Here is a 229,038-nt window from a genome sequence, read left to right as displayed (position 1 = left end):
CTCTTGTAGGTATTGTTCATATTTATAATCCTAGAACCTAGAAGAATACCTGACACTTATAGGTTAATAATAAAGACTTGATGAATTGAACAGAAAAAAAAAAAATCCCAGACGATGCAAAATAATGTTTGCCGTCTTAAGAACAAGGAGAAACTGAATCGGAAACAGTACAGTCTTCTGTTGTTGCTTCTCTTGGAGGTGACTTAGATACTTTTAAGAAATGAGTAATTCATATTAATATATATCAGATCCTATCTTGTTGTCTCGTTAATACTGAGCAGAATATAGGCTTACGAGGTTTTAGTATTAGGTATATAGTTTTGTTACTTCCAAATATTCAGTTTACACATAGGATAGTAACTTAGTTATTCAAGCAGAAATCTTCAATTCTGCTCTGATATATTTATAACAACCTCCAGGACCACCAAATAAAATAATAAATATTTTCAGATTTAAGCTGAAGAGAGTAACAGACCTGAGTCCATTCCAGATTCCATTCCCCTTAACAATCTTTTTATTAAAACATAAAGAGAGTATTGGAAATTTCAAATAAATTATGTGAGCCTCTGATACAGGATTTAATTTCTTCAGCACTACAGTCATCTTTAGCCATCAGTCTTCACATCTTACTAAAATACTTTGATTCCAAGTAAATAGAACAGCAAGAGCATTAATATAATCTTTTAGTTATAAACATATGAGTTTAATTTTTTTTTCTTTAACCAGATAAAAGATAAAGAAGGACTAAAGCAGCATAATACAGCAGAACAAACCGAACTTGGAGTCAACATACTCAGTAGCTGTGTGACCCATCTATAAAACAAGGGTATAAAACTGATTCCTAAAGTGCCTTTCTACTTTAAAATATGTTGTTTACCAAGCTTTAGCATAAATATTGTTCTATTAGAGAGTCAAATTCTAATCAAAATCACCTTCTATTAATAACATAAAAGCAAGGCTAAAGCAAAATAAATGTGTATAAAAATATTATTTCTAAAATATTTCTAAAACATAAGTTTTTTATTGTATTTTTGATGAGTAATTTCAACTATCCACCTTTTTTATACATATATATATATATATATTAATCTCATACCCTTGTTTCATTGTTGGCTACTCTTTAACCTTTTTATTATTCAGATATAGCAAAGTTTTACCAATTTCTTGTGTAGATTGTTTCATAAGTGGCTTTTAAATATAAAATAAGTCTCTTAACAAATCAGGTTTCTTTAAAGGAGGGAAATCAGATGAGTAAAAATGGAAGATTATAATCCTTTAAAAAAATATTTCTTGATGTCTAAGGAAGTTACAGAGATTTTCATTTTTCTGTCCTATAGCATGTGACTAGTTATGAAGCCAAGTGTCTACTTCACTTTCTTGTTATGGCTCCCTGCATGGGCAGTCATGTGAATAACAAGATTCAAGACTATAGATAGAAGGAGCGAACGTCATCCTATTTTAGAGGAAGGAAGGTCACTGGTAGGAGGGAAGACAACAGCTGTGAAAAGGAAGTGCAGTCACTGACTTGAGATCTTTGGACACATTTCCATATCCACCAGCAGGAAATGTATATGTTACCATATCTGTGATATAATCTGTTTCAAAGTATTGAAAAAAAGAATAAAATCCAGAATCAAACAGGTTTCATTTCTAATCCTCACAGTGAAGGATATGGTTTCAAGTAATAAGATAAACGATTGGCCAGACACAGAAATAGCAAGAAGAGGGAAGAAATTACAACAGGAGTTGCATCAAAATTGTTGATTACTCCACCTTTGTAATCAAGGCCATGAGGAGAGGTCACGGTGATCTGTGGATGAGGTCCTTAGTGTTAACAGACCAGTAGAAATACGATGTGAGCCACATACATAATTTTCAGTTTTCTTTACCCATATTTTAAAGAGTAAATGAAACAGGTAAAGTTAATTTTTAACTGAGTAGCTCTGAAATATTTTAGCATGCAATCCAGTATATTAAAAATTACTGTGATGTTTTACATTCTGTTTTTTGTGCTAAGTGTTCTATATCCCCTGTTTCACACTTTGATTGTATATGCATTCAGACTAGCCACATGTTAAGTGATTGGTTGTCACATGTGGCTAGTGGCTGTGACTCTGGGCAGTTCAGATTTAGATAATTGCATGAAACTGGAAAAGGAGAGTTATGTCCAACAGCGATTTTTTTTTTTTAATACCACTCCAAATCCAGTGAAGTGTTAAAAGCTAAATGAAAGGGACTTGTTGGTGTTGCTCTCAAAAGCAAATACAATTCCGGTATAAGACTTGGTGGCGCAGTGCTTTGCAAGTAGTGAGCACTTGTACCATTCCACAAGTGGAAAGTTAGAGACTCTAGTACAACTTCCTTATTTTACAGATAAGCAAACCCAGAATCTAAATCGTTATCTTGAACTGATTTTTCTTAAATCTGTTGAAGGTAAACATTCTTCCTTGAAACTGTATGGAAAAAGATATATTAGCAATTCTTCTTCTAATCATAAACATTGAATTCTAGATAGTCCTTTGGTATACAGAGAATTTATTTCTTCAAACTGTTACTTCAGAAGTGGCTAAGAATAGAAGATGGTACAAAACAGGAAAATTGTGGCTTGCTATCTGATCTTTTAATGCACATGAAAAAATTAAAAATCTTCATCTTCCTTCCTCTTGTCACATACTTTAATTCTCAAGAAATTGAATAAGTATTTTTCTTAATAAACTGAGTCAAATGGAAACTTTGTAATTAAAGACAATTAAGGTGAAGCTGCCCGCTTGTTAATACACAGAAATTTTTCTTTTTTTATTAACATCAGTTAATGGGATTAAACTGATTTAAGGGACTGCTTTGAGGGAAAGAATTCTATTTTAAATTTATATATGTAACTGTTTAATAAAACTAAAGTCAGACAGAATCTAACAAAACTGAACAATAAATTGCCTTCTTGTTGCTTCCATAATCAAGTCTTGAGTTATCTTGATTTTAACCTATACGTATTTCCTAGATCTTTATTTCAGGTGGTTCTCAGTATATGTGTAAGTGTGTGTGGACTTGTGTGTGTACATGAATGTGCATGTGCATGCATGAGAGGAGGCTTTTTAACCAACACTTGCTGCTAAATTTCAGTTAAAAGTGCTTATCTTCTTGCAACTGAGGCACAAAATGCTTATGTTTTCATTTACATAGCTGAGATTTTTTTTTGCTAAGACCAATTTGAGTTGATTCTAGTTCCAAAGTCTGTTCGCTTCTCATTTCTTCTCTTTCTCCTCACAAGATCTTGTGACCTTGATAAAGTCCAAATTATCCAGAACGTAGTTTCAAACCACTTTTCCTGTCTTGATCTTGCTCCGTGCTTTCGCCCACCTTTTGCTTTAATCAAATGATGATTGTGAGAATCATCGTCTTGTGAGAATGCGCTATCCTTTTATGGGTCAGTGCTGTTGATGTTGCCTTGTCTGAGTTAACTTTTTCCTCTTTACCAGCAACTCATTAAATCCTACTCAGTGTTCTATGAAGTCCACATCCTCCATATATCCTTTTTAGTCTTCTAACTAGAAGGAAGCAGAGAACTTCTGGATCTCTTAGCAGGACTCTGGTAACATTCTGCACCTTTCAGATTGTGTTGACTGATGTTTACCTTGCATTATAGCAGTCTTTCTACTTTGAGTAGTCTGTGCGCTTCTTGAAGAACGACTATGTGCTTGTTGTTTCTTCTAGAACCTAGTATGGTACAATCAAGGGAGGGTAATGGGGTGATGAAAAATACAATTATGCATCCAGTCTGCCTGTTTGAACCCTGGTTCAAGAATCTACATCACTGACTTAGAGAAAGTTATTTTTCTCTAAAACTTAAAGTTTCCTTATTTGTAAAATGGAAAGTAATAATAGTACCTGTTCAGGTGCTCCTTCAGGGGTTTAAGATAATTTGTGTGACTTTCTCAGCAATAGCATGTACTTAATAAATATTAGCTCTTATGCATCCAATAAATGTTTACTGAATATTTAATCTCAAGTCTGAACAAAATGACCTGCATTTTGACTATTTTACCAGTCTTTACTGCTGCTTTAAAACAATGGGTGTACGCTTGACTAGGATCTAAATGGGCTTACCCAACAGGGTCCTTAGGGACAGAATAATCTGTCCCTAAGATCTGCTCTTAGCGCCCTGAGGCTAAGGATCAGGGATGGAGGGGAAGAAGGCTTGCGGACAAAATCCGTTTTTTTTCTTTTTTCAGCCAGCAAAAGCTTAGATCTACCCCCACTACAAAGATGCTGTAGTTAAATGAATCTTGTCAGAAAACTAGAGACTTTTAAAGAAGCCTGGGGACAAATGAAGGGTGAGAGAGAAGTGGGGCAGTTGCTTAGGGAGAGTTTGTTTCCACACAGAAACACATAGAAGAACCTTAAATATGTTGTAGATTAAGGGAAGTAGTAATGGAGAAAAAAGGAGAGAAAAGATCTTGACAGCAATTGTTGGAACAGTAATCATACAGACAACTGGTGAGGTCATGACACTGCAGTGGTAGCCATAAGGGAGATAGGGGGATGGTAAGGGGCCAGCATCACTCATTCACTTATGTAGTATTTGTTCAGTCTCTGCTGTATCAGGCACGGAAGTAATGGATTGATTATCCGGGAAGAACAAGAAGGTTGTCTAGAATGATGCCTTGATTTCTGGCTTTGATGACTTAGGATACTTCTGCTTTGAATAACTGGGATAGTATGGGAGAGTTCTAGGCATGTTATATTGTTTCTACCATAGTTTATCACAGGATAGTGATAGAGTTCCCTGTGCTGTACATGCAGTAGGACTGTGTGTATCCATTCTGCATGTAATAGTTTGCATCTGCTAACCTCAGGCTCCCAATCCATCCCTGTCCCACCCACCATGTTTTTGATGTACCTTGGGGCATCCAAGATGAAAATACATGAAAACATAAGTCAGGACTAGATGTTGTGTCATCAAGTTAGAATGTGAACATGCTCTGTTCCTTAAAACCATGATTATTAATGAATGCCTTTGCTGAGGACAAAATATCACATACAAGTAACATCTAAGGGAAGAATGGAGGTGAGTAAGTCAGGTAAGTGCAAAGAGCCTCAGAAAAAAGGGGGAGTTTCTTCCTCTGAACAAAAAGGAAGGGAAAGAAGGCATTTCCATTATTGGGAAATAATGCCTGAATGCTTTTATTTTCTCAGTGAAATAGAAAATTAAACCATCATTAGGGAATACCAGCAGAAAAGCCAAAGAAAAGGGGGGGGGGGGGCACGGGGCACAGGAAAGTGGTAGGTGGCTAGAAAACAGAAACCGAGAAGAGTCAGAGCTATGGAAGAGTACCCACTTTCAAATAAGTTTGGAAATCATGAATTTAAAATGGAGTCAACCAAAATATCCATTTTTTTAAGCCATGAGAAAGCAAGACAAAGTCTGATTTATTCAAGATTAGGGATTGTTGGTGTATGTAAGAAAGCGAAGGTGGGGAGGATTTTGAATGATTTAAAAGACCAAAAAGATGAAGGTAAGTGAGGTGACAGGCACAGATTGGGGAACGTAGCTATGATGAGGTGAAAGAATAGTTTGGTAAGACGAAACAAGTCAAGAAAGCAGTCAAAGGAAACCTGCGTTTAGGAAACGACATTAATTGGTGTATTGCCACCTTTTTAAAAGAATAACTTCAATATGACAGCTGCATAGAGCTCTTACTGCAAAGCATAGAGCTCATAGTGCGGCAAAGGTTATTTCTGTGGGTTCTTCAAATTTACTTTTTGGTTTGCTAAAATACTGAAAGCTTTTTGCATGTCAGCAGATAAAAATTGACTTTAGTCTTTTGAATTTTAAGTTAATGTCTATCTCATCAAATCACTCCATGTACATAGTCTGAAAACCAAACTAGCATCGGAAACACATAAAACACAGTGGTGCCCTGCCCCACAAACCACGATTTCCCTGGTCCTTTTCCTCAAAGATAACCTCTTTCTACACTGTTTCTTCTGCCATTTAAATACCTTCACATTTCTAAGTAGAATGCATATCCTGCTGTCGTTTGAATCATCACTTTTAGACATCAGCCACATCTTTTTTATGGCAAATGAGAGTTTTTCTTTTATGCTACCATCCGTCTGCTTCATAACACTCGTCTCCCAGTGTAAAGTTTTTGGTTAAATCAGTATTCAGTATTTTCATTTTTAACGCCTTACAAATGTTCACTGCTGAAAGTTTTAGTATATTTAATTGTGATTGTCTTTAAAAAAAAAAACTTTTTAGAACAATACTAGAATTACGTAAAAACTGAGGGTAGTACACTTGGAGTTATATGCTGTATACCTTGCTTCTCTTATTATTAACATGTTAGTGTAGTACATCTGTTACAGTTAATGAATCAGTATAGTTATATTACTATTAACTAGCATGTATGCATGCTGTCATGTCCAACTCTGAGACCCCATGGCCTGTATCCTGCCAGTCTCCTCAGTCCATTTGATTTTCCAGACAAGAATACTGGAGTGGGTTACATTTCCTCCAGGGAATCTTCCCAACCCAGGGATAGAACCCGTCTCCAGCATCTCTTGCATTGGCAGGCAGATTCTTTACCCCTGAGCCACCTGAGAGGCCCATTGTTAATTGGAGACCATAGTTTATTCAGATTGCCATTGTTTTTGTCTAATGTCCTTTTTCTAATATTTCATGGAAGATACCACATTACATTTAGTTGTCATGTCTCCTTCTGTTACTCTTGGTTGTAATGGTTTCTTGGACTTTCCTTCAGTGACTTCACTGGGTTATTTTGTTGTTTTTCTTGAGGTAGAACATACCTTGATTTTTTTTTTCCCCCATTGGGCTGGTGCTTTTTTTTTTTTTTTTTTTAATCTATTGCCAGTTTTTTCCATGTCTTCCTACAGTACATTTCCCACAAGACCATTCGGATCAAGTAATTCAACCATTCCAATTGCTTTCCCTAGGGCTTGCTCTCCTGAGGATTTTGGTTTTCTCTGAACTGATGCTCTCTGAGCATGTTGTATGTCTGGATTTGCCCTGAACTTTGGAATTGCCTGTACCTTTATCTTGGGATCCATTCCCTATATCCTGGGTTTCATGCTTTCTTCCTTCTTGATTTATTCCCTTGTGTTGGAATAGTATGTTCTCCAGTAGTTTCTTTGGTTAAAAAGAAGATACGGCATAAAGTATTATGAAAACAGCTCTCACAATGTCCACCTCTTGAGTCAGACTGCTCTGGTCTGGACTGGTTCTTTCTTTGCCTGTTGTACAGAGGATCCTAAAGATTCCCTTTGCTTCTCCCCCTGGCTTCCTATTCTCTATAGCCCACATTTTCCTCTTTCTTGATTTATTCCTTCATTTGAGTAGATATACAGTTCTTGAAAATGATGCATAGAAACTTACTTTTGAGACTTTATTTTGCCTTCATCCTTGATAATTTAATTGGTCATATGTTGGAAATCATTTTCTCTAGAATTCTGAAGACATTGCTTCCTTGTCTTTAACCTTGCAGTGTTGCTGTTGAGAATTCCAAAGCCATTCTGCTTTCAGATCTTTTGTATATGCATTTTCCCTTCACCCCTACCCCTTTCCAGAATGTAAGATGTCATTTTTTTCCTTCAGTGTTCTAAATCTCATACAGATTTCTTTAGTATGCATCTGTTCTCATCCTGTGTGAGTGCTTTCAATCTGGAAACACAAAATTCAGTTCTGGGCATTTTCTTGAGTTATTTCACTCATGATTTTCTCCCTTCTATATTCTCTCTTCTCTTTCTGGAAGACTCATTATTTGGATATTGGATGTTCTCCACTGATGGTGTTTATTTTCTTATTTTGCATCTGTTATTTTGTTCTACTCTCTGAGTTTACCCCCATTTTCTAATTGGATTTAAGTAGCTGCTGCTTGTTTCACAGATGCAATGCCTTCCTGTATCTCTCTGAGAATATTAGTGATAGTCTTTTAAAGTTTCTTTTTCCCTCCTTGTTTCTGTTTCCTCAAAATTAATTTTCCGTTTTTATCTCTCTTGTGTATCAGCTGCTTTCCTCAGATACTTGTTAATTTTTGGATGTCTTCTCAAGATTAGCAGTGGGAACTGAAGCTGATTGGAAGCTCTGTCAAACTTAAAAATGTTTTTCCAGGTTTCTTCAGGTATAATTGACAAAAACTGTATGTTACACACCCAATCTAGCTGGCTATCAGGTCCTGCCTCATATGAAGGCCGCCAGCAGTTGATGGGTAGGGCTGTGTCCCAGTGGGGCTGACTACTTAGGACTGGTGTTGACCTACTCCTGAGTGTGTTAAGCCCCTGGTGTTGGTAGGCTAGAGGGAGGATTCCAAAATGGTGCTTGCCAGCATCAGTGCCCCTGTGGTAGAAATGAGCTCCCCGGAATGGCTACTGCCAGTATCTGTGTTCTCAGGTGGAGTACCAGTTGGTCCTCCAAGATCAGGAGGAGTGTCTAAGCCTCCTTTCAGATCGTTACCTCTGTGCTGGGACTTGGAGCATGTGAGGACTTGCATGTGCCCTTTAAGGAGGGTCTGTGTTTCCCACAGCCCTATGGCTCCTGTACGCAAGCCCCATTGGCCTTCGTAGCCAGATGTTCTGAGTACCTGTCTTCCCAGTGTAGGACCTCCAGGCTGGGAAGCCTGGCGTGGGGCTTGCACCCCTCACTCCTAGGGGAGAACCTCTCCAGTTGTGATGATCCTTCCATTTGTGTTGTTGCCTACTCCAGGAAGCTGGGTCTTGACTGAAGCAACACTGCCCCCTCTACAAGGTCTCATTGTGGGTCTGTCTTTATACTTTTAGCGGTGGAAGGTCTTTTCCACTAGTCTTCAGATCATTCTCATCAATAGTTGCTTGTAAATAGTCTTAGTTTTTTGTGTGTTTGTGGGAGGAGCTGAGCTCAAGTTCTTCCTACTCTGCCATGTTGGCCACACCTATCAAATCTGAAAATCACTGAAGAGTGACCTCATTGGGCTGTTTGTAGGGAATTTCCAATGTTGGTGTTTCTAGAGTTTCCTTTGCTTGGGCTCATCAGATTTCCCAGAGAATATCTTCCACTTTCTTGCCTGGAAGGTAAAGGCATAGCTGCCAGCCTCTATGAGGTTTTAATACTCATCATTCAACATGTGTATGATCACGTGCCCCCAGGCCTCTATTTTTTGATGAAAGTTCCCATGCCCTCAGGTGGGCAAGTCATTGTCCAATGTAAAGACTCTTTTTTTTCTCTCTCTCCAGGAAATATCCTCTGGAATTATGCCAATCTGGAAGAGGGGATTGAAGGATTTTCCCACTCAAATTTCACTCAGTCTTCCTTCTAGCCAGCCTGTCTCCCGTTCTAGATGAGGTGTATCTTCTCTGTCCCCTCTCACTGAGCCTTTTGGGTATTGTCCTGTGTAAATCAGGTTGATTTTCTGCTATCTCACCGCTGGCTTAAATTTGGCTTTTTCTTGTTTACCAGAATGGTTGCTTCTCATTCATCTGCTTTCTAGTTTATAAAAATCTTTTTGTTGTTCTCTCTTCTGCTTCTATCTTTATGTTTTTTGTTTTGTTTTGTTTTTTAAGGAGAAATTCCTTTTAGTTTTACTGGGTCTAGAAGCAGTGAAGTTAATAATGTATGTTCAATTCGTTATCTTAACCCAGAAATCCTAACAGTTTTGTTTTTTTAAGTGCAACATAATATTCATAGTGTAAGTACACCAAAATATTTTAATCCATAACGTGACAGAATTCTTTTCTCTGCTCATGGTTACGTGGCAGCTAACCTCCATGGGAGCCCCGATTAATTCTTGCCACCTGAGACTCAAGCCATTATATAGTCCCTCCTACACTGAATAGGCTAACCTTTGTAAGCAGCAGGATATTGCAGAAATGATGGAGTGTAAATTCTTAGGGTAGATGTAGTCTTCACCCTGAGCTCTATTTCAGATTTTTTGTTTTGGAGGAAGCCTCTGTCTCTAGGGAGAGGTCTGAGGGCCAGGAGCTGAGGCCTCCTGCCAACAATTAACATTAACTTTCAAAGCATGTGAGTGAACCACTTTGTCAATGGCTCTTGCAGCCTGGTGGACTCTTGAGATGACTGTAGCCTGGGTATATGTCTTGTCTGCATCTTAAACTGCTCCCAGATTTCAGGACCAACAGAAACTGTATAAGTACTTCTTGCTTTAAGAAGCTAAAATTTGGGGATAACTTGTTACTCGATAATAGATAATTTATATAGTGGGTTTTTTTTTTTTGGTCTGCTTGCATTCTTCTGGAAATTCCCTGTTCATACTGTGTCCATTTTTTATAGTGCTATTAAGAAATATTATATATTCTTTACACAAAAATGTACACTAATCCTTTGTTATACATGTTGCAACTATCTTTTCAGTTTATTGAACATTTTTTAACTTAATGGTCTTTGTTTTACATTAATTTAAAATCCTTATTTAGCCTTATATAGTATAATCTTTCCCCCAAAGTCATTGTTTTGGTTTTTGTAATAAGGTTTTGTCTACCTTGAGGTGTTTTACAGTTCTTTTTTTCCACAGAGCTTTTTTACTACACGTGGAATTCATTTTAAAAATAAATTTTACTTTTCTTTCAGGTGGAGAGCCAGTTATTCATAAACTTTCATTACACCATTTATTTATACTATTTTTAACATTTACTAAAACTTTAGTAATTATTTATTAAAACTATATAAGCACTCAGCTATTTATTGAATAGCTTTTTTTTTTTTGTACCCTCATGGCTTTGAAATACCATTGTTGTTTCATATTATGTTCCTATATTTTAAGGAATCTATTTCTGAGCTATTTGGTTCCCTTCGTCATGTGTCTTAATTTTAGCTCCCCTCCGTCATTTGTCTAATTTTGCTCTGGGATCATACGGGTTTAATACCATGACTTTATAGTATGTTTTGATGTCCTACAAATAACTTATCCTCTCATTCTTTCTTTCCTTTTTTTGTTCAAACCTGCCCTGGCTATTCATTTTTCAAACAAGCTTGTCCCTTTTCTTAGCATGTTGGTTATTTGATTGTATTGGCTCTGTAAATTGTTTTGGTGAAAACTTACCCAAATAAAGCAACAAAATATTGATTCTTCTCATTCAGAAATGTGATACAACTATTTTCAAACTTTCTTTTGTGTCCTTGCATAGCTTTTTAGTTTTCTTCATATAAATCTTGCATGTTTCTTAAATTTATCTTTAGAAATTTGTAAGTTTTTAATATTGTTATTCATGAAATTGTTTGGTTTTTCCCTATTAGTTTCGAATTGGTTAATGTTGGTGTGTGTAAGCAAGTTATTGTCTATGAAATCTATTGATTCCTATGTGATGATTTACTCTCTGGCACCTTATGAAACTTTTATTCTAACAAATTTTTAGTTGATTCTGTTTTATGTATGTAGATTGTTTCATCTACAAATAACCTTAGTTTTATATATTCCAATCCAGTGTCTGTACCTGTTTATTTTGCTCTTCTTTTTGTACTGAGTGGGGCCTCCAGCAAAATGTCAAACAATAATCATGAAAGAGTTATTAACACTATTCTTATGCTTCCTCCTGTAATGTTTAATGGGATATTTCCTGTAGGGTTGTGGTACTTCTATCAAATTAAAGCTAGTTTGGGGGTGTTCTTTCTTTTTTTTTTTTTGCTGTTTCAGGTGTACTGATTTATTAATGTTGGTTTAGAATTTACTGGCATACTCATTTATCTTTGTTGTTTTCTAATCTGACAATGTTGAGATATATATCAACAGATTTTCTAATGTTTAACTGTCTTTATATTTCTGGAATCTTGTTTGGTCATGATATGCTAGTCTTAGAATGTTGAATAAATAATATATTTTAGATAGATATTGGTCAGGACTTATAAGTTGGTATTTAAAACAGTTTATCATTAAATATGCTGAAATATTTATCTACCCAATACTAGGTGTTGTATTTTCAGTGCATGGATTTCATACTCTGATTCCAGCAGAATTTTTTTCTCTCTTTCTTCTTTTTCCCCTCTCCTCCCCCACCCTCCCGCCACCCCTGCAGTGGAAGTGCAGAGCCCTAACCACTGGACTACCAGGGAAGTCCATATTCTTATGTAATGTTTTTGCCTTTATTAACAGATATTAAGTGTACAACTTCTTATATAGTATTTGCCATGTATTTTTATTAACGTTGTGAGGAGATACTATTTAGCTGACCTGTCGGAGCGTAGAGAAGATATGTAAGAACATCAGAATAATACATTGCCATGTTCTCTTACTTTAGTGCTATTCTCTTCTTTCCTTTATAGTGGTTAACCCACAGAACTTGATTAGAAATTTAACTCTTCTAATTATTAGCTAGAATAATAATTACCTCAGCTGGTAAAGAATCCGCCTGCAATGCAGGAGACCCCAGTTCAATTCCTGGCTCAGGAAGATCCCCTGGAGAAGGGATAGTCTACCCACTCCAGTATTCTTGGGCTTCCCTGGTGGCTTAGATGGTAAAGAATCCACCCAGGTCAGGAGACCTGGACTCAACCCCTGGGCTGGGAAGATCCCCTGGAGAAAAGAATGACTACCCACTCCAGTATTCTTACCTGGAGAATGCCATGAACAGAGGAGCCTGGAGGGCTACAGTCCATGGGGTCACAGAGTTGGACACAACTGAGCGACTTTCACTTTCAATTTCATAGTTATTTATCTTCTCTGAGCTTTAATTATGCCATCTGAAATAATTGAAATAACAGTTACAGCTGAGCTTTTAGTTCCTCAAGAACACACCTGAGAACCTGTATATATTTTCAGCAAGGCAAAATTAAATTATATACAGCTATTAGTAGAATACAGCAAAAAAGAAAAAGAAAAAAAGATTCATTTGGACCACTGGTCAGATCTTCTTGGACCCATACATTTCTGACTCTTAAATTCAAAGGTAAATAGGTGAGCTATGTCGCCAGACAAAAATACATATGCCAGGCTACTAGCAGGCTGTTGTGAAAGGATCATATAAAAATCATATTAAAAGTTTCATCAGCAATCTATAGTGCAAGGATTTTATGATTACACAATCCTCATTTACATTATACTCTTGAGGATTACACAATCCTCATTTACATTATACTCTTGAGGATTACACAATCCTCATTTACATTATCAGATCAGATCAGATCAGTCGCTCAGTTGTCTCCGACTCTTTGCAACCCCATGAATCGCAGCACGGCAGGCCTCCCTGTCCATCACCAACTCCCGGAGTTCACTCAGACTCACATCCATCGAGTCAGTGATGCCATCCAGCCATCTCATCCTCTGTCGTCCCCTTCTCCTCTTGCCCCCAATCCCTCCCAGCATCAGAGTCTTTTCCAATGAGTCAACTCTTCGCATCAGGTGGCCAAAGTACTGGAGTTTCAGCTTTAGCATCATTACTTCCAAAGAAATCCCAGGGCTGATCTCCTTCAGAATGGACTGCTTGGATCTTCTTGCAGTCCAAGGGACTCTCAAGAGTCTTCTCCAACACCACAGTTCAAAAGCATCAATTCTTCGGCGCTCAGCCTTCTTCACAGTCCAACTCTCACATCCATACATGACCACTGGAAAAACCATAGCCTTGACTAGATGAACCTTTGTTGGCAAAGTAATGTCTCTGCTTTTGAATATGCTATCTAGGTTGGTCATAACTTTCCTTCCAAGGAGTAAGCATCTTTTAATTTCATGGCTGCAGTCACCATCTGCAGTGATTTTGGAGCCCAGAAAAATAAAGTCTGACACTGTTTCCACTGTTTCCCCATCTATTTCCCATGAAGGGATGGGACCAGATGCCATGATCTTCGTTTTCTGAATGTTGAGCTTTAAGCCAACTTTTTCACTCTCCTCTTTCACTTTCATCAAGAGGCTTTTTAGTTCCTCTTCACTTTCTGCCATAAGGGTGGTGTCATCTGCATACCTGAGGTTATTGATATTTCTCCCAGCAATCTTGATTCCAGCTTGTGCTTCTTCCAGTCCAGCGTTTCTCATGATGTACTCTGCATATAAGTTAAATAAACAGGGTGACAATATACAGCCTTGACGTACTCCTTTTCCTATTTGGAACCAGTCTTTACATTATACTCTTCAACCAATCTTGAAATTGTTTCTGGGGGTGGAGTCTGCTGTCATCAGTAGCCATGATTTTAAAATAAAAACAGGAATACTACTTCTTAGTCCTTTAAAGTCCTACTGTACATAACACTTCTTCACACGAAGCTTAAATGAGACATGGGATGTAACAACATCCCACATGTTAACTGCTGTATCCCACTGGTTTTGTACAGAAGAGCATTTAAATGCTTATGTAAAACTTTGAAGAAAAATGTGTCTAGCAATATACCAAGAAGGGGATTTAAAAAAAAAATTTTTTTTTAAAATACTTTCTCTAGAATCTAGGGGGTAAGGCAGGTAAGTACATGGCACAGTGTAATACAGTCACAGAGGCTAAGGGGAACCTACAAGCTGGGCTCTGAACCTGGGCAGCGTGGAGCCCACAGAGCTATTTGTCACATCTAGAGGTGTTGGCCAGTGGAAGAAAAGAGGAGGGCTGGTCTTCACAGGGCCCAGCCTATGGGGTTCTGAGGGGCAGACACAACCTGGAGCTGCCTGAGGTTAAGGTCCACATCAGACAAGTTCTTAAAGCAAAAGGCCTGATTAGTCCTCTTTTCCATGACTAAGGTCTCATCATAAACTTAAGAGGAGTTTCAAGCTGAAAGGCCCCCCTGGCCTCAAGAGCAAACTAGGCGCAGCCATTTACCTGCAGCCCAAGAAGCTCTCTGTGCAACTCACCTTCAAGTTTCTATTCTGCTCCCTGCTATAACCTAAGAAAGAAACTCGTGGTTTGCAAGGGTATCCTGATAACCACATTGCTCAATTGGAGCACTTTTATCTTTCAGGTACTTTCAGGTAATTAGCTTCTGGCCCGAGGGGCACATTCCAGCCCTTGCCTTTCTTTTCTTTTTTTTTTTCTTTTTCTTCTGTTTTCTCTTATAGTTAAGAAAGTCTATACCGACAGCATTTTAGAACTGGAGCAAGAAGTCGGAATGTTTGTCTCCGTGAGCAGCCGATTTTCGGCCTCTGCATTCTGTGGTTCGACGGCTAACTCAGAACTAGACGCTGAATTCTGTGGTTCGACGGCTAACTCAGAACTAGACGCTGACCCTGGCATCGAAGGGGAAGAGTAAAGTCTTGGTAAAAGTAGTGCAGGGTTCGCTGCAGTTCATGCCAACCGAGAGTTAAAGCGAAAACTCAACCAACCAAAACAAAATCCAGAAGCTCCATGCTTTTCTGTTCCTTGTCTTGCGATCTGTTACGGGTGGTGTTTTGCAAACTGCAAATCCAGTGCCTGCTCGAGCCTCCAGGGCAGGGAGCGCCTGGGTGCGGCCCTGTCCCCGGCGCGGTGGCGCGCACACCCCTTTTCTGCAGACTCACAGGTTTCCAGGCCCCGCCTCCTCCGGGCCCAGCTGATCTCCGTCGCCCTTCGGGCCTGGAACCCAGGCGCCCGGAGAGAGCCCCAGGCCGCCCCGGGGGCGGCGGGCGGCGGCGGAGCCGGGACCGAGCCGCGCGGTCTCCTGATCCCGCCGGCTCGGGGAAGGGAGGCGGGGCGGCCGGGCCGGGGGCGGGGCGGTGGCCACGGCCGTGAGCCCGCCCCTCCTCGCCCTCCGCCGGCCGGCCGGCGCGACCATGGAGGTCTACATCCCGTCCTTTCGCTACGAGGAGAGTGACCTGGAGCGGGGGTACACGGTAGGTCCGGACAGGGCCCCGCGAGCCGGACCTGGGGCTGCCGAGCCCGGGAGGTGCCCCCGGCCGCCGCCGCCCCTGCGCGGGGTTGTGTGTGTGTGGTGGTGGGGCGGGGGGGGGATTCCTTCGCTCCCCTCCCTCCTCTCCTCCCCTCCCCCGGCCCATTGGGACGGCTGCGCCCGGGCGCGGTTGTCAAGGAAACGGGCGCCCCCTCCCAGGCGCGGCGGCGGCGGCGGCGGGCTCCCGGGGCGCCCCGGTTTGGTCCCTTCCCCCTCCCAGCCCCGCTCCCGGCCTCCGGGCTGCAGCGCCGGGAGTCGAGTCCTCGGACGCGGCGCTTGCCGTTCTCCCCGCCGCCCGCCCCCTGGAGCCCGGGATGGGCTACACTGGTTCTGGCTCAGCTGCCCGCTCCGTCCAGACAAGTGGCTTTTGCGACGGGCTGATGCTGTTGGTTTCCAAGTTCGGTAGGGATTCATTCAGATGAAAAACATGCTCATTAAGAAAAATAATCATCTGTAGAATTTATTCGCCCAAGTGAACACATGTGTTGCTTTTAGATGAATTCCAAAGTTTTGTTTGTTTGCTGTTTCTAGTTCTGCAGTGCCTTGAAATGGCAAAGTCAGGTATTCACTGAGCACCTGTTCTATACCTAGGGGGACTGCGGTCTCAGGAATGAGAAACAGGGTCCCCGCTTTCACTAGTGGAGGAGTGGCGGGGAGGAGTGGCGGGGAGGGCAGGGACCGTGCCTGGAGCCTCTGGGTGATAAGTTTAGTATGGGGACAGTTGACTTCCCAGTGAACTTAGACATCTTCATCTAGACAGTCATTGCTAGAGGGGGAAATGCCTCATCCTGGAGTTGACCTTGGTAAATTTTATTTCCATTTAGAGAGTTGGTAGGCTTTGGAAGGACTTGCGTAGGGCACTATGAAGGATTTTTATTTTATTCACTTCTAATTCACTCGCTAAACTCCAGTGCATTAATTTGGCAGAGCAGTATTTTAATCTCAGTCTTTAAAGATTGTTGGGTTTTGGTCATAGCTTATTTGGACCCTTGTTTTTTCATAAGGAGGATTAATTCACCTTCTCAAAGGAGTTTTTAGAATTAAGAGTAGTGATTGCAAAAAGAAAATTCAAGAAGTATGTGGGTTTCTAGAATTAGTAGACTGCTGGGTCCATGTACCCCCAAAACAAGTTCTCAAAGTCCCTTCCTCTGGTGTAGGGACGGGGAGACTTCAACCAAGGGAGAGCTGAGCTCCGGGGCCCTTATCTATATAAACGAATTATGAATTTGATTAAAATTATACCATGTCTTATTTTTAAAGGGAGGGGGGATGAATTTGAATGTGAACCTATTTAGGCTTTTTCCTTCCGCCTAAACCCCTGGTCATCTTTCATTCTTTCAGGTGTCTCCCCTGTCCCACCAGCCCCCGTCAGCATCAATAGTCATGGGAGGCCTTCCATCTTTAGGGCGTTCTTTAAGGATTTGGAGATAAAAAGGCTGCTTGTCACAGCCCTTGGTCTCAGTAGTCCAAGCTAAAAGTTAATTACCTTCTCAAATAAGCACTTAAGTGAATCAGAATGATTGATTTTCTTCCATTAGAGGATCTGTGTTTTTTACTGGTGTTATGGCCAGCCATGTGCCAGACTCTAGGTTGTGGATTAAACTGATTTGGAAGGCACCTTTGTCTTGGTAAACTTGGTATTTAGAAGATTACTTCTGCGAGGAGAGCTTGTGTGCTTTTTAAAAGTGTATTTTAAAAAAAAAACAATGACTTCCCTGGTGGCTCAGACGGTAAAGCATCTGCCTGCAATGCTGGAGACCCGGGTTCAGTCCCTGGGTGGAGAAGATCTCCTGGAGAAGGCAATGGCAAACCACTCCAGTATTCTTGCCTGGAAAATCCCACGGATGGAGGAATCTGCTGGCTACAGTCCATGGGGTCGCAAAGAGTCGGATGGGATTGAGCCACTTCACTTTCAAAAAAACAATCCTAATGTATTTAGGTTGGTAGCAGTTTGTTACTTCTGCAAGTGATTTTTTTTCCTTTGTGAGTTTGTGAAGCAGATACTTTGTATCCTTGGCATAATAGTTTTGTAATTGTTTAGCAGTTTATTCATTCAGCAGGTATTAACTGAAGTGCCTGCTGTGCCTCTCTGTTCTGGATGCTAGGAAGTTAGCAGCTTCTTACAAAAACCCAGAATTTAAAAGTTTAATCTCAGTTCTAATCTCAGTTTCCTAGGTAAAGTCATGTATGTGCATGCATGCTAGGTCACTTCAGTTGTGTCCAATTCCTTGGTAAAATCATGTATGTGCATGCCTGTTAGGTCGCTTCAGTCATGTCCAATACAGACCCCATGGACTGTAACCCTCCAGGCTCCTCTTATCCATGGGATTCTCCAGACAAGAATACTGAAGTGGGTTTGCATGTCTTCCCAACCCAGGGATTGAACCAGACTCTCTTAAGTCTCCTACATTGGCAGGCAGGCTCTTTACCACTAGCACCACCTGGGAAGTCTCCAAATAACGTATATTTTACTGTAAAAGGTACATTTTTACTTTAGTGACTGTGCTTTAAACTTAAGAAATATTAATTTGCAATCTAACAAGTTCAGTGATAGGACATTTTAAGTAGAGGATGATTTTCTGTCCTTGCTTCTTGTCCCATGCCCTCAGAGATAAGGCATAGGGATAGTTTCTTAGAGACTTTCCCCCTATGCTATGAAAACATGTTTTTTTCTTTTTTAGAATAAATAGCAAGATTTCATTATAGCTGTCATTGTATAACTTATAGATATCTTTCGGTGCTAATATGGACAGGATTGTATCTTTCTTAGTGATAGCAAAGGGATATTTCACGGAAGGAATGTACCATAATTTGTTTACACAGATCTCTGCTGATGGCCGTTGACATTTGCTTCTAATTTTTTAGCAACTATGTCAAATATGTTGAAATAAGACATCCCCTATACATGCCTTTTTATGCAAACTACTGGGATTTCTGTAGAACCATAAATAGAAGGGGTACCTCTGGCCCTCTAAGTTTTTATCAGTATTGCTCAAGCTCTGTTATTCAAAAAACATATGCAAAGTTATGCTCTGTGTACAAAGTAATTTACCTTTAAAGAGTGAATGTGTGCCTTTTGATTATTTAAATATTTACTGTGGGCCTGCCCTGTGTTCATTAGGTGGGGAACTGAATGGTGGAAGGATCTTGTTCCTTCCTTGGGGACTCTCAGCCCATCCTGCAGGGGCCAGGTGGGGAAGAGTTAGGGTGCTAATGTCAGCTAGAGTCTTGAGGAAGGGAAGGAACTGGGCAGTTCTGCTCTGCCTTAGGGTGGTGTGCTGGGGTGGGGGAAGGGTGCTCAGGAATGCTGACTTTTGAAATCTGATGAGGTTTTTGCTGGGATTGTGAATTCTAAAAAGAGGAAGTACGGGGCAAAATTTCTTCACCCAGTGAGGGGGGAAAAGGCATTTTAAACTCCCAGATTCACCAAAAAAAAATAGACAAAAGCAACAACAAAAAGGACACTTCTACATCATTGTAGTTTACAAAGAAGCAGCAAAGGATATTGTAACAAAGTGCAGGTCAACTCTTCCCATCCCAGGCCCACCCTCCACTGTGTGTTTATTTAATATCTGTTCCCGTTCTAGGCTGTAAGCTTCTTGAGGCTAGGAGAGTGTCAGTCTCCTATGCTTATCCACGTTGTCCCAGGCTCATGCATATTGTCCAGGGTTTATCCATAGTGAAAATTCACTATAAATAGTGAATGATTGAGTCTTCTGATAGAACAAAGTCAGTCACTGGAGAGGAGTCACTGGGCTTCAGTGATCCTGAGGTGTGAAACAGCTTCTCGAGTTGGACCGGGCTGGTGCCGAGTGATTCCTGATGGAGAGAGGTGTGGAGGAGAGACCAGCTCGCTAGCTTTGAGAACCATAAAGGGGTCTGGACTTCAGCGTCAGACCGTGGGATGTCGCTGGAGTTTTAAGGAAGGAAGTAACATGACTAGCTTTGCATTTAGAAGGATGACCCTGGAGCATTAATCATGGAGGAGATGCTTGCAAAATGACCAAAAAGAAGAGGATGAGGGCTGAGCTAAGGCAACTGGGCAGGGAAGGGGGCAGGCCTTACAGGAATCCCCAGGGTCTGGTGACTAGATTTGAGGCAGCAGGGTGACTCCCGTGAACAGGGGTGCCAATGACCAGAAAAGAATGGCACACAGTCAGTTTCATCTGGGGGCCTGTTGGGCCTTTTTGTGGCAGATCAAGCTATTTTGTTCTGGAATTCAGGATACATAGAGAGATCAAGGCTAGAAATATGGCTCCAGGGGGTCTTTTAGCATCAAAGATGGAAAAAACCATATAAGTTGATGCTCTTCCCAGGAAACGCATGTAAAAGTGAGGAAGGAGGCAGGACTGAAGGTAAAGCCCTTCTCAACACAGCAGCCAAAGCAGCAAGGAAACCCAGGGGTGTGAGGGGTGTGAGGTAGGAAGAGAAAGGGGTGTGAGACAGGAAAAGAAAGAAGAGTAGATGCTTTACAAGGAGCACAGTGCTGGATGTGACTCTCTGGCCTTTCCTGGAGAGGATAGAGCACAGTCCACTGGACATGAGAGTAAGCAGGTCCTGGGTGCCCATCCTGTAGGCAAATATTGATATTTTCCATTTTCAGATACATGGTTGGTAAAAACAAAATGGGCTTCCCTCATAGCTCAGTTGGTAAAGAATCTGCCTGCATTGTAGGAGACCTGGGTTCAATTCCTGGGTTGGGAAGATCCCCTAGAGAAGGAAATTGCAACCCACTCCAGTATTCTTGCCTGGAGAATCCCATGGACAGAGGAGCCTGGCGGGCTATAGTTCATGGGGTTGCAAGAGTCGGACACGACTTAGCGACTAAAGAGAGAGACAGAAGAACAAAAGAAAACTAGAAAGACTGTTCAGGGAACAACATAAAAGTCTGAATGTATTAGATTTCATTTTCCATAGCTGTAAAAATCAAGGCATTGAATTAAATAGATTTTCAAGTCCGTTTTAATTATATGTGTGTGATTGAGTGTGTTGTGCTTATACAAATATGTCTTTTTCTTGATATCTCAACTCTTTCACTGCTTTACTTTCTATCATGTTTCTTAGTGCATAAGGCACCTCCATATATACATGGTCATAATATTGAGATCTATGTAGGGATAGTTACTTTAATATTTTCTGGGTTAAAATACACAAATTGAACAATATAATGAACCACCATTTGCTCATTACTCACCTTCAATATTTTACAATACTTATTTCATTCACCACCTTTCATTCTTCCATTTAAAACAATTCTGCAGTATTTTAAAGCAAATCCAAAATAAAATCTCACCTGTAAATATTTTACTGTGAATATCTGTCAGCTAGACTTTAAAGAAACATAACCAAAAGGTAAATGTTACTGCAAGGTTAGCAAAACCTTAATATCATCCCAACTCTTAGTTGTTTTTGTTGTTTTTAATATAACCCCAGTGCAGATATTGCCTGAGAATTTACAGTGATCGTTGGCAAGTATTATTACTGCCATTTTATATTTGTGAGAATGAGATGGAGGGATTGAGTAAGGGGGCCCAGCCACTTCCTTTCTCTGTTTCCCTTCATCCTCAGAGAAGCTTCTACCTAGTGACAAAATGGTAACATGTTTCAGATTGAAAAAAAAAAACAAACACTGTATTCTACAACATCCGGAGGAAGAGAGGATGCTTCTTCAGAGCAAGGGCACTTTTCTTCCTTTGCATCTCATTATCCCTAGTTGGTTCCTCAACCGATGCCGTTGCCAGGGGGATTCTGTGTGCTGATTGGCTGTCTTCACTATGCTTATTACAGTCACCATGGCAAGGATAAGTTAACCAGATGGAGTGAAAATAGTTAGGGGGCATCTCTGGAGCTAGGAATGAGGTCAGTTCATTCCGGCCACCTAACCCTGTAGACACCGCAGTGGGAGAAGCTCAGAAGGATGGTGAAGCCACAGTGCCCACAACAGTATCTTCCAGTCACCCTTTCTTTATAAGCATCTTTGATGCTGAAGGCCTCCATGTAACAAGGGCGTAGCTGGCACAGTGCCTCACACATGGTAAACTCCTAGCATAAGCAAACATTAAACGCGTGTTGAGTGATTAAGTCAACCGTGTGTATGTTCCTTACTCTGAAAGACAAGACATGCAGTTTGAAAATATTCTTGACCATTAACAGAATGCTACATTCGCTTGGAAATTCAAAATTTTACAAGACGATTGAATTTTGCAAGGGATGGTGCTTAGAAATTGATCGATTCTTTTCAAATAAGATTTTGATTTTGAAATAATTTTAGATTTGCAGAAAAGTTGCAAAATTAGTACCAACAGTTCCATATACCGCTCACCTAGCTTCCTTTTTAACATCGTCCATTGCCATGGTAATGTCAAACCGAGCAAACTAGCATCAGTACCTTGCTAGCTAACTAAGCTCCAGACGTTTTTGGATTTCACCAATTTTTCCACTCACGTCCTTTTTCTGTCCCAGGATCTCATCCAGGATACCACAATGCTTTGAAATGATGCTGTGTTTGTAGTCCCAAGTTGTAGCACCCTGTCTCTAAAAATGAGGCAGGCGTGTTATTAGATATGAACCTGTATGGATTAAATCAAATTTTGACTATTCCAGATGCTTCCTTGGAAATTTTTGCCATTTGGCAAAGCCCTGTTGATAATCTTCCACCCGTGTGTGACAGAAGCTGACACAGCATCGCAATGACAAGCACAGGCCATGGAGAGACTCAGGCTTGTGCCTCAAATCTTGCTCTCCCGGCATTTAGCCCAAAGCCAGGCTTTGAGCAGGCTTCTTAATCTCCCTGTGCCTTATTTTCCTCATTTGTAAAAGAAAATACTATGGGTTTCTTTGGTGGGTCAGTGATGAAGAATCCGTCTGCCAAGGCAGGAGCCGTAGGTTCCATCCCTGGGTCGGAAAGATCTCCGGGAGAAGGGAATGGCAACCACTCCAGTTCTCTTGCCTGGAGAATCCCAGGGACAGAGGAGCCTGGTGGGCTGACGTCTGTGGGGTTGCACAGAGTCTGACAAGACTGAAGTGACTTAGCAGCAGTAGCAGCAGCATTATGCCTAAAAAAAACAATTTATACACCTTCACTAAAAAAATACCTTACCGCTAAAAATGCTCACTTTCGTCAGAGCCTTCAGTGAATGATAATCTTTATGCTGGTCGTGGGTCTTGCCTTGATGTTGGTGTCTGCTGACTGATTGGAGTGATGGTTGTTGAAGGTTGGGGTGCTTTGGCTATTTCTTAAAATAAGACAGCAGTGAAGTTTGCTGCATTGATGAACTCTTCCTTTCATGAATGATTTCTCTCCAGCAGGCAATGCTGTTTGATAGCATTTTACCCACAGAACTTATTTCAAAATTGGAGTCAGTCCTCTCTCACCCTATTGCTGCTTTATCAACTCAGTTTATGTCATTTTCAAAATCCGTTGCTATCATTTCAACAATCTTCACAGCATCTTCACTGAGAGTAGATTCCATCTCAAGAAACCACTTCTGTTGCTCATAAGAAGCAACTCCTCATCCCGTTTATATCTTATCATGAGGTTACAGCAGTTCAGTCACTTCTTCAGGCTCCACTTCTCGTTTTCCAGCTGTTTCCAGTACATCCACAGTGACCTCCTCCACTGGAGGCGTGGACATCTCAAAGTCATCCATGAAGGGTTGGAATCGCCTTCTTCCAGACATCTGCTTATGTTGATGTTTTGACTTCTTACCATTAATCATGAATGTCCTTAATGGCATGTAGAATGATGAATCCTTTCCAGAGGTTTTCCGTTTACTTTGCCTAGCCAGATCTATCAGAGGAATCACTGTCTATGGCCGCTATAGTCTTACAAAATATGTTTCTTAAGAAATAAGACTTGAAGGTTGAAACTGCTCCTTAATCCATGGCACAGGCTGTAGATAGATGTTATATTAGCAGGCAGGAAAACAGTATGAATCTCTTTGTCTCCATCAGAGCTTTCGGGTGACCAGGTGCATTGTCAATGAGCAGTCATATTTTGAAAGGAATCTTTTTTTTTCTGGGCAGTAGGCCTCAACAGTGGGCTTAAAATATTTGATAAGCCATGTTGTCAACAGACTGTCACCTCGGCTTTGCTGTTCCATTTAGAGAGCACAGGCAGAGTAGATTAAGCATAAATCTTGAGGACTCTAGGATTTTCATAATAGTGAAGGAGCATTGACTTGTCTTCAATCACCATTTGCATTAGCCCCTAACAAGAGGTTCACCCTCTCCTTTGAGCTTTGCAGCCAGGCCTTGGCTTCTCCTCTCTACCTATGGAAAGCCCTAGATGACATCCTTTTCCAATAAAAGGCTGTTTCACCTGCACTCAAAGTCTGCTGTGTACTGCCAGCACCTTCATTCATTATCTTAACTGGATGTTCTGGATAACTTGCCGCAGGTTCTACATCAGCACTTACTGTTTCACCTTGCACTCTGATGTTATGGAGACAACTTCTTTCCTTCAGCCTCATGAACCAAACGCTGCTAGTTTCAAAATTCTCTTCTGCAACTTCCTCACCTCCCTCTGCCTTCACAGAACTGAAGAGAGTTGGGGCCTTGCTTGAATTAGGCTTTGGCTTAAGAGGATGTTGTGGCTGGTGTGATAGTCTATCCAGACCATTACACCTTTCTCTGTGTCAGCAGTAAAATTGTTTACCGTTTTTAATCATTTGTATGTTCACTGGAGTAGCACTTTTAATCTCCTTCAAGAACTTGTCCTTTGCATTCACAAGTTTGGTTCGCTATTTGATGTAAGAGGTCTAGTTTTTAGCTTATCTTGGCTTTCAGCATACTTTCCTCACAAAGCTTTCATCATTTCTAGCTTTTGGTTTAAAGTGACAGGTGTGTGACTCTTCCTTCCACTTGTTCACTGAGAGGCTATTGTAGGATTTTTAATGAGCCTGATTCCGGGTTATGTCTATTGTGTGTATTGCTGTGTCTCAGGGACTAGGGAGGCCCAAGGCCAGGGAGAGAGATGGTGAATGGTCAGTTTGTGGAGCAGTCAAACTTCACATTTATCCATTAAGTGTGCTGTCTTATCTGGGCACAGTTTGTGGTGCCCCCAAACAATTGCAGGAGTAGCATCAAAGATCAGGGATCACAGATCACTGTAATAAAAATAATAGTAGTGAAAATGTTTGAAATATTGCACAAATTACCAAAATGTGGCACAGACACGAAGTGAACAAATGCTGTTGGAAAAATGATGCTAATAGACCTGTTTCATGTAGGGTTGCCACAAACCTTCAGTTTTTTAAAATGCAATTTATGCAAAGCCCAATAAAGCAAAGTGCAATAAAATGAGGTCTGTCTGTACCTACTTTTTAGGATGGTTTAAGGATGGGGAGAGAATCTTTACAAAGTGCAAGGAATGCTGTCTCTAGCTATGTTCATGATTTATTCATATTATTTCAAGTATGAACTGCCTTGATGTTTACTTTTTTTTTAAGTTTTTTAATGTGAATTAATAATGTAAACCAAAGTCCAGAATAAATATTTGTGCTGTATAAGACAAACTTCTTGTAGATACTTTGAAGTACTACAGAAGGAACAGTTACATTTAACCAATTCATATTCTTATTACAGCTTTTGACTATGTTCAATTCAGATTTAGTTTTCTAGCCTTATTTACTACATTTTTTTTTTTTTTCCGTCAAGATCCTAGCGACTAATATCTTTACATAAATGTTAGAATGTCTTCTGGAGGGCGTGGGGATACACATTTCCCATCTTCTCCATTCTCTTCCATTCCCCACTGCATTTCTCCAAAACAAGTGAGTCATCAGGCACATACCTTGTATTCTTACGATGGTTTTGCAAGTACTCATTCAGATTTTTAATGCGATTTCCTGCTATTTTGTTTCATATGTGTCTGTTCTAATTTTCAATTGTTGTGTGTCTTTGTTAACTTCCTTGCTTTCTAGTATAACAAGATGTTCCCAGTAAATCTTTTACCTTTCCAGACCCAGATTTGTAATTAGCTTTTTCTCTAAAGGTCCCTGGTTCCCTTTAGTGGGAAATGATTCAGGGACCATGATCTGGACACGAGATACATAGAGTCAGCTTTCTGGGTCTCTGTGGGCTTTGCACCCTTTGAATCCGGATGCCAAATGGGCCAATGTGGAGAGCTGATTGTGTTCTCTGTACTGCGCCCTTGTATGTGAAGGACTTGAGCATACACAGAGTGTGAGGTTGGCTGGGGCTCCTGGAACTCATCCCCCAGGGCTTCCAAGGGCTGACTGGGTTTATGGAGATTTCTAGACCTTTTTCTGTGGTCTAGGAAGGAATTTATCTTATTAGTCTCTTGTGTCTTCAACTGTGTCTTCTTTTTCTCACACCAAAAATCTCAGTACAGTTGTCCCTTGTTATCTGTGACCCGTTGGTTCCGGGATCCTGTCTGCATACTCAGATTCGAGGATGTTAAAGCCCTGTGGTCAGCCTCTGATAACACCAACTAGCTACCCATTCTCATTTTATTTTATACTCTTGATAAGTGTTAAAGTGTTAGTCGCTCAGTCATGTCTAACTCTTCGCAACCCAAGAATGTAGCTCACAAGGCTCTTCTGTCTATGGAATTCTCCAGGCAAGAATACAGGAATGGGTAGCCATTCCCTTCTCCAGAGGACCTTCCCCACCCAAGGATCAAACCCAGCTCCCGTGCATTGCAGGCAGATCCTTTACTGTCTGAGCCACCAGGGATGTTTAAAAATTAATTTTGTTTTGAACTTGTGTAAAGTATCTGCTGCATTGGGTGTATCTGCAGAAATCTAACTTCTGTTTGTGTCCTCTTCCCCCTAAGAGGGTGCCATCGATGTCCATTAAGAAAAAAGTTATTGTTTATCCTTATATTTTGAATAAATATGCACAAATACAAATATACTTGTTCCCCTACTCTTTTTCTTAAACAGTAGGACACTAAGACATCGTCTTCCTCCTGCTTTTTTTTTTTTTTAATGTAATAGTATATCCTGGAGATGACCCCGCAGACATATGCAAAGATACTGTGTTCTTTTCTATAGCTCTTTGCTTTCTGTTGTTGGCTGTATCACTACCCTTGTCCATATTCTTTTTGTGTGTTTGTCAGTGTCTGTTTAGATTCCTAGCAGTGGGTTATGAGATCAAAAGGCAAATGGGTATGTAATTTTGCCAGGTATTGTCAAATTCCCTTCCTGGGATTGTGCGACTCTGCACTCCCATAGCAGTTTATGAGAGTGCTGGTTTCCTCACAGGCTTGCCAACTGAGAATGTTGTCAGACTTTGGGATTTTTGCCAATCTGATAGGCGCACAGTATCTCCGTGTAGTTTGCTGGCTGAATTCTGATGACTAGATGGGGCGTATTTGAAACAGTCTTGCGTCCCCTTCTTGTTGCCGCCTCCCCCCACTCCCCCCCCAACCCCTCACTTAAGGGAGTAGTGTGGGTATTTGAAATACACGGTTGTCCTCTTGTTGATTTTTATTTAAAACACAGATTACCCCAGGTTTTCACCTTATAATTTTTATTCTAAGGTAGAACCAATATGTGGGTTGAGTCTCCCCATCTGCTTTTTCTTAGTTCTTCAAATTTAGATAAATTTAGGAATTTAGAAGTTGTTTTAGAAACTGTGAGCTTCTCTTTCTTCTATACCTTTCCTGTTCTCTCTACCTTGCTCCTCCTCCTAAGTCACTTGAGTCGTGTGACCCCATAGACGGCAGCCCACCAGGCTCCCCCGTCCCTGGGATTCTCCAGGCAAGAACACTGGAGTGGGTTGCCATTTCCTTCTCCAATTCAGGAAAGTGAAAAGTGAAAGTGAAGTCGCTCAGTGGTGACTCTTAGTAACCCGCATGGACTGCAGCCCACCAGGCTCCTCCATCCATGGGATTTTCCAGGCAAGAGTACTGGAGTGGGGTGCCATTGCCTTCTCCGCTCTACCTTGCTAGTGGAACTTATTTCAGATTACACAAGCCGACCCCCATACCCCCATGGTGTTACACAAGCCCAGTAGAGCAGACATTCGTTCTTGTGGTTCTTATATGCCTCTCCTGTCTCAGGCAATGCACTAGCATTGGGGGTGCAGGGTAGCTGACTTCAGGCTTGTCCTGGAAGGATGATGGAAGGTTTGCCAGTTTGAGAAGGGGAGGAAGATCATTTCAGGTCCAAGAAAGGGCCTGGGGAAGGATGAAAAGTGTGAGTGGTTGTAAGGAGGGTAGGTGGTGGGGGCGGGACTGGAGTTTGAAGGGTGGGTTGAGTGGTTTAGCGTCACTGTAGATGCCCAGATAAAATGTTGTCCTGGAAGCACTACAAGTAATGAGAGTCTTTGTTTGCTTTTAAGAGGAGAGAAATATCAGAGGCACAAATAACCAAAAACATATGATAAGATAGTCTCACTGGTAATTAAAGAAGGGCAGAGTTGAAAATGAGTTTGTTTTTTTTTTTTTTTTTGTAATTTCAATAGGCAAAGTGAAAAAGGTTGATAAAAACCAGTACTGATGGAAATAGGGGTGAGGGGAGACAGGTTCTTTACTGTCTGTTGGACAGACCTCTCTGAAGGGGCAAAAAAGATGAAGATATTTGTGTCCCATGTAAATGCTCACTGAAGGGCAACCTCAGCAGAGGAGGATTTTAGTAGTCACATGGATAGGAGGACCTGTTCTGTGGGTGCAAGTCAGCTTCTTTCCCCAGCCACCCCTCTCTCTCATCCCTAAGGAGCTTATGAACAAGTAGCCATGGTGGCAGGGATGGAGGTTATGCATCACCTTCCATTCACCAAGGCCAGCCTGGCTACAGCCACTGATAAGTGCTAACCTGTCATTGCTTTGCCCTGTTGGAGAGGTCTGGCCACATGTCCTTCTTCACATGTCCTTGTCATCATTTTCCAGTCGTGTTCTTTCCAGTTCTCTGATCATCCAGCCAGATCATTGCTTACAGCCTATGAATCGGTACATGGTAGCATGGAAGGTAACATCTGGTTATTTCTCCTTCCTAGCTAAGTGAACCACCAAGTACATCGCTCATAGTTCTACTTAATGAATAATTAAAATTATTCTAATTCTTAGGATAGATTTCCCTTCACCGGCGTTGTCCCTGGATGTCCCTGAAAGGGGCTATATTGTTGCAGGTGTCCACTTTCAGGTAATGCCTGCGTTTGGTGCAGGACCATCTGTCATCATCGTCATCCTTTAGTCACTAAGTCGTGTCTGGCTCTTTGCAACCGTATGGGCTGCAGCATGCCAGGCTTCTCTTTCTTTCCCAAAGTTTGCTCAGACTCATGTCCATTGAGTCTGTGATGCCATCCTACCATCTCCTCCTCTGTCACCCCCTTCTCCTCCTGCCTTCAATCTTTTCCCAGCATCAGGGTCTTTTCCAATGAATCACTCTTTGAATCATGGGGCCAATGTATTGGAGCTTCAGCCATCTGTAGACCAGGCTCGAGTCTTATTCTATCACTTGATCATGAGGAATTCCCCCAAAGGCCATAGGTTAGGCTAGGAGACAGAATGTAGTATTGCTGGAGTGGGAACCTTGGGCCATTTGGGCCACTTCTACAAGTAACTTGATTGGACCGTCACAGCCTTCTTGGGCCCCATCACATCTGTACCACTTTCATTTGATGATGGAGAGTTGCTGTGTGTGCCCAGCGTTATAGCCTGGTGAGTCTCAGGTAACACCCAGTTCATGAGGAACAGCTCAGGGTGCTTGGTAACTTAGTCCATGACTAAGTGTGCAAGCTCTGCTCAGGCTCAGTAGCAGGTAAAGAGCTGTTTCCCAAAGGAAGAGTTGGTATCCACAGAGGGTGGCAGGGCTTTGCTCTAGAATCCTACAGGCCTGTGCTGTGATGAGCCTACAGTTCAGTTCAGTTCAGTCGCTCAGTCATGTCCGACTCTTTGCGACCCCATGAATCGCAGCATGCCAGGCCTCCCTTTCCATCACCATCCCCCAGAGTTCACTCAGACTCACATCCTACAAGGTCCTGCCAAAGGCTCCAAACATCGTCCCCATGTGCTCCTGCCCTTCTGGCACCACTGGATATGCTGGATCATCATGGAAGTGGCAAAGCAGGTTGAACAGCAGCAGGACCGATTGCAGAGCCTCCCCTTGTTGTGGCGTCCACTCAAAACTAGCAGCTTTTTAGACCATTGGTAAAGGGACCGGGATATACTGTGTCCAAAATCCAAAGAGGCCCGTCACATTATGGAGGGCAACTTGCTTTATTCAATCTACCAGTTTAAATATTAATCTCATCCCAAAACACTTTCATAGAAACACCTAGAGTAATATTTAACTGAATACCTGGGCACCTCATGCTGAAATTAACCATCACATTTCCTTCTAAAAGTAAAATCAGACACTTTATCTGTATATAAACATGGTGATGTTGTTCTCCCTTTTGTTCTTGTTCAGATGAAAGTAACATGAGAGGATGAGCTCTTATATTTGATTATCTGACATTTATTTTAAACTATGATTTAGTCCTTCCTGCAGTTGGAAAGTTTGCTCTTCAAATACATACTATGGAAAGTTTGTACCTCCATTCTTGAAAAGTGATCATAGTGCAGGGAATAAAAGTTTATAGAGATGGTCTGTTTTCCTTGTTTATTGTTAGTGAACAATTAGATCTCATTGTCAGTAAAAATTGATGGCTGCAGCTTCCAAACTATTGAGCTTGTGCTAATAAATGCAACAGTTGTCCATAATTTGGTGGTAAATGACCTTTAAATGTAGATGTTTACAGAGACTGTCCTTGGGGAACAATTTAACTTCCAAATGACACCCATGAGTACTTGTTATCATTTAAATATGCTTCCTTTTGTCAATAGCAGAATAACAAATACTGGTTAGATTTCTAATGTTGATTCAGATACCAGGAAACCTGCTGAATAAATTAGTGTACATTTGATTTATATTGACCAAAATTTTTTACAGTGCTGTGTTACAGGTCAAGGTGACATGCATTTGAATGCATTTAGAGCAGAGGCCATGCTTGACTGACATGAATGCTTACCCTGTTTTTAATTAACTTTTAAATATTATCCTAAAATTCCTTCTCAACTACCAATTATTAGGTAGAGGATTGAAATTAACTTAGGACTCTGGTGGACACCTTATTTTAAAAATCAATAGTCTTGATCACTCCCATAAAAATTATTGGAGTAAATTATTGCTACATTTTATCTTATAATTTCTAGGGAAGTTAGATCTGTTTTTCTCACCGTAGACTCTGAATTTATTGTCTGCAGGTTTTCTATTGACGGTTTTGCAGAAATAATCTGAGAGCATGGAAAACATTTGGCAAAGTAATGAACGAAGTCTTATGTAGTACAGGAAGTATTTTATCAAGCAAACACATTTTTTTCAGTTCCATGAATTTTTTTTTTTTTTTTACTGATGTTGTATGTGCCTAGAAGGGGGATGGTTTTCACAGTAAAGATGTGGATTAATTTTGTCAGCCATTCATTAGTAGTCCAAAGTAGTATATGTTTTTGGGAAACTTTAATCAACACATGACTTGCTCTTTGAGAGAATATCTTCATAATGAATGCTGCTTCTTTTGCATATAAATATTGCTGGAAAGAAAGCATTTTGTTTTCAGTGTAGTTTTTTTCACTTATGTCCTTTGTAAGAAGGTTTACATAATTCAGAATTTTAGAACTGAAATGTGCAAAGGTTTTTATTCTTCTAAACTGTGAATATTTGTTATCAATCAAAGAGTGTGCTTTGGGAATTTTGGGATAACCTTCTGAGCTTTGCTTCTCAAGGAAAGGGAGCCCAAAGCTCCTCTATTTTAAGACTTTTCATGTGAACATTTACAGCTGTAAGCAGAACTACCCTCTAGAGCAGGGGTCCCCAACCTCCGGGATTTAATGCCTGCTGATCTCACCTTGGAGTTGATGTAATAATAGGTATAAAGTGCACAATAAATGTAATACACTTGAATCATCCTGAAACCGTTCCTCCTGCCCTCACCCACCACCATCCGTAGAAAAATTGGCTTCCAGGAAACTGATCCCTGGTGCCAAAAAGGTTGGGACCACTGGTGTAGAGCAAAGAGGATAACAGCTCTGCCCCCTGCCAGTGAATGGCAGAGTCCTGGGATGTCGGGTTAGTTTCAGCCACACTGTAGCTTTCGGCCCAAGTTTCAGTGCCCAGAACAGCCTCAACCTCATATGGTCAACAAGGTCAGAAGAAGTGACAGTGTTGAAAATGCGAATAAGTGAGAAAAGGAAGTGGAGATAATAAAATTGAAAGTGGTGAGAGAATGACCCGTGTTCCCTGTGTGTATGAGATGAATCATTCAATAGCAGGAATGATTCGGAAGGACCGAGCGGAGAGTCAGGCAGTGTTACTCGTAAGTGGACAGACACTTGTGACTGACAGGTGGGAAGACTGGGGTGTCAGCAACAACCTCGGGACAAGGCAGGGAGTTGGAGAAAAAGGCCAGTGGTTGATGTGACAGTGCTGCTGGTGGATGATTCACTGGGATGCTGTCCAAAGGAGGGACTGAACTTCCAGTGCGAACAATTAGCTGCTAAAGCTGTGGTGCTCAGCTCTTGCTGCACTTTGGAATCACCTGGAGATCTTTATAAGCTAGAGATGCCTGGGTCCCACCCTCAGAGTTAGATGGGTCTGGAGCATGGGTTGAACACTGGACTTTTTTAAAGTCCCCTGGGTGATTCTGAACTGCACTAAAAGTGTCCCCACAATGCTTGTAGAGATTACTAAAGCAGGTCACTTGCCCCAGCACATCTTAATAGCAGAATTGGTTCTTAAGAGAAATTTCAGGCTCCACTCCCAGAGATTCTCAGGTGCAGCTAAGGTCCAGGCTTTGGTTGAGCCTGAAGGTTGAGCCCTTCAGGTGATTTTAATTTGTAGCTAAGCCGGCAAACTACGGAGTAGCTGGTTTTGAAAAAGACGCCCTGTAGAGTGTATATTTAGCATGAAGGAGAAACGTCAGGTTTGTCTTAAAGCTCTAAAGGCTGATTTATATTCCGATTCAGCTGAAGTACACCTATGACTGAGTGCTTAAAACCCTCTTAAGTCTTTGGATCCATGAACAAATGAACTTAAGAAAAGCGTTCATGATGTCAGCAAGTTTGAGGAACTTCTAAGGCAAGTAAGTCGCTAGCAAGCTTTGGAGTGAAATGGATCTGGTTCCACGTTCTGACTTGTAACTTCCCAGCCAGGGAACTCGTCATCACCCTCCCTTGGCTCCCTAAAGCGCTGGCCTCAGTTTCCTCTCAAGGACCCCATGAGACTCGCTGTGTGGGGCAGCTATTGTTATTTCTAATCCTTCTAATTAAATTTTTGCCAGTAGAGTTTACTATGTCATCAAATATTTTACCTTGCTTTCATCTATTAGGAAATTTTTTCACCTTTGAGTAGTTCCATATTTTATTCACTGCTTTAAATGAATGATTGTTTTTTATTTATCTTAGATTTTATTGTATTTATTTATTGAGTGATTTACAATGTTGTGTTAGTATCAGATATACAGCACAATGATTCAGTTTTTTATATATATATATATATATATATATATTCTTTTTCAGATTATTTTCTGAAATAGGTTGTTACAAGATATTGAGTATAGTTCCCTGTGCTATACAGTAGGTCCTTGTTGCTTGTTTATTTTATATATAGTAGTATGTATATTTTAATCCCAAACTCCTCATTATCCTCCCCTTTCCCTCTTGGGAACCATAAGTTTGCTTTCTATGTCTGTGGGTCCATTTCTATCTTGTAAATAAGTTCATTTGTATCTTTTTAAGTGAATTAATTTTCAAAAGCATTATCAATAGACTCTTGCAATGCTTTCAAATTAGAGAATGACATCTGAAGTGTGCTTATCACCCCATATGTAAAAATAAATGAAGAATGTTGATTATGTGGTCAAACAACCAATTTTTACAGCTGCTATCTATTGATTGATCACTGAGTGCCCGATGAAATTCCAGCCCCTCTCCTTCACCGTAGTCTCTTAACAGTGTTTGCAGGTAAAACTGAATTGCTTTCCTTCTTTCTCCTGATATAAAAAGGTCTTTTTGTAAGAAGTCAGACAGCCAAAGCTAAATCTGTGTTTTAGCACATGGCTCTGAGCTGGCAGTGGGGCTGGGCCAGTCCCCACCCAGATCCATTCTTGTACTTTGCTCTGAGCTGAAGTAGAATTTTTGACTTCTGACTCATCAGCTTTAGCCAGGTTCAGATGACACCAGTTTGAGTAAATGTCATTATAACCTGGATTTTGTGTTAGAAGCTGCTTCTTCGGCCAGGGTTTGCTCCTTTAGTTAGTTCTGGGTCTAGAAAAGTTCTGTGGAGTTCATCTTTCTGTGATCTAGAAGATCCATCTGAGTGATCTTTCTGTGATCTGACTGCGGAGGCTGACAGTCTGCTTTATTGGAAGCTTAGGTCAGAGTTCATGTGATTAGGGTGAGCACGTCTGTGCACAGGGTGCTGTGTAGGGCCTCAAGGGGGCTGGCAGGGAGAGCCCAGCATGAGTAGCAGGCACAGGCCAGAGCTGTGAGCGGGGGCGATGGGTGCGGGCTGGGGAAGCAGGCATGGAGATGTGGAGTGTGAGGCTCAATTTCATCAGCCCTAGTATTTAGTTCAGAGAAGGCGATGGCACCCCACTCCAGTACTCTTGCCTGGAAAATCCCATGGACGGAGGAGCCTGGTGGGCTGCAGTCCATGGGATCGCTAAGAGTCAGACACGACTGAGCGACTTCACTTCGACTTTTCACTTTCATGCATTGGAGAAGGAAATGGCAACCCACTCCAGTGTTCTTGCCTGGAGAATCCCAGGGACGGGGGAGCCTGGTGGGCTGCCGTCTCTGGGGTCGACAGAGTTGGACACGACTGAAGTGACTTAGCAGCAGCAGTATTTACTTACACTCATTTATTCAGCCAGTGGCTCTTTTTCCTTTTGGCTGTGAGGCTTGTGGAATCTTAGTTCCCTGACCAGGAATTGAATCCAGGTCCTTGGCAGTAATAGCGTGGACCACCAAGGAACTACCCGACCTGTGGTTCCTGAAGGCCGCAGTACACCCTGTGTTGCACAGGGTACCAGGAATGCCATCACTTTGAGCAGTTTCTTTCCAAAACCGTCAAGAAATTCCAGAACTCTCGTTCAGAAGATTCTTCCTGTTTGTGAACACCATGTAATCAACTAATCTTGTGTCACTTCATGGAGAGCTAAATGTATAACTACATTTATGATAATAAGCTTAAATGTGAGCGAACTGTTAACCTCAATTTTCTCATCTTTAGAACAGGTGAACAGTAATACCTCACCGTAAAGTCATTGCCAGTATTAAATGGCATGAGGCATGTGAACCGTCTGGCAAGATGTCTGCCTCAGATTACATTTAGTGCAAAAAGAACCGCCACTGTAATCAGGCCTCTCTCTGCCTTCACACCTTAGCTCCGTCCTTCTCTGAAAGCCAGGTACTACGCAGTGTAGAAGGCTGTGTGAAAGACAGCCAGGACCAGGACCTTCCAGGTTTCCTTGCTATCTAAGTGCTCCCTGGGGAAACCAGGGAGCATTGAATGGATGCGATTGTCCAAGTAGAAAGGAAAATTGATGTGTGTCCTTGGGTGCTGACCAGTATCAGCGTGTTCTGCTTAATACTGCCCCATACAGCATGGCACATCCCAGATGATGCTAGTGGTAAAAAACCCACCTGTCAGTGCAGGAGACAAGAGAGATGCAGGTTCAATCCATGGGTGGGGAAGATCCCCTGGAGGAGGGCATGGCAACCCGCTCCAGTATTCTTGCCTGGAGAATCCCATGGACAGAGGGGCCTGGTGGGCTACAGTCAGGGTCACAAAGAGTCAGACATGAATGATGTGACTTAGCCCCATGGACCATACAGAATGAGAGCCAGCTTTTGTGAATGAGGCAGATACTTATGTTTATTATGTAACCTTGACCTCCTTGAGAGGACTTTCATGAGAAGGGAAGTAGCAATACCACTGAAGAGTGGACCTTGGATGCCTTCCAGCCACTCTCTAACCATGTGTTTAATGGTCTCCAGTTGTTTAATTCCTCTGAGCTTTGGCTCCCATAAATAGGGATAATAGAAACGGCTTCATATCCATTTGGGATTATTTTAATCAAATGAAATAATAGGTGTAAATCCCTTAACGTGTGATTGGTTCTGTAGTAGTTAGTTTTTGGCATTTTTTTCTGAAAATTTAAATCTACATGTTGGATTTCTATGGCAAGTTCCCTGAGTTAAGCTTTTGTGGGATTTCTGATTTGAATACATTTGATACTGTAACCCCCTCTCCTGATCCTTCTCTTTACCACCAAAGCAAAACAAAAACAACAAAAATAATGCCTTTCAAGTAAATATTTGATAGAAATTCCAGTGTAGCAAAGGGATTTGGGATTCATGAAGTTGAATTCAAGTTTGACCTATATTTGTTTTATTCATGAACTGTTTAGAACTTTCTCATGTCCAGTAGATGCACTCCATCAAAACCAATTAATGATAAAGTTTTACCAAATGCAAAATTTGGTGCCATGAATAAAGTTTGTTTAGAACTTGAGAGCTCAACTGTTATGACTTTGTTTTGATGGGGAAAAAGTAGATGAGTCTTACGGATTGGCCGTGCAGATATGCAGTTCTAAAAAATCTCCTTTTAATATTTTCCCATCATTTGCTTGAGGCCTGTGGAACAATGGACTGGTTCCAAATGGGGAAAGGAGTACATCAAGGCTGTATATTGTCACCTTGCTTATTTAACTTATGTGCTGAGTACATCATGTGAAATTCCAGACTGGATGAAGCACAAGCTGGAATCAAGATTGCAGGGAGAAATATTGATAACCTGAGATATGCAGATCAGTCAGTTCAGTTCAGTCGCTCAGTTGTGTCTGACTCTTTGCAACCGCGTGGACTGCAACATACTAGGCTTCCCTGTCCATCACCAATGCCCAGAGCTTATTCAAACTCATGTCCATCACGTTGGTGATGCCATCCAACCATCTCGTCCTCTGTCATCCCCTTCTCCTCCTACCCTCAATCTTTCCTAGCATCAGAGTCTTTTCCAATGAGTCAGTTCTTCACATCAGGTGGCCAAAGTATTGGAATTTCAGCATCAGCATCAGTCCTTCAAGTGAATATTCAGGACTGATTTCCTTTAGGATGGACTGGTTGGATCTCCTTGCAGTCCAAGGGACTCTCAAGAGTCTTCTCCAACACCAAAGTTCAAAAGCATCAATTCTTCGGTGCTCAGCTTTCTTTATAGTCCAACTCTCACATCCATACATGACCACTGGAAAAACCATAGCTCTATACCAGTGTATGGAGAAGACAGTGGCACCCCACTCCAGTACTCTTGCCTGGAAAATCCCACAGGCGGAGGAGCCTAGTAGGCTGCAGTCCATGGGGTCGCTAAGAGTCGGACACGACTGAGCGACTTTACTTTGACTTTTCACTTTCATGCATTGGAGGAGGAAATGGCAACCCACTCCAGTGTTCTTGCCTGGAGAATCCCAGGGAGGGGGAGCCTGGTGGGCTACCGTCTATGGGGTCGCACAGAGTCGGACACGACTGAAGCGACTTAGCAGCAGTAGCAGCATACCAGTGTATATGATTATACAGTGGAAGTGACAAACAGAGTCAAGGGATTGGATCTGATAGACAGAGTGCCTGAAGAAGTATGGATGGAGGTTCGTGACATTGTACAGGAGGCAGTGATCAAGACCATCCCCAAGAAAAAGAAATGCAAAAAAGCAAAATGGTTGTCTGACAAGGCCTTACAAATAGCTGAGAAAAGAAGAGAAATGAAAGGCAAAGGAGGAAAGGAAAGATATACCCATTTGAATGCAGAGTTCCAAAGAATATCAAGGAGAGATAAGAAAGCCTTCCTCAGTAATCAGTGCAAAGAAATAGAGGAAAACAATAGAATGGGAAAGACTAGAGATCTCTTCAAGAAAATTAGAAATACCAAGGGAACATTTCTTGCAAAAATGAGCACAATAAAGGACAGAAATGGTATGGACCTAACAGAAGCAGAAGATATTAAGAAGAGGTGGCAAGAATACACAGAAGAACTATACAAAAAAGATCTTCACCACCCAGAAAACCACAATGATGTGATCACCCGTCTAGATCCAGACATCCTGGAATACAAAGTCAAGTGGGCCTTAGGAATCATCACTATGAACAAAGCTAGTGGAGGTGATGGAATTCCAGTTGAGCTATTTCAAATCCTAAAAGATGGTGTGAAAATGTTGCACTCAATATACCAGCAAATGTAGAAAACTCAGCAGTGGCCACAGGACTGGAAAAGGTCAGTTTTCATTCCAATCCCAAAGAAAGGCAATGCCAAAGAAGGCTCAAACTACTGCTCTCATCTCACATGCTGGCAAAGTAATGCTCAAAATTCTCCAAGCCAGGCTTCAACAGTATGTGAACTATGAACTTCCAGATGTTCAAGCTGGATTTAGAAAAGTCAGAGGAACCAGAGATCAAATTGCCAACATCCGTTGGATCATCAAAAAAGCAAGAGAGTGCCAGCAAAACATCTCCTTTTGTTTTATTGACTACGCCAAAGCCTTTTACTGTGTGGATCACAACAAACTGTGAAAAATTCTTAAAGAGATGGGAATACCAGACCACCTGACCTGCCTCCTGAGAAATCTATATGCAAGTCAAGAGGCAACAGTTAGAACTGGACATGGAACAACAGACTGGTTCCAAATCAGGAAAGGAGTATGTCAAAGCTGTATATTGTCACCCTGCTTATTTAACTTACATGCAGAGTACATCATGTGAAATGCTGGGCTGCAAGAAGCACAAGCTGGAATCAAGATTGCTGGGAGAAATATCAATAACCTCAGATATGCAGATGACACCACCCTTATAGCAGAAAGCAAAGAAGAACTAAAGAGCCTCTTGATGAAAGTGAAAGAGGAGAGTGAAAAAGTTGGCTTAAAACTCAACATTCAGAAAATTAAGATCATGGCATCCAGTTCCATCACTTCATGGCAAATAGATGGGGAAACAATGGAAACAGTGAGTGACTTTATTTTCTTGGGCTCCAAAATCATTGCAGATGGTAACTGCTTGCTACTTGGAAGAAAAGCTATGACAAACTTAGTATATTAAAAATCAGAGACATTACTTTGCCCACAAAGGTCCGTCTAGTCAAAGCTATGGTTTTTTCAGTAATCATGTATGGATGTGAGAGTTGGACTATAAAGAAAGCTGAGCACTGAAGAATTGATGCTTTTGAACTGTGGTGTTGGAGAAGACTCTTGAGAGTCCCTTGGACAACAAGATCCAACCAGTCCATCCTAAAGGAAATCAGTCCTGAATATTCATTGGAGGGATTGATGCTGAAGTGGAAGCTTCAATACTTTGGCTACTTGATGTGAAGAACTGACTCATTGGAAATGATCCTGATGCTGGGAAAGATTGAAGGCAGGAGGATAAGGGGACAACAGAGGATGAGATTGTTGTATGGTATGACCAACTCAATAAACATGAGCACGCTCTGTGAGTTGGTGATGGACAGGGAAGCCTGGCATGCTGCAGCCCATGCAGTTGCAAAGAGTCAGACATGACTGAGTGACTAAACTGAGCTATGCATTCTAAGGGGAGTACAGTGGGACAGAAAGTGTCTGGTCTTGAAGCTAACCCCGAGCTGGGTGCTCACCTGGATCAGCCTCTTCATGCAGTCTCCTCATTCAGAAGGTTGCAGGAATGCTGGCACCATGAATCTTGAGGATAAATATGTAACTGAAATAATAAATGAAAAGCACATTGTATGGTGCTGGATATATAATAAAAAATAGTCACTGTTACTATCCTGGCTCCGAAAAAAAGGAGAGTGATAGATTTCTTTATTGCAGCAGCTCACAAAAAGCGCGTGTTTCCCCTTTTCACATATCTTCTCTACCTCTGGCTTAGGCATCCCTGCTTTCCTGCTCAGTGCCACCTGCCCAGGGGTTCAAATCCCTTGGAGTTTACAGTGCACAGGAGGAAACTGTTTGGCCTGCCAGGTAGATTGCACATAAGCCTTCTGTCTGGAGCTTATAATGAAGAGTGCTGTGATTCTCACATTGTGAGAGGTGTGTGTAGAGTTATTCTTGTTGGGACCAATGTGCCAGCAGCCCCCGTGAGCAGGGCTCCCCCTGAACCAGCTGGACCCTAAGGGCTCTAGCCTTGTTGCTGCCCAAGTGATGATGGTGGAGGGGTATTGTCTAGTACCATGTGGGAAGTTCCTGGAATTTGGAGTCATATTTGGAAGCTCTGCACCCAGTTCACTGGGAGTCTAATTTAGACAACCAAAGAGTTTTCCGATATTGCTATTAAACACTGGAGAGGAACTTGAGACAGAAACTCGGTACCAGGGATATAGCTCATCAGAGAATGAATTTTGCTCATTGGAGGAAGTGTTTTGTAAGCATTAATGTCTGGTAATGTGCAGAGTTAAAATACAGGAAACATTCTCATATTGAATACGGGTATAGAAAAGGGTAGTGCTAGTGATAAGGACCTGCCTGCCAATGCAGGAGACATAAGATTCACGGGTACAACCCCTGGGTTGGGAAGAGGTCCTGGAGGAGGGCAGCCCACTGCAGTGTTCTTGCCTAGAGAATTCCATGCACAGGGGAGCCCATCGGGCTACAGTCCATGGGGTTGCAGAGAGTTGGACATGACTGAAGTGACTTAGCATCTATGTGTGTGTGGAACCAAAAGTTCCAGGAAAAGTTTTATTAAATAATAATAATGAAAAATGAAAAATGATTTAAAATCTTGTGTGTGTTAATATTATGTGAAAAGTAGACTAAGTGCTTCTTCTGTTTGATTTGTCCAGTGTTTGCTTCCTTTGGCTCCCCTGGCTCTATGCAGGAACACCTCCTGGCCAGACACAGAACTACAGAGCTATGACTTTCTTCCTGGGTTTCCTCGCCCCATTTAGTATTTTTGCCTTCTAAGCAATCCCACTGATGTTCCTCAAGTGATGTATGGGCTGTTCTTAAATGAATGTGGGTAGGCCCTTGATCCTCAATGGCTTCCATATTGTCATTTTGAAAGTATATATTTTCCAGATTTTTAGATTTGGAGAGTTTTAAAAAGCAGCATTTGCTTTATGTTAGAGATATTTTCTAACATTTGTTTAGCTTTTGTTTTAGCATCAGTTTATATAAAAATAAAGAAACATTAGTCTTTGAAAGTCCCTTAACATTATTTGAACTAGTCAGTTGCTTAGTTAACATATTCATAACATTGTAACAGTTCATTTTTAGGGATAGTTCCATGAAAGATAGATGGAGATGGTTAATGGTGACTGCCTTTTAACCTCTTGTGCTCTTAGCCTTAACATATAAAAGAATCAAAGCTTTTACCTCTTATAAAGTAGCATAATTAATCAATATAACTTAGTAAATCAAGTCTTCGAATGCCTGCTTGGTGCCCACTCTGGGCAACTGATAACAATAAGGCATGATTCTAACCCTCAAGGAGTTTGCAGTTTAGTTCCACACATATGACTCAGCATTCATGAAGCTACAGTGAACGCTTTATGATAGTATGTAGGAAAGTGACAAGGTGTATTGAATGGAGGTTTTGAGAATGGCATCAGTGAGGACTGAAGTACTGGGAAGACTTCCTACAAGGAAGTGGGCTTATGCTGCACTCTGAAGTGTAGGTAGGATCTAAATAAGCATATGAAAGGATAAGGCTTTTGTGAAGGACACCCCCCCCAACCCAAGTTAAAAACATGAAAATTAATTTATGTGATGGGAGATGGGAAGAGAGCAATGTCTGGTGTGCAGGAGGTCATGGTGAGTGGAGAGTGAAGGACTCCAGGTGCCTGGGGCTGAGCCTGGCATCAGAGGTCCCTGTGGAGGACTGCCGTTTTCTATTTCTCCTGGAGGGTGACCACCAGCAGTGTTGAGGCGTCAGAGTCCATTCCACTCTCGAAGGGTGGCAGGGAGAGGAGGGCACGTTTCAGTAGGTGGAATGTCTGAATTGCTTGGGGGTGGAGAGGAGAGACCGCCCGTCACCAGTGTCAAGTAAGAATGGGATTGGAAACTGTGAAACTGTGAAATCTGATAACTTTATGCAGAAATAGATATCTCCATATCACCTACCTGGTGCCGGTAAGTAATATCTCCATATCTCGAAGACAGTTTTAGGTTATAACCGTAGAGATTGCCAGGAGAAATACCAATAATCTCAGATATGCAGATGATACCACTCTAATGGCAGAAAGTAAAGAGGAACTAAAGAGCCTCATGATGAAGGTGAAAGAGGAGAGGGAAAAAGCTGGTTTGAAACTCAACATTCAAAAGAAACTAAGATCATGGCATCTGGTCCCATCCCTTCATGGTAAATGGAAGGGGGAAAAGTGGAAACAGTGGCAGATTTTATTTTCTTGGGCTCCAAAATCACTGTGGACAGTGACTGTAGCCATGAAACTAAAAGATATTTGCTCCTTGGAAGAAAAGCTGTGACCACTCTAGACAGCATATTAAAAAGCAGAGACATCACTTTGCCAACAAAGGTTCATCTAGTCAAAGCTACAGTTTTTCCCAGTAGTCAGGTATGGATGTGAGAGGTGGACTATAAAGAACACTGAACACCAAAGAATTGATGCTTTTTAACTGTGGTGTTGGAGAAGACTCTTGAGAGTCTTTGGATTGCAAGGAGATCCAACCAGTCCATCCTAAAAGAAATCAGTCCTGAATATTCATTGGAAGGACTGATGCTGAAGCTGAAGCTCCAAAACATTGGCCACCTGATGCGAAAAACTGACCACTAGAAAAGACCCTGATGCTGGGAAAGATTGAGGTCAGGAGGAGAAGACTGTCACAGAGGATGAGATGGTTGGATGACATCCTCGACTCAATGAACATGAGTTTGAGCAAACTCCAGGAGATAGTTTAGGAGAGGGAAGCCTGACGTGCTGCATTCTGCTGTTGCTGCTGCTGCTGCTAGGTCGCTTCAGTCGTGTCCGACTCTGTGCGACCCCATAGACAGCAGCCCACCAGGCTCCTCCGTCCATGGGATTCTCCAGGCAAGAGTACTGGAGTGGGTTGCCATTGCCTTCTCCATGCTGCAGTCTACGGGGCTGCAAAGAGTCAGATACAAGTTAGTGAGTAAACAACGTAAGTCTGTATGGGCATTTTTGTAAAGTACCTATCTTTGTTGTGGACGAGGTTCATTCTTTATTTTGCAACATCTAGACTTTCTAGATGTCCTGAAGTGACAATGCATGATAAAAAGTAAAGCTAATGAATTCACCCATTTGTAAATATCTTTGTTACAATTAATTTTTTTAAAAAGGCAGCATTTCAGGCATGGACTTGCTAAACCATCAGGACTCGTTCAGTAGGTTGGCAGCAGAGGGGCAGAAGGAAGTATAAAGGGAGGCATGTATGTGGATGTGTTTAATAACAACTGAGTGTCAATGTCTTTTCTGTCCTATACGAATGCATTGTTAAGTAACTCAGTGGGAACATACCTTCTTGCTAATACTTTAATAGTTTAGGTGGACGGTGAATCCTCCTAGAAGCATTGTACTTTGTCTACTCTATTGCTTTATGACTCATTTTTAAATTGAACGTTAAGGGAATGTAGTATTTAAATCATAATTCTGCCATTATCTTTATCTAGAGGCCCTTTGCCATTTTTGTCTTTTCTGAAATTTTTGTCACCAAGCAAGGCAGGGTTACATTTCTTTTTTCCTTCCGGATTGAGTTGGTGTAATGTGTTCTTCGGAGAAGGCAATGGCACCCCATTCCAGTACTCTTGCCTGGAAAATCCATGGACGGAGGAGCCTGGTAGGCTGCAGTCCATGGGGTCGCTAAGAGTCAGACACGACTGAGCAACTTCACTTTCACTTTTCACTTTCATGCATTGGAGAAGGAAATGGCAACCAACTCCAGTGTTCTTGCCTGGAGAATCCAAGGGACGGGGGAGCCTGGTGGGCTGCCATCTATGGGGTCGCACAGAGTCGGACACGACTGAATCGACTTAGCAACAGCAGCAGCAGTGTGTTCTTGGTTATCAAAATACCTGTAGCTTTGGGACCTTGCTTAGCTGGTAAAAAATCTGCAATGCAGGAGACCCTAGTTCAATTCCTGAGTTGGGAAGATCCCCTGGAGAAGAAAACGGCTACCCACTCCAGTATTCTGGCCTGGAGAATTCCATGGACTATGTAGTCCATGGGTTGCCAAGAGTCGGACACAGCTGAGTACCTTTCACACTTTGGAATCTTGAAATGGTAAATATTCATGATGTGTGAAAAAGCAGGATGCATATGAAAGCTGGAAGGACACATCAAATAGTAAACTGCTTGTGCTTATGCATGACTTTTGTTTTTTGCTTCTTGTGTTTTTTGGTTTCCTATTATGTACATATTAACTTTCAAGAAATAAATGATATTTTAAAAACCTTAATAAGAGAGAAACAGGGCGGCAGATCGTATTTCTGCACAGTGTAGTGACATGAAAATGAGGATATCATGTTCATTAAACTTAACCTTGATGTACAGAATGTTTCCAAAAGGGTTGATTTCCTAATGAAGGAAATGTAAGAGATGCAGATTCAATCCCTGGGTTGAGAAGATCCCCTGGAGGAGGTCGTGGCAACCCATTCCAGTACTCTTAACTGGAAAAGTCCATGGACAGAGGAGCCTGAAAGGCTACAGTCCAGAGAGCCACAAAGAGTCAGACATGAGTGAAGTGACTTAGCATGCACAAAAGCCTCATTTCAGTTCAGTTCAGTCACTCAGTCATGTCTGACTCTTTGCGACCCCATGGATTGCAGCACGTCAGGCTTCCCTGTCCATCACCAATTCCTGGAGCTTGCACAGGCTCATGTCCAGCGAATTGGTGATGCCATCCAATCATCTCATCCTCTGTCATCCCCTTCTCTTCCTGCCTTCAATCTTGCCTATCATCATGGTCTTTTCTAATGAGTCAGTTCTTTGCATCAGGTGGCCAAAGTATTGGAGCTTCAATATCAGTCCTTCCAATGAATATTCAGGACTGATTTATTTTAGGATGGACTGGTTGAATCTGCTTGCAGTCCAAGGGACTCTCAAGAGTCTTCTCCAGCACCACAGTTCAAAAGCATCAATTCTTTGGTGCTCAGCTTTCTTTATAGTCCAACTCTGACACCCATACATGACTACTGGAAAAGCCAGAGCTTTGACTAGATGGACCTTTGTTGGCAAATAACTGTCTCAGCTTTTTGGTGTGCCGTCTAGGTTGGTCATAGCTTTTCTTCCAAGGAGCAAGCTCTTTTAATTTCATGGCTGCAGTCACCATCTGCAGTGATTTTGGAGCCCAAGAAAATAAAGTCTGTCACCGTTTTCATTGTTTTCCTATCTGTTTGCCATGAAATGATGGGACCGGATGCCATGATCTTAGTTTTCTGAATGTTTTTTACCCTGTGTCCAAGGGCAAAGCAGAAGCCCCAGCAAGATGGTAGGAGGGGTGAAATTGCATTCAGAATCAAACCCTATACCTGCCAGAAATGCTCAGAGGGCTCAAACAAGACTTTGTGCACACCAGGAGACCCCACAGAGACTGAGCCAGACCTCCCTTTGAGAGTTTGAGTGTCTTCTGTGGAGATACGGGTCAGCAGTGGCCTGCTCCAGGAGCAGGGGCTCTGGGTGCAACAGACCTGGGTGTGGCATAAGCCCTCTTGGAGGAGGTCGCCATTAACCCCACCAAAGAGCTGCTAGAACTTACGCAGGACTGGGGAAACACTTTTGGAGGGCACAAACAAAACCTTGTATGCACCAGGACCCAGGAGAAAGGAGCAGTGACCCCACAAGAGACTGACCCAGACTTGCCTGTGAGTGTCTAGGGGTCTCCAGCGGAGGTGTGGGTTGGCAGTGGCCTGCTGCAGGGTTGGGGGCACTGAGTGCAGCAGTGCATGCATGGGACGTTTTGAAGGAGGTCGTCATTATCTTCACTACCTCCACCATAGTTTGGTCTCTTGTCAGCAACGGGGAGGGAACCCAGCCCCGCCCATCAACAGAAAATTGGATTTAAGATTGACTGAGCATGGCTCTGCCCATCAGAACAAGACCCAGTTTCCCTCTCAGTCAGTCTCTCCCATCAGGAAGCTTCCATAAGCCTCTTATCCATCAGAGTGCAGACAGAATGAAAACCACAATCACAGAAACCTAATCAAACTGATCACAGGGACCTTGTCTAACTCAATGAAACTATAAGCCTCATTTAGTGATTAATTAAGACATGGCTTCCCTTGGTGGCTCAGGGGTAAAAAATTCTCCCTGCAATCCAGGAGCCACAGGAGATGAGGGTTTGATTCCTGGATTGGAAGATCCCCTGGAGAAAGCATGGCACCCCACTATGGTATTCTTGCCTGGAGAATCCCACGGACAGAAGAGCCTGACGGGCTACAGTCCATAGGGTTACAGAGTCAGACACGGCTGAAGCAACGTAGCGTGCACACAGGGGACTATTGTGGTGGGCCAGGCTAGGGTAGGGCGTTGGAGAAATGACTAGATGAAGGTTTGGATTGGGCGGTACTGTGAAGTGGACATGAGAGATTCCAGAACAGTGGTCTTGAGAAACTGTCTGGGATGGGTAACTAAGGGAGAAAGGTAAATACAAGAATAAAATGTAGCGTCCCCCACCTCTGGTCTCTTCACTTGGCACTCTCTGCCCTATATGCCCGAATGTACGCCAAGCCCTCTGTTGCTGGAGGACCTGGGCTTCTCACGCCTCTGAATCTCATGTTCTTCAGTCTGCAAGAAGCCTACCCCACTCTCCCACCTGCAGTTACTTTGCTTGTGTTTTCCCTTTCTGAACCAGTTCCAGTTTCACTTCCTCCTAGGAGCCAGAGATGAGACTTTCACCTTTGCCCCAGAGTTGGCTTCTTATTCCTTCGACTGTGTCTGCAAGTCTGTAGGCCAGGCCCTGAAGGTGGCTTCACACATGTCCACTGCTTGGATGATGCCTGAGGCTCAATGTGGTTCTGGACAGGAAAGGCAAGGGGAGAGGGCTGTTACCTGAAAACTGTGTTTGCGTCTTGGTGGATGTTGAGCCAACAGATACAGCCAAACCACAGATCCGGAGAAGGAAGGATTTATTGGCTCGTAGCAAGTTAGGAGAACACCAGGAATCTTTCCCAAAGCAATGTCTCCCTGGACAGCAAAATTGGGGAAGTTTTCAGCTGAGGATACGTGTGTGTTCATAAAGGAGCTTGAGCAGAGAATTCACATAGAATTGGGGTGAAAGTCCACAGAGTCCAAGCTTTAGTGGATCGAGGTCAGGAGGGTCAACGCCATCATTCCATCCTCCATGTGGTGGGAGTGTTAGTTCCTGCAGAGCTCTAAGACTGTATCAGATTGTGATGTGTATCCCTTAAGGAGGAACTGGGACTCTAATTGCTGAACTATTGTTTCTTGATGGCTTTTCCTTTGTTTCTGCTTTCTCTCACTCCCCTTATGATCATTGATGAACATGTTCAAGGACAAGAATCTTGGCCAGCCTTGGATCACAAAATGGCTGAGGCCAGAATGGTTTCTCTAATGTCAAGAAAGTCATGCCAGGGACTTCCCTGAATGTCCAGTGGTTAAGACTCTACGCTTTCACTGTGGGGTGTGTGTGTTTAATACCTGGTTTGGGAACTAAGATCCTACGTGCTGTGGCCAAAAAAAAAAAAAAAAGCAAGCCATGCCTGGTTCTCCTTCTGCGGGGGGTGGGGGGGGCCTACCCTATCTGCTTACAGCGTCCTATGACAGAATCACGGTCCACCAGGGAGGATCCATGCACAGTACAGCTGCCATGAGCCAAAGAATTCCTGGATAGTGAGAGAGCATCCTCCTTGGGACCAGGGGTGGGAGAATGGTATTTTGAGGGGGAGGTTGGTGCCACGCCCTTTTTTGGTCACAGAGCTTGATACATAGGTTTCCGGCCCTCTCTTCCAAGTTCCTGATTGGTTGTCAGCCCAGTGGCAGCACATGGGTAGGCAAGGCCTGCTATGTGGTTGGGGGCCCGGCGGTTGTTCTAGAGTGAACAGAGAGGTCAGGAGGACAAAGTGAGGATGAGGAACCTTCGAGGAGCCGTTTCAGCGTGGGGGTTGGAAGTCGGGCTGCAATGAATTGGGGAAGTTGGAGACGGTGCGGAAAATGGAGGGTGGGCCCTTCCAGGTGCTCTGACAGTGAAAGGAGGGAGAGAAAGCCCAGCGATAAGAAGGAAAGCAGGGTCAGATCAAGGCCCTTTCTAAATCAGAACTTCAAGGGCGAGGGGTGGGACACTGGAGTGAGAGCCTGAGGATTCTGAAAGTGGGAGAGAGGATGGAAAGGGGGCTTCCTGCCAGGCAGACTGCTGTTCTCGGAGTTGCTTTTCTTTTGACCAACTTGTGCAGATGACTCAGCCGTGCAAAGATCGGCACTGTGAGTAGAGAGCACATCATCTAATAGAAATGTAACGCAAACTACATAGGATTTAAAATTTTCTAGTAGACGTATTTTTAAAAGTGACAAGAAACGGGTGAGATGAATTGTAGTAAATTTTATTTAGCCCAGTAAATCCAAATAGTATTTAACTCATCATCACTATAAAATTATTAATGAGATAGTTTATGTTTTGTAGTAGTTCTCTAAATCAGATGTGTTTTACACTTAGAGGATGCCTCCCTTGGGACAAGTCACGTTTCAGATGTCCAATAGCAATTTGAGTGCTGCCATACTAGACAAGGCAGGTTTGGAGAGTAGAAGTCAAGATATTCATTTCAGCTACTGGTGAGAATTTAATCTCACCATTATGTGTCTATATGGTCAAGCTGAGTGCTTTCCGGGCTCTTAGTTTCTGCTCAGGTAAGGTTATGTCATGCTTGTGGTTGAGCTGGCCTTGGGTAGCTGGAGCTGTGGAACTAGGAAGCTGTATTCAAGGCAGCTCAAGTCACTCTTCAGCTCAGTTCCCAGCTGCAACCACTTACTAGCTGTGACTCACAGAGCAAGTTACTTTACCATTCCATGCCTCCGTTTCCTGGTCTCTAAAATGGGGATAGTAAATGACAGTCTTTATTATATGAAATTCTGTACTCGTGTCATAGTATTGTTGCAAAAGTACGTGTGAAGGGCTGACCTATACTTAAGGCCTAACAAAGTTTAAAAGAGGATGTTCAGATTACTCTGTGTCAGTGTTAGCCATCATTATAGATTTTTTAAAATAAACTTTTCTAGAAATTAGAACTTTATGAAATGTTTCTCGAGGTTGGAGTTTAAACAAAACACCAACTCCTTCAGTCTTGTATTTTCCTTTCGAAAAATATGAAGGCATCCGTTCAGTTTTAGTCGTGTCCGACTCTTTGCGACCCCTTGGACTGCAGCACGTCAGGCCTCCCTGTCCATCACCAACTCCCGGAGTTTACTCAAACTCATGTCCATTGAGTTGGGGATGCCATCTAACCATCTCGTCCTTTGTCGTTCCCTTCTCCTCCTGCCTTCAATCTTGCCCAGCATCAGGGTCTTTTCCAACAAATCAGTTCTTTGCATCAGGTGGCCAAAGTACTAGAGTTTCAGCTTCAGCATCGGTCCTTCCAATTAATGAATATTCAGGACTGATTTCCTTTAGGATTAACTGGTTGGATCTCCTTGTAGTCCAAGGGACTCTCAAGAATCTTCTCCATCACCACAGTTCAAAAGCATCAATTCTTTGGTGCTCAGCCTTCTTTATGGTCCAACTCTCACATCCATACCTGACTACTGGAAAAACTGTAGCTTTGACTAGATGAACCTTTATTGGCAAAGTGATGTCTCTGCTTTTTAATATGCTGTCTAGGTTGATCATCTCACATACTGTCTAGGTTGGTCTCTCACATCCGTACATGACTACTGGAAAAACCATAGCCTTGACTAGACAGACCTTTGTCGGCAAAGTAATGTCTCAGCTTCTTAGTATGCCATCTAGATTGGTCATAGCTTTTCTTCCAAGAAGCAAGTGTCTTTTAATTTCATGGCTGCAGTCACCATCTGCTGTGATTTTGGAGCCCAAGAAAATAAAGTCAATTACTGTTTCCATTGTTTCCCCATCTATTTACCATGAAGTGATGGGACTGGATGCCATGATCTTAGTTTTCTGAATGTTGATTTTTAAGCCAGCTTTTCCACTCTCTTCTTTCACTTTCATCAAGAGGCTCTTTATTTCTTCTTCACTTTCTTCTATAAGGGTGGTGTCATCTGCATATCTGAGGTTATTTATATTTTCCCGGCAATCTTGATTCCAGCTTGTGCTTCTTCCAGCCCAGCATTTCACATGATGTACTCTGCATGTAAGTTAAATAAGCAGGGTGACAATATACAGCCTTGACATACTTCTTTCCCAATTTGGAACCAGTCTGTTGTTCCATGTCCAGTTCTAACTGTTGCTTCTTGCCCTCGTACAGATTTCTCAGGAGGCATAAAGCTTCACATTTACTTAATTAAAATATGTGGAGCAACAATCAGCATATCATCCTTAGGAGCCACCTGAAGGTGGGTGTTATGCTCTGAAATCTTTCACAAGTGAAATAGGCTTGGATGTAGAGTCTCTGGTGTTTCTGAGAAGCATGCCACTGACAGGGCAGCTTGGTTCTAATTGCATCCCAAGTTGGGAAAACTTTTTTATTTTGAATATCTGAGTAAGAGCTGTTAGGATGGAGCTGGTGACAAAGGAGAGGGGAACAGGAAGTAGAAACTTTGTAAAAGCTGCAGCTCATGTGCTCTTCATCTGTCAGTCGCCCATTTTTCATATGAGCTTTTGCAATAACCTGGTCGTGGGAACCCATCCTTAAGTGAGGGTTGCAGAAAGCGGCCTGTCTGCTTTTCCAGCTCACCCTTTCCAACTGAGCCCAAAGTTGAATTTTGCCTCTAAAAGTGGAAAATGGGACTGATAAAAAATGTTTAGTCTGCCAGGCCTTGTTTTATTTATCATATCAGAAAAGAAGAACAATGTTGTGTTGCGCTGTGGTCAGAATAGAAGCCAACCTTGCTTGTTCGCAAAAGCTCAAATCCTGGAGATAAGGGGGCAAAATAATCGAGTACAATGGAAAGAGTAGAGTGTAATTATTTGTAGCTTGTCAAGGGAAGCCCTCTGAAGCCCCAAGCGATTCAAATCTGGGAACTCTGCACAATTCTGTAAACCAACCCCAAGCAGCATCAGAGAAATCTCCCCTGACCCGCAGACAGGGCTGAAATTGCATCCGTTTGTCATGCACTGAGCATGCCAGCCTCGCACAATATCATTTGGTTGCAAATGGGCCTGCCCCCAAAGCCCCGAAATACATTCTGCGGTATCTGACTCTTGGCCTGCGATTTGTCATGTCCCCGCTGCTATCAGCGTACAGTAATTTTAATAGATTCTGATGGCTTCCTGGTAGAAACACAGAATGCATCTGGTTTGGGTGTAGGACCCCAAAGAAACTCTTCTGGCTGAAAACAACAGGAGTGCACACACAAAACATTGGCAGTGCATTTTATTTCATTTAAAATTGGTTTTAGGTTACAAGCTTGTGTTTTCTGAATTATAAAGAAAAAAAAATTCCCTGCACAGTTTCATAGAGGTCAAACATGCTTGTTTTTCTCTTTAAAGCGGTTAACTCTTTAGACATGTATGGCTGGCAGCAGTCTCAGCTTTTAGAAGTCACAGCTGTAAGGATGGAATCAGTCTAGTAAATGTAACTGTTTCTTTAACCCCCTTGCTACTCTGCATATGGCCCATGGAGCAGCAGCAGGCCTGGGAGTTTGTTAGAAATGTACTCTTGGGCCCCACGCCAGACCTAGGGGAGTCACTCTGCATCCTCACAAGATCCCCAGGAGATGCACAGGCACAGGGGAGGGTGAGAAGCTGAGAATCTCAGGCTTAGCGCTTCCAGTCAGAGAGCTGTGTTCAGATTCCATCTTTCTGACTGTGTTTGACTTTGAGCGATTTGTGCTAAAGCTCCAGCTTGCTCATCTACAGAGTGGGTTTTATATAACTACAGCATATGGTTATTTTGAGGATGAAGTTAAGTTATGGTTGTATACAAATATATCTCTACCTATACCTCTATATATGGTGGTGGTTGTTCAGTCTCTCGGTTGTGTCCGACTCTTTGTGACTCTATGGAGTGCATCACGCCAGGCTTCCCTGTCCTTCACTATCTCCTGGAGTTTGCTCAAACTCATGTCCATTGAGTTGGTGATGCCACCCAACCATCTCATCCTCTGTATTTATGTGGTGCCTGTATTTATACGGAAGGCTTGCACACGTGCTACGTCGCTTCAGTCATGTCCAACTCTTTGCAGCCCCATTGACCATAGCTTGCCAGGTTCCTCTGTCCCAGGGATTCTTCAGGCAAGAATACTGGAGTGAGTGGCCATGCCCTCCTCCAGGGGACCTGCCCAACCCAGGGATCAAACCCACGTCTGTATGTCTCCTGCATTGGCAGGCAGGTTCTTTACCACTAGTGCCCCCTGGGAGGCCCCAGAGGGGGCATATGATAAATGAAAGATGGGTAGTGGTACCTCCACGGATTTTGCCTTAAGAATTGTGAAGTAATTTACCTTCAAATACTTCCCACAGTAGAGGGATTATGACTTTGTTGAAGAACTATAGCTGAGTGTGACTAAACTTAGTCTTCCTCCTCACGTAATCCCCTGTCTGCTCACGTTTGTTCCACAGTGCTGTTCTGTCATGACTTAGAGTATATGGCAGAGTGATGGACAGGGCCAGTCCCTGGAGAGGTAGATTAGATGCACCCACCAATTCCTGGAGGCTTGGTGCCACCTCAACTTCTGCCAGGCCCTGGTTGTAGATGATGCCCAGCCCCCTGCTCCAGCATGGAAGAAGCATGCTGTCCTCCATAGGCCCTATGTTCTGGTCCCACTGTGGGTGCTCAGGGCTGTCTGTCTTCCCCAAACCTCTTGATTGTCACAGGCAGTGGGTGCAGGCACTTTCTGCTAGTGTGGGCCTGCTGGGGGAGAGTACAGAGACATAAAGTAACAGGCAGATATAAAACAACTTTTCTTTTTTAAGTTAGAAAACACTAAAAAAAAAAAAAGAAAACACTGATTTTTCCTCCCTTCATCTCTTTCTCCCCCGCCTCCCGCTTCTAATATCTCAGTCTCTGTAAATAAAAAATTTGGGGCTCACTGGCTTTTAAAATATACCCATGGCTGATTCATGTCAATGTATGGCAAAAACCACTACAATATTGTAATTAGTCTCCAATTTAAATAATTAAAAAATTATGAACAATAACATAAAACTTTAGTTAAATTACTCAAAGATAATATTTTATTTCTGTATCTGGACCAGGTAAGGCAGTGGAAGATATAAGGGAGAAATGGGAGGGGGTGAGGAATTGGGGAAGACTGGGGTCAGAGACAGGGGAACATGGTATAGGAGGGGATAGGTGAGCAGAGAGGAAGGGATGGTGTGCAAAGCAGGAAGTATAGAGGCAAGAGGGAGAGTCAGATAGGCTACCAAGGTTTGTGCAGGATCAGTTGTGAAAGTGAAAGCCACTCGGTCGTGGCCAACTCTTTGCGACAATGTAGACTATACAGTCCATGGAATTCTCTGGGCCAGAATACTGGAGTGGTTGCCATTCCCTTCTCCAGGGGATCTTCCCAACCCAGGACTCAAACTCAGTTCTCCCACATTGGAGGCAGATTCTTTACCAGCTGAGCCACCCGGGAAGCCCGAGAATACTGGAGTGGGTAGCCTATCCCTTCTCAAGGGGATCTTCCTGACCCAGGAATCGAACCAGGGTCTCCTGCCTTGCAGACAGATTCTTTACCAGTGGAGCTAAATTAGCTAGCACATCTATGTTTCAAAAGATAGGAGGTAACTGTCCCTCAGTGAGATTTCCTCATCTTGAAACTGCACGTAAAATCTTGCACATTATATGTATGTATGTTTCCATGGAGGTCTACAGATTTTCACATCCGTGACCCCAAGAAAGGCTGAGAGATCATTTACTCTAAATCACAATTCCAGGTGACCTTCCTGTCAGAGATGAATGGCTGTCTAAGTTGTATTTCTGTATATTTGATTTCCTCTTTTATTAAGCAGTCTTGTTCATGTTATAGCATCTTTCTGTATTTGTTCATATATGGTTAGTATCTAGCCCAATTTCTTGATGAGTCTTGAAATGAACAAATGGCATATCTTCCTGAATAGTACATCTTTTTTCTTTAGAGATGGTTCTTTTTGCCATAACTCTCTGAACTTCTGTTAATGTTTGTGCATTACGTTAAGGAGTTAATGCATCCAGTAGGCTTTCAGAACTGTCAGAAATGTATTACCCAAGATTGTCATATCATTGATTCTTACGTTAGAACTTTGCCTGGATAGATTGATAAATATTTTCTGTGGTAATCTCATTGGTTGTGTAGAGGGAGCAGATTTAGTGTCAGAGTATTAATGACATGGTTTGATTTATTCAGTTGAGTATCTGAGTCCATTTTAACTTATGAAATTAGAATTTGGACATCTCAGATGTGAAATACATTTTCGAACTTTTCCTTGGGTTCATGTAGGAGTACATCAGTTGATATGAATTATGAGTCTTCTTTCTACTTATTGTGATGTTGAATTACCCTCCGTTTTTTAAAAACTTTTTATTTTATATTGGGATACAGCTGATTAATAATGTTGTGATGGTTTCAGGTGAACAGTGGAGAGACTCAGCCATACTTATACATGTATCTGTTCTCCCCGAAACTCCTCTCCCATCCAGGCTGGCACACCACGTGTGTATCTCCCCGAAACTCCTCTCCCATCCAGGCTGGCACACCACGTGTGTATCTCCCCGAAAGTCCTCTCCCGTCCAGGCTGGCACACCACGTGCTGTGCGTCAGGTCCTTGTTGGGCCCTCAGCTGACAAAACATTCATCAGACAATCCATTTCTCTCCACAGTAACGTCTGTGCGCAGTACTTGCAGTCCAGCTGCAGCCGACTCATCTTAAACTTTCATAGGGCTTCCCTGGTGACTCAGTGGTAAAAAATCCGCCTGCCAATGCAAGAGATGCAGCTTCGATCCCTGTGTTGGCAAGATCCCCTGGAGAAGGAAATGGAAATCCCATGGACAGAGGAGCCTGGCGGGCTATAGTCCTTGGGGTCGCAAAAGAGTTTGGACACGACTTAGTGACTAAAACAACAACAAACTTTAATAATACAGAGTAAGCAATAGAGACTGTTCGATATGTCAGGTGAGACTAAGAGAAAGGTTCTGACAGATGAGATTGAACACAGACCCCTCACAGAGATGCTCTCCAGTCTTGGCACCCATACAACTCCCCACCCCCCGCAGTTCCTTGACACCTGTTATTCAGTATCAGCATATTAAGCAGAGAAAGGGCAGGTCATAGAGGTAATGGGACCAGAAGAAATGTATTTTAAATTTTATTTTGAAATAGTTTCAAATTACAGAAAGTTGCAAGAATAATACAAATGAAGTCTCATTGCTTTCTAACGAGATTTACCAGTTTTAAACATTTTGCCAGTTTTGCCTGATTTTCTTCCCTGCCTTCCTCTCTTAATATACATAGTTTTTCTTTCTGAACCATTTGCAAGTAGACTGTATACTTTATACCTCTCTTAACTTAACCACAGTGACGCTGTCAAATCAGGAAATGTAACATTGACCCAGGATTATCTGGTAGGCTGTATCACGAGCTTGTCAGTTGTCTGAATGATATCCTTTAGAGTAGAGGGCCCCAGTTTCCAGGACCTAATCCCTGATGATCTGAGGTGGAGCTGATGTAATAATAATAGAAATAAAGTGTGCAATAAATGTAATGTGCAAGAATCATCCTGAAACCACTCCCACCTTGGTCTGTGGAAGAATTGGCTTCCACAAAACCGGTCCCTGGAGCCAAAAAGATTGGGGACCCATGCTTTAGAGCATTTTATTCCTGCTGGTACAGAGTCCAGATAAGCGTTTTATTTAGTTGTCATGTCTTTTCAGTTTCCTTTAACCTGGAATTCTTTCTCAGTCTTTCTTTGTCTTCGATGACACTGTTGCTTTTTATAAAAGACAGTTCAAATAGACGATCCTTAACTTTAGTTTTGTCCACTGGCTCCTACTGGGTAGACTCAGGTCGTGGATTTCAGCCTGGAAATCCGCATTCATGTCACTGTGTCCTTGGTAGGATTTCACATTCACAGGCTCTTGGTATTTTTGCCCCAATTGATGATGATTGTTTCGAGCACTTGGTTAGGTTTTGTTGGGTTTTACTGTTGTAGATTTACTGTTTTTGCTTTTGTAATTAATAAGTAACATTCGAAGAGCCATTTTATGATTACGTAAATGTTCTCTTCCTCTCGAGGGTTCCTCCCTGATTCAGCACCCACGGATGATTCTTGCCTGAGTAACTTTTTCTGTGATGGTGGCAAAATGGAGATTTTCTAACTCCATCATTCTTTCTCGTGTAAAGAAGAGGTTTGCCTGTAGAGGGGCTTTTAACAATTAAGGCCCTGATGTTATCCTCTCTTTGACTAAAATTGATTGTTTTTAAGGAAATGTGCCCTAGATGTGCAGTGAGTATAATCATAATCTTTTTTTAACCTATTCAAAAACATTATTAGTTAAAACTTTTATCCCTTCAATAACTTCCAGTAAGAGTTATAAAACACAGCAGAAGGGTATGAAATAGAAACTAAAAGCCTCTTTTCTTCCCTTTTGCTCATCTCTCAGAGGTAATAGGTATGTATGCCCTTCAGACAAAATATAATTATTATTCACTAAATTGCTTTTTCCCTTTTTAAGGTCATTTGGCTGTGCCGGGTCTTAGTTGCATCCTGTGGCTCTTGCTCCCCGATCAGGGATTGAACCCAGAACCCCTAATTTGGGGGCTCAAAATCTTAACTACTGGACCACCAGAGAAGTCCCAAACTGCTGTTTTTAAATTGCGGATTTATGTATCAAGTCTTTTTGACCTTCTAAAACCTTACCCAGCACTTTTTGCCTGACGATATTTTTTCTTTTTCCTGTTTGGAATTGTTCAGGAGTGTTGACTTTAAAGTGCTTACTTATTTGAACATTAACATAGTCTGTTTTAAAAAATACTGATGGGTAGGTAACTTTAAGAACTCTCTGTAGAATAGTGTTAAATAATAATAATAATAAAAGCAAGTTAAATTTAAAAAAGAAGTTGTCAAAAAGCTATATATAGTATGAAACTGTGGGGGAAAAAAAACAAGTCAGCTTTATTTTTTCAGGTACAAATATACCAACATGATAATCATAGTTACCTCTAGGGAGGATAATGTAGAGAGGGGAAAATGAGGGAATTTTAACTTTGTTTTGCTTGCATTTTTTCAGTGACAATATATCCATATGAAAAAAAATGAAATATAGTCTATTTGCTAAAAGTATAAGTTTTGCAGTTACCTCAAATGTTCATTTGTCTCCTCCAACACTTATTCACTTTCCAGTAATAATGCATCCTCCCAAAAAAGGCCTCTGATTATTCTGGGGAAATATTACCAGATCTTCAAGTTTTATTAAAAATTAAATTGGCTTTGGTCTGAGTTATTTATGAATAAACTGACTGTTTCAAACTCATTATTATGTTCAGCTGTATTATTCTTTGAATAGATTTTTTGAAATAGCCAGGAAAATTAATGTTTCTGTGAAGGAATGTGTGGTGAGTGCTAGATACTGACTTATGGGCAAATGCATAAGAACAAAGAATGTGTGTAAGTTGGAGACAGTCTAGTGACCAACGCTTCTGCCATTGAAATATGACCAGTAAGGGTAAGAATATGAGTGTTGTGAGGTCGGAAGCATATGTCTTTAACATAGCACCAACGAACAATGGAGTAGTCCTTGTAGCAGGTTTATTTCTTTTTATTTTTCTTCCAGTGATTTATTTTGAAGAATATTATTAGCATCATACAAAGAGTACTTACATTCACTCAGACTCACCAGTCGGTTAACATTTTGCCCCTTTCTCTTTGTTCTCTCTCTTTCTCACACACACTGCTGTTTATTTATTTTGGATGAATCCTTTGAAAATAAGTTTCACAGTTACTTTCACCCCTAAATTGCAGCATTTCGTTCCTTTGACCCAGTGGTTAACTACAGTAACGGTCTTTGGCCTGGTTAAGGTATTAAATTGATAGTTGCAAAATGATTTTCTAATTCCATCATTCTTTCCATGTCTGTTAACTGGCATTCTTCCGTGAAGAGGAGCTTCTCCCCTTCCTAGTTCTCCCCTTACATCTCTATAGACTTTTTTAAATTAAAAGTTTTTTTTAATGTGGTCATTACTCTTTTAATGCCCAAATTTGTCCCGTGGGATCTCATTCTAAGTCGACGCTTGTGTCCTTTTGACATGACCCTATTTGTCTCCGGTCACCATTTCTTGCTTTCTGTTCAACAAGATATGAAGGTTCACCGTGGGCTTGCCCAATTCTAGACTCTCCCAAGGACCCTGCTTCCTTTTAGCGGGGAATGACATCTAGAAATGAAGTTATGGATGCTAAGTGTGCTATAGTTTATCATTGCTACCAGACCCTTTCAGTTGCTAGAACAAACAAATATAGTTATATAAAATATATTGTATACTTATTATACATGCATGTGTGTTATATATATGTGAGTATATATTATACATACAATAGTCGTATGAATATATACACTTTTAAAATTTTGACATTTCGTGTATCTCTTTTTTATTCATACATACAATTTCCAGCATTTCAAGCCCCCAAATCATTCTAACAGTAAGCCTACCAAATAAAATTTAAGACCTTTATGAAATCCTCTTTATCCTAGAATATGACCTGTTATGTTTGTGTAGTTAGAGTACTGTGTTCAAAAGTTAACTTGAATTATTTACTCCATATTGTTATGTTAAAAGTTTAATGAACATTTAGGTTCTTTGTTTATGTTCAATTTGTGAGATTTTTTTTTTTTTTTTTAGCTTTTTTGTTTAATTTAAATTTATGAATATATAGGACAATTTATTTGGTTCACAATGATATAAAAACGTACTTTTGGAAAAGTGAGGCTCCCCTTGCATTCTATGCACATATCTATAGGAGTTAGTGTTACTGTTCTGGTTTATACTTCTTGTGTTTCTTTTTTTGTACACACACACACACACACACTTATCCTAATGTATCTCCATTCCTTAGTTTACCATTCATAACAATTAATTAACAATCTTATAAATATATAAGATTAATAATATAATCTTTCTCCTTAATTTTTTTTCAGTCGGTATGTCCTAGAAAATGCTCCATATGAGTTCATAAGAATCCTCTTGATTTGTTATGAGTACATGGTCCTTCATGTGTGGCTACTCTCCTATGGATGGGCATTTGGGTTTTCATTGTTCTGCTCTTACAAATAATACTTTTGCAGCAACTTTTAATGAGCAACTGCTATGGACACAGCATTTTCTCAGTACCGCTTTGTGACATGTGCTGTTCTGTGCTTAGTCGCTTCGGTCACGTCCAACTCTTTGTGACCCCATGGCCTGTAGCCCGTCAGGCTCCTCTGTCCATGGGGATTCTCCAGGCCAGAATACTGGAGTGGGTTGCCATGCCCTCCTCCAAGGGATCTTCCCAACGCAGGGATGGAACCCAGCTCTCCCACTTGGCAGGTGAATTCTTTACCATCTGAGCCACCAAGGAAGCCCCTTTGTGACACAGTGAATAAGGTTTATTTTCTGCCCTTGAAATGCTACAGTCCAGTGGAGGGAGGTTTTTAGAAGTGGAGTAGGAAAAGAAATGGCCCAGTATCTAGTAGTTTAATATAATCTAGATATTCTCAGTAACTTTTAGTTATCTAACTGCACATTCTCATAGAGACAACATGAGGCAAATATATGGGAGCACATATTATGCTGTTGTCGAGCTTCCAAGTAAAAATAAAAGGAAACTTTTTATGGTAAATACTCTTCAGTAAATCAGCACTAAATAATTATATTGAGCTACAAGTGCTAGGTTTTATGAAATTGTCTTAGTTTAGCAGCGCTCTCTAGATGTAAAATATAGTTAGGGAAATTTTTCTCTTATTGGTATTATTCAGCCAAAGTCTGAATAATAAAACAGGGAAGTCTGTCTTATTTATTTTATCTCTTTTTAAAGCTTTTTATCTAACTTGCATTCCTGCACAGTGAAAACAAATACGGTTGCATGACCCATTCATGGTTCTGGAGGACTTGTTGCCTTGGTTTCGGACAATTTGTTTGATTTTTAAATAGTCTTTAGCATCACACTCACATGTTTAATGAATGTGCATGCCCACATGTTCAGTCATGTTTGACTCTTTGCAACCCCATGGACTGTAGCCCGCCAGGCTCCTCTCCATGAGGGGATCTTCCCAACCCAGGATTCTAACCCAAGTCTTCTACATATCTCCTGTATTGCAGGCAGATTCTTTAAAGCCAAATACCTTTTTAGTCTCTTATTACAGATGTAATAATTACTTATTACAAATGTAATAAATTACATTTATTCTGTACTTCTTATTACAGAATATTTAAGTAGATGTAGACACGTACTCTGAATATGTTGGCATTGCTACATTCATTGTAAATCACGTGCAGTGCATTATCCATATGTGATGGCTGCCTTTTTGGGTTTTGGTTTGTGGTTACCCCTGGACTATACCTTTTGGCTCAGGGAACTTAGAGAGTGAACGCATGGACATGGTTACAGTTCTAGCTGACTTGAGCAGTATCTGGCCTCTCTGTTTCTGAGTTCTCCTTCCTCACTGTGTAGATCTGTCCTACCCTTGACCCTGCCTGTTGCCTAATCGCACCCTGGCATTCATTCTGCCATGGTCAACCCCTAAAACCTATGGCTATTAATTTTTAGAGAAAGTTTCAAATAAATACTCCCTATGTTTAAAGGACAGTTTTGTCAATCTTATTAACTTGTTTCAGAGGTAGTTTACTTTTTATTTTAATTGGGCCAACCCCCCTCCCCAACAAAATCTATGAAAAACTTAGAGATTATACAGTTTTTTAAAATATTTTCACTAATTTATTTGTCTGTGTCAGGTCTTAGTTGCAACACGTGAGATCTTCCTCGCAACATGCGAGGTCTTCCTTGCATCACACGAGGTCTTGCATTGCCATGCACAGACCTTCTAGTTGTGGCCTGGAGGCTCAGTGGTTGCAGCACACAGGCTTAGTTGCTCCATGGCATGTTGGATCTTAGTTCCCTGACCAGGGATTGAACCTGTGTCCCTTGCATTACAAGATGGATTCTTAACCACTGGACCACCAGGGAAGTCCCAGAGATTACATAATTTTTAATAGTTGTGGAAGAAATGGTGATCTTTTGTTTTTAAGTTACTTTCAAAGAAAGTAGTATATATCAGTAATAGAAAAGTTATAGAGGAGTAAATAAAAAACCTAAGGGATGGGTTTAACCATTAATTTGTTTATGGCTAACTTAACTCCATTTACATTAGTTATATGTAAAACACGTCTCATTTTACTATGATATCATGTCTAACGAATGTAATACATTATAGGTTGGTTTAAAGTTCCAGTGATTTAGTGGTGGAGAAGCGAGTTCACTGTGTGGATTTACGTATCAGCCCCTCTGAGGTAATTCACACCATCTTGTCTCCTGCATCTTGGGCCAAGGGTGTAGGCGCCCTGGGGTCCTGGTGACTTGACACACAACCTGGGCTGTGTTCTTTGTGTTAAAGACCCTCAGCTGTCACCCCTGAGGGGTGGACCTCTGCATAGTGTGTTCCGTGAGAACCAGTAGTCACATCCATTTCAGGTCAGTGCCCTGCCTGGTTTAGCAGTTGTCTCTGCCACCTTCCCTGTGTCTTTCCAGCCAGCCAAAGAAAATCTCCCCTTCTCCTTATTTGAGCCAAAATGAGGCTGTTTCAAAATAAATTTCACTTGGAAACAAAGGCAAAGACCAAATTGCAAAGACCAAAGACAAGAAAGAAATTGCAGCAGGATAGACATGGGTAAAGTTATGAAGCAGAGTTGTTTTTTTAAATCTTAGGATAATGAGGTTGCAGATCTTTGGCACATGCGTTGGCATTTTCCTTTTCTGTGTCCATGGCAGACATCGCTAATCAATCCCAGCACTCTTTTCTGTTGACTCATCCTTGGGAACCTTAGCAGTGCAGTGCAGCCATCCTTGGCAATCCGACTTGGCAGGTGAGATGCTTATCCTGTTCTTAAGGTAACTGCATTCTGTCAACAAGTTCACTTCACAGTCAGAAATTACCAGGCACATGTTCGTGGCATTCTGTCTAATTCTGCTTGACTGAGGCCGATTTAGCTGCTGCTGGCCAAGGCTTGTCTGCTCTCATACCTTAGTGGCCTCCATGGCAGGCAGCCAGCCGCCATTCCTATTATCTTGGAAACCTCTTGTCCTGTCCCAGCTCTCCTGTTTCTTTCTTTTTTTTTTTTAATTAATTTTTAATTCCATTTCTATTTTAAAGTTAGACCACCTATACTTTACTAAATTTCTGATGGCTCCTCTGTTCACTTGCCCATATTTTCCCCACCAGCTTCATTTAGAGTTTATTTCTCTCCCTGTAGCCAGATTCAACAATAGCACATACATAGTTGGGAAAAAAAGTCTTGTAAGTCTTGCCTTTTTCCTATGCTGCTGCTGCTGCTAAGTCACGTCAATCGTGTCCAACTCTGTGCAACCCCATAGACGGCCTCCCACCAGGCTCCTCTGTCCCTGGGATTCTCCAGGCAAGAACACTGGAGTGGGTTGCCATTTCCTTCTCCAGTGCATGAAAGTGAAAAGTGAAAGTGAAGTCGCTCAGTCGGGTCCGACTCTTCTCGACCCCACGGACTGCACCCCACCAGGCTCCTCCGTCCATGGGATTTCCCAGGCAAGAGTACTGGAGTGGGTTGCCATTGCCTTCTCCATTTTCCTATGATAGACCACAGCTTATTGTAATAGGACCCAGCTTATTTGTAATATCCCACAGCTTGTTTATAAAGCAGGTAGTTCCTCCCAACTACTATTTTCTTGGTTTATACATTTAAAAAAATTTATCACGTAATGCGACTGCCCTCAGCCAAACATACTGACTCAGTGAGGTCTGAGGGTTAACTCCAACCACTGAAAATAAATGCTTATGGCTTTTGGAAAATGTGAACTGAAGGTTTAAATCTCCAAAACCCCATGTGTGTCAGTTTCATAGCACTTCATAACTTAAAGTAGAAAGCCCTAAATGTGGGCTTTCCTCTAGCTTATTTCTGACATTAGATGAGTACCGTGCTTTAGAGTATCCTGCTCACTGAAGTGTCATTTAACATGAGGGGCATGAACATACGTATTTCAGAGAGCTCTGCTTATGCATAAATTTCAGATCTTCCTTGCCTCATAAGTATGCCAGTAGGTGTCACTGTGTACATTAAATGGAGATCAAAAGCTGTCATTAAGCGAATTTCCAAACTTAAGCATCATTATGGTGTTTTTCAGAAAGACAGCTTATGAGAGTAAGCAAGAACATTGTTACCCCTTCCTGTTTTTATTTTTTTTAATTACCTTCTTAAGCTGTTTTAAGAAAATATGGCCCGATTCTTTCTTTCCCCATCATGCTATGTTACTCTTTTCTATGAGCTTTTACATACATGCACAAACATTTGTCTTGGGTACATTCACGAGAAGCAGAGGACAGTATATAACCTACTAAATGGAAAGAGTGGATCATTTTGCACTTGTGTATGTCACTTTGCTGATGTGGAACTTGATCATATCAGCTGTTTGTGGGGAGGGGTATGATTTCTTCATTCCAAATATTTTGTTGTGACAACATAAGAGTATTTTTAAAAATCTCCTAACAAGGTGCAGTGAGTTAATCTGGATAGGCACAAACATACACATGGGCACCTGAAAATTTTTTTTTAATGATTAATTTTGGATATTCTCCATATTTATTAAGCTGCTTTTTAGATTTCTAAAATTTTTTTCTAACTAAAATAACTGTTAATTGATCATATTTCCTATAATATTAGTAGAACTTAATTCTTTAAATATCTGAGACTTTATGGGTTCACTGTTCTCCTGAGCCCTTCAAAAAAAGTGAAAGTAAACTAATACAATTATGTAAAGTTTAAAAATAAAATAAAATTAAAAAAAAAAATCCAAAAAAAAAAAGTGAAAGTGTTTGACTTTTTGTCTTCTGTTGCCTTTGGCAGGGGTCGGGGGCGGGATGGAAACATGCTTGTTTATTCATTTATAAGGCTTTAATGTTAAGATCCGCGGCATTGATTTAGTAGTTACAAATCAAGGTGATACAAATGTTCTTGTGTGTGTGTGTATTGTGATCTGTGTGTGTTGGCTGAAATGTGATTTTCCTGTTCAGAAGGTTGATGTTACTATTACATAGGGACTTAGAGAAGATTCACAGTGAGCATGCCTGTATGAAACTTTAAGGCATAGAAGTGCTCCTATGGAGTCAGTGTTAAATTGCCTTCAACTTTATTTTCCCCTGACATATATTATAAAAATGGAAGTGTATTCTATTGATGGCAAGGGGAAAGTTGGCTGCGATTAAAATGCAGCAGGTCTGACTTAGAATCCCTTTCCATTTTTAAATAATAATCAGAACCCAGGTTCTGTGCAGCTGGCCGTGTGCCTGGGGTCAGAGGCAGGCTCTGGTCAGTCCACCAGCCCTCCCAGTTGTGTATTTATGGCAGAGCGCAGGTCAAGGAAGGAAGGGGGTGGTGGTAATGTGAAGGTTAAATATGGGTTCTGATGAATCAATAGCATTTCATTTCTTAGAGGAAAAAGTGAAATCAAAGTCAGTATGGAAAAATGTAAATATCTGTCAAATCTTAATGACTATGGATGTGTCTGTTTATACTGTTTTCTGCCCAGAAACTCTGGTGCAATTGGTCAGGTTGAAGGCCTGGACATTAATAATTTCAAACACCCTTCAGGTTTATAGACCAGAGCTGTGAATTACCAGGACTTTTCGTTACCAAGCAGGACTTTTATTGTTGCTTAAAGCTCAACATTCAGAAAACGAAGATCATGGCATCTGGTCCCATCACTTCATGGGAAATAGATGGGGAAACAGTGGAAACAGTGTCAGACTTTATTTTGGGGGGCTCTAAAATCACTGATGGTGACTGCAGCCATGAAATTAAAAGATACTTACTCCTTGGAAAAAAAGTTATGACCAACCTAGATAACATATTCAAAAGCAGAGACATTACTTTGCCAACAAAGGTTCGTCTAGTCAAGGCTATGATTTTTCCAGTGGTCATGTACGGATGTGAGAGTTGGACTATGAAGAAAGCTGAGTGCTGAAGAATTGATGCTTTTGAACTGTGGTGTTGGAGAAGACTCTTGAGAGTCCCTTGGACTGCAAGGAGATCCAACCAGTCCATTCTGAAGGAGATCAGCCCTGGGATTTCTTTGGAAGGAATGATGCTGAAGCTGAAACTCCAGTACTTTGGCCACCTCATGCGAAGAGTTGACTCATTGGAAAAGACTCTGATGCTGGGAGGGATTGGGGGCAGGAGGAGAAGGGGACAACAGAGGATGAGATGGCTTGGATGGCATCACTGACTCTATGGACGTGAATCTGAATGAACTCCGGGAGATGGTGACAGACAGGGAGGCCTGGCGTGCTGCGATTCATGGGGTCGCAAAGAGTCAAACACGATTGAGCGACTGAAATGAACTGAAGAGCTTTTTGTTACCAAGCAAGCGGGCCAAATGTGGTGATGGGGCAGTTTCCAAATCGAAGTCTGGGAGTTGGAGTCAAAGAACCTTAAAAGTGGATCCCATCCATTGGTGGATGTGTACATGTTATTTGGTGGCTAGAGGCTTCATGTATAGACATTATTGGTGGTGGGCTATGCTGCCCATTTTCGAGAACTTCTTCTAGGTGTGAGAACTTTTCTCTTTGCCATTCCTGCTGGATTAACTTTCAGCACCTCCTGCCAGCCTCTGCTTTGTCTGAAGTAACCTGGTCTCTGCTCTTGCCCTGCAATGGTCATCAGTGTCCACCTGGGAGCTGTCATGATGACTTTGGAGTTAGCACAGTGCATCCCTTGCTGTTGGTAGATTTCTGGCATCAGATGCTCCATCACTAACTTCTAACTTCAGTGGATTTATTTCTTCAACTATCATGAGGTCAATGGAAATTTTATTGCTGCACCAGGAAAAAAAAAGTCTTCACATATAGTCTATTGATTATGCTTCTGTTGAGTAATATAAAATTTCTTCAGCAGTTACTTGAGCTTCACTTTTTGTTGGGTGCTTCTGACAATGGTGAAGGAATTCAATGAAATCTTGAGGACAGCATATGCTCTTCTAAGGATAATCCTCATAGCAGAGGAAGGGGAAACTTTTTAAAGAATGATTTACTCACAAGTGGAAAAAAAAAAAATAAGGGCCTTAGTAGAAGCAGTTTTTAAAAATGTGAAATACAAAACCTTCTTTAAAAATTAGAAGCAGGGAAAACACAAGTCTTTGCATTGGAAGTACACATGTTCAAATTTCAGTTCTGTAAGGTGCACGTCTCAGTGCTCCTCTCTCAGTTCATCCCACCCTCTTCTTCTCCCACTGTGCCCACAAGTCTGTTCTCTGTGTCTGTGTGTCTGTTGCTGCCCTGCAAATAGGTTCATCAATACCATTTTTCTAGATTCCGTATATATGCGATGATATACAATATTTGTTTTTCTCCTTACTTCACTTTGTATTCAGTTCAGTTGCTGAGTCATGTCCGACTCTTTGTGACTCCATGGACTGCAGCACACCAGGCCTCCCTGTCCATCACCAACTCCTGGAGCTTGCTCTAACTCATGTCCATCGAGTCAGTGATGCCATCCAGCCATCTCATCCTCTGTCGTCTCCTTCTCCTCCTGCCTTCAATCTTTCCCAGCATCAGGGTCTTTTCCAATGAGTCAGTTCTTCACATCAGGTAGCCGAAGTATTGAAGCTTCAGCATCAGTCCTTCCAATGAATATTCAGGACTGAATTCCTTTAGGATGGACTGGTTTAATCTGCTTGCAGTCCAAGGGACTCTCTTTTCCAACCCCATAGTTCAAAAACAGAAATTCTTCAGCACTCAGCTTTCTTTATGGTCCACCTCTCACATTGATATATGACTACCGGAAAAGCCATAGCTTTGACTAGATGGACCTTTGTCAACAAAGTGATGTCTCTGCTTTTTAATGTGCTGTCTAGGTTGGTCATAGCTTTTCTTCCAAGGAGCAAGCATCTTTTAATTTCATGGCTGCAGTCATCATCTGCAGTAGTTTTGGAGCCCAAGAAAATAAAGTCTGTCACTGTTTCCATTGCTTCCCCAACTATCTGCCATCAAGTGATGGGATCAGATGCCATGATCTTAGTTCACTCTGTATACCAGGTGGTAGGTTCATCCACCTCACTAGAACTGACTCAGATTTGTTCTTTTTTATGGCTGAGTAATATTCCATTGCATATATGTAGCACTTCTTTATCCATTCATCTGTTGATGGACATCTAGGTTGCTTCCATGTCCTGGCTATTGTAAATAGTGCTGTAATGAACATTGGGGTGGTGGTGGTGATGTTTAGTTGCTAAATCATGTCTGAGTCTTCCTGATCCAGGGACTGAAGGCATGTCTCCTGCATTGGCAAGCAGGTTCTTTACCACTGAGACATCAGGGAAGCCTGATTGGGGCACATGTGTTTTTTAGAATTGTGATTTTTTGAGGGTATATGTCCAGTAGTGGAATTGCTGGGTCATATGGTAGCTTTTGGAGAAGGCAGTGGCACCCCACTTCAGTACTCTTGCCTGGAAAATCCTATGGACGGAGGAGCCTGGTAGGCTGCAGTCCATGAGGGTCAGACACGACTGAGCGACATCACTTTCACTTTTCACTTTCATGCATTGGAGAAGGAAATGGCAACCCACTCCAGTGTTCTTGCCTGGAGAATCCCAGGGACAGCAGAGCCTGGTGGGCTGCCGTCTATGGGGTCCCACAGAGTCAGACACGACTGAAGCGACTTAGCAGCAGCAGCAGCATGGTAGCTTTATTCCTAGTTTTTTAAGAGAGCTCCATACTGTTCTCCATAGTGGCTTATCAGTTTATATTCCTACTAACAGTGCAAGAGGGTTGCCTTTTCTTCATATCCTCTCCATCATTTATTGTTTGTAGATTTTTAAAAATTAGTTAATTTTAATTGGAGGCTAATTAGTTTACAATATTGTGGGTTTTGCCATACATTGACGTGAATCAGCCATTAGTATACATGTGTCCCCCCGCCCCAGACCCCCCTCCCACCTCCCCCCAATCCCTCCCTCTGGGTTGTCCCAGTGCACTGGCTTTGAGTGCCCTGTTTCATTCATCGAACTTGGACTGGTCATCTATTTCACATATAGTAATGTACATGTTTCAGTGATACTCTCGCAAATCATCCCACTTTCTCCAAGTCCAAAAGTCTGTTCTTTATATCTGTTTCTCTTTTGCTGTCTCACATATAGGGTTGTCGTTAACCATCTTTCTAAATTCCATGTATATGCGTTAATATACCGTACTGGTGTTTTTCTGTCTGACTTACTTCACTCTGTATAATAGGCTCCAGTTTCATCCACCTCATTAGAATGGACTCAAATGTGTTCTTTGTAATAGCTGAGTAATATTCCGTTGTGTGTATGTACCACAACTTTCTTATCCATTCGTCTGTTGATGGACATCTAGGTTGCTTCCATGTCCTAACTATTGTAAACAGTGCTGCAATGAACACTGGGGTACATGTGTCTCAATTCTGGTTTACTCAGTGTATACGCCCAGTAATGGGATTGCCGGGTCGTATGGCAGTTGTATTTCCATTTTTTAAAGAAATCTCCACGCTGTTCTCCATAGTGGCTGTACTAGTTTGCGTTCCCACCAACAGTGTAATTGGGTTCCCTTTTCTCCACACCCTCTCCAGCATTTATTGCTTGTAGACTTTTGGATCGCAGCCATTCTGACTGGCGTGAAATGGTACCTCATATTGGTATTGATTTGCATTTCTCTGATAATGAATGATTTTGAGCATCTTTTCATGTGTTTGTTAGCCATCTGTATGTCTTCTTTGGAGAAATGTCTATTTAGTTCTTTGGCCTGTATTTTGATTGGGTCGTTTATTTTTCTGGAATTGAGCTGCATGAGCTGCTTGTATATTTTTGAGATTAATTCTTTGTCAGTTGCTTTGTTTGCTATTATTTTCTCCCATTCTGAAGGCTGTCTTTTCACCTTGCTTATAGTTTCCTTCGTTGTGCAAAAGCTTTTAAGTTTAATTAGGTCCCATTTGTTTATTTTTGTGTTTATTTCCTTTACTCTGGGAAGTGGGTCAAAGAGGATCTTCTGAGATTTATGTCAAAGAGTGTTCTGCATATATTTTCCTCTAAGAGTTTTATAGTTTCTGGTATTACATTTAGATCTCTAATCCATTTTGGGGTTTTATTGTGCATAGTGTTAAGAAGTGTACTGCTGCTGCTGCTGCTGCTAAGTCGCTTCAGTCATGTCCAACTCTGTGCGACCCCATAGACGGCAGCCCACCAGGCTCCCCCATCCCTGGGATTCTCCAGGCAAGAACACTGGAGTGGGTTGCCATTTCCTTCTCCAATGAATAAAAGTGAAAAGTGAAAGTGAAGTCGCTCAGTCGTGTCTGACTCTTAGCGACCCCATGGACTGCAGCCTACCAGGGTCCTCCATCCGTGGGATTTTCCAGGCAAGAGTACTGGAGTGGGGTGCCATTGCCTTCTCCAAAGAAGTGTACTAATTTCATTATTTTACATATAGCTGTCTAGTTTTCTCAGCACCACTTATTGAAGAGACTCTTTTGTCAATTGGATATTCTTGCCTCCTTTGTCAAAGATAAGGTGCTCCTAGGGTATGGGTGTATCTCTGGGCTTCTGTCTTGCTCCATTGCTCTGTATTTCTGTTTTTGTGCCAGTACCGTACTGTCTCAATGACTGTATTTTTGTAGTATAGCCTGAAGTCAGGAAGGCTGATTCCTCCACCTCCATTTTTCATTTTCAAGAGTGCTTTGGCTATTTGGAGTCTTTTGTGTTTCAATACGAGGTGTGAAATTTTTTGTTATAGTTCTGTGAAAAATGTCATTGGTAATTTGATAGGGATTGCATTGAATCTGTAGATTGCTTTGGGCAGTATAGTTGTTTTCACAATATTGATATTTCCAGTCCAGGAACATGGTGTATCTGTTTATGTCGGCTTTGCTTTCTTTCATCACTATCTTATAGTTTTTTTGTATTCAGGTCTTTTGTCTCTTTAGGTAGGTTTATTCCTGGGTATTTTATTCTTTTTGTTGCAGTAGTGAATGGAATTGATTTCTTAATTTCTCTTTCTGATTTTTCATTGCTAGTGTATGGGAATGCAAAGGATTTCTGTTTATTGCTTTTGTATCGCGCGACTTTACTAAATTCACTGATAAGCTCTAGTAATTCTTTTATAGTATCTTGTTAGTTTGATTAATATGTGTCTCAGTATGTTTTTCCTTGGGTTTATCCTGTATGGGACTCTCTGCTTCTTGGATTTGACTGACTATTTCCTTTCCCACGTTAGGAAAGTTTTTGACTATAATCTCTTGCAAAAAATTTTCATATCCGTTCTTTTTCTCTTCTTCTAGCATTCCTATACTTCTGCCTCAGTTATTGTGTTATTGGTTTTTTTCTAGAAAAAAATTTTAATTTTACTAATTGTGTTATTTATCACTGTTTGCTTTTTCTTTATTTCTTCTAGTTCCTTGTTAAATGTGTTAAATGATTTTCTCCATTCTGTTTTTGAGATTTTGGATCATCTTTATTATCATTACTCTGATTTTTTTTTTCAGGTAGTTTGCCTATTTTGTCTTCATTTATTTGATCTTGTGGGTTTTTACCTTGTTCCTTCATTTGCACAGTATCTCTCTCTATTTTCGTTTGTCTAACTTTTACTGTGCTTGGCGTCTCCTTTCCCCAGGCTATAGGGTCGCAGCTCCTCTTGCTTTTGGTCTCTGCCCTTGGTGGGCGTGGTTAGTTCGGTGGCTTGTGTCGGCTTCTTGTTGGGAGGGACTTGTGCCTGCGTCCTGGTGGGAAGAGGTTGAATTTTTCTTCCCGCTGATGGGCAGGGCTGTGTGAGGTGATTATGTTCTGGGGTGTCTGTGGGAAGCCTGTCTGCTAATGATTGGGTTTGTATTCCTGTCTTGCTTGTGGTTTGGGTGAGGCATCCTGCTCTGGGTGATGCCAGCAGATGGGTGGTGCCAAGTCTTGGATACAGGTGGAGGTCTTTGTGGGAGTTCCCACTGATTAATACTCCCTGGGATCAGGAAGTCTCCAGCAGTCTGGTGTCCTGGACTCAGGACTCCCACCCCAGAGGTTCAGGTTCCACCTGTGATTGAGGAATCAAGATCCCACAAGCCATTTGTTATGGCAGTAAAGGGGATTAAAACAAACAAAAAACAACAAACAAACAAAAAACAGGAAACAAAAATGAACCCCAGACAAATGGTAAAAGTAAAATCAGACAAATAGTAGAAACAAAAGCAAAGGAACATAATACACACAGGAGCATACACACGCATACACACACACCCCCACCTAAAACAGACCAAAGAAAGCAAAGTTCAAGAGAGTGAGTCAGTGAGCAAAGGAAACCAAAAATGATATCAGCCAATTAAAAACAAAACTAATTAAAACACAAAACAGAAAAAAAAAGACAAAGGCAGAGTGCCAAATAAGGAATAAAGCAAGGAAAATAAAACAAACACGAAAAATAGAAGAAAAAAAAAAGAAAAACAAAGTTAAACAGAAGTATATTAAAAAGATCTGTATATATTAAAGAATAACTGCAACAAGAAAAGAACAACAGCAAAAAATAAAGAAAAAAAGAACCACGGAAACACAGAAAGCCAAAGTAGAAGTGGAAATATACAAAGGAAATTAAAAATGTGATTAAAAACAAAACCAAAAAAGTTCTCAAAAGCCTCAATGAGATAACAGGAATGAAACAATAGCCACAGCAACAAGAAAAAAAGAAGAGAGGAAAAAAAAATCCGGAACCAACTACAGAATGAATCAAAATACAAGAAGAATAATAAATGTTTTTCTTGGGCCCCAGCTGTCACTGTCCTTTCCCCCATTGTGAGCCACAGCCCACCTCTGCCTCCCTAGGAGACCCTCCAGTACTGTGGCAGCTGGTCTCTGGACCTGCTGTAAGGACAGCTCAGGCTCTAATCTAGCCCTACTCCTGCATGTTCTTGTGTCCAGTGTTCACAGCTGCGAGAGCTAGGGCTTTTTCTTTTGTGTGAATACTCACTGTCATTTTATGTAGTCCGTAGACATAGAGTCTACCTGCTAGATCCTGTGGATTTAATGTGCAGCTTATACAGCTGGTGAAAAGGTTTTCGATCCTCTTAGTCACTCTTCCTCTGAAGCTCGTTTGTGGTTTTATCCCTACATCTGCATGTGGATCATCCACAGGAGTTTGCTCCTGAGGCAGCCCTGGAGGGCTTGGGTCTGCCCCAGTGAGGACTGAGCATGGAGGTAGTGCAGCTGCTTGGATCACGGGAACCCCAGCAGCACCCGGTGTGCAGGGAAGCCAGCAGCCGCAGGTGCAAGAGATATGGCACTATTAGAATTCTCTTCTAGCTTCTGGCAGCTAGTGCTTATAGGGCCTCCCTGACTAGGCCCTATAGATTGCTCACTGCCTCAGGCACTCAAAGGGCCCCCCTGTCTAGGGATTTTGTCTACTGGTTGGCTGCCAGTGCTGGTATTTGCAGAGAGAGAAGCCACAGTGATGGTTTCACTCCCTGCACAGGACTCAGCAGTGGCGCCCTGCCTCCATGGCTGCCCAGCATTCCTCCAAAAGCACTCCCCACCGTGGACTTTGTCCCCACAGCCAACAGCAGTCCTTGCCCTGGGATTGCTGTCCAATCCCCATGCTCCTCAAGCTCCCAGCCACCGTGCATTCCGGCGGCTTTGTGTCCCTGTCCAGAGTATGTAGGGCTGTGGCACAGATTTTCTGTGTGGTTCTCACTCCATTCAGATGGTCACAAATGAGCTGCTGCAGTCTCCAGCAGTCTCAGATGCTTCCTCTCTGTCCCAACCGATGCCCCCATGTGGGGATCTGACCCCTGCTCCAGTTCCTCACTCCCCAGGTGCAGGTCAAGTCTTGTTCATTCTCCTCCTCCTTTTCCCTTCCTTCCTTCGTCTTACTGAGTTTTGAGTGGAGTTATATCTTCCTTTTTGATGGTCAGAGGCTCCTGACAGTACCCAGCTGGTTCTCTGCGAGATCTTCTGCATCTGAAGATATACCCCTGATGCATCCGTGGAGAGAGACATACTCCATGTCCACCGGCTCCTCCACCATCTTGACTGTTGTTGTTTTTTTTTTTTTTTTTGAGTGAGAAAAAGACCTGGATACTTAAGAAAAAACTATGTATTGGAATATAATTGCTTTACAGTGTTGTTTGTTTTGCTGTATAATGAAGTGAATCAGCTGTATGTACACATATATCCCTCCTTCCCACTCCACCTCCATCCTACCCCTCTGGGTCATCACAGAGTCCTGAGCTGAGCTTCTTTTGGTTTAAAGGAGGTTCCCCCTAGCTGTCTTACATATGCTAGTTTTTATTATGAGGAACTATTCCATACTACTCAGCAGTGGCCACAGGACTGGAAAAGGTCAGTTTTCATTCCAATCCCAAAGAAAGGCAATGCCAAAGAATGCTCAAACCACCACACAATTGCACTCATCTCACACGCTAGTAAAGTAATGCTCAAAATTCTCCAGGCCAGGCTTCAGCAATATGTGAACCGTGAACTTTGAGATGTTCAAGCTGGTTTTAGAAAAGGCAGAGGAACCAGAGATCAAATTGCCAACATCCGCTGGATCATCGAAAAAGCAAGAGGGTTCCAGGAAAATATCTGTTTCTGCTTTATTGACTATGCCAAAGCCTTTGATTGTGTGGATCACAATAAACTGTGGAAAATTCTGAAAGAGATGGGAATACCAGACCAGCTGACCTGCCTCTTGAGAAACCTATATGCAGGTCAGGAAGCAACAGTTAGAACTGGACATGGAACAACAGACTGGTTCCAAATAGGAAAAGGAGTACATCAAGGCTGTATATTGTCACCCTGCTTATTTAACTTCTATGCAGAGTACATCATGAGAAACGCTGGGCTGGAAGAAGCACAAGCTGGAATCAAGATTGCCGGGAGAAATATCAGTAACCTCAGATATGCAGATGACACCACCCTTATGGCAGAAAGTGAAGAAGAACTCAAAAGCCTCTTGATGAAAGTGAAAGTGAAAGTGGAGAGTGAAAAAGTTGGCTTAAAGCTCAACATTCAGAAAACGAAGATCATGGCATCGGGTCCCATCACTTCATGGCAAATAGATGGGGAAACAGTGGAAACAGTGTCAGACTTTATTTTTGGGGGCTCCAAAATGACTGCAGATGGTGATTGCAGCCGTGAAATTAAAAGACGCTTACTCCTTGGAAAGAAAGTTATGACCAACCTAGATAGCATATTGAAAAGCAGAGATAGTACTTTTCCAACAAAGGTCTGTCTAGTCAAGGTTATGGTTTTTCCAGTGGTCATGTATGGATGTGAGAGTTGGACTGTGAAGAAGGCTGAGCGCCGAAGAATTGATGCTTTTGAACTGTGGTGTTGGAGAAGACTCTTGAGAGTCCCTTGGACTGCAAGGAGATCCAACCAGTCCATTCTGAAGGAGATCAGCCCTGGGATTTCTTTGGAAGGAATGATGCTAAAGCTGAAACTCCAGTACTTTGGCCACCTCATGCGAAGAGTTGACTCATTGGAAAAGACTTTGATGCTGGGAGGGATTGGGGACAGGAGGAAAAGGGGACAACAGAGGATGAGATGGCTGGATGGCATCACCGACTCGATGGACGTGAGTTTGAGTGAACTCCGGGAGTTGGTGATGGACAGGGAGGCCTGGCGTGCTGCGATTCATGGGGTTGCAATGAGTCGGACATGACTGAGCAACTGAACTGAACTGAACCGATTCCATACTACTTAAGTTTTGAAATTCTTGAAATATAACTTGTTTTCTTTTCATTTAACTAATACTTGTTGTTTCTCCTTTATGCCTTGTACTGTGGGTGACACTAAGGAGAATGTACAGGATACATCAAAAGTAATTTCTTTCCTTTGGAATATAGGCTATTTGAAGATACTGCAGTTATAACAGCAAAAACCAGTATATGGTTAAGGACAAAATGCAAAGAGATAATAAGTGGTCTTGGAATTCAGGAATGATTGGCCTCGTCCCCTACTGCCCACGTTCTCCTTGTTGCTTTAAAGCACTTATATTCACAGTTACATTAACTCGCTGTAAAGCAATTACATTCCCCGTGTTGCTCCTCTGGTGGCTTTGTTCCGTACTGTTCCGTACTGAGGTTTACCTGGCCTCTGACTCCCCTGACTTTGTCTCCTGTCATTGCCCCTTGGGCTCTACATATTTCTTTCAGGATCTTGACCCTCCGTCTTCTCCCCTAGGGTGTCTTGCGTATCTGTTCCTGTTTTGTCTGACCATGGCCTTGAGGGAAACATGGTGCCCTCCTCCATCGTCATCCATTTGGCGTCACTCTCTGTGTCTTGGTTCTTAATGGTGTCTGTCTTGATACTCTGTAGGTACCTAAATTCAGGGGGCCCCAAACTGATTCCACTGCCTCCTTTCTTTCTCTTTTCCAGAAACAAGCAACATTTTTTTGCCCTCTGTATCTTTGAGTCTGGGTACCACCATCCACCCAAGTTCCTGACATAAATCACAAGATGCTCGTTGTTTCTTCCTCAACTGGGGTGCCACGATTTATGGGAAATGTCTGTGGCCCCAGGTCCCTGTTCCCTGCCTCCTCCATCTCCCCTGTGTTCTCACGTGGCAGTGTCACCTTGGCCCTCTAGAGGAGCCTCTCCCTCATGGTGTCCCTCCACGCCCTCTTCTGAGTTTGCCTTTCTGCTTGCTCTTGGCCTTCTACAGCCCAAAGCTTAGAGTTGTGGGTAAGAAAAGCCCCTTCCTGATCTCATCCCAGTCTGCCTCTTCACCTCCTCTCAACAATGCCCCCACCTTTCTCCCCTCTCCCAAGACTCAGCAAGCCTCACCTCCCGCCAGTTTATGAAGGTCACACAAATGTTTCGTATCAGTTCTGGGCCTCTGTCTTTGTCCCTGTTGTTCTGTAGTCTGGGGCCATGTCTGCCCTGTAGCCAGGGAACCCAGGCAGCACCCAGCTCAGACACTCGGTTCTCTGCAAATCACGGGCTAGCGGCCCCGGGTAGAATTGTTCGTGCTCTCTCCTGTGCCTCTACTCTATCCTGTTTATGTCTCTTTTGTACCGGTTTTTGCATTGTGTTATAATGATCAGTGACTTCCCTGGTGGCTCAGACAGTAAAGCGTCTGCCTCCAATGCAGGAGACCTGGGTTCAGTCCCTGGGTCGGGAAGATCTCCTGGAGAAGGGAATGGCAACCCACTCCAGTATTCTTGCCCAAATGGCAATCCACTCCAGTATTCATGCCTGGAGAATCCCATGGACATAAGAGCCTGATAGGCTACAGTTCATGGGTCACAAGGGTCGGACACGACTTAGCGACTAAACTACTACTACTACTATAATGATCAGTGAGCAGACGGGTCGCCTCTACTGGTCTATGAACTCTGACCTGAAGATTATGCTTTATGCAGCCACTTATACCCTGTGTACTGGGCATCTTCACGGTGTTCAGTTCATCTTTTTTTTTTGGATGAAATAAGAGTCATGTTGAATGGAGTTTAAAAACCTGGGGAGTTTTTGGCCATGTGTTTAATGTTGAGTTTTGTTTCCTAAATATTCTTAATTTTGGTTTACTGTAGTATATCTGCCCCTCGCTCCTATAAAATACAAATACTTTGTGAATCTGTTTGAGAAGGGTATGTTTCTAAATTTCCCTACTTTTGATAACATGCTTTGTTCCACTGATGATGTGGTCCCATCTGGGTGGACTCCTGTTCCTATTGAAATACTCCATTTACTGTACAAATGCGTCTGGTTCTCTTCTTTTCCTAGTTATACAGTATTTTCTAATAACTGCATCAAAAGATGTACAAGTGTAATGCATAATAAAATGAAAAGCAATTTTATGAATATTGTGTCTGGTGGGTCCTAGAGTAAATGACAAGAGACCTTGTCCATACAACAGTATGGACAAGAGACCTTACAACTGTTTTTTGCAGCCTTTGTAAAGTCTTGAATTAGGTGGGTTAAGTTGAACACAGTTTTAAAAACTAGAGCAAGAGAGTGAGTGAGTGACAGTCTCTCAGTCACGTCCAACTCTTTGTGACCCCATGGACTGTAGCCTGCCAGGCTCTTCTGTCCATGGAATTCTCCCGGCAAGAATACTGGAGTGGGTTGCCATTGCTTTAATCACTTGTTGAAGTAAAGCAGTCACTGAGTGGAATGTTTTGTTTTTAAAAAATTATTTGTTTGTTTATTATTTTAAGGTCATTAAATGTCTAAATGCTTTTTTACAAATCCACAATTATATGCTCTTAGGTTTTAAACAAAATGTCTTATAGCTTTTGTGTATACTTTATAGACTCTTAAATTACTAGTAATTTACATAATCATCAGTGATTTGGCTTCATGTGTTTAATCCTGTTCAACATGCTATTTAAAATAAACTCTATGACCAAGGAAACACAGTTACAAATGCAGAATGTTTCTTGATAATAAATCCAAGATTAGTTTTGCTTTTGACTTTGACTTAAGCTCCATGGAGTTTAAGTGAAAAAAAAAAAGAATGCCATTAGGTGGTCATAGGCCATGTGGAAGAAGACAGCCTTGGTCTTCAGGCACCTGCCCACCCCTGAGCTGTCACATTGTCAGCTTCTGGGGGCCTGGTGAGGGTCTTGGCTACAGGAGTCATTTTAGGTGAAAGATATTTCAGTTCAGAAAAGTTCTTCGAAGTCCTTAGTATTCTCAGAGGAAGTATACGTTAGAACGTAGTGTGTATTTATAACCCACATTCCAGCCGTGAAGATGTGAACCAGGACTCCAATAGACATGTTTGATTTTAAGGGTTTTCTGGTAGGTGAGGGTCCTGACTTCACTCTGAGGTTATCAGCAGGAGCAGAGGGTAGAGAAGCGGATGGGACCCTGGGAGGTGGGAGAAGTGTGTGAGAGGGTCCATTCCTGACAGTTGGGTTCATTCTGCCAGTGCACACGAGATGAAGCCTGAGATTCTAGATCTTTACTCTGTTGTTTAGGGGTAGCCTGTCTAAGCCACTCATTCCAGAGGTTCCCTAAATACAGGTAATACTGGCTAACTGCATCCAGAAATCTTTATGGTAAAGTGTTGCAACTTTCTCCTGGGAACACTTACTGATCTGCCCACATTTTCCAAGCCCTAGTCCTTACCTTCCACCTCAAATGTTACTCCTATCTGTAAGATTCATAATTTTGGTTTTCAGATTCACAGAGACTACTTAAGAATTTCAGTTTAAATGAATTTCACTTGGCCATTCACCAGCTTCCTTAGTTAAATTCCATCCCATGTTATATTCTAGTTCATTGAGTTGAGGATGTCTTGGGATGAATCATTCAACCACAGTTAAGTACCTATTATATGGAGAGGTTTCAATTAGGTACTAGAGGCAGAATTAGAATAAGAACTTAGAGTCAAGGGGAAGATATGCATATAAAAGCAAATATGTATAAAACAATGAGCCACAAAGACATCAGTGTGTATATAAAGAGCCTTAAGACCTCAAAAACCTGCATGGGGTGGGATGTTCCTCTGCATTCTTAGGGTGGCCACAAAATTTATCATCCAAACTGACATACTTCGAAAGTGAAAGGGCGGTTTTGATCACTGGGCTGGGATAAGCGCGTTAAACCTGGGCTCTCTGGGGCTGGTGGGGGTGCACGCTTGCTCTCTGCACTTATCACTTGCACCTGACTCGGTCTGGGTTTCACCATGCTGCCATGTCTATTTCCTGTCGTCATCTACCTTGCACAGTTATATATAATGGTCGTCATGTGCCGTATTAAGTGTTAGCACAGCAGGATGGATCTGATTTGAGCCAATTTTTTGCTTTCACGTAGGAAGCATGTTTAGTGCATGAAACAAAAGTATTTGGAAAATAACATGTGGCCTGTGGCAGAACCATTTTATATGGTGTGATTTGTGAAAAGTCAAAAAAGTATTTCTTGAAACACCTGACATGTTTGAAATAAAGATACTAGAGTGATCTGGTGGCATTCAGTTCAACCACTCCACCCCATGCTTGTGGGCAGCCAGGTGCTCAGTTGGATCTTGAGGATCAAGAAGGTGGAGGATGGATGAGAGGGTGTGAGGGGAGATGAGGGCCACTGTCTTCAAGAAGCCTCAGCTCTGAAGGGGCAAGCAGCTGAGTTTGAGCAAAGTGTTACAAGAGCTTTGCCAGAAAGAAGGGATCAGAACCTGGGTGAGGTGGGGAAGGAGAGCTTTGCCAGCAAGGAAACTGCAGAAATGAGTTTGAAAACCCTCTGTATTTTCAACTCCATTTTTTCCCTCTTTAATCTACGTGCTTCTCTTTCTCTTTTTCTCCATTTCTTTTCTTTCTTTCTTTCTTTTTTTTTGTATTTTAGCCTCGCTGCATGGTATGTTTCCCTGACCAGGGATCAAACCTGGACCCTTAGCAGTGTAAGCACCAAGTCCTAGCCACTAGACCACCAAAGAAGTCCTTCCGTTTCTTTCTTTTATTCATGTACCCTCTGCCTTGGGCTTCTTCCATCCTCCGTCCTTTTGTTTTATGGTTTTTAAACTCAAGGTATACACAAGGAGATGGGAAGAAAAGAATAACAACAACAACAATTTTCTTAATGTTGCCTAGTATGCTAAGCAGTGTACATGCATGATCTCTTTGACTCCTCCGAACAATTCTTTAAGGTTTGTATGTGGTCAGAATCTCCTGTTACAGATGAGAGGAAAGTAAGGCTCATAGAGGGTCAGTAATTTGATGGGGGCCACTGTACTGTGCCCATGTTCCCTGGGTTTGAATATGATGCCAAAAATTCAGCTTCTCTGTACGTGCATGCTAAGTCCCTTTGGTCGTGTCTGACTCTTTGTGACCCCAGACCATGGGATTTTCCAGGCAAGAATACTGGAGTGGGTTGCCATGCCCTCCTCCAGGGAATCTTCCCAACCCAGGGATCGAACCCGCATCTCTTATATCTCCTGTGTTGGCAGGTGGGTTCTTTACCACTGGTGCCGCCTGGGAAAGCCTGTCTGTACACTGGTGCCACATCAGTTCTTGGAGACAGAGTTTTGGGTGAAGTAGAGAAGGATCGGTTCATTGCCTTGCCAGGCAAAGGGGAACACAGCTGGCTAATCCCTTCAAAACTGTGTGTGCCAGCTTTGGACAAGTTTTATAGTGATGGTTCAAAACGGGCGTGTCAGCTCATGGACATTCTTCTGATGGGCCAGGGGTGAGGTCAGTAGGCGTCAGCATCGTCAGCTTTCAGCTCCAGCTGTCTGGGGTATACATGCTTGTGGGCAGCATACCATCATTAGTCATTAACTTCTCCCAACCGGAGGGGGTTTCTGTGTCTGTAAAATTGTTGTTTGTTGTTGAGTCACTAAGTCCCATGTCTGACTCTTTGTGACCCCATAGACTGTAGCCTGCCAGGCCCCTCTGTCCATGGGATTTCTTAGGTAAGAATACTAGAGTGGGTTGCCATTGCCTTCTCCAGGGGATCTTCCTGACCCAAGAATCGAACCCAAGTCTCCTGCATTGGCAATTGGATTCTTTATCATTGAGCCTCCTTCGAAGCCCCATCAGCAGAATAGCTCAAAGATACTGTTGTTGTTGTTGTTTTTAATTTAAATTTATTTATTTACAGATACTGTTGTGTGTATCCCTTGGTGGGGGAACAGGACCTTGCCCAAGGCTGCTCTTCCCTGTTTCTCCCTGGTCTCTCATCCCCTCCCTTCTCTAATTAACAACTGCTTGAATCTGCCCATTGGAATTCTGGGAAGGTCGTGGAGACTGATTGAAGGCTGTTGCCTGTAGTCAAAGACATGGGGGACACAGAAAGGCCTTGTGCCCAGGAGCCCCACAGGACCCTGCACTTCAGATACAGGCCCCAGTGCTACAGGGCATGACTTCAGTGGCTGCCCACACTTTGAGTAATGCTAATAGACAGGGGAGAAGGTCCCTCACTTACCTTTTCATCCTATGCCATCTTGCCCACCTCCAAAAATTTTTCCAGAGCATTTAACTTGGCTTTACTTTGCTGATCTCCCTTTCTCAGGACTGGAGCGCAGGCTGCAGGCTTAGAAGCTTCAGCAGGAAACATGATTTTAAAACAAGTGTTTCTTTTCCCATTCACCTTAAAGTTCTCTCTAACTTTTATTGAAGTAAAAAGGCTATTTAAAGAAAAATACTGAGTCCAGATAAGATGCAGATGTGGACAGGTTGTGAAGGTGCTGTGGGAATGCGTAATCTGGGGGAACACGCCTGTCTCAAGGGAGGAATTAAAGACAGAAGATGAAAGCCAGACAACCCTCAGGGTAAAGTTTTAGCATTTTTTCAGCTAGGAGTCAGCGAGGGCTGGTGATTCTGTCCCATTTGCTGCCTTTTCCTTCCTTTCTGCATTTTCTTCTATGTTTGTGGCAAAACGTTTTGAATCTATTTGGCTTAATAATTCTTCTATCAGACATGTACTGATTTATAACTTTATAGTCGACTTTCTGCCTGCATTGGCGGTGGGAATGGGAAATTGTTGAAATGGTTATCTTTAAAACAAAAAAGAACACTTTGTAGGCCAAGGGCCTTAATCTGGTGTTTTTTTAGTCAAGTTACTCGTCGTGTCCAATTCTTTGCAACCCCATGGACTGACTATAGCCCACCAGGCTCCTCTATTCATGGAATTTTCCAGGCAAGAATACTGGAGTGGGTTGCGATTCCTTCTCCATTTTAGTTCTTAGAAATAACTAAATTTTCCCATTTCTTTAAACTACGTAGTTACGGCCCACTAAGTGGTAATTCTCTTTTTCTTTTTTTTAAAGGACAGCGCAATTAGATTTTAGCAAGATTGAGATTTCAGTGTCTTTTGGTCTATTTGTCAGGACAGACCACAAGCAGTTTGCAAGTGTCCATGAACAAATCAGGTTAGCAATACATTGAAACCAGTGCAAATAGATTGTCCTCATCACCACGTAGACAAAACAGGCAGGAGATGGGCTTGGTGCTGTAAGCACAAGTGGCATGATATAATGAAGTTGTATTCCATTAAGCTCTTGTGCACGGGGAGCAAAATGTCATCACCTGAGTGTGGCTGCATTTCTGTGATACAACCTCATCTGTTCCGTCAACTAGTTTTGCTCTGATCAATAAGCAGTTTTCTGTGGCCTTTCACTGCTGTCAGATGTCATTGAGTGATGTAAATGCACGTCAGAAACTAGAAACTTGACAGCTCACCCAGAGTGGGAAGGGAGAGAGGAGCGGGAAATCACAGCAGAAGACATGGTTGACAGCTGACATCTCCTCAGGGTAACTGACTGGATACTGTAGCAGCCAGCGCTTCTCCCCATAGGAACAGGAAGGAAGAGGATCCCGGAACATGTAAAATACAGAACAGATGTCCTGAAATAATTTAAGGGAAAAGTTATTATTGTGAACTGAAGCATAGTGATTGTGTAAATTGTTTAGGTAAAATCCACCAAAAGTAACTAGCTGCTCTTTACTTTTTGACTAAGAATGATCTAGGCAGATGACAATGTATTTCTACCCATTTTCTCCATCACCCACTGCCAAGACTACAATTAGGAAAGTTTGTGTCAATCCAGAAAGAGATGTAGCCAAAGAGACTTTTGTTATAACAGTATCCATGTAAGACAATGTTATGTAGCAGTAAAAGGAGGGAAAGGACCATCTTCATATCCTCCTGTGGGAAAATGCTGGGCTCCATTCTAAGTGAAAAAGCAAGAGGTGGAACGGTGTGTGCTGTGCTGCCTTTGGTGTTAAAGGGAAGAACGTAAGGCTGACTCAGTCAAATGCGCTCATAGCGAGGCTGAAAGGGCCTGTTCTCAGCATCCGAAGCAGGGTGCAGGGTGCAGCCTGGTCACAGTGTTGGGTTCCAGGGGAGGCTTCACTGTGTATGTTTTCATATCTTTTTTTTTAAAAAAGCTTTTAAAACCATAGGAACATATTACCTATTTAAAATATTGAATTATAAAAAACATTTCTTTATTTTGCATATGAAACTGTGTTAAACGCGCAAAAGGAAACACAGTAGTTAATTACCATATTTAACAAAGGACACACATTCCAAGACCAGTCTTTCTAGACTCTTCATTTCCAAAGTGAGTCAAAGACATTAAGCTGTATTCAATGAGGGGTCATTAAATACTAGTTCAAATAATTTTAGTAGCATTGACTAAAATTCAGGGATACTTAGGTCATGAAAATGTTTTTTTAAAACATTTGTTGAGTGCTTACTGTATGCTAGACACCCTACAGTGTACTTATAAGCATTAACTCATTTAATTAACACCTCACAGAGAAGGTGTTATTTCTATTTAACAGGTGAAAATGTTGATGCCCAGTGAGTTTAAGGAACTGTAGGCTAAGAGTCAGACACTACTGAGCAACTAAACTGAACTGAACTGAACTGAGACACCCAGCCAATAATGCTGGAGTATGAACCTGGGTTTTTGGTCTCCAAGGGTAAGTCTAGGGTCTGAGTAGCAGAGTGGAGAGAGCTATATGCAACCCAGGCCTTTGTAAACCCTGAGGACAATGGCCTTAGCCTGTCCATCTCATCAAGGTAGTTGAGTCACTTAGTCATGTCTGACTCTTTGTGGCCCCATGGCCTGTAGCCTGCCAGGCTCCTCTGTCTGTGGCATTTCCCAGGCAAAAATACTGGAGTGGGCAGCCATTCCCTTCTCCAGGAGATCTTCCTGACCCAGGGATTGAACTTGTGTCTCTTGCATTGGCAGGCGAGTTCTTTACCACTGAACCATCTAGGAAGCCCCATCAGGAATAGAGCACGGTGTTAAATCGCAGGGCTGTCCTTACGTTCCTAGGTTTCCCTGTTAGGATGACTTCCTTCCAGCTCCTCTTGCAGTCATAATCATATACTTACAAGTAATTCATCTCTAGCTCTTCTCTGAGTTCCGTCAGGGAGAGACGGTCTCTCTGCCCCATTGAATGCCAGCTCAGAGCCTGATCCACCAGGGTACTTAAAAATTACTCGCCAAGGGCATGACTTATTTTCAGAGGCAGGCCCTGTAGTAATGACTGGATCACATTACATTGGTGTGGTTATCTTTTGCAAACTACCTAATGGAATAATCCTTTCTAGTGCATGCTTTTCACTATTGAGGAATGCAGCTTTGAGGCCAGAGAGGATTGAGGGCTTGTAGGTTCAAGGCAGAAAGGATATCAGTTTATTCTATAAATAGTCAACCATCACTTTACTATTGGGAGTAGCAACTGTAAAGAGAGATGATTAGGAAGTTACAATCATCAGAGATAAAGTTTACTTTGACAGTGGGAAATGTAATTAAAAGAATCCAGTATAACAGAGTTGCATTGGAACTTCCAGGATCTGAGGCACTCTTTGCCTCCTGCCTGGGTGTCTTGAGACCTCCCCTCTCCTGGGCTTATCCCCTGGGCTACAGCCCAGGCTTCTGCTCTTTGCATGGCCATCACGTCGCCACTCATTTTGCTGTCGCTTTTACTTTTGAAGTTCTTTTCCCTTCATTTCAGGACCAAGGTTATAAGAATATGGTGGTGGTGGTGGTGGTGGTTCAGTCGCTGAGTCGTGTCCGACTCCTTGTGATCCCAAGGACTGCAGCGCACCAGGCTTTCCTGTTCATCACCAACTCCCAGAGTTTGTTCAGACTCATGTCCATTGATTTCATGATGCCATCCAACCATCTTATCCTCTGTCACCCCCTTCTCCTCCTTCCCTCAGTCTTCCGCAGGATCAGGGTCTTTTCCAGTGAGTCAGCTCTTCGCATCAAATGGCCAAAGTCTTGGAGCTTCAGCATCAGTCCTTCCAATGAATATGCAGGGTTTCCTTTAGGACTGACTGGTTCAAAATAGGGCCATCCCGACTGGTCTTCCAAGCCCTAGCCTGAGGCAAGACAGGTATTGATGAGTGAGTGGTGGGGGAGGGAAGGATATTAGATGGGGTGACTCTGTTGAGAATGGAGACAGAGTAGGTGGTTCCTGGCCATTTCTCCCTTTAATCAGACTGAGGTGGTGAGCAGGGCAGAGGGATTCTACTAATAGATATGTGAAAAACTCTGCTTTGGTTATTATCAGTCCCTTCCCTATCCATCCCCTTTTGAAGACTGGCTTGCTCTGTCCTCAAGCGCTTTCCACAATGCATGAATAGGCTACCCATACTCCCAGTCATGTGCTGGGTAGGAACCAGGCCCTTGGTTGGTACTTCCTTCCATTACTTCAGAATTATGTCACCAGCCTAATCATTACACAGTTTCGACAGAACCCAGAGTTGATCTTTGTAACATGGAATCCCAGTTGTAAGTGGAATGCATCACTTCATCCTGATGAACACAAACCTAGAGCTTGTAGATTATAACCCATCTTTACCTGGATCCCCATCATCAGATACTTAGCAGGTAGAGTTTATCTGGGGGCCTCAGAGTTCTTCCCCTATGGTATCCTTTATGGGACAAGTGAAATAGTCTGATTCTCTTTCAAAATGCTCTTGTCTCAGTGTCTTACCCCGATGGTGACTTTGGTTTTCGTATATCCATTGATTTTCACTCTTTGCTGTTTCACCTAAGTGGGCAACTGACTTCACCCTTAGTCCGGCACTGAGCGGGCCCTGATAATGCCTTCTGCTTTTGCATTCCCCTTCTGCCAGCCTCTATAGTATTCCTGACTCCCAACACCTCTCCTCTCCCTTCACCCCAGCCCCACCCCTACTTTTTTCTTGATTTGTTTTGTTTCCTGTGGGGACACCTGCAAACTGCCTTCATTGCCTGAGGGGGCCTCCACACATCCCCTGTGAGGTGGAGGACAACCAAGCCCCTCTATTCCTTTTTAGACCAGTGCCTGCAACCTACAGTGGTTTTCTCTGTTGTCTTAACCAGCAGAACAGCCTTCTCTTGGTCTTGTGTGGGTGACGAAGGGAGAATAGCCATTGAAGAGAGGGGTCTTAAAGGGTCCTCATGATTTCCTTTTTAAAAGGCCAACTATTCAACTTTTAAAGGGTGAGTTTCATAATTGTTATATGACTGAGTTCATTTTAAATTCAATATATTGTAATTATAAAATGCTTACATGAAAATGTCCGGAACATAAAATTTTCAGTGTGAAGCAGAACATTGGGCGAAGACTTAATAACTTCCTACTCAGTCCTCCCCCATCCACTCTGAACCCTTTGGAATGCAACATTTTGCAGTCAGCATGATTTTTCTGCACATCTGATCATGTTGGCTCCTACTTACTAGCAATGAGAAGCTCCTCGTTGCTCATTTGGTAAAGGCCAGTCAGTCTTTAGTGTGGCTTAAGGGGCCCAGTGTGGTCTGGCCCCTCCCTTCCTAAGGATCCTTTTTCCTGGCCCTAACTTTTAGTCTCACAGTCCAGCTACTCAAATGAATCTTCCTTAGTTAAAGTAACCTTGTCCCTTGGCCCTGCTCACCTTCCCCTGAGGCTTCAGGTCTCAGTGTCTGCATCACGTTCTCAAGGACTTAGCCCTGACTGGGGTGTCCTATTTCGGTAATTGTCCTTTCTGGCAGAGCATGTGTAAGGCTATTCATTGTGCTGTTAGTTCACTGAACACAACAGCGTCTAGCACATGTTTGCACATAGAAGTGAACTGTACAGTTTCACTAGATGGATAGATGGGTAGATAGGCAGACAGACAGACAGAGTGGGATCAGAAGTGAGAGTAAATGACCCTTCAGGGTAGCATAGCTACCTAATATCAGAATTAACACAAAACCCAGAGGACTTTGCACTGTGTCTGGTTTTTGCTTCTTTGTTCAGAGTCTGTGTCCACACGTGTAGCTTGTTCATTCTGACTGCGTGAGGAAAGTGTGCTCCTGACTCTGTTCCCAGGGTGAGCTGGATCTCTGCTTTCTGTTCCCAGCTCCTCTGTGGATTTGGATCCTTTGGGTGCATTTTATGTGGCCCCTCTTAAGGTTCATCACTGGATTTGTTCTCTTGGTGTTTCAAAGCTGGAGGTCGAATGTTTACCCCCTTGTCTTAATTCTTTCAAGTGACTATTTCAGATTTTGTGTTTATAATTATTTGTGCTTTTGTGTTTTAGAAGCTTTTACTCTGGATCTCGGTCTCAGGGCCTCCTTGTAAAATGCTTTTCTTTGAATAGTTAATCTGAGGTCTTTATCTTTAACATTCTGCATCTCAGATTTTATGTTAGTTATTTCTCTGGCTTAATGACACTCTGGCCCATATTGACTCACTCTAAAGAAAGGGGCTGTTTACTTAACAGTGGCATGCAGTCTGTTCTCCCCAAACACAATCTTTGACCAGAGAATGGGTTGAGTAGTAGTCCTTCTTCACATAAGCTGCCTGGAAGCTGTCCGTTCAGCCTTATCTTGTGGGTGACTTGAAGTGTGGGCTCATTGTGCTTGCATGGCAAATTCTTAAGTCACAGTCCTTTTTCTTAGCTTTAGACTATACGGAAAATTTACTAGCTGGCCTTAATTTTGTTATTGGGGTCGATATAACTTCACCGTGATTCCTGTACTCATTTGCTCGGTAAATATTCAAAGATTGCATTTGTTCCCCCAGGGTAAACATCTTTCCTTGCTCCTCAAATGTCACAGGGAAAGACCTCTGGTCCTGCCATGGCTTCTCCATGGAAAAGACTCTGTCTCCTGTGACAGCGATGTTTTTAAAATGTAGCTTCCACCTTGAAGGGTGATTCAGTATGGACATAGTATACAGGTTTTCAACTTAGAATTAAAGGAAGAACCATGTGGTTTGTTTGCCTGATGGCTTCTGTTTCCCATTTTTTCCCCCTTGACTTCTCCTTCATGAAGGAGGATTTGAAGAAACCACTATAGCGTGGTTTTGAGTTTGCAGTTGTCCCTTCAGATAATGGTAGTAGTGATGATGCTCAAGGCAAACTTCAAAGCTTCGGTGTAAGGGTGAAAAATCATAGGGACGGGGCTTCTGTGGCCTTATTCAGCAATTAATTTTGCAGAAAAGCTACTCATGATTGTATTCCAGAAGACAAACCCCTGATTAGCTATGAGGCTTCTGAAAAGTCATCCACTTTTCTCATTCTCAGTCTTCTTATCTTTAAAATAATGACAGTAACCTGCACCTTCTGCCTCTCATGAGTTAATAAATAATATCATAATACTGAGATAAAGTTGAATGGTCTGAGATAAATGTTGAATGGTCACTACATGCCGACCAAATGTTTCAGAGGCATTTTGGTTTGGGGTCAGTGGCTCCATTCAAGTTTGTTGTTTGTGACTATATAGCAGACGTTCCACTATTTACCTATAGATAGAAAGCCATATTAGGTAGTTTGGATAACTGTCTAAGAAGATGTATCCTCCATTTCATATGCACAGCTATTCCTCAGGACATTTTGGAAAATTAATTTGGTTTATATCACTGGATAGCACTTTTATATATTGCTTTATATTTATATTAATTATATGTTTATTTTTCACTAAAATTTAAGCTTTGGAAACTGTGTGTGTATAATACTGAGCCTACCAGTGATTAAGCATTTAATAAATAGTTCATAGAACTTTAGGCTGAAAGAGTACTTGGTAGCCATCTAGTTTAATATTCTCACATATTAATATTTATAGATGTATGGGAAAAAAGGAGATCAGGGGAGTTAAGTCCTTTACCAAAGTCATAGAGTCCTGGAGAAAGAGCAGAATGTAGCCTTTCTGAAATGTCCTTTCCTGCTCTTTCCAGCACAGAGCACTGCCTTTGTTTTTGTTTGTTTGTTTTTTTAATTTAAATCTGCTTTATTTATCTTACAATGTACTTTTTTTATACAACGAATTTTTATTTTTTTATTATTGTTTTTTAAGTAACTAAAATAAGTAACTGGACTTTTTTTTGTTGTTGTTTCTTATATGATATTATACATGTTTCAATGCCATTCTCCCAGAGCACTGCCTTTGAATAAAGTTTAAATGCAGGTTTGAAGACAGCATGCTCTATATATTGTTTTAAATATGTCTCCCCATATACAGATTCAAGGGTGTATATGTTGAATCCATAGAAAAATTCATTTTATACTCTTAGTGCAATTACAACTTTTTACCACTTATTAAGACTTCAGAGATACAAACCAGTAGATCAGTAATTGCTTTCTTGAATCTGCCTTTAATAATTACATTTAGTAAAGCTGTATCGAAAATTAGAAAGGCAGAGACTAATGGAAAACTAGATTTTTCACTGAATTAGAAAGCAGGACAATCCATATATTGACAACACTTCAAGTTGAAACAGATCAGGAAAACTGTTTTGGACTGTTTGTGCAAAGAAGCAAGCCTGGGTCTTGATGGGCAGTGGCACACGCATCTTATGGAAGCAGAGAAACTCTAAGAGATTTCATGTAAATTGGCATGTTGAGAGGAGAGAGTCCAGGTCTGATTTAGAGACAAGTCATTTGAATCTTTTAAAGCCTGGAATTTCTCCTTCATGCTAACAAAGCAGTAAAAAAAATGAAGAATTGTGTTAATGAAGTAGGAATATCTTTGGATTAAAGAAAGCACAAAACTCAGCGGGAGGCCATATCTTGCAGTCAGAAGCAGACCTGGGCAGGAAAGTGGTGAGGGCTTCTTTTAACTTGCTTCTGGAGGGTTTGGTGCAAAATAAATTTTGTTGCCAGAAAAATTAGTCATTTTAGTTACATTTATTTCAGAAAGCCTATTAAAGAGATCCCAGCAGTAGATTAACTCCAGGTTGTTTACATATTAAGAAAAATAATTTAAATGAGATATAATGATGTTAACTAGAAAAGCAAAAAAAACTGGCACCTCAAGGACCTACTGAATAGCGCATGGAACTCTACTCAATGTTACGTGCCGCCTCGGCGGGAGAGAGGTTTGGGGGAGAATGGATACATGTATATGCCTGGCTGAGTCCCTTCGATGTTCACCTGAAACCATCACAACACTGTTAATTGGCTATACCCCAATACAAAATTTAAAAAAACAAACTTGGCACCTCTTCACCTGTCAGACGGACAGTGTGCTTTGTCACAGTAGCAAGAGAAGGGTCTGCGTAGCCAACTAATGGGTCCGCTCCCCGCTGGCGCCAGACTGGTTGCAGAGTTCACCCACATCAGGACCCAGCACACCCTTTCATACTGTAGAGGCACAAGGTTGTTAACAACTTCAGAAAAATGCCTTTTGAAGGACCTGCTTTTACATGTCCCTTTATCCTAGTTATCCTAGCTGCATCCTTTTAATAGCAGACTGTTGGCCACATCCATCCTTTCCTGTGTAAATCCAAGTATGTGCTCACAACCTCTGACAAAGGGAGGTCGTTCCCCTCCAAGGCAAGAGGAAGTGTCTAGGAACTAGAGAACTCAGGTGAATAGTCACATACAGGGGCTACTGCATTCACTTTCAGACCAAGGAAGAAAGAGGGGTGAGCATTTTGGAAAAGAAGAAGAAACAGTGGGATGAGACATGAGCAGAGAACGTGTGGTCTAGTCTCTCTGAAAGACATTGTCTGGCCCAGATCAATTTAGGGCTTACATTTGAAGAGCACCCTGATTTCACACCAGATGGTGCACATACAGTAGGGAAGAGGGGGCATGCGTGCATGCTCAGTTGTGTCTGACTCTTTGTGACCCCATGGCATATACATGGCCCACCAGACTCCTCTGTCCATGGGATTTCCCAGGCAAGAATACTGGAGTGGTTTGCTGTTTCCTCCTCCAGGGGATCTTCCCAACCCAGGGATTGAACCCTCCTGTCCTGCATCTCCTGCATTGGCAGACGTGTACTTAACCACTGAGCCTCCTGGGAAGCCCTAGGGGAGGATAGCTGCTGCTGCTGCTAAGTCACTTCAGTCGTGTCCGACTCTCTGCGACCCCCATAGACGGCAGCCCACCAGGCTCCACCATCCCTGGGATTCTCCAGGCAAGAACACTGGAGTGAGTTGCCATTTCCTTCTCCAATGCATGAAAGTGAAAAGTGAAAGTGAAGTCGCTCAGTCGTGTCCAACTCTTCGCAACCCCATGGACTGCAGCCTACCAGGCTCCTCTGTCCATGGATTGTCCAGGCAAGGGTACTGGAGTGGGGTGCCATTGCCTTCTCTGCTGAATTTGCTATTTGGTGAGACAGAGAGAGCAAAACAACAAACTGAATAGAATCTGACCCTGAAGACTGATTTTGAACAATAGGGTTCATATGCACAGTTAGTTGTGAATGAGTTAACATTCATTTGCCCTGATCATTGGTTATGTAAAACAGGGCATAGAATACATGCATATGGCACAGTCCCTGCTGTGGAGTGGATGTGGAGAAAAATACATGTGACAAAGCAATATACAGTTGTTATTTTATACGTAAGTAAAATACTAAGACATTAGAAAGCATCTGGTCAACACCCTCATGTTATAGATGATGAAAGGGCATAGTACTCAGAAGTGGTTTTTCTATCTTTATAGCTAATAAAGATCAAAGAGGAACCTGGAATTCAGAATAGCTGATTTACAGCTTATTTCCTCTCACTAGAGAGAATAGATGGGGAAACAGTGGAAACAGTGTCAAACTTTATTTTGGGGCCTCCAAAATCACTGCAGATGGTGATTGCAGCCATGAAATTAAAAGACACTTACTGCTTGGAAGGAAAGTTAAGACCAACCTAGATAACATATTAAAAAGCAGAGACATTACTTTGCCAACAAATGTCCGTCTAGAAAAGGCTATGGTTTTTCCAGTAGTCATGTACGGATGTGAGAGTTGGGCTGTGAAGAAAGCTGAGCACTGAAGAATTGATACTTTTGAACTGTGGTGTTGGAGAAGACTCTTGAGAGTCCCTTGGACTGCAAGGAGATCCAACCAGTCCATCCTAAAGGAGATCAGTCCTGGGTGTTCATTGGAAGGACTGATGCTGAAGCTGAAACTCCAATACTTTGGCCACCTCATGCAAGAATTGACTCATTGGAAAAGACCCTGATGCTGGGAGGGATTGGGGGCAGGAGGAAAAGGGGACGACAGAGGATGAGATGGCTGCATGGTATCACCAACTCGATGGACATGAGTTTGAGTGAACTCCAGGAGTTGGTGATGGACAGGGAGGCCTGGCGTGCTGCGATTCATGGGGTTGCAAAGAGTCGGACACGACTGAACAACTGAACTGAACTGAGAGAGTATTATCACTCAAAACTTGAGAAAACAATATGAGATATATCTTCAATGCAGAAAAATTGGAGGCAAAAACCTTGAAAAGTAAAAAGAAAAAAAAAACATTATTCATTCCTTCAGAACATTTTAGTGGTTTTTTTCTTTTGACTTTTTTAGTACATAATATGTACGTACACTCATGATTATATATTTCGTTAAACACAAAAGTGTACTCTCTCTATAGCTTGCTCTTATCTTTAACAAGATTAAAATCTCATTTCATGTTAATAAATCTTCTATGGCATGTGAATGTGCTATGTCTATTAACTCTTTCTACTAAATATTAGGTTGTTCACATTTTTATAATTATGGATATACTTTTTTGCTTTTGAAAGTCATATTTCAACTTCAGTTTGGTGCCACTGTGTTGAGCAAATAATTCATATCAACTTATATTCACATGTTAATTGAGAAATAATTATCCTTATACATTTTTGTTCTATGTTCTTCATATGTATCTTTGCAGATTGATATACTTTTGTAGTCTGTCTCTGAAAAGTTATATAATAAAATGGATATAGCTCCTCTTTTCTACTCTCAACTATTTAAATTGAATGTACTATTTATCTCTGAGGGCCAAGCAGCTCACCCATCTGGAAATGCTTTCGTGTTTCCATATTACACTGATCTTGTACCTTTCAGTTTGTAAAACTTAGGATCACTTTGGCAAAGCCTTGATGAGGAGTAGAGTGCTCAGACACTCACAGAGCAAACGTTTGGAAAAGGGAATGGACCAATTGTGGCTGCAGGTGTTAATTCCCTAAATGGCGAACCAGTGTCTTTAGTCCAGGAAAGGACTTCATCAAAGAGTTCCCTTCAAATCTGTGTTGTGCTCTGTGGGGGAATGCCTGGCACAGGGTTCACAGTTGCACTGACTCTGCCTGTGCAGAAACACAATGAAGAGAAAGAAAGCAGATGATCACGTCCAGGTGTTGAAGGTGATTTACTTGTGAGTGTCTAGTACATTAAATCTAGAGGTAAGGCTTAGGGAAAGGCTTCATCCTTCCTACCCTCTGGAGCAGTTTTAGACTTTTCAGATGCTGACTGCTTTAGATTTAGCTCAGGCCCTTGGGGATGGGAGAAATTAGAGTTAATGCTTTTTTTTGTTTCTCTATAGAGACCACATATGTCATATTATTAAGGTAAAAGTGACTCATACAAACAACAGAATCTTGCAAAATGATTCTATTTTTGCAAGTCAACCCTTTTTCTTGAATTCATCGTTCTGTATCTTTAAAGGAGTCAGACAAATTAAGTGATTATGATATATCATGTAACTAGGAAAATCTCTTTGTTAAGGGTAAAAGAAATCAATACAAAGAACTCTTGTAATATTTCTTTTTTCTTTCCTCTTTAGCAGCTCCTTCTATGTGGATTTAGAAATGCCGATTCTACATGAAGAATGGCAGTGATACATGTTGAGGCCTGGCCTCGTTAGACTGCAAACTTCTCTCTAAAAGTCTTTGGCAGTGGTGTGTGTTACATGGATTTAGAAAAGGTGATGCTTGTTTAAATACAGACATTTGCTTGTAAGTTTTTTATTAGATAAACTCAGTTTTTAAATAGTCCTGTATCAATAAATTTTTTAAAGTAGGTTAATTTGAATTGTTTTTTTAAATCAAAATATAGTTCATTTGCTTTCCTGCTGACTCAGACGGTAAAGAATCCATCTACACAGTGGGAGACTTGAGTTTGATCCTGGGGTTGGGAAGATCACCTGGAGAAGGGAACAACGACCCACTCCAGTAATCTGGCCCGAAGAATTCCATGGATAGAGGAGCCTGGCAGGCTACAGTCCATGGGGTCTCGAAGAGTCGGACACGACTGAGTGCCTTTCACTTTTCATACATCATTTACAGTGTTTCGCTAGTTTCAGGTGTACAGCACAGTGATTCACTTGTGTGTATATATATATATTCTTTTCCATTATATCCCGTTATTGATGATAGATTATTACAAGACACTGAATTTAGTCCCCTGTGATATTCAGTAGGACCTTATTGTTTATCTATTTTATATATGTGCTAAGTTGCTTCAATCATGTCCGACTCTTTGCGATCCTATAGATTGTAGCCCTCCAGGCTCCTCTGTCTATGGGATTCTCCAGGCAAGAATACTGGGTTGCCATTTCCTTCTCCAGGTATTTTATATATAGTAGTGTGTATGTGTTAATTCCAACCCCCTAATTCATCCCCTCCCCTGCCCTTCTCCTTTTGATAACCATAAGTCTGTGAGTCCTATTTCTGTGTTTTGTAAATAAGTTCGCTTGTATCTTTTTGTTATTCCACGTATAAGCCATATGTATGATATTTGTCTTTGTCTGACTTACTTCACTTAGTATGATAATCTCTAGGTTCATCCATGTTGCTGCAAATGACATTATTTCATTCTCCTTTAAGGGCTTGACTGATAGGTTAACTTAAATTTAAGAGAACAAAACTCTTACTAAGTTCGGTTCTGTGATGCAGCTTCATAACCTGCCCTTGCCATCTCAGTGCTGTCCACCCATTCTGTCTAAACTTCCAACTCCACCCCCTCTTCCTCCTCTCTTCCTGTCCTGCCACAGCACTCCAAGTTCCTTTTACCTGGTTCTGTTTTTTCCTCCCATACCAGATAATCACTTTTTAAAACATACTGTATAATTTACTTATTTTAAAAATATATCTGTTGTTCTCTGTCTTCCCTGCTAGAATGTAAATTTCATGAGGGCAGTTCCCTTTGCCACTTTACTTCACTGATAAATATCAGACACTTTGAATGGGAATTAGCACATAGTAAGTGCTCAATAAATATGTGGATAAATAAATATCATCATCATCTGTTTTTAAACCAAACATATATTGGGGACATAAAATACTTGATATTTTTTCTCATTTGGAATTTTGAAAGAAGGTTGAGAATTCTACAGTCTTTAAGAGCTTCCTTCCTTTGTGTAGGTGGGCATTTTAAAAATGTGGATGCCTGCCTTCTAATACTGTTTATAGAACAAAAAAAGCTTCTTTCCCTTCAGCAGGAATAACAGGGTGTCTCTTCAGCATCCTTGCTTGTAAAGTCTATAAAACAGTCTGTATTTTATTACAGAAACAGAGCTTGACCTCTCCACCTGCTCTCTGCCCATGTTTCAGGCCTGAACAGCAGAGCTTTGAAGCTGGCAGGCATATTGCAGATGGCCTGTGCTCAAGTAAACTTCCTCCATGGGGTCCACTGAGGACTATTTGTTCCGTACTGAGAGAACACAGGAGGGTCTTGGATCTTAAATTCTTGATGCCAATAGAAAGAAAACTCGTCATGAATAAGCAGTAGTTCTTCTCCACCCAAGCTTACCCTTTGCACTTTCTTTGAGTTAAAAAATAATCATCTGTCTATCCCTATTTATCTATCTGCATATATATGCTTGTGTGTATATGTATATTCATATAGTGTGTGTGTGGAGAAGGCAATGGCACCCCACTCCAGTACTCTTGCCTGGAAAATTCCATGGATGGAGGAGCCTGGTGGGCTGTAGTCCATGGGATCGCTAAGAGTCGGACACGACTGAGGGACTTCACTTTCACTTTTCACTTTCCTGCATTGGAGAAGGAAATGGCAACCCACTTCACTATTCTTGCCTGGAGAATCCCAGGGACGGCGGAGCATGGTGGGCTGCCGTCTATGGGGTTGCACAGAGTTGGACACGACTGAAGTGGCTTAGCAGTATAGTGTGTGTGTGTGTGTGTGTGTGTGTGTGTGTGTGTCAGTTGTGTCCAACTCTTTTGCAATCCCATAGACTGTAGCCTGCTAGTCGCCTCTGTCCATGGAATTTTCCAGACAGGAATACTGGGAAGGGCATTGCCATTTTCTTATCCAGGGGATATTCCTGACCCAGGGCTCCAACCCCTGTCTCTTGTGTCTCCTGCATCAGCAGGCAGATATTTTTTTTTTTCCCATTGTACCACCTGGGAAGCTCATTTATATAGAGAGAATACACATTCTAGTCTCTTCCCAAATATCATTGGGAATACTTGAACTTTTGAGTTGCATGATTTTTTGTGAGGATGTTTTTTAAGACAGAAGCATAGTGCATCATAGAGCTTCATGGTGTGTTAGAGAATTGGAAGTTATTAATGGCCTCAGATTCCATTTAGATTTGTGAGAAACCCAATGACATTTGGGAAGAGACTAGGATGTATAGGGCACCAGCCTTGTGTCTGGTGAAGTGCCAAGTGTTTTATATACCATGTCTTACATATTTACTCTGCCACCGGCCTAAAGAAACATATTATCATCCTCATTTTCCATATGAGGAAATTGAAGCTCAAAGTGAATAAGCAATATCTTTAAGGAATCAGAGCTGGCAAGTGACAGATCTGGGTGTCGGGTGTGTCTGACTCTAGATTGGCATTCTTTGTACCATACCATGTAGCTTCTCCACAGTGGTGCTAATTATTAAGACGGGTAGTTTCTTTTTAATAAAAGGGCTATATTTCAAAACTCTTTTCATAGCACACATGCCCTCATGAACAGTATTCTTTAGACCAGCTACCACAAATTTTTCTATAGGAAATGATCTGGTTCTGCACTGTCTGCTCTATCATGTCTAACTTACTGATTTTTCTCTGACAAAAATAATTCATCTTACTTTTTTTTTTTTACTATCAGACTGCTGAACTGGGCTAAGTTGTGGATGTGTTCTTCCCAGTGTGTTGTCTTGCTGTTAATTACTTGTTCACTCTCCTTCCCCTCTTTGCTTCCTCCTTTATTTCCTGTATTCAGCCTACTTTGTTGCCAGATATTTTTAAAGGCTGGAGAAAGAAATGGCAACCCAATCCAGTATTCTTGCCTGGGAAATCCCATGGACAGAGGAGCATGGTGGGCTATAGTCCATGGTTTCACAAAGAGTCAAACACAACTCAGCGACTTAACAACAACAACAAGAAAAACCCTAAAGCTGGGAATGTGCTTGATACATTTGATGGTCAGTAAGCGACTTAGCAGCAGCAGCAGAAGTGGACTGGTGATGGGCAGGGAGGCCTGGCGTGCTGCAGTCCATGGGGTCAGAGTCAGACATGTCTGAGCAACTGAACTGAACTGAACTGAACTGAAGGGGACTGGTGTGCATAGACCAGGATAAGTAAGAGGGGTGTATTAGGAGATGTAGAAGAGAGAGGGGCTCTGAAGCCTGTGGGTGTAGGGCTTTGTAGGCTACAATAGGGACTGGAATTTTACTCCAGAAGTGGTAGAAATCCATGGAATGAGTGCAACAGAGGAGTCATGTGATCTGGTGGAGGCCTGAAAAGGGCTACTGTGAAACAGGTGGTTACAGGGCATGAGTGTGTCAGTGAGACCAGTGGGGAGGTTGTAGAATGAATTTTCGGGCCTGAATGAAGGAAGGCTACTGCAGACTCTCCAATGACACAAGGCTTGGCAGAAATGCTGGCTTATGATTTGGGTGACAGCATAAGTTTTCAGAAAAGTTGCAGCATCCTCATACGATGGGTGGAAATGGACATGGTCCTTTGTAAGCCTGACCTCAAGTTCTCACAATCACCTGTTCCAGAATTCTCGGGGAAGACCTAGTGCTTTTGTTTGACCTCAAGGTTCACCGTGAGCCAACAGTGAACTAGAGCTTCCAAAAAGATTTAGGAGAATACGGGTCAAAGATAAGGAATCTTACACTAAGATCGAGGGAAGTCAGGATTCCACTGGGTCTTAGTGGATGGGTCTTGTCAGCAATACAGGGTTCTGAGTGGGCGCTGATATAGGTGAGTGCAGAAGCCACAGGTTTGCCCTGCAGGCTCAACCACCTCTGCTGATGGGAGAAAAGTCCCTTCTCCCTTGTGGAGATGGATGGATGTGGTCAGTAGCTACACTCCTGTGGGGTCATCTTTTTTTCCCTCTCTGTCCACCAAGTCTCCCTCCCCCGTGCTGATACAGAAACAGCTGTGAAAGTGACTAGATGTTAATAATGATATTAATAGATAACATTCTTGTTTGGGTTCTTGCTAAATGCAAGATAATATGGTAAATTAGTGACATGATAATCACATTTAATCCTGACAACAAACCTATTTGAAAGGTACCATGGTAAGCTTCATGTTATAGATGGGAAAATTGAGGTTTGTAAAGGTTAAATAATCTGCCCCAAATCATGGAGTGCTACCCAAGCCCAGCAGAGAACCATAGAAAACACAGGATTCAAACCCAGGCAGTTTGATTCAAGGATCAGAAGTCTTAACCACTGTGTTATCCTGCAAAGCTGGTGGGTGAAATAAAAATATTATTGTTGCAGAAGGAAATGGCAGCCCACTCCAGTATTCTTGCCTGGAGAATCCCATGAATGGAGGAGCCGGGCGGGCTACAGTCCATGCAGTCACAAAGAGTTGGACATGACTGAGCATGCACGCACTGTTTCATGTAACCATTATATGGGACAGAATCTGTTAGAATGAAGGTGGCTTATGATGTTTAAATGGAAAAAAAAATTACAAAAAGTAGGTATGATGTGATGATTCAGAGTCTTTTCTATCCTCTGTTATTTGCTTGTTTTCTGTAATGAACATGTTTAATTCTTCCAGTTGGAAAAAGGTCTTTATAAAATAATGAGAAATTGTGTTCCTAAGATCTCATAGAAGCACAAAAAGAAATCTACAATAAAAACATGTATATGAATAATTCCTACCAAAATATTATTGTCATTTCTGCATATATGGGCTAAACAGGGTTTTTTTTTATGAGTTGTAGTCTATCTTTTATACTTATGAGAAAATCTGTGTTGAGTTTTAAACTACCTCAATTGTAGATTTTGGAGACATAATCCATTCACTAACTGGGAATGGCCATATTTTCTTAAGTCCTGGATTCTATATTTTAGGTGAACAGTAACAAACTATATTTTAACCAGAAGGTGGGTCTTCTGAAGGACAGCTAAAGGAGCTAGAGAAGTTTCAATCTGGAAGGGGAAGACTTTAAAATGCAGCTAAGTTTTCTCATACTAGAATGGAAAACCATAAGCACTGATATGGCCTCAAGATTGCAGAATAAACTTCTCTTCCTAGATAATCAGATCCTGTCTCCTGACATTAGATCACATTCACAATTAGATGATTCCCAAATGTGTATCTCTGGCCAAGACCTCTCCCTAAGCCCCAAATGTGTAAATTCAGTCCACTGAACATATCCACTTAATGTCTATCTAACATGTGTCTCAAACTTAATGCAACAAGTGCAGAGCTCCTGTTTGCACTCACCCCCCCACCCCCTACCTCTGACAGTCTTCCCAGCTCAGTTACTGGCACCACCATCCTTCAAGTTGCTCAGATTCCCAAACCTCACCGTTATATTTGTTTCCATTTCTTTCTTTCATTCTTTTTTTTTTTTAAGAATCTCCACATTTAATTATGTTAGCCTGTCCTTTGTTTCTACTTCTCCTCACCTCTCTCCACTACTATTCAGACCTTATCTCTGACTCTTCTCCCTCCGCATCACTTTAGGCACATAACTATGTCAAGTATTTAATCTTCCACCTGCTGGGACCATCCTGCCCCCACACCCAGATATTCTCACTTCCTCTAGGTCTGTGATAAAAGAAATAGTGGATCTCCCAAAATGTCTGCGCCCTAATCTCCAGAACCTGTGAATATGTTTCCTGATATACAGAAGAGACTTAATGGAGGTGGTGAATGTTTCGGACCTTGAGATCACAGAGACAATTTAGCTTATCTGGATAGGATTAATATAATCCCATGAGTCTCTCGTTTAAAAAGAAGGGGAAGCAGAAAAGTAGGTCACAGAAACAGGACATGAGAGTCTTGATCTCCTGTTGCTGGCTTTGAAGATTGAGAAAGGAGACCATGAACCAAGGAGTACAGGTGGCTTCTAGAAGCTGCGAACTTTGCCCTTAAATGAGGGTCAGCAAGAAAATGAAGACCAAGTCCTACAACCACAAGGAAACAGAAACGTTTTCTCCCAGTGAACCACCAAAAGGAACCCAGCCCTGCCAATACCATGATTTTAGCCCAGTGAGTTGTTGTTGCTCAGTCGCTAAGTCATGTTCAATTCTTTCTGACCCCATGGATTGTAACCCACCAGGCTCCTCTGTCCTCCAGTGTCTCACAGAGTTTACTCAAATTCATGTCCATCGAGTCAGTGATGCTATCTAACTGCCTCATCCTTGGCCACCCTCTTCTCCTTTTGCCTTTAATCTTTCCCAGCATCAAGTGGCCAAAGTATTGGAGCTTTGCATCAGGTGCCCAAAGTACTGGAGCTTCAGCATCAGCATCAGTCCTTCCAATGAATATTCAGGGTTGATTTCCTTTAGGATTGACTGGTTTGATCTCCTTGCAGTCCAAGGGACTCTCAAGAGTCTTCTCCAGCACCACAATTTGAAAGCATTAGTTCTTCAGTGCTCAGCCTTCTTTATGGTCCAACATCCGTACATGACTACTGGAAAAACCATAGCTTTGATTATATGGACCTTTGTAGGCAAAGTGATGTCTCAGCTTTTTAATATGCTGTCTAGGTTTGTCATAGCTTTCCTTCCAAGGAGCAAGCATCTTTTAGTTTCATGGCTACAGTCACCACCTGCAGCAGTTTTGGAGCTGAAGAGAATAAAACCTCACTGCTTCCATTTTTCCCCTTCTATTTACCACGGAGTAATGGGACCAGATGCCATGATCTTAGTTTTCTTTGAATGTTGAGTTTTAAGCCAACTTTTTTACTCTCCTCTTTCACCTTCATCAAGAGGCTCTTTAGTTCTTCTTCGCTTTCTGCCATTAGAGTGGTATCATCTGCATCAGTTCAGTGCAGTTCAGTTTAGTCGCTCAGTTGTGTCCGACTCTTTGTGACCCCAGTACGTGACTACTGGAAAAACCATAGCTTTGACTAGATGCACCTTTGTCAGCAAAGTGATGTCTTTGCTTCATAGTTAGAAATTTTTTTTAATTTTTAATTGGGGAATAATTGCTTTACAGTGTTCATAGTTAGCAATTTTTCATTCCATTTCAGAGCATCTTACAAAGCACCAAGACATTTATTATTTGACAAACTAATACAGTAGGTATCATTTTGTCTTCCGTATTTATTAATGAAGATACTGTGGCTCAAAGAAACTTAGAGATTTGCCCAAGTTAGGAAGTAGTGCAGATAAAATTCATTTATCTATTTTCCTTCTTTCAAAGCAGGTCATAAAATAAAATAATAAGATTCACGTAGCATCTATCTTTGGAGAAGGCAATGGCACCCCACTCCAGTACTCTTGCCTGGAAAATCCCATGGATGGAGGAGCCTGGTAGGCTGCGGACCATGGGGTCACTGAGAGTCGGACACGACTGAGTGACTTCACTTTCACTTTTCACTTTCATGCACTGGAGAAGGAAATGGCAACCCACTCCAGTGTCCTTGCCTGGAGAATCCCAGGGACGGGGAAGCCTGGTGGGCTGCCATCTATGGGGTTGCACAGAGTCAGACACGACTAAAGCAACTTAGCAGCAGCAGCAGCAACAGCAGCATCTATCTTCCAGAATGCTTAATTGTTTAACCTAATATGCCATATAAAATTTATTGCCAGAACAATTCAGGTAAGCAAAGAACTAGCAGCATTCACATTTTATAGGAAATCTAAGTTAAAGTTATATGATATTGAAACTAATGAAAAACTATGTTAACCAATCAATATGTATGACCTAATGCATTTGAGTGCATTTTTTCCTTCATCCTGAATTGATTGATTGGGTTTGTGTCATAGATGTGGCTGAAGAGGAAAAGAAAAATGAAGACTTTTCATAATCAAGTAATCAGTCAGGGAGCTGCAGCTAAAATCAGTCAGTGGTAGGGTTTACACTGAAAACCTGTAATTCTGTAAATATTAATAAACTCAAGAGAATCTTTCCTTTATAACCAGAGAGATGTAAAACAGAAACATTTAGCAGAGGTTATGTCATTTTTAGGTTATCTGAAAGTACTTCATATAGACAGAAAAAATTTCAATACTTCATAAACATGTAAAAGGAAAAATAAAATGTCTATAAATGTCTATAAATGACCTTCTAGAACCAGAAGTTAGTTGAAAAGTTACTAATTTAAGCAATGTTACTGTAAGTATTAATAATGTATCTGAATCTCCATTTCTTGGTGTCTTGGAAAATCTCTGTGTCCCTGATAATCTCTTAGAAATATGAATTGAGTTGATTCCACTCCTGTATTAAACTCTCCTCTACTCCATTTTCACTATGTATATGATTTTAATTTCATAATTAAAATCAACTTTATGACTTTGTATTTGTTACTGTGTAACTTGAGCAACTTTCATTCACCAGCTTTTAAGCAGCATGCTTTGACTGTCAATTATGTAAGATGGAAAGATGTGGACCCTGTTTACTTGCTTTACATCCCGTTCCTTCCCCATTCATCTCTTGTTTTCTGCTAGTTATGACATTAGTTTTTACACAAAAAATATTTGCAGTCTGTTCTGTAAAAATAATTGTCTTCTCTGTTGTATAGATTGATTACAAAAGCTGAGTACAATAATTAATGTTCCCATATGATAATTATATGTGTGTGTGTACAGATATTTATTTATGTTTTCACCATGTAATCAAGCTTTTGGAATTGTAAAGAAGGAAAGGAAGCCTTATAAATTGTTAACCTGTACTGCTCAGTGGAGAATGTTTCAAGCATTGCTTCAAATGGACAATCTTGTTCAGGTTTTTTGTGGGTTTTTTTTGTGTGTGGACCATTTTTAAAGTCTTTATTGAATTTGTCACAATATTGTTTCTGTCTTATGTTTTGGTTTTTTGCTGTGAGGCATGTAAGATCTTAGCTCCCCAACCAGGGTAACCCTCACCCCCAGCATTGGAAGGTGAAGTCTTAATCTCTGGACCTCCAGGGAAATCCTGACATTCTTAATTCTCTAAACTGTTTCAGATCGTGTTGCATTTATTTTGCTTTATATTTGGAACTGTACATTGTATACAGTTTTGTTTAGTTGGTTTTCTTGAAATTCTTAAGCACTTTTTTTTTCTTAACAGAGAAAGGTGAATGCTTTGATGCTATCACTAAAACCTCATTAATGATAATAGGTATTAATCATACCCATTTTGTTCTTGAAAGCATTCTTCTTGGAACCCTTTGGCTTCTTACTCTAATTTGAATACTTTTTAGGCTGCATAATTGGTATTTTAAGATTCCCCAATATCTGCATATTGTTTCTAGATTTCCACCGTTTCTTGGCTGCTTTTTTGAATTCTTTTTTGAAAAAATCTTCAAAGAGAATTTCATAAACATAAACATAGTACATAAAATATTCTCTCTCCTGCATGTCTGAGACAAGCACCTTCCCATCTTCCTGGTGGAAAATTTGCCTAGTATGTATATATATAAAGAAAAGTCATTTTGAAGCTGATAGTGTATCTTTATGTGTATTCTTAGTATAATGCTTTAATATATCCTTATTATAATGCATTAGTGATCCAAACTACTTGGAAGACTGGACTTAAAACTTTAATTTTATATACAGTTTCCAACTTTATTTGTAAAGCACCTAAAAGTTATTTATTAGACACTTTTAGGTATGAAAACTTTTCTTTTCTTTGGTTGAAAATAAATGACTATGAAAGATACAAGCTTCTGAAGACAGAGATCATTCAACCTAGAATATAAGTTAAGTCCTTCTTTAGCTTAAGTTTATTTTGTTTTTTTAGATACATTTCTGAAAAAACTGGGTGTAAACCAAATTATAAAATATTTTATCATTAATTTACAGTTTAACTTCAGAGATGTTATCGAACTGCGGGGAAAAAAAAAAACTGACTCTAACGTGTAGTCAAAACCGCACTTACAAATTGAAATCTTCTCTTTAAAGTAGTATTTATTTTTCTTTTCAATTGGAAGTCTAAGGACTTAATAATGTTCTTAGGACTGTGGCCAGAATAGTCACATGAACAGTATAGTTTCTGTTTTTTAAACAAACTTAAATGAAAATCTTAATATGTTTATTTAGTTACATGAAGCTTCCCTTGCTTTATACAGGGGAATTTCTAGACATCTCTGAAGGCAAGGATATCTCCAAGAGTAGAGGGCTAGATGGATAGGTCAGGTCTCTATGTGATTTTACGTAAGACAGTTGGAATGGAAACTTATGCTACTATAAACCCTGGGCAAAATATTCCCAATTTGTTCTCATTTCCTCATCATATTGCCAAAGTGACTGGTAGCCAGTGTTGGTCAGAATGAGCCAGGCATTCCATATCCTTTTGGTAACTTAGTAGGGTAACTTAGTACATTTGAGGGGGATGAATTTGGTAACATTTTTGGTAATTTATCTTCTGTATGTATGTGTGTAAGTTCATACACAGGAACAAGAATGAGATGTGTATGTCTATACACATACATTAATCATTAACATATATAAATATATGTAGGTATATGTAGACATAAATAAATATATATGTACATATTTATATAAATGTATATAAATGTATTAAAAATATACAGTGAAAAATACTCCAGTAACTTAATATTCACCTTGATTAGGGTCCTCATTAAATAAACTGTGGTAACAACATACATGGTAGTACTATGTAGCCATTAAAGAATGAAGTATGTCAAAATGTGCTCATTAATGAAGGTGTCTATGTATTAAGTAAATAAAGTAAAGAATAAAAGTAGTAGAAAAAACAAAAGTAGTAGAACTATATGCTCTAGCTACAGTCGTATTAAGAAAATAACATATTTTATATGTACATAAAGAGTTAATATGAGTATAGACAATTTCTGAAAGGCAACAAGTAGCTTAAACAGATCCAAATAAAAAACTTAATATGGTTTTATCCAAGTCTCTTATGTATTAAACATGCTTTTCAGTTTATTTCCTTTGGACTTCTGAAAAGTCTTCCTTGTAAGCATATGTTTTTGTAGCAAAACCATACACACTGAGTTTGGGGGCAGCAATGTAAGGAGATTGACTGAGGAGGCGGTATGGACACAGATCCTGGCAGGAGAAGGATTTTTTTCTACTCTGCAGAATTGTATGCTTTCTACATAGATCAGTGTTTGTTTGAGAGGAGCACAGGCTGTAGTTAGGGGTGAATTCCTCACGCCAGCATCACCACCACCCTCTCTGCCAGGGGCCCTAGGTTCCTGCAGAGCTGCCTTAGAGGAGACTGTATGGAAGGCATTGTTCCCCCTCCAGAGTATCTCCCCCAGTGAACAAGACTATAAGGGAGTCTGTTCATTGGGCATCAGTATTGTGCAGTGGTTAAGAAGGCGGATTCAGGAACCGAATCACTGAGTTCAAAATGTAGCTACCATAGGCAAGGTACTTAACTCATGCCTCAGTTTCCTTGCCAGTAAATGGGGATCATACTACCTATCCCGTGGTGGGTTGTTGTGAAAATTAAATGAGTGATTGTCATGATAAAGGAGCTTGGAGCAGTGCCTGCATATAAGAATTATAAAAGTCTTTGTTATTGTTGTTGTTATTATTGGTCTTACTATTTAGGAAAAATTCCTAAACACTTTAAAAATAATGATTAAATCGTACGTTGATTTTTATATATGCCACTTTACATAGAACATATTTACGTAACCGAAATATATATGCATTGACTCACAGGGTTGGTTATTTATAGAAACATTTGAAAAATTTGCTGTCAAACTTATCTTTCTTTTCTATGTGATGTCTCTGTTTTCTGGCAGCTTTTCAGGTTTTCTTTCTTACTGGTTTTTAACAATTAGATTATGTTTTGCCTTGGGTTTTTTCCCCCTGTTTCTTGTACTTGGGTCCATTGGTCATCTTGGACTTACAAGTTTATAGTTTCTATCAAATTGGGGAAATTCTTGATCAAGATTTCTTCAAACATATTTGTCTTTCTCTCCAACCTCTTTCCCCACATCTCACCTCTGCTATGAGTACTCTGATTATACATGCACTTTGATGTTTAAAGTTGTCCCATGGTTCACGAATGCTTTGTTGATTTAAGTTGCTACTGCTGGATTTTTAACTTTACTTATCTTTTCTTCTCTAGTGTCTTACCTGCTGCTAATCTCCTCCAGTATATGTATATTTTTATTCACAGACATTTTTTACTCTTCAGTAGGACCCACACCTGTTATCTAAGCCTTGTTTATATCTTCCATGCCTCCACTTAACATAGTCAACCTTTCTTCTAGGTTCTTGAACATAAGAAATTTTCTTATAACAAGTTAATGCTTTAATCTACTAATTTTATCATCTGTGTCATTTCTGGACTAGTTTCTATTTACTGTTTTTTCTTTTCATTATGAGTTGAAGTTTCTTGCTTCTTTTCGATTAAATGCCAGGCTTTGTACATTTTGGAGAAGGCAGTGGCACCCCACTCCAGTATTCTTGCCTGGAAAATCCCATGGATGGAGGAGCCTGGTAGGCTGCAGTCCATGGGGTCGCTAAGAGTGACTTCACTTTCACTTTTCACTTCATGCATCGGAGAAGGAAATGGCAGCCCACTCCAGTGTTCTTGCCTGGAGAATCCCAGGGACGGGAGAGCCTGGTGGGCTGTCGTCTCTGGGGTCGCACAGAGTCGGACATGACTGAAGTGACTTAGCAGCAGCAGTTTGTACATTTTGTCTTGTTGGGTACTGAACGTTTTTATGCTCTCAAAAATATTCTTGAACTTTGTTCTGGCAAGTTAAGTTAGTCAGAAACAGTTTATTCTCTTTAGGTCTTGCTTTTAAGGTTTGTTACTTTGGATTAGAAAAGCTTTTAGCTTACAGTTACTTTAGCTCTACTACTGAGACAGGACTCCTCTGAGCTCTCTAACGAGTGCTCCCCGAATTAAGAGGTTTTCACCTTGGCTTTTGGGAGCAAGAACTGTGCCCTGGTGTCTGTGAGCTCTGAGCACCGGGGTCTCTAATCTCTTCCTGTCCTTGGGTAGTCTGCTCAGCCTCACGTGCTGATGAGGATTCAGCTGAATGCTGGAGGGAGACCTCTGGCAAGTCACAGAAATTCCCTTCATCTGTGGCTCACTCCTCTCCAGAACTGTGCCCCGGAAACCGCCATGGCTTCCTGCCACTCTCTCCTCCCTGTCCCTAATTCAGGCCACCTTGTGGTTATCCTAGGGGTAATCTTAGGAATCACTGTTTCCTATCTCTCGGTGTCATTCATTTCCTCATGTCCAGTGTCTTCATTTCCTCATGTCCAATGTCTTAAGAGCCAGTTCTCCCACTTATTTTGTCCAATTGTATAATTGTTTCTCCTTCTCTGGACTCTCCTTCTCTGGACCTTAAATATGGGGTGGAGGGGGGAGGAACACAAACAAACAATCCTCATCCACCCAGTCTGAAATTCCAGAGGCAGCCACATTCAACTCCTGCATACACTTTTTCCTGGTATTTCCTGTCAGATTTTGTACCCCTCACTGCCTCTGTGTTCAGAGAGACCTCTTCTTACCACAGTGTCTAAAACAGCACTCTTGTCCAGCTCTGTGTTATCCTACTCTATTCTTCACTGCACTTTTGTTTCTCGACTTCACCGTGTTTTTTTTATCTGTTTATGATCTGCCTTCCTCACTGGATCCTATAAAGGAGGTGTGCTCCGTGAAGTCTGGGCTCTTGTTTGTCTTGTTCTCTGCTGAATCCGCGGAGCGTCAAGTGACTCCTGGGCACAGGCACATTGTAGTCCTTCAGTAAATATCAGTTAAATAACTGAATGAACAAATGCCAGATACCGTGCATTCATTCCAAACATCATCTGTGCTGCCCCGACCTTAGAGCTAGATAACAGCTACTAGGAGTTTGCCAGGAAAGGCAAGAGGGAAAATGTTTTCCTGGCAGCAGGGACAACATGTGTCAGAAACTATTAAGAAAAAAAAAATAAGTCTGCTGTGGAATTTAGGAACATAAGATTTATTAAATGGACTCCATTTCTTGATTAATATTGTCATGGAAATTCTGATTAAGAAATCTCCTTTCCAAGGTGTTTTCCCATTTAAAAGAAAAACGTCTTAACAGTATTAGGTATATTGTGCATTTAAAAAATAGCAACCTAATAATAATATTAGAATTAAAATTTATCACATACTTTTCTCTGTGGGTCTATGTCTGTTACGTACACCCCAGCCCCTCCCCCGCAAAGTGAAATTTAGTGATTGTGTGAAGTAACTGTGGAACTTGGTAATGAAGCCATCTGGTCGATAGAAGGGGTGACATTCCATGAGGCAGCTGCTGTGTAATGTGTCTTATCTGTGGCCTTCAGGAGGGAGCACCTGAGGGGCAACCTAGTAAGCTGAACCTTTCTGAGTCTTCAGCTTTCTCCTTCTATGGGTTCTTCAGCAAACGTGCCAATTAAAGTGGTGGTTTTTGTGATGAAGCCTCAAGTAACTGAACTCAGAACGTAACTCCGTCTATTTCATACAGCTCTGCAGATGGAAAGTACTTTCATTGCTCCCACATTGTCCTGATTTAAGTCTGAGACCTGACTCTAGAAAGGAGACTCTGATTTCTATTAACCAAGCCCCTGAGTTGAAGCTGTGCTTCTTTTGTTTGCATTTCCCAGGGTGATTTTCTCATTGTATTCCTGGCTTTGAAGGGTCTTTGAAGAAGACAGATTTACTTTAGTGAACTAGTAAACAAATTTTTTTTCTAAAAAATAATGTATATATGTCTTGGAGTCTGAAGCATATGCATATGTTTCTTGAAGAAAATATTTTCACTGACTCACCAAAGAAAAAGTATTTTTTAGAGGGATTTCTTGAGGAAAAAAGAACGGTTGGTTAAACTGATAAAAATTGAACACTTATTTAATAAAAGCAGGTTTCTTAAACCGAGTCATGGAACAGAAGATTTTGTTTCTAATTGGAAGAAGTACAAAAATATGAACACATTTTGTTTGATGATGTAATTTCTGGCTTTCCACAACAGTCATATTTACATGTAAGGCAGAAATTTAGAGCCATAGAGAGGTATTTTCATAATGAAGGAGTGTGATCTTGTATCTCATATGCTTAAATAGTTCTTTTTAGGGTTAGCAGAATGTGTTTAACACTCTTTAGTGTCACATGACCTCAACTTTAGTTTTGTTTCCTTCAGAAGGGCAATTGAAATGGGAAACCAGGCTTACTAGGTCATGGAACAATTCTCCTTCATCTTGGTGATGACAGACTTTCCCTCAGCAAAGCAGACAGAACCAAAGACAAACTCTTGGAAATACAGAGCATCTGCTCTTCAGCTCCTGCCGAGCATCCTTCCCCCGCCTACCTTAGTGTTGTGTTCTCATGAGCATTTCACCATATTCCTCATCCCTTGTCCCCAGTCTTGACCCATGACCTAAGAATCAAGAAAGTGTCATGTTAGTGCTTACTAATTAGTGCACCCAGAGAGCCTTTTCGCTGGCCTTTCAACCTCCTGAAGGTGGGAGCACAAGCTGTCACTCGTATCATGCAGGGAAAACGAACCTTTACTACATTTTCCCCATTTTGCAAACAGCAGAATAAGCCCAGCTGAGACTGGAGATGAATATGCAGGTTAGAAAGAAATTAACCTAAAATGTACTACTGTTTGCTTGGTTGTCTTAAAGATGACACAGCACTGCCGTCATTGAAATACCCATAATGGGCTGTGATTTCTGGCAGACTGTTTCTGTGGCATCACACTTGTATTTTGATGCCATCCTATGCATTTAGTGAAATTTTAGGAGAGGAGTGTTCTCTGGTTAAAAAGTTAAGGAGCATTTGAAGGCATTTAAGTTGCCGCTATTTTTAAACACATTTGCAGGGTTGCTGTCATTTGTTAGTGAGCATTTGGCTCCAGGGCTCATTAATCAGTGCTGTTGGGCCAGGGTCTCCTGAGCCTTCTGGGTTTTGGGGGATCAGCTACTGTAATTAAAGGGATGAAATATATCATGGTCACAAACTTACCACATCAGACAACTGAGGGTTTGGAACTGGTGGAACTAATCTTTTTTTATTTTTTTCCTTTAGGTGTTTAAGATAGAAGTTCTAATGAATGGAAGAAAACATTTTGTTGAAAAAAGGTACAGCGAATTTCATGCCCTGCACAAAAAGGTAACTTCTCCCCCCAGCTCTTCTCTACAGGGCAGATGGTATAACATTAAGACTGCTTTCTGTGGTTCCTTAGAGCTTTAACAGTTCTGAGAACAGTATGATTTCTTTTATCATGAAGTAAATTTCCTTTTAAAATGAATTGTTCAGTCGTTTCAAAGGTCTGCTTTCTGAGTAGGTGGATTTTCCGTTAAGATCTTTTGCATAAATAGATGTGTGATGGCAAACTGGAGTGTACTATGCTGGGTGTTGTAGGTTCAGAAAGAATAAGACCCAGATCCTGTTTTGTCCATAAAATATACTTAAAGCTTTACAAAAATGGAGGGGAGTCAAATGATTATTTTACAGACATAAATTTATCAAAATCAACTTATACTCAAATATATCTGGAAAAGATGACATCTATGTCTCCTGTATTCAAGGACTGTTTGGGGATCATGTAAAGTGGGCTCAAGGCTTTCTTTTGAATTATCAAGGCCATGTTACAAGACTGGTTTTTCAGTTCTCAGAACCATTTTGTTAAAGTCTTTGAGAAAAGAAATAAGAATACAAAAGAAATAGCTGAGGTTTTGGAAAAATGGTCAGTGAAACGTAGAAGAGAGAATACTTCTTTTTTTCTATCAAATTTTAATATTTCACAGGTTATAAATTATTATTAAAGTGTTAAAATACCTTAATAACTAGAAATATCTCATGAAATTCCCCAGAAAATCACCACATATGAGTTAACACAGTTTTAGCATTTTTCTTTCATATATACATATTCATATCTTTGTATATGTATATATGTATGTGTGTATATATACTTCCTGTATATGAATATGTATTATTATATACATACACATATATAAAATGTGTGGCACAGTTCAATTTCTTCAAGGTAAGAACTTAGATGGGGGGAGAAAAGCTGGATGGAAAGATAGTATGTTCAGAAATAATCTATGCTTTTATTTATTTTATTTTATTATGTATTATATATTTTTATTATATATTATATATAATTATATTTTTATATATTATATTTTTATTATATATTTTATTATATTTAATCTATGCTTTTAATTTCATTAAGGACAACTTAAATTTTTCTGGGAACTATCAGTGCGTGAATGATGTGGTAGTGGGCTAACTCTGTATTAAAAGCTGTGTAGCATTTCTTTTGTAGCATTTTTTAAAACTTAAAATTTTTATTTTATAATCAGAGTATTGAGTAAAACTTGAAACAGATGATACTGGGAAGTGAGTAAGCCTCGTTCCCCCCTTGTTTGAGGAGCTATCAGTTATCTGTACACTTTTCCATTAGGATAGCAAGGGATAATTAACACTGAATTTTCTACTTAAAGTTGTGTTACATCCAGGTTTACTTCCGCAAGAAACAGCACAGGCGAAGCACAGACTTAGGCTGGGCATTGCCAGCCGACTTTACAAAAAGCTCCCCCCACCCAAGGGCCTCACAGAGAAACAAACGTGGAGTCTGGGCTTCACTTCCTTCTCAAGGAATTCTGGTTTTGTTCACTTGTTTATTGAGGAAACAGATTCTAGAGAGATTTCTGCTGGGGACCTTATGAAATGTGTCCATACAATGAAATTAAAACCTGAATTCCTCCCCGTCCCCGGCCTCTGATGCAGTAGTCTGGACTCAGCAGCCTGTCACATGCAAGCCTCCTTCCTACCCTGCCAGGTCTCCGTGACCCCAGCACAGCCCAGCTGTCCCCCAAGATACTTGGGGGCCAACTCCACACGAGGCACAGCTGGGTGACTGCCAATTAGGCCCGCCCTGAGCAAGAGGCTGCCCATGCTGCTTATCAGTGGAGAGTCGCTCATGCTCTCTTCTCTATTACGATTTATTTTCTTCTACAGAAGAGGACCCTCTCCCCAGTGATTATAGGCAAGGTCTTAGATTCTCAGAGTCAGAAAAAAATTCCTAGATTTCCTAGGATGCTTCTCTCAACTTCTGTAGTTCTGTTAATAATTTGAGCTATTCTTGAAATTATATCATCAAGACGATTAGAATTAAGAGAAAATAGAAATTCTCAAATCTCTCAATTTTGCATGTTTTTAGCAGCCTCGTTAAAACATGATTACAGGGATTTGGAGAAAAAAATAACATTGTGCAGCAGAGTTTTTTAGTGGGGAGACACTGAATTGTATGTTTTATAGAGCAGAAAGTGGCTGTTAGAAGTCCCCTTTATTTGTCCCATTTTAATTGTATTAGATTTGGCAAAAAAGTAACTAAAAAGCAATGAAGTGCAAATAAAGACAGGGTGTAAAAATAAATATAAATCTGTAATCCTGACTGTAAAGTTGTTTGTTAAGGAGGATTGACATGGGCAAAAATTTAATCAGAATACACAAGCTTTACTGATTATTGCTGCCATGTTGTACAATTTTATCCTTTTATTAGAATTTTGGTACTCCGGTTTCCATGTTTGAATTTTGTTGTGTGCTTTGAATGTTCTGTTTTTACATAAAATACTTTCTCTTTAAATCAATTATTATTTTTTTTTTTTACATTCAATTATTTCTGCAATGGGTGCAGTTTGCTCTGTTGCCAATGTCCTGGTTTCTCTCACACTGTACTTTGTATTTCTCACTTATTAAAAGTTTTTAGCCAATGTTCCCAAATTAATTCTAAAATCATATATGAACTATTAATAAGTGCTTTGTACCTTTAAAATAATAGATGCTTGGTTCATATCCATTTACCACAAACACACAACAATGCCTTCTGGCTTACTGTCAGGCCCACTTAGAGCCAAACTAAAACCGTTACTCATTTGACAGTTTATCTAATTATCTGAAGATGATTATTATACTTCTCTCAAGCTCATAGTTTTCTATAATTATTATTATCCTTCTCTCAAAACATTCTCATCCTCTACATTTTCTTAGGATTTCTTTCTAATTTTTTGAAAAAGTCAGGTTTGTTTTTTTTTTTTTCTTTCCTATGTGCTTTATTTTCCTCCCGCCAAGTAAGCTGAGTTTTTTTAGATAATAAAGCTAAGTCTTGCAGAAAGTTTGGAGGTGGGGGAAATAAACCATTGTTACTCACATATATTTCTACTGTGCTGCTATAATTACTGTTTTCCTTTCTTCCTTGTCTTGCAGTTTTTTTAATTTTATTTTATTTTTATTTGGAGGATAATTATTTACTTTATTGTGTTGGCTTCTGCCATTCATCAGCATGAATCACCCATAGGTATACATATGTCCCCTCCCTCTGGAACCTCCCTCCCACCTCATCCCCCTCCCACCCCTCTAGCTTGTTACAGAGCACCAGCTTTGGGTTCTCTGTGTCACACAGCAAATTCCCACTAGCTATCTACTTTACATACAGCTATGAATGTGTTTAAATGCTATATTCTCGAATTATCTCACCTCTCCCACCCCCACTGTCTCCAAAAGTCTGTTCTGTATGTCTGCATCTCCGTTGCTGCTCTGTAAATAGGGTCATCAGTACCATCTTTGTAGATTCCATATGTATGCATTAATATAGGATATTTGTCTTTCTCTAACTTCACTTTGTGTAATAGGCTCTAGGTTCATCCATCTCATTAGAACCAACTCAAACACATTCCTTTATATAGCTGAGTAATATTCCATTGTGTATACATACCACAACTTCTTTATGCATTCATCTGTCAGTGGACATCTGGGTTGCTTACAAGTCCTAGCTATTGTACATAGTGCTGCAGTGAACTCTGAGGTACACGTGTCTTTTTCAGTTATGGCTTCCTCAGGGTATATGCCTAGTATTGGGATTGCTGGGTCATATTGTAGTTTTATTCCTAGTTTTTTAAGGAATCTCCTTACTGTTCCCAATTTCTTGCATTTTCTAATGGAACAAATGCTACTGTGTTGCAGGATTCCCTCATGGTGATAATATGCTATAAAAACTTAAGTGTAGAATTTCTGGTGGCAGAATGTTTCTGAACCTGCCTTTACCTTGGAGCAAGTTGAGTGCCTCCATTTCCCTAATTTTAATATGGGAACAATGAAAGTGCTAACTGCATAGGATTGTTTTACAGACTAAATGAAATCGTGTGCATCACATGGTCAACTTCTGATGATTGATATTCCTCGTTACATATAGTTTTTTTTTCCTCCCATATCCAAGACGATTTCAAGCTAGAGTACAAAAGGAGCATTCTCTGTCAAAGAGTATGACTATTTTTACAGCTTTGGCTATGTATTGCCAAATTATTTTTTTACAAAATGATTTTAGCTGGTTTATAATGCAACCAGCAAGCATGAACTTACCTCATCAGCTTTGAATATTAGCCCCCCTACCATGGTATTTGTTTACTTAGCAAGCAATATGTGTTGCCTTGTTGCTGTTTTAATTGGTATTTCTTAACGTTTATGATTGTAGTCCCTCTTTTTGGAATTCCGTTTATGTGCTTACCCATTTATCCGCTAGGGCCTCCCTTGTTTTTGCTTGTTACTTTGCATAGCCTATTAATAAAATATTAGTCACTTGATGAAACTACTTTTCACTATGGACTTTTTTATTTTGGCTATAATGTCTTAAATTATAAAAGTTTAACATTTTTATGATCTCAAATATATGTCTATTTTCGCTCTTTCAGATTTTATGTAAGATTGGTTTTTCTTCCAGCACTCTGGAAGAATTCGATTTCACTTTCTTTTAATTTTTCTTGATTGGTTAATTTTTTAAACTATGAATTTTGGATGACTTGAATCCAAACAAATGTTTATTAAATTGCAGATTCCTGGGCACCACCAGGCATGCTGAATTGAATCTCTGTGATGGAGCCCAGAAATCTGCATTAAACCAGCATCCCAGATGACCTTCATGCTCAATGAAGCTTGAGAATTCCTATTGTGTGGTTCCGTTTTTAAAGGCATCTCTTAGACATAACCCTCCCTATATTACCCCCATCACACAGACTGAAGCCACAAGGTTTGAAACCTTGAAAGTCTTTCCTACCTTTCTCTTCTCTTTCATTTCCAGAGTGTCAACAAGCCTATTGATTCATTCTTCCAAACTAATATAATATGTGCCATTTAATTTTTCATTTTCTGCTCTTATCATCTCAATTCAGTGTCTTGTTACTTCATTTCTTTCTTAACTGTTTCAGATCCTTTTCCTTTTATTCATCCTCTGGTACAGATAATCTTCCTAAAGCACTGTTTTCATCTTCATTTTTTAGCTCAAAAACATTGAAATGTGCCTGTATTATCTACCAACTCGATGAAACGCACATTGACTTTCAAAACCAAAAATCTTAAACTCTGCGTTAGTTTTCTGTTACTGTTGTACCAAATCATCACAAACTTAGTGGCTTAAGACATTTGTTATTTCACTTTGAATGTGTCAGTAGGGGTTTGTTTGTTCTGGGGGGCTCTAGAAGAGAATCCGTTTCCTTGCCTTTTCCAGCCTCTAGAGGCTGTCACTTTTCATGGCCTTCTTCTGTCTTCAAAGTCAGAAAGCACATCTTCTGTTTCCATTGTCACATTTCCTGTCATCACATCTCCTCTCTCTGACCTAGACACTTCTGCCTCCCCCTTGAGATTACATCTGGGCTACCTGGATGTGCTTGGTTGCCCAGTTGTGTCTGACTCTTTGCAACCCCGTGGATTGTAGCCCTCCAGGCTCCTCTGTCCATGGGATTGTCCAGGCAAGAATACTGGAGTGGGTAGCCATTCCCTTCTCCAGGGAATCTTCCTGACCCAGGGGTTGAACCTGCATCTCCTGCATTGGCAGGTAGATTCTTTACCTGCTGAGCCATCAGGGAAGCCCAGTCTTCCCATCTGTAAGTACTTGTTTTAATCACACCCGTAAGGTAATATATTTAGAGGTTCTAGGGATTAGGACATGGACATCTTTGGGAAGACCAGGATTCTATCTACCATATACCCCTTTACTGGCCAGCTGTATTGCTCACTGCTTCTCCTAAGAAAATGGTAGTGGCAGCCAAGCCAGTCTTCCCCATCAACGCAGTATATGAAGATCACTGCCTCTCTGACTTTGCCATACTGCTTTCCCTCTGTGTTCTCATCTGTTTAAATAAAACTGAAACATTTCAGGTTCTTCTTCAAGGTGAGTTTCTTTTATTCCTGAATCTCTCTGTCCTTGGAACTCCTTTCCCTTTTAGAATAGAGATTTCTACTTAAATTAAAAATGGCTATGAGATAATTTAAACTTTTTTGTTGTGTTAGTCACTCAGTCATATCTGATTCTTTCTGACCCCATGGACTACAACCTACCAGGATCCTCTGTCCATGGAATTTTCCAGGAAGGAATACTGGAATGAGTAGCCATTCCTTTCTCCAGGAGATCTCTCTGACCCAGAGATTGAACCCAGGTCTCCTGCAGTGCAAACAGATTCTTTACTATCTGAGCCACCAGGGACGTCCCAATTAAAATTTAGTTATCCCTAAGTTTTATCTAACTAAAAGATACATTTTTAAAAACTAAGAACTGTGTCCTTAACTAGACTATCCAGGTGATCATTTTATATTGCATAGAAATATCCAGTCAGTACTAGGAACTAAGATAGTGTTTGTAGCTGAATTATACTTCAAAAACAAACTCATAGAAAAGAAGTCAAATTTGTGGTTACCAGAGGTGGGGGTGGGTGCAAGGTCAGGGAGTGTGTTGGGGGAAATAGAATTGGATTAAGGTAGTCAAAAGAAACAAACTTCCAGTTATAAAATAAATAAGTACTAGGGATATAATGTACATTATGATAAATATAATCAATACTGCTTACATTATATATGAACATTGTTAAGAGATTAAATCCTAAAAGTTCCATCACAAGGAAAAATATTTTTTTATTTCTTTAATTTTATATCTATATTAGATGATAGATAGTCACTGAACTTATTGTGGCAACCATTTCATGATGTAGGTAAGTAAAATCATTGTACTGTACACCCTAAACTTACATAGTGCTATATGTCACTAAAATCTCAAAGAAAACTAGAAGGAACAAAATGAATGAATAAATAAAAATAGGAACCATGTCTTTTATATATTCCTCACTGTTAGTGTTGGGCACATATTAGGCATTAACTAAGTATTTGGCAAATGAGATATTTGGAGAACATTATGCATTTTTATGAATTACTGGAGAAATATTTGGTCAACAAGAACAGTTTTTATTGTGGGAGTTTAGTTTACGGTAAGTCTAACCACTTCCCTGGTGGCTCAGATGGTAAAGCGTCTGCCTACAATGTGAGAGACCCAGGTTCAGTCCCTGGGTCGGGAAGATCTGCTGGAGAAGGCAATGGCAACCCACTCCAGTGCTCTTGCCCAGAAAATCCCATGAACGGGGGAGCCTGGCAGGCTACAGTCCATGGAGTCACGAAGAGTCGGACACGACTGAGCAAGTTCCTTTCACTTTCGCTTAACCCCAAGGTTACACTTGCCTCTGTTCTATAGGTCTGCTAGTCCTGGGTGGGAAAGCACAACCACCACACTGAACCCAAAACAGACCCCCACCCTGTTCTTCTCTGGTCACTCTTAGCATGCATGTGCGTGCTCAGTTGCTCAGTCGTGTCCGACTCTTAGTGACCCCGTGGACTGTAGCTCTCCAGGCTCCTCTGTCCATGGGATTTCCCAGGCAAGAATACTGGAGTGGGTCGCCATGCCCTCCTCCAGGGGATCTTCCTGACCCAGGGATCGAATCCACATCTCCAGCATGGCAGGTGGATTCTTTACCACTGTGCCACCTGGGAAGGTACCCTCTTAGCATAATATCTTAAAACAAAAGTTGTAGGGTTCTCTCCTTACGGCTCAGACCCAGGCTGTGACAGGGTAAGACAAGAGCCTTCTCCACGCTCCCGCTAGCCCAGGCTCTGCCCCTCTGCAGCCAAGGTGTTTGCACTGTCAGTGTTGGGTCCTCGAAAGCAGCTCTGCCTTCCTTGGCCCAAATCCTCGGTGTGGAGAGTAAACATCCCCGCCTGGCAAACTGCTAGACACAGTTCGCGTGGCCTTCCCAGCTGTTTCCTGTCCATTCTCAACCAGCCTTTAATTCACAAATGCATGATACTGGATGCTTGGGGCTGGTGCACTGGGATGACCCGGAGGGATGGTATGGGGAGGGAGGAGGGAGGAGAGTTCAGGATGGGGAACACATGTATACCTGTGGCGGATTCATTTTGATATTTGGCAAAACCAATACAATAGTATAAAGTTTAAAAATAAAATTAAATTAAATTTTAAAAAATAAAAATAAATAAATAAAATAAAAGTGACAAATGACCTCAAGTTCTTTTAGGGGAAAAAAAAAAAAAAAAAGGGTTTCCAGGAAATCTGGTGCTGGTTCCTTCCTAAATGAACAAGTTCTTGTGCCTGCCTACTTTTGGCTTGTGTAGACTATTGCCTTCTCATATTTAATTTAACAAAGTCCATGATTCAGAAGGACCAAAAAAACTGCCATATGGGGTTAAACTGGGGGTGTAGCACCTTGTGAACTGTCCTTCAAGGGAACCCTGAGACGATAGGATGACAACATGGAGTAAAAGACTGAATGCCCACCCCCTACCCACCAAGAAATGTTCCCCACTTCTTTCTCTAACATTTTTTTCCTTTTCATCATTTTATTCCCATGCTTGGGGAAAGTATTTCTGTTCCTTTTGGTGGAAAATGGCTGCTATCACCAGTGTACATATGGCAGGTCTTTGTGGGGTAAGTTCTGTGTAAAGTCCTTTAACAGTATGAAAAGGGAAGGGAGTGGTCTTGCCAGGCAGAGGGGGATTGTGTTTGTGGCATCGTGGAATCTGGTTGCTATCTGTGGGGATCAGAAAGGCGGTTGGTCTGGACATAGCCTGGCCTGGACAGTTAATCATCGGATGGAGCTGCAGAAGAGTGTTTTTCTTGTAAGCAGCTGAGCCCTCCTGGAAACATATTGTCTTGGGTTTGTCTCTCCTCATCTCGAGCCATTCATTACTCACCTACAAATGCTGTCACTGAGCCCAGCAACTACGATGATCGGCTTCCTCAGTACTTCTGACATAAATAAAAAGGGAAAATCTTTTCAGTACTATATCCTCAAGATTTTTTTTTTTAAGAAGGAGAGAGAGAGACAGATAATGGAGTTGATTTTCTATTCTGAAACATAAGAAATGTTGTGGTTCAGTTGTGTTAAAGGAAATTTCTTCATGTTTAAAGTAAAACTTAAGAAGCTTATTACCACAGGATAATTAGCATTTTTTGGCTTTGTTCTTGTTTGAGAAATGCCTCAGATAGTGTAGTGATGAGGTATATGTTTATTCCCTTACAGATATTCATCAGTTATTCCTTTCATCCCACCCAGGACTGAATCAGTCTCATCAATAAATGAATATGTTATAATATTTCCCATTGAACATAATAGAACCCACTTTGACTCCATGCTTCCCTGCTATGTTCACTGCCTTGCTCTCCTCTCTCAGTATGATTCCTGGGAAGAGGAGTCTCTGCCTTCCTGCTTACTGGTGTTTCTGACTTTGTAGTGTCTGCACAGTCTTATCGTGTCTCTTCTAGAAACACTTTCTTAACTCAGCTTACCATTTCACTGCCTCCTCACTGCTTGTCTAGCCTCTTTTCTCTGCCCCTCAGAGTTGGGTGTCTCAGACCAAGGCCTTTGCATTAGTTTTCTACTGCAGCATATAGTGGCCACAAACTTAGCATCTTTAACAGATAATTTGTTACCTCAGAGTTCCCATGGATCAGGAGTCTGGGCACAAGCAGATTCTCTGCTTGTGGTCTCATGGGGCTGAAATCAGAGGCAGCCAAGGCTGTGGTCTCATCTGCAGCTCAGGGTCGTCTTTACTGTCCTATCCTCATATGAGTGGAAGTCAGTTCCTTGTGGTTGTAGGACTGAAGTCCCTTTTCTTGCTGACTGTTAGCCAGGGACTGTTCTCAGCTCCTCGAGGCCATCCTAAAATCCTAGCCATGTGTCCCTGTTATTTCTCACAGCTCACTTCTTCCAATCCAGGCCTCTGCTAGGACTGGGTCTCATGGAGTGGAACCCAGTCAGAGGAGTGACTGTCTTACCTCATTTACTGGTCCTCTCAAGATCCAAGGAAGGAATTTTACAGACATGTAAAAGGAGGCAAGGTCTTGGGAGCTTCTCAGGATTCTGCCCCTCACAGCCCTTTTCTATGTATCTAATTCCCAATGTCATGGCATCTAGCTCTGTACCTCTCAGTTCAGTTCAGTTCAGTCACTCAGTTGTGTCTGACTCTTTGCGACCCATGAACTGCAGCACGCCAGGCCTCCCTGTCTATCACCAACTCCTGGAGTTCACCCAGATTCACGTCCATCAAGAGGCTTTTTAGTTCCTCTTCACTTTCTGCCGTAAGGGTGGTGTCATCTGCATATCTGAGGTTATTGATATTTCTCCTGGCAATCTTGATTCCAGCTTGTGGTTCTTCCAGTCCAGCGTTTCTCATGATGTACTCTGCATATAAGTTAAATAAACAGGGTGACAATATACAGCCTTGACGTACTCCTTTTCCTATTTGGAACCAGTATCACTCAAATATTCTCCCTCACAGTTTACAGACCCATATCCAACTGCCTACGCATTATCTCTGCTTGGATACTGACTTGAAATCACAAAAATGGAACAATTGATTCCTTTGTGTTCAGTTCAGTCGCTCAGTTGTGTCCGACTCTTTGCGACCTCATGAACTGCAGCACGCCAGGCCTCCCTGTCCATCACCAACTCCTGGAGTTCACTGAGACTCACGTCCATTGAGTCAGTGATGCCATCCAGCCATCTCATCCTCTGTCGTCCCCTTCTCCTCCTGCCCCCAATCCCTCCCAGCATCAGAGTCTTTTCCAATGAGTCAACTCTCCGCATCAGGTGGCCAAAGTATTGGAGTTTCAGCTTCAACATCAGTCCTTCCAATGAACACCCAGGACTGATCTCCTTTGGGATGGACTGGTTGGATCTCCTTGCAGTCCAAGGGACTCTCAAGAGTCTTCTCCAACACCACAGTTCAAAAGCATCAATTCTTCGGTGCTCAGCTTTCTTCACAGTCCAACTCTCACATCCATACATGACCACTGGAAAAACCATAGCCTTGACTAGATGGACCTTTGTTGGCAGAGTAATGTCTCTGCTTTTTAATATGCTGTCCTTTGTGTTAGGAATATGTTTTCTTGGATATGATAGAAACTTGACCAAATTTCTTAAACAAGTAAGAGATTAATAATTCTCATATTGCAAGAAAACTAAAGGCAGGTAGTCCAAGTTGATGTAGCAATTCTACCATATCCATGTTTCAAGCTCCTTTTATCTTTCTGCTTTACTGTCTTCACCTTAGCACGTGACTTTCACCCTCTGGTTCCAACATAGCTGCTATCCCTCCAGCATTACTTCCATGTTTCTGGTAGGAAGAAAAGCCTTTTCTCTTTTTTTGAGGAAAAGAGACCTACTCAGTGGACTAACGCTACATTTCTGTTTTTATTTGTTTGTTTTATTGTCTTTTTTAGTTTTGATTATTTATTTTGGCTGTGCTGGGTCTTCACTGCTGTGTGGGCTTTCTGTAGTTGTGGCTCCCAGGCTCTGAGGCACAGGCTCCGTGGTTGTGGCACACAGGCTTAGTTGTCCCTGCAGCACATGGGTCACACCTGTGTCTCCTGTGTTAACACGTGGATTCTTCACCACTGAGCCAGCAGCACACCCCCTACACTACATTTCATTAACAGCTTCATCACATGGCAATCCTAATTACCAAGGAACCGGGAAAATTAGGATTTATAGTCACTAAGCGTTTGTGTTTTGTTTTGTTTTACAAGAAGGAGGAGGAAGTGAATATTGGATAGGCGGCCTACAGTACCAGCCATATCCTTACTCATGTGATGTGTGATTTTGCTGCAAGTGACTCTAGAACCAAAATAATGTTTACCGTAACACATACTCCTTTATTTTTCCCTTATGTAATGACTAGGGCTAATGTAACAGTTACATGAGCCTCAGGGACCCCGGCTTTTATGACTTTCCTCTTCTCAACACATCGCTTCTGTCTCATGGTAGGAGGTGACTGCTCTGGGTCTAGCCCTTACATGGGTGCCAGCAGGAAGAAGGAAAGGAAAGAAGGAATAGTCCTTCCCCGTAAGAACACTTCTTGGGCTTCCCTGGTGGCTCAGTAGTAAAGAATCCACCTGCCAATGCAAGAGACACAAGTTCGATCCCTGATCCAGGAAGATCCCACCTGCCACAGACCACCTAAGCCTGTGTGCCACAACAATTGAGCCTGTGCTCCAGAGCCTGGGAACTGCAACTACCGAAGCCTGTGCAATCTATAGCCTGTGCTCCATACAAGAGAAGCTGCTTCAGTGAGAAACCTGTGCATCACAACTAGAGAGAAGCCCCTGCTCACCGCAATAGAGAAAAGTCCAGGCAGCAGCAAGACCAGCTCAGCCAAAAATACATAAATAAATTCATTTTTAAAAGCTTTTTTCTTTAAAAAAAAAAAAAAAAGAAAGAATACTTCCTGAAAGTTGCACAAACGTTACCTGCCTTTGTCCAGAATTCAGTCATTCAGCTACACGTAGCTTCTAGGGAGATTGGGAGATGTAGTCTTTATTCTGGGCAGTCATGTACTCAGCTGAAAATCAGGAGTTCTGTTCTGTAGAACTTCAGGGTTCTACAGAACAGTCGCTTTGGGGAGGCAAGTAGTGTTCTCTGCCACCTACTCTAAACCTGGCATTCTACCACCTTTTAGTAAACAGGATGCTGCCAGATAAGGTCAGAAACCCAAAAGACTCAGGGTCAGGGAGTCATTCTACCCACCTCCACTTTCCACGTCCTCTCCCAGCCTTCAGCTTCTCCCCACTCCACTGCCAGGACCATCGTCCCCATCACCGTCCTTGCCTGGACTTCCATAGGAACTGCTAACTGATCTGCCTGCTGTGATCCCACCCCCTACAGTCCATCTTGCTCATAGAATCTAGCATAATCTCTTTAAAGTAAAAATCATATCAAGTCATTCCCTTGTTTAAAACAGCGTGTTTCCCACGTGAAATGACAGTCCAGTTCCCACCGTCACCTCCAAGGCCCTACACTGTCTGATTCTGCTGCCTCTCGGCCTCAGCTTTTTGAACAACAGGCTTGGTCCTTGGTCCTCCCTTTCCGTTGCTCTGCTTCTGCTGGAACGTTCCGTCTCCAGTTCCCTTACCTGGTGGCTCCCTCCCAGCATGCTTCAAATGGCTCCTCAGACATTCTCACCTAACACAGGCCCTTCCCCAGTGCACACACCATCTGTTATTGTCTGCCTTCACCCTGCTTTATTAACTCATTTCTTGTTTTTGTCTTTCCGGGAAGCCTCACAAAGGCCAGAGCGTCTCTAACACGGAGGAGGAGCTTGGTGTCTTCTGTTCCATGACCTTCTTCAGGCCTCTTTGTTTTCCCTGGTACTTCCTTTTATTTTTTATTTTTTTCTGATAGACCAAAGAATAATGTACTTTAACAGATCTTGAATTTGTCCGTCTTACCCATGCTGTCTCTTGCATGGAGTCAGCCTTCTTCCGGGCAGTTGCCTTGTCCAAGGGCTCTGACCTTCTGCTCTAACCTAGACAGATAGTTCTCAGGCCTGCTGTGCACAGCTGCCCTTGGACTTCCCCTTGCCATGCTGATGGCACAGAGTTAGGAGTCCTGATACCATTTTTCCTCTTCCTTGATTTAATTTCTCAGTTTTCTGGAATTGCATGTTGACTTCTGTGTAAAGAAGGAAGGGCAGGTAAACCTTCTCTCACACTTTATTGATGATATGCTAGTTATAGAAATCTATATCGAATTAGATCTTTGAAGCATTGTTCTAGCGTTCATTATTGCTGATGACAAGTCGGTTGCCATTGTGGCTCTGCTTCCTTTATTTGCCAACTGATGTTTTTCTCTCTGTCTTCTCTTTTTCCTTGATATTCTTAAATCTCAACAGATGAATGTCAGTAAATGTAGATTCTTTTTATACATTATGCTGGCAGTGGGTTCTTAATCTGGAGACATATATTAGGTCATAGAAAAACTTTTTTCTTTGAAACTGTCTTTTACTCTTCATTACTTTCCTATTAAATCCCCTGGATTAATCCTATATGTGTTTTATCTTTTCACCTACCTTTTCTCTCATTTTGTTTATTCTGCGCTTTGAGAGACTTCCATGATTTTATATTCTGCCTCTTTTAATTTATTAATTTCTGTCATGTTCTTTAAGTTCTGAAATCTTTTTTCTCTGATTATTTCCTTTTCATTGCAACTAACTGTTCGTGTTTAATAGGAGCATTATCTTCTCAAATCTCTCTGCAGATACTAAATAGAATTTTTAAAGATCTCTTCTATTATTTGATTTATGTTCCTTTTGGGATTAGTTGCTCCATTTGTTTTTTCTTATCCTTTCTCCTTTGTAGTGCTTGCTCTCCTATGAAAGCAATCCTTGATTGTCCATCCAGTTAGATGAATTATTCTAGGTATTTGTCACTGCTTCCTCCACTTAGAATGCATAAGTCTGGTCCCTCTGTAGGGTGTTTGTCAACTGAAGGGCTTCATTATAGGGAATGAGGGGAGAGAGGCAGATTCTAGGCTGGGAACTTCATGAAAACCAGAGTGACCAGAATGGCAAACACCCTTCTTCAACCCAAACATTTCATGAAATTTCCTTAGGAATGCTGACCCTCTTTTTTTTTTTTTTTTAATTTATTTCTCATTGGAGGATAATTGCTTTACAATGTTATGTTGGTTTCTGCTGTACAAGAGTGTGAATCAGCCATAAGTATACATATGTTCCCTCCCTCTTGAACCTCCCACCCACCCCCCCCCACCCCACCCCTCTAGGTCATTGCAGAGCACCAGGTTGAGCTCCTTCTGTTATACAGCAAATTCCTACCGGCTATCTATTTTGCTGCTGCTGCTAAGTCGCTTCATCCGTGTCCGACTCTGTGCGACCCCATGGACTGCAGCCTACCAGGCTTCTCTGTCCATGGGATTCTCCAGGCAAGAGCACTGGAGTGGGTCGCCATTTCCTTCTCCAGTACATGAAGGTGGAAAGTCAAAGTGAAGTCGCTCAGTCGTGTCCGATTCTTAGTGACCCTGTGGACTTCAGCCCACCAGGCTCCTCCGTCCATGGGATTTTCCAGGCAACAGTACTGGAGTGGGGTGCCATTGCCTTCTCCCGGCTATTTTACATACATATATATGTTTCAGTGCTACTCTCTCAATTCATCCTACCCTCTCCTTCTCCCACTGTGTCCACAAGTATGTTCTCTATGACACCGTTTTTTATAGAATAGGGGTGTGCATGCTTAGGGATAACACTGGACTGCTATTTATCTCTGTGGTCTTTGGCACAGACTAAAACATAGTCTGTCCCGCTTCTTGTTCCCTCCTCCTCTTAACGCCAGTCCTGAGCACACAGCCTCTCAGGCTTCTGAGAAGACTGACATCCAGACCCTTTGCAGTCTACTTCTTGAGGAGGTCTGGGTTGGGGCTTCCTCTGCTCCAGCCTTTTCTTTAGCATCATGCTCCTGCTTTCTATCTTTTACAAAGCTGTTAATCTCTTGCTTGGTGATTGCTCCTTCCTCCTTGCCCTGTTCTCTGTGTTATTGTGAGTCCTATTTCCATTGGCATTCTTTTTTTAGTGTCTACCAGGATTAAATTCAGGTCTATGAAACAGAAAGTCCACATGCCAGTAACTTTAAAATAGGAGGGTGGGGGGACTTTTTGTTTTTGTCTTAAAAAACAAGTCAGGTTGTTGTGGCAGCTCTAGGAGGTGCTCAGGTACTGACTATTTTTTCTGCTCAGTCATCTGGACACCTGTCTTCCATCTTCAGAACTCTCACTTCATGGTGGCAGATGGTCATGGCAGCTCCAGCCATCACAGTCACCTTCTAGGGAGGAAGAGCTAAAGGGGAAATAAGACAGCTGCTGCAAGTCAGCTGAGTGTGCTGCACTTAGTATTTATGGAAAACTTTTCTTTATGACTTCTGATTACCTTTGGCCCCCACTCTTTGCAGGGGGATGTGGGAAATTAAAGCTGAATTTAGCTGAATACAGTATTATTTCCAATAACTTAGGAGTTTGATGAGCAAGAGAAGAAGGATAGATTTGGGTTTGCAGCTAGCACTTTTACCCTGTTAGCAGCACTTCAGGTGTGAATGAAGGAAGCAAACACAGGCTCAGCCTAACACTTTGAACTAGAAGCACTGATCTTTTAATTGCACAAGATTCCTTCTTTCAGCCTAGACTGGTTAGTGGTGAATATATGCTTATGAACGAGAAAAAATTTTTATTACAGTTTTAGATCCTGGGGTTTAGCTGCTGTATGTATTAATATTTTCTTAGAGGTCATTATGCCATTTCTTCTCATGTAAAGGGGCAGTTTAGTCGGGTTTCCAAGTTTTAAAATTAGAGCATTAAAATATTTCCACTTTAGAGGCAGTGTGTTAGTTTTTTATGCATTGCTGCTGTAAGAAGTTAGCATAAACTTAGTAACTTAAAACAACACAAGTTTATTATCTTATGCCTCTCAAGGTTAGAAATCCAAATTGAGTTTCATTGAGTTAAAATTAAGATATGAATGGATTGTAGGAGGTAATTGATTCCTTTCCCTTTTCAGCTTCCAGAGGTCACCTGGGCTCATGACCTTTACTTTGTCACCTAAACCAGTCATGTATCATCTTCCATTCTCTGATTCTGGTCCTCCTGCTTCCCTCTTATCAGGAGCCTTACGATTACATTGAGCCCACCTGTATAATCTAGGATAATCTCTCCATGGTAATATCACGTAATCAGATATACACAGTAGTAGCTGGCCCTATAAGATAATATTCACAGGTTTAGGATGTGGTGGAGAAGGCAATGGCACCCCACTCCAGCACTCTTGCCTGGAAAATCCCATGGACAGAGGAGCCTGGTGGGCCGCAGTCCATGGAGTCACTAAGAGTCGGAGACGACTGAGCAACTTCACTTTCACTTTTCACTTTCATGCATTGGAGAAGGAAATGGCAACCCACTCCAGTGTTCTTGCCTGGAGAATCCTAGGGACGGGGGAGCCTGGTGGGCTGCTGTCTATGGGCTCGCACAGCGTCAGACACGACTGAAGCGACTTAGCAGCAGTAGCAGCAGCAGCAGGATGTGGTAGTAGGAACCTGCAACAGGCAGCTCTAACTCAACTTCCAAAAGAATTTTCCTTTATTTATATAGTCCCTTAAAACTGCTGCCCAGAAAGGCCAGAGAACCCTTTAGCTGAGAACCATCACTCAGTTTTTGTGAGCAAAATTTAGACCTAATGCTTAGGAATATTGGAAGGATCAGTCTTTTTTTTTTTTTTTTTTTTAAAGTTCTTTTTATTATAGAACTTTAAAGAAACCCTCCATATGATGTGGTCTAGTTCATATGGCATTCCAGGAATGATGATTATCAGCAGTTGCATTTTGTTTTGCCTTTTTCTGTGAAAAATATGTAGAAAGACCTTTCATCAGAAATGTACTTCTTCCAACCATAATGTTATTGTATTCATTGATTTTGGAAACTATAAACTTCTATGCTTTCTTCATAATTCACTTATTGAACTCTTAATTTTTCAGAAAAAAAAAATTCCAATCTCTTATACCAGATGATGTATAACAATAAAAACAACTACTAAAACAGAGAACTCATGTTCTGAAACATGAATATTTAGGACAGCTAAAGAAAGAATTGTCGATGAAATTTCAGTGTATATATATTTTACTCTTTCTTTTTATTGGAGATCACTGTGGTTCACTTTCTTTTATTGGCTTTTCCCGCAAATAATGTCTTTATAATCAAAAGACATTTTCTGTTTTCATTTCTGTCTTTATAGCTTAAGAAATGCATTAAAACTCCAGAAATTCCTTCTAAACATGTTCGGAACTGGGTCCCAAAAGTCTTAGAACAACGACGACAAGGTTTGGAAACATATTTACAGGTAAGATGTGTTTCGAGCCTCAATTAATATAATGTCACTTAAAAGAATCATATATCTCAATGTTTTTTCTCAGAACGTATGGGTAAGATGCAGACCGTATCAAGAAGTAAAACATTCTGAATGAAAGGAAAGTTTAAAATTATAAATATGTTGTTGGTTGGTTCTTTTATCTTTGATTAGGTTCCATTTTAAAATGGTTATGTGAAAGTGAAAATTTAGTATAAAAGTAAAAACCACTTTACAAGATGTCTATTTTTCTGTTCAACCCTACAAATTGCTTTTTTGTTTTTAATTTTCCTCTTCAAGATTTGTCTCTTCCTCATAGCCTAAGATGGTAAAGCATCTGCCTGCAATGCAGGAGAGCCGGGTTCAATCCCTGGGTCAGGAAGATTCCCTGGAGAAGGAAATGGCAACCCACTCCAGTACTCTTGCCTGGGAAATCCCATGGACAGAGGAGCCTGGTAGGCTACAGTCCATGGGGTTGCAAAGAGTCAGACACAACTGAGCGACTTCATTATTAGGGCTTCCCTGGTGGCGTAGTGTCCCTAGCCTTTAGATGTTGAGTGTTCGAGAGAAAATGAGAGAAACTGCATTTTCAGTGGGCCTGGCTGGTACACGTCTGGAATCAAATTGAGAATAAGTATGTAAAAATTGCCTCTGACGAAGTACTAACTTCTTCAAAAAGTAGAATGTGTGTCTTTAAAACAATCCATAGGACTCTCTTTCCTGCAGCTATGAGGAGCAAACAGATCTACCTAAGTCAGATAAGACAAAGCAGTCTCTCTGCCGAGTGACAGAAAAAAACAAAAGGAAAGAGTGAGGCAATGTCAACTTCTCTGAGTTTTAAAAAGTGCTAGTGGCCTCAGGTGAATAGTCAGTGTAGCCATTATTAATCCAAGGAGTGCCATGTGGAGTAGGCGCTGAGAGGAGGGCGGGGGGCTGGGGCGCCTATGTTCATCAGGACGTGAGTCCACTTGAGGGGTTGACGCATGAGGCTGACTGACCAGGAGTGAGGGGTTGGTGTAGGGGAATCTTGGCTCTCAAAAACAAAGAGCTGGGCATCACCTCAGAGTTCTAAATTTACCATGATGATCTAACCAGGACATGTTTCTTCAAAGAAGTTGGTGTTTGTCCACAGCTGTCTTTGTAACCCCCTTCAGCGTTAACCCTCGGTGGATTCTGTTTGGGCAGGCAGCTATGGGCTGCAGGAAGCTTACACCTGGTGTCCTCTACAGAGCTTTTCTGGTTGGTCGTGCTTGAATGACTAGTAGCTAGAAGCTCAAGAGAGGCTGTTGACACGGGCTTGTACTTAGTGATCAGTTCACAGGCCTCTCCCCCAGTAGAAAAATTGTCAAGGAGCCGTCCCTGGCCTCCCACAGTTTGCTTGGTCTTTACAGTGTTCACAGGGGAAAGTTGGTGTGTGGAAACCCCCAGAACCCAGAGGACGGCTGTCTTCACTGCTTTTGTTCTTCTGCTTGGGGATGTGGTAGATGGATCCTTCACTGCCTCTCCCAGCAGTGGGAGATTAAGGGAAGTAGAGACTGCAAATGACAGGGAAGTGTGTGGCATGCGCCCTGAGACTCTGTATATAGAGCCATAAGACTTCCAGAGCCTCGGGCTGCAACTGCAAAACCAAACCCAAAAACCCCAAAACGAGACTTTAGATGTTGTATGCAAAGGTAAAAATGCATGTTCTCTATAATTATATGGGCTTGGTAAACAACACATTTTAATTTGTAAGCCAGATTTTCCACAGATATTGTATATCTTCAAGCTTCAGTTCTGAAGAAAGCTTTGCTCTTTCCTCCCATTGTATTTGACACATGACTCCCATTACTGCTCAGTGTAAACATTTTAAGATGTTTGTACTTTGGATATAAATATGCAGATAAAATCATCTGGCATAGAGAGGAGTTTACAGTGACACTCAAATTGAGCTGAGAATTTTCTATTCTCAGAAACAGAGCTTGAAAGATGTGGTTGAATGACTGAGAGGGCTTGTTTGCTCTTGTGCGTTTAATATTCAGTTTGTTGTCAGTTAAGTCCTGAAGGAGTTCAAGGATGCTTTCTTTTCTCCCCCTTTTCTCTGATTTTATCTGTGTGCTGTGGGAGCCAAATGGAAGTTACAGAGATGAGTGTGGATGAAAGGTGAGTGCAGATGCTTGATCAGTTCCCAGGGAAATGAAAACCCTGGCTTAGGGGTCACTTCTTAATATCTTTTGGTGTTTAAGTCTCTTCAGAAGTAAGACAGTTCCCACTATTCCTTCTACTCACCTGTGTAACTCCAGTTTGAATCCCACTCACCCTCTGTTGGAGAAGGAAATGGCAACCCACTCCAGTACTCTTGCCTGGAAAATCCCATGGACAGAGGAGTGTGGTAGGCTACAGTTCACGGGGTTGCAAAGAGTTGGACACAACTGAGCAACTTCACTTCACCCTCTGTACCAGGCTGAACCCCTGAGTGTAAGTGCCACTAGCACTTCTTGGCAGGCACCACTCTGCAGAGAATCCGTCTCAGCTTGAGGTACATAGGATGGCACTGTTCAGGCCCATACGCTTGAGAAAGTATCAATACCCCAAGCCATAGCATCTTAAGCTCACAGAGATCTTAGATCTCATCCAATCCAGCTTGTCTCCTGCCCTTGAGTTAAGTTCATGAGCATCCCTCTGGTCTCAGTTTACCACCCATAAAACAGACAGATTAACTCTTGGAAGGGCCAGAGAAAACCCTTCCTTTTGTCCCCAAAGCAACTAATATGCTCTAGACCGTGGATGGGTTCAACACTACTACTACTACTAAGTCACTTCAGTCATGTCCGACTCTCTGCGACCCCATAGACGGCAGCCCACCAGGCTCCCCCGTCCCTGGGATTCTCCAGGCAAGAACACTGGAGTGGGCTGCCATTTCCTTCTCCAATGCATGAAAGTGAAAAGTGAAAGTGAAGTCTCTCAGTCATATCCAACTCTTAGCAACCCCATGGACTGCAGCTTACCAGGCTCCTCCTTCCATGGGATTTTCCAGGCAAGAGGACTGGAGTGGGATGCCATTCCACACATTTCCTGAATTGGCCCACACTACTCTTTTATTTTAGAGATGGAGAACCAGAATTCCAGTGGGGTTAAGCAACTTGCTCACTTCCTGGAGTATATTAGTTAAAGAGATAGGATTGGAATTTTAATTTCTTAACTCCCAGGTTAGACTCTTTTTTTTTATGTATTGTAGGTTTTCTAAGTCAGGAGAAATTTTCAACCTTAATGTATAGTTTGTGTTAAGGATATGATAATAAAAGTAAAGGAAAATAGCTTATAAACCATCACAATTTAACTAGCTGTCTGTCCCCATCTTCTTTGATTGATAGATTTTTTTTTATATCTTTGACTTCAATATTTAGAATCCTTTAAAAACTGTGAGCAATGTATCTATTTTCTGTGTCAAGTCATCTGGATAGAAACAGAAATCTTAAGAATAAATTAATTTGGGTTTCCCAAATTTATTTGACCATCAAACATGGTTTATGTAATATTTTATCTCTCAGTTTGAGAGGATTTTCCACCTTTCCTAAGACCCCACTGAAACAAAGGTATAAAAGCTTCAAAAGAAATAAACCACAGCAGTTAGGTGGTAGATGGGCAGGGAAAAGAGGGGATCATCAATGGGAAAAAAAACTACATTTGACAGTTTTCTAGAAGATGGAATGTTCTGGTAGCATGCGATGGGTGCTACAAAGTGAAAAGCAAAGCTCAGCCGTGAGAGCCTGTGTGGATGTGGGAGGCAGCCTACTCACAGCTGTGGTGGAGATAGTCTTCTGGACTTGGAGTTGGCAGGTGAGGCAGAGGCTGAGGTGAGCGGTGAGACTGAACACAGACGGATGCCCAGACTCCTTATTCTGTCCAGAATACATCCTCATATTTATGACCAGGTCCAAAATTTGTAAAGACTATTTTCTTGAAAATAAAACAACGCAACAAAATACTAAACAGAATGTCTGAGGAAAGCTAAAGCTTCTAAGGTGGATATCAGGGCCCCCAAGTTGACAACCCCCTCCCCCTCCTCTTACCTCAAGGAGAAGCCCATCAAACTGCACGCTCCACCCACACGCTCCCCTCAGAAGGAAGCGCTCCTGCTGACTTGAGGAAGTCCCCTCAAGCTGCTTTCTGCAGTGAGGTCTGATCACCAGGGATCTCCAAGCATTGAAGAAAAAGGCCAAGATGAACGAAAGCACTAACTCTTCAGGAAAGAGATAATTCAGAACACAACATATATCATAAATCTCAAGAGCTTCCCAAAGGTATTACACTCAAAAAATGACTTTAGGGTACTGTGTGAAAGGACCAGAGAACACACGAGCGTTTTTAGCATTAGTTGTTTTATCCAGCTGATTAAAACTGTTTTATCCAATTGATGGGGAGCTGCCCTTCCTAGTTGGGAAACCGTTCCACAGAGTACAGCGAGAAAAGCTCCAACAGAGACAAAGAGACACAGTGGTCAGTTCAAGTCTGATGTCCTCTTTCCTTCTGGAGGTCCAGGGAGAAGGAAGAGGAGAAAATACAGAAGTGGGGGAGAAGATAATCAAACGAGAAACACTTAACAATTTCACTTTTACTCAGACAAGGTTCTCCAAGCGCAGAGCACAATGAGTGAAGAAACCCTCTAATGCCTAGACAAAATCTGGCAACATTTCAGTACTTCATCAAAGATGAAGACCCTTGATTTTTCTTCCAGAAAGAGAAAACAGTGGTTAGCAAGGCTGAGGTTTAGTTGTATCTTCACTTATTTATTTAAGGCTGATTTAACGGGCAAGTCTCTTATCATTCTTTATTAGCAACTTTAAATTGGAAGCTCTCATGATTTTCAGACAAGGAATTTCACCAGAACTTTGCATGAACAGCACACTTGTGCTGTTTATTGCAATAATGTGAAATTTATCTTTCTGAGAAAGGGGTCCATGTCTTATGTCACTTATTCAGGAACAGCAGTTGTTTATGTTTTCATCTTTATCACATAGAGTGAAAAGTTATTAAAGTTTTGGGAGCTGACCAGAAATAGCTCATAGCAGCTCATGACAAAGGATAACCGAAGCTAATATTTTAATCTCTTAGAATAAAGTTCATTTGAAGAAAATAGTGCCACAGCTGGGTCAGGCTGGGTAGATGCAGAGTGGTATCATTAGAAGACCCTGTTTAGCTGATGAGGCTGCCCCTCACTCATTCTTTAAATTATACTATGCTGTATAATGTTCAATTTGGTCAGAAGTCTGAATTAAAGAGTACTGTATTTTTTACTTTTCCAGTAGTGCCTGAGGTATCTGTTAAAATTGACCATGTGCACTTGCAAATTTCTAATCCCTTGAGTGCAGTGAACTATGTATAATCAGATGACATTTTTAAAGCGAATCTCCTGTATCTTAACTTGACTGCTTGATCTGTAAGAAAAAAGGTATGTTAAAATTCCCCACCTATGTTTTCATGATTACTGATAATAGTTGGGCTGAGTACAAGCATCCTTTTTTTGTTGTTGTTTGCTTATATTCAAATAGTATATTTAATTTTTATCCATGTTTTTTATTAGTTCCCTTTTTGCTGAATTTTTCTTTCCTTGCTTGCTTTTGGACGGGTGGCAAATTTCTTCCTCCTTTTTCTCTTTCCGTTTTACCCCCTTACTATGTATGTATCCTTTCAGTGATTCCCTATTATCTTTAGCTGCCTCCTGAAATTTACAAAGACCTTATAATGTTTTAAATCTTATCACCGTGAATGTAGGATTCTGGGTTGACAATTCTTGCTTTTTTCAGCACTTGGAAAATATTTCAAAACTTCATTTTGCTCCCGTGGTTTCTGATTTAAATATCCACTGTCATACTAATTGTTTTTCCTGTATATGTAAGATGTTGCTATAAACTGGCTGTTTTCATTGTCTTTGTGCCTACTCTAGCATGGTGAAGGCAAGATGTTTTATTTATTTTGTTTATTGAGACAATTATTGTTCAAATACTGTCTAATCACTTAAACATCTCAGGGCACAGAATGGATACTCTTATGTGCTGTGCTGCGCTTAGTCGCTGAGTTGTGTCTGACTCTTTGTGACCCCAGGGACTGTAGCCCACCAGGCTTCTCTGTCCATGGGGATTCTCCAGGCAGAAATACTGGAGTGGGTTGCCATGCCTTACTCCAGGGGATCTTCCCGACCCAGGAAGCAAACCAAGGTCTCCTGCATGGCAGGTGAATTCTTTACCAGCTGAGCTACCAGGGGAGCCCTGGGTACTCTATATAAATATTAAAGAGAGGAAGAAATATAGAAAACTTTGATGCTTGAAAAATAAAAATCAAATGGCATTTTTTCAAGATTTTTTCTTTGTCTTTGGTTTTCAGAAGCTTAACTATTATGTGTGTTGGTTTGTGTTTAAGTTTTTCCTGTTTGGAATCCTACCAACTTGTTGAATCTATCGGTTTATCTCTTTTGCCACACATGGAAGTTTTTAGCCATTATTTCTTTGGGTACTTTTTCAACCCCTTTCTCTTACTCCTCTCTTTCCAGGACTCCAATAATGGGAATGTTCTATTTTTTATTATAGTTGCACAAGGCCCTAAGACCTTTATTTATTTTTACTGTTTCTTTCCTTTGGTCAGATTAGATACTTTGTTTTGTTTCTATCTTCCCCTTCACTGATTCTTTTCTCTTTTCCTTCCATTGGGCCATTGAACCCTATACTGAGCCCTTTATGTTATTGTATTTTTAGGCTCCAAAATCCCCATTTGCCATTTGATTTTTCTTTGTAGCTTTTACTTTTTGCTGATACTTTATATGTATATGTCTGCGTGTGTATGTATTTCCCCCCCCTTTTTTTAGCCATGTTGCACAGCTTGCAGGATCTCAATTCCCTGACCAGGAATCGAATTGGGGCCACAGCAGTGAAAGCACCAAATCCTAACCATTAGACCACCAGGGAACTGAGACTTTTTATTTCTTTGTTGAATTTTTCTATTTCTTCCTTTTCCTTCAAAGATGTTCATAATTACTCATGGAAACATTTTTATCATGGCTGCCTTAAAAAATCATTGTCAGATAATTTTAACATATCTCTGTTATCTGAGTGTTGGCATGTATTGATTGACTTTTTCATCCTGTTTGAGATCTTCCAGGTTTTTGATATAATGAATGATTCTGGTTGAATTCTAGACATTTTTGTGTGATGGTATGAGACTCTGAACCTTATTTAAATCTTGGTGGTTTTAGCTTGCTTTCTCTGATACTAGTCAGTCAAGGCAGAGGACTCCACCTTCCTTCTACCAAGTGAGGATGAAAGACCAGATTCCTCACCTAGCATCACTGACAACTGGGTTGGCCTGGGTGCTCCTCATCACTACTGAGAGGATGGGAGTTCCAGCTCCCCACATGGTCTCCACAAACCCTGTGGGTGGGGGCACATTTCTGGCTGTGAGCATGAAAGTCCTGGCTGCTTTCTTGGCCTTCTCTGACACCACCCCAGCACGGAGTGCTTCATTATCAGCCTTACGAGGATGGAGGTCTAGGCTTCCCATGAGGACGTGACTGGCATGAGTGGCAGCTGGCCACAGTTTCCTTCTGTGGTGTGTTGGCTACAGTAGAACAATTTAAAGTTGGAGAGGTTTCTGTCTTGCTAGGTTGTCTTTTGTATGGTTTTGCTAGAGGAATCGGGATTTTACTGGGACCTTATTTGTCTGCATATGTTGGTATTTCCTGGTTGCTAGTTTTTTCTTCTCCAAGTCAAGATAGGTGAGGCAAAATGAAAACCCAAGAAAGATAAAGCTCAGCACTGTGTCATTTCTTGGGTCCTAAAAAGTCTCTTTTCTTCTTTCAACCTGTCATAATCTTCTTGTCTGCTCTATGTACAGGGCCCAGTGATTTTACTTGTACTTAGCAGGATCAATGGGAAAAAGTATATCTGCTCCATCTCATTGGAAGTCGAAGCCATACATTGATTTTTGAACTTAATATTATGGGTTTTTTGTTTCCATGAATTCTGTTTTCACTTTTTTCCTAATCTGCCTGGGTTTTACATTTTTTTAATAGTCCTTGTATTTTTGCTTCCATTTTCAAACCTCTTTTATATTTTATCTCTTAGACACATTAACTCATTTCCTCAGGAAAAAATGGTCACCACCACGTATCATCTGAATTCAGTGGACCATGTTTAGTTTTTTTCTAATTATATTTTATAAATAATTTACAGAAATCCATTAGAACTTTTATCAGAATTTCAACATGGCAAATCCAAAGTCAGTCCACATTTCCCTGTTTTTCAAAAGTTCAGCGTCCTTTGAACAGTAAACCTAACTGTTCATCAGCTTCTATGTATGAACATGAAACATAAACCATCTTATAGATACTGACTCCAGATTTTTATATTCATCTCTAATAGGTTCCAGTGTATCATTGTTTCTGATTCTTTTCTTTGGAGATGCATTGTTCAAACCCAAAACCACAATGGTTAGTAGTTTTCTTGAGGAGACAGTGGCTAATACCTTTGCCACATAATTACAAAATATTTTCATATTTAAATTTACAAATACCAACTAGAATGACTGAATCAATGAAATTTTTTTAATGTTTCTGTATTATCTGTTTCCTTTAGTAATCTTTGTATATCCTATAGTATTGTCAACTAAGACTTCATAGTTGAAGTTTTCTGTGGGTCTTTTTTGCCACTAGAAGGCACTAATTTAAGTTACCAACCTATGAAGGGGCCAGTTTGTGGGTTTAAATTCTCAGAGGATGTTTCTTCTCCTCTCCTTTGCTTCCAAGACTACTCTTCACAGTTCTTTATTCTCCCCTCCCCTGGGGAGAAAACAGCTTTACTTGGAGCTCATCTTTTAGATTCCCTACACCCTCTTGCCCTGAGCAAACCTCAGGCTTTATCTTCATTTCCTTTGTCCATACACTCCCCAACCAGATGCTCAAAGTTACAGAGTTCACAGTATGTCCATAGGACAAGGGGTATGTGATTTTAGGATCTTATTGATTCCTTTCCAAGATAATCTGAGCCATAGGAAGTTTTAAATGCCAAATCACTTTTCACAGTTAGCCAGGCTCTATTTTGGAGACTACTTAATTTCCTATAACACATTCTTCAAACATACATGGAGAGGTTTGGGAAACGAGTTTAATTATTTTCCTGGCTATAAGAGTTTATTTGACAGTGTTTGCTTCCCAAATCAAAATGGATTTTATATTTCATTCATTCAGGGGTGAGAATGTGTTTAGGCAGCAACCTCTGGTAGGGTCCATCGTGGTAGAAAGTGAACGGTCATACAGATTTCAACTCAACCTAACTGGAACATACCCTTCTTAAAATTCAGCAGTTATACTTATATACATGTGGTATAGAAGAGACTTTCAACATTCCTACAAGATAATCCCCAGAGAGGTTGCATCATGACCTAATCCTGGTCGGCTACAGTCCATAGGGTCACAAAGAGTTGGACACGACTGAGCGACTTCACTTCTCACTTTCACTTTTTTATACTTATATACATGTGGTGTAGAAGAGACTTTTAACATTCCTACAACATAATCCCCAAAGAGGTTGCATCATGACCTAAACATGTTTTTGTTTTTAATTTTTTATGTAGCCTGTATATAGGCTTAATGTTACAGAGTTCACAGAATAATAGGGTCTCTCAGCATGCCTTTGACCCTTTTTAACCACCAGTGCTTGGACAGTAAAGAATCTGCCTGTAATGCAAGAGACTCAAGTTTGATCCCTGGGTTGGGAAGATTCCCTGGAGAGGGAAATGTCAACCTGCTCCAGTATTCTTGCCTGGAAAATCCCATGGACGGGGAGCCTGGCAAGCTACAGTCCATGGAGTTGCAAAGAGTCGGACATGAATGAGTAACTGACAGTCAGTCTGTCTGTGACCCTTTTTAACCACCCTCAGTGCTTCAGAGGACATTTTCTTATAAATTAGGTTGCCTTCCAATTTCTACTGGGCCTGTATTCCAGCCCTTTATCTTTCTCTTCCATGAGCTTCTTTACTTTTCTCAAGATAGGATTCTCTGGTAACGTGGTCCCCTTCCCTAATGTGCACCAAGAAAGGTATTTTCTTTTGAATAAAGTTCGGTTAACATCTGCTCTGCTGCCTCATCACCTGTTGCTAGGTGCCAGGGCTTGACAAGGTCTTTTACCCCAGAATCAGGTGGTCATAAGGTGACAGGCCAGCATGTCTGGTGTCACCATGGTGTCTTCTCTGAAGTTCTCTCTTTTATTTGATGAGCAGTACTTACTGTACTAGTTGCCCTTAAACATCTTATGAACTACATTTTCTTACTTCCAGACTACAGTGTATTTGTGGACTTAATTTTCACGACTATAGACCACTGACAAATTTGACATTTTACTGTTAAATTACTAAAAATATCTGTTTCATGACCAAGAGCTAGTACTAGCAATTAGTATTCTTTGGTGGGGGGAGCTTTTATCCAAGTCTTGTTTGGACCCCCCTAAAGGTTTTTGGTTTTTGTCAGTCATTCCATGAGACTTGCACAGTAGGCATAACTGAGTGGAGAACAATAGACTAAATGATACTGAACTGAGATTCAGTTTTTAATGTTTTCAGTGTCCACTTACCAGGTCCGCAGCTTTCTCTTGCTTATGTCAGCAAACTTGCAGACCACTACGTATCACACTGCTGGGATTGTGAGCAGTCAGTACTGCAGGCGTTAAGCTTGGAACAAGTTTCTAATTAAGATGTTAGAATTATAGTACTCTCTAAGCTAATTTTATTTTTTAAAGGAGTTTTCTCATTATTATTCATGTAATCATAGATATCTATAAAGTTAAAAACTATCTCTTACACACAATCTAATTTTATTCTTTATTTTCCTCCACCTTTCATTTCTGTGGTTTTTGAGTCATATGTCTGCATATTTGTTCCTAGCCATTCAACTCTGGCTAAGGACTAATTGAAATTTTCTCATTTAATCTGGCCTTGATTCGGTAAAGGCCTTGATGAAGCTGAGTCAACTCAGTTCAGCAGAGAAGTCCTGTGCTACCCCAGTGACCAGCATAGGACCTGATAGCCCAGGTCCTTAGAATTTTGAGTTTAATTCACAGATTAAGAAGTGATACTATAGCAGCTTCGCTTCTTATAAGTGACTTTTTTTAAACTGCAACTGAACTAAAGAAGAAGACGTTACATACATCTTAAAGTAAATAATGAACCTTATTATTCTCAACAATAGACGAAAATCAAGCCTGAAATATACAGGCATTAAGTAGCCCCACCATGGAGGTGGAAGACCTTATGTTTTTTTTTTTTTTGTTTTTTGAGAGATGTACAGCTTGAATTTCATATAATCCCTGTAGAAACCCATAGAAGTAAGAGGATCTGTGGAGATCCCACTTATAACATGAGACAAACTGTTCTTTGTTCTCGTTAAAGATTGTGAACAGTGTGTTAAATAATATTAATGGCCAGGATTGTCAGTACTTAACAGTACTTTCCTTGTACAAGTGATTTTATTGATTGATACAGACTCAGTGTAACAGGAGCAGATTATTTTTACTGATTTTATCGAAATCTTAACCAAGTTTGTTAGTGCACCACGTATCTTTAAATAGATCTAGATGATGACGTAGATTAAGAAAAGCAAACCACCATCCATCTCTTTTTGATCTGTTAATAACTTAAATCCATCATTGCTAGCAAGTGTTTTCAGATCCTGTTGTGCATACATGTTTCTTTTGTCCCTGGTTAGAAATCCTATAACCTTGTTTCAGTGGCTGGCTTTTCGTACAAGAAAACCCTAACCGCTTATCCAGAATCTGGCAGACAAGTTTGTCATCAGAATTGTTGAAGTAATTGATGAAATACAAAGGAAAAAGTAAAACTGTACTAGTCTCTGCTATTAAATTTCATTTTTGTAGGCAGTGAGCTGTGTATTTTTAGGTTTTATAGTAGTTCTGTAAGAGTATTTTTGTGCTAAGTTGAAAGTACTGTATGAAGGCTATAAATAATTACTTAAGACAATGTATGATATTTCTTCTCATTATACTGTATTTTAAAGGTTTTCATTTTAATTACAGAGAATTGTGCTGTTTAAGTTCAAATGTCCTTTTTTCCCTAGTGATTTACCTACTTCCCATTGATCTCAAAATAATACTTTGTTTAAAATAATTTTTAGTGCAGAAAAATTTTTTAATTTTCTAAAGGCAGTCACACATTATTTCTTTAAAGATCACAGTATACTTTTCCTTCAAGGAAATAAACCAGTATTTTAAAGATTCTGATAATGCATTCTTGCTCACCTTGGTGGATAAATCTGGTGGAAGCCTGTCCTACAAAACTATAGATAATGAACTTTCAGAGGTCAGATGGGTCAGTGGAGGTGTGCTTAGTAATGGCTATTTAAGAAGCGTTAGGGCCTTCAAAAATGTTTCTGATTTCATGAAGAAGACCTGTGTAAAAAAAGGAGATAGAATGGAAATATGCACCACAGTGCACTGTGACCTGAAGCTTTGATCAGACTCAGAACTTAAAACTTTGGGAGTTATTTCCCAAACCTGTGAATTATCAAATATTGACCACCCAATTTGGCAGTCGGCACCGATTTAAAAAATTACTCTAAGGGGTCAATAATTAAGGTTCAGTGCTCTGAACAAGAACACTAGGTTAGTAAGATGGATATTTGGGGTTGAGTCTTCCTCTTGAGCTGGCTATGCTTTGCTGCCAGCTCATGGGTGCATGCTTTTTCTAGAAAGAAAATGGGTGAGGTGTGTGTGGTGAGAACACGCAGACCTGCACTCATTTATGCAAAGCCAGCTCAAAGCCCCTCCTAGAAATAGGTTGTCGGTGATGCCGTTCTAGGCTCATGAAGAGAAAGATAGACTGCATATTACTTCTTCACGTCCAAACTTCTCTTCAAAATAGATGGATTTAGATGATAAAAACTTTACACCTTGAGCTAGCATTATATTTCTTTAACTATCGGTTCCTTTAAGGTGGCTATAAGGTGTCTTGAGTCTCTCTTTACTACTACTGCTGTTTTCTATTCAGAGAAGATTTTAGGAAGCCCAGCATTATTCTTGAGATACTTTTGTATTTTATCAGATCCATTGTAATGAATTCATGAATTTTTAAAAACTGGCTTTTATAGTGAGGTTCACTTTTAGTTTGATGACTGTAGTTTAATCAAAGGAAGAATATTGTATATCTTTTCTGTGGTCATTTATTTTCTGATCATTGTTTCTGTACAGGCATCAATCATTCTTTCCTTGCAGGTTAACATATTTTTAGTATTACAGTATTTTTTGTTATTGTTCTGATTTCCACATATGTTCATACTCAACAACATTGAAAAACACAAAAGAATAAAAATAATTGTCTGTGATTCTTCCACTTAGACCACTGGTTCTGGACCGGGACATTTGATGATGCACAGAGATATTTTTAGTTGCTACAGCTGAGGATGGGGCTGCTGCTGGCATGCATCTAGTGGGTACTTCAGGAATGCTAGCCATCCTACTGTGCATGGGACCGCCCCAAACAAACAAGCATTTGACCCCAAATGTTAATATTGACTGGGATAAGAAACCCTGATTTAGACATCTCAAAATTTTAGTGTGCTTCCTTTGTCTTTTTCCTGTGCATATTTTTAATCCTGTGTTTTAAAATGCTTTTACATCATCTATAATGCTTTATAAACTCCTCTTTTAAAACAGATTATGAACACTTATCATGTGTTAAGTATTCCTCTAAGAGAAGGTTTTTTAAAAAATGATTTTAACTTTTATTATGGAGAATTTCAACATATAAAGACTTGGCAGAATAATGTCATAAAATCTTATATTTCCAACATCAGCATCATGGGTTGATAATCAACCATTGTCAATACAGGGGCAATCTAACCTGACCTGTATCTTACCCCACCCTCCCATGTTACTTTGAAAAAACTCCAAAATATTTTTATCTATAAATATTTCAGTATATATCTCTAACAGAAAGTTTCTTTTAAAAAATAATTTTAATAAAGGCTTCATAATATTTTACCCTATCCTGTGGATATATTATAATTTATTTAACTAAGTGCCTACTGTTGAGTTTTTCTTTTTTTTTTTTTTTTTACTTTTAAATAAATCTTTATATGACACAATCTCCTTGTTCTACAGGTGAAATAGAAAGTGTGCAAACTAAGCAAGGCGAGAATGAGCACAAGACCCTTAATTTCATTAAACACTGTGTAACTGGTAAAGATTAATGTACATATCTCTTGCTAATTCTTTCCAATTACTTAGTTCATATAAATTCCCAAGCCTGGTTAATTATGCTGAAGTCAGGTAGTAATTTTGAGCAGTGTTCCGACGACAAGGGAATTTTCCTGGTATAACCTTGCCCTCTCACACAGGCTCTCAGCAGATTAGGCGCTCAGCCTGGAGTCCATTCATTTTCTGCTCAGGCCTAATTGCTGCCGACTGGCTGCCACAGGTACCTGGATAGTCTGTGTTTAAGGAGGCAGGGACTTGTGAGAACAAATAAGGAAAGATTAATTGTTTGTTTTGTTTCCTCCCAAGAGAAATGTGGGTGCTTAATCAAGAAAAATAATTTCTTCTGTTGATTTGGCTTATTTGGAGAAAAGATAATCGTGTAAAGCTAGGCGCAAAAATGATGCCTTTTACAAGAGGTATTGCCACTTACCTACACAGGAGACAAGGACAGAGGGAAATGAATGTAAGACACTGATGAAATGGATGAGGATGGCTCACATTTCTCATCGTAAGTAATCTGGCTGTTGGGCTTTTATTTGTACCAATAGTACTAGCTAGTATTGTCATTTGTTTTGTCTGGCTCTTCGGAAATCTAATCAAGGAGACAATAGTGTAAAAAAAATCAACAACACTTTTCCAAATTGTTCTTAATTGCTGGAGTACAAAGTGAGCTAAATGCTGTGATGTTTCCAATTAAAGCACCTGTTTTAAGCAAGCACTATTAAATCTATCTTTCCTGATCTGATAAATAAGCAATCAAAGAGTGGAGCAGATTAATTGAGAGCCATTAATTCCAGATTTCTTATAAGAGGAAGTGTGAACCAACATTATTAATGAGCTTTGGCAATTTTGCGCTTGATGCCTGTGTCACTTGTATCTTCTGGTCCATCAAAAAAAAAGGAAATTTATTAAGTGTTATCATATTGCTTGTGATCTTTCATACCTACCCCAAACCATTTGCTTTCTAAAATCTCAAGAAATATTAGAAGGACTTTTGATGTGTTCTGAATCAGAGTTGACCATTGAATCTGGAAGGTGTAAGTGAGGGAATTAAAAGAGAAATGTATATTGTCCCTCTCACAGGAAGTGGTACAGCTATAAACACAAGAGTTTTTACACTAGGCGGGAGCCGGCAATTTTTTTCTGTGAAAGACCAACTAGTAAATATTTTAGATGGTGTGCCCTGTATGGACTGTCACACTCCTCACCTCTGCCACTGTGGTGTGAAAACTGCCCTGGATGATGTATAAAACAGGGAGAGTTCCAGTTATTGTTCGATCGCTCAGTCGTGTCCAGCTCTTTGCAACTCCATAGACTGCAGCACGCCAGGCATCCCTGTCCTTCACCATCTCCCGGAGTTTGCTCAGACTCGTGTTCATTGAGTTGGTGATGCCATCCAACCATCTCATCCTCTGTCAGCCCCTTCTCCTCCTGCCCTCAATCTTTCCCAGCGACAGGATTTTTTCCAGTGAGTCGGCTCTTTGCATCAGGTGGCCAAAGTATTGGCGTTTAGCTTCAGCATCAGTCCTTCCAATGAATATTCAGGGCTGATTTCCTGTAGGATTGACTGGTTTGATCTCGTTGTCCAAGGAACTCTCAAGAGCTTTCTCCAGCACCACAGTTTGAAAACATCAATTCTTTGGCACTCAACTTCTGTGTGTTCCAATAAAACTTTACTTATAAAAGCAGGCAACAGGCCAGATTTGACTTTGGGGCTCTAGTTGAGCCCTGGATTTAGAGGCCAGTGGCAGATTTGGGTAGACGGGCAGCAGCAGATGGCTGGAATGAAGAATGTGGCCTGGCATCAGGTGAATATGGGTTCAGAGTCCTGAATCTACTTGCTGCTGTATAAGCTAAGGTAGTTAATTAACTTCTTTGAGCACTAGTCACCTTTTCTGTAAAAAGGAATAAGAAGATACACCTCATAAAGTTGTGAGTGAGGATTACATAAGCTAATGTACATGAAGCATTATCCAGTTCCTGATATAGAAGAGGCATACAATCAAAAATAGCTATCATTTTTTCCCCATCAAATCCAGGTCATATGTGACATGTTTGTCCTTTTTTCTGAAATTCCAGAATATTCCTAGGACTCCACGGAGCCATGGGGATTAATGCCTAATCTTATTTGGCCATGAAAATTAAATTAAAAAGTATTCTTTTAGGAACCCATCTAAACAATTCAGCTAAAACTGTAACTAATTAAAAATGCTGTTGGAGGCCATACAAGGCAGAAATCTTGAAGATGATGCAGAATGTTGTCATGGGGAAGTACCAGTGTTAATCTTCTATCCATTCACTCCTGTGTTCATTAATTCATAAAATAAACATTTTTCAAGAGCTATTCACGATCAGATACTCTGTCTCAGGCTTTATGTTTATTGCTTCACAATCCTCACCACCATCCGTGCTCATTAGCATCATCTGGTATTGAAAGTCAGCCCGCTTAAACATGGACCGTTCTGTATAGAATGACACCCGTAAGCCCATCTGTAAACTACCTCCATTTCCCTCTTCAGACAATTGGCAGGCATTTCAGTTTGAATTCTTTAAAGAACCTGCCAGTCAAGGGAGAGAGTTGAGAAGTGCTGGGGTGGGAATCTTGTCCCTAGGGGAGCAGTTCATGCAGGACTCTCGCTAGCAAGTCTCCGAGGTGGAGTGTTCATGATGACCCACTGGAGTTAAAAGCAGTCATGCAACTTGCAAGTATATTGATATTTTTATTCTGATAAAGAAGTAAGTTAAGCTTTATTAATGTTGCTGTAGAGGGAACTCCCTGGTGATCCAGTGGCTAGGACTTTTTGCTTTTACTGTCCGGGCCCGGGTTCAGTTCCTGGTCAGGGAACTAAGATCCCCCAAGATACATGACATGGCCAAAAAAAGAAAAGAAAGAAAGAAAAATTGCGGTACAGACCAACACTGGCCCTCTCGCAAGCCCAAACATCAATCAGCCTGGGGTCCACAACCAGGAGCCCTCATTTGCTTGTACATTCCAGTCTGTTGCACTTTGTGATGCTTGATTAGGTCGGTTTATGATCTATATTACCTCCTTTCAGCTAAATCTCACAGAAGTTTGTTGTTGTTTGGTTGCTTAGTCATGTCCGACTCTATGTGACCTCATGGTCTGTAGCCCACCAGGCTCCTCTGTCCATGGGATTTTCCAGGCAAGAATACTGGAGTGGGTAGCCATTCCCTTCTCCAGGGGATCTTCCCAACCCAGGGATCGAACCTGTGTCTCCTGCAAGGCAGGTGGATTCTTTACCACTGAGCCACTGGGGAAGCCCTAAACCTCATAGAAGATTCAGTAGCTTAATAGGAGCCCTGGAAAGAGGTCACAGATTGAAGAGAAAGCTAGGAGATGCTTGCCCAAGTGCATGGTGAACAGCAGAAAGATGCGGCCCTGATCCCAGCACTGCTTCTGGTTCTGCAAGCTCCAAGACCCTCACTTAACCTGGCCCTTCAGATGAAAGGAGTAGGAACACCAAGTAGGAGAGAAAGTAGCTTTTGAAAGAACACAAGCCTGTGAGAGAACATGATGAAATTGGATGTTTGAAAATTTTTCTGTCATTGTGGGATTTTGTTGCCAGAATTAATGTTTATAGCCTGAAATTCTCTCCAGCTCCCTTAATACTTGGAAACAGCATTTTCTAGCCTGTTCAGAAATCTTTCACAAGAAGAGTTTCAGCGACTCTTGGACCCAGATTTTTCTAAACATAATATTTTGTAATTCTGTAAGAACAACTGTGCAGCGTCAAGAAACGGGGATTCCTGGCCACATCTCATTAAAAAATTAGCCTTTGTGGTGGCGGAGATTGGAAGTTGAAAAATTACTATTATGATTTAGTAAGTACAGTCATTGGATCTATTTGTCTTTTTGAGATACTCTTTTCTACAATAGTGGTCATTAAAATCAAATATTATGAAATAAACAGAATTTTAAGTCACTCTTGAACACAATTAGAGAATAATCACTGTATTTCAACCTAAGAGAGCTTAGTCATATTACTGTCCTGTTAAAATATCATTATCTGGAATTTTTAATAGGAACAGAAATCGTCTTTGTATCATTAATACGTGCCATAAAAGAGAATTTAAATATTAGTTCATCTTTATATGACTTTAAATTTTCCTTTTGTGTATGTTTTAAATAGAACATAATTAATACAGTAGTATCTTTATTTCGTGTATAATTAAGTAAGTATTAGAGTGAGGGCCCAGCCCTTTTTCACTGGAGATGTGTATGATGAAAATTGTTTGGGAGACATGGACACACTGCTCCAGGTCACTGGAACCTTCTGTTCCATTCATGCCAGTGTGTTTTAAGTAAGTAAAATGTGTTTAGAATTTTTAAGAAATATTCTTCCTGTGGTTCTTCTTTATTAGAGAATATGCTGTATTTATTTTAAAAGACCTCTCCCAATTCAGAATTTGGCCAACTCCCATCTTGCTTGTACTAAAGGAAATCAACCCTGAATATTCATTGGAAGGACTGACGCTAAAGTTCCAATATTTTGGCCACCTGATGCAAAGAGCTGATTCATTGGAAAAGACCCTGATGCTGGCAAAGATTGAGGGCAGGAGAAGAAGAGGGCAACAGAGGATGAGATGGTTGGATGGCATCACCGACTCAGTGGACATGAGTTTGAGCAAACTCCAGGAGATAGTGAAGGACAGGGAAGCCGGGCATTTTTTCACAGGGAATTCTTGCTTCCTCAATGGGAAATTGTGGCTTTTATCCCATTTCTTCTGATCCTGCCCCTCATAGTGATTCAAGAAGACTTGTTACTGTCTCTTGTCCCAGAGTGCCTTTTAGGCAGTGGACACGCCAATAAATTGAATTCTTTCCATTTTCTCCCTCATCCACCTGGGCAGGAGAGTAGGGTCACAACATCGGAGCAGAGGGTAGGATGTTGGAACTCTGATCATCTGTCTCTGTTATGATTTTAAACCATCCGTGATAGGAGAGTCACCTCGTATCTACCAAGAGCTTCCTTACATTCTACACACACAGCTGAACCCAGCATGTCATACCTAGGATGCTCTTGGGCTTATTTTAGGTACTACTTGTTATCCTGCTGTTGGAGATTCCTATCCTGTTCTGGAAAAATCTGGACCATTCTTAGGTTCCTTTATGAAATCACCCTTTCACTAAAAACAGTCCCAGGACTGTGTCCTGGAAGCTAGCCTCCATCAAACAAGGGAGCACTTTCCTTCTTTGTCACCTGCCATTTTCATTGTTCAGTTCTTTATTCCTTCCTGATTGTCATGGTAGTTTCCTCAGTAGCTCCGGCTATTCTGCACAGTATCCAGGGACATGTGCCTTCTCAACTTCCTCTCTGTTCATGATACTTACCTACCAAGAATTATGTCATGGCTCCTTGCTAGCTACTGAACTGTGATGTGCTTAGGCCAGATACTCAGAACCGCAGCCTTACTCTGCATGGATCTTACTGCCTATGAGCCTACTGACTGCCCCTTGTCTTGGCTCCTGTGTTTACCATACCCTGCACCTGGTATCACCTCTTTTCTCATCTCTGTTTACCAAAACATCCCACAAGGTCATTTCCAGGACCTCCTCTTTATGGGTCCTTTTTCAGTTCTCCACACCCAGATGTAATCATCTCAAACCCAAATACATTATAGTTGGCTGTTATCCCACTGCATTTTTACCTTCTGTTATAGCTCACTAACTTTATTTCTCCACACTCGGTTTTCAGGCCTGCATGCCACCCATCTGCCTCCCCAAACATGTAACTTTAGCTCAGCCCACCGTGACTCCTGGGGCTACCCTAGTGGCTCAGCAGTAAAGAATCCACCTGCAGTGCAGGAGACCTGGGTTTGACCCTTGCATTGGGAAAATCCCCTAGAGAAGGGAATGGCTACCCACTCCAGTATTCTTGTCTGGGAAATCCCATGGACAGAGGAGCCTGGGGGACTGCAATCCATGGGGTCGCAAAGAGTCAGACACAGCTGAGCAACTAACACTTTAACACACACTGTAATGCTACTTCAAGACTGCCAGATAGATAGTTTGGTTTTAATGATATCTGATATTACTCTAATTCCTTCTTTTGTTATTTTTGCTCCTCTCTGATAGTTTGGGATAAAATATTAGATTCAAATGGAAATGTACACCCAGGGCTGGTTCATGTCAATGTATGGCAAAAACCACTACAATATTTAAAGTAATTAGCCTCCAATTAAAATAAATTTTAAAAAATGATTCAAATGGAATATCTGTTTTGATTATGCAGTATTTCATTGTGTGATATTCTCTGAGTTGATAGTGGTACTTTTGTATTATTTGTTATGTGCAACATTTAAAATTAGGCTGCATAAAATTTTAAAAATCTGTTCAGCAAGAAGGTCACCACAAATTCAAATCATAAGACCAATAGGCTAAAGAAATGAACAATATATATGACAAAGGTCTGATTCCTATGGTATGAAAAGTCCTTTTATAAGTTGCTAGGAGGAAAATTATCAAACAGGAAAATGAGCAGAATTCATTCATTAAAAAGTCATTATAAATGATTAGTAAAAAAAGAAAAATACTTTATTAGTAATCAGTTCAGTCAGTCGCTCAGTGGTGTCCAACTCTTTGCGACCCCTTGGATGGCAGCGTGCCAAGCTTCCCTGTCCATCACTAACTCCCAGGGCTTACTCAGACTTATGAGATAGTATATTTACTTGTAGATCTGCAAAGATTCAAACAAACCGTTTATACTCACTGTTGGTAAGGAATAGACATTCTCATATACCTTTGAGGCATCTGCCCATTGTGGCAACATTTTGGAAAAGAAATTTGACAGTTTTGTCTGTGAATTTATCCAACAATTATTCTTGCATAATTGGGCTATGCTGTGTGTAAGGCATTTATTTCATTGTAATATAAAAGTTTCCCAGTAGGAGTAACATTGGTTAAAAATGTATTGAAATAGCCATACAGTGGAGGATGATACAAAGTACGCAATAGCAGTTCAAAAGAATGGTGTATTTCTATATGTACCAATAGGAAAAGATGTCTAGGACCTATGGACTGATACAGAAAGAAAGAAAAAAAGAGAGAGAGGGAGGGAGGTAAAGGAAGAAAAAGAAAGAAAGTTCTCCAAAGACAAAAAAATGTTTAAGTAATACTTTGTCTTATGACCAGTAACATTCACAATGTAGAGCTCTGTGAGGACCAAAATACAGGAAAAGCTTATAATCAGAGTTCTAGAAAGCCAGCAACTAAAAGACCTTATCTTTCTATCGTTGAAGTTTTAAGCCGTTTTAAAATATATGAAATCTGTATTACTTATTCTCATAGCCACAACTTTTCACTGTCATTCTTCTTCTTGGCAAGACAAACCACATGAGTTTAGTAATCCTGTTGTACTATCACCAGCCACGTAAGAAAATCTGCTGTGGAAGTATATGGATGACATTCGCTCTTCCCGATTGATGCTATTTATTTTTCATTGGCACAAGGAAGGTTGCTAAGCATCCCCTGGTCAGGTTCTGCCAGCCTTTTACGCCCAGTAATTACATTGTTCCGTGTCTTTATCAAGGCATCCCTCGCCAGTAAGTTTTTGGGAGGGACAAGTGTCAAGGATGAGAAGCCACAATGAAGTGCTCGGGACTGAGCAGAGATTACACTGCTCAGGTCATCCTACAAAACTTGTCAGTTTGCTGCCCAAATAAATGCCTCGAGTGTGTAAAACGCAGAGCATAGTGACCCCAGGAAGAAAAATCAATTGCAATTCATATTTCATATGTCTGTAATTGCTTGTGAAAGCAAGGCAGCGGTGTGTTTGCAGGGCAGCTCTTCCTCGCCTGTTGTCTGCTTTCTTTTCTTGGTTCTAATGGTCACGTCTTTCACATGCTCACATTTACAGTGAAGCAAAATTTGGGGCCTTTTTTCTTTCTGGTCCACATTACCATTCTTATTACTGGTGCCCTGTACTGGATTTGATCCGTGCATTGAACTGTAAACAGGCTGAGATCACGCAGTAGAAATGGCTAGTTCACATTGCAGTTCTTGAAGGTTTGGGTGTTTTTATTATCCGTTCATCCGTTTTGTTTTGAGGTGAGAGAGGCAGGTTGTGGAAAGCATTATCTTTCATCAGGAGAATTACTCATTTATTAGGATTATAAACAACAAAAGTGAATTCTGTGTGCATGTGGAGGTGATCATAAATGCTTTTTTTTTTGTTTTGTTTGGTAATAAAATCAGAAGAGGGGGTTAAAAACCTGCTTAATTTTGAGAATCACCCAGTCCGTCTACCCTATCAACCCTCTCTTGCTCCAATTCCCTTAACCCAGCTCTTTCTCATGTGAAGCTGCTCCTGAATTCGTAACCCTTCTCTGGACTGAGATGTCATAGGGATAGAGAAAATGCTGCTCACTTTATGGATTACTGTTAAGTCAACAAAACTTTGGCAGCATTGATTAACTTGACAGTGAGTACAGCAGTACATTTATCACTTATGGCTGTGCTGTAGAAAATCTAATAAGAGGCAAACAATTCCCTTTAGAGCAGTAACAGGTTCACTGTGGCTAACGGTGCATGCACTGGAAATTTCTGCCTTTAAATTATACCCTTGCTGCTGGTTGGGTCATTGACTCAAAGCTTCTGCACTTCCATAGTCATGCTGTTGTTATTAATTTCATCACAGTTATTTGACTTAAATGCATGTTTAAATTTTTATGTATATGTAATGTTTTTAAAAAGCTGAGAAGAGGATTAAATACAGTTCTAGAGTGATAATCTTAAAGTAATAGCTAGAAATAGAGAGCTCTGCTGTATGAAGCTAAGATCACAAGGAAATCACTTCCCACAGTTAGTGCTATATAATTTAGCCTGTTTCATAAAGGAAAACATGGAGAAAATTTTAGTCTCAGCTAAATAATTTGTAAAGAAAAGTATTTATGATAGTATTAGATGTGAAATTATTACAAACATGTACTGGTAGAAATTTGATAGGATTTTTTTCATTTTTTTCCTTCATACTAAAGATATCCCATTAAGACTGAAAATTTTCTTCCCTTCTATCCATTAAACAGCCTTACTCATTTCACCCATATTTCATTAAGATCCTTCACAGTGCACTTAGGTAAACATGTGAAAAAATAGGATAAAATATGTTTCATGGATGATACTAATTGTATCTAATGATCGCAGAGGTATGGGTAAGTGTGATGAATTTAGTAGATCAGGGTAAGGAGTAAGAAAATTAGGTTTTTAAACTGTTATAATGGTTATGTAGTAAACTGAAGACTATTTGATTCTCACTCTTATAGTATACAGAAAATCTGATAATCTGCTAAAAAAAAAAAAAAAAAAAAGCCACCACCTTGTCAGGGCAGTTCTTATTTCACATGGCAATGTTTTTCTTTCTGTTAAACTGTGTTTTAACAGAAAGGTATTCTGTTCTAGAAAGGTATCTAAATTTATCATTTTTAAAACAAAAAATTCCTGTGGTCTGCTTAAAGTCACAATTCAGCTGGAGAGAATTGGTCAAAATGGGGGGAAAAAAAATCCAATTTTTTTTTTTTTTTTTTAGTGCTTTGTGTTTTGCTAGGAAACAGTCTTGAATTGAGGGCTCTTATATGGTCGCATCTGTGAGATGATATAGTTTTCTTTGTTGGGAGAAAAGTATTCTGCCTGAATCAATTGTCAAGAGGTTTAATATAATAAGGCAGCTTGTGATATGACTAAAAGAAACACCGTGCACAAGAAATTCCCACAGCAGTTTGTTTTTAGCAGAAAAACTGAGTTCACCTGAAACATGAATACATTGAAAGCCAAGACTTAATAAGACAGAGCTTAGAAAGGGTTGCTGTCCAGAGGTCTGTGTCAGTGATCTCATCCACTTGTCTTGGAGATTCTAAAAGACATATGAACCCAAATTGCTTTTTCGTGAGCTTTGAGAAGTACTGGCTTGAATCAGTAACATTCAAGCCTGTTGATGTTAGCGTTTGGATTTAATTCAATGAGAATGTGTTTTCGTTTTTAATCTATAGGACAAATGTAATGTATCTCCCTTCTGAAAACAGTCTTTTCTGCCACGTCGACCACTCTGGATTTCACAGGTTTCAATAGGAGTGCCCCCACCACTTGCCCTAGTGAACAGAGGCCGGGTATTGATTAACTATCACGCTGGCATCAGAACTACTCTTAGGATTCAATTTTTTTGTTGTTTTGCATATTTTATTGATCAAAATGGTAAATGAGCATCAAGCGTGCAAGAAGACGATGAATTGTTTACTTGCATAAAATAACCTTTCAATAAGGGAAGATGCATGGCTTACACTTTGGTTCTGTTCTGCGGCCCGAAGCAGATGGCATTCAGCTGCTATTGATTTGCTTCCATAGTTAAGGAGCAGCCTGCAACCCTGCATGCCCACTGTGAGAAGGGGTGTAGATTTGGGGACCAGAATGGAAGCCAAGAAGGAACTGATTGACCCTCCCTAAAATCCTAAGGAAAAAAAAGAAACAACAACCTTATTTGGAAACCATGAATATCTACTAAATGGAAACTTGAATTAATGTCATCATATGTGGGCTGATGCTTTTAAAGGAACAACATTTGTGGTCATCACTAAGGCAGGTCTCTCTAGTGAATAACAAATAGACTAATCATCACAGAATACTGATTATAAGCATTTATATTTAAAGGAAACTAAATAAAATTTTTTCTCCTTTCCTTTGGGGTAGAATTATGTAATCTTCACATGTCTCATGTGATGTCCACGGCAGAGCTTTCTGGCCTTAACATAAATGTACACATAAGTTGGGCTGACAGCCTCCCTCTTATTTACAAGTTGTGTGATTTCCATTTATACAACAGTCCACCCAGATCCTTTGTCAGCAATCACATTTGGTTTTAAAATGTCTTTCCATAATAGGTAGTTACAGATGTTGAATTTATAAATATTTTCCTTGAAGCTGTGTCCAACAATGACTTTACATCTCAAAAACGAAGGATAGGCTGACCTACCAATTGTGGCTTTGTTTTTTTCCCCCTTCCAGATGCATGAAATACTGAAAACCACTTGTCCAAAACCATGGGAACAAATAGTAGATATATTAACATAATACAACAGGTATTTATTACTCAATAATGCATATATTAGTCAAGCTTAGCTAAATATCTTAATTTTTCTTGCAATTTATAATTTAAATATGAGTAAAATCTTAACAAAAAATTGTGATGAAGCTGCTTGCCCTTTATAGACCTCCTTCACTGGGTTCCTTCTCATAAATAAACTGTTATTACAAATGACTGTTCTGAAAGCATTTTCCTGTTACTCTTTATACTTGAAACGTTTATTATAAGCGGTGCTGCTTGTTTGTGATGGGAGAGTGGCCAGTTTACTTTGCTTGGTCCTGAGTAAATGTTAGCTTTGTCTCTTCTCTACTCTACCCCTACCCTGGTGATAAAGATTTGGGGAAATGAATTTAATTTACTGTGTTACAAAAAACAGTCACCCTTTATGTTTCTTTCTCTTCTCTTCTCTTCTCTTCTTGTAGTACCAGAAAACCCAACTAATTTCTCAAACCTTTCATGCAAGAGAGAAGCTTGGAGAGCAGAAGGCATTAAGGTGAAAGAGGCATGCTGGACATGCTGGTGTCCTGAGTGGCTGTCGTGCCCTTATGGACCATTGCCATGTTTTATTTACTGTGTCCCTTTCGGAGTCTAGTATGATGCAGAGAGTACCTACTCTGTGCTTCTTCTGTAAAATGCAGCCCTCATTTCCAAGTTAAAGAGAGAAGACTAGTTGGCATCAGGTTTGTCAAACTCAAAAGAACCCTAAAGAGAGGGAGGCCTTTCTCTTCCCTGCTCCTGTGAGTAGGGGAACAGGACACATCTGGGAAGGGAGAGGCAGGCCAGAACCTCTGCTACAGACAGTGCTCACGCCTCTCTCAGACAAACGAGAGCTGTGTTCATGAAGCCAGAAGGTAATCAGCAAGCTGAAGTTGTCAGTGACACTGCAGGAGAGTTACTAGGATGCTTCGAAACCAAGCTATCAGCACAACATTTGTGTGGCAATATGTTGATGGTGGAAAAAATTTAAGCAAGATGATTAAGGTTAAGATTGATGGGCCCAGTTAGTTAGGCATAGTTATTGAAATCTACTTAGAATTTCTCATGTCGAACTTGTCCTAATTCTGGCAAGATATGTAATTTGGGCCAATTTAGTATATTTTGAGCAGGTAGTTACTGTTTCTAGCTGACATACCTTTCTGTGTATAAAAGTGGTATGTATGTTTCATTAGTTTTTCATTAGGGAAAAAAAAAATCCCCCACTCCATTTTCTTGGCAACATCTAACACCAAGTATCATATCTGTTTAGCAGTCCTTTTGAACTTTGCTGGTGGCATAGTGTATAAGAATCTGCCTGCCAGTACAGGGGACACAGGATCCCTGGTCTGGGAAGATCCCACATGCCCTGGAGCAACTAAGCTCGTGAGCCCACACACTGCAGCTACTGAAGCCTGTGCGCCCTAGAGCGCATGCCCTGCGACAAGAGAAGCCACCACAGAGAGAAGTCCACACGCTGCAACTAGAGAGTAACCCCCACTCACCGCAACTAGAGAAAGCCCTTGCAAAGCAGCAAAGATGCAGCATGGCCAAAGTAAATAAATAAATAATTTTAGAAAACAGGCTTTTTGCTGACCCATTAACAACTTCATCGGCATCTTTCAGTATTTATTTAGCAAAATCAACTGATAGTGAGACTCCTGAAGATCAACTGCAGGAGAATGAAAAGACAGAAAAGATACACTTTTAAATAGCTTTATTGAGATATGAACTATATACCATGAAATACACATAAATGTTGTACCGTCACTTTTAGCAAATTTATAGTTATGTGACCATCAACACAATCCAGTTTTAGAACACTTCTATGACACCCCCCCAAATCACCCTCATGCCTACTCAATCTACTTCTTTTCCTGCCCAGTTTGAGCAACTCTTATTATAAACTTGAAAAAGCAAATGCATGTTAACAGCTGAAGGTGCCACCCTTTTCATATTCATTACTCTTTGAATCTCATCCGTTTGCTTCAGGTTTGGGACGTGACTTCTTGCAATGTAGACCATCTTGAAAGATGATAGCTTTAACTCAAATGTGGCTTTTTGAACCTGTACCCCCAAACAGTGAAGAGAACAAAATGAAGATAGGAATTTGTGGGAAAGAAAGGCAGGAAAGCAGTAATTTAATTCATTATCTTTGTGCCTGAGTTGTTTTCTTTGGGGCATACATTTGTTTTCCAGGGAAGAGTGACTGGTAGATAATAAAAATCTCTTCTGCGTTAATTTTATCCCTGCCTCTCAGATAGAAATGAATGCTACTGGGAAAGAGAAGGGAAACTGAGGTCGTCCAGCACCAGCTGTGTTTCTGGCGCTCTGGTCCGCCTAGGTGTGGTGGAACTGAACTGAAGGAGCTGACATGTCAAATCCCAGTGCTGCTTATTCACTAATGAATATCGAGGCCCCCTTTTGAACAGCTCTTTTACTATATATTTGATCGTATTCCATTTAGCATGTAAAATGTAGTATTATGCAGCAAATTAAACTGCCTTATTAAAGTGTTACTACTTTAATATTTATTAATATATTAGAAAATATATATATATATTAGATTGAAGGCAGGAGGAGAAGGGGACAACAGAGGGTGAGATGGTTGGATGGCATCACCGACTCAATGGACATGAGTTTGAGTAAACTCTGGGAGTTGGTGATGGCCAGAGAGGCCTGATGTGCTACAGTCCATGGGGTCGCAAAGAGTTGGACACGACTGAGTGAGTGAACTGAACTGAAAGTATATATCTAATATATACTTTGCTACATTTACATTTAATACTAATACTCTAGTATTAAAGTATTGCAAAGCTTTAGGATTTAGGAAACTTAATTATTTTGCTATGGGGGAAAAAGACTGATGGGCCATCTAAAATACAAAAGCATTTCTTATGGAATAAATTTTGTAGTTATCAAAATACATAGCTTACTGTCAACAGCTGAGAAAAAAAGATGTCAGTGTTCAGTATATACTTATTGAGTATCTCCTGTGGGTGCTGCCTGGCGCAGAGTAAATTATTCACACCTAATCCTTGTCTTTGAGAGATTTGGTTTGGCCATTCAGTACCTAAACAAGTAACTAAGAAGTGGTATGTGTGACATTATCTTGTACAGTACATTAAGTATTTACCGATTCATTAGATATTTCCATTTTGAAAACTATTTTTAAAAATGGTTTATTTTTGGCTACACTCGATCTTTGTTGCTGCACATGGGCTTTCTCTAGTTACAACGAGTGGGAGCTATTCTCTAGCTGCCGTGCATGGGCTTCATGTGAGTCACTGATCGGAACAGACTTTCAGGCCAAGATCAAGAGTTAGCTTATAGCATTAGCATGACTCAGACTTCATCAAAATCCTTCAAACGCATGCAGCAAAGTAATGAGCAATTATCTTAGAGCTATGATTGTATCGCTTCTATTTTTATTTATAGTGAAGTTACTTGAAAAGGTATACTGTGGGGTTTGCTAACTATTCCTATTAATTGTGATAGTCATTCATCAAATTAATAACAGAAGGCCACTGAAAAATCATTGAAATCCATTGGTTTGGTATAGCATCAGCATCAATGCTTTTTTCAGAGTATCCCTTTTTGCATAAATTAGTGAAGAAATGCCTGTCTATTGAAACTGGGTTTACTGGTAGAAGGTTCAAACAGAAATACAGATCCATCACCCTTCTCTCTGCAGCCCGTTCCTGCCTTACATGTATCTGATCATCCAGCAATCCGTTGAAAGTCTTAACTTGAGAGCTTTGAACCCTTAAAATATAATTAGTCAATTAGTTCTTAAGCACTTACATTTCAGAGTGTATTCTAAGAGCAGCTACTGTACAGCAAAAAAAAAAAAAAAGCATTTTCCATTTTTTTCTCCCCGGTTTATCAGATTGATCCTTCTTTTATCTCTGCACAAATGATGCTGTTAGTGGACCTGGGGATATCTAAGCTTAAAGAAGCTCCTAAAAGATGAGAACATTAACCCCAAGTGCACTGAATTCCCTGAACGTCTTGCATTCTCCTGCTCAGACTTGAAGTGGGTACCTGCTGTTTAACGTAATTAGTTTCAAAGGGAATGTCAGATCCGTCCTCAGGAGTTTACTCTGACCCAAAAACCCTTGTAAGAAAATATCAGTGAGACAAAACAAGAAAAGTTATCACAGTGGGGAAGCTCCTTCTAGCTGCGTTATTCGTTACTCGGGGGCATGTTTTAAAAGAGTCCTATTTGCTGTCTGGCTCAGTAATTTTCTGGTTGCAAACTTGTGCTCAAGACAAAGTTGCTCTAGCAGGTAGCTTTTTTCCTCTTCTAAAAATGAAGACATGGTGGGCTGAGTACAAAAAAAAAAAGAAAATAGAAAACAGCTGACATTTTAACAATGGTTTTAGCATTTCTTATGAAAGTAAGATTTAAAAATTAAAGACAAATTAAGCTTATTAATTTTCAACCTACATTTTCCCCATTAAAAAGTATACTGAAACAAGGCTATTTCCAGCTTCTCTTTTTATCCATATTGATGTTCAGCTTATAATGAGCTGTAATTAAGAGGTTGAAAGGGGTCTCCTTTGAGTAGCAGGGTAAGTCTGACAACAAATGGCAGCGTCACAGTCCTCTTTGGCTTCTTTTCCCTAAGACATAGATGAGCAATTGCTTAAGACTTGTTGTAGTTTGTAATCCGCTAGTCTCATGACCCTCTTTGTTTACTCCCCTCTGTCACCCTCCTTTGTTGAGTCTTGCTGATCTATTCAGCCACACCTGGGCTGAGCTCCAGAGCTTAAGGGAGGGGCTGTGCGCCCCCTTCTTGCCAGAGGAGCAGCTGACCCTTGAAGGACCAGAAGGTTATTAAAGAAGGGACTGAAACTGCCCTTTAGGGAGGCAGTGCAGCTGGGAAATAGTACAAGACCGGATGCTCAATTCACCCACCTCAAGGGGCACACTGTCCACCTTAGGGGATGTTATTAACAGCTAGTCATTTGACATCACAGAGTTATTTTCCCATAAAATGTTCTTGATCCTATCTCCCTCAATGGTGGTGATGAGCATTAAGTGATCCTGTATATGTAGGACTACTTAGCAAGCCATACAATATTATGCCAGTATTATATATTACTGTTTTTCTTAGCAAATCCCTTGCTTAATTTCCTGTCTATAAATTCTTTCTACAACATTCTGCAGCAATTGGGCCTCAACTACATTTGGTCAAATATTTGCTGGGGTGGTACCTGTTATCTCCCAAAGCATAATCTTCCATCAGAGACTTCAGTCATCAAGTTTCTCTTTATATTTGGTCAAAATTTACCTCCTCAGTATTTGTCTCTGTTGCGTTCTGCCTCTGGAATAACCCTCACGCATTCAAAGCCCTGTCTTGGATGCAGAGATAAAAGAGCGAATAACGCAGACTCGGTCCTGCCATCTTGGACCTGGAGTCGAAGGGACAAAAACCAAGTAAACTTATACATGAAATAACTGCAGGCACTTAGGGAATCAGAAAATAAGGGAGCAAGGAAAAGACGATCAGGGAGTGAGAGCAAGTGCTTGAATGGTCAGAAAAGGCACCTCTGAGGTGACATTTAGACTAAGACTGAGGAAAGTTAGTCATGTCGAGCCTGAGAAGAAGGCTATGGGAACCACAGAGGCAGAGGCTGTGGTCGAAGGAGCACAGGCCCCTGGTGGCTCTGAAGGCCACTGGAGCTATCGCTTTATGAGCCAGTGGGAGGGGAGCTCCAGATGATGCATGTAGAAGGTGAGGGGAAGGAAGCCCCCAGCTTGGCAGCTGGGTAGGGCTGTGCTTTCAGTGGCTAAGGTGACGGGGTGGCAGAGGAGGGGGTGGCAGGTTTATTTATTAATTTTTTTAAGGAATCATCAATTTCTGTTTTGCACATTTTTAGCTGAAGGGATCTATAAGAAACTCAAGTGGAGATGTTACATAGGTAGTTCTATGAGTCTGGAGCCCAGAATAGAGTTCCAGCTTGGAGATAAGAATTTGCGTCTCATCAGAATAAAGGTATTAAAATCCATGGCAATTGATACACTCCGATTAGAATGTGGGGAGACATAAGGGCACTGGCTAAGCCTTGAAAAAATCCCAGCATTTTTGAGGTCCAGTGGTAAAGGAAGAGACAACAAAGGAGAGTGAAAATGAGATAGGAAACTGGAAGAGTTACAGAAACAAAGAAAGGAGTTTTTCAAGAAGTGGGAGAAGGGTTGTTTGGCTGAGTGATGGCTGCTCAGAAGTTGAGTATGGTGAGGACAAAAGTGGCTATGGAATTTAGCAACACGGAAGAGATCTGTGACCTTGACAAACTGAAAATGGTGGCAACCAAAGCCATTTTTGTCCAAGGTAGAGTAATGGATGAAGTAGAAATAAGAAAACAACATCTGTAGTACACTGGTAAGAACTTATGCCATGAAAAGAAGCAGAGAAATAAGCTGTGTTCTCTGAGAGATTTTTTGTTCCTTCGTTTACTTGGTTCTGTGAGATCCTAGAGCATGTTTATAAGCTGATAGGAATGATTCAGCAGAGATAATAATAGAAAGATGAATGGATGGAATTAATAGTGAATAGGCAGAGGAAGGAAGGGTTATAACTAAAGAAATATCTGAGAAAGTCAAGAGGTGGACTGAGCGCTAGAATGTAACGAGAGGAATTGGCCTCTAAGAGAAGGAGGGGCACTCCTTCCACTGTAGCAGAGAAGGAGGAGAGGATTGTGGAAGGGTGATGTGCCTAGAGTAGGGGTAAAGATGAGGGATGTCAAGTCTGGTGGCTTCTGTATTCTCCTTGAAGTGTGAAGAGCAGTTCTCAGCTCAGAGGGAGGGTGGAGGAAGGGGTAAGGGAGATTCAAAGAGAAGAGGGGAAGGTGTGGCATGGTTGATGGTGGTTCTTCTGGAGCAGTGGTTCTCAACATGTGGTTCCTGGACCGACAGCATCAGCATCACCTGGGAACTTTCCTGAAATGCAGTTTTTGAGATCCCATACCATACCTATTGGTGGCTCAGATGGTAAAGCCTTTGTCTACAATGCAGGAGACCTGGGTTCGATCCCTGGGTCGGGAAGATTCCCTGGAGAAGGAAATGGCAACCCACCCCAGTACTCTTGCCTAGAAAATCCCATGGACGGAGGAGCCTAGTGCAGGCTACTGTCCATGGGGTCGCAAAGAGTCGGACACAACTGAGCAACTTCACTTTCACTTTCAACATACCTATTAGACCAGAAACTTGGGAGGTGGAACCCAACAATGTGTGTTGCTTTTGTTTTTGTTATTAACCTCCTTACCATTGATTGAGTTGTAAACTGCTGCAATCAGTGCTGAAATCTGAGACTCACTCATCCTGATCCTTCTCTCGGCTTCCCCTTGAAAAGGAAACCTGGAGCAGAACCACCCCAAAGCCCAGAGGGTAGAAAGACATGCAGGGGATGCAGGGAGATGGGAGGAAGGAAGCAGGAGCAGTGTGCAAGGTTAGATCTGGGGACACACTCGCACTCCCACAGGCAAGGACCAGGGGTGTCCCTCTGTCCCCAGTCAGCAGCCTGAGAACATTAGGGAAGGGCCAGGTGTCCACAAGACATTTCAGTCCTTCCTATCATGAAGCATCGGCCAAGAGGGGCTGAGCCAAGGTCACTGGCCTCTGCCTTCAGGGCACATGCGGCCTGAGCCAGAGCAGCTTTGATGGCGGCCACCAGCTTCAGAAACTTGCTCTCCATGTCCATGTAGCCATCACCTCCCTTCTTGGAATGAACCGGCTTCCCTGCTACGAACACTTCAAAGAAGCCAGTGACCTGGTGAGTCCCCTTGCTGCAAATGTCCAAGCATCCAGGGAACCCATCTTCTAACTTCTTTTTGAGCTGAAGATACTTGAAGTGCCAGAGTACTTGAAGATACTTAAGTGCCACAATAAACCACTTGGATGATGACCGCCACAGTTCTGGACCACAGTCCACTATAGCGAAGACTCCAGATTAGAATCCCAGGGAGGAAAAGTGAGGTCTGCCAGAGATCTGTGTTTTAACACAGATGATACTGACGCTAGTTGAAGTTGGAGAACCATTGTTCTAGAGAAAAGGAGCAAGAAAACATTTTGTAGTTAAGACCTTGAATTTAAAGTGAAACCAAAGAGACACTGATGTATAGAACAGTCTTATGGACTCTGTGGGAGAGGGAGAGGGTGGGAAGATTTGGGAGAATGGCAATGAAACATGTAAAATATCATGTAGGAAACGAGTTGCCAGTCCAGGTTCGATGCACGATGCTGGATGCTTGGGGCTGGTGCACTGGGACGGCCCAGAGGGATGGTATGGGGAGGGAGGAGGGAGGAGGGTTCGGGATGGGGAACACATGTATACCTGTGGCGGATTCATTTTTATATTTGGCAAAACTAATACAATTATGTAAAGTTTAAAAATAAAATAAAATTAGAAAAAAAAATAAAGTGAAACCAGTTTCTTTGTACTGTGTGGTTTTCTCTCAGTGCTTAGCAGCTGGGGTTGAGGCATGGGTGAGAGATGCCAGCATTCAACTAGAACTAGGAGGTCCTAAGTACACAGAGGTGGGAGAGGGGGCCTGATAGAATTGGAAGCACTTCAGGGAACTGATTATGATGGTCAGTCATGCAATCTGAAGCTGAACAAGGAGGACAGAAAAGTCAGAAGGGTCTGATGAAAGTAAGAAGTCTTCAGATAGAAAAGGGAACCCTCTTACACTGTTGGTGGGAATGCAAACTAGTACAGCCACTATGGAGAACAGTAAGGAGATTCCTTAAAAAACTGGAAATAGAACTGCCTTATGACCCAGCAATCCCACTGCTGGGCATACACAAAGAGGAAACCAGAATTGAAAGAGACACGTGTACCCCAATGTTCATCGCAGCACTGTTTATAATACCCAGGACATGGAAGCAACCTAGATGTCCATCAGTGGACGAATGGATAAGAAAGCTGTGGTACATATACACAATGGAGTATTACTCAGCCATTAAAAAGAATACATTTGAATCAGTTCTAATGAGGTGGATGAAACTGGAGCCTATTATACAGAGTGAAGTAAGTCAGAAAGAAAAACACCAATATGGTATATTAACACATATATATGGAATTTAGAAAGATGGTAACAATGACCCTATACTTGAGATAGGCAAAGAGACAAAGATATAAAGAACAGACTTTTGGACTCTGTGGGAGAAGGCGAGGGTGGGATGATTTGAGAGATTAGCACTGAAACACATATATTACCATATGTGAAACAGATGACCAGTCCAAGTCCGATGCATGAAACAGGGCACTCAAAGCCGGTGCACCAGAACAATGCAGAGGGATGAGATGGGGAGGGAGGTGGGAGGGGCGTTCGCGATGGGGGACACATGTGTATCTGTGGCTGATTCATGTCAATGTATGGCAAAAACCACCACAATATTGTAAAGTAATTAGCCTCCAATTAAAATAATTAATTAAAAAAAAAGAAGAAGAAGTCTCCAGATCAATTGATTGAAGGTTTCACTAATGGTAGCTGTTGGGGGGGTGGGGCAGGGGGTAACACCATTGAAAAGAAGGGCTCTGTGTAGCACAGCTAGGTCATGTCTGAGTCCATGGATTCACAGAGATAAGTGCCTTAGAGATCTGACTAAATGAGTTCTGTGTAAAAATTCCATAAAACAAGTTCTTGGCCTGTGTGCCTGCATTAGTGTATGCGTTAAGAGGCCAGGAAGTTGTAAGATAGTTGGATGTCATACAAAGCACAAGCCTTTAAAAAAAAAAAAATTAGCAATGACACAAGTAAAACCATATAAGAAAATGTTTACTTTCTTTAAATCAGCTTTTTAAAGTATTCACCTTCTGTGAGAGATTATTTTTGTTCATCTTAAACTACTGCTGCTAAGAATAGTAATAAACAGCATTTAGTAGGTACTTACAGTACAGCAGGCACCGTAGCAGTTTCTTTATAGGCATGAGTCTTATTTCATCATGACCGCAGCCTCTGGAGGAGACTGTTATTGACCTTGTTGAAGCATGGAGGAGCTAAGAAAATTGCCTATGATTAATTTTAAACAATTTAAGTAAGTAAATGTTCAAAGTGCATGGCATTCTTACAAACCTAAACAACCTACCTACCATTTCTTCAGTAACTGTAGAAGAATAAGGTGTAGTTTTCACTTGATCAGTGCCCGCCCCCAGGTGACGGCACCCAGCTGAGCCTTGAGGAAACATGCATGAGAAAGACGTGTTGGCAAAAGTTAGGAGCATGCCAGGTGCTCCCTGGCTTCCTCCCTGGGGCGCAGCTGGATCAGGCTGAGGCTGAAGATGGCTGAGTAGACTGCTGCCTGGGGTGGTTGATCTGGTCAACCAGTGCTGTTGGTATGTACGCCTGAGGAGATGTCCAGGCTGTTGTGCATCGGTCCCACTGTTGTGTTTGTACCCTGTGTTTCTCCTGTATCTCTGCCTAGCCCCAGTGATGTCTGACTCCTCAGCAGGAAGGACAGCCAGACAGCACTGGGACAGCCAAGGGACAGGAAACAGAAGTGAATCCAAAAATGTTATCTTCAGGCCCCAGAGACACATCTTCCAGCTTTTTCTCCTCCTCCTTCTTTTTAGTAAATCCATGTTTTACTCTCAAACTTTGCTAAGATCTTCAAAATGTAAAAACTTCTGCTTGAAAATGTATATGGTCATTTCAACTTGCTAGAGTATCACTGTAAACCTTTGGTATCTCGCTTTAATTGCTCTTAATAGAGAGCTGTTAAAAGATCATAAAATTTGTGATTAAGAAGTTAAAGTGGAATTGTATTTTCGTCCACTAGCCAATGCTAAATTATTCCCTCTGGGTCATTTTACAGTGATTTGGACAGTCCTTTGTAAAATAAGTTTAATGAAACACAAAGGGATGCTGTATATGGTTTGTGTAATAGACTCAATTTAGTAGGATGTTTTTCCGGATAATTAGCTTACATTTTTCTTTTGTTTAGTCTTATTACCTATATGCTTGAATTCTTTACTATTTGGTAACGTATGTTCTTGGCACCTGCTGTGTTAGGCAGACAAGTTTTTCATGTATTGGTCATTTTTTTTATAGACAGTGCTGTGTATGCGTGAACCCTAATTGCTTTTTCATTTTTAATAGGCTGTTCTTTATATTGTGGGCTTTTTTAAAGTGAAAGTCACTCGGTCGTGTCTGACTCTTTGCGACCCCATGGACTATACAGTCCATGGAATTCTCCAGGCCAGAATACTGGAGTGGGCAGCCTTTCCCTTCTCCAGGGTATCTTAGTAAATTAAAAATAAAAATATCTAGGTTGCTTCCTTCCTCCCTTTCTATCTCCCTCTTTCCTTTCTTCCTAAGTATTCTACCCAGTACTGAAATAGTGAATTAAAAGTAAAATAGCAGAGTTGGGTTTTTTCTTTTCTTCTCTCTCTTTCTTAAAGTATTCTACTCAGTACTGTGCTCTTTGGGCCAAAAACTGGACTTTATGATCTGCAGAGGCAAGAAGTCTGTCTCAGGAGAGGCTTGTGTTCTACCACAGGTAACAATCCAGTGAAAGAACTTACCTGAAATTGGGGCTTCTCTTTCTCAGGCTTATTATTTCCTCAAGCATTGCCAGTAGCAGGTAATGCGGCTTGCTATGCTATGCTGCCCATAGACGGCAGCCACCAGGCTCCCCCGTCCCTGGGATTCTCCAGGCAAGAACACTGGAGTGGGTTGCCATTGCCTTCTCCAATGCATGAAAGTGAAAAGTGAAAGTGAAGTCGCTCAGTCGTGTCTGACTCTTAGCGACCCCATGGATTGCAGCCTAACAGGCTCCTCCATCCATGGGATTTTCTAAGCAAGAGTACTGGAGTGGGGTGCCATTGCCTTCTCCGAATTGTGGGTTTTGTTCTCGTAATTCAAAATCATCAGGGATTGGATCTCTGGGTTTTTGGCTTTTCCGTCAGGATCACAAAATAACATAAACTCAGGGACTGTACGCATGTTCCAGGCACGAGGGGAGAGGACAGGGGTGGGAAAATGAGCAAAAAGATGAGAGACAGCAGAGCCTCAATATTCACTCTCAGGAAACATTTTGGGTCTTTTGCATTCGATGACTACCACTGACATCTTAGTGGCCAGGTCTATGCCATGTGGCAAGGGAATCTGGGAAATACTGGGGGGAGGGGGGCGGATGTTGTTTTTTGTTATTCTTGTTTATTTTTTTTTTTTTAGCTTGGCAATTTCCCACCCCCAAAAAACAAATTGGTGTTTCATTAACAAGGATGAAGGGGAGAATGAATCTGCGTTAGGCAACTGACAGTCTGTCACAGCCTCCAGTGGCGGAAGGCAGACAGAGAATTCAAGGTTATGTGTGAAGCAGTTGTCCCTGCCATCGTTCTCTGCCTGCTTCCTGGGAAACCTTCGAGCCTATCAGAAAAAGACTGGTGTAATCTGAAAACCACCAGGAAGGGATCCATACTCATTGTTGAATGTAAATTCCTGAATGAAAGTAAAGTGAAAGTCGCACGGTCGTGTCCAACTCTTACGGTCCATGGAATTCTCCAGGCCAGAATACTGGAGTAGGTAACCATTCCCTTCTTCCCAATCCAGGGATCGAACCCAGGTCTCCTGCATTGCAAGCAGATTCTTTACCAGCTGAGCCACAAGGGAAGCCCATAAATTCCTGAATAGACATGTATAGTTTAACTCCAAGTCATGGGAGGACTTATTTCAGCATTAGATTTGGGGGGAAGGGCCAGAGTAGGTATGTTCTTTCCATGGACTTGAGCACAGGCTCCTGCTTGGACATACAATGCAATGGCTAGTAGTCATGTGTAGAGGCCCCCTCTCTCATCTTTCGTACTGTTGTGGTTTACCTTTCTCAGTATAGTCCCTTTGGGCTACTGCCCACCTGTGTATTTTATGTGAACAATTTCATTGACTGCATTCTGCACTGCTGCCAAGAGGTCAAGGGCCCCTCTCCCACTTCCATTATTCTTTCCTATAGAGACTTGTTTTTAACTATAGGCCTATGAACTGTCTCCACAAGGGCTACTTTTCATTTCTGGTACATTTCTCTGAGGACTTGCTACTGCATCCTGAAATAAGTCTGTCTCACTCTCTAGCTGCTTCCCACTGAGTGTTCCCACTGAATTCTATGCACTATCAACTTTCAAGTTCAGCTTCATTCAAGGTTCTTATATTCACATAAAACATTACTTGTATAACTTCAGCATTTTAAAAGGAGAGTCAATGCAGTACTTATAACGACTATAAGTTGTTGTCAGTTACTGTTGGCAGTCTTTCATTTAAAATTTTAAAAAGATATTTGCCCAGTACGCTATATCTTACCTGTAACACAATGAGAATGTGTATACTTCAGAAGGCCTAGTTGATCTAAACTCCATCTCCAGCAAAGGAGATGCAGACATAAAGAACAAACTTAGGGTCACCGTGGGAGAGGGAGAGGGTGAGATGACTTAGAGAGTAGCATTGAAACATATACATTGCTGCTGCTGCTGCTGCTGCTAAGTCGCTTCAGTTGTGTCCAACTCTGTGCGACCCCATAGACGGCAGCCCACCAGGCTCCCCCGTCCCTGGGATTCTCCAGGCAAGAACACTGGAGTGGGTTGCCATTTCCTTCTCCAATGCATGAAAGTGAAAAGTGAAAGTGAAGTCGCTCAGTCGTGTCCGACTCTTCTCGACCCCATGGACTGCAGCCTACCAGGCTCCTCCATCCGTGGGATTTTCCAGGCAAGAGTACTGGAGTGGGGTGCCATTGCCTTCTCCAAACATATACATTACCATATGTAAAATAGATAGCCAATGGGCATTTGCTGTGTGACACAAGGAACGCAAAGCAGGTGCTCTGTGATAACCTCGTGGTGGGGTAGGGGTAGGGGGGAGGAGGTGGTGGGGTGGGGAGGGAGGCGGGAGTGAGGTTTAAGAGGGAGGGGACATATGTATACCTATGGCTGATTCATGCTGATGTATGGCAGAAACCATAACAATACTGTAAAATAATTACCCTCCAATTAAAAATTAAATTAAATTAAAAAAAAAAAACTACACCTCTTCAAACTCAGTGCTTGAACTGTGTCACAGTATACAGTATGTGAAGAAAGAGAATACTAAATAAATCAGAGGAATAAAGCAGATAGTTGGAAGCATGTTTAAGTGACTTGAGAGAGCAAATGGTTTTCAAGCACTTTAAACACTTTAAACACATCAATTCCTCAACATGCATAGGCTATGCTAATTGTAAATCTTTCATTAAAAACCAGTCTCTAGAGGCTCTCTCCAGGCAACATCTTGCAAGCCTAGTTCTGATTACTATTTCTTCTTTAAAGTAAAAAGACAGTGCTTCCATAAGCATATTCTATAATTTGTATTTCAGTTGGTATCATACCATATTCTTTGAATAACTAAATCAGTTTTCAGGTGCTTTGTAATATATGGTTTTATTCAAATGTATTAGTCCCCTGATCTCAGTTTTCACTTATAGGTAAGTAGCTAGCTTATAACTGCTTTTAGAATTTTTTTTCTATTGGATGATCAAGAACATGATCATCTGTGAATGTTCTCATAAATCTGACATTATCTATAATGTGTAATTGAGCCACATTGTTCTTCAGCATATAGTTAGGTAATTTAAATAGATCAAAGGTATATAAGATGTCACTTTAAAGCATTTTGCCAAGTCAAAGAAGAATTGAGTTGGTCAGAGGTTGTCAAATAGATTTTGAAATATTTCTGTCTTTGCTTTTTTTTTGTCATCAGTTTGTTTTTTTTTAATATAGGACAGAAATTAACGGAGTTTATTGTTTTCCTTCTTGGAGTCCTTACATACTTGTAAGAATTAGTTGAGATCTTAAGAACTTTTAGAAAAATATTTTATTTATTTATCGGGCTGTGTTGCATCTTATTTGCAGCAAGCAAGCTCTTTGTTGCAGCACACAGGCTTCTCTAGTTGTGGGCTCTAGAGCACATGGGCTTCATTGCCCTGAGGCATAAGGAATCTTAGTTCCCCAACCAAGGACTGAACCCTTATTCACTGCATTGGAAGCCAGATTCTTAACTACTGGACCACCAGGCAAGGCCCTACAAAAAAAAAAATTTTTTTTTTCCTACAAAATTTTTAAATCCAAATAAAGAAGTGTTATTTTAAGGGAGCTAATTTCAGTGGTTCCTTTAAATTTATTTATGGGATAAATTAAATCTATAAAAACAGTAGAAAAATATGTATTGGAAAAGATAAAGGATTCCAATAAAATTTACTAAGAAAAGAACTAAACTATGTAGCCCAATGCTGTTGTGTGTGCAGTAAATGTCAGCAAATATTTCCAGAATGAATGAATGACCCAGTGAATAGATAACATTTGTAGATCAGTAGTTTTACAGCAGGTGAGACCTGGGTTCCAATCTTGCTTGACCCCTTACCCTTTGAGAAAATATGCACAGGTGATTTTGCCTTTTCTGAGCCCCAGATTCCTCATATGTAGAATGTGGATAATGAACATATCTCATAGTACTGTGAAAATTAAGTAAGATTAAATAAGAGCCCAGCACAGACCAGGCATTCAATAAAGATTATTGTTATAAACCATATGAAAAATGCCATATGTGGTAGGTTAAAATTGTCAAAAGCTAGATGATTCAATCATATCACAAAATGATTTTGTTATTTTACACACAATAAGTGATAACGTAGCACAACCTAATGATATTGGGAATTTTTTTAAGGAAAGTAACACTTGAGCTGAGACTTGAAAGAGAAGTAGGAGTTGGCCTATTGAGAAGGTGGGAAGGGCATTTCTAATAATAGAGCTATCCCCTGGTAAAAGTGGAGCTTCCCTCATAGCTCAGTTGGTAAAGAATCTGCCTGCAATGCAGGAGATCCAGGTTCAATTCCTGGGTCGGGAAGATCCCCTAGAGAAGGAAATGGCAACCTGCTCAAGTATTCTTGCCTGGAAAATCCCATGGACAGAGGAGTCTGGCTGGCTATGGTCCACAGGGTTGCAAGAGTCCAACATGACTTAGTGTCTAAACCACCACAACCAGGTAAAAGTATAACCAAGTCTAAGGTGGACTATTTGAATAGTATTGTTTGGCCAGATTGGGCCTTAATGGCTTTTATAAACCCTGTGTGCACTGTAATCAGAATAATAATCTATTAACCTAGGACTATATGGCACCCCACTCCAGTACTCTTGCTTGGAAAATCCCATGGACAGAGGAGCCTGTTAGGCTGCAATCCATGGGGTCGCTAAGAGTCGGGCACGACTGAGCGACTTCACTTTCACTTTTCACTTTCATGCATTGGAGAAGGAAATGGCAACCCACTCCAGTGTTCTTGCCTGGAGAATCCCAGGGACAGGGGAGCCTGGTGGGCTGCCGTCTATGGGGTCGCACAGAGTCGGACACAACTGAAGTGACTTAGCATAGCATAGCATATTATCCTTATCAAAAGAAAAGTTGGAGCATAATACTTCAATATATGCATATTTAGTAATGTTTTTTACATGTACTGCTATAAATCCATTAAAAATTAGAAGAGATATTTCTTTTTCATTATTATTTTCAATCTTTTAAATATATTTTAAATCTTTTTTTAATATTTGTTTTTCTGAATCACAATTAATTATCTTGCTCAATTCCCCACATGTCTGTAACCCACTTTGGAGACCACTGGCCTATGAAAATCCATTGAACGTGAACAAAAGTTTTCCTCCTGCTTCCCAACCATGTTTTGTGAGAGTTTAGGGTTTGTATTTTCTGCATCTGCATGATTTCATGACTCCAACCTGGAAAAGTAACATTTTCTCCCTGACTATATCTGTCGGGGATGTGTTTCCTCAGAGCAGAAGCAAAACCACTCAGGGAGTGCGTACCTTGCACCTGGTCTAGCCTTTCCCACAGATAAAGCCCTGCAGAAGATGAGTTCATGAACCAAAACTGCAAAACAGAAGAAATGAACAGACACAGAAACAGGACTAAATCCCAAGAAGCTCAAGTACAAGCATGATTGAATGGAAAGCCCAAATTAAAATGTCTAAAATAGTTGAAGGCATAAGAAAAGATCATGAACCTATGAATAGCAAAACAGGCAGGACTGAAAAGGAACCAAATATGAAATGAAAAATCTGGTCATCAAAATTAACTCTGTGGATTAAGAGGCCATTTGTGCTCATGCTTAATTACTCAGTCATGTCCAACTCTGAGACGCTATGGACTGTAGCCTGCCAGGCTCCTCTGTCCATGGGATTTTTTAGGCAAAAGAGAGGCCATGATGCATGATCACTGGATCTGAGGAATGCCATTGCTGTTCCAATTGTAGTCAAAACATAAATCATCTTTCACATGACGCAGAAGCCCCAACCCACCTTTATAGTTCAGGCTCTCCTATGTTATTGCTCAGCTTTATTTTCCTCAGGCACAACCTCACTGACCTTTCTGTTTTCCTAATGCCATGCTTCCACCTTCCACAAGCCTTTGAACACACTGTGTTTTGAACAGTATGCTGTGCTTTGCATCTGAAATATCCCACTCCCTTTATTCTGTTAGCTCATTCAACCCTCAGCTCAAGGGTCACTTTCCCAGGGAAGCTTTGTTAATACTTCACAGGTTAATGGGGGCTTCCCTAGTAGCTCAGCTGGTAAAGAATCCACCTGCAATGCAAGAGACCACAGTTCAATCCCTGGTTGGGAAGATTCCCTGAAGAAGGAATAGACTACCCACTCCAGTATTCTTGGGCTCGTCTGGTGGCTCAGCTGGTAAAGAATCCACCTGCAATGCAGGAGACCCTGATTAGATTCCTGGGTTGAGAAGATCCCCTGAAGAAGGGATAGGTTACCCACTCAAGTGTTCTTGGACTTCCAATGTGACTCAGCTGGTAAAGAGTCTTCCTGCAATGCAGGAGACCTGGGTTCGATCCCTGGGTCAGGAAGATCTCCTGGAGAAGGGAAAAGCTATCCACTCCAGTGTTATGGCCTGGAGAATTTCATGGACTGTATAATCCATGGGGTGGTAAAGAGTCAGATATGGCTGAGCATACATATACATAAATAGGGTGATTTGTTACTAATGCTTAGAGAAACAGATTCCTTCCCTTCAAGGTACTTATTTCAGTTTGTAATCTCATATCCATCCCTGTGATTATTTGAACACTATCCATCTTCCCCACTAGACTGTAAGTCCTGGGAAAACAAGATCATGTTTGTTTGGTTACCCATTATGCCAGGGATTGTACTTAATGCCTGGTAAATAAATATCTTTTTTTATGAATAGATAGTCTAGAAACATAAGAGACTTAAAATTTGATATTAGAATAGCTCAAAAGGTGGTTGTTTTCCAGTTTCTATTGTTCCCTGGTTTTCTTTTTATCCGTATTATCAGAAATTAGATTTCTTCTGTCAGATATTCCTGAGGCCAAATCACATTGTTTCCTTACACAGATTCTTTACCATTTTAAACAGACCCTTGTTAGAAGTCTTCAGCTTTTCATGCAGGTCCTCAGATTTCTTGTAAGATAGTCTATAAAGCCCTGTGAAACGATAGCAGATGTCTGTTTGAATCTCTGAATAGTGCAGTTTCCACCAGAACAGACTCATCCTAGGAAGGCTGGCACACAGAGAAGGGTGTGTGCTGAAGTGGGTGCCTCCGAAGCACATCTGATTTTTATTTTTCAGATGATCATGAGCCTTCTTAGATCTGTTTACTGGCTGACTTTTTAAAAATAATGTTCCTTCAGTAACCTTCCTGTGGTTCATTTTGTGAAATCGTGAGCGAGTGCTGGGGAGGAGGTACATGGAGGACTGAGGACCGCAGAGCCTCTTTGAGCTGGTAGGTTTGGTTCCCAAAGGACAGAACACTGAAGCGCACTCACTGCAGTGAAAAGGTATTGATTTTTCTCCCTCCCTGTTCTCAGCTGCACCTCTGAAGTCAGTATGGTGTGCAGTATCTTTCCTGGTAAAGAGAGGAAAAACTGTCACGAACTTGGTCACCCCAATCGGACATTTCAAACCAAACGAGATGCAGTAGGAAAAGAGCTTTCCAAGCTCTTGGAAACCTCCCGGCTTAATTCAGTACCCTGACTTTTGTGACCAGGAGGTTCCTTCCAGTTCATAACAAACCTTGATAGACAATGGGAAGAAATGTGGTGGGTTGTTTTTTTTTTTTCCTTTGATGTTTCGAAAAGAGAATAAAAGGATCAAATCAGTGAAAACAATATAGCTTTGTGCAGTGATCTTGGAAGGTTAGCACAGTGGTCTTGTCCAAGTTTTCAACAAGATTCTCCGTTCCTGTTATAATTGGCTGCTGGCTAGGTTTGGACCTAACTAGAATGCCAGCGTTCGATTTCACCGTGTCCTCGGTGGAGATATGTCACCGTTTATGCTCGCCTTAGTGACAATTTTCTAAAATGGAAACTCGTGGGAAATCATTATAGTGTTTATACATCTCCCTTGTCGGACAGCATTATCCTGTGATATTTTACCAGTGTTTTCCACTGCATGATGGCATCTAGTGAAGGTTAAGGCAGCACGGGTCCCTCTGTAATTTTGTGACTGCATTTTACTTACCGAAGAAGAAAAGATAACTGACAATTAAGTGTTTGGGATGTCACAGAAAGAACATGTGCAACTAATCAATGCTATCCTTTGGGAACACGATTTTATAAAGCTGATAAGGTAGAAAAATCGGGATTTTGTGATTTGTGTTACATGATGATAATTGCACCTTTTCGATAAAAGAGACATTTCTCCTGGAGTAAACACTTAGCTGGCGGAGGATGCTGGTACCAATGCTATTGTTTTTCTGCCCCCTTTAGGCAATTTTTGGGTAAATATTTTCATAGAGACTTTTTTCCCCCATTCTTCTTTTAGAGTGATATTTTGGTCTATAATAAGGAAGGTCATTTATTCTTCTGTGACTGAGTAACATGGTTGTAAAGAATGACTATTTTTTTGCTTCTTACAAGGTACACCCAGTCGCCTGTGTTCATGTTTATCAGAGTTGGATATCGTCTTAGCAAAGTCTGATGATCTATCACACACTTGTTAAAATTCTTTGATTTAGCCCCATTTCCTTTGTGCATCTTAATAACAACCTATTTTTTAATGTACTTCCTTAGTGGCAAATTGGATGGAACTTTCTTTACTGTGGCTTTTCAGTTAATTTGGTAGCATCTCCAGTCTGCATGTGTATGAAAGAGTAAGTAACAGACATTCAGAACCCAGATATTTAGAAGCTCTTAGGAGCCTACTCTTCCCATATACGCACCGCTTCTCCTAGTTTTATGGCCCAGGTTTCAGCTAGAGAGAGATTCCTTCTCCGCTGGTTTAGACAGTAGTTTCTTCTTGTTCTAGCAGCTTTGGAAACTGCCGCCCTCCTTAAATGGTTAACCTGAAGGCCACATTATCTCCTTGGTTCTCCACCACCCCCTTCCATGCTTGGTGGGTAACCTCTTCATGTGGAAACCATTCTGAATCTTTTAGTCATTTTCACTGCTTGCCTCTAGCTTGACTGAGTTTATTTTTATTTCTCTTTCCTTGGGGGTTAAATAGTGTTGCATTCAGTGGAGTGAGAGGGCTGCTCAGCTCATTTTAGATCTTTGTGGAAATAGCACTTTCTTGCTGACCCGCCACTTGCAGCCAGCAGGGCTTTTGACCTACTATCCAGCTTGCATCTGGGTGCTTCATTCTGCCTTTTACAGTAGTTGACTTGGTACTTTAACCTGTACATTTTAACGGGATTATTTCTAACTTTTTCTCCAATGTGTTACTTTCATTTTGAATTCTGATGTTTTACTGCCTAAATTAGCTACCAAACCATGCCACCCTCCTTAACAAAATGATTGCTGCTGCTGCTAAGTCGCTTCAGTCGTGTCCGACTCTATGCAACCCCAGAGACGGCAGCCCACCAGGCTCCCCTGTCCCTGGGATTCTCCAGGCAGGAACACTGGAGCAGGTTGCCATTTCCTTCTCCAATGCATGAAAGTGAAAAGTGAAAGGGAAGTCACTCAGTCATGTCCGACTTCTAGCGACCCCATGGACTACAGCCACCAGCCTCCTCCATCCATGGGATTTTCCAGGCAAGAGTACTGGAGTGGGTTGCCATTGCCTTCTCCGATTCTGCCTTTGTTAGATTAACTAACAAAATAGTTAGTTAATCTAACTCACCATCTCAACTTGCATCTGGTGTCAGGACTCTACCATCAGAGTTATTATTAATTAGTTAGAAAGCACTCAGCCTGGGACCCAATACTGCCCAGCAATTCAAACTCCCCCTCTCATAACAGGTGTGGCGTACTATCATATACTCTGCAGAAATAGAGTTTAAATCTTACTTTCCCTCCTTTTTGGCTAATTTAGGAAACCTTCAGCACCATGGCTTGTTGTATTCTAGAGTTATATACAGAAGACGTAGATGCCATAAATATGAACTGCTTTCTAAATCCAGCACAGCGATAGATTTTGGTCTTTCAGAAAAACATCCTTCACCGGGGTTGCCTCACGGCCAGACCCACAGCCTAGAGCTGAAAGCACTCATGAATTCTAATAGCAAGGCGGCACACACTCCAGCGGGGTTCTAATTGACAAAGAGGTGGAAAACTGAAACAAGAAGGCGAGCGTGTCCTTCGGTGGGCTGGCCTTCAGCGCAGGCTCAGCAGTGCTTCAGGCTCCAGGCCAAATGAAGAGTGCCCAGCAGTGCTGCTCCACACCCGAGCTGAGAGGAGGCACCCTTGGCGCAGCTGTCAGAGGGCTGTTGGACCCCCTACCACTGGCAGCACAATTATATATGTGTGCGTACGTTTCAGCAAGCAGGATTCTCAGCTTTCATCATTTTCAAGGGGATCCACGAATCGCAGAGGACTAAGAAGTTTTGCTAAATAGACAATAACCCAAACCTCTAAAACTAATCAAATAGATTGTTGAGAATTGATACAGCAAAAAAAATTCAAAGAAAACAGAATTAACATTTATCAAATGCTAATTATGCCAGAGACTCTTAGAGACATCACCTAATCCTTACAATGACCTTTAGGGTAGGCAGAGGAGATGCTCAAACCTAGGTCTTGGTCTAAATCTACATATTCCAGCTACACAACTTACCTCTATAAAGAATGAAAATGACTAACCATTGAAGATCAATCAAAAATAAAGATAAGCAAGCTAAAACAACAGGGAAATGTGATTTGATATTTAAAATGTAGTTTATATATTATATATATAATAGAAAGTGAAAGTGAAGTCACTCAGTTGTGTCTGACTCTTTGCAATCCCATGGACTGTAGCCCACCAAGCTCCTCCATCCATGGGATATATATATATTAGTTAAGAGCTTATCTGGTGAACTGTTTGATGATTTAGACCAGACTGGGGTCCCAAGCATGTGGAATGGCCTAGGATCCAGCATCAGGAAGGAGTGGTTTTTTTTTTTATATAATATATACTTTTAGTAAGAGCTTACCTAGTGAATTGTTCTGGTGATCTAGACCAGACTGGGGTCCCAAGCATGTGGAATGGCCCAGGATGCAAAATCAAGAAGGAGTGATTCTTCTTGAGCAGCAGCTTTTTGAGAAACTGAGGAATATTTAAATGAAATAGGTCATGAGGCCCTTCTTCACTAATGGGTCTCTCATGGAATGAGGTCATGTGTTTCTGAGCCATAAGATTTGGTTGAGCTCAGCTGCTCTTCTGCATCTCTGTACTAACTGATGACAGTCATTTCACTTATACATATTTTATTAAATTAGTTCTACTCTATTCTATCTTTGGACTTAACTATTATTTTCTTACAAGACTTAGCAGAGTTTAGGGAATACTCCCTCCACATAACTGAATGCTTAACTAACTGCCCAGTGCTGCTTTCTTAAAACTGTAAATCCTGAAATCCACATTGGTCATTGTTTTATGGAAAATTTTATTTGAGGCTATTCAGCTTCCCTGGTGGCTCAGATGGTAAAGAATTTGCCTGCAATGTGGGAGACCTGGGTTTGATCCCTGGGTCAGGAAGATCCCCTGGAGGAGGGCATGGCAACCCACTCCAGTATTCTTGCCTGGAGAATCCAATGGACAGAGAAGCGTGGTGGGCTACAGTCCATGGCATAGCAAAGAGTCAGACTCAACTGAACGACTAAGCACAGCACAGTGAACATTTAAATAAAATGCTCACAAATTTCTAAAGTCTTCTCTTTTCTTTTTACCCCAGTATATCTGACCTAAAACTGTGTGACCATCTATTTGGAGTACTCTGTTCAGGGAGGGTGAGCAGGATTAATTCCTGTCTTGGTGTTGCAGTGTAAACAGCTTTTTGCCTGTCTTTTGTCATTAATGATCATGCTGTAGATGTACCCAGTGCATTGTAAGCCAATCTGTCAAGGCAAATAAACAATTCACCTTGTTAAAATTCCCTAAATCTTGCATTAATAAAATGAAAGTAACCCCCTGAACACTCAGGAGATGTCTTCCTGCATACTACAGTGATGGATGACGTGTCTAAAGATCCTGGAAATTAAGTAGTTCAGGTCATTAAAAGTGTCCCACACTTGTTATTGATTTAATTTATTTTAAAAGGTGGGGGTGGAGATAAGAAGGGTTACCCACTCCCCTGTTGTGTGTGTGTGTTTTTTTAATGTGAAAGCTACCACTTGTTCACATAATTAAAACTATCACCAAGGTGAACAGCTCTGTGTTTGTTACAACATGAAGCTTTATTATTCAAATAAGTATATCATCTTCTTAAACAAATATCTACAAACAAGTAGATAATCATTGCATCTTGTATTATGGCAGAAATTCCTTAGAACCACACATGTATCATGATTCCTGAAATCTTTTATTTCTGGGCACTGAAATAATGACCTTCTGAGTACCCCCCAAAATGTCCTCAGTTAGATAAACATTTAGATGGAGGTCAAATGAATTGAAGGAAACTAACGGAAATAGTAATAGAAGTATGCCTCTGAATAAAGGACCTGTTTTTTTTTCTCTCCATTTTGTCAATTTTTCATTTTTCTACTTTATAATCAAGAAAAGAGTAAACATTTGAGAAAGACAAATGGATGGATGAGCGGGTGGGGAAATGGATGGATGCGAAAGTATTCAGAGGATGCAGACCCTGTGTCACTATATTCTAAGGCAAGATTAAGTCATGTGTGTTTGTGTTTACTTGTTTATCGCCAATTTTCTACACCAGTCCACACTCCACTGGACACATAATATTCATTGTCATATCCCAGTGCCTAACATAATAGGTGCTCAGTAAATATTTGTTTAATGAATAAAGTATCAGAAAAGGCAGTGGCACCCCACTCCAGTACTCTTGCCTGGAAAATCCCATGGACGGAGGAGCCTGGTAGGCTGTAGTCCATGGGGTCGCTAAGAGTCAGACACGACTGATCGGCTTCACTTTCACTTTTCACTCTCATGCATTGGAGAAGGAAATGGCAACCCACTCCAGTGTTCTTGCCTGGAGAATCCCAGGGACGGGGGAGCCTGGTGGGCTGCCGTCTATGGGGTCACACAGAGTTGGACACGACTGAAGTGACTTAGCAGCAACAGCAGCAGAACTGGGTAACAGAATTCCAAAACATGGTGAGAAATGGGGCAGCTCCAGATTTAAATCATAACTAAAAACAATACATTATGTAGAATTATGTGTATACAAGATACATGCAGTTTGGTCTTTTGTCATTTGTTATATATGTTTTGCATCACCTTGCGTAGCTATTCCTGATCAGCTGTGTGATGACATTTCACCATCAATTCTCATTGTTTTTTAAATAGTGTATGTATTAGGGTAAAAAAAAAGCCATGCTAAAAATGACCCTTAAAATAGTTATATTAATTTTAGAAATGATTGCACAATGTTTGATGCTTTTCCCATGGTCTTCGGTTTTTTTTTAAAAAGCAGGGGAGGGAGGTGCAATCATTTCTCTGGCAGACCCTTTCAAAAATAAATATATATGAAAATGCACTCTTACAGTTCTCTATTCGATCCCTCCTGGAAATTGCATAATTTGGGTATCTGAGAACTGACATAGTTATGCCATTATGGCAGCTATTTAGCAGAGCTCCCTAAATGGAAGAACTCTATAGATTTTTTTTTTCAGTATATACACTGATTTACACTTAGTGGTAAAATTGTTACTGACCCTTTAAGTGGAGCTGTCCAAATAGCAATAAATGTCAGTTGATCCTGTTGCTGAAATAGGTAATAGCTAAAAGATCTTGACTAAATCTTCTAGTTAAAAAAAACATGTATAGCATTTCCTGAACAATTGTGGCCTCTTATAGATACACACACACACACACACACACATACACACACAGTCAAACCGTTTCATCACTAAATAAAGAAGACTTGATGAAACTGTCTTAGCAGTATTGTTGGTGTTCCCAGGTTTTGAAGTACTCTGGATTAGAACCTCCTTGAAGGCAGGGAACTGTGTCTACCTGGTACCCAGCTGTCTTGCCCCCTAGTCAGCATCTAAAGTATAGAAAATGCTCTGTAAATGCTGGTTAAGTGAAGGAATAGATAAAATGGAGCATTTGCTGACACCGAATAGCATGTGTATTGGCCTGAATTCTTGGGGGGTGAAATAGGCACCACTCTCATTTCACTTTTGAGTAATAATGCTGGTAAGAACTTTGATGGATGGTTATGACTTTTCAGAATAGTGTATTTGATTGATTGTCTAGCAAACTTCACTTTCTTAATTGTTTTCTACTTTCACAGGCTGTCATTCTGGAAAATGAAGAACTTCCCAAGCTGTTTCTTGATTTCCTAAATGTGCGACATTTGCCCTCTCTACCAAAGACAGAGAGTTATGGGTAAGAGTTGTTGTTTACCTATTGGACATTAAGTTACTTTGCAAACACTTATTGGCCTAACAAATAACCCTAATGATGCCAGAAGGGCCAGCCTGGGACACCCATTCTTCTGGCTTGGGACAGCACTCGCTCGCCCCCTACTCGTAGTCAAAGGAATTGCTCTTGAGTCCTCATCTCCGTATTGTGGCCAAGGGACCAACTAACTCGGGTTTAGACTTGAGGAATTGACTTTTTTAATTATTCTGTTACATGGAATGATGTTACATGGTGGGAATTATGGCTCTCAATAGCCTGTTCAAGAACTGATGTTTATTTGTGGGCTTCCCTGGTGGCTCAGCTGGTAAAGAATCTGCCTGCAATACAGGAGACCCTAGCTTGAGTCTGGGGTCGGGAAGAAGGGATAGGCTACCCACTCCTGTATTTTTGGACTTCCCTGGTGGCCCGGATGATAAATCCGCCTGAAATGCGGGAGACCTGGGTTCGATCCTTGGGTTGGGAAGATCCCCTGAAGGAGGGCATGGCAACCCACTCCAGTATTCTTGCCTGGAGAATCCCCATGGACAGGAGCCCGGTGGGCTATGGTCCATGGGGTCACAAAGAGTCGGACATGACTGAGCAACTAAGCACAGCACATGTTTATTTGTGGATACCTGGGCAAAGTCTATATCCCCTTGACACATTTATTCATGTAAGTTTAAAGCTATAAATGATCTTAAAAATGATTTTACCCAACTCCCTTCATTTTATAGTTGAGCAAACTGAGCCACAGGAATAAAGTGCCTTTCCCCAAATCTCCTGCCTTGTAGCTGGCAGAGCCCAGGCCTCTGGCATAAACTCTTTCCCTGCCTCCCCACTGCCTCCCTCAAGAACTTCTGAATGCAGAGCTGCATATCCTAATCTCTCTCTACCAAGAAACCAGACATTTGATATTATCAACAGTCAAGAAAAGTTCTTCCAAAGAGTTAACTCTAAACCAAGCCACTCACTCAGCTCTGGGCACCTGTGATGATCTGACCTCCAAAGGCCATCAGCAACACCCCTGACATATTAGATCTATTCATTCGGAACTCCATCGTCACAGACTCTCTGCAGATCCAAGTTGGGGAGAGTGTTGGAGCCATTTTCTTGCTGTCTCCAGACCTGCCTGAAGGACCCACACTAGCTACAAGATGTTTAAGCTAACCCCACCCAAAGGCATGTTAAACCCCAGCCATCTGCTGGTTGAGAAGCCACTGAGACCTGTCACAGCTCCCTCACTGGCAGCGTTCACTCAGGGCCACTTTTCAGTCACCTCAGAACAAGAACCATATACCCCACTCACCAAATCACGTACATGGCTGGTGTATTCCTGTTTCAGCTTGGTGCATTTGCTGGGAAGTTGGGCTTCATATGTGGTTATGTATTTTTAAGAAGTAGTAGGAATGAAGTGAGTGAAGTCTTTTCTCCATTATATAAGTCCAAAAGCAAAACTGTAGGATTTTTGAGTGATCTTCTTCAGGAAAACTGAAATACAAGAATATTATCATCTTAGGATTCCTTAGGAGGAGGCATCAGCCATGCTATGACTCTGTGAAAATACCAGTCTCTTTCTCAACATGTCTGCCAATTTAGAGCTCTAAGAATACTAGCTGTATCTTCCTTTGTTAGCATAAGCACTGACCCAGCTTTTATTGTCTTTTTCTTTTCAAAAAAATTTAGATCTTTTGATGAGACAGAATCTGAAGAGTCAAGGTAAGAACAAATACCAGTCAATCAGGAGGTATACAAACCGAGAAGAGGACTGTGGTTTTATTAAGTGTTTCATTATCATCATCTAATTGTTTCAAGTCAAGATTTTCTTTAAAATCTTTGGTAGAAAATTCGTTTTAAAATGACAGATCTTTGATGGGAAGTTACAGAAGTAGCCAGTTCTATTTAAGGGTGGAGGAATAAAACCCTATGTTGTTTCATACATGAAATAAGAATACTATTTCATCAATAGTTGTACTACAAGATTTCAAAAAATAAAACACTTTGCATCAGTGATTTATTGTATATCTGCTTCCGATTCCACAAAGACATGAATGGAAGATGAGCGTGCTGCTGGTGATTTGTTCCTCCAGCTCTGCTTGCTATTATTCACCCACAGCGTTAGATACATGAACCTTGAGATGTCCCCGCACAGCAGTTTGATCCCCTCAAAGCTAGTTTGTAGTGTTTTCTGTTTACCGTCGTCCCCTGATGCTGACATGCCTGTTCTTGACCTTTCCAGCAAACTGTCCCACCAGCCGGTGCTGCTGTTCCTCAGGGATCCATACGTCTTGCCTGCAGCCAGCGGTAATCAAACCTGTCATCTGCTAACAGCTCTTTACTGATCTGACCCTGCACCACATAAACCACGTTTTTAATACAGGTCTAACAGAGTGACATTGGTCCAGGGCTTAATAATCTGCCAATAAACCAGTGCTCTTGGTGTAAGAGACATTCAGAATTTTAATTGGGGCAGGCCTTTCAGGAGGAAATGTAATTTTTCTTCCTCTCTCTCCAGGCTGTTTTGAATTAGAGTGATAAGGAGGTAAAGGTATTAATTTGCGGGGTGGTGGTATTTTAGACTATGCCAGTTTTTATCTAGATGCCAGGTAGGGTTTGAATCCAAGGCCCTGGTCCTTTTTTTTTCAATGCTTCTTTCCCAAAGCTGTGTATATATATACATTGCATGTGTCTCCCTTTCCATTTAGATTACAGCATCTTTGACAGTCAAATAAAAAGGTTGTACGTTTAAGTATAAGGGATTAATTTAAGTGTAATGTCGTATTTTAGCCCAAGTCCTTTTTTTGTGCCAAGAAATTTAAATTATTCAGAGTCCCTCTCAAAGTGTTCCGATATTCAACTCTTTGTGAGTATATTCTCAGACATTGTCTCATTTAATTTCCTTAACCACCTTAGGAAATTGGCAGGGCAGTTATCATCGTTGGATCTTGAGAAAAGTGGATCTCAGGGAGGTCCCTGACTTGCCTGGTTTCACAGGTCTGGAGCATGGATCTCTTTTTGCCTAATCTCTCCTTCTGTGCTCTCTGAGTATAGTGGATTTGCAGCCTTTGTTTCTGCGAGTAACTAAATAGCATAGCAGCTAAATAGCAATAGATAGATTATCTGTGGACATCTTCCCTACATTCTAGCAATAAGACCTTATCCCCAGCAAGAGAGAAGGGACTGTTTTCTTGTGCTCAAGTCAACCACTTGCTGTCCATTTAAAGAAGCCTGGCTCAGACACAGCCCCACTCTGTGGAGGACCTTTCTAGAAGAAAGCTGCCTTTTGTCATGCAACAGTATACACATATGGTCTTGTAATAGTATTTTCCCTATAAAATTCTTTCAGTGAGGAATAATTACCTTTCTTTAGCATTTACTTCTAATGTGCACCAAATATGCCTGGTGTGTTAGGTTGATATTATATTAACAAGATGTTACATTTAACAAATATCTGCTATGTAGGCTAGTCTAGAGTATATGGGCAGTGATTTATAAAGTAGTCTTTCTGCTTTTAATAATGGTTCCACAAGCACTCTCCCCAGGTATTGTTTCTGCTCAGATATTTTGTGCCTTGGACTGAAATTCCTAGAAAAGTGTCGAGAGTAGAGGGATCATCATGGACTAGTAGCCAGTTTGCTATCTAGAAGAGGGAAGATATTTTGTGGTCTTTGAACTTGATTCATCCAGGTTGTTAAGTAGCATGTGCTATGCACTTGGCTTGACCATGAAGAATGGCAGAACTTTCTGGGAAGGAGTATCAGGGGCAAAAGTCTGAAGCTGGAAAGAGTAATAAGGTATGGATCATTGGTAGAATGTTGATGTAGTGGAGTGACTTGCACCAAAGGGGAATTCCTGCTTGAGAGTAAGTGAAAATCATGAATTTGATGTAAGGAATGGAACCAGGTGTGAGAGAGCCAGTCACTAAATCTCCTTTCATGGAACTTTGGCTGGACCCGTGTCATAAATCAGATTCCTATTGTCTTAGAGGTATTATACCAGTGATGCATTCTTGCAGTTCTTTAGCATTTAATTTAAAGATAAATTTTACTTGTGTCACATATTCACATTGTATGGCTTTAAAACAAAATGTTGAGGTTACTTTTCCAGAGGATGCAGAATCTGGAAATACTTTCACACAGACACTGAGACCCATAAAGTCAGAGGAGTGTCTGTCTTTAAAATTTTGGCAGTTAAGCACTGTCCTCTTCTAAAATGCTAAAAATAAAGCATTATTCTCTTAGCATGTGATTTTTGGCCTTTGTTTAGGTTTTTCTGGGGAATTCCTAATAACTCTTGCCCGGGTCCCCAGGGCCAGCTGTGTGACTACTCTCTGTGGGCTTTCTCAGCCCTCCTCTTCCTTGACCTCTCGGCTTTAGCCACTGGTGACCACGTTCCCTGTCTTCAAACACCACCTCCCCTTGGCTTTCCCACATTTCTGCTCTTCTTCCTGGTTCTGGCCCCTCTCCTGAAGTCTCTTTTAGGCTCTCTGTTCTACTTTTACTTTCTTTGGAACAATCTCCTCCTTGCTGTGGCCTTGATGACCTTGAGTGTACAGTTGAGTCACAGTATTATTTTTCCATCTGAACCCTCTCTGTGAGCCCCAGACTCGTGCCATGGTTGACATGGCCCTCCATGGGCTGGCCCTGGCTCATGTTTCTGCTGGGACGCCCTCACACACTGATCCAGCCACACTACAGTTCTTCCTGGGTCCCAGATGTAGTGAACTCTCCCCTCAGGGTGCTTGCCATTTCTTCTTTCTCGAACCCTCTTCTCATTCTCACACATTGTTGGCCTTCTCCTCTTTCGGGTCCAATTTCAGGGAGCCTTTGCTGATTCTCCTTTTGAGTAACCTCCAAGGGCCCCTCCACCCTGTTCACTATTTTTTTTTATAAGCTTCACAATAAATGTTTCTAAAAATAAATGAAAACCAACAAAATAACAACAAAATCTACCCTAAATCACATTCCTTCTCATCACCTCTCAGTGAGAAGCAAAGGCAAGGGCAGTTTTCTGAGGAACTCAAGCGGTCCTGGAGTGATTAATTGCTTGTGTATTAGAGATATTTCTAAACACATTTTGTTTGTTTATTCACTTATCTCCCTGACTAACATGTAAGTTCCAGTGCTTCCATGGCAAGCACTGTTATTTGTAAACCCAGTAATTAGGCAGTGCCTGGTATGTCATAATAGCTGGGACAGAGGATCAGATGGTTGGATGGCATCACTGACTCAATGGACATGGGTTTGGGTGGACTCTGGGAGTTGGTGATGGACAGGGAGGCCTGGCATGCTGCGGTTCTTGGGGTCGCAAAGAGTCAGACACAACTGAGTGACTGAACTGAACTGAACCCTGTGCCAAGTTCAGGTCCAAGCACTTTGTTTCATTCACCGATTTTTACAATGACCTATTTGGTAGGTACTGTTGTGAAATCCTTCACTAATCCCATCAAATCCATTGCCACCTTGCTCCTGACTGCTGTCTGAATGTCAACCACAGACAACTTTTCAAAACGATTAATTTCTGTCTCACTTTGTTTAACGTCCCTCCACAGCTTCTCCTTGTTTTTCAGATGAAGCCAGATTTCCTGTCCCTTCCTAGCAGGCTTGAATTGTCCCCCTGCCCTCACTGAGGCCACTCCTCTTGCTACCTTAGCCTCCATGCAGGTCTCTGAACCCTCCACAGGGCACCCACCTGCCTCAGACTTCACAGCCGGTCAGCTCCCTCTCCCAAGCTCTCTCCTCTAAGAGCCTCTCTGTTCCCCTGATGAGGTCCAATGCCCTTGTAAGTGGTTTTATGTAGTGGGTCCTCTGTACAGGTTAAATTAATAGGTGAACATACTTAGGGATCTCTTGCTTTCCTCATATAATAACTACATTTATGTAAATCCTGGGTATAATTATGTATAGATGTGATAGATTGGTTCCCTGTTCAATTTATCCATTCATGTCTTACTCTGATAACTAAAATGTGATACAACAGAAACTACACCTCTGAATTTTCTTTGTGTCTCCTATAAAAAAGGAGCTGATTTTTCAAGTTTGACAAAGGGAGCCTTTTGTCAGAGATTGGCCCTTTTACATTAGGAAGACAGGCTCCCGTCCTCCTGCTCTCTAGAAACTAGCGTAATAGAACAAGCAGATTCCAGACACCTTGGGCTAAATGCAGCTGTAAACCACAATGGAAAAACTGCCGCAAAGTATTCCCAGTAGAAATCTTAGAATTCCTTCAAGTATATTGAGATTTTGTTAGAAATTGAATTGCCAGTGTAATCTATCTTCCTTGTGAGAAAACATTCAGATAAAGAGCTGGGGCCTGGCAGCATTAACCATTAGAACATCCCTTAAATCAATAAGCTACAAATCTGGCCTCACATTCCTGCAACTCGCAGTGGTACCCTTAAGTGACTCGAGGCCAAAACAGCATGTCTGATGTCACATCTGAAACGAGGGCGAACTGTATGGCGATACACACCCGTAAGTTATGCCTAGGCCTTACCTTGTTGTGTTCTGTAAAATGCACATATGTTTCATTGATGTGCATAAGAAAAGCAGTTTTCCTTTTGTTTTTCAGATTTTCCAAATGTGGTTATTGAAGGAGTTCTCCATGGGATATTTTACCCTCATCTACAGCCCAGGTAGAAATCCTCCATGGCTAGAAGAAGCTGAAGCAGGTTTCGAAGTCATAGTCAAGGAAATCGATACCTACCAAATTAACCTAAACTCTATGACATAACGGCTCTCTCGCTAGTGGTAAAATTCACAGTCCCAGCTTAATTCAGAGCAGGGACATTTCCATTAGAATGGTGCTTTTAAAAATAGAAACCGAATTGGGGCAGCGCTCAGGTTAAGGCCAAGTGTTTAAGAAGTAGAATGTAGCTGCCAATTTAGAAACCCCGGGAAAAGAAGACTAAAGAGGATCTTTGGGACCTCCAAGTGTAGCAAAACAGTTCCTCTCCACTTCAATCACACCATTTGCTAATTGAAAATCTTACCCTGAATCATTGTGAGACTGATCAGCTTTGGTAGCTTTTTTGGTTCAGATTCTATGACACACTAATCTTTTCATCGTGAGATTTTTTCCTCAGCCAGTGATAGACAACATTCTGAAATGCTGGCACCAGGAGAGCCTTACAGAAACACACTGCTAAATGTGAGGAAGGAACTAAACTGGAAATGAAATTATACTGACCATACTAGGGCATTTTAAAAATCATGGCATTTTAATTTGCATTACAGTGGAGTTGCATCATTTGCAGGGATTCGCTTCTAATGTCAGCACATAAGATAGAATGGGGGTCTCAAGATTATCCTTGAAAGCCCTTTAGAATGGTGCCATATTGGAAATCTCCATCCACCACAACCAGTTTTTTCTCCAGTGTTGGAAGAGACAACTGTTGAAGATAACGGTTGAAGACCAATTAAAGTTGTTGGTGTTTGTTCAGGCACTGTTTTGTAGAAGAAACACATGCCTTTAAACACTAGAATTATACTTAGCCTTGCAAGATGCTTGCCCTATAAAAGATAAATGTGAACGGACAGTGACTGCGGGAACACCAGATTGACAACACTCATCTTGGTTTACTCAAGGGCATCCATTCATTGAATAGGTGGTATAGTTGCCAGATTGATCGTTATTTTCCTTATTGCTTATCATTTCCTTTTCCCTGACCTCATATTTTGTATTAATACAAATTAAATGAGTTTATGATGCACCTCCACTGTACATCTTAAAGACATTCAGATTTTGTCTAATAAAGGATAAAGGCATATATGCAGCCTGTATATGTGTGCTGTATTTGGGCATTTCCTTGAAAACTAATTAATAGCTAGCCTATTTATGATTATTAGCTTAATAAGCTTCTGTGTAGGAGAAAAATATTTAAATTCAAAACTAATAAGTAAATCATGGTTTTTGACTAAGCTCTAAACATACAGGTTTAAAGCTTGCTGCAAATTCTTGATGATGTATTTATGCTAGATGTGTGACAACATGGGAAAGAAAGTAAGAACTGAATAATCAAGTGTCATCAACCAAAAATGACTGAAGAGTCAAGTGTTGGAGATATTTTTTAAATGTTTTTGTTATTAGCTATTTTGAGTTAAATAAAAATGAAGAACCCAAAGTATTTGAATATGTCTTCTACTGGTAGGATCTTATAATGGAGACACAAGCTGTGTCTTTTCTTTTTTCACACATGCACACACACACACTTCTCCCATATTCACATAAACATTTATTTCTAATCCAACAAGGTAAAAGTTAAATTACCTCACCTATTAAGCCAGTAGATATGCATTAAATAATTTATTTGCCAAGATAGTAAGAATTAAAAATATATATATAAAGATCAACCATCATTGGTAACACACTACTGAAGGAATCTTTTGTGAGAATTAAAATCTTTTTTAGTGATGACTTTCATTTTTAATTTAATTTAAATGTTTATTATGCCATATTTCATTTCAATTCCATTACAGGAAATAGAAACCACAACTACAGTAGGTGTTTTAAGCAGAATGGAATCATAAGAAACAGTGCTTACAGAATCTTCTAGAAGGATGCAGGGAATGACCTCCTGTGTGCTTCTAGGCACAATTTCCAGAATACCCCAGCAATTTCCAGTACCCTCCTTCCAGGGAAGCTACAACCTCTGTCTTAAGGAATTCAGGGGGCAGAGAGGCTGCTATGGAAGGTATTGAGGTCCAAAACAGCACGTGTAGTTGTGATCCAGGGATCAGCACATAGATTCAGGAGGTACCTGTTAGCACCATAACTGCCTCAGGGCAGCACCCAGGAAGCTGGTGACTGGGCACAAGAACAAGTGTCCAGCTGTCACCACCTACACTGCGGTTGCCTCTCACACCCATGGCCTTGCTTGTCAGCAGCCACAGCACAGAGCAGCAGGATGATGGTATTCACCCACTTCCATCTTCTTGTGTATTGCTCATGAAAGCACAAGCAATTGGCAGAAGCTTCTTCTTGATCCCCAACTTCAAGGGAGTCTGGGAAGGAGTTGGAACTTCCTGGTCTCAGCAGCTCAGAAATGCGTGTTGAAAAGAGGATGGAATGCATTTCCACAGTCAAAATTTTCATAAAAAGATAGATAAAAAGAAAAATCTCCCATCCTGTCTCCTCAATTCCCAGTTCCCTTCCTAGAGACACCACTGTACTTGGTTTATTTGTGGACTTTCAGAAATTCCCATCCACATGCAAGCAAATACTGAGTATTTGGTATATATATATTCTTCTGTTTCTCCATTTTTATAAGATGGATTTTTCATATCATGGATTCATAGCCAGTAAAGAAGTAAGGAGTACAGGGAAGAAAAGAGAATAAAGAGAAGGAAAAGAAGCCCTCTTACCACTTACGCCAGGATATAGAGACAGCCCTCACACTCCCTCACCCCCCAGTTCTTGGATTTGGTGCTTTGCTTGGGGCTGGTCTCAGAATGGTTCCCGCCCGCCCATTGCTGTTTCACGCAGAGCCTTTCTCAGACGTAACCTCCGCCATCTGGCCAGTTTGCATATGGCGGCCCCGATATCCTTTCTGTTGGTGTTCTTCTTTCTCCTCCTCTCCCCCATTTCAAACAGCAGACTGTGTATACAATCCCAACAGCACTGTGGCCATCACCACATGGTAAATTCTTCAGTCACTTCACTTTGAGAAGTGTGTAAGTCTTATGATCACAGTTTAGGAACAACAAAGGGCTTTTATCTCATTTGTCAACTTGGTCAATTGATAATGGCTGTCTAAAGTGCTCAGGTAAGGATTCTGACTCACCAACCAGAGTGGATACTATCCAAAACAAGCAGAAAATAACAAATGTCAGCAAGGATGCAGAGACCTGGAAACCCTTATACGTTGCTAGTAGGAATGTAAAACGGTGCAAACTCTGTGGAAAATAGTATGGCAGTTCTTTAAAAAATTAAAATTACAATATGATCTAGCAATTCCGCTTCTGGATATATACCAAAGGAAAAAAGTGAAAGCAGGGACTTGAACAGTTATTTCTACAACCAAGTTACAAATGAGTTTCACAATAACCAAAAGGTGGAAGCAACCCAAGTGTCCACTGATGGATGAATGGATAAAATGTGGTCTATACATACAGTGGATTATTCAGCCTTAAAAAGGAAGGGAATTCTGACACCTGCTACAAGATGGATAAATCTTGAAGACATTATGCTAAGTGAAGTCAGCCAGTCACAAAAGGACAACTGCTGTATGATTCCACTTATTTGAGGTGTCTAGAATAGTCATACTCCTAGAAACAGAAAATAGAGTGGTGGTTGCCAGCGGCTGGGGGTGGGGAGAGATGGGGAGTTAGTGGGTTTCAGTTGGGGAAGGTAAAGTTCTGAAGATGGATGGTGATGATGGTGGTTGCACAGTGATGTGAATGCACTTTCTGCCACTGTAAAAAAAAATGATTAAAACAGTAAATTTTATGTTGTATATTTTACCACAGTTCTTTTAGAATAGACTCTGAGTAAGGGTGTGGTGACCAATTAGTGATATTTGTCAAGGGTGCTATTCTCATATCCCTGGTAACCTATGAGATTCTAAAAACAATAGTTCTGAGCCAGAGATGTGCATCAGAATCGCCTAAAACTGAGTCAGTAAATCGGGGAGGCGGCGGGTGGGGGCCTGTCAGTGGGTACTGAGAGAAACTTCCCAGTTGATTCTGACACATACTTAGGTTAGGAACCACTGTTTGACGCTTTGAGAGTGTGAGATGGTTTCTGAACTCCCCTTCTTTGGTGATTATTGACTTCCCTTCCTCCTGCAGAATCTACTATGAAATAAATGAAGATTTAACTCTCCTAGTATTGCATTCATTCTGGCTGCGGTAACAGAAATAGCATAGACTGGATGGCTTATAAACAACAAATATTTATTTCTCTCAGTTCTGAACTCTGGGAAGTACAAGATCAGGGCACATGTGGTATGTAATACGGGGCTCTGTTTTCCCTGTGTAGTTACGTGGTGGGGAATTTACCAGGGATCTCTCTGGGGCCTCTTTCACAAGGGCACTAATCCCTAATCACCTCCCAAAGGCCCCCCAAACACCATCACTTAGGGAATTTAATTTCAGCATATTAATTTGGGGGTGTGGATGTGGACCCAAACATTCAGTCTATAGCAGGATTCTTTGAAGAAGCAGAGAGGATGACAGACAAGTTTGTAGTGGTCTCAATTGATACCATATAATGAATATATTCATTTATTCATCCATTCTTTAAATGAAATTACAGCATGGTGTTAGTTATCTAAAGAACAGAGAGACATAATCCTTGTTTTCCAGAATTTTAGCCATTTATGAGGGAGTATCTTTCCATTTAACTGAACTGGATATAAGGTTCAGTGATTCAAACGATCTTCTCCAGTCTTTCTAACTCAGCTTTGAAATGATCAATTTTCATCTCGGCTTTGTTTCAGTTTTCATCCTTGATGATAATGATAGATTTCGAATTCAGCAGCAGAAACCCAGGAAAGTAACAGACAGTAACTCAAAACAGAAAATTCTGCAACATTTATGTTTTCTGTCCGTGAAGATGCAGAGTGACCGTCTGGATTCTGAGGGTGAAGAGGTGTTTATTTTTGTGTGGGAGGGAGGAGGGCACATTGAAATGTTAAGTCTTTGGAATACATGTAATTGACTAAAGAAAAATGTTGTTTTATATTCTCAGAGTATAATTGCAAGTCTGACCTATAAGATGTGAAACATTTTCAGTCTTCTTTTACTTGAACATCAGCCATGGTGCCATCAACAGTGTCTCCAGCTCTGATCATCTCTTAGATGGTCTTATGTACTGAGCACCTCTGGGTGTCACCTGTTGTGATACTAAGGCTTTTCATACTTGATCTCATTATAACTTGACACAGCTTTTACAAGTTTTTATAGAAGAAGAAATTGAAGATCAGAGAGATTAGCAAGTAACTAACACGATAAAACACTAATCTGGGCTAAGTTCTGTCCATGGATTATCCCATAAAAGCCTTCCAGCATCTTCCTGAGGTATGTGTTCTTATTTTTCCATTCTACAGTGAAAAAAATGAAGGCTAAAAAGGCACAATAGCTTGACTAAGGCTACCAGGTTATAAAAGGGATCAGGATTTGCACTGATCATCCACAAAATTTGAGCTGTCTCTCTCCCCCATCAGCCTCCCGTTAGAACTGTTTTTTTTTTCTTTTTTAAACTGTAGTGTGCATTTTTGAATCACATTTGAATATTTAAGTCAGAAAAGTGTTGTGACAGTTGCTCGTATTTCTACCCTACATTATACATCAGTGCTTTTCCATCTCCCTTGATTAAACCGAGGGAGTGCTCTGTGCTCTCGGCTGCAGGATCCTCTTGGGCCTCTCTCAGCTTTCCACTTTCACTGTAGTCTGTCCTTCACACAAGAGCCAGAGCCATCTTTTTGACATGTCCATCAGGTCATGTCACTCGCTTGCTCAAAATTATCCAGTCGCTTCCATCCCCACTTAAAATGGAAACTCCTACCACCCTCTCCAAGTTCCTCACCCTCCTCTTCCTGGTACTTATCTCACCGGTGACACTAGCCTTTCTTTTCCCAGGACTTGCCAACCTTGGTTCTCGCTCAAGCCCTTTGACCCTGCTAGTCTCTCCCTGAAACAGTCTTCTCTTAACAGAAGGCTGGCCCACTCTCACCTGTTAGGTCTCAGCTTAGATCTTATGTAGCACTCAAACTCTCACTGCGCCCGCTTCTTCTCTCAGAGCACACTGGTACCATCTTCATCTGTTTATTTAATGTCTTTCTCCCCAGGGAAGCTGGGGAGAGCTGCACGAGGGCAGGGGCAGCATCTGACTTGTTTACCCTGTTTCTCAGAGCAGAGATGGGTAGATCCCAGAACCACTGTTGAAGGAGTTGGTGGCCAGCAGCCTGTGTTCCCATCCCGTCACTCAGCTCAGAGCTGGCTATGTGTGCGTCACGGCAGGGCCTTCAGAAATGTTTGTGGCGTATGTAAATGACCTTGACCTTGCAGTCAGGATTTGCTAACATCTTCCCAGAATCATTTGCATAATTATTCATTACCTCCTGTTTGTCCTAAAACAGTGGTTTTCTACACTTTGCTCACCAATTTGATACAAGTTCTAATGGCTCAAATGATTTCTTAAATGTCTATCCTTTACAAATGCATTACTAAGCTAATTCAGTGATTAAAAACCATGGTTTTGTGACATCTCAGGGCAGTGGTTTTCGAAGTTCAGACCTTGGATCAGCAGCATCAGCATCACCTAAGAACTCGTTAGAAGTACACATTCTCAGGCCCTTCCCTGGACACTTGGGGAGTGGGACCCAGAAATCTAATAGGCCTTCCAGGTGATTCTGATGTGCACCAAAGTTTGAGAGCCACAACCCTTCAAGCTGCATATTTTTTTCAATGCTTAAACTTTTTTTTTTAATTGAAAAAACCACAATACTTCTAGGAGGAGCAGGCACAAAATCAGACAATGCCAGATGGTCACGACGAAAGGCTGATGACACCTTTAAGATACCAGCCCATTAGCAGCTTAACAAAGCCAAAAAGGTATTTTAAATGTAGTAAAAGATAAGAGATATCTTACACTTAGAAGCTACTTTCTTTTACATGAGCTTTTATATCGGTATCAAAATTTTTTTCATCACATAAGGCATCATGATGTTGTTCTAAATCTGTGATATCTTTAAATGTGAATCTGAGTTAACTAGAATACTTGACTTCACGGAATTTATAGAATAATGTGATATTAGAGGGATAAATAACCCCCCAAATGTGTCAATGTGAAGTGTGTTACATGCTATAAAGAAAAAGAGGTTTACTTATATGCAGGGAAGATATCTAATTTAGCTTTGGGTGGGTCAGGAACCTTCTCCGATGTAGTGACATTGAAGTAGAGACATAAGGATGTTAAGAGGCATTAGCTGACAAGAATTGCGGGGAGGGGATGTCGCAGAGACATCAGCAGGTTCCAAAGCCCAAATGAGGAGAGAGCATCAGTCAAGGTCCCCAGGGAAAGCTGGTGAGTTAGAAAGATAGTGAGGGCTGGCGCTGGATCCCACAGGGCCCTTCTTGCGACGTGGAGGAGTTTGGTTTACAGCCTATGTGCCATGGGAAACAACTGACTGGTGTTACACAGGAGGGATATTTTATTTTATTCAGCTTTATTGAGGTATAATTGCCAAACAATGATTTGTTTGGGGTTTTTATACCCATTTATTTTTCTTGATCAGGCAGTGAAATTTTTAAAAATAGGAATTTTTTAAAATCCTTCAACTCGCAAGCATCAGCAAACAATATGTAATTTAGAATAAGGTATATGATGTGTCACACTTCATCTGATTTATTCTTAAAAGCTCATTCTGGACACCTGTAGAGAATGGACTGACTGGACAGGTGCAGGATCGGAAGCAGAGAGGCTGTTAGGGGGCCACTTGGATAACTTGGATGAGAGGTGGCCTATTTTAGGGATGTGGCTGGAGAGGGTGAGACAGATATTCAATATGTATCGAAGAGCTACCCATGAACTTGCTGGTAGGCATGGATGTGGAAGGTAAAAGGAGGGGAGAAAGAAGTTGGTAAGGGTGGGTTGGTTAGAATAATTGGTTGGATGATAGTGCCTTTCATTGATCTTGGAATGGGAGGTAGGGGCCTGCTACAGATTGAACATTTGGGTCCTCCACCCCACACAAGGACTTCCCTGCTGGCTCAGATGGTAAAGAATCTGCCTGCAATGCAAGAGACATGGGTTCAGTCCCTGGGTTGGGAAGATCCCCTGGAAGAGGGCATGGCAATCTACTCCAGTATTCCTGCCTGGAGAATTCCATGGACAGAGGAGCCTGATGAGCTACAGTCCATGGGGCTGCAAAGAGTCAGACACAACTGAGTGACTAACACCCCAACCCAAATTCATATGTTGAAACCTAGTCCCCAGTATGATGGGATTTGGGAATAAAGCTTTAGAAGGTGATCAGTTCTCAAGTGTGGGGAATTCACTTGTCTCTTTTACCATGTGAGGACACAGCAAAAAGATGGCAGTCTTGGAACCAGCAAGAGGGCATTTGCCAGACTCCAAATCTGCTGGTGCCTGCATCTTGGATCCCAGTCTCCAAAATGGTGAGAAATAGGCATGTGTTGTTTATAAGCCCCGCACCTCCCACCGGTCCATGATGTTGTATTGTAGCAGCCTGAACTAACATAAGACCTCTATCTCCAGGGAGCCCCAGGTTCCTGGATAAATCCTCTGCCAGGTCTTGGTGGCTCCTGGTTTGCTGGTCAGTGTCTGCCCAAGCATGGAAGCAAAACTAGATGCAACATTGATTCAGTGGCAGAAGGAAACTAAGCTAGATTTCCCTCATTGTGATAGATTTATGCTGCTGACCTATCTCTAACTTCATGCCCGGTTCACAAGGGTCAGGAATATGCTCCAAAGCAGGAACAAAGCCAGGCACAGAGAGCAGACCTGTGACTTTGACCACAAAGGACTTCCTGTTGCTGCCTAACTGGGTTTACATGTCGTGAGTGGTGTGATTGTGCAGTTTTCTCAATGAGCCACATAAATGGCCCAACAAATGAGAATTCAAGTGAAAGGTTTCCAAAGTGGACACCATGACTTCCCAACATAGTACCTACAACTCAAGAGAGAGTGGTTTCTCATTGCTTCTCAGGTCAAATCCATAGTGCTTAGCAGAGGACTTGGCTTCACCAACTGCCAGCAGCTTGGCCCACTCATGACCAAGGCAAGTCACCCGAGCCAGCTCCCACCCACCATGGGCACTGCCACTGAAGGCTCACCACCATCTGGGGCTCTCCCCTTACTGCTTGACACCCACGTCACTTTTGCCAATCTACTTCTGTCATGCCCTTCTAACCTCAATTCAGAAAATAAAGAAGAAAAAAAAATATATATATATATATATATTTTTTTTTTTTTTACATAACAGCCTTTGAAAAAGAGTAGAAGCAGTCCAAAGACGAATGCCAGTGTTGAACCATCTTTCTTAGTCCTGGGTGGGTGGGTGTTAGTCGCTCAGTCGTGTCCAACTCTTTGTGACCCCATGGACTGTAGCCCACCAGGCTCCTCTGTCCATGGACTTCTCCAGGCAAGAATATGGAATGGGTTGCCATTTCCTTCTCCAAAGGATCTTCCCAACCCAGGGATCGAACCTGGCTCTGCCACACTGCAGGCAGACTCTTTACCAACTGAGCCACCAGGGAAGCACAACTCTTCCTAGTTCTGAAAGAGTTTAAATACCTCTTTATAGTATAATTATAGGTGTATTCTTTTTGGTTACCATTTCTCATCATTCTTGTTGAGCATCAATTATGCATGAAACACTGCCTAGGGGGAGACAAGGAGTGTGGTCTAATCTTTGACCAAGAGCAACTTCTGGTCCAAGGAGGAGACAGGAGATGTCCAGGAAGTTAACTGCTAGAACAAGGTTTGAAGAAGTCTCCAGTGAAGTCTCATCAGAGGAGCGAGCCCAGAAGGATGTGTTGGGGAGAAGGAGGGATGGGACAGGCTCTCCAGGCAGAGAGAGCAGCTTGTACAGGCTTGGAGGTGATTTAAAAGTTCTGGGGTCTTTATAAATAGAGAGCTGTACTTCAGCATGGCAGGGATAAATCGAGTCTTGACTTTGCTCCAAGCTGACTAGTTCTTAGTCCTCTCCTCAAGACATTCTGTCTCAATGTAGGTCCTAGTGTCTAGAGGAAGCATAGGAAGCAGACCTGTCTTTTGTCCAGGTTGGAAGGAAAAGGTTCAAATTTTCAAATTGAGATATCTATCCAAATGACAGGATATAATATCTATCACTTGAGACAGACAGTGACCTTAGTTTTAATAGCACTATAAAGGCCCAGTATGCTTCAGGAAAAAAGTCCTTCACACCCTCTGAAATGTGGAAACTTACATGATTCCTAATAAAAGTTTAGAAATAGGTAATAGAAGGGATATTGGCATGTTGAATCCTCTCTAAATCCCCCAAATTCGTGACTCCCAAGCATCCTGATGGATCTAGTGATGGGTTTACAATTCCATTGGTGGATTCCATAGTGTACTTCGCTTTGACTCTTACGATGTGTCAGATACGGCTTCCCCGGGGGCTCAGCGGTAAAGAACCCACCTGCCAGCACAGGAGACTCAGGGTCGATCACTGGGTTGGGAAGATCCCCTGGAGGAGGACATGGCAACCCACTGCAGTATTCTTGCCTGGAGAATCCCATGGACAGAGGAGCTGGTGGGCTATGGTCCGTGGAGCTTCACAATCAGACACCACTGAGCGTGTCAGTTAACCTTTTCCACCCCCAGACAGGAGTCCTGTGACTAGTTGCTCTGATTCTATAGCACTCCCACTTGATTTTCCATCACACTATAATATCAGTAACTCTAGCAAATCTCTAAGTAGGTGATGTTATATTAATATCACCCCTAACACTTAGACTTGGCCAAAATGAAGTCCACAAGATGAATTGCAGACTTCAGTAAAAGCAGTTATGTACTTAACAGCACCAAATTTTTCCATTACAAATACTGTTTTTACTTTTTCTTGATTAAAAAAAAAAAAAAGTGCCTGGAGGGGGCTTTGAATTTCTAAGCCTTCCAGATCAAAGATTTCTTCAGCTGTCTGAATTATAGGAATGTTGAAAAACAAAACCAAATCCTTTTCCTGCTATAAAATCCTTGCCATATTTTTGTCTTTAGGTAACTCAAAACGGCTGAACTAAAAAATGAGGTTGGTGAGTTCTGAAAATTCATCAGAAATAGAGTAGTCAATAATTTTGAAAGTGTCATTCTAATTAATCTGACCCAAGAATAAATTTTACTAAATTCTTATTTGATAATCCAGGAAATTGCTAAATAGCACTTAGAATAAAACAACTCATGGCTAAGGATGCCAAAACGTTTTAAATTGTTTATTAAAGTGATTCAAGACTAAGTTGTAATAATTTGGGCATGGTGGTAGGCGCAGCCAGTATAATTTTCCTGATTCTACTCACACCCTTGGCTACATTATGTGTCCTTTCAGCAGCACAACTAGCCAATGATGAGCTATTTCAAAAGCTCTTGCAGAAAGCATAGGCTTTCATAAAGTAGTAGTTTATATGGAGTCATCAGTTTGCTAACATTTTCAGTATACAGCCTGACCCTCAGGATAAATGGCTTCTACCAGGGGGAAGATGTTAACTCATTGGTCATCTGCTGTAATAGACACCCTAACAGTTTATTCAGTAGAGAAATCACATTATGCTCATAGTCATGAAAAAACTAGATGGCAAATACAGTGAAAAGTACATGTTCTTTGTGCGGGGCAGTAGCAATGGCTTATGTGCTTTCTGACATTTGAAGACTTAAGGCCCTTTTTATGTAAAGATGACATTTGATTCTAATTTCCTCCTATGTTACCTCTAAAATTTTTTTAATATTTTTTTTCTAAGTAGTTTATAAAGAAATGTAGAGAAAAGTTAGAAGGCAAAAAAGTTTAAAAATTACAAACAGAAAAGAGTTTTAAAAATCCTACCATTGGCCTTTGTTTTATGTCACTCTACATTTTGTTGATTTTGTTTTATAAGAATGTATTTACATAATTGAGATCGTGCTGCATACAGAATTTCTCCTTTTTTCCCTAAAAAGTGTAGCATTAGTCTTAATGAATGCATGCTATTGCTTTACAACCATTTAGGGACATTCAAGTTGCTTCCAGTATTTTGCTAGCATAAATAATGCTGTAATCTTCATCTTTATACATAAAACTTTTCCAATATTGCTGTATTAGACAAAGGCTTTGGGTTGTAAGTCACAAGAAATCAATTCATCCTGGCTTAAGCAAACGAGGGAATGTAATAGGTTGGGTAACTGAAAAGCTGGGGGTGGAGATTGGCTTCAGGCATGGCTGGATTCAGAGACTGAGCAGCGTCTTCTAACATCTATCTTTCCATCTTCCCTTCCTGATTTCATTCTCATGCCTGCTCCTTCCCCTCTTCCCTAGCTCTGTTCTGGTATTTCCCACAGAACTATCACAGCTGAGACTCACTAATTTGGCTGGGGTCAGACACACATCCCTGAGCCTGTCACTGGGGCCAGGGCAAGGGAATGTTCCAGTTGGTCCACAGGACCTCCCCACCTCTCCCACATGACTCTTCCACCAACCTCACTCTGCACACCTGGACCCTTGGCTGTTTCTGGAACTCTCTAGTCTGCTGTTCATCCAGGGCCACAGCTCTGGTCCCCTCTGCCTCGCTCACTCTGCCCCAGGGTCCCGATGGCTTGCCGTACCCTCACTCCCTTCAGGTCCTACCCAGGGACTCCCCGACCACCTCTTCACCCTCTAGTCACTCTCCTGGCCTGTTTCTCTTCATGGACGTTATACGTCCTGATGTTGTTATATATTCACGTGGTATGTATTTGAATAATTTGTCTCCTTCCAAGGGAACCATGAGAGCTGTTTGTTTGCAGCTCTCTCCAGCATCTAATATTTATCAAGTGAGTTAATGAATGAATTGGCCAGACCAGGCATGTACCTGTCTGAAGGGTCAGCACACCCTAAGGATAAGAAATGCCTGCAGGGATGACGTGATTCCTCAAAGAAAACCGGTGGCCATCTCCAGATCAAGGGGGACTGGATGCCAGATTGACCAAAGCAGTGTCACATTTTTAAGTTCAGATCACTTTCTACAGCAAGGTCCCAGGAGTGGAACGTCAATGGATATGAATATTTTTAATATCCAGGTATGTACTTTAGCTTTATTGTTTAGTCAGTCGTGTCTGACTCTGCAACCTCATGGAGTATAGCCTTCCAAGGTCCTCTGTCCATGGGATTTCCCAGCAAAAAATATTGGAGTGGGTTTCCATTTCCTTCTTCAGGGGATGTTCCCAACCCAGGGGTCAAACCTGGATCTCCCTGCATTCTTTACCATGTGAGCCACCAAGGAAGCCCTCATACTTTACCCTTCCGGCCCCATAACCTCCTTATGGTAGGCAAAATAATCTTAAATGCAGATCACACCATGCCCCCCACTTCTTAAGCCTGAGAGCTCTCCATTGTACTGGAAATAAAAGAAAAGCTGTGCTCTGGCCCCAGGCCCCGAATGCTCTGCACTCAGCCTTACTCTCTGACCCTCTGCCTACAGCATACTGGCTTTTCTTGGCCCTCTCATTGCACCTCAGGATTCTCATATTTTCTCTCCCCATTGGGATGAAGGCCCATATCCCAGGTCTGGCCTGACAGCTACCACTTCTGTCTCCTCCAAGCTCAGCTCAAATGTCCCCTCAGGAGGCCACCTGAACAGCCCCCACCACCCACATCCCAGCCATTCCAGCAAACCTGTTATGTTCTCTCTACAGTATCAACACCCTTTTATATGGCACCTCATTTAATCTGTCTTCATCACTAGAATGTCAATTCCATGATGCCAGTCCCTGTCCACTGCTGTGTTCCCAAACTCAAAACTTGCACGTGGCATGTTAAAGGGGTTTTAATGAATTTTTTTGGGAAAAATAATGAAAAACTGCTTTTAGGAGGCTTGCAGCAATTAACACCCCCATCAACAGTACAAATACTCATCATCTTATCTCTCATTGAAGCAGTTTTCTTAGAACAGTGCTCAAGAGATGGAATTCTAGGGGACCCTCACAGCTTGAGCCCTGCAGGAAAAGCAATGGGATCGTTCTATGATACCTACCACTCCCGTTTGAACAGAGATTAGGTACACTCTGGTACAGCCAGGTATGTTACAACAAGAGCCACCAATAGGATTTTATTTTCCCATCCAGTTTAAGTATAGCCTGAATCTTCATCCCTATTATGTAAGTGGAAAAAAAAAAAAAGATTCCTTTCTGTGGCAACTAGACGCCAATAAACTTTTTAAACATATTACATTGAGTAAAAAATGGGTGAATAATCAGCTCAAGTGTCTGGAATGTGGATGGGCATCACTTCTGTGCATTCTTATCACAAATTATCCAGTTGTGTTAATATTTTGAATTGCAAAACCTTTATTAATCTGTTCACTGGTGACATTAAAATGCATATATTTCTGTACATTAGTTTTTAAAAAGAACTTTAGGTTAAAAAATGTCTTTCAAAAATAACTGATTTATATAAAAAGTATTTAATATAGAGAATAAGCACCTTTCAAAGGTAAAAGTCCCTGTGACATAGATAATACTAATCAAATCTCCCTTTGAAAAGAATTTCTGTTTGAATACAAAATAATACACTTCTTGTCTCCATCTTTTTCAAACAAACCTTCAGCATCACTCAATTTGGGGATCACACTTAATCCAGCAAGGTAATGATTGTGTGTCTGTTCTTCCAAAGAAGATACCAAATACAAAGTTTCTAGTTTAAAAATAGCACCACTGGAGGAAAGGGATAAGTCTTTTAAGTGCCAAGTCCCTAAACAAGTGATTTACCAAAATTCATGGTAATTAAATTTTGAGTGGTTGGTTGTTATAACCTTTCTGTAATCTGGAGTGGAAAACAGAATAAAGTTGAAAAACAAAGCAAAACAGTAACTTTGAAGAATCAGCCCATACACACACACCCCCCTGCCAGACTGTGTTCTTTGCTGTCTGCCAGTTGCATCACCAGTCAGAGACCTCTACCACAAAGGGCGTTTTCACGTCTATCTTCCCGCTGTTGACAATGGAGCAGTCAGTGAATGGGCGGTCATGCCCGTCAGTTGCCTGCAGTTCTATGGAGTGGACCACTGTCTGGTGAGAGAAAAGGAGACCCATGGATCACTTCTGACCAGCAACTATGATGACCAAGAGGTAAAATCAATGTGAAGTCTGAGCCCTAGTGGGAAATAAGTTTTCATTTTTTATGATTACAAAAACCATGCAAGCTAACTATGGAAAACTTAGGAAATTGATATATAACAGTAAAATTTACCTACAAGCTTGCTGCTCAGAGGGCATATTTGTGTGTTTCCTCTCTTCTTTTTATTAGCAACCTAGCTCTAATAAAAGCTATTTCTATTTACTTGTTACAGCCCAACTTACGAGTTAACATGGAATTTGAGATAATTTCAGCTCCACTCTGTAAGAGGTCTAAGCAAAAGAAAATGAGCCAGAAAGCAGATTTAGTAATGGAGCCAGTTCTGGGTTGGCCCATTTTAAAGCTGACTCCAGTGATCTACATGCTGTACGTGTGTGTACCCAGTCACCTAGTTGTGTCTGACTCTTTGCAACCTGATGAACTGTATGTAGCCTGCCAGGCTCCTCTGTCCATGGGATTCTCCAGGCAAGAATACTGGGGTGGGTTGCCATTTCCTCCTCCTGGGGATATTCCTAATCCAGGAATTGAACCTGCATCTCTTGCGTCTCATCTCCTGCATTGATTGGCAGGCTGATTCTTTACCACTAGTGCCACCTGGGAAGCTGAATCTACAGGTTGAGTCTGATACTAATGTAATCTCTACCCCAAGGGCTTCCCTGGTGGCTCAGACAGTAAAGGATCTGCCTGCAATGCGGAAGACCTGGGTTCGATCCCTGGGTTGGAAAGATTCCCTGGAGAAGGGAATGCTACCCACTCCAGTATTCTGGCCTGAAGAATTCCATGGACTGTATAGTCCATGGGGTCACAAAGAATCAGACACAACTGAGTGACTTTCACTCACTACCCCACCGGTGGTATAAAGACCCCTTTCTCTACTCTGGATGGTTTCACAGCCCATGGACCACTCTATCTCATACAAGGCAAGGACTAAGCTGCAGCTGCTGCTGCTAAGTCGCTTCAGTCGTGTCCGACTCTCTGCGACCCCATAGACAGCAGCCCATCAGGCTCCCCCGTCCCTGGGATTCTCCAGGCAAGAACACTGGAGTGGGTTGCCATTTCCTTCTCCAATGCATGAAAGGGAAAAGTGAAAGTGAAATCACTCAGTGTGTCCGACTCTTAGCAACCCCATGGACTGCAGCCCACCAGGCTCCTCCGTCCATGGGATTTTCCAGGCAAGAGTACTGGAGTGGGGTGCCATATTTGACCACAATTTTTAACATGCTTGTTTGCAGGCCCACCTGTGAAGGTTCTGATTCTACAAGTCTGGGGTGAGGTCCAGTGTTAAGAAAACCACTTAGACAATCTCTGGAGGTTCAGGGGGTGGAAGTCAGGAGATTGTGAAAATTCCTTGAAACTGTATGACACACACACTTTCTTATTCTCCTTCTAGAGACAGTTTATAGTTTTCAATAGTTTCTCAAAGTATTATATGACTCATAAAATGTTCAGGACTCTTTGTCTAGGACCAGGAAGCAGATCTTCCAGGATGCATGCCAATAGTGGAGGGAGGTTAATACAGCAAACCAGGGCACCAAGACATAAGATCCAGAAGACTGGAAGGAAAACCATGACCAGAAGAAGGAAGCCCCAGATGCATACTCTTCATTTTTCTTACAGCCTAGCATTAAAGTGAAAGTGAAAGTGAAGTTGCTCAGTCATGTCCGACTCTTTGCAATCCCATGGACTGTAGCCTACCAGGCTCCTCTGTCTATGGAATTTTCCAGGCAAGAGCACTGGAGTAGGTTGCCATTTCCTTCTCCAGGTGAATCTTCCCAACCCAGGGATTGAACCCGGGTCTCCTGCATTGCAGGCAGATACTTTACCATCTGAGCCACAAGGGAAGCATTATGTTGTATTTAAAAATGCTCACTTGAATCAGTTTACATTTAAAATACTTGGAATCTGATTAGACTCAGCAGTCAAAACTCCAAACTGTTTTAACACATGCATGTCTATGTTTAGCTCATTTAAAAAGCAGTAAGAGGCTGGAGACTAGGATTCCTTGCTATTCGAGAATACATTCTTTTGAGGACACTGGCTCATGAAAATGTAGGCATGTCCTTCACTGTGACGGGACCTAAAGTGATATATTAAGTGACAGGTGTTTGCCCCATTTGCTTCTCATCCCGCTTGTTATTTAATCATTAAGTTTTGTCCAACTCTTTGGGACCCTGTGGACTGTAGCCCACCAGGCTTCTCTGTCCGTGGGATTTCCCAGGCAAGAACACTAGAGTGAGTTGCCACTTCCTTCTCCAGGGGATCTTCCCAACCAAGGGATCAAACCTGCATCTCTTGGACTGGCAGGCAGATTCTTTACTGCTGAGCCACCTCAGAAGCCCTATCCCACTTGCCAATGAGAATTATTTGACAGTTCTGGTTGAACACATCTTTGCCTTGTAAGGGAGGTTCTGAGTCAGCCAGCTCAGTACCTGCCCTTTAGTTGGGTAGAATCAGAATAACAGGTAGAAGTTGTGGAAAAACTACAGTGAGTGAGATTAGTTTATTTATGTTTGGATGAGTTCGCATGAAAACAATGAAATATGGCAGAGGGAAGGGACTCGAGGATGCTCCAGGGTTGTACTGGGCAGACCTTACAGCTGCCACTTGAGGAGCTGGAAGAGCATCTTTGGGCAGCTGCTAAGGAGGAGAAATGCAGGGAGTGGAAGGGAATGAGGATTTTAAGAATTCTTCCTGTGGATTATGAATTGGGCCCCTTTGATGTTCTTTGAGACACAGGAGCATAAATTTGAATTCTCTTTAGGAATTCTGGTGATTATACTGTGTGCCTCTGAAAGTGACTTATATCTGTACTGAACTACATGGGCTCAGGGTTTTAAAAATATTTTAAATTGTGGTAAGGAACACATGGAGAAGAAAATGGCAACCCACTCCAGTATTATTGCCTGGAAAATCCTATGGACACAAGAGCCTGGCAGGCTACAGTTCATGAGGTTGCAGAGAATCACACACGACTGAGCAACTGAGCACAAGAAATACATAACATATAATTACCAGCTTAGCCACTTCTATGTAACTTTAAGTTCATTAGTTTAAGCATATTCACATTATTGTGCAACCAAATCTCCAGAGTTTTTTCATCTTGTAAAACTGAAGATTCATAGCTATGCTCATTGAACACCAGCTCCCCATTTCTTCATTCCCCAGCCCCTGGAAACCATCATCCTGCTTTATGTTCCCATGTACTTGACTACTTTAGATCCCTCATTTGAATGGAATCATACAGTCTTTTTGTGACAGGCTTACTTTACTTAGCAAGACATTCTCAAGATTTATCCATGTTCTAGCAAGTGACAGGATTTCCTTTCTAAGTTTAATGATATTTCATTGTACCTACAGGATTTCATTTGGTTACATTAAAATGGCTTTCCAATTATATCTAATAGTATGATAAATTAAGGACTCAACTTCTCCCCCAGCTTCTGCTCCAATACTCCTAACAATTAAAATACTGTGTGTGTGTGTGTGTGTGTGTGTGTTAAGTCGCTTCAGTCATGTCCGACTCTGTGAGCCTATAGAGTGTAGCCCCCCAGGCTGCTGTGTCCATGGGATTCTCCAGGCATGAACACTGGAGTGGGTTGCCATGCCCTTCTCTAGGGGATCTTCCCAACCCAGGGTCTGAACCCACATACCATATATACTTTATTCACCTTTGAAGAGGCCAGTCAGCATATAATTATGGCTCTCCAAGAAGCATAATTTGAGAGCAAATCACTATGAGTACTTTCATTATAAAGCTTTGAATGAGGAAAAATAATATATCAAGTTACCATTCCATCGAGGACTTTTCCAAATACCACATGTTTGCCATCCAGCCAGGTGGGCTTGGTCAAGGTGATAAAGAACTGAGAGCCGTTGGTGTCAGGCCCAGCATTGGCCATGCTGACCCACCCAATGCCATAATGCTTCAGTTTGAAGTTCTCATCTGGGAATGTCTCACCATAAATGCTTATACCTGGGTGAGACAAAACAAAAAGGGTAGAGTCAACAGATGTTTTACAAAAGTAAATTCTTCAAAGGCAAGTATAAGGTTTGAGTAGAACTGGTTAAGAGAATCCTATAGAAGAAGATGGGAATGAGGAAAAGATACAAGAGCAATTAATCAGAAGATAAAATTTACTCCTTAAGGAAACAGAGCACCAGGGACCAAAGAAACAAACAAAAGCCTTAAGTATCACACAGGAAGGTAAGATGCCCTCTGGCCTCAAACGAACACCCAAACCTTGACCAAGCAAGTCAGTGATTTCACTTTGAAATGAGAAGGAAGGGAAGGGCAGGATGGCATGGTAATGTCTATGGAATGATGGGTAAGCCATCCTAGTGACCCCATCTCTGTCCTGAGGGTCAGGTCACTTGTCCTGGGTCACTCATACCTCAGCAGCCAAGCCAACTGCAATATACACTTAATATACACCCTTAGCCAATCCTCGTAACAGTCCTATAGGATAGGTTCTCTCATTTCCATTGTGAACGGGAAACTTATCAAACTTATCAAATGGGAGCTTATCAAACTTGAAAAAAGTAAAACTTGAACTTCTGGCTCCAACTCTGGTTCTCTAAGCACTTAGAGCCTCAGTACTAAGAAGAATAGTGCCAGCCTGGAAGTCATTAGGCTTGATGACTTCAGGGTACAGAGGGGTGACAGCAACTGGGAGCAGCCAGGGAGCCAGCCTTGAGCCAGAGGCAGGCACAGGGACTGGAGATCTAGCACAGCACATTTTCCCTATAAAACATCAGTTTAGACCATCTGCTCCATCCCCCAACCCTGAGTGCCTCTGACACCCAACTTTTGCACTGCAGGGCACCTTATCCATCAGTGGCCAACCTTAAAGTCCTGGCTCAGTTAGCTCTCATGTTATCTCCTTCTTACTATGCAGTACTTGTGAAGGACCAGGCAAAAAACTTCCTTAAGACTTGGCTCTTACATGGGCATTTTTCTTCATTTTATACAACCAAAACCTCTTCATAGCTAGCATAGTTAACTTTTCAAACAGGTTATCTAGAAAGTGTTGCCATAGAGGAATACTAAGGACATTTTGTGAATCTTAAGGTGTACATCTTGGGATATACAGCTTCTAAATAATAACTGGATATTTTAACAACTTCACTCCTTTGTAGCCCTTATTTTATATTTATCTGAGTAATTAATATTTAATAATTTAAGGAACCCTGCCTTTTTTTTTTTTTTTTTTTTTTGTAGAAGAGGTCAAATATAATTCATCTTCCTAAGGAAAAAAAAAAAAAAAAAATCCAATCCTGGCTCAGTTAGAAGGACCAGAAGTGAATACCAAAGGTAAGCAATTTATAGCTGGTTGGTAAGTGACATACGAAGTAGCCTGGCAGGAAAGTTCTGCCTACAGAGAGGTCTAGGCTAAATTTAAATGATCCAAAAGGTCCTATCTCCAAAACTCAGAGAATTTTAATTCTGTACATGCCTGTGCATGTGCACACACGCACACACACACACACACACACATACACACACACAAGGCAGAGAGAGCAGAGAGAGAAAGAAAGACGAACAGAAGAGAGAACACAGGGAAGTTCCATCACCATTCCTTCAAGGGCCCAGGCAGGACGGCGGAGTGCCAGTCCTGAGGGGACCGGCACCGGAACTGCAGGCTTTTCCACCGGAGACCCAGCTCTGCAGCAGCCCCATTCAACCAAGTAACCTGAGCACGTTCCTCTGATCCAATCTACATTCCCATACCCAGCAGCATCTCCACCGGTGTCTTGGCAAATCCAAGCATTTAATGACAGCCATTTTGTTATTTTAAAAAACCATTGCAATAAACATAAAATTAACAATAGTGTTTGAAAATGGCTTGTTTCTTTAAAACATTAGCCATTTACTATCTACCAAACCCAGTATTTGCTGAATTAAAAATCTTAAACCTGAAGTAAATAAAAATGCGGTGTAGTTCCATATTGTATGTATGTTCAGGAAAAGAACTCACTACATTTATGAGGAAAAGACAGACCAGGGAGCTGGGCAGCTGGAATCCTCAATGAGAAACAATAAGCTCAGATATATTTGAAATTCTGTAAACTGAATTATGGGTTCTTTATTGAATTCTAATGGTGTTGATAAAAATTAATTTATACTATAATTGTGACAAGTGGTCTATTAATTTTTTATTACTGCAAAAGCTGATGATAAAAAGAGAATTCTGAAAGAAGGAGGTAAATTCACCTGTGATCCTGCCACCTAAATACCAGTCTCATCATTCTGGCATGATGCTTCTGGACCCCCCAACCCCCCCACCCCCGCCGGCAAAATGCACTTCTGCAGCTGGCTGTCCCCCTCCAGGGCACACGGTTTCTCAGTCTACTTCTCCTTGCTATGACAGACATCTTTCCATATTGCTACCTACCAGGAGTCTAGGATTGTCATAACTGCAAAACAGCCTACTAAATGAATACATCTCCACTAAAGAAGGATAATGAACACCCAAGCAAAGACTGTTTAAAATTAGGAGGCCTCACTCATTCGCACCTACCAAGATTTTGTTAGATGAGGCCCCCCCAGCCAAAAACTCTTTATCTTTCTGGAAGAATTAGTTTGTCTTTTTGACTTTGTTTCTTGAAGCTGGGAGTTCAATATGCTGGGCAAATATACCATCTTAGTCTTAGGTTTCACTTGGGTAAGCAGGAAAGGAAAAGTTTAAGAGACAACATTACCACCAGTGCCATCTCCCCGGGTGAAGTCTCCTCCTTGAATCATGAAATCTTTGATGACGCGATGAAATTTGCTTCCTTTATATCCATATCCTTTCTAAAGAGATTATGTCAATTGAATACACAAGCAGATATAACCCATACTGTAAGATAAACCCCAGTGTTTATCTGGAAATGACAAAATGAGAAAATTACACACAATATCTACAGAACTAAAGTAGGTACCTACAATAGTTTACTGACAGATATTTATCATTAGCTGACTGAAAAAATAACTATGGAAATAAAATACTAACATGCACAAGTAAAAAGAAGTCTGCATTTTCACTTAATGACTTTCACTTTCTAGAACCTTGAGGAAACTGAGTGCTTAAAGAATACAGATTTTATAGAAAAACAAAGTAAAATATTATTAGATGTCTTGGGTTCATCTCATCTACTAATTTAATACTTATTTTCCCAGGTACAACTTTTTTTTTACATTTACATTTTTAAAAAGGTGTTTGTTTTTAATTGGAGGATAATTGCTTTTCAATATTGTGTTGGTTTCTGCCATGCATCAACATGAATCAGCCATAGGTATACATGTGTGCCCTCCCTCTGGAACCTCCCTCCCACCTCCCACCTCATCCCATCCCTCTAGGTTGTCACAGAGCCCCAGTTTGAGTTCCCTGAGTCATGCAGCAAATTCCCACAGGTTATCTGTTTTACATATGGTAGTGTATATGTTTCCATGCTATTCTCTCCATTCAACCCCCAGGATACATCTGTATGTTTGGCTTAAAAGGAGGAAGATTCAATTCTGTGCACAGTTAAAGGGGATAAAACTGAGATATACCTCTCCCGTTGCCAGAGCGACAAAATTTTCCACAGTCTTGGGCACGACTTTTCCAAAGAGGCCAATTACGATTCTGCCAACATCTTTATCTCCAATCCTCACGTCAAAGAAGACCTGCATGTGGTTGAAAGGCGGAACACAAGGTTACACTGTGGAAAAGCCACAGTACAAGGTGAGTGCACGTGACAGTCTGAGAACGGACCCACGTGTGAGGCCCCGGCCACCAGCATTTTATAAAGGAGGGGGTGAAGGAGCAAGAGATAAGGGAGTTCTGAAACCATCTTTGTGGGTGCATTTCCCTTGCAAATATTCATTCACCAAACCATTATGGAGCACCATCACTGAGTCAGACACTGTGCTAAGAACTGGGTTTAAAGTTGGACTCAGTACTGTCAGAATGAGCCAGTAACGTCTTCAAGAATTCTTCTCCCCCAGGTACCCCAGACACACACTGCTGTCGCCTCGTTTCCTAGCTCTGTGGACAAAGCTAGGGGTTGAGAGTGGAGACTACTGCTCTTCTGAAAGGTGATGCTCTCCAGTCTTGGCAGGAGAAAAAAAAAAAAACTGGTGAGGAAATAAATAGTCTAACTGTCCAGATTTATTTTTTTGTAACTTCGAGCAGCACCAAATTCCCAATGAGTTCTCAATAGATGTCTGTTGTCAAGGGGGCTGTGAAAGATGATCAAAACACACAGCCCTGCTCCAAAAGGCCTGCCAGTCGCGTCCAAACACACTAAGACATGCAGGCCTCTGCTGCGTCCTAAGCACAGCAAACATCGCACGCTGGTCCTGACAGAACCATTTACCCCGTACACTTAAGACACCGAATCCGGTCCTCACGCTCCCAAAGTTGCCCAAGTAGAATGTGCCCTTTCTCTGTCACAGCATTTTAAAACAGAAGAGAGCAAGCACAACTCCAGAAGTCAGTCACTTCTTTCTTTGCAGATAAGCCTTAAAAGTTCTCTTGGACTTTTTTTTAACTGTTTCACCTAAAACGCAATTATATACGTTCTGCTTCACAAATCACTGTGTTAAGATAATTTCGAGACAGAACGTTTGAAAAGGCCGCAGAGTTGAAGGGCATTCTGTTAGCAAGTTTAGATTATATGAACCAATTCACTATTTGAATGGGTAAAAAAAAAGACATTCAAGAGATGGCTTTAAAAAAATTTAAGAAGGTGTCAAAGAGAAAAGATGTCATACAGTTTGGAAAAATCGCAAAGTAAAGACTGTCAAGCTTTAGTTCAAGACAAGAGCCTCTGCCAATACATCAGGACGTCTGTCACAGAATGATGTGATATTTAGTGTTCCATATGGCATTTTGCAATTTTACATGGCCAGAGCTACAAAAAACTATTATTTACGTGGTAAAAGTTTAGAGAATGCATAAAAGACCAGGCCCTTGAGATTGGGCAGTGCAGTGAAGGAGGACGATTCAGGAAGCTCTATTAATGCCCGCAAGAGCCTGGCATGCGGCCTGGGTCAAAGAAGCAGTTCTCCAAAGGGATTTCCAAACCAAGGAGTAAATTCAGTAACAGGCAATAATGAAGAGGCTCCAAGACAAGAACTGGGTATGTAATCCATAAGGAAGCACCACATAAGCCTGCCAGACTTTTAAAATAAAGAAGAGAAAAGAAAGCCTGTGAACATTTCAACAGCAAAGAGAATAAAATATGGGAGGACAGCATGAAAAGATGAAGAAAAAGTGTCTGTGTCACCCAGCGTAACTCTCCAATAACCATCTTGTTTTCCTACATGCGGCCTAGCACACGTATTAATACAATGTTTTTTCCCAAACCACAGCGTCCTTCAACTTCTTGCATGATGGCATGAAAATACAGCAGAGTTTCCCTAACTCTAATGGAAACGATAAAATCAAATCTTATTAAATACTTGTCAAAGATCTCTGCAGAAGGCATTGTAAGGGTACAAGTGGAGGAAGTCCCTGTCCTCAGGGAGATTATGGAGAGAGACAGGCCAAGTACATGAACAGCCATAGCACAAGGCTGCAGGTGACAAGGACCCCAAGAACACTGAATACTAGTGTGCTGGAGGGATGCTGAGGGCTGAGGGAAGGCATCCAGACAGAGGTGTGATGGGATGCCAGCCTGGAAGGAGGGGAGCAGCCTCCTGGGACAAGAATGGGCACAAACCCCACCTGGCAGTTCTTTCTGGAACCAAAGCACTGAGGCAGGAAAAGGGATCCATGTGCAGAGAAACAACACAACCCTTCTGACCACAACCAGCTGGGAAGGAAGACTCTCACCCATTTCAGAAGGCGGAGGAAGGATCTGGCTAAGAGTTCCAAGTTTTGTTAGGCAATACTAGGAACATGAAAGACAGAATTTCAATTTGAAGCTGCATTCACTTGGACTGCCATTTGTCATGAATGTGGCTCTCTCTGTCTAGGCAATTTCTACCTGAAGGGGTGGAAATGGCATTTTTAGATCCCCAGTGCCCAGCACAGTGTCAGCTGAAGCAGGTACTAAAAAAAAAAAAAAAGTCAGGCAATACTGAATGAAGACCAGGGCACACGCACACCTAAACAGAGGGTAAGGTGGGCCTGGGGTGGCTGCCAGGCAAACCCTCGTACCCTGAGATTGTCTCTGACTTTGCTACCTGTCCTTGGGAACAGGCCCTGTGAAAGGGATGAGGCTGCAAAGTCCCACAGAAGAGGAAGCACAGAGATAGTCACTGTGATGGGAAGTCAAGCTTTACAAGAAGGTATGTACAGATAAAATGTCATGGTTAGAGGTGGTGATTATCTGTGGATATCAGAGCAGGCTTCCTGGAAAAGATGGCGCTTAAATTCCACATTGCACTTCAAGAGCTGGCCCCTTGGTCCCTCCTTTTTTCCCTTGAGGCTGCCCTTGAAAGTCATTTGAAAATTATGGGCACTAGAGGGTGGGAGCCTGGTGGAATGCAGTCTGTGGGGTCGCTGAGTGTCGGACACGATTGAGTGACTTCACTTTCTTGCATTGGAGAAGGAAATGGCAACCCACTCCAGTATTCTTGCCTGGAGAATCCCAGGGATGGGGGAGCCTGGTGGGCTGCCGTCTATGGGGTTGCGCAGAGTCAGACATGACTAAAGTGACTTAGCAGCAGCAGCAGCAGAGGGTGGGAAGAGACAGGGGAAGAGGCAAGAGGACCTCACAGAGCCTGCCCCAAACCCTTGTAGGGTTAACTGTGCTTCCATTTCCAAAGTAACTGGGGAAGACACCCAAGTGCTGGAGCCTCGAGGTCAAGGAAACTGTTCTCAAACCAGCTCCACCACTTATTGGCCATGGGACCTTGGGCAACTCCAAGCCCCTGCTCATCTGTACCTGCCCTGCTGCAGGAGGATTAATAAGATAACACAAATAACACTAACAGTTGACCTCTTAAATCAGGAACTTCAATCAGGGCTAAGCACTTTACCTGCTCTATCACATCTAATATGCCAGCAAGTATTATTTCTATTTCCACTTACAGAGGAGGAGCCTCAGGCATTCTTGGTAACTTGTTATTACCTCAGGTGAAGCCTCTTAGCCACTCTGAGAACTGCAGAAAGTGACAGCAACCTGTGACTTGAGCACAGCTGCAAAGATGGCAGCATTATTTTCTACACTCTCAGGTGCCTGATGCTGTACAGAGCCCATGGCATCTGCTGGAAAATGCAAGGGTGCAAATGCCAACTGGGTGGATTTTGAGACCAGTGAGTCTCCCAGACTGGGCAGGAGGCTGAGGTGGTGGCTGGCAGCAAGATTCACAGACAAGAAAGGGCCCTGGGAGGGACAGCACTTCATATCTCTCATTTACAGATTCTTGTTTTCAAACACTATCAGAGGAAAAGCTGAAGACTGCTGGGGAAAACATACAATACACTAGAGTGATGGCCAATTCATCTACTTGTCCACACTCAGAGAAATCATTTTGAATATTTCCACTTCCCAGTGGAGTAGTTGTCTTAAAATGCCCCTACTGAAAAAGTAATTCAGCAGAGTCGAATCTGTGGCAGGACGTGCCTGCACAGTTAGTTTTTAGAACTTAATGACAAATGGGGTGGGGAAAAAAAGGAGATAGTGTTAAGTGACTATTCCAAACCTAGAGTGCATGAAAACTCACTCAGTGAATGCACCCTGGCTAAGAAGCCCCACTCTTCTTCCCCTCTCCCTGAGGTTCCCAACCACAGTTCGTTTATCACCGCACCCCGGCAGCAGGGCCTTCCTGTTCACTCTTCACTCTCAGGCTACATCAGGTATTGGGCTGTACCTCTCCTGCCCGTGTCCTCCCCGCTCCTCTGGTGGGGTCTGCAGTGGAGGAGCACTGCTGAGGCACCCAACACTGTCATTTCTTCTGGCAGACAGGGGACCGATTGTTAAGACCACCTGCAGCTGCTCCTTCTTCCAGATTCTAAGACACTCCTGCCAGGGGGTTTTCGAGAAGTGGTGATCAAGGGCACCAAATCACTCCTTTCCTCCCTCTGTCTCTCCGGGCGTCCTCCCATTATCTTCTAATCTTGGGTAAACGTGCTGAAAAAAGACCTGAAGCTCTAAGGAGGCAGTCTAAGGCAGATCTCCACCCCACCACCTCCCATCGAGATTGAAAGGCTGGCCTCAGTCATGCAGAGGCCTCCTGGGCCTCGCTCAGCAGCATCCCAAGCCCTGTGTCTACTCCCCAGTCTGAAAAGCGCACCTCTCCCTCCCTGGCGGGGATTGATGGTGGTTCCTAAACACGAAAGGGAGGACAGTCCTTGGTTAAGCAAGGCCACGTAACGCCTACCCTACCCCAAGCGACAGGGGCTGGACCTGGGGCTCTGAGAGGCCGGGTGACATCCGCGGGGGCGGCCCAGCTCCAACCCCTCCTCTCGCAGCGCGCCTCCTTCGCCCTCCTGCATTCTTCCTGCTTCTATTCCCAAGTCTCCGCCACGCCGAAGGAAGTCCTCGGCTGTCTCCTCCCTAGAGAACGGGCTCACCGGTTCCGGAAGCTTCTCCCAGCTCGCGGGCTGGTGGCCACGTCGGATCACCAGCCCAGGAGATGACGCTCAGACAGCCCGCGGCGGGGGTGCGCTCGGCCTAGCGCCCCTAAAGTCTCCCAGGAGAGCGAGGGCGCCCCCGCCTCACGCGCGCGCGGGGACCCCCACCACTACCACCTAGCCCCGCGGCCGCCTCCCATCCTCTGCGCCTGGGAAGCCCCCTGATCGCCGCCCCTGACCCTGAGGTTCCAGTCCCCAAAGCTCCCCCATCCCCCCGGGCGGCACGAGGAGAACTTGCTGCCCGCTGCCCGGTCACCTTGGCCGTCACCGAGGGGCCTCGCTTGCGGAAGCCCGAGGCTCCCGCGGACGGTACGAGGGCGCTGAGCCCCACGCAAAGCACGAGAGGTAGCAGCGGCCGGAGACCCGGGCCCATGATGAGCGGTGGCGGTGGCGGTGGAGGCAGCGGCTGGGGCGCGACCGCAGACTCCTGGACTGCCGGCGGGACTCCTGGCCCGCTGCGCCTGCGCGCTCCCGGCTCGAGGGGCGGGGGTGATGGAGACGCGGCGATCCGGGCAGGCCCGGAACCTCGGGCGCCTCCTCCCAGGTTCAGCCCAGCGACCCGAGCTAGGGACTCGGAGAGGCGCGCCGCGGAGCGCGGAGCCGAGTCCAACCGCCGCGCGGGTGGAGGGTACACTGGGCGCGGGCATCCGGAGCAAGCCGGCGCTGCTCGGATGATGCCTGATAGGTCCGGACCCGTGAGTTGAGGGATGCAGACTGGGGCATCGCCGGGAACTTACAGCGTAGACGCGTATTAAACCTGATGGAAAGTCGAGGGCTCTCCGGGATCCGGGTCATCCTGGCATCTTGCTTGCCGCGACGGGTCCCCCTCTGTGACCGCAGCCGCCGTTGGAGCCGAGCAACCTCTGCCAAGCCTGCCAGGTTCCAATGTTCCATCAGAGGCTTTAGCTAAGTTCTGGACTTCTCTCAGAACTCTTGAGACCCTGGGTGTTTCTACTCGATTACACAGGACGAATGACCTCTAATTGAGATGATTCAAATTGAGGATATACTTTTTACAAACTTAAAAATTATGTTTAGAAATTAATGACATGGGGAAATACTCATATTTTTAAATGAAAAACTCATGTTGCAAAATCGGACCTCGATTGTGTAAATGTATAAAGGCATTTTAAAAACGGAAAGAAATGTACCAAAATATTTACAGAAGCTATGGTGATAGGATAATAGGTTTTTGTTTTCTTTGCAATTTTCTGATTTCCCAGATGTTCTACATTGAACATGTAAGTATTTTATAATCAGGAAAACGTTTTAAAACTCAATGCTGTTTGCCTTAGGACTTCAAAGAACTTTTTAAATGTAATACAGCCAAAATTAACTACAAATTAATGATAGTTTTCTCTTGGTTTTCTTAGGGGCTAGTGCCATGACTTTCAAGCCAAGATTTTCCTTGGGTAAGCACATAGGATTCCTATGTGTAACTAAATGTAGGTCTAAAATTACACTGGAACCATTTATTATGTATACAAAGGGTAACCACCACGTTTGAAGGCTGGGCAGAACACTTGTGAGCTATTTTGGTATTTCAGTCCAGTGAAGGGTCTAATGGCTTTCCTCATCACTCTCACCCCCCAATGAAGAAAGAATCTCCCTTTTGTAGCAAGCTAAGGGTATCAGAGGGCTTATGCCTGTACTTATTTCTCCTGATTCAGATCTAGTACAATGTCAGGTATATAGTGATTTCTCAACAAATATTTATTCAGTAAGTGAATTTTTATATTGGGAAGATTAATACAAATAAAGAGAAGTGAACAAAATGTACATGTACAAATCAACAAATTATCAAAAAGCAAATAAGCTAGAACCCCACATATCTAAAGAAATGAAATATTCACTAGCTCTCTAGAAACTCCTCTTGTGTTCACTTGCAGTTGCTAACACTTTCTTCTCCCTAAATTAACCACTATCCTGACGACTTTCAATAAGGTTTAGTTTTAACTTTGTGTGACTACAATCTTCTGTGTTCTTTTTGCTGAAATTTATGAAATTCATCCATGATTTTGTGTGTAGCTATTTTGATGCATAGGACAAGCTAGGGGCTGAATTTTTTTCCATACGAATTCCATTGTCTCAGCATAATTTATTGAAAAGTGACTTCTTATTGCTCTGTAATGCTACTTCTGTCATGGAATAAATGTCCCTACATGTATGGGTCTGGTGTGCTCCCGCTTTTGTGTCCCATTGATGTATTTGTCTATCTTCATGCCAGCACTACATTGTCTTAATGAAAATAGTCTTATAATAAGTCTTCATAGTTAGTAGTAGAAGTCGTCTTACTTCGTACAATAGATTTCTGGCTATTCTTGATCCTTTCTGTGTTCATATAAACTTGAAAATCAGCTTGTCAGTTTCCATAAAGTGGGATTTTAATTGGGTTTGCATTGCATGTATATCCTTTTGGAGAGACTTGGCATACTTGTAATATTGTGTCTTCCATTCATGAACATGGCATAGTCCTCCATTTATTTCCCTCTTCTTTAATTTCTCTCAATATGATTTCATAGTTGTCTGTCTAAAAACCTTATACATATAATGTTAAGTTGATTTCAAGGTATTTGGTCTTTGTTTTGTTTTTTGCTATTGTAAATTATATCTTTTTAACGTTTATTTACCTGTTTGTTAGTATTATATCATAGTGAAATAAATTGTGTATATTAATCTTGAATAGGCTAGTTTGTTAAATTTATTAATTGCAATATTTATCTGTGAATTATTTAGGATTTTCTATATAGACAACTATATTATTCATAAATAATAACAGTTTTATTCCTTCCTTTCTAATCTTTATACCTTTTATTTCTTTTTCTTGCCACCAGGACCTTGAGTACAAAAAGAAGTGACTATAGGATGAGTCATTGTTTGGGGGTTAAATTTTGCCCCCAAATGGGTACATCAAAGTCAGAAACCCCGGTATCTGTGAATGTGACCCTATTTCCAAATAGGGTTTTTTTTGTTTTTTTTTTTTTTTGCGGATGTAATCAAGTTGAGATCCTATTGAAGTAGGTTATGTGACTAGTGTCCGTGTAAAAAGAGGAGAGACAAAGAAACCATACCCCCAGGGGAAACACCATGTGAAGACAGAGAAAGAGATTGGAGTGGTACATCTGAGTCAAGAAATGCCCGGGATAGCTGGCACCACCGGAAGCTAAGAAGAGGCCAGGAAGGACCCTCCCGTAAGGAGAGCGTGGCCCTCTCAGCACCAAATTGCGGACATCTAGCCTCCAGAACTGTGAGACAATACATTTTTGTTGTTTTAAATGATCTCAGTTTGTGGTACTTTGTTATGGCAAGTCTAGGAAACTAATAATACACTTGTCTGTCCTAATGCCAGAGGAAAAGCTTTCAATATTTTACCATTAAGTCTGATATTTGCTGAATATTCTTTTAACTGAGGATATCCTCTTTCAGCTTAAGAGAATTCCTTTTTAGTTCTGATTCGTTAAAAGGTTTTGTCACGAATTTGATCAACTGAAAGCATGTACTGAAAGCAACCAGAAATAATCACATGATTTTCCCTTACTCTGTTCATGTGAATTGCATTGATTTTCAAATCTTCAGCCATCCTTGCTTTCAGGAGTACACCCAATATGTATTAACCTTTTTTTTATATTGCTGTATATGTATATAAAGCAAATTTAACAAGAACTGAAAAAAGGCATTTCTCCTGAAATGAAGTTCAGGAAAAAATACCAGTAAATAAATTGATTTGGCTTTCCAGTTCAGGCCAAGCAAATCACCAGCTTTCCGTTTTTATGTTAATGGATAATTTTGCTATTTTTTGTTCAGAATATTTGCATCTATATTCACAAATCAGACCAGCTTAAAAAAATTTCCTTTTTGGAATTTCCTGTCAGTGTTTTTTTTTTTCCTTGGTCAGGATTATTTTAGCACCTTAACATGCATTGGCAAATGGTTAGGGTTTTTCCCTATGCTTGGAAAAGATATGTGAATGATTGCCATTAGTTCCGCCTTGATTGTTTCTTTTAAGCCATCTATGCCTAGAGTTTTCTTTATTGTAGTTTTAAATTATAGGTTAATGTTTTTAATGATTGATGACTATTTAAGTTTTATATTCTGTCAATTTTTACATGTATATTTTGAGAAATTTACTTCATTTATATTTTTAAATTTATTTACATAAATTTGTTTAATACATCTTTTTATAATTTTGTAGGTCTGCAGGACTTATAGTAAAGGTTTTTTTCATTCCTGACATTGACTGTTTTTATGTTTTTTCTTTTCAACAGCTCCATCAAATGAGTTTAGGATTATAATATGTTTGATTTTATTTCATTAGTTTATATCTTCATTCCTTCCTTCTCTTTCTTTGAGTTTAATTTCCTATTATTTTCTATCTTGTTGAAATAGACTCTATTTTTTTTTCACTTAGCAGTATGCATTAACATTTCCTCCATGTCATTTCAGTTCAGTTCAGTTCAGTCGCTCAGTCGTGTTCGACTCTTTGCAACCCCATGAATTGCAGCACTCCAGGCCTCCCTGTCCATCACCAACTCCCAGAGTTTACCCAAACTCATGTCCATCGAGTCGGTGACGCCATCCAGCCATCTCATCCTCTGTCGTCCCCTTCTCCTGCCTTCAGTCCCTCCCAGCATCAGGGTCTTTTCCAATGAGTCAACTCTTTGCATGAGGTGGCCAAAGTATTGGAGTTTCAGCTTTAGCATCAGTCCTTCCAATGAACACCCAGGACTGATCTCCTTTAGGATGGACTGGTTGGATTTCCTTGCAGTCCAAGGGACTCTCAAGAGTCTTCTCCAACACCACAGTTCAAAAGCATCAGTTCTTCGGTGCTCACTTTCTTCACAGTCCAACTCTCACATCCTTACATGACCACTGGCAAAACCATAGCCTTGACTAGAAGGACCTTTGTTGGCAAAGTAATGTCTCTGCTTTTGAATATGCTATCTAGGTTGGACATAACTTTCCTTCCAAGGAGTAAGCGTCTTTTAATTTCATGGCTGTAGTCATCAACTGCAGTGATTTTGGAGATTTTTTGATTTTTTGGAGATTATATTTTATTTTCATTTTTGACATTGACTGTTTTTACGTTTTTTCTTTTTTTTTTTCAACAGTTTCATCAAATGTGTTTAGGATTATAATATGTTTGATTTTATTTCATTAGTTTATATCTTCAATGAAAATAAAATCTCCAAAAAAATAAAGTCTGACACTGTTTCCACTGTTTCCCCATCTATTTCCCATGAAGTGATGGGACCCGATGCCATGATCTTAGTTTTCTGAGTGTTGAGCTTTAAGCCAACTTTTTCACTCTCCTCTTTCACTTTCATCAAGAGGCTTTTTAGTTCCTCTTCACTTTCTGCCATAAGGGTGGTATCATCTGCATATCTGAGGTTATTAATATTTCTCCCAGCAATCTTGATTCCAGCTTGTGCTTCTTCCAGCCCAGCGTTTCTCATGATGTACTCTGCATAGAAGTTAAATAAGCAGGGTGACAATATGCAGCCTTGACGTACTCCTTTTCATATTTGGAACCAGTCTGTTGTTCCATGTCCAGTTCTAACTATTGCTTCCTGACCTGCATATAGGTTTCTCAAGAGGCAGGTCAGGTGGTCTGGTATTCCCATCTCTTTCAGAATTTTCCAGTTTATTGTGATCCACATAGTCAAATGCTTTGGCATAGTCAGTAAAGCAGAAATAGATGTTTTTCTGGAACTCTTTTGCTTTTTTGATGATCCAGCAGATGTTGGCCATTTGATCTCTGGTTCCTTTGCCTTTTCTAAAACCAGGTTGAACATATAATGGCTTAATAACTCATGTGTTTTTTTTATTGCTGAATAGCTCTCCATTGTATGCTATACTGCTGTTTATCCATTTACCTACTAAAGGACATCTGTTGATTGCTTCCAAGTTATGGAATTATGAAAAAAGACACTTAGCTCTGATACAAGTTTTTATACAGATGTAATTTTTCAATTCCTTTGGATAAATACCTTGTAGAGTGATTGCTGGATCATACGGTAAGAGTATGTTTCATTTTGTAAGAAACTGCCAGTCTTCCATGGTGACTGTACCAGCAGTGAGTGAGAGTTCCTGTTGCTCCACATCCTTGCCAGCATTTGGTGGTATCAGTGTTTTCAATTTTAGCTGTTCTAATAGGTGTGTGGCAGGGTTGGCAGGGGAGGGTGGGTGTAGTATTTCAGCTCTTAATGTTGTGTAAGCCAAATTCTTTTTTTTTTCCCTTAAATCCATGAATAACAACATTCCTGAGAAGAAAGAATCCTGAAAACTATGATACAAAGAACTTAGGTTGTGTTTTTTCCCATTTGTTTAAACTAAAAACAAAACCAAGAATAAGTTACCCATTTCTCCCATCCCCAACTCCCACTGCTGGCAATCACCATCTGTTCTCTGTATGAGATAAGTTGTTTTTTTGTTTGTTTGCTTTTGATGTTTTTAAGATTCCACCTATGAGAAATAATGTGATACTTGTCTTTCTCTCTCTGATTTATTTTCCTAAATTCATCAAATTTTTTAGCCTTTCTTCTTTTACATCTATGTGCAATTAAAATGATAAAATTCCCCTTAAGAAGCACAACTTTAGATGCTTTCCACATCTAAAATTTTGATATGTATTATTTTCATTATCATTCAGTTAAAAATATTTTCAAATTTACACTTTAAAAAACTCGTGTTGCTTGCTGCTGCTAAGTCGCTTCAGTCGTGTCCGACTCTGTGCGACCCCATAGACGGAAGCCCACCAGGCTCCCCCGTCCCTGGGATTCTCCAGGCAAGAATACTGGAGTGGGTTGCCATTTCCTTCTCCAATGCATGAAAGTGAAAAGTGAGAGGGAAGTCGCTCAGTCGTGTTGCTTAGAAGTATAGTTTATTTCCAAAACATAACTCTTTAACAATCCTTTTATTAATAAGTCCTAGCTTAGTTGTATTGTGGTAAGAAAGCATTCTCCTTATTATTTCATTCTTTTAAAACATTTGGAGACTTGGTTAATGACATAAGATCTGGTCAGTTTCGGGGGTAAACAGTTTCCTGTGTATTCAGTGTCTTCTGCCCTTGCTGCCCATCTTGCTGGACTCAATATTCTGTGTATGTTCATTAGATTGAGCTTGTTAATCCTGCATTTCATATCACTATCATTCTTGACCTTTTATCTGCTTGTTATAAGGGTTATAAGAGTTAATATAGGAGTATGTTAAAATCTCTCATTATCACTATAAATTGTCAATTTCTCCTCATAGATTTGTAAATTTTTCTTTATGTGTTTTAAGGCAACTCTATTATTTATGAGTGAAAAAAAATAAAGTATTATTTTTGATAAGTTGATAATTTTTTATAATTATGAAGTATCACTCTTTACTTCTGGTAATGCTTTCAGCCTTGAAGTCTGAATTATAACTCACCATCTTTCGTCTACCCAATGCATGGTTTATCTTTTACTATTATTCTACTTTTAATCTATCTGTCCTTATATTTCAATATATCTCTAGTAAATAACATAAATTGTTTCTTTAATAAAGTTTGGTATCTTTATCTTAGGCAGAATATATAGCCTATTTACATTTAATGTATTTACTTCATGTTTCGATTTAAATATAATGTCTTCATATTTTATTTCTATTGGTACCCTATTTTATGTTTCTCTTTCTTCATTTTCTAGCCCTACTCTGATTTGATGGAACAGATTTTAGTAATCTGAATTCCTCCTATACTAGTCTGATATTTACTCATCCTTTTAATACTCTTTCAGTAGTCTTATTAGAGATTACAGCATGCAATCTTGATTTTTCAAAGCCTAGTGTTACTTGTTAGTTTTATTTTCTTTCTGGATAATATAAAACCTCAGAACACTTAATTCTATTTGCTTTCATGTAATTTTGTGTAGGTGTAGTCATGAATTTTATTTTTATCCCCACAACTCATAATCAGTTCAGCTCAATCGCTCAGGCATGTCCAACTCTTTGTGACCCCATGGGCTGTATCACGCCAGGCTTCCCTGTCCATCACCAACTCCTAGAACTTGCTCAGACTCATGTCCATTGAGTCGGTGATGCCATCCAACCATCTCATCCTCTGTCATTCCCTTCTCCTCCTGCCATCAGTCTTTCCCAGCATCAGGGTCTTTTCCAATGAGTCAGTTCTTCACATCAGGTGGCCAAAGTATTAGAGTTTCACCTTCATGAATACTCAGGACTGATTTCCTTTAGGATGGACTGGTTGGATCTCCTTGCAGTCCAAGGGACTCTCAAGAGTCTTCTCCAATGCCGCACACAGTTCAAAAGCATCGATTCTTGGGCACTCAGCTTTCTTTGTGGTCCAACTCTCACATCCTTATATGACTACTGGAAAAACCATACCTTTGACTATGTGGACCTTTGGCAGCAAAGTAATGTCTCTGTTTTTTAATATGCTTGGTTAATATCTAGGTTGGTCATAGCTTTTCTTCCAAGGACCAAGCGTCTTTTAATTTCATGGGTGCAGTCACCATCTGCAGTGATTTTGGAGTCCCCCCAAAATAAAGTCTCTCACTGTTTCCATTGTTTCCCCATCTGTCTGCCATTAAGTGATGGGGCCAGATGCCATGATCTTCGTTTTTTGAATGTTGAGTTTCAAGTCAGCTTTTTCCACTCTCCTCTTTTACTTTCATCAAGAGGCTTTTCAGTTTCCTCTTTGCTTTCTGCCATAAGGATGGTGTTGTCTGCATATCTGAGATTATTGATATTTCTCCTAGCAATCTTGATTCTAGCTTATGCTTCATCCATCCCAGCATTTTGCATGATGCATATGAGTTAAATAAGCAAGGTGACAATATACAGCCTTGATGTATTCCTTTCCCAATTTGGAACCAGTCTGTTGTTCCATGTCTGAGTCTAACTGTTGCTTCTTGACCTGCATACAGGTTTCTCAGGAGGCAGGTAAGGTAGCCTGGTATTCTGATCTCTTTAAGAATTTTCCACAGTGTGTTGTGATCCACACAGTCAAAGGCTTTGGCATAGTCAATAAAGCAGAAGTAGATGTTTTTCTGGAACTCTCTTGCTTTTTCGATGATCCAACAGATGTTGGCAATTTGATCTCTGGTTCATCTGTCTTTTCTAAATCCAGCTTGAACATCTGGAAGTTCTCAGTTCACATACTTTTGAAGCCTTGCTTGGAGAATTTTGAGCATTATTTTGCTAGCATGTGAGATGAGTGCAATTGTGCGGTAGTTTGAACATTCTTTGGTGTTCCCTTTCTTTGGGATTGTAATGAAAACTGACCTTTCCAGTCCTGTGGCCACTGCTGAGTTTTCCAAATTTGCTGGTCGGAACTAAATCAAATCCCTTATGATTATGCAGTGGGAGTGACAAGTAGATTCAAGGGATTAGATCTGATAGAGTGCCTGAAGAACTATGGATGGAGATTCATGACATTGTACAGTGGGCAGTGACCAAGACCATCCCCAAGAAAAAGAAATTCAAAAAGGCAAAATGGTTGTCTGAGGAGGCCTTGCAAATAGCTTAGAAAAAGAGAAGCTAAAGGCAAAGGAGAAAAAGAAAAATATACCCATTTGAATGCAGAGTTCCAGAGAATAGCAAGGAGAGATAAGAAAGTCTTCCTCAGTGACCAATGCAAAGAAATAGAGGAAAACAATAAAATGGGAAAGACCAGAGATCTCGTCAAGAAAATTAGAGATACCAAGGGAACTTTTCATGCAAAGATGGGCACAATAAAGGACAGAAATGATATGGACCTAACAGAAGCAGAAGATGCTATTAAGAAAGGGTAGCAAGAATAAACAGAAGAACTATACAAAAAAACATCTTCACGACCCAGATAATCATGATGTAGTGATCATTCACCTAGAGCCAGACATCCTGGAATGCGAAGTCAAGTGGGCCTTAGGAAGCATCACTACGAACAAAGCTAGTGAAGGTGATGGAATTCCATTGAGTTATTTCCAGTCCTACAAGATGATGTTGTTAAAGTGCTGCACTCAGTATGCCAGAAAATTTGGAAAACTCAGTATTGCCTAATAAAATCATATACATTTAGATTTATCCAAATATTTGCATTGTCTTTGCTCTTTATTACTTCCTGTACTTCTAACTTTATACACTGATCATTTTCCTCCTGCCTAAAGAATTCTATTTGGTATTTCCTTAAGTGGTAGTCTGCTGGTAAGAAATTATTTTATTTTTATCTGGAAATGTCATTCCTGAAGGATATTTTTGCCCAGTATAAAATTATTGTCATTCAACAATATGAACATGTCATTTCTTTTGACTTCTCATTTCCATTATCTCTATTGAGAAATTTGCTATTATTTCTTTGAAAGCAATATGTCTTTTTAAAATCTAAATGATTTTAATATTTTTCTATATTTTCAAAGCAGTTATATTAGAATTTGCTTAAGTACAGATTTCTTTTTATTTATCCTTCTTGGGATTCATGGACTTCCCTTGTAGCTTAGTCGGTCAAGAATCTGCCTGCGAGGCAGGAGACCCAGGTTCGATTCTGTATTGGGAAGATGCCCTGGCAAAGGAAATGGCAACCCACTCCAGTATTCTTGCCTGGAGAATCCCATCTACAGAGGAGCCGGGCAGACTACAGTCCATGGGTCACAAGAGTCAGACACAACTTAGCGACTAAACCACCACCACCTCGGTGTGTCATAGCTATTCTTCCAAGGAGCAAGTCTTTGGGCTTCCTTGGTACCTCAGCTGGTAAAGAATCCACCCGCAGTGCAAGAGACCTGGGTTCGATCCCTGGGTTGGGAAGATTCCCTGGAAAAGGGAACCACTACCCACTCCAGTATTCTAGCCTGGAGAATTCCACAGACTGTATAGTACATGGGGTCACAAAGAGTCGGACGTGACTGAGTGACTTTCCACTCACTGGGATTCATGGGCTTCCTAATTCTGTGACTTGATGTCTCTTACCAACTTTAGAAAAGTTCAGCCATTCAAAAATCATGTATAAGCTGTACCACTACCTAAAGCAATTACTTTCATTTCTGTGCATTCCTTCATGGTGTCCTTCACATGTTTCTAAAGCATTTTTGTGATACAATAGTGGTGTAAATTGTATAATTTAAATAACAGATAAAAGGTAAGATTGATATAAAATGTGTACAGTATGTATTGCATCTATGCAAATGTATTGAGTATATGAAATGTGAAAAGGATTCGCTAGTGTGTCGGCAGTTATCTTTTGTAGTATCACAATAAACTGGAGGTTTATGTTTATAGCTTGCCACTTTTGTTGCAGTTTTGATTCATCATAAACAGTAGTGTGTTTCATTTACTAATGATTTATGAGTACCAAGAGTACAGTTTTATCATATTTAGGTTTTTTCCTAGTATGTCATAAGCAAGTGTTACATTTCTGCTGCTTTTAACATAAAAATGGCTCTCCAAGCTACCTCTCAGTGTCATTCAAAACACTTTATTTCTTTGCCATTGTGTTACTTTTTCCCTCATTTATAAATGACACCTTAGTTGAGTCAAATGTTACCTTCCCTCAAACTACAAAGAAGCTTTGCTAAATTAAATTCATGTTTAGAAAATAAATGCTGAAGGCTTTCGTTAATTCTTGCATTTGAATGGTGAGTTTTGGCCTGGAAAATTCCTTTCAATTGTTGGCATGAGGGCGAAGTCACCTTAGATCACTAAGAGGTGCTAGGGTCTGGCTAGGACTCAGTATTGGAGGGAGGTCACTGGGACTCTCATTGTTTCAATCTTTAATGTGCATAGCACGTTTTTTTCTGGAGCTAATTATTTACTCAAATGTTCTCCCTTCACGGACCACCCATGCCAAACTTCAGTGACAGTCTTCAAGGAATTAGAAGGTCACCTTGCCTTTCTTCTCACCTTCCCAGAGCTCCTCTGCAGGCCAGAAGAGAAGCGGGAGCATTGACTTCCGTTGACATTTACCCACGCTAGGCACTGGGGTAAAAAAACGAAGATTTGAAGATCCTTGGTTCCTGCCCTCAAGGAGCTTCAGAGGTAGAATGTGTATATGAAATGGGTTTAAACTATATAAAGTGATTTTTCTTTCATGCCAGTCAATGGCTTTGAGAGTATGAGGTGGAGATCAAGCCCATTAAAAATGGCCGTGGAGGGGCAATCTCAGCTTCATTGAGTTCCTACTGTGTGCAAGACCCTGTGAGCAAAGGATTATTAGAAACATATAAAACTGAGGAACTGAAGTTCATCTGAAACTTTAATATGCCTGTTTCTATGAATTTCAAGTGTGAAATTACACAATTATCTAACTTAAAGTCGGTGGCCACAAATGGTTAATTTAGGGAACATAGAACAAACTGTGGAAAATTCTTCAAGAGATGGGAATGCCAGACCACCTTACCTGCTTCCTGAGAAACCTGTATGCAGGTCAAGAAGTAACAGAACTGGACATGGAACAACAGACTGGTTCCAGATTGGGAAAGGAGTATGTCAAGGCTGTATATTTTCACCCTGCTTATTTAACTTATATGCAGAGTATATCATGAGAAATGCCAGGCTGGATGAAGCACAAGCTGGAATCAAGATTGCAGGGAGAAATGTCAATAACTTCAGATATGCAGATGACACCATACTTATGGCAGAAAGTGAAGAGGAACTAAAGAGCCTCTTGATGAAAGTGAAACAGGAGAGGGAAAAATCTGGCTTAAAACTCAACTTTCAAAAAATGAAAATCATGACATCCAGTCCCCTCACTTCATGGCGAATAGATGGGGAAACAATGAAAACAGCAAGAGACTTTATTTTGGGGGGCTCCAAAATCACTGCAGATGGTGACTGTAGCCCCGAAATTAAAAGACGCTTGCTCCGTGGAAGAAAAGCTATGACCAACCAAGACAGCATATTAAAAAGCAGAGACATTACTTTGGCAACAAAAGTCCATCTAGTCAAGGCTATGGTTTTTCCAGTGGTCATGTATGGATGTGAGAGTTGGGCCGTAAGGAAAGCTGAGCACCGAAGAATTGATGCTTTTAAACTGTAGTGTTGGAGAAGACTCTTGAGAATCCCTTGGACACCAAGGAGATCAAACCAGTCCATCCTAAAGGAAATCAGTCCTGAATATTCATTGGAAGGACTGATGCTGAAGCTGAAGTTCCAATACTTTGGCCACCTGATGTGAAGAACTGACTCACTGGAAAAAAAACCCTGATGCTGGGAAAGGTTGATGGCAGAAGGAGAAGGGGATGACAGAGGACAAAATAGTTGGCTAGCATCCCCAGCTCAATGGACATGGATTTGAACAAGCTCCAGGAGATGGTGAAGAACAGGGAAGCCTGGCATACTGCAGTCCATGGGGTTGCATAGAGTTGGACATGACTGAGCAACTGAACAACAAGAAGCATAAGTTGGGTTTGAGTATGATGATTGGGAAGGGGTGAGAAGTGGAGAGCAAGTGAATATGGTTCTTACAACTTAGAGTGAAAAAGGAGATTGATTAAACACTGATTGTATTCCAGAAATTAGGGGAAATCTATTTACTTGAGAGAGCTAAAATTGAATGCTGTGAAACCCTGATGATTCTTGCTGCATGCTGCATTGATCTGAGTGCTGAACGTGTCCACCTTGACAGGTTCAGGCCACCTTTCCAAAAAATTCTTTGGAAAAAATCAATTATTTAATTGATCTATATATTTATGTTTGCTCCTATTCACTGTTATTTACTATTCACCTAGGCTGCCAACTTTTAAACAATCTTGGTACAAATGTTTGGTCCTAAACATTAGCAGATAGATGTGTTTTATATAACAGTTATGGAGTCCATTAACATGAAGCACTAAAGCACAAAAAGAAACGAAAGAGATTTATAAGCATGTGAAATGCCCTCACCAGAGACAGTCGAAATAAATCCAGAGTCAGAGGAACATTTATGAAGTTACTGCAAGCAGATTTATGTACTTCAAAACATGTTTTGTGGGACTGAAACATACCATCTACTATGCTTAAGTTAAAAGGTTAAATCTACAAATTGACTCTCATTTATTGGTTTGATGGTATCTCCCTATATTTAAGGAAACCTAACTGTCAGAGAAGGCAATGGCACCCCACTCCAGTACTCTTGCCTGGGAAATCCCATGGATGGAGGAGCCTGGCGGGCTACAGTCCATGGGGTCCCTAAGAGTCAGACACAACTGAGCGACTTCACTTTCACTTTTCACTTTCCTGCATTGGAGAAGGAAATGGCAGCCCACTCCAGTGTTCTTGCCTGGAGAATCCCAGGGATGGGGGAGCCTGGGGTCGCACAGAGTCGGACACGACTGAAGTGACTTAGCAACTGTTGCAGAAGAGAGAAATCTCCATTTAAATATTTCTCTGTCATGTGCATTCTTGGTAATAGAAATTGCCCTAATAATTTTTCTTTAAAAATTAGAAATTTGGGAAAGCTTAGATTATTAGTACTTTCAAGTGACTTTAAAAGACTTCTAGCACTACTGTTTCACAGAAATACCCAATTCTGAGCCCAAATGCTGGTAACAACAGTAGTCTAGAGGGCCACTTTTTCTTGGCTGCAACTAGAGATATTATTAGCATCTTCAGAAGCAAACATCATCTCCCCCACCAAAAAAAGTTGGCAAAGTAAAGTGGTGGCATTTGTCTCCTCGTTAAAACATCAGATTGACAAAGTCCATGTACTACTCCGTTTCAAAAAGTCCCAGCTCTTTTAAACACTGGCATTCTTATCATTTTGTGCATTCACTGCTGACTGCTGGCTAACGGTGTCTGTGTGGAGTTCTCCTTGAGTATCTTTCCCCATCAACTGATAAGCCAGTCGCTCCTAGGATTTCTGGTCAAGAGCAGTGCTCAAGAAAGAAAGCTGATAGTACATATTTGAAATTGTTGCAGTCCACATTCTTTCTCTTGTTCTGTTTATTTGTTTCTTTCTTTCTATTTGAAGGTAGGTCTAGAGGCTACTTACTGTGCTTTCAGATGGAGATGGCCCGGGCACAGAGTGGCAGTTTAATACACTTTCCTTGGGAAGGAAAGACACCGACCCTGTAAATCTAGCCTGTATTTGCTGTCGTAGGGCTAATCCATGGCCATAAAATTAGAGTCAAATATAAAATAAACGGCAAACCACTGTGTTCACATCAATCTATACAAATAACCTAATGTATTATTTTAGGAGTGAAAACAATACTCTTAATAGCTCCTTAAATACATGTTAAAGTTCCAGTACTTGCGAATTTATTTTTACAATAAAAATGTTAGGATTAAGGAAAATAGAAAAAAATGATCAAAGCCCTGTTCTCTCGAAAGACGTAACTTCAGGGCTTTGTTGTTTTTCCTTAGCCTTTTGGTTGTTTTGCTCATCTAACTTTTTATTTTATTTTTCACTGCATTTGATTAATAGAATATTCTCTGGGATGTCTTTTTAATGTTTAGCCTGCAGTAGGTCTTTGTTGCTGCGTCTGGGCCTTTTCTAGTTGCAGGGTGGGGGTTTCTCATTGCAGTGAATTGACAGGTGGGTTCTTTACCATTGGATCACCAGAGAAGTCCTGAGGTGGCTTTTATGACGATGTGTAAGTCATGACTTTAAAATGTTTTTGGAAGACAGAAGATGCTTTACAGAAATGAAAAAGTGTCAAGTATTCTTTCCTGCCACAACAAAGACATTGTTCAAAAGAAAAGATTTTCA

At 41.2% G+C, this 229,038-nt stretch overlaps 2 protein-coding genes, 1 long non-coding RNA gene and 1 pseudogene across 4 annotated transcripts; 2 read left to right on the top strand and 2 right to left on the bottom strand.

The window, feature by feature from the left end:
- Positions 1-15,607: 15,607 nt before the first annotated feature.
- SNX24 (sorting nexin 24) lies at positions 15,608-187,188 on the top strand. 2 transcript variants are annotated; one of them, NM_001076311.1, is made up of 7 exons: positions 15,608-15,722; positions 109,977-110,060; positions 127,857-127,961; positions 178,957-179,051; positions 180,750-180,782; positions 181,303-181,367; positions 185,634-187,185. In NM_001076311.1, the coding sequence occupies exons 1-7, from the start codon at positions 15,663-15,665 to the stop codon at positions 185,699-185,701; spliced, it is 510 nt and encodes a 169-aa protein (NP_001069779.1). In that variant the 5' UTR covers positions 15,608-15,662; the 3' UTR covers positions 185,702-187,185. The 2 variants fall into 2 exon arrangements, with proteins under 2 accessions (NP_001069779.1, XP_005209173.1); XM_005209116.5 differs by lacking the exon at positions 15,608-15,722 and adding an exon at positions 93,360-93,547 and having other exon boundaries at positions 185,634-187,188.
- Positions 160,526-161,254, bottom strand: LOC100335792 (selenoprotein W pseudogene; annotated as a pseudogene).
- Positions 187,189-200,033: 12,845 nt separating the features above from the next.
- Positions 200,034-213,833, bottom strand: PPIC (peptidylprolyl isomerase C). The gene is made up of 5 exons (NM_001076910.1): positions 213,649-213,833; positions 208,379-208,492; positions 207,544-207,637; positions 204,633-204,817; positions 200,034-200,777 (listed from the first exon to the last, which is right to left on the bottom strand). The coding sequence occupies exons 1-5, from the start codon at positions 213,763-213,765 to the stop codon at positions 200,649-200,651; spliced, it is 639 nt and encodes a 212-aa protein (NP_001070378.1). The 5' UTR covers positions 213,766-213,833; the 3' UTR covers positions 200,034-200,648.
- Positions 208,492-224,970, top strand: LOC104972827 (uncharacterized). Its single transcript, XR_003035568.2, has 3 exons — positions 208,492-211,102; positions 214,766-214,804; positions 216,227-224,970. It is a non-coding gene; the product is annotated as an uncharacterized lncRNA (long non-coding RNA).
- The last annotated feature ends 4,068 nt before the right edge of the window (positions 224,971-229,038 follow it).

Source organism: Bos taurus, chromosome 7 (genome assembly GCF_002263795.3).
Source record: "Bos taurus isolate L1 Dominette 01449 registration number 42190680 breed Hereford chromosome 7, ARS-UCD2.0, whole genome shotgun sequence".
NCBI lineage: Eukaryota > Metazoa > Chordata > Mammalia > Artiodactyla > Bovidae > Bos > Bos taurus.
Note: the sequence above shows the minus strand (reverse complement) of the source record. Positions and strands in the feature narration are given on the sequence as shown.

Bases quoted from the DNA above. Each gene is read 5' to 3' on its own strand.
- PPIC (NM_001076910.1), bottom strand. From the start codon at position 213,765: ATGGGCCCGGGTCTCCGGCCGCTGCTACCTCTCGTGCTTTGCGTGGGG. The intron at 208,493-213,648 runs GTGACCGGGCAG...AACCACATGCAG, and splicing joins GCCCCTCGGTGACGGCCAAG to GTCTTCTTTGACGTGAGGAT. The intron at 204,818-207,543 runs GTAATGTTGTCT...TGTCTCACCCAG, and splicing joins CCGGGGAGATGGCACTGGTG to GTATAAGCATTTATGGTGAG.
- SNX24 (NM_001076311.1), top strand. From the start codon at position 15,663: ATGGAGGTCTACATCCCGTCCTTTCGCTACGAGGAGAGTGACCTGGAG. The intron at 179,052-180,749 runs GTAAGAGTTGTT...AAAAAAATTTAG, and splicing joins CCAAAGACAGAGAGTTATGG to ATCTTTTGATGAGACAGAAT. The intron at 181,368-185,633 runs GTAATCAAACCT...TTTGTTTTTCAG, and splicing joins CGTCTTGCCTGCAGCCAGCG to ATTTTCCAAATGTGGTTATT.